The 243,793-nt window shown below is 41.6% G+C and overlaps 1 protein-coding gene across 6 annotated transcripts; it reads right to left on the bottom strand.

The window, feature by feature from the left end:
- Nucleotides 1-7,833: 7,833 nt before the first annotated feature.
- On the bottom strand, nt 7,834-234,734 carry LOC125464552 (syntaxin-1A). Of its 6 annotated transcripts, none has more exons than XM_048557056.2 (10): nt 234,595-234,734; nt 211,925-212,002; nt 179,827-179,926; nt 115,592-115,666; nt 105,243-105,316; nt 80,553-80,661; nt 38,240-38,313; nt 34,179-34,316; nt 29,867-29,977; nt 7,834-10,612 (listed from the first exon to the last, which is right to left on the bottom strand). In XM_048557056.2, exons 1-10 carry the CDS (start codon nt 234,622-234,624, stop codon nt 10,532-10,534), a joined length of 870 nt encoding a protein of 289 aa, XP_048413013.1. In that variant the 5' UTR covers nt 234,625-234,734; the 3' UTR covers nt 7,834-10,531. The 6 variants fall into 6 exon arrangements, with proteins under 6 accessions (XP_048413013.1, XP_048413012.1, XP_048413011.1 ...); XM_048557055.2 differs by lacking the exons at nt 7,834-10,612; nt 29,867-29,977 and adding exons at nt 10,671-17,320; nt 30,055-30,165; XM_048557054.2 differs by lacking the exon at nt 7,834-10,612 and adding an exon at nt 10,671-17,320.
- Between the last annotated feature and the right edge of the window lie 9,059 nt (nt 234,735-243,793).

Below are 243,793 nucleotides of genomic sequence, written 5' to 3'. Positions count from 1 at the left end.
ATTCTTGCAACACTAATATTGTACATCATAGTGAAGCAGCATTTGTATTGGCAAGACTAAAGTAAAACACTGCAGCTACCTGAAATCTTAAACAAAAACAGAAATCAGTGGACTGAGCAGGTCAGACACTATCTGTGAATGGAGAAGAGGAGTTATGTTGGGCATTGAAGCCATTGTAAAGAGGTATGACAACTGCAGTGTTCACATTAAGCCAAGAGGCTATGAGAAAGAGATCACATTTAATCATTCTGTGTAATAATTAGGATTGTTATGATGGAGAACAACTACTATTATAAAGGTTTTATGCTTTATTTATATTATAATTGTCAATTTCCTAATTATATATGGTCAGTCTTCCCCGTACAATTTCCATACCCTGATGTGGTCCACTGCCCACCCAGGGAACAGTGATTCAAAGATGGTAGAAGTGAGAAGATACAGGAAGTTTGTCGTGGAATCCATCCCCATCAATGTTAAGCAATAGTGATGACCACACATATTATCAAACGCCACAGAGTGTGAGTAAGAACAGTGCTCAGGCCGAAGTGAAGTTAACTGAATGCCACTGCCTGTGAGGGTCTGCTCTCTGTGTGGCTATCACAGCAATTGTTTTTATTATTTTCTCAGTTTTCTCTCTTCCTTCAAGCCTTTACTTTGTCCAGTTCCCTTAAAGGTTCACTCATCTTGTAGTCCTGGTTCTGAAGGGTCTACTAAATTGACTCTGGATGGGTACATGAATATGAAGGGTTTAGAAGGATATGGGCCAAATGCTGCCAAATTGGGCCAGAATTACTTAAGATATCTGGTCGAATGTGAACGATTTGGACCGAAGGGTCTGTTTTTGTGCTCGAGAGCTCAATAACACTATGACATGTTGCATATTTCCTAATGCTTTTTAAAAATTTGATGTGCAGTTTCTTTTCATTTGATTTATTCAGACAATTATTCAGATACAGCTAATTCCTACCAGCAACATTCTTTAGTGCCTGTTTAAAGCTGACTGGTTTAAGATGCTGTGCTAATACAAGAGGAAACACTTCATAGATGCACGTGACTGGACCAATTTCTTAAACGTCAGATGAAGTCACAGGAAAACCTAATTGGCAAGATATGCTCTTTTTCTATCCTTAGATATCTCTTTCAATATATACTTAAAATTGCAAGCTTTGGAGTTACCAGCATAATGGTCAGTGCTGACTACTTGCTTGGCATCAGCAAGGTTCAAATGCACCTGGCTAAGATTGTGTCACTTGTTGAATAAATTTTAGCTATTAAAAGTTGGGTCTTCTTTCTGATAACTATAGGCTTCACTGATAGACAATGACGGACTCAAGTAGGAGTTGAGGATAGCTTCCATTTGAGAGACCGAGACAGCAACGATCCTTATTTGATGTGCAGTTTTCTCTCCTGATAGTTAACTGTGGGCTCACTGCTACACAACTAATGACATCCTGTTGAAAGTACAGCTGAGAATTCAAAGGGAAAACATAAATGAATCAATGAAACAAAGTGAAAATAAGATGACAAACTGAGATGACCAGGTGCAGATTAATGATTGAGAACATGTGACAATGTTTCCTGTCTAGAGTGAGTAGAGAGAACAGTAGTGGGGGCAATAGGGGCAGACAGAGACAGAGGATGTACTTTTTAATCTAATAAAAACGCTGAGAGAAACAATGTTGCTAGGCCTGCTGTGTTCATCCAGCTTCACACTTTGTTATCTTGAATTCAGATTTAGTTTTGCATCTTGCATTTGCATTGCATTTTGTTTGTTAGCCTGAATAGAAAATGACTCATTCCATTTTAATACTAGTTCACACCAAAGAAACAGCATTTAAAGCTGTTTGCTTAGTTTATATACGCATACTGTACAAGTATTTACTGGCAAAAATCAAAAGGAAAGAAAAAAATGACAAAAAGAAGAAAAATGACAGGGAAAGCTGTGTAGATTTATACCAATATTACGAGTCCAAGGAATAGGTTTGCAGACTAGAAAAAATATGATTTGATGAGAAGAGCAGTGTAATCTGGTGAAATGAGATGTCAGTGCAAAACAATGTAGAGAAAGGACAGGCCTTGCAACTAAACAGGAGCTTTGGTGCCAAAGCAAGTAAGTGAGGCAAGTGAAAAAGTCAGAATGTTAACAAACATTTAAATTATCAAGATATTGACTGAAAAAGAGAAGCATATGTTCCTAAATGTTGTGCAAGATCGTCTCTTAAGAGTTTGTAATAAGCCAAAATTAAGCAGACAGTATTCAGGTCTGATCTTCAATAATGACACAGATGTGGCACATCAATTATACATTGGGAAGCTGTTTGTTATAAAATAATCATGCTAAAATATTTATGAGGATATGAGAAGTTATGCACGGAAGGACAGGAAAAGACATTCAACCTAATGATGTCAACCCAATCTGCCAATGGCATAATCTTGCAAACTGTTTAATCCCTCTTCCCTCTCCTTTCGCTCCCAGTAATATCATGCTATTTCCTGGGAAAGATAAATAAAAACTAAACAAACTGTGGGCAATTCTGGAAATCTCTGAGAAACTGCTCTCTAATTCGCTTGGGCAATTAAGGCAACAGGACTCTGTTACTGGGCTTAATTCATCATACTTCACAACTAACTAGTGATTTATTCTTGTAACTGGGAATGGTTGTGTCTCTCAAGATCTTCTCAGGTTCCCCGTTAAAGGACTAAAGCACCTGCAAATCTAACACATCCTGAAAGAATGATGAATTATAAGAAATAACAGACTCTCACAGAGCAGTCTAAGGAAATGCACAGGGTCTTAAAAACGGAAAAATAACTGTCAATTTGAAATATACCTCAGAAAAGTGAAAACATCTGTAAAGAACAAATTGAAAGCATAAACTTGAGGTCAGCCAAAATTTGGTTGCCTGTGTCTTAACTCACAACAAGGCCCTTGTCAACACAATGCTCTCTGACCTACACTGGCTCTCAGGTAGGCAACACCTTGACTTTAAAATTTTCATCCTTGTTTTCAAATTCCTTCATATTTTTGCCTGCCCCCTGACTCTGTAATCTTCATCAACCCCACAACTCTCTGAGGTGTTTATCTTCCTTGAATTCTGGTGATTTGTACGTTTATTATTATAACTGATCCACCTTGGATGTTATAGCTTCAGTTGCCTAAGCTTCAAGCACTGAAATTTCCTCCCTCCACATCTCCGGCTTTCTATCAAATTTTCTTCCTCTAAAACATTTGATAAGACCTACTTTTTTTTAACCAAGCTTTTAGTCATTAGTTCAAATATTTAAAATGATCCAGTGAAGCACCTTGGGCCATTACATTATGTTAATGCATCTAGTGCTGAACTTAATTACAGTCAACGTGTATTAATGCAAAATGAAGGAGTTAAGTAGGGATGGAAGTTAATACTTGAGATATAATAATGACTTTAGTTAGTGATAGGAGAAGCAAAGCAAAATAGTGGACACAATTTTTTTGACAGCATTTCAAAGAATAATTAAGATTTATATGAAAATAAAATTAGAACAGTGGCTAAGTACACATGCACTTCAAAGTGACAGTGAGAAACTAAAATCCAGACATAAAGAAGTCACATAGCTACAAAATAGCACCAATACCAATTCCAATTCCAATAAGAATTGTAAATTATTAGTTCAGCTTACTGTATATTTAAACCAATCTATAGGTTTGCAGATAATACCAAAGTGGGATGCAGAATAAATAACAAAGAATAACACAATCAGATTTAGAAAGACCTTTTTACGTTGAAATCGGTTTCATAGTTCAATATGAAAATAAACAAAAGAAAATCCTATGGCTGAAAGGAATATAAATGGATTGTGCAACTTTCCTTTCTCTGCCCTTCGTTTCTGTGCTGTTTGTCTGTGCTGAATATATTGTTGATATCAACTTTAACTATGCCTTTCATTACAAGACTGGAACCTTGAATTTCCTCAGTATTATCCACTATATTGCTTGAACATTGCTTCGTAGCCTCATGTAAGGCATCAAATCACTCTGGCCACTGTGCTCTGAACAATGAGACATATATATCCTTTGTCATGTAGGGTTATCAAAATTAAATCCATGCTCAAGGATATGCACTACCATTCATCTGCCAAACTTTCTGACTTGAAATTGAAGAGTTTTCAGCTAACAGCCAATATTAACTGCTACCTCAATGACTAAATGCTTTCGCAGTACATTCAATGATCATCCTCAGATACTTTCATCTTCTGCCATGGAAGAATTTTCCATTCATGTTATCCTTCTTGAAATTCTCCACCCTCTATTAATGTTTGGAGCTTGATATGCTATGGCCGAAACCCTGTCTTGTTTTAAATATGTTTACTTTATCTCTTGCTGGTTTCAGTACTTGATACAAAATCATCTTGTCAAATCTCAGACCAGCTGTAAACTTGATTAAACCTTCTTGAAAATAATCTCTCTCCTTTCGAACCATAGAATTGGGCACCATTCACAAATACCAGAAGTCCAAGAACAGATTCTCAAAGAGATAACAAGATGTAGAGCTGGATGAACAGAGCAGGCCAAGCAGCATCAGGGGAGTAGGAAAGCTGACATTTCGGGCCTTGACCCTTCTTCAGAAATGAGTATATACTGAAGAGTATATATCAAAGAGGTATACTGGTTACTCTCTGAACAGAATGTTCATCATTTATTGACACTATTATTAAAAATCCAATTTTCAAACCACTTAAATCATCCTCTATTTAATTAACCTTCAATTTTCTATCAAGACCCAGTGAAGGACTTATCAATTACCTTTTCAAAATCTTTGTTCTCCTGTTTATTTGCCCCTGCAGAAATCCAGATGGATTTTAAAGCCATTACTTCTGAATTAGTACTGTACTTTGTGTAATCTATATTCGTAAAGTGTTCATTTATTGTATCTTTAGGGTGCTCTCAAAACAATTTCTCCATAATGGATGTTAGAATAACTGGCTTGTGATTGAATCTTACTCCTTTCTTGAATACTGAACTACATTTACAATTATGGAGACTTCCTGGTATTTTGGAACCCTGAAAAATGTCATCTGAAATGTTAACAATTGCCTCATTTTAATTCCAAGTTCTCACTAATGCTTTCTATCTAGCCCGGAAGTTTTGAAACTGTTTATTTCTTACATTTCCTCTATATCATGTGCATCTGGATATACTAGGAAATGGGAATCGTTGTCAGATCTCCAATTGAGAATCCACCTCACCTGAAACAGTTCCTCACTTCTTCTGGGAATTTTGAGTTTCACTTTCCCAGCAATTCAAGTGCAGCATTACTTGGAGAACTCCAACAAGGCAGAGTTGGAGGAAAATAAGACTGGGTGAGTAGGTGGGTAGAAGGTTTTTCTTTTCTTGGTGTTCCAGTGTGAGCAGTACACTTGCCAGATTATAAAGAGGAAGACAAAAAAAGGAAAAGAGAAAGGGAGGGAGGACGCAAGAGTTAGGAGTGAAGTTGGCGAAAAGTGCAAGGCTAGGAGAGATACAGCATTAAAAGAAACCAAAACCAATATCAGTAAATGTAGATGTCAAAGTCAGCCATTAATCAGTCAGTTAGTCATGTACTGATTAGTGATGTAGGTGGGTGAGGAAAATAAGGTGGGTAGGTGGTTGAGACAACGTAGGGTTATCAGGGTCTGGAGGTGGTGGTCAGGTCCAGTTGTGGGTTAGTTGAGATGTTGGGGGGGGAGGCACATGCGTAGTCGGGAGGTACAGGTGATTGGGGGCACCATAGAATACTTGGGTTTGCTGGGTGTTGTCATCGGGTGACCTGGAGTAGATAGTCATGGTCAGGTTGAGTCGGGGTATGGGGAAAATCAGATCGAGGCAGAGTTAGGCAGGATAATGGACAGAGTTGAGGATTGGTGGGCTGGTTGGATGGAGTGGAGGTAAGCAGAGGTTGTTTTCATGGCGTCATGGAAATGTAGTCTAGCAGTTAGGAGCGGTCATGGATTCAGGGAGAGTGTGGAGTTGTATATTCAGGATGTTAGCGTGAGTGATTTGGATGTCAGTTCTGGAATTGTCTAGGAGTTAGACTAAATACTTTCTAAGATTTGCTGTGTAACTATTCAATAAGAATGCAAAATTGTCTAAAGTCTCTAACTCTGACTCAGTTAAACATATTAGAGTTAGAGGGTCCTAGAGAGTAGAAGAGTTACCCACTCAAAGTTCAAACATCTGGGACAATTCCCACATAGGTCAATGCATTAAAATCCCGGCAGGGTCTGATGTGCATCTTTAGTCATATGCCCAGTCTCCGATGATCTGGAGATGAAACACCGTTATTTATGATTCCTATGTTTGTTATCATTAACTGTTATCCTTTACTGGAATTTGTCTTCCTTTTGCAACATGAATAATGCATTCAATGTCTCTGCCTTATTCTAACCAATTGTGCTAGTCTGCCCTAATTCACCCCTGAATAGATCTTGTTATTTGCTGACCTGCAATTGACAGCATTAATTTTGGAGACCTGCTTGTACTTTGTTGTTCATTATTGTCTTTAAATACTTCCTTGAGTTCCTTTATTTTCTTTCGGATAAAGCCATTGCACTGTTTGATATCATTCCTGGATAATTGCTAAAGTTTTTATAAAGGGTAAGACCTATTAGTCGAACAGATACAGAGGGAGAGAGAGAGAGACAAATTTGTACCATTTCTAGAACCAAGTGCTTATTTTCTTCCTTCATTGATTTTAAGGTTATTGTTGAGTAACTGAAAGTCAATTAATGTTCTAACCTTCTTACACACATTACACATCCTTATTCGTAAAATTTTCCACTATTTCAATCCCCATTCCACTCCAAACTCAGATTATATTGCAGTGCCTGTTCTTTCTGTTTACTCTGTCTGACATTTAGAATCACACTCAATGCCACAGTTTAACTGTTTTTGACTCTTCAACACTACAACACATATTTAAACAAAGAACTGTGATGCTGGAAATCTGAAACAAAACCAGAAATTGCTGGAGAAACTCAGTGGGTCTGGCAGCACTTGTGGAAGAAAGCAGAATTAATGTTTCAAATTCAGTGATCCTTCTTTGGAATGGAGAATGTTCATTAACATTAACTGTGCTTTTTCTCCACAGAAGCTGCCAGACCTGCTGAGTCCTTCCAGCAATTTCTGTTTCTATGTCACCTCCTGCTTTGAATAAACAACGGCAAAATACTGCAGATGCTATCAATCTTAAAACAGAAAAATGCTGGGAACAGTCAGCAGGTCTGCAAACACCTACATCTAGGGACTCACTGAGTTAATATTTGTGGTTAATGACTCTAAGGGTTTGGAGTAATGAGTATTCCTATAATTTTCTGTTTATATATCTCTCCTGACATATGAGTCAGGTGTCATCTTCTCCCCACCCCCGCCCAGGCGTTTGGAGGAAGAGACCAGCGCTCTGTTTAGTTTCTACCGACCCACACAACAGCCATCCATCTCTCAACTGATGTGACATGGAACTTGCTACCTTTAGTTAAGGGCCTGCATTTACTTCTCAAGTATATATCTTTCCACTTATTTGGAAGAATGTTGCAATAAGCTCATGGCACTAAATAAAAACTGAAAAAACTGCAGATGCTGTAAATCAGGAACAAAAACAAAGTTGCTGGAAAAGCTCAGGAGGTCTAGCAGCATCTGTGAAGGAAAGAAACAGAGTTAATATTTCGGGTCCAGTGACCCTTCCGCAGAACAGTTCTGAGGAAGGGTCACCGGACCCGAAACGTTAACTATTTTCTCCTTCACAGATGCTGCCAGACCTGCTGAGTTTTTCCAGCAACTTTGTTTTTGTTGCTCATGCACTAACACTGTTTTGCACACTGAAGCACGGAACAGACTCAGCACGTTTACCAGAGGCTGAACTTCTGAAAGATCAGGAGATACTCAAAATATTTGTACCAAATAATAAGTTTACTAAATATTACATCCAGTGCAGTCTCTCTGCAAGACCTACTCATCGGTAGGCAGGTGTAATTATATTTCTGGCATAGACTCCTAAATGGGAACGAGAAAAAGATTGTATGTGCAGTTGAGGTTTCTCAGTTATTATGTGTAAAGTCTCACATTAATCTCTGTGAATAATGCAAACTGTGCTGTTGCAGATAACACTGATTTTGCTTGAAGAAGTACACAGTACTACATGCATCAGTCAGACCGTTCCTGGTATTTATAGCTTCTGAAATCGAACACAAGGCAACTTAACAATGACGGTTTTAGTATGTGACCTTTCAATTTATCCCCAGTAGGAAACTGGGGAATTTTTTGTTTAATCTTTCTCTTCTTCACACACTCCAGTCTTATTAGCATGTTCCAGTTTCATCCTGTATCTTATTTCCTTTAAAGTTTTTACTAGCTTCTTTCTACTTACTTGAAGCTGCCCAATGGATCAGTTGGCTAGCGTAATGGATAAACATGCCATTCACACTTGGAAGGTCCCCAGGTACAAATGCTGGTTTAAGCCGAGTTAACAGATTTTAGCCAGCCAGTGAAAGAAGCATTCTGCATCACTGTACTAAGAATGGAAAATCTGCCAGGTTTCCTGCTCCAATAGCCACTCTGAGTACCACTTTACTGCTTTCAAGCTACATGATGTAAGGTGAAGGCAACAGCACCGTTAATACAGATCTGTGCCTCAATATTCTTTATCAGTTGATAATGAACTCTAAAGGAAAGTGTTTATAACTAAATGTAATAAGGCATGAAAGAGGGGAATGTAACAATTAAACAGAGAAGGAGAAATTCAGTAAATTTATAATTATGGTAAAAACATAGAAAAAAGTGCAGATTTTGAAATAACTCAAATGTGCAAAATACTGAGATTTGAGGTCATGTAACTAAATTGATTGAACTGGGTAGCTATAAATGGAACTTTAAAACATAAAAACTGTGAAGTACACATAAGTGATCAGGGGCTTCTAGTGAATTGGTTCATGGCACCATGTCAGCGCCCTGCGTAGGAAGCCTTCTTGCATCACCACTGCTGGAATAGACAACAAAAAGCTGGAATTTTAAAAATCTGGTTACTTTTTTTCCATACATAAATTGCATAAATAAAATGTACTTTTACTAAGACTGGAAGAAATTTGGCAACAGAGCTTGCTGCATCACATACAGACTGACATCACCTCAACAACCCAAAGGAGCTGTCATACCCAAGTGCACAGAGGCAAGCCTTGACTAACTGCTCTTTAAAGCCCTTGGATACCTAGCTGCCCAGGACTGCACAATGGCAATGCTGGCGTCTGGTAAGGACCAGTGTATTCTTGGTAAAACTGCACAAGTGGGAAATACTTGTAAAACAGCCAGAATACAAGATTCATGTCACATGGGGTTAAAATAAAGTAGAATTCTGATTGTAAAACTAAAGACCAAGGTGCAAATCTCCTAATACAAGCCCTTTATGGATGTTAAATGAGAGCTTCTTCTCTGTTTAGGTCATAGGTTAAATAGGAGATGGAAACTGCTCCTTACTGAGGGTACCTTATATAAAGTTAGAGATGGATGTGAAATGTATATTTTCCAAAGGTTCCGCTTCCACTTGGAGTAAGCCGAAAGAATTTATTTTTTGACTGGTAGAACTGTAATTGGTTCACCGGCCCAGTTCCTGATTTTGTTTTTACCAGAGCAGAATACATAAAATATACCGATGACAACTTAGTTGAATTGTTCCATTCTCATTTCACTTTTTTTTGTTTAAAAAGCGAATCCTTTAAAGATACTCTTCAGATCTTGTCAGCCTTTTCTCTAACATCACAGGCAGCGATAGCACCACTTGAGAGAATCTTCATCAGTGATTCTTCGTCACATGAAGAAATGACAGTGAATGAAAAATTACTGTAATTAGCTAAGGAATAAGGCTGAGATCAGAAGAGAGGCTTCAAAGACAGTCTGGCAAGTCCTCGCCCACAGTAACAAACATCAAGTTTTACACTTAAAGCAGAACATTTTCAGACCAGATCATGCCTCCATCTATGCAAATGTTATAAAGATAAGAATTTCCACAATACAGGTTGTTGGGATCATGGTCTTCAGCCTGGTCCGGTGGGTTACCATTATGTTGATGAGATGTCGGATCACTGCATTCTTCCAACCTTGGCAAGATTTGAAAACTTGTGCACACTAATTTGAGTTTCTAAAAAAGATATTGCCTTTTTGTGATCAGTGTCTTATAAAATGTTGACTCCAGCCGCTGTGTTTGTTGGTGTTAACTGGGCTTTCTTTGGCTTTGGCAATCAATGGGTTAAGATCAATCCCTTTAAATGTGAAGAGTTTTTTTTCCAGGGCCAAATTTTCATGTGTTTATGGCAAACAGCGCATCATTGAAAAAGAAATTAAAGAAAAAAAATAAATGTTACCATACCTTAACAGCCAGAAAGAGCAGGACCAGTAAAGGAAGTAATGCTAGATAGTCATGCAGAGAAACCTTTCTCAGTGTTACTGAGTGAAAGTCACTTCATTCTCACAAAGTGGCTGAACTGCCCACATCACATTGGTAGATTCTCTCCTATTTTGTGTTTTTCAAAATCCGAATATTCCCCCAACTGTGGAGGCGATGACGACCCCCAGCACCACACAGCATATAATGATCATAATCTTCTTCTGCAGGCCCCACATCCAAGCAGCATGACAGGAAGAAGAGGAGAAATAGTTAGTTCTGGTGATTTTATTTTACAATTAATGAACAGGATCTTTACAGAATGGAAGATGAACAAAGATTAAAATCTTCCCTTTACATTAATAAACTGGCTTTATGAAATGTACCAACACTTTCAAACACATTACAAACACCTCCAACATTAACAACCTCCCAATGTTACAAATTCATCTCACAACATAAATACCCCTCTGTTACAAATCACCCCTACTGCACAGCCTCTCATTAAAAGCATCATGTTACCAACCCACCACAAATGTCAAACTATCATATTCCAAATGCCATATACATTGTAGAACCCTCTGCCCATTACCCAACCGCTTCCAGTAGAAACTGACTCACTTCAAAGACCCTTCCCCCTTCTGCACCCTATGCTAGAATGTCTCGCCTTAATGAACATCTGACATGAAAATCCCACTCTTTACAAACTCTTCATATTAACACTTACATGAAATAAAGGGCAAAGCAAAGAGTTTGTCCAGTTTGTACCTTTACAGTTTAGAACTCAATGCATTGTTTTTGTAAAGCTTTGATTTTATTAACTGGTTGCTGACTGATATACTGGCTAGGCCTGAATATTTTATAGATTTGAGAAACAAAGTTAGTTTGAAAATTTGGATGCTGGCATTCATGGCCTAGCTGAGCTCAATTTTGCATCATTAGTATCTTATCATACTACTACTCAAGAGGTATGTATTGTGCATGTTTTATTTGCTGTGTGTGCATTGTGTGGTATGAGTGTGTTGGGTGTGATTGTGTGTTGCTCTTCTTCAATATGACCCTTATCATCAGGCACTACATGGTATCGTGAAAAACAATATTCATTTTGCCCACTTTACCCCTAAAATTGTGGCCCACCTTTCAAACCTGATCTCCCTTTATCCTTGATGCCTACAGAGTTGTTGCTGTGGAGTTTAGTACTGGTCTATAAGAAATATTCAACTGTTTCCCTCAAGAGTGTGTGACTGTTCACCACCTGCATGTGCTGTAATGAGTTGCATGAAAAATGTTTTCGAAATATTACATTCAGTCAAACAATAGCAAAGCAGCGATAAAATATACAATCAAGGAAAAACAGTGAGCGAGTTCTTCATAAGTGGATGGAGATAAAGTGACAGTTGTAATGAAGATGCAAAAAAAAACAGAATAAGATAAAGAAGGGAGAATTCATCTGCAGAATGATCACATTATCCACACGTAATGGGCAGAGGTGTGGATTTTCAGTCAAATGGAACACTGATCCAGAGATTCATCTTGGGCACAGGTGCACAATGACTGGTATTGCATTGGCAGACTATTCTACACATTCAATAGCAATGGAACTCAATGACATAAATTGTCCAGTCTCGAGATAATTGGAGATGGGATGTACAGAGGGAGTTGTACGACCTTGTGGATGTCCTGACACACAGACGTGGGGAAAATGCCCAGCAAGTTTAAACTTCCAATGGACCGACATCTGCTGCTTGGGATACCCACAAACGTCTCCAACTCTGAGTTCAATAAGAAATGTTAGTCAGTTTAATGCCTTACCTAATTCAATAGCTAGCCAAAATAGCTCAAATTAGCCCCACATTTGATCTCTTAAATCACATCCTGATTATCCCTGGACCACTTGCAATATCCTGACCTGACCCAACTAGCCTTAATCTGATGTACACCTGGGCCAATTAACTACCCCTCAACACCAAAATATTCTTCCAACTTATCGCATATCTGACTACAGTCCCACCACTCGATTACTTCCCCAGCTGTGCTCAATTACTCACCATGACAACCCACTAGCTACCTTCAGACCACCCTATACCTCCTGATTAGCCCCTCCCAATGACCTCACCTAACTGCCTCGCACTGACCATCAACTAGCTCCAAGCAGCATCATCCCTACCCAAACACCCAACATCTCACCCGACCAGACCCAATTAAACCCCCCAATGCAATTCTACTGGTCCTCGGTCTGATCAAGGACTACCCCAGATCACCTGACCAGTTCCCTCTCGATCACCTGAAAAGACCCCATCACACCCTCTTTGCCTGACATCACAGCACCTGCCCAACTACCCTGTATATGTATATATTAATTCACCTCGTTTACCTTCTGACCTGACCAAAGACTTCTCCCAAATCCCGCATCTCACTGGGTTTACCATGGAGAGGGACTGCTGCCCACTTTTTTTTTTGTCTGGGATTGGGAACAGAATGTGGGTGGTATTCTTCAGTGGCAGAAAGCTGTATGGGGAGAGGCAATGTGACCAGGGCCATTCTGTCCATTTTGGAATAGAAATTCATCCCAGTGGTTCAATGTGGTCAGTGACATCTCTGTTACTGGTGGAGATGGGAAAAGGGGTTCCAACACTTAAAGGGTTCCTTGTTCGTGTAGCAATGATTTAAAGAGTAATAGTATTGTTTTTGTTTCTAAAATGAGTTTACTCTTACCGCTTAAGTACAATACTATGTTAATAGCCTCATTAAACTAATTCAATGCATGCTAATTCTGTAACAATGCGGTATATATCCAATTGCAAAACAGAACAATTATTCCAATCCCCGCTGTTATGGCACACAATGAATAAAATTACAGGCCTTACCCATTATAGCCATATTTTGCTGTGTAAAAGTAACTCTTCATTTGGTTGGTTATGGGTCAGTAAATGCATTGCCTGGGTTAGTGTTAGGTCATAAAGGTCAGCATTATGGTAGGGGGCTCTATAATTCTCCTCAGGGTGCTGTATTTGGAGGGGTTGAAAATATCTACCAAGATTTTCATACCTGTCATTGGAAAACTTGTTGGAGTCCATTATTAAGGAACAAACAGTAACGCAGTTAGAAAAGATGATCACAACGAAACCCTCTTCTTTAAGAGGGTACTGAATATCTGAAACTGTCTAACCCAGAGTCATGGAGGCTAGATCACCGCAAGCGTTTAAAGAGGATGTAGGTGCATTTCTGAAATATCAAAGAGTTGACAGCAATGAGGAGGTGGCATGAAAGAGGAGTTGAAGCCTGGTGCAGATTAGGCATCATCGTGTTGAATAGTGGGGCAGGCTTGAAAGACTGAATGGCCTTCTCCCCCTGCTTCTATTTTCTTGTGAAGTACTCATGCAACTCAACGTCTTTAGATAAGGTGGAATTGGTGAGAGAATCTGTATCTCCTAGACTTCACTACACCCATTATTCCATCTCCTACCTGGCTAATGAATTGCATCAATTTAGCATTACCTCTTTTATTCTTGCACCAAATTTAGAAAGATTTTCTTTTACAGTCTTGTCAATTGTTCCTTTCAATTTTAAAGATTTCTACATGTGAATTCCATCCATTGCTCTACTCAACATAGAGTCCTTTTGTCCTCTATTCTTACTTCAAAAACTGAATCACTTAACATTTATCCACATTAACTTTAGCTGATATCTATCTTCCCAATCTATTATCCTGTCTACATCCAATTGAAATCACTCAGTTGCCTTGGTAATTTTGATATTGCACCCTATAGCCAAGCCCAGAGTTTTAATGATGGAAATTGAGTAGTACCAAGGAAGTGTTTAAGGTTGCAATGATGACAAAACTACCAGCAGTGGTAGTCAATGTTTAAAACTGACAGCAATTTTTGGTGAGCTACAGACACACAGTTAAAGATTAAAAGCTACACAGGGCGTGCTGCTGCAGTCATCACAAATGCATTCACCACAAAATGAGTGTGTTGGTGTAAACTTCAACTACCAATGAACTGTTTCAATTGTAAATTCATTGAAACTGACAATGTCAAATGAGGTGTAAACCAAGATTTTAATTGGCACTTTTAAGCATATCTACTCCTGAATAAGCTCTCTGGTAGTGAAAAGCTAATTTCACAAGTTCCATTTCCTTTATTTAAAAGAAAACCAATAGATTTTTAAAATAATTTATTTTCTTTTTATTAAAGTTGATATTCCAGGTTTAACTTTAATTGTATGTGAATGTTCCCATCTTTATTTTGCTGTCAATGAAAGCTGAAATATAATTTGTGACTTTTAATTTCCTCATCTTGTTGTCAGTCAGAATTCTCAACCTAAATGGCTTTTCAGCCTCTTTGCTGACTTCAAGGACCGAGGAAACAACAAATTCTCTATTGATGTCAAGTTGAAAGCTGCATCAGATTAGGGGAAATTGACACTGCAGAACACACTAAATTATTCTGGGCAACTTTCTTCAAAGTCATGAGTGAGTGCCATCCTATTGTGCTAACCAAAAAATGCTTTCTGCTGTTGTATTTTAGGAACATTTCAAAGGCAAAACGGATTATTCGAGCAACAAGATATTTCAGTTTTGAGGAGAAACTGAAGAAAGTGAGCAATTTTTAGTTACTGCCTTGAAAATTACGGGGAGTCTAATGGAGGCTTGATTTGGCAAGTAAGGAATATGTAAACTCACTGGTTGTTAGACTTATAACATGGGCTCATAACTTTAAAAAATCATTGCAAAAGGTCAGGGGAACTTCCTTTTAAATGCAGGTGCAGTTAACAGAACAGCTTTATGTTCCATAAATTCTACCTATGTAACCATGTTTGCATAGTCATGTGTATCTGGATCCACATGTGTTGCACTTTTCCTGCACATACTCCTACTGTGTATTTGTATTTGTTCTTGTTGTTAAACATATTTTTCATTCTGAATTATTTTGTTCTGAGAATGTAGGAGGTATGGTTAGTGACTTAATGGATGACACCAACCTTGGTGGTATAGTGGACAGCAAGGTAAGTTATCTGAGAATGTAGCAAGATCTTCATCAACTGTGCCAACTGGGCTGAGGAATGGCAGATAGAGCTTAATTCAGATAAACGTAAGATGTTTTTTGGAGGGGCAAACCAGGGTTGGAGTTACACAGTCAATGTCAGGGCCCAGGGGAATGTTTTGAAACAAAGAGATCTAGGAGTAAACATTCATATCTCCTTGAAATTGGAGTGACAGGTAGATATGCTAGTGAAAAAAGCTTTTGGCATGCTTGTTTTCATCAGTCAGAGTACTACGTAGAGGAGTTGGGACCTCCTGTCGCAGCTGTAAAAGATGTTGGTGAGGTCACACTTGGACTACTGCATGCAATTCTGATCACCTTAATATAGAAAGGATATTAAACTAGAAAGAGTGCAGAAAAGATTTACCAGGATGTCACACAGTGGTTAGTACTGCTGCCTCACAGCACCAGGGACATGGGTTCAATTCTAACCTTGGGCAACTGTCCATGTGGAGTTTGCATGTTCTCCTTGTGTTTGTGTAGGTTTCCCCAGGGTAGTCCAGTTTCCTCCCACAATCCAAAATCTGCAGATCAGGCGGATTGGCAATGGTAAATGCAGGTTTACAGGGATAGGCTGAGTGGGCTGCTCTTCAGAGGGTTGGTGTGGACTCAACAGGCTGAAAGGCCTGCTTCCACACTATAGGGATTACATACATGGACTGGGAGGTTTGCAGGATCAGGAAAAGTTGGATAGGCTGGGATATTTTCCCTGGAGCATAAGAGATTAAGGGGTGACCTTATAGAAATCTATAAAATTGCAAGAGACACAGATAAGGGGGATAGCCAAAAGCTTTTTCCCTTGGTAGGGGAGTCTAAAACTAGAGGGAATAGGTTTAAAGAGAGAGGGGAGAGATACAAAAAGGTCCAAAAGGGGGAATTTTTTTTTTCCTACACAGAGGGTGGCGAATGGCCTGAACAGGCTGCCAGAGGTATTGGTGGAAGTGAGTACATTTTTCTCATTTAAAAAAGATTTATGCAGGTTCATGGATGGGATTGTTATGGAGGGTATGGGTCAAACTCAGGCAAATGGGGCTACTTTAACTTGAAAGCTGGGCAGCATGGGCAAATTGGGCCAAAATGCTGTAGCCTCTATGACTCTAGTTACAGGTTTACCCTTTTGTCTTTCTAGGAATGTAAAATATTAAAAAAGGGGAGATCAAATGTCCCAATGTGTTTGTAAGCCTTCATGTGGAGGTATCTGTTCTAACTGCACTTCCCTGTTCTTCCACGTAGCATTTGTTAACCCTGCTTTGTTTCCGTTTGAAGGTGGATAACAGTAGGAATGGAAGCTCAGTTTGTATTATTCAGATCAGTGGAGCTTCTTTACAGGTTAGTCACGTTGATCTGTATTAGTGTTCATTTTATCTTTGCATTGGGGTAAGTATCTAACTGAAATTGTGTGGATTTTACACACTCAGGGGATAAATCTAAGAGGGAATGGAGAGAGATGGGGAGAGAGAGAGAAAGAGAAAAAAAGGGAGGGAGGATGAGGAAAACAGAGGGGAGAAAGGAGGAGAGAAGAGAGAAGCAAAGGAAGAGATTGATTAGAAATGATAAAAAAACCTGATTACAGTAGAAGGTCAGCTGGATTCAGTCGATCAGTAAGTTGTTGAGACCATGGCCTATTAAGGCGACGTTCATTCTTATAACGTTTCTCAAAGAAGAATAATCAATAAATAATAGAGGAGAAACAGCAGCATGAGTCCTGATGTTGTTCTTCAGCTTACAGAGATGCCAAAACAAAAAGTCCGGACTGGAGGGTGGAACTGAAATCTGAGTAATGATCTCGGTGGCTACGAACATCACCTCATGATAGATGTTTGACAAAACAAAATGGAAATGCCCAGTAATGATGTCTTGCCGTCTCTCCATTCCACAAGAGTGCTGCATGATGATGGTGGAACAAAAGCCCAGCTTTAGTTTCAATCAGGATGATTCTGTTGATTTGGAGCATTAACTGAGATACACAGCCAGAACAATGATGATAACCAACAGTACTATTGCAATGCAAATTCCTATAAAGATCTTTTTCTGTGGGAAGGGAAGAAAACAACCAGATGAAGCTCAGCATGCAAAAATACAGCACAAGAAACCTGCAGCAGAAAACAAAATATTCAGAACTTGACAGAGTCCGAGCCAGGAACTTGCTGTCTCTCAAATGCTATGGTGTAATACATACTCAATGTGTAATGTAGCCCTCAGTATTTCCCACTCTGTGGGTGGAAAGATGTTGAAGTCTCAGGGGTGTTACCTGGTGAAGAATCCCACATAAGAAATGTGGGGATGGGGCATTTCACCACGTGGGCTTTGTGGTCAGAGTGGGTTGAGATTGGTCAGCAATATGGGTAGGGGCATGTTTCTCAACAGGCCTGCCCTTCAGAATGTGCCGCCTACCCTACCTGCACAGTTTTAGTTACTGTCCACAACAACACTGTGGGAGGCCCATCTGCAGTCGGATTAGTCCCGATGGCAGTGAGCTGAGTCCTTAAGTGGTCTTTCATGCAATGTGGTCATCACTGGGTAGTCAGCATTCGCTGCCCATCCCCAACTGCCCTTGACTTGCGTGGCTTATTAGACCATGACTATTTCTGAGAGTCAACCACATTGCTGCAGGTCTAGAGCCACATGTCGGCCAGACCAATTAATGGTGACAGATTTCCTTCCCTTAACTATAATCATGGTCATGGTCACCAATAATGAGACCAGCTTTCAACCTCCATTAAGTGCCAGGGTGACATTTGAACCCATGACTCACAGTATTAGCCTGGACCTCTGGATACTAGTGACATTAGCAATACGTCACTGTCACCCCTTTGTTAGTTCATCTGTCAGTGCTATGCATAATCGGGACCCTTGGAACAGTGCCAAGCACTTTAGTCCACATACAACAACTTCGGAAACATCTCTCGTAGAAATCATCCTACAGCATTCTTAAGGGAGCCATTGCTTCTTCCATGGAGATTGAGACTAATGTAGAAGTCTTTAACCCCTAGGGTGGACAAAGTTGTCTGTTGTTGTGTGGATGGATTTGCCACTCAGTTGCAGCCAGTGCTTCACTGCTTTCCATATAACCCTTCCCTCTCCTTTCCCTCAGATCAGTGCTTGGTACCAGAGGAACAACCAGAGAATGCAACGAGTGCTCTCCTCTCTGCTATGTCTGTGGTGTAGAACAACGTGAGGTCAGGCTGTCTACACATAGTACATATTGGGACATGTCTGTTTTTAGACTAGGTCTACCCCAAACCCTTTCTGACAGTTACTAACACTTGAACAGCATGTAGGAGAAGCAATGATTAATCTAGAGTTGAAACAATCACTGGACTTTGAAAAATCAATAGAATTCCAGTGCACTATCAAGTTGGCACCAGTTGTCAATGGCAGAATGACAAAATTACTTGTTCCAAAGAACAACAAGCTGTGCATTGCTCGATACACATCTGCGCATAATGTTTGGCCGTTACAGATGTGCACAGCAGCTGGTATGAAATCACATTATTACAGATGTGAAGGGAGCTGGAGATAACAGTCACTGGTGGATTAGGTAGAAGTGGGCTGCAGACTGGTTTGAAGCATGGCAGTTCTGACAGCTGACGAAAAATTAACCTTCCTCATGCATTCCTTGTCACTTAAAAACAGGTAGGACTGATTCCACAAGGGTGCTCTGGTGGGTGGGGTGTTGGCAACTGGATACCATATTCGCATAGAACCCTGAAACTGTTTCTCTTCCTGTTGCAACAAGCAATGATGGAGTGGAAATCCTGAGGGAAAAACCCATTCTTTGTTGTCTTAAAAGTAAAGAGGGAAGTGAAGGAAAATGCCAACTAATCAAGAATGGAAAAACAGGAAGCAAATGCAAAAGTAAAATACGTTTCACCTGCAGCAATAACCAGGCAGGCTCGTCTCTGCAAACCAAATTTCCCTTCAGCATTCCAAAAAAATAAAAGTGCTGTGATGAAAACTCATGAAAATGAGAAATCGGATGGCATCATATCAATATTTCCTTGTTAAAATGCATCTAGCAGGAATAAACTGGTTGGGAATTGGCGTTATCAATCTCTGCTCTATTTCTCTCCCTGTCACATCCATCATGAAATTACTGCAGAGTAAAATTGAAAGGGTTGATGGTAGGGGGAACACAATGGGAAATATAGGCTACTAAGAAGTTATACATCAGTATTGCACATTTCAATATGAGTGATCACAGTCTGTATGATTCTTGTGCTATTACTGAATATTCCAGGGTTAGTTTCTGGCTTTTATGGAACTGATAAAATCAATGGAATTGCATCCAGGACTCGAGCTGAGATCAACTCCATTTATAGCAATAGTGTAACCTCTTTACATTTGTACACAGGTTCTCTGCTAATGTAAGGCTGAGCAGAAATCTGCACCCTCAAACTGGAATCATTTTTACCCCATGATCCATTACCCATTACTTTACCCATTAACTGTTCATGTAAAACCTCACCAAAAGCTTTGTGAAAATCCAAATTTCTAATACCATTTGTTGTCCCATCCACTAGGACGGTACTGGTATGGTCTATGACAAACTCTAGCAGGGACGTGAATGTTTTTTCAAATCATTCACAGGACATGGGTGTTGCTGGCTAGGCCAGTATTCATTGTCCATTCCTAACTGGCCACAGGGCAGGTGAGTCAATCATATTGCTGAGAGTCTGGAATCATATGTAGGCCAGATCAGGTAAGGATGTCAGATTTCCTACCCTAAAAGGGCATTAGCCAACTGGATGGGTTTTTTCCTGTCATTGACAGTGGTTTCATAGTCGTCATTAGACAATTTTAAAGTTGAATTCAAGTTCCACCCTCTGCCATGGTGACAGTCAAACCCAGGTCTCCAGGACATTAAGAAAGCAAGAACTGCAGATGCTGGAGTCAGCTAACACAGTGTGAAGCTGGAGGGACACAGCAGGCCAGGCAGCATTAGAGGAACAGGAAAGCTGACGTTTCGGGTCAAGACTCTTCTTCAGAAAAGAGAGTCTGAAGAAGGGTCCCAACCCAAAATGTCAACTTTCCTGCTCCTCTGATGCTGCCTCGCCTGCTGTGTTCCTCCAGTTTCACACTTCGTTATCTCCAGAACATTACCTGGGTTTGTTAATTAATAGTCTAGTGATAATATTATGAGTCCATCACCTCCCTTATGTGACCTCCTTTAGCATTCTCCAATTAAATGGAAAAAGTTTTCCAAATGTTAACCTGTTGAAACTTCGAAATGCTTTTCAAGGCCTTTTCTATGACGGACATAAAATGGTTATTTCAAGAAGGAAACTATAAACCTGTAAAGTTATGTAAACCACTTACTAATCCTCTGGACCCAACCATCTTTAATGAGTGAGACTTTACGCCTTACTACTCCTTGAAACCCTTGTGCTCAAAGTGTCAGGTGCAGTAACATTGTCTAAGCGCTTTCTATCTTTTTAATGACCACAGCCATCAGGATTGACATATTGTCTCACTCCTTTATCTTTGTCCCTGGAAACGTGATTATCAGGCTCCTGTGAATCCTGCTCATCACCTTGAGTAAAGATGGATTTGTTTAATTGCAGAACCATCATTTAAGGTAAACTGATATATTTGCAGCCATTGTTTAATGAGTACACAATTATAAATCTTGCATTGTCACTTTTGATGTCTCCCCTACACATTTAACGTTCTTCACTTCTCCGATTATTTTACTTGCTTTTGTTTGTAATGGTATTTTACTCCAACCTTCCATCTACTATTTTCCTTCTAATTTATTCTTACCCTTAATTATCTTTAGACACCTAATGAATATCGTCTTCTGTTGGTATACATTTCACATACTTTCTCAATACTTTCCATTCATGATCTCCCATGTAAGAAGTGGTATAATCATGAACAATTTGAAGAAGTTCTAGTTGATATTTGTAATAGTAACACAGTACAAAAATCATCTGTTTATTATCTAAAACATTTAACAAATTTAACAATCTTCATTAAACTTTGTGAAAAGGATTCGTATACAAGACAGCCTAAGAGCTTCTAGTTCTAAAATTTGGGATTAAAACCTCATGAGTAAGATTGTGTTTGTGATACTAACCATTTTCACTGACTCCTACCCTGCCCTTATCCATCGATTTTCATTGCTAGTAAAAATGGGTGGGGGGGGGGAAATCAAATTTTTGCTCATTCTTGTCAGTAAGATTGGTGCAATCCAGACAGAGTCAGCTGAACTGCACAAACAAGCTTTAAACACTAGTGAATTATATTCCAAACTATTTACATTTAGGTTATTTGTGAACTTTGCTTCTAAGATTTGACTTTTGATTTGCCTGCATCAGGCAAACTGACCCTGCTTCCCAATTTGGAAATGTAACATTCTGAAGATTGTGACGTGACATGACGTGGATAACATGTTTAATCAACAAGAAGTACACAATTCAATAAGGAACTGATTAGCACACACCAACAAAACTATGAAATAGCTCAGTATAGTGCTTAATTGTTATTTTCTATGATTTTAAATCTGATTGTTCACAGGTGGAAAACTGGACATTTACTAATTTGCTTATTTTTGGTGATGGACCCATTTTAAAGCTTTATTAACAAAATGAGAGCAGGTTATCAATGTTAAACATATCAAAGGGATTTTGAAATTTAAAATTTGCATGCTGTTATCTGCATGCTTGCACCAGTCATGGAAGATTTTACATTAATGCAACTTAAATTTAGCAGAAACTTGAATGGAAATATTTAAAGAACAGTTTGTATGCTATTTCCATGACACACAATTAAGGTTCTAATATTTGTGGAATATAACAGCATCTGTCTTTAACTCTAACACAGGTCAGGTCGTAAGGCTTGTATTTTGAATACTGTGGATTTTCAAATAACAAGATTGCACTCCATTGCGTTCCTGCAATCTCTCTCAGTTTAGCAGTCATAAACAACAAGCTGAACTCAGAAATAAGAAGTCTGATTGGAGGTCAGGAAATAACAAGTTCCCTACAGGTCCTGGCAAATTTAATAGCAGGATCTAATTAGCTCTATTTTTATTTGTTTATTGATCATATGCAGCTAGATCTTTGCTGCCCGTTAGGCAGGAAGGACTTCAGGACAGACCATAACCAGGGAATAGAGAGAAGGGACAGCAAGATTAGAAAGGCAGGATTGGAAAAGCCGCAGTAGGGTGAGATAAATGGCTGAGAGGTAGGCTGAAGTCAAATGAAATTTTTTGTACAATTTTACATTTTTGTACAAAATGTGGAGGAATGGAATTGTGGGAGATATAGCAGTTTGGATTGGAAATTGGCTTGCTGAAAGAAGACAGAGGGTGGTAGTTGATGGGAAATGTTCATCTTGGAGACCAGTTACTAGTGGTGTACCGCAAGGGTCGGTGTTGGGTCCACTGCTGTTTGTCATTTTTATAAATGACCTGGATGAGGGCGTAGAAGGATGGGTTAGTATATTTGCAGACGACACTAAGATCGGTGGAGTTGTTGATAGTGACGAAGGATGCTGTAGGTTGCAGAGAGACATAGATAAGCTGCAGAGCTGGGCTGAGAGGTGGCAAATGGAGTTTAATGCAGACAAGTGTGAGGTGATGCACTTTGGTAGGAGTAACCAGAAGGCAAAGTACAGGGCTAATGGTAAGATTCTTAGTAGTGTAGATGAGCACAGAGATCTCGGTGTCCATGTACACAGATCCTTGAAAGTTGCCACCCAGGTTGACAGGGCTGTTAAGAAGGCATACAGTGTTATAGCTTTCATTAATAGAGGGATCGAGTTCCAGAACCAAGAGGTTATGCTGCAGCTGTACAAAACTCTGGTGCGGCTGCACTTGGAGTATTGTGTACAGTTCTGGTCACCGCATTATACGAAGGATGTGGAAGCTTTGGAAAAGGTGCAGAGGAGATTTACTAGGATGTTGCCTGGTATGGAGGGAAGGTCTTACAAGGAAAGGCTGAGGGACTTGAGGCTGTTTTCATTAGAGAGAAAAAGGTTGAGAGGCGACTTAATTGAGACATATAAAATAATCAGAGGGTTAGATAGGGTGGATAGGGAGAGCCTTTTTCCTAGGATGGTGACGGCGAGCACGAGGGGGCATAGCTTTAAATTGAGGGGTGAAAGATATAGGACAAATATCAGAGGTAGTTTCTTTACTCAGAGTAGTAAGAGAGTGGAACGCTTTGCCTGCAATGGTAGTAGATTCGCCAACTTTAGGTACATTTAAGTCGTCACTGGATAAGCATATGGACGTACATGGAATAGTGTATGTCAGATGGGCTTCAGATCGGTATGACAGGTCGGCACAACATTAAGGGCCGAAGGGCCTGTACTGTGCTGTAATATTCTGTGTTCTATGAAAAATTAAAAGGCTAGAGCGATGTTGAGGTTGCCAATCAGAGGAAGAATTGGAATCCAAAATGAAAAGTGAATGAGAGCCAGGCGCAAGATTAGAATCTAATGGGAATATTGGGGATTGAGGGAGAATGGAGAGATCATTGGCAGATTGTTAGAGTTAGGGAGTGGGACTGAGATCATTGACCTTATGGAGTGGATGGAAAGGTTGTTGGGGGTGTGTCCAAGGGCAGGATTGAGTGAAGGTGGTGACATGTATCCATCATAAACCTTCTCGATCATCATCTTCTTTTAGATCTTGGCTTTAGGAAGGCCTGGGAAACGCCTCAACATTGGGGTGAATTCATAATGGGGTTCAAATGTTATGCAAGCAACTCCATGATAATATTTATATTTCTACCTAATCTTCCGACTTTGAGTTGGTTGTCCATCCCCATCTCACTTTGATGAAAGTAAAAGCAGGTAGGTTGGAGTTAGAATTCTGATATTTTAAGATTTCAATACCCTGTTCAAAATACATCTACGTAATTTTGGTGGCTACAATTCATAGGAACCTTAAGTCTGCTTCCCATCCTTATCATTAGTGTTTATTTTGATTTTACAAAGCACCTATATCCTGGGTGCTTTCCATTATAATAGATTAGACTACTCTGTAAGGTGTATCAGAATGGAATAAACCACAGTAATATATTGGGATAAATACAAGAGGGATAAACAGGGGTCTTAAGTACAAGTCCTATCATATCAGGATAATCCTGGACAAGACTTTGCTAACTGTAATTTTTGGTTTGATTGTGTCTAGATATTATTAACTCAATCTAGTAGCATCACAGGAGAGCATAAAAGGTATAATTTGATTTGAGGTCAATTGCAGCAGAAGTTTATACATCAGTTGGCTGCAAGATCTTGGAAAAAAACATACATCAATCTTGACCAAGCCCAAAGCTACCAAGTATGTTGGTTTACGGCAGTAGTTACACCCTGTTGGTATGGTTAATACCACACTGGCAATCTCATTCAGATTGGCTCAAGCGGGGAGTAGACATCACATTAACTCAAAAAAATCCTCATCTGAGTGCAATGTGAAAGCATGTGGTTACAGTAGAGAAAGGGTCATTGTTTATATCAGGCCTTATTTATCAACTAGGAGAGTCTGATGCTTGTACTGGGGCAAGAAAACAGCTGGGAAATATTACACTGAAATACACTAATTGGACAGATTGTAATGGAGTGATTTTGTTAGGGATGATCGTATTGGGATATAATATAACAGGATAAGTGATATGAGGCTAGCTTTATTTATAAAACATTGCAACCGTATCGATTTGACAAGGATCTACTGCACTCGGATCCATTATATGATGACTAGATTAGATTACGTTGGGAGAGATTTGAATCTTTCAATACAATAAAATAGGACACGTAATGATGAGACAACATGTAATGTTAAAGATTAGGTCAGATATATTGGTCTGATCAAAAATAGGCTTAGGTATTTAGATTACATTGAAATGTTATATATGTCAGGTCAGGATAGACTGCATTAAGGAAGCATGTTCAGGGTAAAATTATTGAGTGAAATAGTGGGTTAGACAGTGGAATGAACATTAGCACATCCCTCAGAAAGATAGTTTGAGGAATGTAATGTGCAGTATCATTTCAATTCCCAATTAGAACCTACAACAATACAGCACAGGAACTGGCCATTGGCCCATCATTATCTGTTCTAATCATGATGCCATTCTAAACTAATCTTATCTGCCTTCACATGTCAGTGTCCCTGTATTCACTGCCTGGTTGTATCTTTCTAAATGTCGCTTAAATGTTGCTACTGTATCTGCTTCTACCACCACCCTGTTATATGAAGGATATTATTAAACTGGAGAGGGTTCTAAAATGGATGTTGCCAGGACGTTGCTGGGGTATAAAAATAGACTGGAAAGACTGGGACTTTTTCACTGGAGCATAGGAGGTTGAGAGGTTATCTTATTGAGGTTTATAAAATCATAAGGGGCATAGATAAGGTGAATGACAAGGGTCTTTTCCCTGGGGTGAGAGAGTTCAAAACTAGGGGGTATGTTTTTAAGCTGAGAAGAGGAAGATTTAAAAAGTAAGGCAACTTCTCTTTCACATAGAGAATGATGTGTGCATGGAATGAGCTTCCAGAGAAAGTGGTGGATGCAGGTCCAGTTACAACATTTAAAAGACATTTAGGTAAGTTCATGAATAGGATAGATATGGGCCAAACACAGGCAGGTGGGACTGGTTTAGTTTGGGAACATGGTTGGTGTGGACTGTTTGGACCAAAGGGTCCATTTCCATGCTGTAGGACTCCCCTGACAGTGCATTCCAGGAACCTACCAGCCCCTCTCTAAAATACTTGCTTTGCATGACTCCTTCAAAATGTCCCCCTTCTCATTTTAAGCTTATATGCCCTAGCATTTGATATGTCCACTATGGGGTAAAAGACTCCAATTATCCATTCTGTCCATGCCTCTCATAATATTATACACTTCTATCAGGTCATTCCTCAGCATCCAAGTTTGAAAACAATCCAGGTTTGTCCAAACTCTCTTTGTGCCTGATACACTCCAATCCAGGCAACATCCTGGCAAAGACAACAGTGTGGAGCTGGAGGAATACAGCAGGCTAGGCAGCATCAAATGTGCAGGAAAGATGATGTTTCAGATTGGGTCTTCTGAACAAGGGTCCTGACCCAAACATCAAATTTCCTGCTCCTCTCATGCTGCCTGGCGTGCTGTGTTCCTCCTGCTCCAAACTGTATTGTCTCTGGCTCCAGCATTTGTAGGCCTTGCTTTTTCTAATATCTCGGTAAATCTCTTTTGTTACTATCTCCAAAGTCTCTACATCCTACCTATTGTTTACTGACCTGAAATGCATACAATACTTGAAATGTGGCCTACCTAAAGCTTGGTTGCAATATGACTTGCCAATTCTTATATTCAATGCCCTGATCAATGAGGGCAAGCAAGCCATACACCTTCTTCACGACCGTATCCACTTGTGTTTGTGTCGCCACTTATACAGAGCTATGGACTTGCATCTCAAGATTCCTCTGTATATCAATGCTCCCAAAGGTCCTGCCACTTACTGTATGCCTTCCTTTTGCATTTGACCTCCCAAAATACATCGCCTCATACTTGTCCAGATCAAACTCCATCTGCCATTACTCCACCCAACTTTCCAAATGATCTACATCCTGTTTTATTCTGTGACAACTTTATTCATTATCCACAACTCCACCAATTTCTGTATCGTCTGCAAGCTTATTAATCAGACCACCTATATGTTTATCCAAATCATTTATATATATTACAAACAACAGAGGTCCCAGCACTGAATCTTGCAGAATACCATTGGTCACAGATTTCCAGTCAGAAGAAAACACCCTTCTGCAACTACCTTCTGTCTTCTACGACCAAGCCAATGCTGTACCTAACTTATCAGTTCACCATGTGTTCCATGTGACTTAACCTTCTGGACTAGCCTACCATGATGGACACCGTAATGCTTTAATAAATTACATGTAGATGGCATACACTGTCCTATCCCTATCATTCATCCTCGTCACTTCCTCAAAAAACTCAAATCAAATTTGAGAGTCAGGACCTCCCTTGCACAAAGCCATGCTGACTACCTCTAATAAATCCATTCTTTTCCAAATGTGAGTAAATAATGTCCCAGATCCTTCTCCAATAGTTTCCTTACCACTGATGTAAGTCTCACTGGCCAATAATTTCTTCAATTATCTCTGTTGCCCTTCGCATGTAAAGAAACAACATTGGCTATCCTCTAGTTTATTGAGGCCTCACCTTTGGCTAAACAGGATACAAAGATTTCTCTCAAGTCACCAGTAATGTTCTGCTTTGCCTCCCTAAGTATCTTGGGATTGATCCCATCAGATCCTAGGGACTTAACTACCTTAATGGTTTTCAAATCACACAACAACTCCTCCTTCCTAATCTCAACCTGCCCTAGAATACCAACATACCCTTAATCTTAGCATCATCCATGTCCTCCTCCTTGGTGAATATCGAAGTGAAATATTCAATAAGCTCCTCACCCACTTTCTTTGGCTCCATGCATAAATTCCCTCCTTCGTCCTTGATTGAACCTGCCCTCTTCCTGGTTACTCTCTTGCTCCTAATATATGTATAAAATGCCTAGGGATTCTCCTTAATCCCACTTGCCAAAGACATTTCATGGCCACTTTAGCGCTCCTAATTCCTTGTTTAAATTCTTTCCTGCTTCCTTTATATTCTTCAATGGCTTTGTTTGATTTCAGTTTCCTAAACGTGACATGCACTTCCTTTTCTTTTTAAGGAGACTTTCAATATCTCTTGTCATTCAGGGTTCCTGAATCATGCCATCTTTAATCTTTCATTCCCATAGAAACACACTGGTCCGAAACTCTGATTAACTGGTTTCTTAAAGGGCTCCCATATATCAGATGTGGATTTATCCTCAAACAGCTGCCCCAATCTAATTTCTCCAGTTCCTGCCTAATATTGTTGTAATTAGCCTTAAGCCAGTTTAGAACTTTCACCTGAGGACCAGTCTTACCCTTATCCATAACTGTCTTAAACTTTACAGAACTATGATCACTGTTCCAAAAAAATGCTCCTCACTGAAACTTCCATCACCTGGCCAGGCTAGTACAAGGTCTAGTGCGGCCACTTTCCTAGTTCAACTATCCGTAATTTCACTCAATATTGTTCAAGTCACCACATGCAGAAGCCTTGTCTCTAATACACTACTAACCACCACTGCAAATACAGCTGGTACTTTCTTCAAGGATGCCACAACAGTGCTCACCACATGTAATGGATGTTGCATTGGAATGCTAACCACCAGCTGGTTTGTGTAGTACAGTGTGCATGAAAGGATTAGTAATCCAAGAGTTTTTGGGAGAAATGCTTCACAGAGGATCCAAGCAGAGGTAAATGGAATGGAAAAACCACAGAATGCAATAAGACTCAGTAAAGCAAATGTTTCTCTGTCATGATTCCATGGGCATAGGCTTTGTCTTCCATATGTCAACATTCTTACCCGATACTCTTTAACATGCACTAGGGAACCAAAAATATGACTGGTCTCTGCAGATATATCATTGAAAGCCTGGGCATACATTAAAAGACAGTTTTCTGAATAGCTGGTGAGCCATGTCAAGCGTTCACCATCATTTAATAGAAAGGCGTGCTTCAGCCTTCAGATAACTCTCAGCTCACCAAGATCTGTTTCTAGCAAAGTGACAGAATTGTTCCCTGCTACTACATCCTGGTGACATATAGACATTACTTAACAATGGTATCACCCTAACATAAAATTAGTAGAAATTAAGGTTAGTTCTAACGTTGCACCACTGAGTTGTGGCATGCTATGTATACTTCAAAATATACTCACTGAGTGTAACGCTCCCTTGTGTATATTCTACTACAGCATATTGTGTCAATGGGCCAAGAGCTCCAGTTTTGCTTTATATTTTTTTGAAAGGCCACATTTGTCCCTCAACCCTCTGTTGACTTGACAGCAGTTAAGGATAGGCCACGTAACTGTGGGACTGGAATCACATGTAGGTGACACCAGCTGAAGATGGCAGATTTCCGTCCCTTGAAGATATTTGTAGATGGTTTTTATAAAAACCAATGCTAGTTACCTGGTCAGGATTACAAACACTAGCTTTCAATTCCAGAATTTCTTTTACTAAATGAATTTAAATTCCACTAGCTGCTGCGGATTTGTTTGAACTCATGTCCTCTGAACCTCAGCCTCAGGAGTAAATGGTCCAGTGACATTTTATGCAGAACAAACAACATTGATAATAAACCCAGACAGATGGTGGGGCAGTGTCCTTAACACAGAAGAAAAGTTCAGGGAATTTCAGACTGGCAGCTGATACAGGCTTCAAGGTATCTGGGGACTGATACAGTCTGCAAGTCAATCATGTGAACACAAGGCTCGAGAAACATTGTTTTACTGTGGTCTCTTATGATGGCCTTGGGAAAAGCACGGTTCACAAATGGAGTTGACCATGCCACATGCTGAGATGGAGATACTTGCACTACTCACCCGTCGTGCTTTACTCTGGTACTTAACCGCCTTTTTCGTGTCGGACACTGCCCTCTCTACGTAGTCAACTGAGTGCTCAACGTTGTATTCGATCCTGTCTATCATCTCTCCCTGGGCATCAAGGAAAAGAGCAGAGACACGTGACAATAACAGATCTTCTCAGTGTCCGGTTCTCTTCAGCCACTTACCCGTCTGCTTGTACCCTGAAAGTTAACTGCTTTTTTTGTGTTGTCCTTTGCCTGCTCCACATAATCCGCTGCATTGGTGACATTCTGCTCGATGCTGTTGACCACATCACCCTGAAACAGAAAGTAAAGGGCTGACAAGGAGTCCAGACACTCCGAGCACACAAAAACACAAGCAAGCATGAAAAGCCACCCTTTTGCTTGCTCATTGCTCACACCTTGCAGCAGTCCCCAAGCCCAGCTGAAGCCTCTAGGAGCTTTATTCTCCAGCCCCACAGTAACTACTGCCTGACTGCATGGAACTCATCCTTTCACCTGGTGGATCTTCACGATCACTCAGCCGAATGTGGAGGTGAAACAGTACATAAGCCATCTCTCACCATGACACAGTGAGCCATTCATTCACTTTTGCTAGGACTCAATGATCAGCTCATTCAATCACTTCCAATGGGAAAACTGCAGAAGCTATGAAAGATTTGACTTTAGTTTTGAACCATAATAGATTTTTCCCAATGGAGGATTTCTACTCTGTCACTGCTGTTAACAGCATTTATACTAGGATGAGGTTTCTTTGGACACTACATGTAAATGTTAAACTTTACTGACTTATTCCCAAGGGAAAGCCCACCTCCACAGGAAAGGAAACGGCAGTGTGTTTTGCCAAGTCCCACTGAACATCCCATCGCCACTGCTTCTCCTCTCATTTTTATTTTTCTCCAGCAGTCCTGAACCCCAGAGTGGGGTAACAATTCAGATCAAATACTCCTGATCCCTTGAGATCCCAAGAGCCAATCCTAGGATCATCTAGCTTTGATTGAGGCCGTTACTGTTTGTAGCTAAAAATTGCCAACACGCTGCACATTAGAATCTGCCCCCTTCCACGCTAGGCATTACTAAAGATCAGCAAATCCTGGCACTTCATGTATGCTGCTTCTGTCCAGTGTTGGCATGGGAGAGGGAGCGAGTTGGGAAATCTGTCCTTTCTAATGTCTGTTATTTCATATTCAAGCAGGGTTCTTAGCTATGCATCTTTGAACACGTTGCTACATTGAGACTGCTTTTGGAGCCTGGGTCTCACCACTGTACCGGGCCCTTCCCATCGGATGTGGCTTATTCCAGCAATAGTCAGCAGCAGGTTTGCACTCAATAATGCTGATGCTGGTATTCACTAGGCCTGGCACAATGGGTGAAGCCATGCGAACAAGGTAGCAGTTACACAACACTGCACATTTGGCACATTTGGTGTTACATTTCAGCATATTTAAAAATACCCAAGGGCATGCAAATCGCTTGTAGCGCATGCTGCAATGCAAATTACACAGTTATGGCATGCTACAAATACAGAGATACAAATACCTGCAGGACTCCACCGTCCAGTCCAGGGCATTAGCAGCAGGAGAAAACATAGGCTTGTTATCAGCATAGGCAGAACTGACTCACAGGCAGAAGTTCCCAGTAACACTGGAAAGCAGTACTACAGGGAGCTCTATTAGAATTCTATTCCCCCCCTCTCCTCAACGTCTCCCTAATCAGGTTTGTTTTAGTTGCCTATAATCTCCAATCTCTTCAGCCCACAATAGTGTACTCCAGGGGTTGGATATCAGGGTTTTTGCTTGTCTTGACCTATATTAGTGACTACGACCTGAGTGCGGGGCACATTTTCAAATTTTGCAGATGATTTCATGCTTCGGAATATTACAGACTATGAAGCGTATAGTTGTAAGCTTCACAAGGATGTAGATTGGGATGGACAGACAAGTGGTAGACAAAATTTGATATGCAGAAGTAAGTAGGGAAAATGTGCAGAGACGATATAAATTACAATTCTAAAGGGGGTGAAGGAACACAGGGACCTGCAGTACATATAAATAAATCATTGAAGATCATAGGATAGGCTGAGAAAGCAGTTATTAGGGCATGAAGAAGCTAGGTTTTGTACAAAGAGGAACTGAGCATGAAAGAAAGGATGTTATGATGTTTGTAAAAAACTTTGGTTTGCCTCAACTGGATACTGTATCTAATTCTGGGAACTATAATTTAGGGAGGATCTTTAACACAGTGTAGAAAAGATTAAAGAAAATGGATCTGAGGATGAGGGACTTTAGCTTGCGTACAAGAATAGACTGGAGTCACTAGGCTGTTCTCTGTGGAGAACAGGAGGCTGAGAGAAACTCAAAATCATGAAGGATCCAAATGGAGTAGGAAGGGAGAAATTGTTCCCATGGAAGGAAGTGTCATGACATAGTGGACACTGAATTAAAATGATTGACAAAAGAACCAAAGATAACTTGAGAAAAAACATTTATATGCAGCAAGAGATAATGGGAACTGCAGATGCTGGAGAATTCCAAGACAATAAAATGTGAGGCTGGATGAACACAGCAGGCCAAGCAGCATCTCAGGAGCACAAAAGCTGACGTTTCGGGCCTAGGGGTCTAGGCCCGAAACGTCAGCTTTTGTGCTCCTGAGATGCTGCTTGGCCTGCTGTGTTCATCCAGCCTCACATTTTATTGTCTTATATGCAGCAAGTTGTTTCGGATCTGTTGTGCACTGCCTGAGAGTGGAGGCAGATTCATTTGTGGTTTTCTAAAGGAAATTATCTGAAAGGTTTTGCAGGGCTACACAGGAAAGGCAGGGGAATACCAGCAGTAGACCTACAGGGAGCCAGTATGAACATCAACAGATAACATGAGCTGCTTCCTTGCTCTAACTATTGAGTAAGTCAATTGTTCTGTAAAGGTTAACGTTACACACTACGTTAAACTCTATCCAGTCTGATGACACCACACTGGTAGGGATAAGGCAGAACATCTTAGGATCTTGTGGAGTTAAGATTGACATCAATAGTCTTAGGAACAAAATTTAAGCTCCAAATATAATTTGTACCTTTCTTTCCTTTTTCAATTTCATTTTGTTTTCATGGAGGGGTGAGGGTGAATGCTTGGAGTTGGAGATGTTTGTAAATGATCAGATGAGGTGATCAGTCAAACTACAGTGGAGGGGGAATGGAAGCAGAAAGTAGGGAGATTCTAGAAACATTGGTATAAAGGAGCAGGATTAAGCCATTCAACCCTTCGAGCCTGCTCTTGCCATTTTAGATCATGGCTGACTATCTACTTCAGCACCACTTTCCTGCATTAAAAACACATCCCTTGATGTCATCAGTAACCATAAATCTACTAATCTCTGCCTTGATATTACTTAACGACTGAGCTTCTATAACTCTGAGATAGAAAAAATGAACAATAACTAGTGAGATTCACAAATTGAAAGGTAGAAGTTCACATCGAGCATGGGGGAGATGTCACTGTATGTTGAGCTAATCTACAGTGGCATTGGTCATAATTAGTCAGAGTAAAACCTACATCTTTCGTGTAGTTTATTATAACGGACAGGGAGAATGCAGCACCAGTTGTAGAGGAAGAATGAGTGATTCACTGACAGGAGAATGATGAGGGCTATGTAGCTGGGAGCTAGTACAAATGATAACATTACCATTTCAATTTTCTGCTTGGATTTGTGAAGCTGTGGTTTTCTGGATAGAGACTACCTGAAACCTGGCAGTAAGACGACAGAGTCTCTAACGGACCAGTTGGAATAAACGTTGCTTCTAATCTGTTAAACAGGTCAAGGGCATCTGAAATTTCTTCCCCAGTCCGTGCTCAGTTGGTTACTCTGCAATGGGTGATGGTGAAGTGTGTGACCTGGGACAAAAGATTTAAGCGGAGAAAACTACAAGATACATATAGAGATGATGTCTAAAACTTTGAAAAACAACTTGCAGCCTCCTACTTGGGCCAGTCTGTGATGGACACATGACAGTGGGTTACACATAGCACCTAATCTGACATTAGTATTACCTTTTGAAATCAATAATAAAATTCAACATCAGCAAATAATTTCACAAGCCACAGTGTAAAGTGAAGTAATATATTTCTCACACACACAAATACCCTTACATCGATCAAAATGTTTTGTCAACTAATGTCAGCATCATCACAGAAACATAAAGGATTTAAAGTTGATTTGTATGGACAAAGTTGGATCTATTATTTATATGGCTCTCAGCTAGTTTTGTGAGACAGAAGTTCAGAATAGGAACACTCTCTGTTCACTGCTTCTCTTACCTGGCTTTCTACCAGCATTGCCATGTCCATGAACATATCGTGCAGCTCACGGATACAGTTTTCCAGTTTGATGATCTCGTGGTGTCGTGTCTCAATCTCATTCAGCGCCTGCTTTGTTATATTCGAGTCCATTATGATCTGTGAGAGAAAACAGGGTTAGTAAGCCCCCATCAAGGCATATTTCTAAAGCTGATCAGGTAAAAATAAAGCTTGGAACAGATCTCCAACCTGGATTCTGCACAGTTTAGACTCATCTGAGCATACACTCACTAAAAATGTTAAATCTACAACAACAGGTTTTGGTCACCTTATCATCACTTTCTTGAAGCACCTTCCCCTCTCTTTGCCCTACTGTTTCTTTTATGCATCAGGAATAGACCCAACAGTTTTTACTACAACTGCTTTGGCCAAGTCTACATTAATAGAGTATGATGACTAAAATTCTCCAGCTTCTAAAGACAACATGATTACTCCTGCATTACTTTGACACATGGCTTCCTAAAGTATCACCGCTTTTCTTTATTCATGAAATGTGGGTGTCACTGGCTGGCCCAGGATTCATTCCCTCTTAGTTTTTTTTATTTACTTGTAGGAAGTGGGCATCATGGGGACTACTAGGATTTTAACCCAATTGATTACCACCCTGAGAGGTGAGAAACACCTCAAAGTGCTACAGATACAATAAGTTACTTTGAAGTGCGGCATTATGTAGAAACACAAAATACCTACTTTGCTACTAAGGCCACCCCCTGCCCTGCATCAGTAAAATTCCAGTGTAATTTTAAAATGAAAGACCATTTATCTGAAATATGAACTCTTTCTCTCTTTCTACAGAAGTTGTCTGAACTGTTCAGTGTGATCGGCCATTTGCTGTGTTTATTTCAGATATCCAGCATCCACATTTGGTTTTTGGTCCAGTAAAACTATTGTATCTTTTTAATGTGTTCTTGGGATGGAAGGCCAACAGTTGCTGATTTTAATAAAGGTGACAGTAAGCTTCCTTTTTGAACCACTGCAGTCCATTTGATTTAGAAATTTGATAAATTTTTCAGACCATTTTGATGGGGGTTGGACATGAGAAAGATTAAATGTCCATGGTAAGAGGTCATGTCTGGGCCAGGGAGCTTAAAATTGTGGAACCAACATAAAGTATCAGAAGACATAAATGGGATGAGATTGGGTAAGGGGAGGAAAACAGAATCAGGAGAGGAAGAAATGAGTTCAGTGGAGGCTGAATTGATGGGTCTGCCAAAAGGGCAATAAACCGTACCTAATTAACTACATAAGCTGCTTTAGTTAGACCAGTAAATGCGTTCCTTTACCACTTGAGACCAAACAGGCCAAATAGTTTCTGACACTTCCTCTACCCTCAGGGCAACTGAGGGTAATTGACATCATTCAGAAAATGCAAAGCTGCAATTAAATTTATTTCAAACCAGCAACATTCATCAACAAAAACAGGAAGAACTGCAGATCCTGTAAATCAGAAACAAAAACAGAAGTTGCTGGAAAGGCTCAGCAGGTCTGGCAACATCTCTGATGAGAAATCAAAATTAACATTTTGGTTCTGGTGAGTTCTGGGCCACCGGACCTGAAATGTTAACTCTGATTTTTCTTCACATGTGCTGCAAGATTCATTAACAGTTTGTTGATCGTGAACTGATGAAACATTCAACTTTGCTAAAAATCCACACTAAGCATTGCTAGTTATTTGCCTTTTTTAATCTGATATGTTTTGAAACTAATGTATTTGAATAGGCTATCACTATTCAATGCTTGCATATCCAAACAGAATCATGTTACAGAGATAATGGGAACTGCAGATGCTGGAGAATTCCAAGATAATAAAATGTGAGGCTGGATGAACACAGCAGGCCAAGCAGCATCTCAGGAGCACATCTCTGTGCTCCTGAGATGCTGCTCGGCCTGCTGTGTTCATCCAGCCTCACATTTTATTATCTTAGAATCATGTTACAATTGATTGCAGCTCATTAGCTTCCGGGAGTCCTTTATCAAGCTAACTTTCAAATTGAGACAAGAGTCTAGGTGTAGCCAGATACTTTGGATGAATTTCAGCTTCCTTTACTAGGGAGAAATCCCATCTTCAGTCAGGTTAATACACAAAGAAGAAATATTTCAGTAAGTGCTATAAAAGCACCAAAAGAGAGAAAGGGTCAGATTCAGGAATAGGCTGAAGGTAGAGGTCTCTTGATAATGTTTCCAGAGATTTACGCCAGAATGAATACTGCAAGGTGAAACCACTCTTTTGTCATCTTCATGAGAGCTGTGATCCAAAGAAGAATGCAGTTCGGAAGCATGGGAAGAGCTTTAGACCTGACCTTAACTCTGAGCAAGTGAACAGATTTTCAGCAAGTTCAAATTTCACCCAAGGAAACCTGACCCAAGTCTTTTAACAAAAAGCTGGCATTACCTTTTCAGCTAATTTCTTATCCATTCCTAATATTCACCTGCAATTCCCAGGCTTTTAAATTTGACTCATAACAATGGGTGAAGAACTTTGCCCACTGTGTTTTGGACGTTTATATCCATCAAATTTGCAGGTTTTTAAAGAGATTTAAAGATCAGGAAGGATCTTCCTTTGCCTAAGTCTTTGTTGATTGTTGTTTATTTTATTAACATCGAACAGATAATCCTCATGTTTATTCCTGGTAATTTCATTATTTTAAAACGGACATCAGAATACAATTACTCTGTCACTTTAAATAGCACCAGGTCTCAGACCAATCAGAGTGATGTCTGTCCGTCTCCTTGAAGACACATAGCTGAGAAATGGTTGTAATGTCCAAGGAATTTGAACTCTTCCTTGCTATTCCATTGATTTATTAATACATCTAACCACTATTAATGCACTGATACCTCTTATTTAATTATTTCTATAATAACTGGTACGTGACACCAGATGTAATCTTGTTATTACTACTACACAGACGTGCTCTTTATTTAGTCTGTCCCTTAAATCCTAAAATCTTTGCAGATGCAGAATATTAATCTAGCCCTCATTATGCTATTTCTTCCAAAATGAACCATTGATGTTTACGGAACATTGCTGTGTATAAACTGGTTGTCGAGTATTTTTGGGCCCCCTAAGCATGTGAAAGATGCTATGTCACTGGAAATTAAGTTTCTTCCTTGTCACCTGGTCAACATTTTTTTCTCAACTATCTTTAAAAACTAACTAAATAGCCATTCATTTCACTGTAGCCTGTGAGATCTTGCTCAACACAAAAGTGTTGCAATCACTGAACGTTACAGCAGCAGCCTCTGTACTTCAAGGTTCAGCGTGTAGGTTACGACAACTTGCTTCACCGGTACAATATAATGAATAGACATCTGTGTAGGTAACAGCTTCACAGATATTCCCCTGATCTCCCAGTGTGCTCCTAACCAATGAACAGTCTTTGCAGTGCTGTCACTGTGATGGTGAGTTTGGCAGCTAGTTTACACACTGGAAAATACCAACAATGATTATTTGTTTTTGGTCACGAGAATAAGATCAGACTGGATACCAAGAGAAAGCTGAGATAACAAAAGTGTGGAGCTGGATGAACACAGCAGGCCAAGCAGCATCTCAGGAGCACAAAAGCTGACGAAGGGTCTAGGCCTGAAACATCAGCTTTTGTGCTCCTGAGATGCTGCTTGACCTGCTGTGTTCATCCAGCTTCACACCTTGTTATCTTGGATTCTCCAGCATCTGCAGTTCCCATTATCTCTGACCAAGGGAAAGCTGTGCACTTTTTGACATAGTGCCGTGGGATCTTTAAACTCCATAGAGGGCCTAGGGCTTTACATCTCATTTCAAACATAGTGACTTCACACTAAAGGATCAACCCAGATTGCCAGCTTGTGCGAGTAGGGTTCCAAACTACAACCTTCTGATTAAAAGGCAAGAACATTCCCATGTAATGCTCTGTTGAGTATTTTTGAATTAATGTCTTCGCTGATAGTACACTGTTTGATGGGTGCAGTGTAGTTATTATCCTGAGTAATGGTTCTGATTCCACTTGGGGATTTATCATCAGGGAGGTTAGGGAAGGACTCACCCCAGATGTGAAGATAGCGGGATTCCCGCTCTCCAGCATGTCTTCAAGCTCCTCATTTGTAGTCGTCCTGCCAGCTGAAATAAAGCAAATAGGAACAATCCTATCAATTTTACTTCCAATATTGAGCTGTATTACTTAGAACGTACACAATCTACTCATAACAGAGCAACGCCAAAACTTCCCCTACTGTTCTCTCCTACACAATGTGTCATAGAAGTTTTCTTTGTTGATTTAAAGGCCAGGTTTGCCCTAATGCTGCTGTTAACCAATGGGAAGGTGTCCAGGGTCTGTTGAGGTGACAAGGATACTGCTGGTTGGATCACACACTGATGGTGACTGGTTGGAGTATATGTAGAAATCCACGTGGTCAGAGGGTAAGTAGTTAAATGCATGGGAACTGGCATGGAGGAAGATACAGGAACTGATAAATAGGGAATTCTATTCATAGTATTCTCCAAAGACTCACACTCCATGGACTCATGTACATACTCCTGATCGTCACCCTCCAGAAATCCTAATCTCAAGAGATGTCCTCCAGGTATTCCTGCACTTGCTCCTTTGGTTGGATATCTTGCCCAAAATAGTTAAAGAAAAGCTTTAAAAAAGTAAGCAGAAGCATGAACGACAGAGAGAGATTGGGTGTCCTGGGTAGATGATTTAGCCTCTGATCAAACCACTGGTTCCAATAAACTATTGGAAATTTTGTTCATTTCAAATGTGATGACTTGAGCAACCATGAAAACAGATTAAGGAGTAAATACAGTTCTTAGGGATCGGTGATCAATCTTCAGTTTCAATCTTTGCCACGTGCTAAACTGAGGCAGTCTCAAGTCAGGCCAGAGACCTCAGTGCCTCTGGTAGACAGAGCAAAGGTGGGAGCACTGACCATGGGATTGAGGAAAATTACTAGGATCTTAGATCCTGATCACTGTTGGACACTGCTGAGTGCAATTATTCAGAGTGGAGAGGTTAACAAGGTTCAGATGATCAGAATGGCCCCTTGTTTCAGGTACCAAGGGCAGCAGCCAGCTGGGAAATCATAGAGTAACATGATTTACTGAGCTCTCGGAGCACAGATGAGAGGATGGAGGCGTAAATTAGAGGAGAGATACATGGTTGAGTGATTGTTATGGATCGGGCTGGAATTCTAGCCAGGCATTGCAGAGAGGATTTGTGTCCAAAACAAATAGGTGTTGACATAATCGAACCAAATTTGGTGGGAAAGCAACATCAAGGTGCTAACAAAAGCATTTAAAAATGGTAGTAAACTGTTGCTCAATTTACGCTGGTTGTTGTCAGTGTCACAAAATCTGACGCTGCCAGTTGCCTTGGAAGAAATTGCTGTAGTTTCATGATTAAAAGGAATTAAACTCACTGCGGAGAGATGGGCCTGGCACCTAATGACCCAAGGACTCATTTTAATGAGGAGTTTAACATTCCTGTAATACCACGCAAGTTTTGGAAGAAGGAAGCAGTTGAAACTAAGCAGTCTCATTCTTCTAGGCAGGAAACTGTTCCAGGGGCTATTTCAAATTTTAAAACACTTTTCTCTACCTTTCTCTTTCTGATCTTGTAATCTTACTTTGCTTCCCTTTATTTTTCCTTCTACACTTAATTTGACCAATTCACTCTATTCTTCTCTCCATTAACTCTCTTTCTTTCCCCATCCTTTAATTTCAATGGCTGAGGAGAGAAATTGTTGATGTTTGCTTTCAATGTCCCAGACATCCTCCTGACCCCTCAACACAACTCTGGGCTCACTTTTCCAACAAGGTGTAGCTCAACACATTTTTATACTGAAATGATGAAGCAAATCATAGAATTGAAGTACAGAGGATACCCTTTAGTCCATGGAGTCTGCACTGAAGAAAACTAAATTTACACGAGGTTTACTTTCCAGTACTCAGCCCAGAGCCTTGAACGTTATGACATTGCAAGTGCACATTCCCAAGTACTTATAAAAAGGCCGTGAGATTACATGCCTCAACTATTCTCCCAGGCAGTGCCTTCCTGACTCTCACCTCAATCTGAGAGAAGAATATTTCCTCAAATCCCCTCTACACCTTTCTCCTTAAAATTATGTCTCCTTGTTAATTCCCTTTTAATGAAAGGGAGCAGTTGCTTTCGACTCACCCTGCCCATGTCTCCTGTAATCTTACACACCTCAATCAGCTTCCTCTGCTCCAAAGAAAATAATCCAAGCTAATCCAGCCCCTCTTCATAGCTAAACTGCACCATCCCAAGCAACATCCTGGTGAACTTCATCTGCAGCCACTCAAGTACAATTGCATCCTTCCTGTAGTGCAATGACCAGAAATTTACACAGTTATGGACTAACCAAAGTTCTGTACAGTTCCATCACAACCTCCTGATGTCATAATCTATGCCATGACTGATAAAGGAACATGTCCTGTATGCCTTCTTCACTACCCTAATAACATGTCCAGCCACCTTCAAAGATGTGTTCACAAGCACACCAAGATCCTCCTGTTCTTCTGAGCTTCCTAGAGTCCTGCATTGAGTATGCTCTTGTCTTGTTACTTCTTCCAAAGTGCATTACCTCACACTTTTGAGGATTAAATTCCATCTGCCATTGATCTGACCATCCGATCAATTTGTTTACATCCTCCTGTAGCCGAACATTTTTCTTGCTCACTGTCAACCATCTGACAATCTTCATGTCATCGCAAATGAATATCACAAATAATAAGGGACATTGCTCTGACCCCTGTAGTAGACCACTACACAACTGCTTCCAGTCACCTAAACAGCTTTCTACCACCACACTATCACCTGACACTAAGCCATTGGAACCAATTTCCCAAATTACCCTGAACCCCTGTTTTATTACATTCTTCATCATTCTCCCACTTTGGACCTTGTCAAAAGCTTCATTGAAATCTACATAAATGATATCAACTGCCCAACCTGATCCATCTGATCGTCTCCATGAAAAGTTCATGCAAATTTGTTAGGCAAAGCCATATTGACTATCCCTGATCAAACCTTGTTTCTCCAAGTTGAGATTAGTTCCTTCCTTCATAATTTTCTCTAATAGTTTCCCTACCAAAGATGAGACAATCACTGGTCCAGAATTCCTTGGTTTATCTCTATTACCGTTCTTGAAAAGTAGAGCCATGTGGATTGTCCTATAGCTCCATACCATCTTCCCTGTGGTTTGACAGGAATTAAATCAGCCAAAACGGGCAATCTGGGAGGTGTCCCATTTCAACAAATATTCAGTTCCAGGCAGTGCATTCAGTATCGATACTCTGTTGCAGGGTGTCACCGGATAAAGCTGAAAACCTATCAGGCAAAACCACCCTGAGTGTGATGTGCTAATGGGAACTGCAGATGCTGGAGAATCCAAGATAATAAAGTGTGAAGCTGGATGAACACAGCAGGCCAAGCAGCATCTCAGGAGCACAAAAGCTGACGTTTCAGGCCTAGACCCTTCATCAGAGAGGGGGATGGGGTGAGGGTTCTGGAATAAATAGGGAGAGAGGGGGAGGCGGACCGAAGATGGAGAGAAAAGAAGATAGGTGGAGAGGAGAGGATAGGTGGGGAGGTAGTGAGGGGATAGGTCAGTCCGGGGAAGATGGACAGGTCAAGGAGGTGGGATGAGGTTAGTAGGTAGGAAATGGAGGTGCGGCTTGAGGTGGGAGGAAGGGATGAGCGAGAGGAAGAACAGGTTAGGGAGGCAGAGACAGGCTGGGCTGGTTTTGGGATGCAGTGAGGGGAGGGGACGAACTGGGCTGGTTTTGGGATACGGTGGGGGAAGGGGAGAGCGTGACTTGCACAGGCAATATCTCAGTGCAATGGGAGACATGTCAAAAAAACTGCAGGTGCAAATTCTGAGGGACAAGGTCTGAAAATATTTTGCACTTGTGGTCTGACCATCATCTGTGCTCTGTGCAGCTTTGAGTTATAGAGTCATAAAGGTTACAGCAAGGAAACAGGCCCTTAAGCTCAACTTGTCCATGTGCCTGGCTTCCAGAATCCAACAGCAGCCTCTCTCAAAAGTTGGGGGTTAACGTCTACACCAGCCTTTGATTTTCCTGGAATTTTCTAGGACAAGCAGCACAATGATGATTTTTATGTACGGTCAGTGTGAGCATCATTGATAATTATTCCCAACTGGATTACCCTTTGGAATGTATTGTTCCTCTTCATTTCTAACTAGGACTCCTTTATGATTTGAGCCCATTAGCACAATGATCAATTTGCTCATGCACGTTTTAGCAATTCCCTTGGAAGTGAACATTTCAATTAGGCCACTTCAAATCTCTTTATTTTCAGACAAAATAAACCCAACATGTTCAGCCTTTCCTCATCATTTGGAATCCCAAGGTCTGGAACTTTTTTTTAAACCTGGTCTTGTACTCTTCCTGCTGCCCCCCACTAACCAATATTAATATCCTTCCTATAACAGAATGGCCAAGGCTGAGCCTCCATGATCAGCAGCGCATAATGCATAAAGAACACATTTCTCCAATTTAACTCTTAGATTTCATCATCACTCATGCTCCATTTCACACAGTGTAACACGCAAGTCTCTCTTTGGATTAGTGGACGTTACTATGGTTCCATTATTCTGTAAGTGTGTAATATGATAGTAGCTCCTGGGAGTACTGGGCAAATAGCAGCAGGACCCAGCACTCTGAACAAAATCCAATAAATTTCAAGTCATAATTAATTAAGGAAAGAATGCCTAGATTTACACTTGTGACATCAGACTATTCACACAGGTCAAATAAATTGCTCTTTGAAAATTAAACAAACGATTAAACAAAAGCAGATAACTCATTGACAAATCCACTTGTCGTGCAAAGAAACCAGTCTCAAACTCACCAAGAAACCAGCCCTAAACTCTGAGAGACCAACCTAACATAAATATGGATCAGGGACCAGTAGAGGCCTAGAAAGGTAAACTTTGTATTTTTTTAACCTCCTTTGCATGGCTAAGAAGAGCAGCCATGTACAACATGGTTTTCCATTGAAAACCTAGGCCTTTATGGCCATGATCTTGTTCTATTCCTAGTCATAAGGGACTGAACCACTCATCTGTTGTTCGAAGGTGGCCTCTGTACCCTGTGATTTTCCACAGCTACCTGGGATTTTCACTATTTTAAAAATGTAACTTATTTTTCTAATCGACCTATTCAGAGATGTTATTACACACTTTTGGAGCATCTGGGACTGGAACCCAAGCCTTTAAGTCCAGAGGTAGAGACTCTACCTCTGCACCACAACAGCCCTTTTTTCTCCCCCTGAGATTTTAATAAGTTCTGATCATTCAAATGGGCTGGAGATCAGTCTCTTACAGGTGTGGAGGAATCAGAATTGCTTCTTGTTGAAAAGCTGCAGGAAATTAAAACCTGGGAGCATGTGCTCCTTTTGATTTCAGCTCCTTAAACAACAATTATCACTGTTCAACCTCTCTGTGTGTCACAGATGAAGAGACTGCTGACAACCATTGTGCACCGATCTTTCCACATGTTTATATGCACATAAACAATTAAATTCACATATGTGCACACAACTAATGTGTGTCACTCCACAACCCAATATACACTGTGTACCGGCAACAAAAACAAAGTTGCTGGAAAAGCTCAGCAGGTCTGGCAGCATCTATACTGGCAATACTAGTCTAATCAAACCAAAGGATTTTATTCTTCTCAGTTACAAGCTGAGCTCCAGAGAGTTACAATGCTATCACAATGAATTCCAAATTTAAAACTCTTGTTCAAACTGACTGAATTTTGTTGCTTAAGTTCGAATTCCCCTTGCTTACGTCAGGGCGCTGCCCAATTGGTAACTGGCCTGTTATCTTTCCTAAAAATAACCTGTGCAAAGCAATATTTCCTGATATTTTGAATCGTCTCAGAGTTCCTCATGCCCTCATTCAGTCGGAATCCCAGGTTTCTACAGTGATCAAAACCAATTTACACTCTATCCTTATTCACTGCTCTCAGCTCTACACTGAATATTGTCCCCTAACCCCATTCATGCTCATCCTCAGTGATCTTCGCCATCCTTGAGACCGCTTAGTGTCTTTTATTTGGGAAAATCATCACTGAACATTTCTCAAATGGAAGTCTACAATAGAGTCTGATTCTAGCTCCATCACCAACACACACACTAGCCAGCATGAGTCACACTTATCCAGAAGTTTCCTTCCATGGTGCTCGGTCAAGTCTGAACATCTAAGAACAACGGCAGTCAGATATAGAGATGTACAGCACAGAAACAGATCCTTCTATCCAACTTGTCCATGCTGATGAGATATCCTGAATTAATCTAGTACCATTTGCCAGCATTTGGTACATATTCCTGTAAACTCTTTCTATTCATATTCCCATCCAGATGTCTTTTAAATGTTGTAATTTAATGTAGGTGTACAGAATAATGACATGAGACCAGAACCTAATAGCTGAGCTGCAATTCTATGTGACACAGCTGATACTACTAGAGGATTCTCACAGCCAAACCAAAGGCTGAGAGACATTTTATAAGCCCGATAAATACAGAGCATTTGTTTGTGTGAACTAAACTTAGAACGTCAATGTTTATGAACATGACTCACAAATGTTCAGTCTACCCCATCTGCTAACAATGCCAACAACTCTGGAACCTACCGGCAGGATAAGCTTGAACGGACTGCCCTGGAATTGCCTCTGACACCATGCACACCTCAGTCTTGTCGAATTTGCAATGAACCCGAAAATCCTTCGGTCCATCGTTCTGGTCATTACCCTTCTCCACATCCGGCTTCATTTTTCTATGGAGATGTTTCCAGTCCAGTGCAGTACAGAACCAAGGTGTTGACATCTTCAGTCGTTGTCTATCCAAAGAGGGAGCCCTGATGGGAAAACTCTGTCCACTTGCTATAAGCCCAGCAATTCAGCTGAGGATCTGGAACCAACTGACACAACCACACCCTTTACTGTAACAGCAGCCAATGTGACTAATGTGGGCCAATCAGGTTACAGGCAGGAGCTCACTATTAACATTTTCTGCAAATGCACTAGATAAGGAAACATTCAATGTAAGTAGAAGAATTGGTCTGAGTCTTTCTGTTGGTGACACTCACTGTATTGGTTTTATTAGCAAATGAAGAACCTACAACAATGAACCCGAGTCTGATTCTTTTTATATCGACTTTGCTCTGCATGACCTCTGATACACTGCATGGCTGTGCACTTCTTGTGGATACTGCACTGCTCCACAAGGTCCTGGCTACAACACAGTGCTCCAAATATTCTTGGTACACTGCATGGCTCCCTGATACCCGTGTACATTGCACTACTTCTTAATTCAGCAACTTTGATCTTTCACCACAACTCCGCTGCAGAAAGGGAGACTGCAGACTGTGAAGCTGCATATTTGTGCTCGTAAGCACTTTTGTATAGCATAAATTCCCTGTCTCTCTCAAAATGAATAGGAAAACAGACAATGGAATAAAGCAATTACACAGAAGTAAGTGTTGGTCTAATACAAATTGCTGCTCAGTATAGCCATATGCATAACAGTACATTGGCCACTGCAGTCCAAGGGATGATTGTAGATTTTACCAGCGTGACAATAAATTCCAGCTAATCCATCAGGTTTATCCAGAACAGACACAGCCCTAGGGAATTCTCAAACAGACGTGAAGAAAACTGATTTTACTGAACTCCAACTTAAATTTTCTATTCAAATTTTCACACCCAGGTAAAGCAACACAGCCTCAGGTGAGTGCCAAACAGCATAATTCAGTATGTGCTGCAAATCGTTTAAGTGGTAAACATAAAATATTATGGGATGAGGAGGAAATTCTTCTCTGTTATTTTACTCCAGTACGGCCTGTCCACACCTATGCGTTACTCTGTATTACCACTTTGCCTGTAAAATGCCATGGCAATATGTCAAGTTGATAAAATCAGATGGGTGAGCTTGTAATGGCACCCTGCATTTGTTCAAATCCTCCTGGAAATTCTGATGAGCTCAAGGCTCATAGCATTGGCTGGGTGGCTGTCCTGTTCACCAGACACCCTTGCTGAGAGGTCACATTCCTGCAAAAAAACCCAAGATTTACATGTCCCAACTATTGAATAATATACCTGAGATAATTTCTGTTCTTTTTCTGTCATCATGCATTCACGCATGTCCAAGAGAAGGAAACGATTAGAAAGTGACTGCTATATCCACCTTTTACACATACCACCTCAAGCTAGTTGCACTCATTTTGGAGAAGGCAACACACCGAGTGACAGGTTGTCAAACTGTGCTGTGAGTAGTTCTAGCCTGATTGCGGCATCATTGCATTAAAAATACCTTACAAGAAAGAATTGAATGTCTGAATGAACAGGACGATGTGACCTGGGTGAACCTTGTATGGTAACATCTCAACTGGCACTTCTTTTGATCAATGGTTGACTTCTCTACAGCTTATTCTTGTAATATCTGCGCAAATTTTGATTTGGATTTACTCCAGACCTGCCTGCTTTGTAACTGAATCACTGTGACTTGAATTTTGGACATGGAGGTGAGCAACAACTAAATATTTTTGTAGAAGCAGCATTGGCTTCTGGCTACCTGCTGACTGCCAAATTCGCTGATTAGGTTCAGTAAGAACTTGAGGTCAAGGGCAGGAAGGCTGACACATTCTAACAGGCAACCAGGGACCAGCTTTGGTGCTTGGAGGTCAGGGAGGGGCCAGCATTCCAGACAGGGTTAGATTGATTGGTTGACTGATCTATTGTTGTTGCACATACTGAGATACAGTGAAAAGGTATTGTTTTGCGTGCTATACAGGCAGATTGTACCATACAAAATACGGCAGGGTGGCAGGACACAGTGCGGAATACAATGTTACAGCCACAGAGAAGGTGCAGAGAGACAGCCAGATCAGCATTAACATTTGACCGGTCCGTTCAAAAGTCTGATAACAGCAGGGAAGAAGTTGTTCCTGAATCTATCTGAACATGTATTCAAACTTCTATATTTTTTGCCTGACGGAGTAGGGGCGCAAGAGTGTGTAACCCAGTTGGGAGGAGTCTTTGATTATGTTGGTTGCTTTCTTGAGGCAATGGGAAGTATAGATGAAGTCAATACATAGTAGGCTGGTTTCCACAATGGACTGGGCTGTGTTCATGATTGTCTGTAGTTTCTTGTGGTCTTTGGAAGAGCAGGCACCAAACCTCGCTGTGATGCATCCAGATAGGATGCTTTCTATGGCGCATCTATAAAAATTGCTAAGACCTCCCAGCCTGCCTGGTTGCAGCAGCAGCTAGGAGTCATCCTTTAGCAGCCCCCATCTAACCCTTTACCCTCTCCCGAGCACAATACCCACAGCAGTGGCGTGGCTGCAAAAGCCCATTTTTAACAGAAGCTTTAAAGATTGGAGGGAGGGTATCTTCACCTAGCATTCTCAGTCTTCCTCATCTTCCTTTACAGCCTGTTGCTCCTTGTATGGACTAAAGCCTATATTGGGCTCTCCAGCTACAGGGAACCACCCTCTGCCCATTATCGGACATTAAACCTGACTCCAAGACAACTAATGTAAGTCCTCCCTTCGAAAATTCCAATGATTTACTATTTCCACCCTAGGGCAGGACCAAGTAACAATCTCAACCTTTGTGTCCCAATCTCAAAGGGATAAATCAGCCCTTAGAGTTGGTTCAGTGCCGCTCTCTACTTTAAAGTAGGATCCTTTAATAAATGTACAGAAAGGTGTTGTTACCTTCTCCTATTTATACTGTGCTAAATTTATCAAAATTATAATCCATCTGCACTGATACCACTCATAAATCAATTCATTTTTCACTTGTTACCTGTCTATAGCATGGTGTGCAAGCATGAAAAGGCAAAAAAAGTGAGAATTCTTGCTTTACGTGATTCCCACATCTTGTAAATAGGAGGCATTCCAGAGTAATCCCATGGTGAGCCATAAATTAAATCTCCTAAAACCAAAATGCTTCCCTTCATTGTCCTCTGACTTCTTTTATCAAGTCAATTCTCAATTCATCTGGACAGCCTATCAGCTATTCCACAAGTATTGAGCCTGGTTATAAGTCTTGCATGACAAACTTTGTCAAATGCACTTTGAAAATCCAAACAAACTGCATTTATTAGATTTCATGAGCTGACTGGTTTAGTTTCTCTGCCAGAGGGCTTATGAGGCATGAACTATTAGTTCTGAAACCATGTTAACTGGTACCTGAAGAGCTGAGTTCTTTAAAAATTAATATATGCTTGCTGCAGAAGGCCTTCAAACAATTTTTCCACCATAACTGTTAGACTAACCGGCCTTTAATCATTAGATCTATGCTTTTTGAAAACTGACACCACAATCTTGGGGGATTTCTTCAGTATTTATGGCACTCTGAAAAAAATCAACCAAACCATCATTAATTTTTCTCCTTCAGTTTTTTGAAGATTTCAGAATGCTTTGTACGTGGTTCGGACCCATGTGGATACTTAATTGGTCCAGTTTCTTTATGACTTATACTCCACTAAGTACTTTCCTTGTTATAAATCACACAACCTCTCTGAATAGAAATTGTCTAGCTCCCTTTGTGAAAACTGATATGTCTTTGCCGCATCCAGATCATCTACAGTAGTCTTACCCAATTCATCATATACTTTGGCGTTCTTTCTAATATTAACACAGTTATGCAACTTTATTTACAAATCCTTTTGTTGGATTGGTAACTCATTTTTTTACAATTATGTTTTTGTTCCCTGGTATTGTCTGGGACTTATGTCCAGCTTCAAAATGGAAGTTCCCAAGTTCATGTCCCTCCACAATAATCTGCTCAACTTGCTCTGACTCTCTTGTTCACCTTGCACTTATAGTTACAAGGAAAAAGTTTGGTTTCATGTCACTCCATCCTATTATTTCAGCGTCTACCCTTCTGTTGCTAAGCCTGTTCTTCATATTCTAATTGTTAAATCCTTCAGCCCTTAAACTCTTTAGCTAATATCTCTATTTTCTTTTTACAACTGGTAATTCACAATTCCAATCCTTCCATAGCTCCATCTTATGTCCCATTTGAGCCAGCCTCTGTTGGAGCACTTCAGGGTCAGAAGATTCTGGGCTAAAGCTTTGGTCACGTGAGTTAAGAACATCTTCTTGACTGAGGCCCTGTGAACTAGGCATTCTGTCATTCTGAAATGGAATAGCAGAATTCTCCCCATGGCCTACTCAATGTTGAACAGTCAACCACCTCACAAAAACAGATTTTCTGAAGATTGCTGATTCAAAGGCATTCTTTTGTGCAAGTTAGCTGCTGCATTGCCCTACATCTACAAACACGTCTGAACTTTAAAAGCACTGAAACAGATTTCAAGCAGTTTGAAACATTCTTAAATCACAAAAGATGCTACATAATTATCACTTTGTTTTCTTTCCCCTCACTGTATTATAAGTTTAATTCATAATATAAGGTCACTTGCTACTACATGAATTAGGTGAAGTTCATGCTTTCTAAACAACTTCTATCCACTTCCCAGAACTTACCGCAATGGCCTGTGAATCTTTAATCAAAATCCTTTCTGCACCCTTGCACAACATATTTATTTACCAATCATCGACCCTAAACTCATACACACACTGGTTTACACAATCATCTTGAGAATCCTGAAATCTTGCACTTTAATTTGGAGTTTAACTTTGGAAATTCCCTTGACAAGTTATCCATCCTATAATTTTCAATGTCATTAGTTTCTATTCGAATTATAACTCCTGCTTAAATACTATATGCATAAATTTAAGTATTAGAGGAAGCTAAGAATTCTCTAGCAGATTTTCAGCTCCAGTACTGGATTTTGTGTAATGAATTTCAGTCAGTTTGTCAGTAAATCTTTAAGAGACATGTTCATAATATCATTCTTGTATCATACCATGTGACCTGAAGGGATAACGATCTCAGATACCACCTTACCGAGGTTCACTTGAAACATGACAGCTATTAAAAGCATGCTGCTCCGTTGCAAACTCAATGCATAACTTTAGAATAGAGATTAAAGTGCCTTTGACTGCAATATTTGTGCATCTTAGCTGTAATAAATATCTGTTGGATTCTTCGGTACCATGTTATCCACATCTAACTTCTTATGAGAACAAAAGCATTGCTACATCTGGAAAAATATCCTGCTGGAGACAAAACCAACATCATGGTTAACAGCAGTGGCTGTCCATATAAAATATCCACGGTCTCAGTGGTAGATATTCAGAAAACTAATTGAAGTCTGTGAAGCAAGGCGTATTTTAACATCATTTATGTTGGCTTTTTGAAATTTGAATCAATGGCATATGGGTCTTGTGTGTGTTTGAAGGCATTCAAATAATTAAGATGTTGTTATTTCTTGAAGCCACAGTGATTGCTTTTAAAAATAATCTGGGAATTTGGGAGACTAAGGGAAATTTTATGTTGGGAAATCGTATGAGGAAACAAAGTAAACAGCGTTCTGCATTAGGCTTTTAGGTAAGATGATCCTTGAATTCCTTGGGGGGATCCTTAGGGGAAACACCCATAGCTTGGTAAAGAAAAAATGTTGTTGTTTTAGTTTTAATTTGTGGCTGTTCTTGGCCAAACAGTTGCCCCTGAGAAAAGGAGGTGGTTAAGGGCTGTTAATAAAAAGGTTACCTCAGTGTAAGCAGTTCAGTTTAAAAGTTCCAGATCAGTAGTGTTTTATTAAAACTCTGAAAGAGTTATGCAAAACTTAGAAAATCTAAGCTCATTTATGTTATAAATTAAGGAAGACTTCAGATTCTTCATCTGAAGAATTGAAGCCAGCTAAATTAAGCCATACAGATACGACAGGAAAATCACTCAAGTTATTATTGCAAAAGAGTCCTTTTAGGATTTTAGTATTTACCACGTGTTTCAAAGTCTTTAAATGTGTGTGATACATAAATAAGAGATAACATGGTGTAACAAGGTGCAAAGCTGGATGAAGTAAGCAGGCCAAGCAGCGTCAGTACAGCAGGAAAGCTGACAGTTCGGATTGAGACCCTTCTTCAGAAATGTAAGGGTCTTGACCTGAAACATTAGCTTTCCTGCTCCTCTGATGCTGCTTGGCCTGTCGTGTTCGTCCAACTCTACACCTTGTTATCTCAGATTGTCCAGCATCTGCAGTTCCTACTGTCTCTTACACATAAATAACTTGGTTTAGTCTATTTTATCTGCATTATTATTGTGGAACAAAATTTATGTTTACTGTAGAAACCAAAGAAAGTGATTTTTCAATCCAGATTTCAGTCTGCAATCTGACTTGTGCAGCAAGATGGGATCATGACACAGGAAATTTGGACAATTGGCAACATCTGCTTCAAATGAATAAGTAATCAGTAAATAAAGCACTGACCAGCTACAGCAGAGCTAATTTCTTTTTAATTAAAGGTGCATATTGATAAATTGATATTTTTTCACTTTGGGCCCTCATATTGAACACACGGTGTTCACAAGTTATATTCACTCGGAGTTCAAAGTGGGCCATTAAGGCTTCTAACGTTTCCACTATCCATTCATTTTATTTCTTCAGAGAGGTTAAGGGTGGAATGACACAAATGTATGTGCTCACAGCTGATCTAGCTTATTAATTACATCTTTTGTGATTTCATAATTTTGCATACAGTTTTGCCTTTACACAACTGCAAAGGAATTTCTAGTAACCAGCATGAGATGCTTAGTAACCTTTCTGAAATGTAAGCTACAGTGAATGATCTCCTCATTTATGGATACAGAGACAGAATGAAAGAAGACACTGCTGATCATAATCACAATCTAATGTAACTGCCAGCAGATGAACCTGAAGCTTTGTCTCATTATTCATTTTTGTGGTACGAGAGTGTCGCTGGCTGGCCAGTATTACCGCATTTCCCCAGTTGCCCTTGAGAAGGTGGTAGTGAGCTGTCTTCAACCAGATGATGTGCCATGGGTTGACCTACAATGCCACTAGGAGGGCATGCCAGGATTTTGACCCAGTGACAGTGAAAGAAGGGCGATATATTTCCAAGTCAGAATTGTGAGTGGCTTGGAAAGGAAATTGAAGGTGGTGTTCCCATGTATCTGTTGTCCCTGTCCTTCTAAATTGAAGTGTTCGTGGGTTTGGAAGGTGCTGTCTGAGGAACTTTGGTGAATTTCTGCAGAGCATCTTGTAGATAGCACACACAGCTGCTACTCCGCGTCGATGGTGGAGGGAATGCATGCTCGTGAATGTGCTGCCAAACACGTTGGTAGCTTTGTCCTGAATGGTATCAAGATTCTTGAGTGTAATTGGAGCTACAAGCATCCAGGAAAGTGGGGAGTATTCTGACACAATCCTGACTTGTACCTTACAGATGGTGGACAGGCTTTTGTAGCCAGAGTTTACGTAGTAAGTACAGTTGAGGTTCTGGTCAACGGTAACCCCTAGGATGTTGATAGTGTATTCGGTGATGGGAACACCATTGAATGCCAAGGGGGGGTGGTTAGATGTCTCTTATTGGTAATGGTCATAGCCTGACATTTGTGTGGTGTGAATGTTGCTCGCCACTTGTCAGCCCAAACCTGGATATTGTCCATATCTTTTGTTGTACTTGGACATGCACCTCTCCAGTATCTGAGGAGTCACAAATGGTGCTGAATACTGTGCAATCATCAGCGAACATCCCCACTTCTGACCTTATGCTGGAAGAAAGGTTGTTGATGAAGCAGCTGAAGATGTTTCAGCCAAGGGTGCTACCCTGAGAAACTCCTATAGAGATGTCCTGGAGCTGAGATGATTAATCTTTGACAACCACAATCATCTTCCTATGTAGAGCTGGATGAACACAGCAGGCCAAGCAGCATCAGAGGAGCAGGAAAGCTGAGGTTTCGGGTTGAGACCCTTCTTCAGAAAAAGGGTCTCGACCCGAAACGTCAGCTTTCCAGCTTTTCTGACGCTGCTCGGCCTGCTGTATTCATCCAGCTCTACACCGTGTTATCTCATATTCTCCAGCATCGGCAATCCCTATTATCTCTCCCTCTTCCTCTGTGTCAAATATGACTCCAGTTACTGGAGCGTTTGTCCCCTGATACCCATTGATTCCAGTTTCACTAGGGTTCCTTGATGCCACACTTGGTTGAATGCAGCCTTGATGTCAAGGGCTGTCACTCTCACTTTACCTCTGGAATGCAGTTCTTTTTTCTATGTTTGAACCAAGGCTGTAATGAGGTCAGGAGCTGAATGGCCTTGGAAGAACACACACTGGTTGTCACTGAGCAGGTCCATTCCCTATTCCCAATTCCTTCGCCTCCGCCGCATCTGCTCCCAGGATGAGGCATTCCACTCCCGTACATCCCAGATGTCCTCGTTCTTCAAGGACTGCAACATCCACCCGCAGTGGTCGAGGACGCCCTCGACCATGTCTCCCGCATTTCCGGCACCTCATCCCTCACACTCCGCCGCTGCAATAATCGCCAAAAGAGAATCCCCATACCACCCCACCAACCTCCGGATACAATGCATCATCCTCCGACACTTCCGCTGTCTACAATATGACCCCATCCTTGTCTGCCTTCCGGAGAGACCACTCTCTCCGCGATTCCCTTGTCCACTCCACACTCCCCTCAAACCCCAACACACCCGGCATTTTCCCCTGCCACCGCAGGAAATGTTACACCTGCCCCCACATCTCCTCCCTCACCCCCATCCCAGACCCCAAGATGACTTTCCACATCAAGCAGATGTTCACCTGCACATCCGCCAATGTGGTATACTGCATCCGCTGTACCCAGTGTGGCTTCCTCTGCACTGGGGATACCAAGCAAAGCCTTGGGGACCGCTTTGCAGAATACGTACGCTCGGTTCGCAATAAACAACTGCACCTCCCAGTTGCGAACCATTTCAACTCCCCCTCTCATTCCTTAGACGACACGTCCATCCTGGGCCTCCTGCAGTGCCATAATGATGCCACCCATAGGTTTCAGGAACAGCAACTCATATTCCACTTGGGAACCCTGCAGCCCAATGGTATCGATGTGGATTTCACAAGTTTCAAAATCTCTCCTCCCCCCACTGCATCCTAAAACCAGCCCAGCTCGTCCCCACCTCCCTAACCTGTTCTTCCTCTCACCTATCCCCTCCTCCCACCTCAAGCCGCACCTCCATTTCCTACCTTCTAACCTCATCCTGCCCCCTTGACCTGTCTGTCCTCCCCGGAATGGCCTATCCCCTCCATACCTCTCCACCCATACTCTCCTCTCCACCTATCTTCTCCTCTATCCATCTTCGGTCCACCCTGTCTCTCTCCCCCTATTTATTTCAGAATCCTCTCCCCCATCCCTCTTTTCTGATGAAGGGTCTAGGCCCAAAACATCAGCTTTTGTGCTCCTAAGATGCTGCTTGGCCTGTGTTCATCCAGCTCCACACTTTGTTATCTCAGATTGTCTAGCATCTGCAGTTCCCATTATCTCTGTCACTGAGCAGGTTATTGCTGTGTAGGTGCTGCTTGATGGCAATGTTGATGACATCACTTTACTGATGGCCCAGTAACAGGCCAGGTTGGATTTGTCCTGTTTTTTACATACAGGTCATAGTTGTGCAATTTTCCACATTGTCCGGTAGAAACCAGAAACTGGAATAGCTTGGCTAGTGGAGTGGCAAGTTTTGGAGCCCAAGTCTTCAGTACTGTTGCCCTATTGTTGTCAGGGCCCAAAGGTTTTGTAGCATCCAGTGTCTCCAACCATTTCTTGATATCACATAGAGTGAATCGAATTGGCTGAAGACTGGTATCCATAATGCTGGGGACCACTGGAGGAGGCCAATGTGGGTCATCCACTCAGCACTTCTGGATGAAGAATGCTGCAAAAGCTTCAGCCTTATCTTTTGCACTGATGTATTAGGCTCTTCCATCATTGAGGATGGGACTGTCTGTGTATCCTCCTACTCCAGAAAGGAATTTAATCATCACCGCGATTCTCAACTGGATACGGCAGGATTGCAGAGCATAGATCTGATCTGTTGGTTGTGTGATCACTTAGTCCTGACTATCACTTGCTGCTTATGCTGTTTCACATGCAAGCAATCCTGTTTGGTAGCTTCACCAGGTTGATAGTTCATCTTCAGGCATGCTGTTCCGGGCATACCATCCTGTAGCCTTTACTGAACCAGGGTTAATCCCCTGCCTTGACGGTAATGATTGAGTGGGGGATATGCTCAACTATGAGGTTGTAGATTTTGCTGTAGTACAATTCTACTGCTATTGATAGCCCACAACACCTCATAAGTGCCCAGTCTTGAGTTGCTAGTTCAAAGTCCATCCCATTTTTGCACGGTGATAATGCCAAACAACATAATTTAGGTTATTCTCAATGTGAAGGTGGGACTTCATCTCCGTAAGGACTGTGCGGTGGTCACTATCACTGATACTGTCATGGACAGATGCAACTGAAGTTGACAGATCAGTAAGGATGAGGTCAAGTATGTTTCTCTCTCTTGCTGGTTCCCTCACTACCTACCACAGACCAAATTTAGCAGCTATGTCCTTTAAGACCCAGCCAGCTCAACCGGTAGTACTGCTGCTGAGCCACTCTGGTGGTGGACATTGAAATCCCCCAACCAGAGTATATTTTGTGCCCTTGCTATCCTCAGTGCTTCCTTCTAGTGTTGTTCAACTTGGAGGAATTTCAATTCATCAGCTGAGGAAGGATGATACATGGTAATCAGTAGGAGGTTTCTTTGCCTAAGTTTAACCTGAAGCCATGAGACTTCATGGGGTCCAGTGACAATGTTGAGGACTGTCAGGGCAACTCCCTCCCGACTGCATATCACTGCACTACTCTCTCTGCTGGGTCTCTCCAGCCTGTGGAAAAAGGCATATCCAGGGATAGTGATGGTGGTGTCTGGGACAATGTAAGCTGGCCAAGGAAAAATTGTCATTCAAGATATTTGAAGTCAAGTACATAGGCCTTATACTGACAGTAAAAAATCTTTGCCCAGATCCCAAAATACGAACAGCTGTAGCAGCAATGCAATGATGAAAAGATATGAAAGCAATACAATAATTTTATGGTGTCAACTTGTTAGCAAAATTGTTGCCCAATTTGTCACTGGAGTGTGAACCAATAAGTGAGCTCACTACAGTGGCACTGAGACACAGAATAAGAAATAATGTTCGCTAAAATCAAGTGACTAGTGATAGCTACAAGCAGTGCTGAAATACAATCATGTCAATGATGGTATCACCTTGCAGTGCGATACCAATGAGGCAGGACTTGTAGCAATCCTAATGTAGAAAAGGCAACCAACTGAATTTTCATCCAGCGTGCTAATCCAAATGGAAAGATGGCATGGTCAGATTAACAAAGTGTCTACTTGAAGAGAACAAAGTGATAGCCGAGTCTGACACAAACCACTTCAAAGCACTCTTCCTAAGTCCCGACTATTTGCCTCCAAACTGTCTGTCATGCATGTTACTGCAATTACAGATGTATTTTTGTGCAGATATATGATTACCATTTAGATGTAACATACAAGCAAATCTCTCAGCAACATTGTACATTACTGACGTGCTCTTGAGAGTTGCACTCCCTGGGAAGTAATAGAGGATACCAAATCTTCCAGATCTAACATGAAACAACAGAAAAAAACACTCTGGAAGTCATTAGGCCAGTAGAGACATCGACTCTATCAAACAAATGTCTTGGAAATCAAGGAAACGACCCAACAAGATGCAACTCTCCAAGTGTTCAAGAAATAGTGGTAAAATATGGAAAGTAGTAAAATATGAAAGAATCCAGACACTTCTGTAACAAAAACGGAAGCTGCTGGGAAAGCTCAGCAAGGCTGGTGCCATCTGTGAAGAAAATACTAGATTTAACATTTTGGGTCCTATGAGTTCTGCGGAAGGGTCACCAGAACTGAAGCTTTAACTCTAAATTTTTTCCTTCACAGATGCTGCCAGATCTGCTGAGGTTTTCCAGCAACTTCTGTTTTTGTTCCTGATTTACAGCATCCGCAGTTCTTTTGGTTTTTATCGAGGACACTTCTGTGTCCCAAAATGTGTATGAGACATATGGAGATGAACAGGAAGTGCAAGATGACAGACTTTATGTAGGAAATAGAGTTTTTAAGGAGTTTAGAAGCGAGCTGTTAAAGTGCATCCACTCAAGATATGAAAGAATGCAAGTAGAGTCTGAGGAAACTAACAAAAGTACTCTGTTAGCGAATCGTGAGCAATGAAATGATAGACTACATCAGCTGGTAGACTGCTTCTAAAGAGTCCAAAGCTAAGCAAGTTACAGGGCTGTTGATGACACACGATTCTCCAGAAAGACAACAAATGAAGTTGGGAGTAAACCTCTTCACTGTCACAGGAACTGATTATCTTACTGCCACAGACTACAACTCTTATTGGTTGGTAGACCAGCTAAATGGAATAACTACTAGGGAGATTATAGAATTCAGGCATCATCTGCACCTTATTGCCAGTCAAATGAAATGACTGATGCAACAGTGAAAATCACTAAAGGAATAGTAAAGAACTCAAGCAAATCTAGCACAAATATGTATTCAAGACAATCCTTGAGTGGAAAAATATACTGACCGAAAGAATGGAAAAGACTAACCTCACACCACCTTGAAACTACTCTTAAATTTAGGGAACAAAAAGCTACTGAATCCAAAAATAATAACAGGCAGACAGAACTGACACCTGGCTCCAGTAAACATGAATATTAAACATTCACATTTCAATCTTTTTTACATTTTCTCTCTTTTTACTGAGGCTTTCATTACTCATTTTGTAAATATTCTGTTGTCCTTTGAAGAAGAGCTGGACCCTGAAAATTTAGTCCAAAATAGCTTAAGACTATACAAACAAATGTTCTTGAATCTATACACTGCTACGTACTTAGTGGGAAATAACCATTAGCCATGATGCCAATGTATGGACTGAACTGGGGACAGGGGCGACAACCTCTATTCATTTTGTTTGTGTTCACTTTTCATTGGCTGAAAATAAAACCCAATATTTGAAATTGTCTCCGACAACTCTCCGACACCACCTCCTACCGCCTCCTCGATCATGACCCCACACCCGAGCACCAAACCATCATCTCCAACACCATTCATGACCTCATCACCTCAGGGGACCTCCCACCCACAGCCTCCAACCTCATTGTTCCCCAACCCCGCACGGCCCGTTTCTATCTCCTTCCCAAAATCCACAAACCTGCCTGCCCTGGTCGACCCATCGTCTCAGCCTGCTCCTGCCCCACCGAACTCATCTCCACCTATCTGGACTCCATTTTCTCCCCTTTGGTCCAGGAACTCCCCACCTATGTCCGTGACACCACCCACGCCCTCCACCTCCTCCAGAACTTCCAATTCCCTGGCCCCCAACACCTCATATTCACCATGGACGTCCAGTCCCTGTACACCTGCATTCCGCATGGAGATGGCCTCAAGGCCCTCCGCTTCTTCCTGTCCCGCAGGCCCGACCAGGCCCCCTCCACTGACACTCTCATCCGCCTAGCGGAACTCGTCCTCACACTCAACAACTTCTCTTTTGACTCCTCCCACTTCCTACAGACTAAGGGGGTGGCCATGGGCACCCGCATGGGCCCCAGCTATGCCTGCCTCTTTGTAGGTTACGTGGAACAGTCCATCTTCCGCACCTACACAGGCCCCAAACCCCACCTCTTCCTCCGGTACATTGATGACTGTATCGGCGCCGCCTCTTGCTCCCCAGAGGAGCTCGAACAGTTCATCCACTTCACCAACACCTTCCACCCCAACCTTCAGTTCACCTGGGCCATCTCCAGCACATCCCTCACCTTCCTGGACCTCTCAGTCTCCATCTCAGGCAACCAGCTTGTAACTGATGTCCATTTCAAGCCCACCGACTCCCACAGCTACCTAGAATACACCTCCTCCCACCCACCCTCCTGCAAAAATTCCATCCCCTATTCCCAATTCCTCCGCCTCCGCCGCATCTGCTCCCACGATAAGACATTCCACTCCCGCACATCCCAGATGTCCAAGTTCTTTAAGGACCGCAACTTCCCCCCCACGGTGATTGAGAACGCCCTTGACCGCGTCTCCCGCATTTCCCGCGACACATCCCTCACACCCCGCCCCCGCCACAACCGCCCCAAGAGGATCCCCCTCGTTCTCACACACCACCCTACCAACCTCCGGATACAACGCATTATCCTCCGACACTTCCGCCATTTACAATCCGACCCCACCACCCAAGACATTTTTCCATCCCCACCCCTGTCTGCTTTCCGGAGAGACCACTCTCTCCGTGACTCCCTTGTTCGCTCCACACTGCCCTCCAACCCCACCACACCCGGCACCTTCCCCTGCAACCGCAGGAAATGCTACACTTGTCCCCACACCTCCTCCCTCACCCCCATCCCAGGCCCCAAGATGACATTCCACATTAAGCAGAGGTTCACCTGCACATCTGCCAATGTGGTATACTGCATCCACTGTACCCGGTGCAGCTTTCTCTACATTGGGGAAACCAAGCGGAGGCTTGGGGACCGCTTTGCAGAACACCTCCGCTCAGTTCGCAACAAACAACTGCACCTCCCAGTCGCAAACCATTTCCACTCCCCCTCCCATTCTCTTGATGACATGTCCATCATGGGCCTCCTGCACTGCCACAATGATGCCACCCGAAGGTTGCAGGAACAGCAACTCATATTCCGCCTGGGAACCCTGCAGCCATATGGTATCAATGTGGACTTCACCAGTTTCAAAATCTCCCCCTCCCCCACTGCATCCCTAAACCAGCCCAGTTCATCCCCTCCCCCCACTGCACCACACAACCAGCCCAGCTCTTCCCCCCCACCCACTGCATCCCAAAACCAGTCCAACCTGTCTCTGCCTCCCTAACCGGTTCTTCCTCTCACCCATCCCTTCCTCCCACCCCAAGCCGCACCCCCAGCCACCTACTAACCTCATCCCACCTCCTTGACCTGTCCCTCTTCCCTGGACTGACCTATCCCCTCCCTACCTCCCCACCCACACCTTCTCCACCTATCTTCTTTACTCTCCATCTTCGGTCCGCCTCCCCCTCTCTCCCTATTTATTCCAGTTCCCTCCCCCCATCCCCCTCTCTGATGAAGGGTCTAGGCCCGAAACGTCAGCTTTTGTGCTCCTGAGATGCTGCTTGGCCTGCTGTGTTCATCCAGCCTCACATTTTATTATATTTGAAATTGTCTGATTGTTTATCTGAGTGTGATATTCCACTCCTGCATAATAACAAGTTTCAAGTCTCCAGAGACACAGCAGTAGTCAATAAGGATTTAGAGGAGATCTGTAGCTCGTGTTGAGGGTGTTGACGTTGGTTGGCTCGCCAAGCTGGTTTCTTGTTTTGCAGACGTTTTGTCACCACGCTTGGTAACACATCAGTGCAGCCTCCAATAAAGTGTTGGTGTGTTTTCCCGCCTGGTTTTTAAACTCTGGGGTCCATTGAGATGGATTGCTTCACTTCCAGTTTTCCTTTGTAGTGGAATGTGTATGGGGTCGAGTTCAATGAGTTTATTAATAGCATGCTTCGTGGAGTGCCATGCTTCTAGGAATCCTAGAGCAGTAGTCACTTCAGAGAGGATGCAGAAAAGGACAGGTGAATGTGTGATCTGATGGTTAGAGAACAACAAGGGCAAAAACTGTTAAACATAGCATGAGCGCAGGGGATGCTGGGTTTTTGGTGGATATCCACAGATTGACGAGTTGTTCCATGGTGATAAGATGGAGCGAGAATTGGACAAGAGCAACTCCATATTCATTGTTGGGTAGTTAATGAAGCAATTTTGGTAAGATACACCAAGAAATCTCTTCGGCCTCATGCAGAAAAACTCTTCAAAAAGACTCAATGCAACTGATACTCAGCCAAAAATAAATTCAAAATATTCTGTGAAACATATACAAAGAACTGAACATGCTGGATATCTGAAACGGAAACAAAAATTGCTGGAGAAACATCAATAGGTCTGGCAGCACCTGTGAAAAGAAAATCAAAGCGAATATTTTGAGGCCAGCGATCCTTCATCAGACCCATCTTTGACAGAAACTAAAGCATTTAACAAGGTCCCTCACGGTAGGCTGGTCCATAAGGTTAAGTCATATGGGATCCACAGTGAGTTGGTAAATTGGATATAAAATTGGGTGGTCGTATAAGACAGAGGGTAGTCACGAAGGGGTTTTTCTGACTGGAGACTTATGAATGGTGGTGTTCCACAAGGATCAGTGCTGACACCTCTGTGATTTGTAATATATATAAATGATTTGGATAAAAATGTAAGTGGTCTGATTAGTAAGTTTGCAGATGATATGTAAAGTGGTAAAGTTGTAGATAGTGAGGAAAGTTGTCAAAGGATACTGTAGTGTTTAGAATGAGGTCTGTCAAGTGGATCTAATTTAGTATGATTTCTGTGATTGGACCAAGTTAATAGCCCCAACCAGGGAGTCCTGGCTGACAGTTATGCACAGGAGTGTCAGAAGTTCTGTTTACTCTAGGACCCAGCTCTGTGCTAGCTAGGCCCATGCCATGTGTAAATAAAGGGTGACTTGGTGATGGGATACCAGCCTTTGTGCAGTTATTTCAGTGACGATGAGAGAAAAACATGACCCTGAAGAGATTTGCTCACAAAAGCGTCTTTGAAATGGGGGAAAACGTTTCTGACATCATGTTGCTATTTCGGGAACATGACTTGTTTGATCCTGAAACTGAAGACTGGGCCCAGCACATGAAAAGAATGTTTTTTTTCTAGGCAAATGACATTGGAACAGATGAAAAGCAACAGGTAATTCTTGAGACAGCATGTGGACCCACAGCTTTTTCAGTTACTAGGAGCCTAACTTTTCTGGAGGGTCCAGGTAGTAAAACCTTTTGAGAGTTGATGGACTTAGTTCAGGAACATAATGGCCCCAACCTTCCTCTAATTCTGCATTGCTATTGGTTTTAGTCGACAGTGCCAGAACCAGGGGAGCTTGTTTCAGGATTTTTGGTGAGGTTAAGAGGACTGACAGGCATGTGATTTTGGTACAACCCTAAATGAGATGCGGAGAGATTGTTTGGTATATGATGTAACCATGCAAAAGCGCCTCCTAGCTGAAGCCCAACTGGACTTCAAACAGGCACTAAAAATGGCATTTTCATTAGAAAATGTGGCAAGTGGAGGATATGAGTTACAGGGCATGCTGTTGGAAGTGAAAACCCATGCCAGGCCAATTGAGCTTGGGGGACACCACTTGAGTGAAGCTAATTGCACAGCCTCACTCAGGACATGTGCAAGGCAAATGGGATTAGGTTAGAAACGGCATCATGGTCAGCTTAGACACAGTGTGTCAAAGGACTTTTTTCAGTGCGTAGTCTTCTATTTCCCACATTGTACTGAGGCAAAGTTATTCTTAACTTTGCTGTCAATCCATTAGCAGATGTACAAACATAAAATAGGCTCATATGTTGTAATAGGTCAGCATGGTTTGAACCTAATTGGTACACAGGCAAGGTTTCCACACTGTATTCGGCTAGAACACCATAGAAAGAAAAAGAATCAGGCAAAGATGTATGAGGTAGGTGTAATTATTGTAACAAGGTCAGCCAGGTGGACATCATAGAATTAATTTCCTGACTGGAGTTAACCCAGTCCAATCAGGGAGCCCTGGCTGACAGATATAAGCAGGAGTGTCAGACATCCTGTTCACTCAGAACTAGCTCAGTTGATCAGTATCAAAGACTCTCCATGTGTAAAAAAAAGTGACTTAGTGATAGGACACCAATGTGTGAGAGTTATTTCAGTAAGAAGTTCTCTGTTTATAAAGATCTGAAGTGAATTCAGTTAAATTGTTTCACTGTGAGAATAGGCTGGGGCTATTTTCCCTGGAACACTGTAGGCCGAGGGGTGACTTTATAGAGGTTTATAAAAACATGAAAGGCATGGATAGGGTGAATAGGAAAAGTGTTTCTTCCAAGGGAGTCCAAAAATAGAGGGTATAGGTTTAGGGTCAGAAGAGAAAGATTTAAAAGGGACCTGAGGGATAACTTTTTCACACACAGCGTGGTGGGTGTACAGAATGAGCTGCTGGAGGAAGTGGTGGAAGCTGGTACAATTACAACATTTAAAAGGCATTTGAATGGGAAGGATTTAGAGGGATATGGGCCATATGCTGGCAAATGGGACTAGGTCAGATTGGGATGTCTGGTCAGCATGGACAAGTTGAACTGAAGGATCTGTTTCCATGCTGTATGACTCCATGACTCTAAATGCAGGAGGGGATGGGGTAACAGCTGTCGGAGGAATTATAACACATGAATCATGGCTTTGCCATGGACCTATTCCCGTTGAATGGTCAGATATGGAGGTGGTGAAAAGCCACAGGTGTACCTTCCTGGCTAAAGCCACTCCATGCAAAGCCGGAATCACATGGATCCTCTTGTGACAGCGCAGAAAATCTCCACTAGAGTTCCTTCCTTCCTTTCCTTGTGCCGTCCATCAGCATGACCTCTGGACCTCCCAATCCTATACATCAGCATTAAATGATCAACACGTGCATTGTGTCATCTCAAATTAAAGGCCATCCTCCTCTACCATGTAAAGGCACCCACTTTTAAAAACCTACTTGGATAGCTGAAGTGTTTTAAACCAGGAATCAAGCTCGTGGCTGTTCTCTGAAACTTCTCCTAATACTCAACATCAACCACAAATGGGAGGATCAAACACGGACACAGCATTCTAAATGGAGGTGTAATTAAGGTCCTGTTCAAATATAAAACTACTTCTTTCTATCATGTATGATCCTGTGGACTACCACTGCAGTAAACATGAGGATAAGGAGGTGCTACTACATTAAGCATAATATCGAAGGCTAAAATGAGGCTTATGCCATGGCGCAACACTAGAAGGCCCAGCTGGAAAATAAAGGTGGATGCTGCCAAAGTATTGCCAATATTGCCAAAGTCACAAACCCGCTGCCCAATCTCCTGCTCTCTCCCTGCCCGGCACGTATCCATACCACATGCAGGCATAAACCCTGCATTTTCTTCAATCAGGATTACAAAAGATTTCTTCACAGGGCATGCATGTTGCTGACTCGGTCAGCATTTGTTGCCCATCCCTAAGTACCGAGGGTCGTCAAAAGTCAGCCACATTGCTGCGTGTATGGAGTATGAATAGCAAATTTCCTTCCCTAAAGGATATCAGTGAACTAGAGGTTTGTTTTAATGGCAATCAATGGTGGTTATACTGTCATCATTAGGCCAGATTTTAACTCCAGAATTTTACTGAATTTAAATTTCACTTTTAAATATATGTCCCCAGAACATTAGTATCGAGCTTGGAATACTAGTCCAGTGACATTGTCACTATATCTCTCCTGAGATAAAGAACAGCAAAATTTCTGATTTGAAATAAGATGAGACTTACTTCTGAGTGCTAGAATGTAATTTCAAACAAATCACTTTTGTAGTCAACCGGTAACTAACTTCCTTGTAACCCAGAAAATCTCTGGGTTATTCAGCATGCTGCCTTACCTACGCAATTGGCCAGTCCTAAAAAAATGGAGAATTCTGTATGGTGGATTTTCCAGATAAAACACACAATTGTTTTTATGATCTGTCAAGACAAGCTGCAGACTTTCAAAGGCTATTTTTCTTCTGTTAAATTATGTGAATAGTATGCCTGAACTGGATAAGCCTTGTTACTACAATGCATTAATAGCTTGCTGAAACAGGCTGCTGTAACCTAATAATGCCTTGCTGTATAAGACTGCTTACTAAAGTTAACAATATCTCACTTTGTAGGCTTGTTTCGTGTAGTTATCAATATCTTGCTGTGTAAGGTTGATTATTACAGTTATCAATATCTTGCTGTCTGAGGAGGTTACAGCAGTTATCAATATCTCACTGTCTAAGTCTGATTATTGCAGTTATCAATATCTTGCTGCTTAAGTCTGTTTAAAGCAGTTCTCAATATCTCAATTTTTTATGCTCTGGAACAGCACGTTTTCCGTTCTACCCGGGAAGAAGCTGTGCTGGATCTTGAAATGGAAAATGAAGCAGGCCAAGTAGAGAACATCAGAGTGGGGTAGCATTTGGGAAACGGCAATCATAATATAACAAGGCTCAATATAAAGTTGGAAAAGGGTAAAAATCAATCAGGGATTAAGATCCCCGGCTGAAAAAGGCCAGGCTTTAGGGATCTGTAATGTGAACTGAAGCAGGTTAGTTGGAAATGCATTTTGGTTGATAAAACAGTGGATGAGAAGTGGGAGGCTTTCAAAAAGAGACATGAACAGGGTGCAAGTTAGGTACATATCCATGAGAAATAAATACACTGTATCCAAACCTACAGCAGCTTGTAACACTCAGGATATTGATGGGAAAATGAGGTAGAAAAATGAGGTATATAATGTGTACCAGAACAATAATCACGGTAGAAATCAGGATGAGTATCTCAAATGCAGGAAAGATGCTAGGGTTGGAATAAGAAAGGCTAAGAAGAAGCATGACGAAAGGATAGAAGGCTGTGCTAAAAGAAATTTTAAAATGTTCATCAAACTTGAGTCAATCAGGGGATGGGTTACTTGCTGCATGATTTGTAGCCTCTGACCTGCTCTTATAGGCATGTATTTATATGGCCAGTCCAATTCAATTTCTGGTCAATATTAACCCACAAGCTGTTGATAGTGGAGGATTCAGTGCTGGTAACACCATTGAATGTTGTGTGATGAATGCTTAAATTCACTCCTATTGGAAATGGTGATTGCCTGGTATTTGTGTGGTATGAATGTTACTTGTCACTTTTCAGCCCTGGCCTAGATATTGTCCACACCTTGCTGTATTTGAACATGGACTGCTTCAGTATCCGAGGAGTCACAAATGGTGAACATTTGCAATCATTGGTCAACAGTCCCATTTCTGACTTTATGTTGAAAGGATGGCTATTTATGAAGCAGCCAAAGATGGTTAGACCCAGGACACCACCCTGAGGAACTCGTGCATACATATCCTAGAGCTGAGATGACTGAAATCCAACAACCATTTATTTTGATAACAGTGTGGAGTTGGAGGAACACAGCAGGCCAGGCAGTAGAAGAGCAGGAAAGTTGAAGTTTCAGGTCGGGACCCTTCTTCAGAAATTTCTTTTGTATCAGGTATGATTCCAACCAACAGTGTTTCCCCTGATTCCCACTGAATCTATTTTGCTAGGGCTCCTTGATGCTGCACTCTGTCCAATGCACTTTACTGTCAAGGACAATCACTGTCACCTCACTTCTGGATTTAGCTCTTGTGCCCATGCTTGAACCTAAGTTGTAATGAGGTCAGGAGTTGAATGGTCCTGACCCAAACAGAGTGTCAGGGAGCAGATTATTGCTGAGCAGGTGCTGCTTGCTAGCATGGTTGATAATACCTTCCATCACTTTACTGGTGGTCAAGATTAGGCTGTAATCGTCTGGGTCAGTTTTGATTTAGTTTTTGTGCACAGGACACATCTAGGCAATTTCCACATTCTTGGGTAGATGCTAGCTTGGCTAGGGATGCAATAAGTTCTGAAGCATATCTTCAGTACTATTGCAAAAGGTTGCCAGGCCCAGAACCTTTGCAATACCCAGTGCCTCTAGCTATTTCTTGATGTCAGATGGAGTGAACTGTATTGGCTAAAGACTGGCATCTGTAAAGCTGAGAACCTCTGAAGGGGGCTATGATGGATGATCCACTTGGGCCTTCTGACAGAAGATTGTTACAAATGCTTCTGCTGTACCTATTACATTAAATGTGCTGTCCTGCTCCATCTGTGAGGAGCTTTTTTTAAAAAAAAGCTTGCGGTGCCAGCTCCTGCTCTTACAATGAGTTGCTAAATTATCCATCAATATTCACAACTGGATACGGCAGGACTGCAGAGCTTAGATCTGATGCATAGGTTGTGGAATTGCTTAGCTCTGCCTATTACTTAATACTTATGCTGTATTGTCCTGTAGTTTCACCAAGTTCACACCTCATTTTTAAGCATGGCTGTTTTTACTCCTGACATGCCCTCCTGCCCTCTTCATTGAATCCAGTGAATTTGGATTTTAGAGGCTTTTGAACAAAAATACATAAAATGAAAACTCATGGTGTAATGGATAACGTATTAGGATGTGTAACAAGCTCAACAGCTAATATGAAGCAGACATGTGGGGAGGCCTAATGGTATTGCTGGAGTATTAATCCAGAGACCCAGGTAATGCTCTGGGACCCAGGTTCGAATCCCACCACAGCAAATAGTGGAATTTGAATTCAATAAAAAAAATCTGACATTAAGAGCCCAATGATAGCCGTGAAACCATTGTCAATTGTTGGGAAAAACCCGTCTGGTTAACTAATGTCTTTTAAGTAAAGAAACTGCCATCCTTACCTGGTCTGGCTGACATGTGATGCTGGACTCAATGCAATATGGGTGACTCTTAACAACTGGGGATTAGTGAGAAATGCTATGAAATGCTGGCCTAGCCAGCAATGCCCTCATCCTGTTAAAGAAGAGTCAGTAGGGATAAATGGGCTTTTGTTGAGCTGATAGGCTGTAATTATGGAATGCCAAAGGGATTAACGTTGGGTCCTTGGTTGTCAGCCTAATGTGGTTCCTTTGTTCAAGGCAGGCAGCAGGGATAGGCCAATTAATTATAGACCAGTTAGGCTGATGTCTTATTATTGGAAACAGTTCTGAGGGACAGGATTAACTCTTGGAAAAGCAGGTATTGATCAGGATTAGTCAGCACAGATTTGTTAAAGGGAGATCTTGTCTGAATAATTTAATTAAGTTTTTGTTTTGAAAAGATGACTAAATATATTGTTTTTGGTGGTGCAGTTGATGTGGTTGGCATAGACTTCAGTAAGTCTTTGATAAGGTTCCACATGGAAGGCTGGCCCAAAAGGTAACAGGCAAGTTAGTAAACTGGAGCCAAAACTGGCTTGTAAATAAGAGGCAAAGGGTGATGGTGGAGGGATGTTTTTGTAATTAGAAGCCTGTGACCAGCAGTATATCACAGGGACCGCTGCTGGGACCCTTGCTGTTTGAGATGTACATTAATGACTTGGATGTGAATGTAAAATGTAGAACTAGTAAGTTTGCAGATGATACAAACTGGTGGTGTTGTTAGTGAGGAGGTTGGTCTCAGGTTACAGTCTGATATTGATCAGCTCGTGAACTGGGCGGCGCAATGGCAGATGGAATTTAATCTTGATAAGTGTTAGGTGATGCATTTTGGGATAGACACTGCGAATGGTAGATGCTTAAGGAGTACTGAAGAACAAAGGGACCTTGATGTACCAGTACACGCAGAACCTTGAAGGCACCAGCATAGGCAGACAGACTGGTAAAGAAGGCGTACAGGATGCTAGCCTACATTAGGCAGGGCATTGAGTATAGGAGCAAAGGAGTCTTGTTACAACTTTATGAAACATTGTTTAGGCCACAGATGGAATAGTGCACAGTCCTGGTTACCACACTATCAGTATGATGTGATTACACTAGAGAGTACCTGAATGTGCCCATATAGTGCCTCCTATTGATTTACCACTGACTTATCCTTAAGCAGTCCAGTCCACCTCAGCAAATCACTCCTGTTGTGAAGTTGGGTAGAGTACTTGTGGATTGGGAGGCAGGATGTTAGAATTTGGTGTTGTAAAATGCATTGGGGGAAAGCATTGCACAGTCCCTTTAAAAAATGTGTTTTTTTGTGCTGAGAGATTTAAAATGGATGTCTGTGATCAGCAGCTTTAAAGTTTGCAAGTACACACAGCACCCGAACGGAAACATTTCTATTGAAAAGCTGTACAGTCAGCAGGCCAACAGCGGTTTCTACCAAGAAAACAGGCTTTTGAATTTGGCCACTCAATTTGAAACAGGTACCTAGATACCAAAAACCGATGAAATTGAAGTCTGATGGTTTTGACAACACAGGACCAATCTTCTTGCAAGAAATATTGATAATATCATGAAAGGTATAAGGGAAGGGGTCAGTTAGACAAAGGCCCCAGAGCCATCCGCCATCTGCAAGAGCTAATGGCCCTCAGCTCTCAAGAGAGAATTACTGGCTCTTACAGCCTCCTATATGTCTTACAGAAAGCACCATCTTAATAACAAGAGAACCAAAGGCACAACTAATTAATACTCCTGACCGAAGAATCAATTGAGAAGGCATAGAACATTTCGGAAGACACGTAACCTGGCTGCAATTTTGAAAGATGAAATTCCAGTTCTCTTCATATAAGTGGGACTTATATTTATTGGAACAGCATACCATTAGAATCTTGCGTTATTTGTGAATAGTTAGTAGTTAATAGGGATATGTTCCATTTGTTAATAGTTTAGTTAATTTGTTCACTGTTAGAGTTAGAAAAATAATTGTTACTTGTTGATTTTAGAGTGAGTGTCAATGTTTTATTTCATCTAACCACTAGACGTTGCTGAAAGGCAGGTTACACCACTTTTCACACTCCTTATATAGATTATAGGGTGAGGCACCCATCTTTGGGCGTTTCAGCTTTAATTTTCAGAGGAGGAAGGGGTCATTCTCTGCTTTATAACACTTACTAGTTTTGCAAAATTTGCTTTCTGCCCCAGTTTAAAAAATTTACTCATGATTTATCTCTGTCCTCTTCCATAATAATATAAAATCTAACCTAATTTTGGCCACTATTCCCGATATCCCTCACCCAGTGGTCACTCTCTGTCACTTCATCCAATTGTCCATCTTCATTTCCCAAAACTAAATCCAGAATTGCATCTTCTCTCACTGTCTTGAGATGTTCAAAGAAAATTCTTGGGCACAACATGTAATTTTTCACCCTCAATGCCCTTTATATAGTTTGAAACCCAGTTGATATCAGGATAATTAAAGTCTTGTCCTAGTATTGCCCTCTTACTGCTACAGGCAGAGATTTGTCTACGTATATGTTCTTCTATCTCCCGGTCACTATATGGGGGTCTGTAGTATACTCCTAGTAGTGCGACTGCCCCTTTTTTCATTTCTAATTCCAATCCATAAAGCTTCATTTGTTAACAAGTTTAAGTTTATTATCCCTTTTCACGACTATATGATTCTCTAGCCAATACTGTAACCCACCACACTCCTTCTTGCGTCACCCATTCTATCCTATCTGAAATCCATCTCCAAGGATATTGTGTTGCCAACGATGTTCCTCCTTTAGCCGAGTTGCATTACAGAAACAACATTGGGCTGTCATGTGTTTATCTGTGCTCTTAATTCATCAGCCTTGTTTGTAACAATCTTTGATTTAAAGGATAAACAGCTCAACCCCATCAGTTTATATGGATACTTTTTAATCCTTGTTTCTTGTGTCTTTGAATCACTGGCTACATCATTAACTAATGTTCAATCTCCCATTTCTCATCCCATTCTGACCCATCCAAGGCTACACTTTGTGTCCCATCTGCCTGCCATACTCAAAGAAACTCCAGCAAAGAAACAGAAGTCCCAGCTTTGCCCAGATGCAATCAGACTTGCACAGGTCCCATCTTCGCCAGAAACAATCCCAATGCCTCAAGAATCTAAACCTCTCCCTGGTACACCATTTCTCCAGCCACACATTTATCTATCCACTTATGCCTGCTCTTGCTAGCATGTGGCACTGGGGGTAATCCTGAGATTTATACATTTGAAGTCCTGCCTTCTAATTTGTCTCCTAACTTCTTATATTCAACTTTTGGGTCCTTAATCCTTTATAGATACCAACAACATTGGTAAATATGTCCCATGACCACTGGCTGTTCACCCTCCCACTCCAAATGCCCTGCAGCTGCTCTGAGACCTTGGCATCAGGTAGGCAACATATGTTCCCAGATTTATATCTGCAGCCACAGAAGCATCTGTCTGTTCCCTTTACTACTAAATCCCTCATCACTTTAATACTACCACTCGTTTCCACCACTTATGTGTAGCAGAGCTACCTGTGGTGCTATAAACTTGGCTGATGCTACTTTCCCCATGGAAGCCACCCTGCCTAAAAGTATCCAAAATTGTATATCTGTTTGAGAAGGGGATAACCGTAGGGGGCTCTTGCACTTCCTTCCTGTGCTTTTTACTTAGGCCAATGGTCACCTGTTCCCTTTCTGAATGTGCAGTCCTCAGCTGCGGTGTGACCACCTCGCTAAACATGCTATCCATGATATCTCAACTTCACAGATGCTCCACAGTGAGTCCACCTGTAGGTCCAGCTCCGAAAAGTGATTAGCCAGTAGCTGCAGCTGCACACACTTCCTGCACACACAGTCATCAGGGACATTGGAAGCTTCCCTTATTTCCCACATTGAGTAACAGGAGCATACCAGGGGTCTGAGGTCTCCTGTCAGGATGGTAACCTGTAACTAGTGGATTGCCACAGGGATCAACACTAGTGCCACAATTACGGACAATTTATATTCATGACTTGGGGTGAGAGAAGAGATGCACCATAGGTATATTTGCGAACGACACACAAAAATATGTGGGGAAGGCAAGGAAGAATGAAACAGACTCTGAAAAGGGATACAGACAGGTTAAGTGAGTAGGCAAAAGCCAATTGAATATAATGCTAAAAAATGTGAGGTTATGCATTTTGGCAGGTGGAACAGAGGAGCTGAATATTATTTAAATTGAGAAAGACTGCAGAATGCTGCAACATGGAGGGATTTGAGGGTTCTCGAGCATGAATCACAAAAACCTAGCATATAATTTCAACATATAATAGGAAAGGCAAATAGAATGTTCGCCTTTATTTCAAAGGGAATAGAGTATAAAACTATTAGAACTTTACAACGTACTAGTTATACCACATCGAGAATACTGTAAACATTAGTGCCCTCCTTATCTTAAAAAAGGTAGTCTGGCATTGGAGATAGTCCATAAAATAACAATGCAAAGTTAATTTGATGAGGAGTGACCGCAGGCATTAACCATAATATTCAAATCCTCCTCAGTTACAGACAGGGCTGGTGCTGGGGCACCAAAGACTTGGAAATTTTACATCTTTATTCAAAAAAATGTGCAAGGATAAAACCAGCAACTGGACAATGCAGCTCAATAGTGGGGATGATCTAGAAAATAGTAACATGGAACAAAATTAGTACTTACTTGGACAATTATGGCTTAATTAAGGAAAGTCATTGTTTTTTTTTACAAGGCGAATCATGTTTAACTACTTTGATTCAGATCTTTCGATGAGGTAATAGCAAGTGTTGATGACAGTAATCTGGGTAATGTTTCAAAAGGCTTTGGGTAACATGCCACCTGTTGAAACCCATAGAATAACAGGTACAGTGGAACATAGATATGAAGTTGGCCAATTTATAGTGAGCAGAGAAAAATCGTGAACAGAGCACAGCTTCAAAAGCTGCAAATGATAATACTTTGGATGTATTGTGAACTCCATGGAGAATAGTGATCAACGCCAAAAGAAACAAAGGGTGGTATGGGTCGGCATGTGGTTGATAAACTAGAGAAGAGTGAAGTGATACATTTTGGTGGGAGGACTGATGAGTGGCAATATACAATAAAAGATAAAAAGGTGGTGCAGGCACCAGAAAAAAGCCTAGGAGTATACTGAAGGTGGCAGGACAGGTTGAGAAATTGAATAAATACACAGATGAGATTGTAAGCTTGACCAATACAGCCGGAAAGTACAAAAGCAAGTAAGTTAGTGCAAACCTTTAAATGAAACTCTGCTTCAGCCTCAGTGGCAATACTGCATTAAATTCTGGGCACCACGCTGCAGTTCTCAGTGACATTATAGACAAGATTTATGTGAACAGTTCTATGGATGAGGCACTTCAGATAGATTCATGAAGCAGTGGTTGTTCATTTTAAGGATGATTGAGAGGAGAATTGAAAGGTGGTGCTCAAATCCACATATGGTTTGGAGAGAATAGACAGAGAGAGAGACTGTTTCCTTTAATGGAAAGGTTGAGAACCAAGGGACACTGATTTAAGGTGGATTGCAAAACAAGTAATAACAAGAGAGAAAGCTTCTTTAATCAGCAAGTGGTTTAGAATCCAGATTACGCTGCCTGAGAATGAGGAGGAGGTAGGCTTTCAAAAGATAATTGAATAAGTACCTGAAGAGGAAAATATACAATGTTACTTTTGAGGTGGTGAGTGGGTAATTGGACAAGCTGAGTTTGCTGAAGCTGACATATACACGTTGGCCTCTTGTCCTCTTTCTGTGCTGTTTCACAGAATCTGATGTACACAGCTGACCAAATCTACAGTTACTCAACTTGAGTACTACACAACGGTATCGTTTAAAATTAAATTAAAAATCTCTGTAGACTTGCCTGGATCAGTACAATTCTAACTATACCCAAAAAGCTCAAAACTATCCAGGATAAAGCAGCCATTTGTTCATCACCTCCTCCACTATCACACACACTGGCAGCAATATGTACCTCTAAAAGAAGCACTGCCGTAATGTACCAAGGAGCCATCAACACCTCCGAAACAGATCTCCCTTCACTCCCTTGGAGGACAAGGAAAGCAGATGCATTTGTAATGCCACCACCGGTAAGTTCCGCTTCAAGCCACATACCATCCTGACTTGGAACTATATCGCCATTCCTTTACTGTTGCTGGGTCAAAATCCTGGAACTCCCTCTGTAATAGCATTGCAAATGTACCTACAACACATGGCTGCAGTGGTTCATGAAGACAACTCACCACCATCTTCTCCAAGCCAGTTACGAACGGGCAATAAATACTGGTGTAGACAGTGACTCCCACATCCCGCAAACAAATAACAATCAACTAATCAAATGAAATTTGGAAGATGGTAATACGGTTAATAGGAAACTACAGCTGCTCTGTTAACTGCTAACTAATTCCAAAGAATCTGCATTGAATGGTATGCAGCAGTACAGCACACCACCAACTTCTCAAGAACAACTAGGAATGGGTAACAAATGGTGGCCTTGTCAGTGACAACCATATTCTGTCAATGAAATTTAAAGATTAATGAAGGATGGTAGTATTGGTGAACATCAGTTTTTTTTCAAAATTCCGCCTTCAGCAGCATGAAGCCTAGCATGCTCAGTGAATAGCCTGGATGGCACATTGTGCATACAATTCCCTCTCCACTACATCCTGGTTAACCTGCAGCACGTGCACTAACAGACTAGGTTATATATCAGTCGGTCCCATGAATTAATTGGGTGCTATTTATTACACAAAGTCTTATTAGCGCTTTTGTTGAGTTTGTTTTTGCCAGGCTCAAATGCAGCTTAGTTCAGGAATCTCACAACCACATTCACATGTGATCCTTATTTCATCAAGTTCAGCACACCCCAGAAAGCCTACACAGCATTAAGCTGTGAAAAGCTTCTCTTGCAGTTTTGTTGAAAGTTCATGTTCAGTTGCCACATAAACAGCAGTAAACATATTCAGGGCCTTCTCTGCAGACATTTTAAGACTTCTGAAGTAAATGATGAAACATTAGAACAAGTCATAGGAGCTGGGGTAGCCTACATAATCCACGAAATATGCTTTCCCATTTAAGAAAATTCTGACCCAGCTGCTACAGCTAATTTATTTTCCCATACCACTACATTTACATAATGGCCAAGATTCGAGCAATCTCTGTCTTGAATCTACCTAGTGACTGAAGATCCATAGGTTTCTGGGGTATAGAATTCCAAAGATTCATAACTGCCTGAGGGAAGGAAGTTTCCCTCATCTCAGTTAAAAATGGCTTACTGCTTGTCTTGAGACTATGATCCTTGTTCTGAACACTTCCACCAGGGGAAAAAAACACCTCTAAACACCTAGCCTACTAAACCCGCTAAGAATTTTCTACAAAGAAATGAGATCACCTCTTTTTCTTCTAAACCCAGGGGTAAGCTTCTTTCACTCCATTTAACCTCAAGTAATGTCCTCTCGTCTGAGGATTCAATTTAATAAACTCTCATTGACCACAACCAACTCTTCCTTAAGGCAAAGGTACCCCTCCTTAGGAAAGACTAACACTGTATATATTACTCCAAGTGCTGTCTGACCAAAGCCCCACGTAATTACAAGACTGGTTATACTTATACTAACACCCCTTTGCTACAAAGGCTAAAATGCCAAATTCCTTCCTAATTTCCAGCAGTTGTGCGTATATTAACATGCTCAATTAATTTCTGAATGAGGATCACCAAATTCCTCCGAATAGCAACATAAATTTGGTTTTAATTTTACAAATTCAGCTATTCTGTTCTTCCCACCGAAGTGAACAATTTCATACTTCTCTAGATTAAATTTCACCTGCCAACTTCTTCTGAATGATTTAACTGGTTTACATCCTCTTGCAGCTTGCTTTTGCACAGTACATACATCAGTGTTTGTATCTGTAGCTGTACGCTGAACATATGCCTGCTACTGCATAGCTTATTTACTTATACAAAATTACCAGTAAAACAGTTTGAGGATAGTGGGGTTGGGAGGCTGGGAGGGGTATATCTGAAAGAGGTCTAATGAGAAGTGGGCAGGTGAGGACTGGGTTGGAATTCCAGAAGTGAAGGGAGCGTGATTGCTCTTGACGTCAAGGATGAAGATGGCATCAAACAGGCCTAGAAAAACTAAAGTCAATGTGAATCAGAGCAAAAGTTCTCTCCATTGATTGGAGTCATACCAGGCACACAAGAAGATGGTTGTGTTTATTAGAAATCAGTCCTCTCAGCTCCAGGACATCTCTGCAGGAGTTCCTTGGGGTCTTTCCTAAACCCAACCATCTTCACCTGCTTCATCAACGATCTTCCCGTCAGCATAAAATCTGAAGTGAGGCTGTTTACTGTTGACACAATGTACAATGTTCAGAACCATTTTTACATCTTCAGATACTGAAGCAGTCTGTAAATGTGGGCAATATGCAGGTTTGAGCAAGTAACATTTGTACCGCACAAATACAAGGCAATCATGTCTCTGAAAAGGGAGAATCTATCCATCATTCCTTGATATTCAATTATGTTACTTTCACTGATACCTCCACTGTCAACATCCTGAGGTTACCATCAACCAGAAGCTGAATTGGACAAAGCCGTATAAATACTGTAGTTACAACAGCAGGTCAGAGGCCTTGGTATCCTAGATCCTAAGACATAGGAGTGGAAGTAAGGCCATTCGGCCCATCAAGTTCACTCCGCCATTTAAATCATGGCTGATGAGAATTTCAACTGCACTTCCCTGCACTCTCCCCGTAACCCTTGATTCCTTCTGAGATCAAGAATTTGTCGATCTCTGCCTTGAAGGCATCCAACGTCCCGGCCTCACTTCCTGATTCTCCAAAGGTCAGTCCACCATATCCAAGGCACATGTCAGGAGTGTGATGGAATACTGCCCACTTGCTGAATGTTGTAGCTCCAACAGCACTCAAGAAGCTTGACACCATCCAGGGCAGATCAACCTGCTTGACTGGCATCACATCCACAAGCATTCACTCATGCCATCACCACTGATGCTCAGTAGTAGCAATATGTACTATCTACAAGATGAACTGCAGAAATTCATCAACCCTCCTTATTCAGCATCATTCACAACCATGATCATTTTCATCCAGTGGGCTAAGGGCAGCAGTTACATTTGAACATCACCACTGGCAAGTTTCCCTCTAAGCCACTCACCATCCTGACTTGGAAATACATCACCGTTCATTCACTATCGCGATGTCAAAATCTTGGAATTCCCTTCCGAATGATATTGTTGGTCTACATACGGCATATGGACTGCAGTGGTTCAAGAAGGCAGCTCACCATCACCTATTCAATGGCAATTACAGGTGAGCAATAAATCCTGGCACTACTGCCAGTGCCCGCATTTCATAAGTGAATACAAGAGAAGGCTGCAGGGACATATGAGGTGGGTGTGTCAGGTATCAGTAGGGTGCTGGATGTGAAGTAAGGGCTGGAGTTGGCAGGAAGTCGTGGACAAGTTAGAGTGGCATGCAGAAGGCAGTGGCGAGTAATGGTGGGTTCAGGTAGGCATCAGATAGTAAGTACAGGGGATCAGATAAGGAACAGGGATAGGGCAAGTGGACGGTGTGGGGGTATGATGTCATGATTAGGTGGGGAGGGGGACATGTAAGATGTGAGAATGGTGGAGGTGGGGCATTTGGTCAGGTGGTGGTAGGGAGACGGTTGGCATCCAGGAAGGTGGGGGTAGGCAAGGTGCAGTGGGAACACAGAGCGGTGGTAGATTGAGGAGAGGGCTGAATCAGAAATGGAGAAAATGCAAGGGTTGAGATTAATAATGTGCAGAGAGAGAGCATGATAAAAGGATAATGTAGAGATACAGACATCTTCCTGCTCGAACAATGTCTTAGCAAAAGGGGGAGGAAAATGAGGGAAGGTGAAGAGTTAACTTGTTTCACATGTACGTCTTTCATCACAATGCCACGTCCATTACTAATTACGAGTCTATTTTTACCACACAATTTCCATTTAGTCAGGCTTAAAATGTAATTTTTTTTGACTTCACAGAGATTTACTTGGTTTTTTTGTTCATTTATATTAGACTTAAGTAGCTTATTTGAATTGTTGACTGGATTCTACATTTGTGGAGCTTTCTATCCAAGTTGACCTTCCCTCTTTCATCGATATATTTAATTTGTTCAGCAGCCATTGAGCAAATTTGAAAAGTTGCTTCGAGACACAGTTATATTTGAATATAAGACTATTGCCCTATAATAAAATGTCAGGCTGCTGTTCATCAAAACCAAATGTGATATGTTCTGATTGCTAACAAAGCATCTGCCCACGTATCATTGATGAGTAATATTTGACGTGGATACCCAGACATCTAATAATGTGTTACTTCATTTAATGTCACTAAGATTGCTAAACCCAGGCTCTTTCTGCTATTCTTTAGCATTTGCTGGCTTTCCAAAGTTCAGCATAGGCTGCATATTTATCAAGCCCTCTATCTCTTTCAAAGGGATCTGCCAAGCTGGGAGACAGAGACGATGAGATAACAGATGTAGAGCTGAATGAACACAGCAAGCCAAGCAGGATTAGAGGAGCAGGAAGGCTGATATGTTGGGCCTAGACCCTTCTTCAGAAATGACAGCGATAACTCTTTTTTTTGATTTCAAGAGGTTCTGAAGTTTTGACACAATTGCAATTCCAGAGAATTGGAGGATTTGACATGCCCCCAGAGACGGCCAATGTTTGATGATCAAAGCAACAGAACAAATCCCAAGTGGAAAGAGGATGAGACATCAAGAAAAATTAGAGAAGTTCAAGCTCGACAGGCTGTAAAGAAGGTCAGTTAACTGGGACCTCACTGTGGTACATTAAACATTAATTGGCAGTGCTAAAATAAACTGAGAATGTTATTGTAAACTAAATTAGGAGTAGTAGAATCATAAGTACCAAATGCATATTAGGAGGAACTTTCTATCCTTTAAGAATGAAAATAATTCACTCGGAAGTCTATTGAGGAGAGATATTTAGATAGAGAGGTTACCACAGCAACAGACTTCACTGTGGCAGTTTGGGTCATTGAGATGGGTTCAACTAGAGACTTAGGACTCTGAAGGAATATGTATTGATCAGATAAACATGTTTCTCATCCACAAGTTCTCCTATGTTCTCAATCTGTTCACTTCTGTTGAAAATCAAACACAAATTTGATTTTCTTCTAAAGTGGCTTATTTCTCTAAGCTGCCTAGGCAACTTTTCTGCCAATAGTCCACACTGAAGAATTAGATTAGATGAGATTCCCGACAGCATGGAAACAGGCCCTTCGGCCCAACAAATCCACGCTGCTCCTTGAAGCATCCCACCCAGACCCAGACCCATCCCCCTATAACCCACACACCCCTGAACACTACGGGCAATTTAGCATGGCCAATCCATCTAACCTGCACATCTTTGGGCTGTGGGAGGAAACTGGGGCACCTAGAGGAAACCCATGCAGACACGGGGAGAATGTGCAAACTCCACACAGTCAGTCGCCCGAGGCTGCAATCAAACCCGGGTCCCTGGTGCTGTGAGGCTGCAGTGCTAACCACTGAGCCACCGTGCCACCCTGATCGCAAAGCGTAAATATCTAAAATCCAGCATGTTCTATTGAGCATGATTATTTAGGATTGATCAATAGCTAGGATTTGGAAGATCAATATAAAGTGAAAGTCCACTGTAATATCTAGGAAGTGTTGAATTGCTGTCAGTTAAGGCTACATTGAAGATTCTGTTTGATTATGAATGTAAACAATACCATGGCAATATCCACAGAAGAGCATGGAGCAACCCAGCCTTGGCCAATGTAACGCCCTTAAATAATACCAGCAAAGAGCATCAGGCTAGGTGGACATTATTGATTTTGTTGGTTGAGTCCTTTTGTGTAAATTAGTTGCTACCTTTGCTTTCATGACATTAGTGACTGAAACTCAGAAGTAATTTAATGTGAAATACTTCGAGACATTCCAAGGACATGAAAAATGCGATGTACAAACAAATTATTTCTTTGTTTCTCTGCAGGATGACTTAATGAGAAACACCAATGACATTAAATGGTATTCATGAAACCATGTCTAGGAAGATTAAAACTGGTTTTTTTTACACATATTAATCTTGGTAGTTAAGCAGGAAAAATTGTTGCAATGGGATAATATTCTTGAGCTTATAACCTGCCTTTTTGCTACTAACCATGACTCCTGCATCCCAGGAGCAGATTCACAAATTAACTATGTATCTATGAATGTGTCCATCACATTAGTACCATTCATAATCCAATCAGTAACATCTTCAGTGTTTATACACCAACTGCATTCTTGCCGTATATGATCAGTTAGCTATGTTTCCTGAATGTATCTTATCAGTGAGTTCATCAATGCATACCTCACTTCAGTCTCATCCCTCTTCCCCATATGCAGGCAGTAAGTATATTTCCCCAGCACCTGCTTTATCATGTTAAGTCACTGGTGTTGCATTTGCTGTGACACTTAGTCCCAGAAACATTGTGGAGGTTAGTTCTTCATACCATCCATTTATTTAAGTGGGATCCAAGCTATGTACTGCCTCCAATAGGTATTTACATTTTGTGACAGTCATTTCTTTGGATCCAGTGTCACTGACCATGCCTATAGGCACACCACACATTCCCTCTGAAACAGCGTGTATCTGTCTGCATCAGTATTCACCTTACTGTCATGGACCCAATGGACAGAGCATTTACAGTTGACTCCAGTTTCCCTTTCTTCACATTGTTAATTTTGAAAGCTTTGCTTGTTTCAGAGACAACAGTGGCAAGTCCAGGCTGTAAGCAGCTTGCACATTGAACACCATTATTTAAGCGTGGTTCTCTATTTATAGCACTCATTCCAAAAACAGTCACAGGCACTTACTGATTTCGAGTTGTCGCTGGATTCGTCCTTTGCAACGCTCCCTGTAATCAGTCTGTGTACCATTGTACTCAGACATCACCTCTACAAATTTACGGGACAGTGTAGAATGCTGCAAGCAAAAAGAGACAGGATTTGAATTGGAGTTGTGCAATAAAAATACATTTGAAAGAGCTACAGTGTCATCTGCTGTCCTTGTGTTCGATACTATTCTCTAGTTGAGGACAGTACCAGTCGCCTGATTCTATAAATGAAAATACTGCCTGAGAAAATTTACATCATTTACACTGTATATGCACAGTGTCAATTCTGGGCCCTGCAATTTGCATGGACATTAGATTTTTAATCTAAAGAACAAAGAGTAATGTCCGTTTACATTTAAAATTGTTTTCTAACAGCATATATACGTTAACTTTTTCGCTCACTAATAGCAGATAGTCAGTTGCTGGGAATATGAAAAAGCACTTCATCAGCAAACAATGGCTTCAAATATGATTTCATTCATTTTATTATTCCAATCAGAAATGGAGGCAGTGAGTTTAGAACGAGAAGGATTCTTTCTGATCCTGCCAAGGACTCCACCAACCAGCCACACACCATTCTGACATGAAAATATGTTGCATTTCTTTCATTGTCACCGAGGTAAAATCCTGGGACTCCCTCCCTAATAGCACTGTGGCCATACCTACATCAAATAAGGAGGACACTGTAGACACCCGTCATCCCTCTGGGTTGGAAAATTGCATGTGCTGCTCCATTTTTATTTTTAAGAAGGATGAAAGAAGAAAACCAGGTAATTACAGACCAAATTAATAAGATAAATAACCATGGATACTGGAAATCTGAAACAAAAAACAAAAATTGCTGGAGAAACTCAGTAAGTTTGGCTGTAGAAAGTAAGCAGAGTTAATGTTTTGAGTCTGGTGATGCTTCTTCAGGACAGTTCGACGAGTCATTCTAATGACAAATCAATGGACTTGAAACATTAACTCTGCATTCTTCCCACATGTGCTGCCAGACTTGCTGAGTTTCTCCAGAAATTTTCTGTTTTTGCATTACAGACCAATTAATCTAACATTTGTGGTGGGGAAAACGTTGGAGTCTGTAATCAAGAATAGAGTAACTGACTAACTTGAAAACTTTCACTAAATCAGGGAGAGCTGATACAAATTCTTGGCAGGTAGGTCATGCCTTCGGAGAGGTGCCTAAGGTAGTGACAGGGGAAAAGTGTATGAATGTTGTCCATATGGACTTCCAGAAGACATTTAATAAAGTCCCACACAAGAAACTGCTAACTAAGGTGGAAGCTCTCAGAATTCACAGCAAATTGCTGACATGGCTGGGAAATTGGTTGACTGTAAGGTGGAAGCTCACAGAATTCACAGCAAATTGCTGACGTGGCTGGGAAATTGGTTGACTGTAAGGTGACAGAAAGTAGGGATGATGGGCAGGTACTCTAATTAGTCAGTTGTGACAGTGGTATCCCAACAGGATGTGTGTTAGGGCTTTAGTTATTCACATTATGTATTAAACTTCTTGGATAATGGCATAGCGAGTCATATATTCAAATCTGATGACACAAACTTAGGTGGTATTATAGGCAGTGTAGATGATAGCTTAAAATTATGAAGGGATATTGATAGACTAAGTAAACGGGTAAAACTGTGGCAGATGGAGCTCAATTTAAGAAAGTTCATTTTGGACTAAAACAGGATGGATCCGGGTACTTTCTAGATGGTATGATGTTAAATAAACTGGATGTCCAAAGAGACTTGAAGGTTCAGGGGCACAGATTTTTAAAATGTTACAGACAGATGCAGACAATAATCAAGAAAGCGAATGGGTTGCTGGATGTAGAGGACTGGAATACAAGGATGCAGAAGTTATACTACAGTCGTATCAAATCCTGATTAGACCCTATTTGGAGTACTGTGAACACATCTGGATACCACACCTAAGGCCGGATATATTGAGATAATACGGTGTGAAGCTGGATGAACACAGCAGGCCAAGCAGCATCAGAGGAGCAGAAAAGTTGACGTTTCGGGTTGAGTCCCTTCTTTAGAAAATGGGGTGAGCCGAAAGCACAGGTAGAAGAAGGGTCTCGACCCGAAACGTCAACTTTCCTGCTCCTCTGATGATGCTTGGCTGTGTTCATCCAGCTTCACACCATCTTATCTTAGATTCTCCAGCATTGGCAGTCCCTATCTCTGCCGGATATATTGACTTTGGAGGGAGTACAATGAAGGATTACAAGAACAATAACTGGACTTCGGGGCGATATTATGAACAGTGATTCTACAAATTAGGCCTGTTTTCTGTAGAATTTAGAAGGTTAAGGGGTGGTTGGATCAAAGTTTTCAAGACGTTAACAGGCAAAGACAGGTAGATAAACTATTTCCACTGTTTGGGGATTCTAGAACTAAGAGACAAATTCTCAGAACTGGGGCCAGAGCACAACAGGTGTGATGTTAAGAAGCACTTCTAGACAAAGAATGATAGATGGTGGAATTCTCTTCCACAAATGGCAATGGATGCTGAATCAGTTTTTAATTTAAAATCTGAGATAGAAACATTTTCGTTAAGCAACTGTATTAAGGCACGTATATGGAGTTAGGTAAAAATCAGCCACAATCTCATTGAATAGTGGAACAGGCTCAAGGGGACGAATAGTCTTCTCTGGTCCTACGTTCCTGAGTTTCTAAAGGGACTGTAGTTCCAGGAGGCAGCTTACCCCCACCTTCCCAAAGGCAAATAGGGACCATCAGTAAGTATTGGCCCTGCCAGTGCTGACAGCATCATTTAAACTATATAAAAACAACACTGCTTCACTTTCCTTACCCCAAACCCCTGCGAAAGCCTGCAACCCTCGAACGCAATTCTGCATTTCTGAAGTGAACCAAACAGTTCTCCTGGAAAATTTAAGATTCTTTTAGTTCCTACTTAAGTATTATTGCCACTGCAACCTAAACAGTAAGTAGTGACCAGTTCATCAGGTACCTGACTTCAGCATTGAAACTCCACAGACTTTGAAGGGATCATTTGGCAAGCGACTAATTTCAGAGCTCCCCATCCTTACTCTGTTACTGCAGTTATGTTGACATGGTCACTGTTGACCCGAAGATATTGACAGCATTTGACTTGGCATTGGCGCTGCTGCTGAAGCTATGGGCAGAGGTCATTATTAGACACATCATGTTATCGACCATTTCTCAGCTTAAGCTTGGCATGTTGCCCAAGTCTTTCTATTAGCTGGCATGTTTTTCTTTCAATCGGAACAACTGAGAGATGGGAGACAGGAATAATCAATGAACAGCCTCATTCATGACCTTATGACTGAATGAAAAATTGGAAAGTGATGGGGCTGAAAGCATATTGGTACCATTTTCTCTAACAAATATTTGATTTAAGTATTAATATATTCATTATTTTATATTTCTGTAAGCTTGAGTCCCATATATTCCTGATAACATTCTTTTTCTTCCTTTGTCACTATTAAAAGACAGTGATATTAATTATGAAAAACTCAATAACTCGTAACATATGATAACAACCCGTATATGTTGCAAATGATAAAACATTTTCCCATGGTCCTGGTAAATCAGACGTTGATCCAATATATTCTTTTCTCAAAACCAGTTCCGCAATTTCAAGGATACAGCATGTAACTGCTGAATGAAAAATGAAGAAAGCACTGGGAATGGACAATAATCACCGCAGCACAGATACAGGACAAGTACTGGCTGAGCACAGAAAAGAGAATATTTCTTCCTCTGATCAGTGATAGACATATAGACCAAGCAAGGCATAAGGAGAGAGAACAGTCCAGAGAGAATTGTCTCCAAAGAGAATAGCTAGTGACAGGATGAGGCAAAGAGGCAGCAAAGGCGATAGCAGAATAACAGGGACCAGGTTTTGAAAAGCTCAGAGATTTGTCCCTCCCGAGGGACAAAGATGTACAACAGTTATGAAGGAGTTTTGAGAAGATTTGTAGCTCAGGTTGAGGTTCTGGATGTGAGTTTGCTCACTGAGCTGGAAGGTTAGTTTTCAGACGTTTCGTCACCATTCTACGTAACATCATCAGTGAGCCTCCGGTGAAGTGCTAGTGTTACGTCCTGCTTTCTATTTATCTGTTTAGGTTTCCTTGGGTTGGTTGTCATTTCCTGCGTTGGTGATGTCGTTTCCTGTTCCTTTTCTCAGGGGGTGGTAGATTGATTTGGAGCCAATGTGTTTGTTGATGGAGTTCCAGTTGGAATGCCATGCTTCTAGGAATTCTCGTGCGTGTCTCTGTTTGGCATGTCCTAGGATGGATGACACATCCATCTATCAATCCTCCAAATCAATCTACCACCCCCTGAGAAAAGGAACAGGAAATGACATCACCAATGCAGGAAATGGCATCACCAACCCAAGGAAACCTAAACAGATAAATAGAAAGCAGGACGTAACACCAGCGCTTCACCGAAGGCTCACTGATGATGTTACGTAGAATGGTGACGAAACGTCTGAAAACGAACCTTGCAGCTCAGCGAGCAAACTCACATCCAGTTATGAAGGAAAATGCTTGTCAAAGATCCTCACTGATAAAAAAGGAGAACGTAAGCCTGGGAAGACAAATTACCAGGAGAATTTTAATAAAATATTAAACAATTTTTTGTCTGACCAATCTGGTCAATGATCTTTCTGTTTCCTTTCCACTAGCTGTCAGTGCAGACACGCTCCTAACAACTAACTGTACAATTACAAGCAGCCTATGAAAAACAGGGGACCATTTCAAAAAATGAAAGACTTATCTTGCCAACCCCAAAACAGAAAACCATTTTGGACGACAAGCGAATCTATTTGTATTCTGCACTCACAGGTCATCTTTGATCTCTGCACTTAACAGGCAGCATGCTGAAATCATTCATTAAACCGGTAAAGTATTGAAAGGCCTCCTTCATTTTTGCAAAATGCTCCCTATGCACATGTTCATCTTGCACAGCTGGACTACAGCAGTTGCCAGTTAATTACTTGATCCCATATTACTAGTTTTATGAATGTACCCTTCCTTTCCATAGCACCCATATACTTCATTAATAAAATACTATCCCACATCTTTCTGTAGCTGATTTGCTGTGAAACATTTCACACCCCTATGCTCTCTTTACTCCTTGCCAACAACACAACATTTCCATTAATTGTAGATCCCTCTCAGCCCAGCAACCTTCCATGACATTGCCTGTGTTTGAATAAAATATTGCAGGCTTGCTCACAACGTTTCTTTCCTTGTGGATCTTTCCGCTACAATTCTCATTAATAGTGTTTCTTTCTGGTATGTTTTATTTAATCTCACCTACTTTTACATTTGAAATCCTGCTGCAATGTTCTATTTGGTCTCTCTCCATTGGGATATCTGTATCTGTTTAAATGAGATTGAACCACACTAACTGCAGAAATTTGCCCACCTAAGAAGCTACTCCTGTTCTTGGAAGCAAAAGATGTCTCTTATCTTTCTCATCACAGGTTTAGCCAGTCTGCCCCTCACTCTACAGCACAGTCTGTGGAGCAACCTTCGATGTTTTTGCATTTTAATGAGAACCCCCACTCCTCAGTTTCCACATGCAAGGCTTCCATCCAAGCTTTCCCAGGCCCATGGTTTTCTCATAACAAACATGTGGACGGGATGCCCTTCAGCATTGGCTAATGAAGATGTGATCTGGTGACAGGAACAGCTTATGCCTGTTGTTGTCAACATTATGTGATGTATTGCTCAGACCCCCTTCTCCTAGCTAATAATGTGAAAACAGAAATAACTCTGGTTGAATTTCCATGCTCAATGCTGACTTTTTTAATTCGGTCTGAAATTAATGTTTACAAGTTTGCACAGCGGAGCTTTTGATTGCCCTAATTTCTCTCTAATAATTTTGTGGTTGAGCGATTCCAAGAGATTCTCCCTTGGGTTATTCTCATTGAAGAAACAGTGTAGCATTGAAAAGATTATTAACAGCCATTACCTGTGCTTTCAGCTCACCCCATTTATTGATGATTGATGTGTGAAACGTGACAGTGCTCCAATGATGTGTTCATTCCAATATTTCTGATAATTCAACCTAAAACTGATGAGAGTGAAGTGGTTAACATAGATTGTCTTGCAGGGAGTAAACCAGAGCCTCAGGCAAAGGGAAGGCAGGTAGGCAGTGCTAGTGGCGATTACTGCTTCGGCCGTTCAGCAGGCAACTTATCGAAGCGATCTAGGTACTCTCGTAAGAGGCGATGTGAGCAATAGATAGTGCTTTGGAGCTCTGCAGATGACTGCCCTTCCAGGTGTAGCTGGAGCAAGTGCATGCAAATGAGGCTTCAGCGAGCACTCAGGGAGCAACTGAAACAGTACCTGCCCAATACTGCAGTCTAATGTAGCAGCTGGTGAGATCTTTGGAAGGAATAACAGAAGGAATTCCTTAAATAAGGAGAGTGCATAGCTTACAATTGACAGAAAGAGGCCTACAAGGCTGATTAACTGGAGGCTTGCAAAAGTCCTGCAAAGTTAAGGGTGTCCAAGAACAATTCACGAGCTCAGTAACTTGTGGTATAGAATCAGGGAAGACAGCGTATTGATCAGAAAGATAAGAAAATGGAGAGGGAAGCACCAGAGAGTCAGGAATGATGATTTGAGCACAAGAGCTGCTGAAGTCTAAAGCTGAACTGCAAGAGGTCTGCGCACAAAGCTGGAACCCAAGGAAAGTTTGTAGAACTGAACCAAGCTAAAACTGTGGAAGAGGTTCTCAAATCAGGGCTGCACTGTGCAGAGAATCAATCAAGATGTGACAGAAACAGTTACTGTGTCTCAGTATCTCCCTTTGGCAGTTGACACAATTAGAAATTGTCAGACTTTTTATCTCTATCCATCCATATTTACAGAAACATCAATGATCAGCATGGAACCTGGCTCTGTAAAATTAAAAAGATAAGGCATGTAGTAATTTGCAGCGATGGAATAGTGTACCATCAAAAACTTCACTGATAAGTTTTCATTATAAAGCTGAATTCATAAATGTCCCCAGCTATTGAGAAAATCAAGGCTTGTCTGAAAATTAATCTGTGTCAGGTATATTGATGTCACAGGCAACTATTATGTTACACATAATTTCATACTATTGGTTCTTCGTTTGAGAACAGATAGATCAAAACAGACAGAAAATTTACCCTAATTTTCAGAACACAATATTAAAATCTTCGAAGTTTCAGTCTCCATGCTTGAAGAATGGAGAATAAAAGCCACAACTTCTGTTACTGCAGTGGAAGACTTCAGTCTCACATTTACATGCTGGAGTTTTATTTCTCCAATTTTTGAAGAATAAGATGTCTCTTTGCATCTTTGAAGAATAAGGTGTCTTAAACATTAACGCATACAGGAAGGGAATGTCAAGGCATTCAAGTTACACAATGTTGCTATTAGCAGCTTGGTTTGCTAAGAGGAGGAAAGGGTTATTCATCAAGTTTTATTGTCTCCAGTGTTTTCGCCAGGTTTCTAACAATAACGACGTTTGGGCTCATGAGGTCAAATTTTAGTAGAACAGAGTTGGAGTTTGCAAAATCTCTTTCCACATTACTAGTTTTATAAATGTACCCTTCCTTTCCATAGCACTCGTATAACATTATCTACTAAATAGAGCATCATTACTTGGTCTATATTATTTCCATTCTGCTTTCTTCTTGATGAGCATATCAGTGAGGACAGGAATATCTCATTCCGATGGATTCTTCAGGAAGGAAAAATCTTGTAGTCTGTTTATAAACATATTGTTTTCAATTACTCTATGAAAGGGTGTAACGTGCTGTATAAGGGTGCAAGAGTTTGAAAGGGTTAATGCGGTGAATTGCCTTACGCACCATCCATCACGATGTTACACTGACTTGGTGGGAGAATAACTTAGGGTCTCAAAAGGACTAAGACCCATCTTCCAGGTCCTCCTCATAGTCTCTGTAACAATGTCAACCATATCAGTACTTGTACTTAGTGATGTATAACAAACTATAGTAAGTTCTCATTTTAAGTCATCCAACTCAGTGTCACTTCATTTTAACGTCATATATTCTTTAGAGCCTGTTTTTCTGTTTTACCTTGTCATTTTGTTTTAACATTGCTGAGTGCATTGTTGATATCCCAGCTAGACATTGGCGAAGTTGTGCTTCGACATTTCACATCATCATTGTTAATCAACATCCAACATTGTTTGCATCCCAATCATTCTCTCCCTTTTGTCCAGGCAGCGGACAAGAGTCTCACCTTCCTCCTGGCCTTGCTTGCTGTCCTGGTTGTCCTGAATTTTTCTATCCTGGCATAGACTCCTGACCTCACTTCCAGGTTTTGTTTTGTCCCAATCTCTTCTCCCATTCCCTGATCTTAGCTTTTACCCCAGGTCTGGTCTTCTCTTTGTTCCTGGCTTGTCCCGTGACTTTGAACTGAGAGCCTGAGCTCCAGTTAATGGCAGAAATCAGTCCATACAAATAGTTCTTGGTGTCTGGCTGCAATGATCAACTTCTGCCAATAGATGGAATCTAGTTAATCTAACAGGACTACTGTGTAGCAAAGGTGAGTAGAGTTTGTCTTATTATCATTGTGTTCGACCTCTTTTATATTTAGTTAATTCATTTATTTTTCCAGGAATGCAGATGTATTTTGATATCTATCACTTCCTTTAACATTAATTCCTATGGGAGACCATGGTTCACTTAAAGTCATGATTTTCAAGAATGCAACCACAACTTTAAGTGAGGACTCACCGTACATCTTGTTTAAGACACAAATGCCTCGCACACAAGACCAAGTGCGCCTGTAGCTTAATATTCTACAAGAGGATGGTGGTATCAAAAGTACCCAATGACAAGCAATATTGTAAACAACTTCATGCAACAAAGTGGCCAGTGCCAAGAACTGCTCATTCAACAAATTGAACTCAATGGATACAACTAGTACGTGTGTAATATTACAAAATAGTGGACATGTCATCACATCAAAGGAACCTCTTGCTTCTTTTAAACAAAGTAACTTATAACTACCACCCTTCCCACTCTGAACCTTAACCTTCTGAGTCTGGGGAATGCTTCGTTTTGAAGTTGTTTTTAAAGTAAGATTGCTTCTGCCTCTGATATTACCTCCGAGCACTCATATCCCAAGGAAAGGGTCTATGCTATGGAATTCCTGCCAAGGGCACAGGACCCAGTTGGGGTGTGAAGTGTTTACCAACAGCACAGAGAGAGAGAGAGAGATTGACTTGTTAGAATTCCTTTCCAAATAAAAAAAAGCAGCCAACAATGCCAAAACAGGGGGCTTCTCCTCACTGTGATACTGTCAAACAGTCATTTTGTGACTCTTGATCACACCACGCTCCATTCAAATCAGGCAAAATAATGGGGACAGTGGGGTCATCTGCTACTAACCCCTCTCCATCTTCAATTTCTGCCCATGCATTGAAAAAGAAAATTCCTGATGTGACTTTTTAACAGCTCCAAAATGCTGCTGAGCAGTGCTGACAATTTTTATTCTATCAATATAATCATGAAAAATGTTTAAGGCAGAAGTGTCTTGCACACAAGACCAAGTGAGCCTGTAGATTAATATTCTGCAAGAGGATGATCATGAAAAATATTTCTTTCAATTTTTGGAGTGCCAGTGAGAGCGTTTCATTCCATATTGGGTGTGAAGTCTTTTGATTCCTGCTAGTCAGTTCTGCTGCTGCATTATTACTTAGTCATTGCACAAATCAGCGTTGTGTATATTGAAACCTGCAGCTTTGACGTCTGCTGCGACTGTGCAAGCAATGAGGGCCCAATGCATTGGAATAAGACCATCTGTCACTGAAGGGCAGTGCAGCCACAAGAAAGACAAAATAATTACCTGGAAAATACTGATTTATGTAGGACAACTGCACTTTGATTCTATCACCAGTCTTTGCCATGTAATAGGCAGATCTAGCAGCGAAAAACTCTTTGAGACTGGTCTACAACTTAATGCAAAATATGTCAATATTTTCTTGAGTGTGATAGAATTGTGTTGGTGCCAGCGGATCAGAAATCAATATTTCACTTCCCCAACAGACTGCTCCGTGCAAGCACTTCACCCCTGGAGAAGGTCAGAGGCTGGGCCTTTCGTCTCTAGTGTCTAGTACTGAATTGAAATTGTAATGAAAATGTTCTCCATCTCATTAGTGGAGAAATTATCATTTATCCCATTTCCTAGTTGGAATGTCTCCATAGCACACACGATTGCCGATAAACTGCCTGAAAAGAAAGCACTATATATGCTAAAAAATCTGAAACAAAATAAGCACATGTTGCAAACACTCAGGAGGTCAGGAAACATCTGGCAAGAGCACAAGTCAATATTTCACGTGTGGGAACTTTCTTAAGATGAGGAGACCATATGTTGACTTGTATTCTCCATAGATGCTGCTTGACCAACTGAAAAATATTTTGAACTCAATTTGTGCTACATTTGCAGGAACACTCAGACAGACCACAAAGATAATGGAGATAAATGAAACTATTATTTTGATGCAGAGACTCAATACTTTGCAACTGTATAGAAGCTTTTAAAAATAAGACCATAAGACATAGGAGTGGAAGTAAGGCCATTTGGCCCATCAAAGTCCACTCCGCCATTTAAATCATGGCTGATGGGCATTTCAACTCCATTTCCCTGCACTCTCCCCATTGCCCTTGATTTCTTCTGAGATCAAGAATTTGTTGATCTCTGCCTTGAAGGCATCCAACGTCCCGGCCTCCACTGCACTCCGTGGCAATGAATTCCATAAGCCCACCACTCTCTGGCTGAAGAAATGTCGTCTCATTTCAATTTTAAATTTACCCCCTCTAATTTTAAGGCTGTGCCCACGGGTCCTAGTCTCCCCGCCTAACGGAAACAACTTCCTAGCGTCCACCCCTTCTAAGCCATACATTATCTTGTAAGTTTCTATTAGATCTCCCCTCAACCTTCTAAACTCTAATGAGTACAATCCCAGGATCCTTAGCCGTTCATCATACGTTAAGTCTACCATTCCAGGGATCATCCGTGTGAATCTCCGCTGGAGATGGTCCAGGGCTAGTATGTCCTTCCTGAATAAGTCTAATCTTTACTATTCATGACACTGGGAACACTTGACAACACATTTATGTCTACAATGTTGTGTCTACACATAGCCTCTTATGCTACTCATGCTACCTCCGACCTCAGAGTACTTTATGGTATAGTGCACACTATATCACAGCTAGGAATGTCTACAATTCTGATCACAGCAAAACACAAATTTAGTTCTTTCAATGGTCCTTTCCACAAATCTAAATTAGTGCCTATTGTTTCTCTATCTGTGCAAAAATGTCTGTCTCAGTGACAGTGTGGTGCTAGTGGTTCAACCCCTCAAGCCCAATGTTTCTGCTGAGGATGAGCAGGGTTGCGTAAATCTCAACCGGCAATTCCATGCTTCACTGACAAAGGTGCACATATTAGACTGCTACTGCCTTCAGTCAGATTTGATTTTCACTCATGGGGTGTCTAAAACACAACATATGCAATTTAGTCCCAGTAGGAGAAGGTCTAAATGTTCTTTGAAGAGGTGGGATACCCTCTGAGAGAGGTGCTCTTCGGAATTGTTAAACATAGACAAAGTGTGAATTAAATGTGGACAAACTCATTAGGCTTTCAAAGGGAGGTGCCAAGGCATTTAAATGTCCTGTCCTTTCAAACACTTGATTAAATCATCTGCACTTTTAACAAGTACATGCTCAATATTTCACAACATCATGATCACAGCGGGTTGCCCGTCAGTTTACAGGTTCACAGCTCCAAGTACTTTTAAAATCTTTGAAATGGGACTATGAATATAAACACTTGTTTTATTAAGGTTTTAAAATAAGCTAAATGTAGTGAAAACGTTTTCATCAATGACAGTATTTTTAATTGTGTATTTATCAGCAGATATGTCAGAATTTTAATTAGTTCCAGCTGGAATCCTGAGGTCTGTCCAGAAGCGAAACTGTCCAAGTTGGAGGCTGGATAGTGGGTCAGTTGACTTGGGGGTGTAATATGTGCTGTGTGTTTTCCTCCAACAGGGTATTTTACTTGATCTAGTAATGCTAATGTTACCTGTCACAACACAAGAAAAATGTCTGGGCATGATACTGTGGTCCATTCATTACAACCAACTATTATGTACAAACATTGCATTCCAAAGGCACATGAGTGTCTGGGCTTATATTTGGCCAATATGCTACAACAGAGGAGCATGATTCGAGTAATGTCACGATTCAAGTGATCCAAGGTAAGGTGGAATATGATACCTTTGTACACTCAGATCACAAGTTCAGGTGCAGTGATGATATAATTAACATGTTTCTTAAAAGCACACTGATATACGGATTGAGACATAACACAAATGCAGGTGATCAGTTGCTATGAGTTGGCACTAATATGACATAGATGCTATCAAGCTCAATGGGGATTAATGAGGGATATGGTTTCTCAGTTGGAATTAGTTTGGCATAGGAGCTATCAAGACCTTGGTGGAGATCTAGGGGATCTAGGCTGGCATTACAGGTATGGGGAAAAGGGCATATATTGACCTGGGGGTATGAGGCACTACAATTTGATACACGGGAGTGTAGAATGCTGTGGGCTCAAGGGGATGTTGTGTGGAGTGTGTGATGGGAGCTGTGGGTAGAGAGGTGGGGCTGAAGGATATGAGGGGTATTCTTAGAAAAGCCAAGTAGATGCGAAACACAGCAATGAACACTTCTGTCTCACTGGTTATTCAAAAATTAAAGATACCATATCAACTTTGTTAAATTTGTACAAAAGAATCCTACGTAAATGCATTGCCCGGTGCACCACTAAAAAAATATGAAGTGCACAAGTATCCATCCACTGTTAATTTTCTCTGTGAACTTCAGTGATTCATTCACTGTTTGCTTGTTCAATGATAAAGTTGGTACCTCTTAGAGGTCATAATGACTATGCAAGAGAAATGGACTATCGATCAGGATTGTAGCATGTGACCTCTTGGCAGAGAAAGACTATTTACACACAAACAAAGCAAAGATCAACTCAAATTGCATGTACTTAAGTATTCCCAGCAATGCCATGTTGATCAAGTCCTCCTCCTCCTCCTGATTTGCCTGTTGTTTCACCAGGTACAATATTATTGTGGGCAGGGGAGGGGAACAGAGAGAGCAAGAAGCATGTGTATACAAATCTCCAGGTCAAATCGGGACCAAACCAAGTCAAAACTGTTAAAAGAAATAGATTTTCAGGAGCACAAAAGCTGACGTTTCGGGCCTCGACCCTTCATCAGAGAGGGGGATGGGGTGAGGGTTCTGGAATGAATAGGGAGAGAGGGGGAGGCGGACCGAAGATGGAGAGAAGATAGGTGGAGAGGAGAGTATAGGTGGGGAGGTAGGGAGGGGATAGGTCAGTCCAGGGAAGACGGACAGGTCAAGGAGGTGGGATGAGGTTAGTAGGTAGGCCCTCCAACCCCACCACACCCGGCACCTTCCCCTGCAACCGCAGGAAATGCTACACTTGCCCCCACACCACCTCCCTCACCCCTATCCCAGGCCGCAAGATGACTTTCCATATTAAGCAGAGGTTCACCTGCACATCTGCCAATGTGGTATACTGCATCCATTGTACCTGGTGTGGCTTCCTCTACATTGGGGAAACCAAGCCGAGGCTTGGGGACCACTTTGCAGAACACCTCCGCTTGGTTCGCAATAAACAACTGCACCTCCCAGTCGCAAACCATTTCCACTCCCCCTCCCATTCTTTAGATGACATGTCCATCATGGGCCTCCTGCAGTGCCACAATGATGCCACCCAAAGGTTGCAGGAACAGCAACTCATGTTCCGCTTGGGAACCCTGCAGCCCAATAGTATCAATGTGGACTTCATCAGCTTCAAAACCTCCCCTTCCCCCACCGCATCCCAAAACCAGCCCAGTTCGTCCCCTCCCCCCACTGCACCACACAACCAGCCCAGCTCTTCCCCTCCACCCACTGCATCCCAAAACCAGTCCAACCTGTCTTGCTTCCCTAATCTGTTCTTCCTCTCACCGATCCCTTCCTCCCACCCCAAGCCGCACCTCCATTTCCTACCTACTAACCTCATCCCACCTCCTTGACCTGTCCGTCTTCCCTGGACTGACCTATCCCCTCCCTACCTATACTCTCCTCTCCACCTATCTTCTTTTCTCTCCATCTTCGGTCCGCCTCTCCCTCTCTCCCTATTTATTCCAGAACCCTCACCCCATCCCCCTCTCTGATGAAAGGTCTAGGCCCGAAACGTCAGCTTTTGTGCTCCTGAGATGCTGCTGGGCCTGCAGTGTTCATCCAGCCTCACATTTTATTATCTTGCATTCTCCAGCATCTGCAGTTCCCATTATCACCAAAAGAAATAGATTCTTGGTTTTATTAATAGAAAACAAAAGCACCAATGTAATATTAAACCTTAATGAAATAGTGATTAGACCTCAGATAAGAGTAATGCACTCAGTTCTGGGCACCGCACTTTGGGATGAATGTCAAAAACATCGAGAAGATACTGAAAAAAAGAACTAAAGCAATACCAGAGACGAGATAACAAAGTGTAGAGCTGGATGAACCCAGCAGGCCAAGCAGCATCAGAGGAGCAGGAAGGCTGTCGTTTTGGGCCTAGACCCTTCTTCAGAAACTTTAGTCCTGTGGAGAATGGCAAAGCTGAGATTGTTCACTTATTCATTCATTCATGGGATGTGGCTGTCACAGGCCAGGCCAGCATTTATTGCCCATACCCAATGCCCTGTAGAAGATGAGCTACTTTATTGAACCATTCCATTCCTTGGCATGTAGGAACACCCATCACGCTGTTAGCAAAGGGAGCTCCAGGATTTTGACCCAGCAACAATGAAAGAATATTTCCAAGCCAGGATGGTGTGCGGCTTGAAGGAGACCTTGGAGGTGGTGGTGTTTTTGTGCATTTAGTTCCCTTATCCTTCTTTAACCAGGTAAGTTGGAGAGGAGATCTGGTAAAGGTATTAAATTATACTTGGTTTTGAAAGAGTTCATAAGGAGAATCTGAGGCAGAAGAGCGAGTAACCAAAGGACATGGATTTAAGGTGACTGGCGACTGATCCAGGGTGACGTGAGGAACCTTTTCTTTAATAAAAAAAAAAGCCACTTGTTGTGATTTAGAATGCACTGCCTGAAAGGGCGGAGGACACAAATTCAACAGTTACTTTCAAAAGGGAATTTAATAAATACTTGAAGGGAAACCATTTGCGCGACTCTGGCCAGATGACCACCATCTGCACAGTGTCATTCTATGATTTTGCAGGTCTAGTTTAGGCAGCAGAATGAATTTTGCAACTGAAAAGGTTTACAGTTTTTACTGAGTAAAGATGAGGTATAACGTCGCTGGCAATGCTTCTTGACAGAATTGCTGACTGGATTTTTCCTGTCTGCTTCTCCCAAAGGCGATGTGGTGCCTGCTCACCTTTCAAATGGTGATGTTTTTAGCAAAAGGCCATCATGCTATCTTAATGGTTGCTGTAGCAATTTAGCTGCCTGTTATTACAAAGATGAATGTTCACTTATTAGACAGAACTGAATGTTGATGCTGAATCTGTCCTATGGCTTCTCGGCTAGTTAATCCTTGTCAGTTAGCAACGTGAAACCATCCTCCTCCTCTAATATTGCATTATTTATGCAATCATGCAACCACGATAGGAATATCAACAAGAGCGATCACATTGGGTCACAGTAATGAAAGAAATCTTCCATACATGACCAAACAAAAGTACTGAAAGCACTAGTACTGGTGAACACTGTGTTATCTTTAACTCTTACATGTGCAGCACTGTATATCATCGAGCCATCATCTCATGAGACGGAAGGCTGTCAAGGAGAAAGAAAAAGGCTGCATATTTCTTATAATCTGCAGCACAGATGAAACCAGTCCACAGCAGTGCTCAAGCTTCATGTAGTCATCATTCTATTTTAATTACCCCTTCCACCTTGCTGATATAATTCCCCAATTTTTTTCACTCATCTGAACATCAAGTACTATTGCTGCTATCAGCTTTAATTCCTTCATTTGTCAGCAAGCTCCACATCTCCATCGTCCTGCGTGTGAAGTAATTCCTCCCAAACACTTTGGGTGGAATTTAATCCCTCCCTCGAGGTGAGTTTAAATGTGAGGGGTCCTTTAACTGGAATGGAAAGGTGGCAGGTGAAGACCTTGTCACCTTCCCACCTCTGCATTAATCAAGGCTCACTGATGGTCTTCCAACCCTGTCACCAATTAGAAGCTAATTGTCCAGCTGAGACTGCCTCCCAGGGACTCCTACCCTCGGAAGACCAAATTCAACATGCTGCTGGGGTAGTTGGGTTAAGATAAGGAAGTTGGAGGACAGGGTATTTAAAAGTAATCAGTGCCTGATTGAGGGATGTGCTGTTGAGAAGGGGCTTGGTTCATCAAGAGTCAATCCCTTGCTCTTGCTGCTGACTATGTTCCCAATGCCACCTGGGCTTCCTTAGCTGAGAGAATAGAGTCTCTGCTGGATGTATTACCAGCAGCAATCACCACTCTCTACACCACCGCACAGTGCACTCAAAGCAGCAGCGGGGAAGAGACTGTCACACATCTCCTTCCAGACAAGGTCTGGAGAGAGAGGCAGTGGTTTTTGTCAAGATTCATCCTGAGCAGCGCTGTGATGCAGGGCTCTGTGGTCTATGGGCTGTTCCCTGGGATGCAAACTCTGATAAATAACGATAGTGTCTGGAAGACCATCAACTTTAGTCTGCTCAAAACTTGTTGATCTCCCAGGGTAAAGAGTTGACCTTGCCTGAGTTCCAAAACAATGCAACAGCTTGTAAAATAGTAATTACTGCTAGCGAGTTTTGAGAAGATTTGTAGCTCAGGCTGAGGTTCTGGATGTGAGTTTGCTCGCTGAGCTGGAAGGTTAGTTTTCAGATGTTTCGTCACCATTCTAGGTAACATCATCAGTGAGCCTCCGACGAAGTAATTACTGCTTCTAGAATTTGAGGAAATCAGCTCCAATACTGAAAATACCTCATAAAAGAAGTTCTTACAGCCACAATTTTTTCTGTCCTCCCTCGTGGATTACCTTAAAAGTGGAATTGCAGGGATGACAGAGTAGTGACGGTCGTGAGAATCTGAGAGTGAATCCAAGCTGCAGATTCTCAGTGGCATTTGGTATGCTTGCCTTCATTGGCCATTACACAGAGTATAAGTAGTTGGGAGTTCATGTTGCAGTTGTTCATAACAATAGTTAACCAAAATTGTAATACTGTGTGCAATTCAGGCTCACTATTGGAAGGATGTTGTGAAACTTGAAAGGGTTCAGAAAAGATTTGCACGGATGTCGCCAGAGTTGGAGGGTTTGAGCTATAGGGAGATGTTGAGTGGACTGGGGCTATTTTCCCTGGATCATCAGAGGCTGAAGAGTGACTTTCTAGAGATTTATAAAATCATGAGGGGCATGGATAGGGTGAATAGGCAAGGTCTTTTCCCTGGGGTGGGGGAGTCCAGAACAAGAGGGCATAGGTTTAAGGTGAGAGGGGATAAGATTTAAAAGGGACCTAAGAGGCAACGTTTTCACACAGAGGGTGGTATATGCATGGAATGAGTTGCAAGAAGTGGTGGAGGCTGGTACAATTACAACATTTAATAAACATCTGGATAGGAAGGGTTTAGAGGGATATGGGCCAAATGCTGACAAATGGGGCTAGATTTATTTAGAATATCTGGTCAGCAAGGACAATTGGACTACATGCTGTATGTATCTGTGACTCTGAGTGTTGCAAACTGGCACATTCCAAGGTTCAGGACTATGTACTGCAGGACGCACTGAAGCATGGGGCAGCTGCTGCCAAGGCACAGCGGGGGAAAAACCCTCTAATACCTTTCTGCCACAGTACAACAGGGATCCATTCCATTATCTGATCCCCTTGTTGCCATAAAAAGTAAATATTTTCTTTCTACATTAGATAAAAATGCCTTCATTATTTACAGCTTCACGGAAGCTCTGTGGGATGAATTATTTGCGTTTCTCTCCTCATTGGAAAGACTCTACAGAACAGAATGAGAGCCATTTTGCATGTATTTACGGATGACTTTTTTTAAACGAATAAAGTATATTTTTGCAATTAGAAAAGATAAGGAGTTCATTTTAAATTGAATACAAAGACGATGGGAATTAGTCCATAGCTTAGATAAGTAGTATGAGGTGCAGAATAAATCAAGAAGTATTGAATCCCTCTACTGACTGTGCTAGTTCAAGGAGGCTAGGTTCTTCATCTTACCTAAATTACAAATGATCAATTAGTTCTCTCTGTCTCTCTCTCTCTCTCTTTCTGATGGGGAGAGATGCCAATAGCCCTTTGTTAACTATAGCTCCTTACATACATACATCCCCGTACGTGCTTGCAGAGGTGATCAGATTTCATCCCATGTGCCTCTCCTCCTACCTTCCCCACCCTCTCTACTTCTCTGACTGGCCTCCTACTCATTTCTCCTCTTCCTCAGCCCACAAATCCCTGAAAACCTGGTGATATGTACAATTCAGAGCCCATTAGTTCTGCCTTGCTGATTAGATTAGCTGCACTGGGCATGAGCAGTGTTACATATGGTTACATCTACGGGGCTTCGAAGACATGCTTAACTCCAGCCTTATGTTGTTTCGTGAACTTCAGATGACAGCATTGCTCCTTTACCTGCCAAGCTAAATTATTCCTTTCTCTCTTCCAGATGGAATACTGTATTGAAGTTGAAAGTTTGTAACAGAGGTTGACACTAGCTGTACATAGCCAGTGCTACTAAGGCAGCGTTGCTATGGCAAAGGATTGCCTGCAGTTTTCTGAGACATCTCTGCCTAACTGGTAAAACAACAAATTCTCAGCCAGGTTTATACAATTCCTTTATTGATCATGTTCTGAATTTCTCCAGTTTCACCAGTTGCAGGACAATCATTCAGAAAAGCGAGGTAAACATTTTAGGAAAATGCCAAGATTTGATTTATGATTGTAATATTGCAGCTTAATACATAACGAACTGCCTCCTAATTGTGCACTGCGGAGGAAGCCTACAAGCTGGCAGTGTAATAGATCACTGTGGATTATTTAGAATCTGCTCCTCAGTGTATATCGAGTTCCTTGTTCACACTGAATGCAATTTCTCACTGCTTTTGTCCAAAGGAAGGCAGTTAATAAGTACAAGAACAGTGGCCCGACAGTATTCTAGCTCCCTCTGATCAGTGCTTTATGCAGCTATGAGCAATGTTATTTTGTTCACCGGGCATTTGTTCATCCCTTTGTTCACCAGGCCAAGTCAATAGCAGATCAAGACCGACAACATCATGGAACCCTGGCATCTGAGAAATCGAAAAAAAAGTGTCTCAATAGCTGTGCGGCTCCCAACTGTATTTAAGTGGCTCACACAGGCTGCCAGTGAACCTGAAAATGATCTCCCTAAAAGTGCAGCAGTGAAGCAAGGAAGAATATTCCTGAACAATGCAGACAACAGTGAGCCCAACAATGAAGTTAAATTTAATATGCTGCTTTAAAAGCAGTTTTTAAAAATCACTTTCTGACATTGCATTCTAATCAGAGGGAATTGTTCAATATCAAAACAAGAACCATAAATCTGACACCAGACCTGGTGTGCTGCGCCGAGGTAAATCGACGTTGTAAATTATGTGCTGTACGGCTCTTTTTCAAGTCATCCTTAAGGCTCATTTATATTCAGTTTACAAGTGCTGGCTGTGAATATTAAGATGCCATCAGGCACAGCACCACAGAAGAGGAAGACTCTCATCATTTCTCTGAGGACAGACAGAGCAGCCTGGCTGGCAGTTGTGGTTTGTTTGGTTACCAGGGTTGAACAAGTCCAGCTACACTGCAGAGAACAAGAAACTGGCTTGGCAACAGCTGCTGTTTTTCCACCACTCCTGAAACATGGAGGTAGATGTCACCCATAGCTGTGGCTGTTTATGACATTCTAAAGTGTATCCAGCTCTCGCAGAAACAGCATGACCACACAAACACAAATGTCAGAAACAGTGGATTGGCAGCTGACATCTGACCACTGCTGCAATATTAATTCAGCTTCAAACTATCATCGCTGTGTTATACCTTATAGGAAGGAGTTCAATAGTAAATGGCAATTTCACCTTTAAATATGGGGTAGGACCAGAAATCAATGACATTTTGGTGAAATATTTAAACAAGCCATAAAAACCTCCTCAGACTTTCCTGGCTAACATGATGCGACTTGCATAAATAGTGAATGAGAAAAGGCACTACTTAGGATTGAAAAATGAGTACCATTGTGTAGTCTCAAATGAAACACAACACTCAACAATAGCACTGTGCAGTTAAGCCTTAACCCTGCTAAATAAACTGCAACACTGTGCAATTACACACTGAATAACCCTCACATTGAATAAACAACAATGGCATACTGTTACAAACAGTAACTCTTACGCTGCTAAATAAATGTGCAACTACAGATTTGCTGGCCGCAACTATTCATAAACTTTGTCACAGAGATAGTAGGAATTGCCGATGCTGGAGAATCTGAGACAACACGGTGTGAAATTGGATGAACACAGCAGGCCAAGTAGCATCAGAGGAGCAGGAAATTTGACGTTTCGGGTTGAGACCCTGCAATCATAAACTTTCATTTCTTTTAACTTTTCATTTTCATGCCCTGAAGTTCTGCCTACCTTAATGAGCTAATGGCTTTGTCATTTCTACATCTCCCATCACTTAGCTGCCAGAATGATAATAATGACATTTGCTTCACCTCATGTTAAGAAGTATGCATTACTCCATATTTCCCCAACTTTCTCAAACTATTAAGGTTCTTCTCCAATTTGGGAAAATAGGACACTTTGCTGGAGAGTTTCCCCATTTTGCTGTTTGATGTAGCAGGAACAGAATTCTATGAAGAGAAATAAGGAAGTATCTTTCTATGATACATCCTCAACCCTGACATTCGCAGTACAAGTCCTTTGGGCTTGTACATGCTTGCTCCATCTCATGTTGCACATATCTCCCAGACTACCATTCTTCCTCTATCCCCCAATTCCTGGTGCATAAAGGGAAGAGGCCTATAACTTATGAAGGAAATCCCTGTCCAACATTCTTCTCTGACCCAGATTCAGATAATCTAAAAGAAATTCCAAACTATTGATTATTATCTTAAAATCAACATTTTGGAGCAATGATCTTATGGTTTTCAAATAAATACACCTCATACTTTTCTGAAGGACTGATAGGAATTTGTCCTTGTGACCACCTGCAGACACTGATTCCAAAGGTCAACCCTCCCCTTTCAGGAAAAGCTACATTGCTCCACAAGAGTCCCTCTCATAACTTGTTTCTCATTCTTTAAATACGATCCAGACCATACAATACTCTAGATGAAATCTCAATCGAGTCTTGTATAGTCCTAATATTGTAGTACTATCTTTATGCTTAACAATTCAGTGTAAGACCTTGATTACTCTGTCAGTGTTTGAACCACTTAAAGCTCAAAAGCCAAATCAATAAAAGTTCAATACTCTGTGAACATTTGTGCTGAAGAGAATTAAGTTAGAGAGTGGTTAAATGATACAATGTATTTGTTGGACCTCATTGCCTCTGGTTTAAGCTTGTCTACTGTGGTGATACAAGGACATGCTTTATAGAAGAAAGTGTATTTTTATTTAATTTTAATTCATTTTTTATTAATTTACTCCAGCTGGAACCCACTAACTTAATTGCTAAAAAGGTAAAAGACACATTCAAGTGACTTGGGATCACAAACATTGATGACAGGGCATTTGCTTCATTGTACCTTCTACATTCCAACCCCACTGAAATGGAGATAACCTATTTGCAAAGCAACAAAAACAGTTGCCTAGCTGGAGTATAAAGGGGGGCTATCTCCTACAGCAAGGCTCACACCGCCGCCAATATCTGACACCTCTCTCTCTTTTAATTATCTCCTTCTCTCTGTCAAACACAACTCTGTCCCAATCCCACTCTGCTGCTCTCAGTCAGGTACTGCAGCAATTTTCAAACCTCAAAATTGGATTCCTTAGGAAGCACTATTTCAGAGCAAAGCACTAGGATGATAGTCTGGGTGGAAAGAAAAACCATTAGACATAATCATTTGTACAATGAAGTACTGACCACAAAAGATATGTGCTCAGAAATAATCTCACTGTGTAAGGACGGCAATGGAATAAACTAACCATGACCAACAGTGGGCCATTTGCTAGTTGTAGACAGCTCATGCGTCAAACCAACTAGCCAGTGTGTGTTTAAATTATTGTTTTCTCTGTAAACCAGAACTCGGAAGTGAGATACTAAAGGAGTAAAATCTAAAGTGGTTTCTTCCCCTCTCTCTAGACAACCTGTCTGTTGGTCTTGTCTATCCAGGTAAAAATTTTAAAAAGAATTTAACTCATAGCAACTGCTTCCAGAGGAGCAGATACATCATCCAGCTACATGCTTAAATCACCTGGATGCTGAAAGCAGCAGGATCCCACCAGTTCAACAAGAAGCCTGTCACATTACTAACCAACAAGAGCTATATATCCTTCTAAATTGCTTAAACTGTTCACCAGCTCTCTAACCTATTTGTGAGAGTGTGAATTTTGTGTTTGTTAGTGTGTGTGAGAGAGACAGAAAGTCTGGGCCTATTTAAATTAATTTTACTCAGACAGGATTAAATACAAAACTATCCACTTTAAAAAAAACCTCAAGAAAACCTGTCTGACAATACAGCGCCAATACACCAAGGCAGTCCAATTCTCACACTCACACACACACACACACACACACACACACACACACACACACACACACACACACACACAGAGAGTCCCAACCAGCTAGTCGCCACACCCAACAGCCTCCATGCCGATTATGGGAATGATCGCCATGAGTCTCATAAGAGCCATCTAGTCTGGAACAAAAGTACTGACCAGTTTCACATGGGCCAGTTTTGCAGATGCAGGGAATGAACTTGACATGCAGTGACATTCAGGTCTATTAGTCAACTATCTATTGAGAATGGAGTCAAATGAGAGTGTGAAGAGGTGGAGGCGGCTGCCACATTTTCTGCAGAACATTAGTGAAATGAGTTGAGATTTTAATATCTTTTGGTGTCAGATCACAAATTAACATTTGCTGAATTAAATGTAGTGTCACTCTCTATTCCATCCTTCACTACCAATCTTGGCACCTACCTTATAGTCCTTCTGTTCTGGAGACAGAATTGTGCTGCATGTTGAGTGCAGGACTTTAGGACTATAAAACCACAAGACATAGAAACATGAGAAGGCCATTTGGCCCATTGAGTCAACTCTGCCAGTCAATGAGATCATGACTTTCTTTTTGCCATGATTTATGCAGGATCCAAATTCCCATCTGTACTCTGTAGCACATTTCAATCCTGCCAGAGTAGCAGCCTCAGAGAAGTGAATGGGGCAGTGTTTGAAGGACAGACAAATGCCAGTGTGGTTGGTGGTGTGTGGGGGGTTGGGGAGAGAAAGAAAACCGTGTCACTGCAGAAAACACAGGGGATGACAAAAGGTGTCATTGTGGATAGTGGTGGGGAGGTGGTAGATTGCCTTCTGGCAAGATGTGGGGGTGGATGGTGCTGTCTGGAAGCATGATTATTAAGAGATGAATAGGAGGAGGTGAACAAGAGAGTGGGAAACAGCAGCACTAAGCTAAATGATAGTAATTATTAAAGATTGTTACTTTGAATGTAGGCAGAACAGTAAAGAACCAGCGTAAACACAATCACATTGTACTGAAGACACATGAACATGCATCAAAAATCAAAATGTTCTGGTGGAGTTTGTGCTGAGTACCATCCCCAATCATGGAACATTTCAAAATCTGCCATTGAACACTTGTTCCTGTAATACAAGTGTTGGAATGGTGTACATGTTTTTAGATTTATGTGTATATCTAATAGATATGCATTTTTTATACATACGTTATACAGCTTAGATTACAGAAAACTCATGTTGTGCTGTACTCTCACCAAAATGAGAACTTCTTGTACATTATCTGAGAGATCATTTGATCCATTTTACATAGAAAATGGATGGAAGTGCAGAACATCATTACAAAATACAATTGCCTTCCAGCAGTGATTTTTCTCAAGGCCCTTTATTTTATGCCATTTTGCATTCTGCATTTGTAAAAATTATTTTCACTTGTAAAAAGGTATCATCTTTCTTGGAAGGGGAGGGGCTTTAAGCTTTACTTTGTTCTAAAAACGTGCCAGCTAACTTTTGTGATTTATACATTGGTATATTTACCACAATGCTGCAATGTAATTTTGTGGGATAATTGGCTTCAGTACAGAAGGTGATCAAGGCATTAAGTATCTGCAGGGCAGACCCTTTGCACTTCCTTACAATGCTTCAATGATTTTTCTCATTAAAAGCTACCACCAGCAAAAGTAATTAAAAAGTACAACTGACAATGGTGCTCAGTTACACTTGGAATCTGTTCTATAACTAAATTAAGATGGGATGTTATATTGTTACATTCTTTGGAGAAAATATGCTTTGTTTCTGAATGATCAGGCTGGCTCACATACTATGTACTTTGTGCACTGTAAGTCATTGGGAACATCAGTAAGTTTACGTCACTGACCTGTGTCTTACGTATTCTTAAGTCAGCTGAGGATCTGTTCTGACCCTCCTCCTGTTCTATGCTTTGTTCAATACCTGGAGAAATAAAATAGAAAGGTTGGAGATGCCGAGTGAAGAATGAAGGTCAGCCAATGGCCCAGTAAAAAATTAATACATATTATTAAAATAAAATGTATGGCACACAACATTCAGTGCACAATATACCATGATTACACAACATACATTATCCATTAATCTACAGTTCACAAAATTGTACAATTCAGGCCATTTCTTGCATATGCAATTGCAATGACATCAATAACGTAATGTGATCATTCCAAAAAGACAGTGCATTGTAATTGACACCTGAATGGGATTTCACTGTCACAGTTACCTTTCAGTAAAGGGGATTTGGTGGGGTGTTGGGAGGGAACTGTAGGAAATCGGAGCTGAGTAGAAGTTGCTGGTTTGGGTGATTTGGCAACAAAGGCATATAAGAGACAAAAGGCGAAATCTGATTTTTTGCTAATTGCGAGTTCCATCAAGTTTTTTGGAGGGTTTCTCACAGTGAGGCCAGACAAGATTTGCCAAAGGCATTTCATCACCAACTTACCCATCTCTTTAGTGTCTCTCATACCAAACTCCATCTCCTTTTAACATATACTATTCCTGGAACAACTCACCACTTGATGAATATCTGCCAAAAAAAATGGTTATCCCTTGTGTCCATACCATCTTTGACGGCTGTTCTGCACAGTGCAATTTCCCTCCCTAGTAAATTAATAGCACTGTAACCACAAAGCCCTATTGCCTACAGCATACAACCAGCATTCTGATATTCCCACATACTAGCTAGGTTTACCTGTCCTTAGATACATCTCTTCTGACGACTCTCCTTTAGTCCCTGATATTCTCTTCCCAATGCACAATGGTCACCTACAATTTGTCATTGCGCTAAAGGGAAACATCACATACAGGTAAGCATTCAGATAAGTCCAAACATGAGTTTTTGTTGACTGCCAGCAAAGAGGAACAATAAGCATATGAATCCAAGTTGCAATCTGAGCCCCCCACACCCCCCAACAACGCAAATCAATGCTGGTACGCTGACCCTGTCAATTCAAGATGGCCTGCTGCACATAGCTCACATTGACTGGAACCAGCTGTCTGCGTTGTAGCACCCAATGCAGCCGAGTTGAATCATTTAAAAGGAGACCTTCCTCCAGCTCAATGTCCTCATCCATCTCCTCGGATAATTCTTCCAGTTCATTGGCCTCTATCATTAGAGCCTCCAATTGTGTAGAATGCAGTCACCTGGATACTGTGGTGCACTCTGTCCTGATTATACTATAGGGTCTCCTAGGCTCTTTTCAGCAGCTTAATTAGAGTGTAGAACAGTACATCACAGGAACAGGCCCTTCAGCCTATCATGTCTGTGCTAATCATGATGCTATTCTAAACTAATCCCATCTTCTTGCACATGGTCCATATCCCTCTATTCTTTGCCTGTTCATGTGCCTGTCTAAATGCCTCTTAAACTTATCAAATCTGCATCTACCACCTCCGTTGGCAATGCGTTCCAGGGTACTACTACCCTCTGTGTGGAAAAAAAAACTTTTCCCCTCTCAGCTTAAACCTATGCCCGGGTATTTGCCATTTTCCACCCTGGGAGAGAAACTCCAATTAGCCACCCTCTCCTTGCCTCTCATTACACTTCTATATGTTGTCTCTCAGCTCTGATGCCCTACTGAAAACCGTTCAAATTGGTCCAACCAATAAATATCAAAATACGCCAATCTGCGCAAGCATGCCGCTCCGCAATACAGCCTGGTTCAATCTGTGCCTGTCCATGTACATGAACTGTCCATGCTGCAACCTTTCAATGCCAGCTACCAGTGAGCACTGCAATGCATGTCTGTGCTTCCTAAGTGACCTGCAAGTGGATCAGAGAGGTGCCAGGATGGTCATGAGAGGTTAGCAAATACCAGATGCCAGTGTTTGTGGATGAGGGATGTGTGCGGCCATGGATCGTGTCTTGAAATACTGTTTGGTTCCAAGCATCATGGAGATCCTTCCAAGTAAGCAGTGAGCTGAAATGGCAAGGTACATGCCCTGGTTTCCATCTTGACATTTCTGGACATCTGGCTTCCTTGGCAAGACGGAATGTTGAATATTAACAAGCTGAATTGGGCCTTTAATGAAGAGTTTAACAAGCAATAATTCTTCTCAATTGGCAAGTCATAGTTGCCTGGTGAAAAACTTGCTTCATAACTTGGCAATAGCTTCAAAGATAGTCTAAGATGCTGAGACAGATCATGTCAGATTTCTTGCCATGGCTGATATTGCTCAGACCCATATAAAATTCCACCCCAAGAGATTATCATTCTGCTGGCCACCATTAGTATAAAGACGAGTTATATGTACTGAGGTTGTGATCTGCAGAGTTAATGATCATAGAATGGAATCATCAGCAAGACATGTTGGGGTCAGTATGAAGGAGAAGCAGAGTCCTGAGTTAATGGAAAGACTCATCATTGCAACTTGAATGCAGCTTTAGTGAATGGCTTCAGAGATAATGGGAACTGCAGATGCTGGAGAATCCAAAATAATAAAATGTGAGGCTGGATGAACACAGCAGGCCAAGCAGCATCTCAGGAGCACAAAAGCTGACGTTTCGGGCCTAGACCCTTCATCAGAGAGGGGGATGGGGGGAGGGAACTGGAATAAATAGGGAGAGAGGGGGAGGCGGACCGAAGATGGAGAGTAAAGAAGATAGGTGGAGAGAGTGTAGGTGGGGAGGTAGGGAGGGGATAGGTCAGTCCAGGGAAGACGGACAGGTCAAGGAGGTGGGATGAGGTTAATAGGTAGCTGGGGGTGCGGCTTGGGGTGGGAGGAAGGGATGGGTGAGAGGAAGAACCGGTTAGGGAGGCAGAGACAGGTTGGATTGGTTTTGGGATGCAGTGGGTGGGGGGGAAGAGCTGGGCTGGTTGTGTGGTGCAGTGGGGGGAGGGGATGAACTGGGCTGGTTTAGGGATAAACCAGCCCAGTTCATCCCCTCCCCCCACTGCACCACACAACCAGCCCAGCTCTTCCCCCCCACCCACTGCATCCCAAAACCAGTCCAACCTGTCTCTGCCTCCCTAACCGGTTCTTCCTCTCACCCATCCCTTCCTCCCACCCCAAGCCGCACCCCCAGCTACCTACTAACCTCATCCCACCTCCTTGACCTGTCCGTCTTCCCTGGACTGACCTATCCCCTCCCTACCTCCCCACCTACACTCTCTCCACCTATCTTCTTTACTCTCCATCTTCGGTCCGCCTCCCCCTCTCCCCCTATTTATTCCAGTTCCCTCCCCCCATCCCCCTCTCTGATGAAGGGTCTAGGCCCGAAACTTCAGCTTTTGTGCTCCTGAGATGCTGCTGGGCCTGCTGTGTTCATCCAGCCTCACATTTTATTATCTTGGAATCTCCAGCATCTGCAGTTCCCATTATCTCTCAATGGAAGGAAGGTTGGTTTTTATGAGACTGAACTGCATTCACAACTCTTGGTAATTTCTTGAGGTCTTAGGCAGAGCAGCTGCCATAGCAAGCTGCGATGCATCCGATTAGGATGCTTTTTACGGTGCATCTATAAAAATTGTTCAGAGTCATTGTGGACATGCCAAATGTCCTTAGCCTCCTAAGGAAGTAGAAGTTTTGATGTGCATTCTTGATTGTAGCATCAACATGGATGGGCCAGGATAGATTACTGGTCATATTTACTCCCAGGAACTTTAATTTCTTGACCACCTCAACCTCAATACCATTGAGGCAGATAGGGGTATGTCCTCCATTCCACTTCCTGAAGTCCATGGCCAGCTCCTTCATTTTGCTGATATTCGGGGAGAGATTGGTGACTTTACATGATGCCGCTGAGCTCTCTATCACCTTCCTGTACTCTGGTTCATTGTTTAAGACCCAGCCCACCATGCTGATGTCATCAGCAAATTTGTGAATGGAATAGAACCTGCAACTTGTATCCTATTTAATGTTAACTCATCTCTTGGATAGTTTAACTAGGCCCTATCAACACCAGAAACTGGTTGGATTTCTCTTACCATTGCCATGTTGACTCATGTAAGGTCAACATAAATATGAATGGTATCATTATGCTTGAGGATACTGATTGTGGATGATCAGCCACGATCATAATGAATGGTGGTGCTGGCTCGAAGGGCCGAATGGCCTACTCCTGCACCTACTGTCTTTTGGTTACAGTAGCCATGTCCGAGCTCTACTTTGTTAGTTTCATGATGGGGATTTGATTCCCATTTGTGTCACCTCAGCAAATTAGTTTTCAAAGTATTTTATTAAGAGATCTTCCTAAGTGTATCGCAGCAGAAGGATTAGCATCTTTCTTCAGTCTAATGATTTTTATTTTAACGTTCCTAACCCTGTGAATGAATTGGGATATTCCTTTCAGAACTTTATAGCTTTTGTTGCTTAAACTTTTCTACCTTTTGATTGTGACTGAGGTCAATACACACCCTCCTAATCAGAAGGAACAACTCTAGTTTGTGAAGTACACAAAGGTTTTTGAGCATTTGGTATCCCCAATGTTGGACAGTTGTTCATAGCATTCACTTACATTAAGTGGAATGCATCCAGGATCTGATCATATTATGACAATATGCCTCTATGTCTAACTTGATATTCATGACAGCATGTCAAATGTTTAGTTTGAGCTACTAATTTCTATTGGAGACTGTTACACCTCATGCGTAGGTGCTTTTTCAACCTTTTATTTCTTTGTGACTACATTAGGGGGAGGCAATGGCCTAGTGGTATTATCACTGGACTGTTAATCCAGAGACTCAGATAACTTTTTGGGGACCAGGGTTCGAATCCCCTCATGACAGGTAGTGGAACTTGAATTCAATAAAAATATCCGGAATTAAGAATCTGGTGATGGCCATGAATCTGTTGTTAATTGTTGGGAAGTCCCCTCTGGTTCACGAATGCCTTTTAGGGAAGAAAACTGCCATCCTTACCTGGTCTGGCCTACAAGTGACTCTAGACCTACAGCAATGTGCTTGACACTTAACTGACCTCTGGGCTATTAGGGAGAGGCAATGAATGCTGCCTAGCCAGTGATGTCCTCATCCTGTGAGCGAATAAAGGAAAAAAAAACCACAACTGTTTTTCAGTGGTCTACTGTCTTTTAACAAAAGCATTCAGATTTAAAGATGGGAATATTTGTGCCTTTGAAGCCTCTTTGCTCCATGGCTTTGGCAAGGATTTTTATTGTCTGGTGTTTGTCTCTGTATTGGTTAATTTGGTGCATCTTTTGTGATATTTGCATTCACCAACGAATAGGCTCTGTGCCAAATTTTATAACCTCCTCTTATATTTGTTTCCACATCTTTGCTTCACCCACCATCTAAAGGACATTTTCCAGAGTTAGGTCTTCTTTGGACTGTAATAAATCTGTCAAAATCTCATCACTAATGCCTCCAATATTCTGGACTCTTGTAAATTCTGACCTTCTTACGATAATTGCATGTCTCCTCTAGATTAAAAAAAAATCAATGAAATTAAACATTAATTCATCTGGTGTTGCACTCTTTCATTAAATCACTCCCATTAAAGAATTCTGTTGGTTCAGAAGTTGAAATAATTGTCTAAATTGCTTTCCCTAGTTAGCAAATTTGTACAACCTCACAAGAGGTGTCGCTAGACTCTAAATTTAGCTCCGCTTTATCTCCAAAGATGCTGCCAGACCCGCTGAGTTTTTCCAGCACTTTTCACATTCGTTTCTGATTTTCAGCATTTGCAGTTTTCTAGTTTTTTATTTGAATGACCGAGTTTGTGCTCTATTTAGTCCTTTTCTGAAATTAAATCTTCCTGGCAACACTACTTCTGGTGTTTGCTAATGTGATTAACTATTTTATCAGTTTGGAAGATTTTTATTCTGCATCACAAGCAGTTCTCCACTGCTATGCTGATGTACTGAAGGTTCTCTCTGTGCTTTGTGACTGCAATGAAAGTTTTCCCCAAATTTCACAAATTTTGCAGTGGCTCTAATGGAGATCCTGTCTGCTGAAAAGAACAGTTTTTCCAGCATAATGTACTTCTTTAAACTGCTGAGTGTTTATCAGCTTAAAATGGCTCAGTTAATGATTTCCTCAGTCCCTTGCTCCAGGAATACGCAAGATACTCTCATAACACTCTAACTTTTGTTTAGCCAGTCATGGCTTGTGCTATGTGCACGTAGTAAAGCCGAACTGGAGCCACAAACACTTTGTAAATTACTGTCCTTGCTGCGTTGTTTAAGGTTTCTTCTTTAGTAGAAGGTACATTTTGTTTTAATTCACAGAATCCTCAATAAATGCCGGCTCGCTGGCTCACCTCAGACACAGAGCCACTTTCAGAGATCACCGCCAAGTGTTGTAGCCTTTTCCTCTGCCTTGGACCTGCGGACTTCTGCTCTTGTATGTCTTCTGTCGGGTCTGAATTACTTTCTGTGTAAAGCTCAAGATTTTTCTCCGTTAAGCGTTGTGGGGTTCACTGTCATTGGCTATCAGCAGTATCAGTTTGCTTTGAAGTTCTCTGTGAAATACATCCATGAAGGCCAGTCACCAAGTCACCCTTTATTTACATATGCATAGTACCTTACACTGGTCCAGCTTGCTTAGATCCGGGCCCTAGGATTAGCAGATCCCATTCCTGGTTACATCTGTCAGCCAGGAATCCTGACTGGACCACAATAACAGCTCCAATGAGGGAAATCATATTCTATGAGGTCTACCTGGCTGACCTCATTCCAATCACTACACTCAGAATCACCAACATTTTTGTTCCTGATTTTTCTAAAGGTTGACCTCTCTTATTTGGCACAATTTTGAAATAGTGCTGGTCGCCATTGCTCAACACATTGTGGCAGCCAAACCAAGTCTTCAGAACCCATCACTGATCGCCATGTAGTGTGTATGGATTCTTTTGATCCTAATGTGATGCGACAAGAATGAGCATATCCATTTTTCCAGTCTGGCTTGAAGAGATCTTTTGAGTAAATGAGAGGAATTTTACTACATTAGTGCAGCTATTTGCAGTGTACACATATTACTACAAAGACTGTCAGGAGCATATTAACTTCAGGTTTGTCTGCTAGAAGCTCTTTCTTCCTCTGACCAAGTTGTCTCAGTAGGTGCTGTTTATTGCACTCAACTAAGAATTAGCCTCTTCAGATCATATACAACCATTATCGATCCACTGGATCACATCATGTACACCCCTTGGATAACTGCAAATATTGCTGGAGTGGAAATCAAACCCATATCGGCTGGCTCAGAATCAGGGGTATTAATTAAAGAGCTGAAGATCTCACTGGTTTCACTAGGTGGTCCTTTTAAGACTGCTGCGCAGTTGTGCATGTAGACAATGTAATGGGTAAATTGACTTCATAGCTGGTTGCTGACTGAGTGGCTAAGCACATGCAAATCGTAAGAGTAACATCGCTAGCAGGTATTTTTATTTAAATAGATAATAACGTAAAGGTTATTATAAGGATGCCTCAGGATGCTTTATTACCTGACACCGCACATGAAGATAAGTCTTGGAATGTTTTATTGCACTAAAGGAATTATATAAAAGAATGGCTGAATTGGCAGGATACAAGTGACTGATAATGACACACGACTGAAGTCAGTAGCCATTGGCTCTGGTAGCAGATTGAAAACCCTGGGATTAAGATTTTACAAGTGCTCCATTATAAAATTAATGCTTATCTGGAATGAAATAGTTAATCTGAAGTTTCACCACAACTTAATTTCGTACCTCAATCTGTTAATTATTAACCATTTGATAATACCATGTCATGGGTTTCTGAAAGAAATGCGTTTTAGACAATTAAACTATGCAACGGCAGGCTAATTCAAACGCATCAAATTTTGACAAGTCTTTTAAATGAACAAACTGTTATGTAACTTCATATTGTAATGGTAATTTACTTCAACAGGATTTTAAATTTCTGCCTTACTTGACTACAAATAGCTTACCCACTCCTACTTGATATGCCAACACAGGGATGACAGTAGGGTTTTGTATTGTGGAGTGAAACAGAGTTAACTTGTCAGGTTCATGACTTTTTATTAGATGTTCTGATGAAAGATCTTTGATCCAAACTGTAAACTCGATACCTCTTCACAGCTACTGCCTGACTAACTGAGCGTTTCTAGCTTTTGCTGTTCTTACTTCAGATTTCCAGCATTTGTAGTATTTTATTTCAGTGGCGGTGCTGTACTGTAATCTCACCAAAACTGGGGGAATCTGAATTCTGCTATTGGCATTTACTCTCTGACCTGTTATTGGGGAGGGAGGGAAAAAATTGATTCTCAAACCACTTCAAGACATCTAACCAGAACACATTAACCGGGTTAATGTGGGCAGCACGGTGACACAGTGGTTAGCAGTGCTGCCTCAAAGCGCAAGAGACTGGGGTTCGATTCCAGCCTTGGGCAACTGTCTCTGTGGAGTTTGCACATTCTCCCTGTGTCTGTGTGGGTTTTCTTTGGGTGCTCCGGTTTCCTCCCACAGTCCAAAGATGTGCAGGTTAGGTGGACTGGCCATGCTAAATTGCCTGTAGTGTTCAGGAAGGTGTAGATTAGGTGGGTTATAGGGGGATGTGTCTGGGTGGGATGCTGAGAGGTTCGGTGTGGACTTGTTGGGCTGAAAGGCCCATTTCCACACTGTAGGGATTCTATGATTCTATAACTTAATCAGTTAAATAAGAAAAGTAAAGATGCCAAAGTCCTACTGGAACTATATGACCTCTCTCTCTCATTAAAGAGAGGTGACTGTTGGTTTACTCTCAATTCACTCGAGAGCTGAGGCTTACAACACCTCAGGTAAGGTGAGAGATTGAGAAGGATTTCATCAGTTACAGTAAATAAAATGTCAGAGATCTTTACAGTCCTTGTTGTACACAGTTTTAAACTAAAGCTTCCTGAACTGAGAGGGCCAAAAACTCCAAGGGAACAATGATGCTGTGTAGCTCAGACAGGTTACTGTCAAGTGCTCACATTTTATCTTCTGGAGGGTGTGGCTTAATCAACAGTTCAGTGTGACCTGGCCTATTGCTTTAATAGTTAGGTGTCCATTCTGCCCATCTTTTCATCAGGTGCCCCACAGTGAAGAGTGAAGGTGGGGGTGAAACGTGGAGGGGAAGGGGCGGGGGTGCGGTTTCCACACTTACCTCCTTGAAGCCCTGCTGCCCCCATCACAACCTCCTCAACAATTAAAACGTTCTTCCTCCACAGCTCTACCACCAAGAATGGCACCATGCATAGGTTATGTGGCAAGTTTAATGTTCAGAAGTGTTTTTTGTTCATTTCACTCATGAGACATGAGCACTGCTGGCTGGCCAACATCTATTGCCTTCTTGAACCGTGGTTGTCCATGTGCTGTAGGTAGACGCATTATGCTCTTAGGAAGAGAATTCCAGGTTTTGACCCAGAAACAGTGTCAGCACAGCCGATAGATTTCCAAGTCAGGATGGTGAGTGGCTTGGAGGGGGACTTGCAAGTGGAGGTGTTCCAATGTACTTGCTGCCCTTGTCCTTCTAGATGGAATGGCTGTGGGTTTAGAAAGTGCTGTCTATGATCTTTGAAGAAGTTTTACCTTGCAGATAGTACACACTGTTGCTACTGAGCATTGTCGGTGGAGGGTGTGGATACTTGTAGATGTAGTGCCAATCAAGCAGGCTGCTTTGTCCAGGATGGTGTCAAGCTTCTTGACTGTTGTTGGAACTACACCCATCAAAAGCAATCCACCACACCTCTGACTTGTGACTTGTGGATGATGTTGGGGACCCAGGAGATGAGTTTCCCCTTACAGCATATTGAACTATGGTGGGGGGGTAGTTAATGAAGGCAATAAAAATTATGGAGGACCTGTACAAGTTGTTTGCACTGGCAGGAGAATCAGTAATCACAGTACAAAGCAAGTGGGAAAAAGAAACAGCAGGAAGATATGTTAAATTTTTGTTCTTGAGTTTTTATCACCTCAAATACATTGCCTCAGTGGGGAAGTGGAAATAGATTCACAAGTAACTTTTGAGAGGGAATTTGATACACATTTGGATGGCTACAGGGCAAAACAGCATCAGGAGAGTAAAATAACTGGTAGATATTTCACAGAATTGGCACAATCACAATATATGGCAGTGCCTCACACTATGGCACAAGGTTCTTTAATGAAGTTGAAAGGGAAGGAAAACAAGACATGTTTCAGCTGTGACAAATAGGGGGGGTTAATGAAGCAGCATCTGAAGTGCTGAATCATGAATAATTTAATCACACTGGTTGCTGGATTCTATTAGTTCCGTTTACTTACTCTTTAACTTGGAGCGAACTTTATTTGCTGTCTTCTTAATATCCGTCATCAGTTCTTCCAATTCCTCCTTTGTTTCTGTAACGGAAGAGAATATTAACCATGACAACGCTGGACAATACAGTGCGTCCTTATTAATTCAAATCTTCCAGAGCATAGACTTAACAGGAAGAATAATGCATCGGTAGAATGGAAAGAAGCCAATTCATCTCTTTGATGTTCCTTCAAACACAGTTGAGTATAATCTTTATATGTGAATTAACAAATTGCCCTTTCCTAACAGATAGCAATAAAGACTGTAGTTAAAAATTGGAGTGATAGGAGTGGCTCAATAAATGTCACTAATCATAGCATCGGCCAACCCAAACATAAATACCACAACCCAGAAATTTAAAAGAAATTTTCCAGTTCAGACCACAATTTAATCTCAAGATGTCAACAGATTCTAGCCTGTAACTGATTCAGGTATCTTAGGCTGTATTGGGGTCTGGTACATTAACAGTTGAAGTATTGTTTCCAGTTTTGCCCCCCTTAGAAAGTGACGGAAATCAAAGTGTCAGAGAGGCGTCAATACCAATTAACACCAAATCCTGCACGAATGAGGATTCAGGTACAGGGCAAGGAGTCTTGTTGGAGCTGCACTATTGATGGACAATGGAATATGAAAATTAAAAAAGAAGAAACGGAAGGAATCACCTCAATCTTAGTGAAGTCCGTACTCTCTGTGCACTCATTGGAGGCAAGGGTCAAGCAGTAATGGAAGAAAAAGAAGCCATGGGCTCTTGAAGTTTGCTTGATTGCCAAAGGGAAGAGGTTCCCAAACTGCAGGTCACGGCCCTCATTTGTGCTGCAGGCCAATCAACTGGAGTCATGAGCTCCAAGGCAGCATTGGTGAATAGTGGGCAGAGTGTATTGGCATGCAAACTCTTTTGTTCCAACTGGTTCAAAAACAGAACAGTTTTCCATTGCCCAGAATGGCCATTCTTTCAGTGGCACTCCAGTTCTGTGCTCTGATTGGCTAAGTGGAAAATTCCATGGATGTGCTGATAATGGAAGAGATATTCTGATTGCAAACTGTGGCAAATAGGGTGTAATTTCTGGGCTGTCGAGGCTTGTGAACCATGTGCATACGTCATTATTAACGCCAAGGCTCTATCAGAGCTTTCAAAAGAGTTGTAGGCTAAGTCATTGGCATCTATCCCTTGTCTCCAATCTCCATTCTCTGCTCAAACACCTTCATCCAAACACCAGAACACCCCTGACTCTGACCCTTCCATCACATGCCCCAACCTGAATGGGGCTGCACTGTATTTCAAACATTAAAATGGGGTCACAAAAAGGTTAGGAAGCACTGTTTCCGAGTATCAAAGCAATTTTTTTGAATTGACCACAGGGCTTTTGTCTCTCCCAAGAGGTGGTACCAGTGGAGGAGTTATAGTGTGCTAAGGTTACCTTGTCAACTTTATGAGATGGCATAACGACCCAAATGGTCATTCCTCACTCAACCGCAACTTGCTCCTGGACATCTGTTATTTAATTTATAAGCTAGCTGTCTTCCTTGCTTAGATTCTAGCCAGTAATATATTGCTGAATATGGCTTAAATTTTTATATAAACTACCTGAATCCCTTTAACTTTCACTAAAATTCATGCTGAAGTGGATCTGGGAGTGTTTGATGTTGAGACTGGGTGTGAAACTCGCCTTTTTGGTGCATATTTCATTTAGGTCAGCACAAACATTTAAGTTCAACAGACAATTAGGTGGCTTAATCAATATGAGAATTGAATGGAAAGAATGAAGAAAGAGATGACTAGAGCAATAAATTGGTGAGACAATGGGTCGATAGATTGATTTACAAGCACTCAGTTGAAGATTGTATTGTACTAGTGAAACCTGCATTTGCAGCAGGGAATGCAATAAATCTGCTCTTTCCTAGATCCGAGCAACCAGGCTCAGTCCCTGACTCTGTTCCATTCCAACCTCCTTTTATTTTCAGATTTCAGCATTTTCTCTTCTCTCCCAGCCCCCAGCCCTGAGTGTCTGCATTCAAACATCTTTTCTGCTGCAAAAATTGTTAAAACAGATCAAGTCATGACAGATTCACCAAGAATGCCGGATAAAACAAAGGGATTGAGTTACAGCAGCATATTTTTGTGTGTACTCGGACAGTAGTTTAATAAACATATGTCAACATGGATTCTGAATGACAATTAATACTGACATAGTGCCTTCAACATAGATCATTCCAAGGTGCTTTAAAGTAGAATTATAAACAAAAGTTGCTACCCAGTCAGGTAAAGTGAAATTAGGACAGGTGGTGAAAAAAAACTGTAAGGATCACTGTAAAAGGAGGGAAAAGAGGCAGAGACATTTATGGAAGGAATTCCAGAGCTTAGAATTAGGCAGCTGAAAACACAGCTACCAAGAGGGGAACAACTAAAACTGAGGGTGTGCAAGACACAAAAATTACAGGTGCACAGAACTTTTTGGAGGGTTGTGGGGCTGAGGACAATTAGAGAGAGGTTGAAAGGGAGGTGAGGCTTTGGAGGGATTGAAAAATAAGGATGAGGATTTTAAGTCTTTGCTCAACCAGAAGCCAGTGTAGATCAGTAAACTATGCCAAAATTATAGGTACAAAAAGAACAGATGCAACTGTATTTTAGATGGCTTCAACTGTACAGAGGAAGGATGGGAAATTAGTGTATATCTCAAGGTAACAAAGGCACAATTAAGGCAGCAGATATGCTGAGATAGTTGTGGGGACAGGCGATATTATGCAGGTCTATATCGGCAACCTTAATGCTAGCATAAGTGTTTGGTTAGACGTTCCACTGGGGTTGCATAGACAAACAGGAGATCAAGGTTGTGAACTGTCTGGAGTGGCTAGGGATTGGAGTTTGGAGCGAAAGACAATGGTTTCAGCTTTCCTAATCGGTAATCAGTACAAATTTCTGCTTATCCTGTATCTGCTATCAGAGAAACAGTTTGATAATTCACAATAGTGGAGAAGTTGGTAGAGATGATGATGACTTAGAGCAAGATATCACGGCATACGTGAGAAAACTAACACTATTTTTGTATGATGCTACTGAATGACAGCATAAAGATGAGAAGCAGAAGTAAGCCAAGGATACATCCTTGGGGTAATAGCAGAGAGAATAGTGTATATGATAAGAGAATCCATTTTGGGAAATACTCGAGCTATGATTCGATAGACGAGGAACAGAGACGAATGCAGTCCCGCCTAACTGGATGACAAAGATATGATCAACCATGTCAAAGGCTGAGAACAGGTTGTGAATGACAATGTCTCTGTCACCGTCATGTAGGACGTAATTAGTAATTTTGATATGAACTACTCCTGATCTGACTGGCTTCGTACGTGCCATTTTGAGAAAAAATGATAGAGAGGCAACAGCGCATTCAAGTGCTTTGAAAGGGAAAGAGATTTTGGAGATAGAATCAAGAATTGGTTATTTACAGAGACAGCAGACATTGGAAAACATGGAGGAGCGATGGACAATATGTGAAGAAAGTGAACTATTAACAGTATTATTAGCCAACCTGGGGACCAGGAAGAGTAGAAACAAAAACAGAAATTGCTGGAGAAATACAGCAAATCTGGCCACAACCGTGGAGAGAGAAAAAGAGGCAACATTTCAAATCCAGCGACCCTTCTTCAGAACAAAAGGGGTCGCTGGGTGGCCAGCAATTTAGTGGCCACAGGATATAAGGAGGAAGAAATGGATCTCAGGGGTAAAGTTAACCAGTGGAAGTGAGGGATAATGCAGAGGAATGTTATTGGTTGGTGTTATTCTTATTGACAAAGAAGTGCATAGAGCTCCAAGCACTTTTTGTTAGAGGTGAGAATGGAGTTGACTTGGGAGAACAGTTTAAGATGAAACGGAAAAAGATCCTATTCAACTAATTCTCTCAACTTATTTTTGAGGAAGCAACATCAAGGCAGTAAAACTTTATCCTAGATCTTCAGAAAATAATTATTGAGACACTGCATGAAAAGGTGCTCCTGGGGTAGGTGAACAGGTACAGCATTGGACAGACATAACCAAAAGGGGATTTCAGATAGTTAAATAAGACATTGCTCAATATAGAAAAGTTACACTGATAAAACTATTTCAAATTTGACCATCACCAATGCAGCTACACCCAGAAATGTTTCAGGTTTGAACTGCTAAATGACTAAATAAACATTTGCATTACACAAGACAATGTCCATTTTCAATCAGAGTAGATCTAAGTATTGAATCTTGAATCTCCCTCAAACTTCCTTCAAAGAATCCCCCACTAACAACATCCTGGAAGTTACTATTGATCAAAAACTGAATTGGACAAGCCATATGTATATACAAAAGCAGGACAGAGGCTAGGATTTCTGCAGTGAGTACTTGGTTTTTGATTTCCTGAAGCCTGTCCACCATCTACAAGGCACAAGTCAGGAAAATGATGGAATACTCTCTACTTGCCTGGAGTGTAGATGCAACAACATTCAAGAAGCTCAACATCATCCAGAACAGTTTAGCCCATTGATTGGCATCCCACTCCTGATGATAAATACTCATTCCCTCCACCAGCAGTGCACAGTAGAAGCATTGTGCACCATATACAAGATGCACTACAGCATCACCAAGGCTCCTTTGGCAGTGCTTTGCAAACCTCAAAGATCTACCATCCAGGAGAAACAAAGATGACACTCAGGAACACCATCACATGCAAGACTTCTCCAAGACACACACTATCTTGCCTTAGAACTAGATCATTATTTGGTTACAGTCGAAGTGTCAAAAACCTGGTGATCCCTTCATAACAGCACAATGGCCTACACTTTATGGACTTCATTGTTTCAACAAGGTAGCTCACAAGAACCTCTTTGTCAAGGGCCATTAGGGATAGACAATATCAAATAATAGCACTCGCATTCCAGGAATGAACAACAAAAAGTATCACGAGTACAAGAGAAATAACAGCTAAAATTTATTGAAATACAAATGTTATACAAGTATAAAGAAATTCTTCAGAAGACTCAACGTTAGGAATGTGCAACGAGGCAAGGTATTCAAAGTAATCACGTAAGGTTTGGCAAAAGGACTGATTTGAGGGAAATGATTGACCTGGTTAGAAAAACTGAATGGTCTTCTTCATCTGTGCAAGTCATTCTCTTGCACAATCTCCACAGCACTTCCTTGATTAAAACCTCTGAAGAAACCATTTATCAGGCACTTCCCACCGACAACCCTGATTTTCTTCAAGGATTTCAGCCACCACAAAATTGTTGTCTTTCTGTGAATGTTCACGTAAGCCCATGTGGTTAAATACCCATTAAAGTCAGGCACTGTGCTTCATTCAATATTACCTTCCTTAGTGCCTATAATTAGGAATGAGTTGGATAATATGTGATTCAAGTCTGTTAAAATGGCTTTCTGAAGAAAAACTTCCTTTAGTGCTGTTCTTTGCCCAAGATAGGAAATTGACAACAACTTACAATTAAATTATGCCTTTAGCATAGAGAACATCCCAAAGTGTTGTATGATTTGATGTAAAGAAAACAGATGTTGTCAAACAGAAAATCTTTAGGGGCGTGATCAAAAGTTTAGACAAAAAGATTGATTCTCTGAACAGCAGGAAAGTTTCATGGATGGAAGTGCAATGCAAAGTATTTAGGTAATTAAAAACTTTGCTGCCAGTCATGGGATGAAGGGAACTGGGTATACAGCAAGATTGTTTAGAAGAGAATATTGCCTTGGAGAACATTGTGATCTGTCCTTACTCAATTTCTGCAAAGAGATTTATTGAGGAGGAGAAGAGATGTGTAGGGGATGACAGCGAGTGCGGATGATGATCATCGATAAGATGGACAGTGTAGATCAGAAAAGAAGTGGCAAAGTTTTGTGTAAGTTGAAATTTATGCAAGTTGATGGGAGTTGAACAAAACCATAACAATTATCAGGACTAGAGGTACTGGCAGCATTTCAGCAATGGCTGAGGTAGGATGAAGTCGGAAATGTTGTAAAGTGAATCCAAGCAGTCTTGGCAATGAAAGAAAGATAGAGTTTAAAACTCGGGATTGAACAAAAAGCAAAGACTGAATGGTCTGGGTCAGCCCAGGAGATTGACTGTTGAGTTGGATAACAACAGCAGAATTGTTAGTGATGGCTTTGTTCTTCTCAATTCTGAACTGAAGGAAATTGTGGTTTATCCAGGGTTTGTGGTCTCCCACGTTAGACTGACAAAACAGAACAGTAAAAAGTATAGAAAGATGATGAGGAGGTACAGATGAGTAATGCCAACATTCATAAGAAAACTAATCCTACCGAAAGCACAATCAAGAATCAAGAGACTTACAGATACAACAAATAGTATTATTACTGGAATGTTTCAATTGTATTATAGTTGCTAAAGATCCGCTGATTTCCTGTTGGTCTCTGACATAGATCATTGACAATACTCTGGGATTAGCATTGAGAAGCTAGTGCAATTCAGAACACAAGCTAGTCTGAGGCACTCATTGGTAATGATAACTGCATAACTAAAAACACATATAGTCAGATCATACTTGTGGTCAGAGTATCAAATCTTACCAATTTGCAATTTCTTCACCTCACCTTCCTAAACTCAGTGTTAGCTAAGAAGAAATCCATAGACATTCTTATTACTTCAGTCAGGGTTCGCTATTCACTGCCTTCTTTCAATTCTCACTGTCATAGCTTTCACCATAGATTCTGTCATCAGGAGCCATATTTATGGAAAGTGGAAGGACAGTTTAATTAGGTAATGATATGGAGAGACAGCTTCTACACATCACCTACTTGAAGATATAAAAGGTCAGAGTGTGCTCCATCAGCACAAATGTTAAACAAAAATCCGAAGAACTGTAGATGCTGTAAATCAGAAACAAAAGTAGAGACTGCTGGAAAAGCTCAGCAGGTCTCGCAGCTTCTGTGCCGAGATATCACAGTTAACATTTTGGGTTGAGTGACCCTTTCTCAGAACTCAACCCAAAACGTTAACTTTGATTTCTCTCCACAAATGCTATCAGGCCTAGGGGCTTTTCCAGCAATCTCTATTTTTGCTTTTGAACACAAATATTAACCTGGATTCAACAGATTGAATCCATTTGGTGTGAATGTACCATTAGCACATTAATTCCACATGAGGGACAGAAGCAAAATAAAATCACGTGGACATTATTTCTGGAGTGGGCTAGATTTCACTCTGAACATTGTTGCAAGTCCCAGGCGTGCTGGTTGAAATCGATCACTGAACCTGACACTTCCGGCTTATGAAACGAGGCTCAAAACTTAGGAGTGACATTCTATGCTCTTGAGTCAGATCAGACAGTCCAACATATTTTTGCTGGTATCAATCTTTCTCATCTTACAAATGAGGCAAGGATGAAAATCTCTGATTTATGTGTCACAACCTCCCTGACATATACAGGTGGAAAGCTGGTATATCAGTGAGATCAACTTGATGCAGACAGCAAGCCCAATAATATGAACAACCCTTTCAATATATCAGCCTCATCTCATTAAGCTTTCACAATGTCCTTAACGTACTGTGTGACATGTTCAATTTATGCTCAACCACACCCTAAAAGAGCAGGAGACCCCTCCACAGCAGCTCTGAATTCGTACAAAATCCAAGACTGACAGCCCGAAGAATATTACCAGTATCCAGCTGCCAAAAATAGCTACTTACAGAAATTTTTGCACCAAACTCAGCAGCTATTGAGGGGACAGGAAGAGTAATAAATGCAGATTCAACTGCTAGGTCCAGCCAACAAAACAAAGACATACTGCAAGAGGCTGAAAGCTAAACTACCAGGGGCTTACAGCTGAGTAAACCAACAGTCTTGCAATTTTGTCAGCCTCCACACTAACACAGCAAACTCAGCAACTGATTATTAACAACAAACGATGGTCATGGCAATTAGAGCAAATCCAATCCTATGCATTATATACACTAGCCCTGCATATAGATTGGCCAGAATCCAATTCAGCAACTAAATTATAACACACCTGTTATGCAGCACCCAGTATCAAAAGCATTCCATGCAAATGTTTAGTGCAACTTGCTAAGGTAGTTTTAGACCAAGTTAATCATGTCATAGCTGAAAGAAAACCAATTTCTCTCATGTGAACAGAGCTGCCTAACACTATCTACATTGGGAGAATTGAGAAATAGAGAACACAGGTATGCCTGAGCCATTCACTGCTAAGTATAATTATCACTGACACACTGTGTTGTCAAAAGTCTGTCAAGTGAGACCAAATCATAACGACTGGCAAAGAAATTCTCTTCAACAGACAAAATTTCAGCTGACAGTTTCTGCGTCAGTTATCAAACCATTTACTGCATCAAACAGCATTTCAGAAATTTGCTCTTTTGTGATGGACTTCAACGATGTCCTTCATTCAGAAGCAAAAAATAACCACAATCCCTTGTGTACACATTCCTGTTTGAAAGCTTAGTAATGAGTTGGATTGGATTCAAATAAAATCTCCAACTTCTACTGACAGCAGGTTAGAACACACAACATTGTCTCAATCCTGACACGATATTCTCAAAAGCTTTGGACAGAGAATGGCTGTGTGGATTTCTTTAAAAGTAAACCTCATGTGCAAATCAATGCCATCTCCATGAATTCATTCACTATCATTACTGCATATGCTGGCTCTCCCTTTTTCCTTTTAGCCTGGGGAATTCACAAGCATCTGTTATCACTTTAACACTGTACCAGCCTTTTCTTCATAGCTGTCTTCCTTCTGGTCAGAAGGTTGAGGTTTAAAGAACTATTCCAGAATTGAGTGGAATATGTTGACCAGTGCGACAATGCAGCAGTGGGGAAGTGTTGCATTTTCACAGTGTTGTTTTTGGGAGGAGGACCTCTCCGTTCAATTGGATGTGAAAGATACTATTCCACCATTTGAACAAAAGGAAGTGATTCACCCAGCGTTCTGGCCAAGTTCACTGACGGAAACAGGTTATTTTGTCATTTGTGGGCTCTTGCTGTGCTCCAAATGGCTGCAAGTCTGCCAACAAAACAACTGTGACTACACTTCGAAAGTAACTCATTGGATGTAAAACAGTTTAGGGGACATCCCAATGGCATAATTCATTACCACAGAAAGCAGTTGACGCCAAAATGCTGAATGTACTCAAGAGGCAACTAGTTATAGCAGTTGGGGTGGATGAGATCAAAGGTTATGGGGAGGCAACAGGATTAGGCTATTAAGTTTGATGCTCAGCCATGATTGTGAAGAATGGCGAAGCAGGTTTGAAGGGCCAAACGGCCTCCCCCTGCTCCTATCTTCTATGTTTCTATAATAGACGCTGCATCATTAAAACTATTTTTCTCTCGACAATGAGCACCTCCGCTCATAATCCAGCACTCTCAACTCTTTAGTAGATGATTTCAACATACACTAATCAGCTCTCTGAAATGATTTACTTTGAATGCTTACAAATGCTAGTCCTCTCACAATGTCTCACCATGGGCAGAATTTTCCATTCCCTTGTGTGCCATGGGCCATGGCAAGAAAGGTAGGAAAATACAGCAAAAATAAAAAATATCAGATTCTCAGTGTCAAGAAAACCTAACCTAATCTTCATTGCAGGCCTTCAATAGCAACTTCATACTTTAATCATGAAGTGGTTACTCCCTTATTTCCAATGTGTTTGCATTGAATCAACGCCTCAACTTACCTTTTTTATGTCTCTTCTAATTTTCCTCTTCACTGAGAAACTCGATGGCACTAATTGCCGACATGAAAGTCAGAGTGGGCACCTGGTGGTTGAGGCTTGCTGAATGCCTATCCTGCCCATCATCCAAATGCATCTCCACAACTGTGTTCCAGTGAGGGCACTATCCTCCTTAGCACTTCGTCCATGCAAGTCAGCTTCAACGGATCACCAGTATCACCACATTATGTCTGCTCTTGAACCAAGTCAATTTTTAACTCAACGCTTCAACATCTTAATCTGGACCTCAGGGCCATGTGTGACTTGTATGCTTTTACTGGGAAACTTTGTGCACACATACACACACACACACACACAAGTACACACCTTATGGCTCTTAGTTTGTTTTCCTAGTGCTCACTCATTTTGCCACTTATTTGGATGCTACAATCTCTTATGTACTTCACACTGCTTTCATAGCACCACTCACTCTCTGCAGCACTGACTCACAGGGTCTTGATATGGGCTACATTGTCTACTTAGCTGTTTAGTGTTCAGTTACAGGCTGCCAGTTGTTAGTGGGATGAAGGGAGATCTACACACATTCAGTAAAGGAGCCAGTCCTATTCCAGTCCAGGGGTGTTTGATCATCGTCAGTCACATGCGTGAACAGAATCTGTCCTTGCAGTCCAGTTACTGGACACCATGGTCAGTCCTGCAGGTCAGTGCAACCAATCATGACCCAAGTTAGCTGTGGTGCTATTATGTCAGCTGTTAGAGAGGAGCGGAGTGCATTAGCTTTTCTTGCAATAAGACAAAGGATGGAAGTGGATGGAAGAGGGTTGAGATGGAAGATCCATCTTCAGTTGTGTCATTAATGTCCTTCCTTCTATCATAGGCCATAAGTGGGGATGTTCACTGATAACTGCACAATGTTCACCACTACTATTTGCGACTCCTCCAGTACCGAAGCAGGCAATTTTAAAATGCAACAAGTGGCAAGTAACATGTGCGTCACAAAAATGTCAGGCAAAGGCTATCTCTAATAAGAGACAATCTAACTACTGCCCCTTGACATTCAATGGTGTTACCAACACTGAATCTCCCAGATCCTTGGGGTTACCACTGACCAGAAACTCAACTGGACTCACCATATAAATGTAGTGGCTACAAGAACTGTTTAGAGGCTAGGAACTCTGCAGTGAGTAACTCAATTCCTGACTCCCCAGAGCACGTCCAACTACAAGGCACAAGTCAGGAGTGTGATGGAATACTCCCTAAGTGTTTGGATGAGGGCAACTCCAACAACACGCAAGAAACTTGACAGCCCACTTGACGAGCACCACATCCACAAGCATCCACTTCCTCCACCACCAACACTCAGTAGCAGCAATGTGTACCATTTACAAGATGCACTGCAGAAATTCACCAAAGATCCTCAGGCAGCACCTTCCAAAACCACGATCACTTCCATCTGGAATGGCAAGGGCAGCAGATATGTGGGAATACCACCACCTTCAAGTTCCCCTCCAAGCTACTCACCATTCTGACTTGCAAATATATCACCGTTCCAACAATGTTGCTGGGTCAAAATCCTGGAATTCCCTTTTTAATGGCATTTTGTCTACTCATAGCAGGTGGACTGCAGTAGTTCAAGAAAGCAGCTCATCGCTGCCTTCTCATGGGCAACTTGGAACTGGCAATAAAACATCCACATCCCATGAGTGAACAAAACAAAAGAGAAGGTGGTGATGAATGAGCATTCAAGGTGGTAATGTGAGAGTAGCAGGGTGAGCAGGGTGGGGTCAGGCTTTCACAGAAAGGCACCCAAGAGGCCAGCTGCATAGTTAAGAAGATTGCATGAAAAAAGTCACTCCGAGCCATACGGTCAGGGCGCTAAGTATCTCACTCGAAAAAAAAACACTTCAAACGAAAATGTGAAAATTCTTCCTTCATTCTCTTTCACTATGTGCTTTCATGGCGTAACAAACATTCAGTTCAATTCAATTGCTCAAAGACGGCCAAATTATTTCATGTCTCTCAAATCTAATTTACCACATCCACTTCACAAGGGCTGATAGGAAATCATGCCGAAGACACCTGGGCCATAAAAGTGATGGGATCTGGGACCAATTGCTAACACTTGACCATTTTGCAGAAAACTAATGGATTCACAAGTATGCAATTTTATATTTTTGAACAACAAATATCCCCAGTACTCCTCTTCAACTGCAATCTATTACACTTTTGGTGAAGTGTTGGTGGATATTCCATTTGTTTCATTTTTCATGAAGCAACTTCGTATTTCTCTGTAACTATTGTTTTACCAACCATAACTACCTTCCTTTTAAAAATGAATTATCAAACTTTGTATATTTGAAAGATTTTTAAAAAAGACTGAACAAACACCATCACTGTAATTATTAGAAATTAATGTCAGTCGTGCTGGTTTTGACAAGGAAAATTACAGTATCTTCAGTAGCAGACACTGAGTCAATGCACTACTGCCAGTGACTTTAATAATGCACTTTAGTGGGTCTCAAAGGGAATATTGGCCGGGATGATCCCTAGTAATGAGTGACAACAAAGCAGGCATATATATCCACCTACTCATGCAAACCCACATTACATACATACAAAGCTCATGGGCACACTATTGCACACGGTACATGTTGAACATGTATTGAAAGGATCAAAAGTATTTGCTTCAACCACTCAATGTGGTGGACAGTTCCAGAATTCCAACCACTTAAAAAGTAGTCCTAATCACATAATTGCATCTGTCAGTAATTATCCCATATTTGGTATTATTTTCTCCAGGCTCTAAACATCTAAGATAACCAGCTACTAGTGTCAAAAATGATGAATGTAACAATTATCAATCAACTGTTGTAAATGCCCAAGTGCAGACTTGATGGGTTGAATGGTCTTGTTCTGCAGCCTAAAATTCTGGTTCACTAATGTCCTTTAGAGAAGGAAATCTACCATCCCTATCAAGTCTGGTCTAGATGTGAATGCTGAATCTGAGTAACGTCACTGGCTCTTACCTGCTTTCAACAGTGGCTGAGCAAGCTATTTGATTCAAGGACAATTTAGGCTGGCTACCAAATGATGATCTGGTCTGTGATAACCACATCCCAGAAAGAAGAAAGAAAAAATATAGATCCTGTATTGATGACCCCCAATTTTGGATTCTCTCACAATTGGAAAATATTTTCTCTGATGTGTCTGATTCAAAATATTGATAGTGTTAAAAAGTTCTATCAGGACTTCTCTAAACTCTCACAGTCTCTCAATCACTCAGTGCAGATCAACTGATGTACACAGACATATGTACTGTTACATTCTGTCTGACCAACTTTGTGTAATATGCAACACAAATTAAGACTTGTAAATTATATTTAATCTGAAAATGCTTCATAGTGAATTTTTGCAATCAACCTGAGATGAGTTACTGCTGGGATAAAAACTTGCCCATTTCAAAGATTCTAAGATAAGCTACTATCTAACGAACTGAAGGTTCTGATTTTGGCCTGATCCATTCAGTCAATGGAGGTAAAAATACAGATAGGTATAAACAGATGTTTGGTTTGACCTTGTCCCCATGCTAAATTGCCCCTAGTGTCTAGTGTCGGAAATGCAGGGATAGGGCAGGTGGAGGATCTGGATGGGATGCTGTTCAGATAGTTGGTACAAAATTGATGGGCCGGATGGCCTGCTTCCACATTTTAGGGATTCTATGATTTAAACCATCCCTACAAAAACAGGACAAGGTTGAATTGAATATCTGTTTCTACTACACTCTATTTTACCTTCCATTGACTTAACTGATTCATGCCAAATGGGTTTGGTTCAAATCTGGTCTGACATTAGTCATCGTCTAGGGAGTGTTGCACTTTTGGAGGGGCACTCTTTCAGATGAGAAATTAAAACGAGGTCCCAGTTTCCCCTCTCAGATAAACAATCCGGAACTACAGGAGAGTAGGGGAATTACCCCTTCTCTACAGGCCACTAGCCATCTTTTTCCAATGTAATTAAAACCGATTACTTTATCATTATTAATTGGCTGTTTATGGAACCACTGTGTTTAATTAGCTGCTGCATTTACAAAGGTGACTACACTTCAAAGCACATCAACAGATTTTGAGCAACTTGGAACGAGCTGAGATGTGCAAACTGCTATATAAAAGCAAGATTGAGATGTGTTTGCCATAAATCCTTCATTAGGTGTGGTCTGAAGCATTTCACATTAATTCCTGCTCAACATTTTATTAAAATGCAATCTCAATCTTATCACCCACACAATCTCTCCTCTTCCCCTCAGTCGGCCTATCTTGCATATTTACTCTGCTTGTATTCTCTTGATTATTTTATCATCAAATGTGCCTACAGCCCTATTTGGAAATTGACCAAATACACAATTTTATGCAAAATTAATTTAAAACTTTGCCTGAAGAGTCCAGGCAGATTAGTGATTAATAAGGAAACTTTTGATTCATCAGAATGATTTGTGATGGGTACAGAATTGGCAGATAATTCAAAGAAGAAATAATAATCTCTTTATTTCATCCTGGCAACAATCCATAGACATAATGAGTTGTGAACATCAATACCCAGTAGAATGAATATTGACTACACAGTCCAGGCATTTGGTATAGAAAATGAGCTAACACTGATTCAGTTCAAAATGACCGTGAATTCAAGTCCATGGCATGTGAAAGCAAATAATTACACTGGAAATGGAGTTGTACTAGCTTTGTAACTGTACAAGGTGAAGATTAACTATAATGAAAGGAGACACAAATGTTAAAGGTATTGGTAGTCATGTCACAACTTACAATTTTATATGAGGGGCTAAACCGAATATTTTATTGGCTGCATTGATTTTTTTTGGAGAGTCTTCCACCATGACGCCTCATGAAATTTCTCGTCAAATCTTACCAACCTCATCTCACTAACTACCTACCCCACCCCACAGTTCCCCTTTCATTGGTTTCAAGTCCCAGGTTACCATAGTCCATTCCAAGAACAATTTGCCAATCAGCTGACATCCGCTGAAAGACAGGCATCCTTGGTGCACGCACCATTTACAAAGGCTGCTCAGTGCCCAGATAAGGATCAGCAATCCAGTGTTACTCCTGCACGTGGCACATATCTGGCATCGCTGGCACTCCGTTGCAGGTAACACCTCCACTCTCACAAACAATGTTTCACCTCCAGGCCACTCACTTCACTGTCTACCCTTAGCTCTATCTCCTCTGAACACCCCAAGATACTGCAACTCCCATCCCTGCAGCCCACTGGACACTCACCATACATCATCATTCTAGTACGGGAAACATCACAAACAGGCAAGCAATCAGACAATTCCAAACATGAGTTTTTATTTAAAATCAGCCAAAAGTGAACTCAAACAAATTGAGCAGACGCTGCAGTTTGGTCCTACCATGCAAGGCAAACACTGGCACCATGGCCAAAGAGTAGCTAACAATTCACAAAGCCATTAATTTCTGAATAATTCCGACGTCAGTTTTAGAATTATAAGCATCAGTGGCATGCAGCAGAAGATATTTGGCTAACATTTGAAGGGAAGGCAGTGGCACCGTAGTAATGGCAATGAACTGTCTATACAAATGCCTAGGTCAATGCTTTAGGGACATGGGTTTGAATCCCATGGCAACTGATGGTGAAATTTGAATTCATTTTTTAAAAAATATGAAATAAAATCTGGCCTAACGGTGACAGGTACCCACTGTTTAGTGTCGTAAAAGCCCATCTGGTTCTTCCCTTTAGGAATGCAAATCTGCCATCCTTACTTGGGCTGATCTACATGTGACCACAGAACCATAGCAATATGGTTGACTCTTAGTTGCCCTCTGGATAATTAGGATGAGCAATAAATGCTGGTCTGGCCAGAGACGTCCACATCTCATGATTTAATTAAAGATATTGAAGCCTAAGTACATTCACTTCGCAAGCATTGCAAATGTATGAGGAAACAATGACAATTGAAATCTAGCTGGAGTTTGTGGATGAATGCATATTACCTCTTCAATATCCTAAAGTTCAACGATCATGGATTTTGTTCTTTTGCCCATCAAACTGACACTGACTCCACCCATCTGCAGTGATGTCTGAACCATTGTCCAGTTTTATTTCTCATCTACAGAACTGTAAGTGACAACAGGGAATGAGCTTGCAGTGGGCACCATCAGCACTGGGTTCCACCTGGTCACCAGGAATCCCCCACCTCAAGCCTGCATGTTCCCTTTAACCTCTCACTACCCTCTTAGCCCATTTCCACCTATCCCCCATGTCGAGACCTATCATACTGAACTTCGCCTCCAACTGTACTCCCAGCCCTCTGAACCCTGACATTACGCATTAGTGATGTCCACCCCTTCATCCCCTACTCTTCCCTCACTGAGGCAATCTGGGAGTCACTAGCAGTAATACCCCTCCTGCTGCCCACTAGGCCCTCCGATGTTGTTCCCCCAAAAACTATATATCTTGAGTCTACCCTCACCTCAGCACTGGTTTCAGCTGACTAGGCCTCCCATCTTGCTTCCTCATTTAGACTGTGATTCATCCCCCTCCCCAGTGGTCCCTTTATCATCCCACACCTCTTTTGCAGTTTCCTCAACGATCAATGCACACACCCTCAGGATGTATTTACTCTAGACCTCTGACCAACTTCACTGAGCAGCCCCTAGATGTGACTGACAAAGGAGTGACGAAGGGTTTCGGCTTGAAACATTGACTTTCCTGTTCCTCGGATGCCGTTTGACCTGCTGTGCTTTTCCAGCCTCACACCTATCGATATAGACAGGTACTGATAGGCCCTAAATGCAGGCCTGAGCTTCTTAAGGGTCCAAAAGGCTCAGAGAGGCACCTTCAGGGTCTGGTAAATATAAGATGCCAATGACCGTGGGTGAGCATGTATGGCTGTTGTCACGGATTGTGTCCCGAGATGCTGATTTATGCTGAATGGAGGCTCCTTGTAGCCAGCAGTAAGCTGTAAGTTGCCAGGTAGCCACTCCGACTTCCGTGCTGAAAATTCTCAACATCTCACTTGCTCAGCATGTTTGGTCAGATGGAAAGCTGCATGTCAATGAGGCACAATGTGCAATTTACAAGATATTTAACAAGACTTAATCCCGCTTAATTGCTAACTTGCTGATGCCTCACGAGAAACTTACCTCGATAGCTAACAGATGATAAAAGATACCGAGTATCAAATACACTGCCAAAGTCAAGGTGGACCACATAGGACGTCTCACATTTTGACACAAATCCTGCCATTGCCCAAGATCCAATACGATTTTACTCATTGTGTGTACAACACATTTTCGAGCATTTTGGAATATGTAAGAAACACAGCATTTACACTTTTCATCAAAAAGGAAGGACAGTTGCTGAATGATATTTTAAACTGATTCCCATTTGCAATTTATAGGATTTATTATAATTTCTTTCGTTCATGTTTTGTGTCTTAATATCAGATAATCTGTGGTCAGAGAGGAGTATTTCTGGGAACAAATAGACTCATTCAAACCTCGTCACATTTACCATGGGAATATTCAAGTCTGTGCTTAATCCACCACGATCAAATATGAGGAAGAAGTTTTGCCAGCCTGGAGTTTACACTGTGCTGTGGATGACCCGGTTGATTCTGATAGAACATGAATCCTCTGTAAAACTGTCTTTCACATCTAATGTGACATCCTGTGACATCTCTGCCAGAGTTCTTCAAGGTGGTGTCCTAAGTCCAACCATGCTTCGTTAATGACCTTCCCTCCATCATAAAGTCAGAAGTGGAGATGTTCACCAATGATAGCATAATGTTCAGCACCATTCACAACTCCACAGATACTGAAACGATCCACGTTTAAATACAACCAGATCTGGAGAGCTTTGACTGCCAAGTGGCAGTATAATTTGTGCCACACAATGCCAGGCAATGACCAACTCTAATAAGAGCCAAACTAATCTCTGCCCCTCGACATTCAATGGTGTTACTATCCTTAAGTCACCCATGATCAACATTCTTGAGATTACCATTGACCAGAAACTCAACTGGACTTGCCACATAAACACAGTGGCTACAAAAGCAGGTCGGATGCTAGGAGTACTGCCTCTAACTCTCCTCCAGACTCCCCAAAGTCTGTCCACCATCTACATGGCAAAAGTCAGGGGTGTGGTAAATTGCTCCAGACTTGCCTGGATTGGGGCAGCTCAATATCTCTAAAGCAGCTTAATACCATGCATGACAAAGCAGCCCCCTTGATTGGCATCACATCCACAAGCATCAACTCCCTCCATCCCCAAAGCTCAGTAACAGCAGTGAGAAATTCACCAAAAGATCCTTAGACAGCACCTTCGGAGGCAACTGAATCCAGTTTCAAGACCCATCTGTCATGGATGTGTGTCATAAAATATGCACATGGGTGAGATGGAAAAAAAAATGTACATGTGCCTTTTTACTTGCATAATCATATTCCAAGTTTCTTGTCTGAGTATGCCAAAGTTTCTCGATCAAAATCTAAAGGTTTTGTGCTTTTAGTAAATATGTAAAAACAGATCAGGCCCACCACAAACGAACAGATTGGTCAAGTCAGCAAGTACAGTTAACTAGTTAACTTATCAGGAACAAACACAGGAGAGATTGATGTGATTGGAGGGCAGAGAAATGAAGAAAACTAAAATGAGTAAGCGAGCCATTGAGCGTTTTAAATCAGGATGACTGGGCCCAGTCGAGTGACGATGGTGATGCATCTGGAGAGGATGTGTGGCAGTGGGTGAGGTGGGTGAGGTTGCTGGATGTGGGAAAGAAACAAGCTGTTGGGTGGGAGAATGGGAATTGACTGGGATTTGGCATGGGTTGGTCAGTCGGCAGACTGCTATGGGAGGCAGGGTTGCATGGAAAGAACAGGGAAAGGGTGCAAGACAGGAAGACTAGAACCAGAATGGGGAGAGGGAAATGCTACAAAAATGTTGGAGAGAGGTACATTGCAAAAGGAGAAAAAACAAGACTGCAGGAATTGGAGAGGGTCAGACTTCTTAGTAATAACAGGAAAGAAGGTTTCAATAGCAGCTTCTTTCCCACTGTTATCAGAACTATAAACAGGCCTCTAATATATTAGAGTCAATCTTTCTCTGCTCCTTTAACACTATATTCTGTTCTATTACCCTGGTGTATGTAAGGTATGATTTGTCTGGATAGTATGCTAAACAATACTTTGCACTGCAACTCGGTACATTATTAAAATTTTATTCATTTGTGGGCTGTGGGCATCACTGGCTGCCCAGCATTTATTGCCCACTCCTAGGTGCCCTTGAGAAGGTGGTGGTGAGCTACCTTCTTGAACCGCTGCAGTCCACGTGCTGTGAGGTCACCCATCATGCCATTAGGGAGGGAATCCCAGGATTTTGTTCCTTCACTGTCACTGGGTCACTGATATATTCCCAAGTCAGGACGGTGAGTGGCTTGGAGGGGAAATTGGAGGTGGTGGTGTTCCTATATATCTGCTGCCTTATTCTTCTAGATGGAAGCGATTGGAGGTTTGGAAGGTGCTAAGGATCTTTAATGAATTTCTGCCATGCAGTAGTATACACTGCTGCTCCTGTGCGTCAGTGGTGGAGGGACTGGGTGCTAGTGGATGTGGTGCCAATCAAGTGGGCTGCTTTGTCCTGGGTAGTGTCAAGCTTCTTGAGTAATGCTGAAGCTGCGCTCATCCAGGCAAGTGGAGAGTATTCCATCACACTCCTGACTTATGGTGGACAGGTTTTTGAGGAGTCAGGAGGTGAGTTACTCACTGCAGTGATCCTAGCCTTTGAACTGCTCTTTTAGCCACTGTGTTTATCTGGTGAGTCCAGCTGAGTTTCTGGTGAATGGTAAACCCCACAATGTTGATAGTGGGGAATTCAGTGATGGTAACACCACTGATTGTCTTTGATTAGAGATGGTCATAGCCTGGCATTTGTGTGGCACATATTTTACTTGCCATTTGCCAGCCAAGCCTGGATATTGTCCAGGTCTTGTCTGCTTCAGTATCTGAGGAATTGCAAATGGTGCTGAAAATTGTGAAGTCATCAGCAATATCCCCACTTCTGACCTTATGATGGAGGGAAGGTCATTAATGTAGCAGCTAAAGATGGCTAAGCCAGGACACTATCCTGAGAAATTCCTGCAGAGATGTCCTGGAGCTGAGATGACTGATCTTTAACAACCACGACCACCTTCCTACGTGTCAGGTACGACTCCCGACCATTGGAGAGTTTGCCCCTGATATCCGTTGATTCCAGTTTTCCTAGGGCTCCTTGATGCCAGACTTGGTCAAATGCAGCTAGTCAAGGCTTAGGAGTAAAGAAAGCTGTCACTCTCACCTCCCCTCTGGAATTCAGCTCTTTTGTCCATGTTTGGATCAAAGCCGTAATGAGGTCAGGAGCTGAGTGGCCCTGGCAGAAGCCAAACTGGGCATCACTGAGCTGGTTATTGCTGAGCAGATGCTGGTTGATAACACTATTGATGACACCTCCCATCACTTTACTGATGTTCGAGACTCGGCGGATGGGATGGTAATTGGTCGGGTTGGACTTGTCCTGCTTTTTACGTACAGTACACACCTGGGTAATTTTCCATATTGTTGGGAGATACCAGTGTTGTAACAGGTGACAACAGCAAATCAAGAATGGGAAGATATGTGACGCAAAGGTGGGGAAGTGGTGAGAAAGGTAGCTGCAGGGAAGATTGGGATAGATTACAAGGAACATTACAGGGAGGCTGCAAGTGTTGGAGAATGGGAGGCCACAAAAGGTGAGTGAATTGGGGGTGGCTGCAAGGGAGATAGAACAGTTTTAAAACTGTTAGCAATGGAATTTTCAGCAAAGCAGGATTCTGCAAACAAACACAGAAGTTGCTGGAAAAGCTCAGCAGGTCCAGCAGCATCTGTTGAAGAAGAAATCAGAGTTAAAGTTTCGGGTTCAGTGACCCTTCCTCAGGACTGATGGTAGCTGGGAAAACATTGTCTTATATGCAGAAATTAGGGAGGTAGATGGGGTAGGGAGTAATCGATAGGATACAGCCCATATTGAGAAAAGAGCAGTTGGATAGACAAATAAGTTGATAACGATCTGGCTGGGAGGGTGAATAGTTGTTAATGGGGACTGTTAATGACTAACAATAGGTAGTGTGTAATGGCAGGCTAGGTGATAACAGGGTCTGGTATGTGAGGTAGGGGGGCTAGCACATGGGACAGTTTAGGGCTTAAACATATTGAACTCGATATGGAGTCCGGAGGGCTGCAGGGTCCCCAGGTGGAAAATGAGGTGTTGTTCTTCCAGCTTGCACTGAGCTTCACTGGAACACTGCAGCAAGCCTGAGGCAGTGATGTTGGCCAGAGAATAGGGTGGTGCATTAACGTGGCAGGCAGCAGGTAGCTCAGGGTTTTTTTTTGTGAACAGAATTTAGAATGGTCACCCAGTCTACAATTTGTTTCCCCAGTGTAGGGGAGACCATACTGTGTGCAGTGAATGCAGTAAACTTGATTCTGGGAAGTGCATGTGAAACGTTGCTTCACCTGGAAGGTATGTTTGGGCCCTTAGATGGTGGAGAGGGAGGAGATAAATGGGCAGGTGTTGCACCTTCGCCGGTTACAGGGTAAGGTCCCATAGGGCTGTGCGGAATGTGTTGGGCGTGAAGGATGAGTAGACCAAGGTGTCCCGGAGGAATCGGTCCCTGCAAATGGCAGACAAGGGTAGGGAGGGGGAATTACACATATTCCCCTCCCCTCTCTTGTCCGCCTTCTGCAGGGACCATTCCACTCTTCCTTCACCCCCAACACACTCCCTACAGCCCCACAGCACCTTCCCTGGTAACCGGCGAAGGTGCAACTCTTGCCCATTTACCTCCTCTCTCTCTACCATCCAAGGGCCCAAACATACCTTCCAGATGAAGCAATACTTCACTGAATCTAGTCTAGTGCATTTGCTGCTCACAATGTGGTCTCCTCTACTTTAGGGAAATGAAGCATAGACTGGGTGACCGCTTTGCAGAACATCTACCTTCTGCCTTCAAAAAAGACCCTGAGCTACCTGTTGCCTGCCACTTTAATGCACCACCCCGTTCCCTGGCCAACATCTCTGTCTCAGATTTTTTGCAATGTTCCAGTGAAGCTCAATGCAAGCTGGAAGAACACCACCTCATTTTCCGCTTAGGGACCTTGCAACCCTCCAGACTCAATCTTGAGTTCAATAATTTTAGGGCCTAAACTCTCCCTTGTCCTAGCCCCTTACCCCACACACCACACCCTGTTATCACATAGCCTACCGTTACACACTACCTCTTGTCAGTCACTAACAGCTCCCATTAACAACTATTAACTCTCCTAGCCAGATTGTTATCAACTCCTTTGTCTATCCAACTGCTCTTCTCTCACTTCAGGCTCTATCCTATCGATTACTCCCTACCCCATCTACCTCCCTAATTTCTGCACATAAGCCAACGTTTTCCCAGCTACCATCAGTTCCGAGATGACTCACTGGACTCAAAGCATTAAATCTGATTTTTTCTTAACAGATGCTACCAGGCCTGCTGAGTTTTTCCAGCAACTTCTGATTTTATTCCTGATTTACAGCATCCACAGTTCTATCGGTTTTTATTTAGGATTCTGCAAAAACTGGAAAAGACTTACGTAATGAAGTCTTTGCAAGTAAGGTAGAATAGCTGATTTAAGGTTACAGAAAAGAAGATTTACTGTGTAGAGAAAGTGTAGTGGATACCATTATAAGGATCACCATGTCAACTGCTTAATTCAAATCTCAGATAATGATCTGAAATGCAGTGAGAAGGATAGTAATCGCCTGCTTACAATCACCCAACTGTGCGTGCGCGTGTGCATCATCCCAATTTAAATACCATGGGGGTCTAGGAAATCAGTGTGTGTTGTGGCTTTCAGTTTAATGAAGAGTTGGTAATTAAGGAGGATGCTGATCAATTCCTGCAATTTTGTTTCCGAGTCCAATTACCCCATATTTCAATGTAAATATGTGCCATTACGTGGCTGCATCAGATAATAAATGAGCTCATGAGAATGGAAGAGGCCTTGAAAATGAAATAAAATCCTTAAACTCTAAAGGGCCCTGAACAGTAACTCAAGAACAGTCTTTGAAAAAGAAGAACACTATTTTGTGCCCTATGTGGCAGCAAATGAACTGGCAAAGAGAGAGATTAAGTAGATGAGGAGCTCAAATGTAAGCCTGCTGAACCTTGCAAAGCATGCTCCATCTGAGCCAGTTCTAACAAATGCATTTGTTGGGACTAATCCTGTGTGAATCCATGTGTTTGTTTTCTTGCCATCGAAATAACTACATTTTCTTCTTAATGGTGTAATGAGATCTTTTTCCTATCCCAAGTAGTGCATTTTGGCTAATTTTAAACACTCTTATATTTCATAAAAGATGTTGGAGTTTTCGGCCTAACAAACAATTGCCAATTTCACAATTCCCTTCTTCTTCTCCACCCTGCAGTCCCCAAACCAGCGTGACAGTTTACTATTTTCTGTTGTTTCCTCTCTCTGCCTGGTGTTGTTTACAGTCTCTTCATCTTGTCCTCACTCTCTATTACCACCACAATTCTTTTGAATATTTCTTAGCCAGCTGAGATGAGAATGCTTTAAATCCCTAGTTCCTTTAGGTCAGAAGTTTCAGAATGAGACACAGATTCTCATTATACCGACTTAGAACACCTCCAGTTGTCACATTGCTCCAACTATCATATCTGGCTTTAATATGCTAATTCTCACCCTTCAGAACAATGCAGATCATCTTGATTAAATGTTGTACATTTAAACATAACTCAATCCCATATTTCCTTCCATTAAGAAAATTAACACAAATCTCAAACATGACAGCTACATGCCCTTCAGCTTGTCAATATAGTGAACTAATATCATTGAGGGTTGTATCCTCCAATTTTGGTACTATATGTTGATGCTACATATTGCTGGAGGTAGACTAATGAGCTGTAGTGGTTTAGCTGTATCTAGGACAAGTAGACAATCAGGCTTTACTTGGCAAGCATGACTTAATTGCCAGACGTAATTTGAGGAAATGTCATTCAAACAGTGAAAAATGTAAAATTTGTAACTTTGCAGGACCATCTGGATCCACATGTAGCAAACTGGCTTATGACAGATGTAAGACAGAAAATACAATTTGGAATCAATAGGAATAAGACCATAAGACATAGGAGTGGAAGTAAGGCCATTCGGCCCATCAAGTCCACTCCGCCATTTAAATCATGGCTGATGGGCATTTCAACTCCACTTCCCTGCACTCTCCCCGTAGCCCTTGATTCCTTTTGAGATCAAGAATTTGTCGATCTCTGCCTTGAAGGCATCCAACGTCCCGGCCTCCACTGCACTCTGCAGCAATGAATTCCACAAGCCCACCACTCTCTGGCTGAAGAAATGTTGTCTCATTTCAGTTTTAAATTTACCCCCTCTAATTTTAAGGCTGTGCCCACGGGTCCTAGTCTCCCCGCCTAACGGAAACAACTTCCCAGCATCCACCCCTTCTAAGCCATACATTATCTTGTAAGTTTCTATTAGATCTCCCCTCAACCTTCTAAACTCTAATGAGTACAATCCCAGGATCCTTAGCCGTTCATCATACATTAAACCTACCATTAAATCCAGGGATCATCCGTGAGAATCTCCGCTGGACATGCTCAAGGGCTAGTATATCCTTCCTGAGGTGTGGGGCCCAAATAGCAAAGATTCAGGGGAGATATGATAAAGTAAATAAGAGAGGCAAAGGTAAATTATGAGAAAAGACCAACTGACATAAGGTGAAGTCCTAAAGTCTTTGAATCGTACCTTAAACAGTGGGAGTGGTTAGGAGGAGCAGGGTTGATCAGAGGCCAAAAATAGCATTTACAAATGGAAGTAGGGGCATTGTTAAATAAAGACTTTGCATCTGTCTTTACAAACAAAAGGATAACACTATCCAGATAATGAGGACAGAAAAATAATTAAGGCATAAAATATATTTAATTTTATAGCAAAAAATTCTGTCAGCATAAGGGTTGTGGGGCAAGGGGCATAATCTTTCAATTTTCCTTGGACTTGGAGAGGTGCTAGAAGACTGGAGGATTGCAAACATTGCAGCCCTGTTCGAGAAAGACTAAGAATAATCCTGGTGATCCCGGTAATTACAGACCAGTTAGTTTATTATGGTGTTGAGGGAACTTCTGGAAACAGTTATTCGGGATAAAAATCAGTAGTCTCATGGACAAAGAGGGGTTGATTAGGAAGAGTTAGCATGAATTTTTAAAGGGGAAACTGTTAAAGTAACTTGCTGGTGGTTTTTGTTTTGAAGAGGTAACAGGCTCGATGCAGATAATGCTGTTGATTTGTTACACCCAGATGTCCAGAAGGTGTTTGATACAGTGCCACACAACCAACATGTGAGAAATGTTACAGGTCATAGTTTAGAAGGGACAGTAGCAACATGGATACAAATTGGCAGATTGATAGGAAATAAAGAGTTATAGTCAATGGATATTTTTCACGCTGAAGGAAAGTTTGTATGTGTGCACATATCATTTCAGGAGGCAGGACATTAACAAGAGAGCAGTTAACAAAGCATACAGAGTTCTATGCTTTATTAACTGAAGCATAAAGTACGAGAACAGGGAGGTGACATTGAACTTGCACAAAACACTTGTTAGTCTTTAGCTTGAGCAGGGTGTGTAGTGGGGGGTGCCACATAGTAGAAAAGATGTGAATGCATTAGAGAAAATGCAGAAGCAATTCACAGGAATGGTTCCAAGAATGAGAAACTTCAGTTTTAAGGATAGATTCAAGAAATTGGGACTGTTCTCCTTGGACAGAAGGCAGGTTAGAGGAGATTTGATAGAAGTTTTCAAAATCACGAGCAGGCTGGATAGAATAAAAATGGAAAAACTGTTTCCGTTTGTAAGAGAAAATAAAAGAGTGGGCATACATTTAAAGTGATGTACAAACAAAAGCAAACGAGATGTGACAGAATGTCTTTTCACACAGTGAGCAGCTAGGGAACTGTCATAGAATTGTCATGGCCTACCGCACAGAAAAAGGCACATTGAAATAGGTATGGACACAGTTCCTGGAAATGTGGTGAAAGCAGGTTTAATTGAGGCATTCAAGAGGGAATTGGACAGTTATGTGCATGTGCACACATGTGAATGGAGTGCAGGGGTATGGAAAAAAAAAGCAGGAGATTGGCACCAGGTAGCAGAATCAGCGCAGGCACAATAGGGCTGAATGAGCCCCTTCTATGTCTCACAATCATCTGCATTTCAGAGCCAGGAACATGACAGAAATGTGGTTCATTGATATAATATTGTACAATATATCATCAAAGAGAATAGTCAGTTGTTACTGGTTCATGACTGACCAGTGCACTGATGGTGCATTTGCTTTAAAACAGAGCTGCAGAGAGAAGGTTCTATTGCCATGCTAGGATGCACATTCTGCTGTCTTTGTCAGCTCTTTTTCTTGGGCATTTTAAGTTATATACCTAATTGGCTGCCACAAACTAAAATGAATAGACAACAGCAGAGATAGGGGTCACATAGAATATCTCAGCGCAATGCAATGCCTCAAGTGTTCCCCAATCGTGCACTATAGCCGATGATTGACAGTCTCAGTGTTGTGTACATGTCAATAGCTTTCTTGAGAGTAGGCTTCTCCTCTCTAAGCAGACATTCTCTCACAGGGAGATCTGTTGTACCTAAGACAATCCTATCTTGGATGCAACATTTTTTTATTGTCGTTGCTGTTGGTATTCAGCTACATACCAATTATGATTCTCCCTCTGAACTTCCATGTTGAAACTTTAAAATTTGACATTAATAAGGTGTTCAAAGCATGTCTTCATGTTCAAAACCTCTCCTGTCTAGATTCCTTGCTTCTCAATGACATCAAGTGTGTTTGTAGCACTTTCACCCAACATGGATGAGTGTTGCTAATCTTTGATTCCTCAGTCTTTTTTTCTTTAAATTCTGTGACTATCTCATAGTTTTGACACAGAGTTGAAAAAAGCCCAATTCTATCTCATATTTTTCATTTCCACTGCAGTAGAACAGAACATTCAAAGCCATTCTAATTCACCTCACACTTCAGTATAGAAGACTGCAGTTTTAATTCTTATATAACAGGGTGTAGAGCTGGGTGAACACAGCAGGCCAAGCAGCATCAGAGGAGCAGGAAAGCTGATGTTTTGGGCCTAGACCCTTCTTCAGAAATGACAAAGATAATTCTTCTTTTTGATTTCAAGGAGTTCTGAAGTTTTGACACCATTGCAATTCCGTGGAAATGGAGGATTCTGAAGAAGGGTCTAGGCCCGAAACGTCAGATTTCCTGCTCCTATGATGCCTTTTGGCCTGCTGCGTTCATCCAGCTTTACACCTTCTTATTTTAGATTCTCCAGCATCTGCAGTTCCTACTATCTCTGAAACAGTTTTAATTCTTTAATGCTTTATTTGTTTGAATAGCTGGCCTTCTTACATCTACTAATGTTCACTCAATCTCACTTTCGTATTTCAGACATCATGTATCGAAGGATGTGTTTCATGGCTGGCACAAACTAATTTGAAAGCACTACAGCAAAGATGAAAGTTAAATGACTATGGTAAACTAGCTGGTACACTCTGCATAAATACATTCATTTTTCACCAAATACTTTTGTAGAACTACACCTGGTCAACTGGTGGAACTCAGAGCCAGGATGGTATCTGGACAGAATTTAGGGTATAGAAAGGTTATGGACACTATGTTTTGGATGAGCGGAGATAGAATCCAACAGGGAAACTTTAGGTTTAAAGGGCATCAAATAGGGTAGCTACTGCCTCTATCTCTCTCCCTGGCAACAGAGTCTGGAACGAAACCAGGCTGCTTGCAACCTTGGTACTGCATCTGATCTCAAGGTGAGCTTCCAACCACACTGACATTATCATCATTAAGATTGCTTATTTTCACTTCCAAAACATTGTCAGAGCTACCACAACCAAAGCCTTCATTCGCGTCTTTGTTACTTCTCAACTTAACTGCTCTCCCACATTCCATGTTTTGCAAACTCTACATAATCTAAAGATATCCTGCCCGTGTCCTATCTGACACCAATTTTTTTCTGAAGAGGTGTCGAGGCCTGAAACGTCAGCCTTCCTGCTCCTCTGATGCTGCTCGGCCTGCTGTGTTCATCCAGCTCTACACCTTGTTAGCTCAGATTCTCCAGCATCTGCAGTTCCTACTATCTCAGTAAAATTCCCAGCCCGGCTTTACCGCCTGGATGAATACCCTGTAACACGGCATCCAGAATCGAGAGTTCAAGCTTCTGGCATTGACACGTGTGCATCCTTTGTAAGCCAGCAGGACTGGAGCCTCAAGACTGAGCATCGACAACAGTAACACACCTTCACCCACTGTTGTTTCTCTGCTACTGGCACAAGACAATGTTTAGGACACGGAGCCTCTGTGCATTCAACAGCTGACTCATGAATGGTGCAAAACATACCTGTCAATCCTATTGTTCATTCAACCAATCAGGACTGATAAACACCACCAAATGAAGGACAGATGGCTGTGCTTTCCTGTGCTTTTCCGACAGAAATTCACTTTGCATTGACTCAGATTCTCCAGGAAACAGCTTACTGCTATAGAGTCATACAGCTTGGTAACAGACCCTTCAGTCTAACCAGTCCATGCCAAACATAATCCCAAACTAAACTAGTCCCACCTGCCTGCTCCTGGTCCATAGCCCTCCAAACCTATCCAATCATTTACTTATCCAAACGTTTTATAAACATTGTAACTGTAGACTCATCCACCACTTCCTCAGGAAGTTCATTTCACACAGTAACCACTCTCTGTGTACAAATGTTGCCCTTCATGTCCTTTTCAGAATCTTTCCCCTCTTACCTTAAAAATATGCCGACTAGTTTTGAACTCCACCCACCTTAGGAGAAAGGCCTTTGCAATTCATCTATTCCATTCACCTCACAATTTTATAAACCTCCATAAGCTCGCCCCTCAATCCTACCCTGCAGTGAAAAAAAGTCCCAGCCTATCCAGACTATTTTTATAACCCAAACCCTCCATTCCCACCAATATCCTGGTAAATCTTGTTCTGTGTGTTCTAGAGAAACTTATTGCTTAATTTACTCGATGGATTAATTTCTACACGCAATTTTCTATACATTCGCTGAGCAATGAGATGTGTGTGGTATGCCATTGACATGTATTAATAGTGGCTCAGATGTTGTGAATGAATTGCAAAGTAGATGTACTTTGACTGGAACCAAAACAGTGCTGATGAGTAAGACAGCACTGACAGGATAGAAATCCACACTGTGTCCTCTCAATCTGAGGAGGGCAGATATTGCAAAGAAAGACGCGCGTTCATACAGAACATTTTACAACCATTGCATGTCCCAAAAGATTCACAGCCAATGAGGCACTAATGAAGTCACCATTTCTGTAAGGTAATGCAGCAGCCAACTTGCACATTGCAAATCATCACAAACAGCAATTCTAATCCTAGCCACATAATCCACTTGATGAATGTTGATTGAGGGGATAAATATTAGCCACAATACCAGGGCAAACTACCCTACCCTTCTTTAAAAGTATACAATATGATCTTTTACATGAGTACACAAGGCAGGTAGGTCCACAAATTGACGGGTGACCTGAAAGATGGCTCTTCCAACACCTTCGTACTGCAATAGAGTGTCAGGCCTGACTTTTGTGCTCTCAAGTCCTGGAATGGGACTTGAACCTTAACCTTGACACTCAGAGGCAACAGTGGTGTCAACTAAGCCACAGCTAAAGCAAATGTTCAAATATTCCTATAGATAGTCACTTAAACTGAAAGACAAACAAGAAAGAAACCTAGATCACAATCTCATGATCTGTTACACAGTTCACATCCTACAGAAGAAGAAGTAGGCTATGCTTTGTTGATAAGGATGACTATTTGTCAACAAGATTCTATTTCCACAGGTACAATGTGCTTAGCAGAACTGTCCCAGTTTGTCGTGGTAGCTAAATCACATGGAAAATCACCCACCCAAGTTTGCTTTAATCTTTGTTTCTGTAACATAGTGACTCTGTAGGTGGAAAAGCCGTTCAATGCAACAAAAGATGCTCTGTGAGTAATGAGTCTCTCAGTTTCATCTCCACAGAGAATTGTAGCTGCTTTAATGGTGTTTGTTCAATCAATCTCTCAGAAAAAAATGGTAAAGTTGACATATGTTAACATTTTATTCAGTTTGAATTTCAGCAGTTTCTTTCACTGAATCTGTTTTTCTTCCATTCCTTACCATAACCTTGTCTAAGCTTTTATATTCAGGTTACGGGCAAAATGGCAGCTTTAGTGGGCAGGATCCTATGATTCACTGTATAATGCATGTGTAGTTAGATCGTGTGTCACAGGCTTAGTTATCATTCTACCAGTGTGAAGAACAAGTATTACTGCCCATTCCAAAAGAAACAAGATTCCACATTCTGAGTCCATATTATTGTTAAACACAGCAGAAAAAATGATTTCAGAGTCTAGAACTGAATAAGAAAAAAAGTGGATAGTAAATTCTATCATACAAAAGCATGAATGGGAAAGTATCAACAATTAAAAAGATCAGTTCTTATGAAAAGGTCATTAACCTGAAATATTAACTCTTTCTTTCCTCAGAAACCTGTCAAATACATTGCATTATAGTAAAAAGCTCTAAAACACAATGCTTAGTTTGCATGATCCTTATAACAAAGCCAAAAATAATTTTAAAAATTCAGTCTCGAAATTCAGATGACAAACACACTTTAGTCTTTGACTCTTTGTTAGGATCAATGAATTTCCATCCAATTTCATTTTCATTAGAACAGACAATTCTCGAAATTTGTAAATTTGCTGCCTTGAGATAATAATGTTTATTGTGACCATATGAAACACATTTTTATGATGACCCATTTCTTCCATAAGTATCCCAGGAAGTATCTACCAACAAAAGGTTTTTGTTTGATTCAAATCACAGAATGCCATTCTCTCCCATATTAATGTGGAGTTTACCAACTGGAACTCTGGGAATCCAGTCAAGTTATGGGGATTCACAAAATCTGCTTAGAGGCCAGTTTCTTTCATCCTTTAGCTGCGTGACACCCTTAGGATGGGAGATATCACTGCCAGGCATAAGGGAAGCCTTGTCCATAAGAGCTCAAGGCACTGGTTTGTTACTGCTACAATGCATCTACTCGAAAAATCAGTACTATTAGTCATTCTCTTATTGATACATTACCACAGTATCTTAGAACAACAGCTCAGTGTCTTCGAGCTGGACTAGGAAAGCACAGAGGAGGCAACAAATTGAGGACACCTCATGACGGGGTCATTAATCATCTGAATCAATTGGCAGGAAAAATCTGTCACATCTCAACAAGTCAATATTTGCTACTTTGCCCACAATCTGGAAACATTGCTCCTTAATATAGGCAACCAGACCAAAAATATTTAATCCAAATTGTCCTAAGGACTCGCTCTTTCTTTCCCCAGCAGGGACAATCTTTCAGTACCCTCTTTGTACAACTAAAAACAGCGGCTTAAAGATACACAACTACTCAATCCACTTTTTTCATATAAAATAACAATAAATATATATGCAAAACGTACACACAGTCAGACATGGCTATGGAAGCACTTTGTTAACGATTTATGGGACGTGAGCAATGTTGACTATTTATCTTCCATATCAAATTACCTTTGAGTAGGTGGTGATGATTAGACTTGCTGAATTCCTGCTGACCACGAGGTTGGAGGTAGACCTGCAGTGCTGACAGGGAGATCCAGGTTTTTCACTCAGGTACAGTGAAGGAAGGGAAATATATTTACAAATCAGGGTGGCGTGAGATTTATTGGCGAAATTGGAGGTGAAAGTGCTGTGTTATGCCTCACTTAATATGTCAACCAATCCTTAAGGGCATGGTAATGGTATCGGCATTGTATTATAGCACATCACCCCAGGATACAAAGTTTCACTCAGGCTACTTGAAGCACAATATGCTGATGAAAGCACACTGCTGTTGGCAATCAAGTGACCTTACACTTACCAAGACAAGTACATGAAAAGCAAAAGTTTGGAGGGATATGGGCCAGAAGCAGGAAAGTGGGACTAGTTCAGTTGGGATTATGTTTGTCGTGGACTGGTTGAGCTGAAGTGTCTGTTTCTGCGCTGTATGACTCTGCGAATACGAGTTTATGAACGTAATGTTTGTATATAACAGTGAGCTGTGCTACATGTTCTGTTCAATTCTTAATACCCACATTACAAATTTCCCGTTTTTATATTAAGGGGAATACAGTCATTGCTGCATCAGGTACAAGCATGCTGCTGCAAGCAAAGCACATGTTGGTTGGTGCTCACTTGTGTCTGTGCCCTAGTTCTTCTAACTTTAGAGACTGCCGATTCGGAAGGTGCTCTTAAAGGAGTCTTGATGAATTGCTTCAGTACATCCTGTAGATAGTACATACTGCTGTGACTGCGTTGGTTACAAAGGGATTAGATGTTTAAGATGCTGAACTGAGGACCGATCAGATGGGTTGCTGTGTCCTAGATTTTGTTGGGCATTAAAGTTGCAACTGTCCAGACGGTTTCATTCAGTCATTTTCCTTGTTACCCTGTGCGGATAGTCATCTTCAAAGATCTCATTTGTTACAGTTTTCTCCAGGCAATAGTGAAAGGGAGACGTGGAATCTCATCCTGCTGCTCCTTGAGTATCTTTAGTACCTGCGCAAGCGCAACCTAGCCTAAGCCCCAGTCAGCTACGAGGGAGCTGAAGGCTGACCAGGGCTTCGACTCACAAGAACTGTTTGGCACGTGGATAGTTGGGAGATGGGGTGGTCTAACAAAAGGTCTCACTTTGTGGGAGGTGTTCGTTGGCAGACTTGAATCAGGGTGAGGAGGGGGGAATTCCATCAGCAGGCCTGAGACAAAAAGGTAACATCTTATGGTAGGCCCATCAATTTTGGGGTGACAGGATATTGTTGGTTTAATGACCTGAGTCAGGGAGAAGTTCAATGGCATGCCCGGAAGAGGCCTTTGAGTGGTTGTCAGACTGTATTGAGTGTGGTGGTTAGGAGAGAGTAGTTTCTGAGTGGTTGGGGAGTGTGGATTTAGTGAGAGGGGTTTATGAATGTTTGTGGGAGACAATTTGGGGAGAGGGGTTTTTGGTTAAGTCTGTCAGGGGAATGGAGCTAGCAAAGGTTGTTATTTGTGTGTATTGGGCAGCAGTCTGGATGGCTCCAAGCTGTACGTTCAGTGTTGATGGGGTTAAGGAGACTTTAAGGAAGGTATTTTAAATGGGTGGAATGTTGAGATGGTGTAGTTGTGTACATGGACAATTCCTTTGGAACTCTGACTGTGTTAGTGCTGGTGACCTCTTTCTTGGTCACTGTTCTTGCCAGCAACACATACTCCAACTACCACACTGCCCTACCCCATCAATCACCAACTACCTACCCCGGCCAGTGTGTTTCCTTTATCCCCCATTAGCATCGTACTTATCCAGGCAATCGGTGTGCATTGCATCACATTCCTAACTGTGCTCAATAGGTAAAGACCAACGTTTTGGGGAGACAGGTATTGAACAACTCACCCTTTGAATTTTCAGCCTTGACCAGGCCTTACACTCAGTATTTGTATGGCTTGATCCAGTTGAGTTTTTGGCAATGATGACCCTCTTAAAATATTGGTGGCGGGGGATTCAGTGACACTAATGACATTTAATGTCAAACGAGGGTGGTTAAATTCTCTCTTGTTTGCGATGATCACTGCCTCGCACTTGTGTAGACCAACTATTACTTGCCTTCTTTTAAGGAAAAAAACCACACACTGTCCAGTTCCTGCCGTATGCAGGCATAAACTGCTGAAGACTCTGGGACAAATGGTGCTTAATGCAGTGCAATCATCAGTGAACATCCCAACTTCTGACCTTACAAGGGAGGGAAGGTCATTGACGATCCAGCTGAAAATGGTTGGGCCCAGGATACTACCCTGAGGAACTCGTGCAGTGATGTCCTGGAGCTGAGATTGTTGACCTCCACTAAACTCTCTTTGTGCTTGGCAGAAGGCACAGAAAGATATCCCCCTTATTTCCACTGATTAAAATCTAATTGAGAGATTTACTGAATTTATTACCATGACCTTATGTCTAGCCTTGAAATTTGAGTTTGTTCCATATCCTGTGACATTCAATTGGTGATAATGGGAACTGCAGATGCTGGAGAATCCAAGATAATAAAATGAGGCTGGATGAACACAGCAGGCCCAGCAGCATCTCAGGAGCACTCAGGTGCTCCTGAGATGCTGCTGGGCCTGCTGTGTTCATCCAGCCTCACATTTTATTACATTCAATTGGTATTGTTTTTACTCTTCTGGGCTGCTCCAACAGCTGTCTGTACATCTGTGTTAATTACCACAATCAAACTTTATGTCTAATAATATTCTATCATTGCTACTTGATTTCTTTAAAAAAATTAAGCAAAATGGGACAAATGTCCAAAGTACTCAATATGTGGTATGTCCTGGAAAGTTTTGGGTTACATTGTTTTGAGTAAAGTTGCGTGTGAGTGATTTATCTGAATAAATGGAAGATGCAAATGTCTTCAACTACTTGCACTGCTTCAACGATCCCTCCATGCAAACTCTCAGCTGCTCACTCAGGTCTCTGCCATAGCACAAAACAGTTGCCAGGATTTACACAGAAAATGCTAGCACAGACTTTCACACAGAATTTTCAACGCAGTGCAGCTCAAAGATACCTTTCTGAAGAAGGGTCTAGGACAGAAACATCAGCTTTCCTGCTCGGCCTGCTGTGTTCATCTAGTTCTACACCTTGTTTTCTCAGATTCTGCAGCATCTGCAGTTCCTACTATCTATGAAACACTTACATTGGAAGCAGTTTACAGAACAGTCACTAAGCTGATTCCTGGGACAACAGGGTTGTCAGATCAGGGAAGGTTCAGCAAATTGGGCCTGTAACCACTTGAATTTAGAAGAGTGAGAAGTGATCTTATTGAAAATAAGATTCTGGAGGGGTCTGACATGATAGATGTGAGAGGATGTTTCCCCTCCCAGGAGAATCTAAGATTAAGGATCATAGTTTAATCATTTAGGACTGAGATGAGGAGGAATTTCTTCTTTGAGGGTCACAAGCTTTTGAAATTCTCTTCCCCTGTTTACGGAAGGCTGTGTTGTTAGAATGATCGAGATAGATGTCCATAGAACAGAAGTGGCCCCTCAGCCCATCTGGTCAGCGCTGGTCAAAAATCAGCACTTCACGATTCTAATCTCATTTTCCAGTGATGAATATGTTCAAGGCTGAGTTTTATAGATGTTTGATCTACATGCGAGTAAAGGATTATGAGGAATAGGCAGGCAAGTGGAGGAAAGTCTATCATCAGGGGAGCCATGATTTTATTGAATGATGCAGCACTCTCCCTGGGCCAAATGGCCTATTCTTGTTCTTATTCTAGTGATGTTACACTAACTGGTTAACTAGTACACTAATCTTAGTGTGGCAAAATTCTTTGCATACGCACCTGTCTCCTCCTTAAATCTTCGTGAGGATTAAAGAACTTGGAGTAGCCATCCCAATGCAGCAGCAGAGGCTAAAGGCTCTGATGTTACATTGCATAGGATACAATTATTCATTGTTACTGTTGCATTTCCAGTTGTTATTAGCAGATTTTTACTCTCTGGCAAAGGCAAATGAACTGTCCAGAAATTTTCAACATATGTTCCAGTGTGTGGGAAAATAATTTAAATTCTTGCAAAATATCTGTGTAGTCATGCTCCAAGAGTTTTGTTTCAATAGCTTGAAACAATTTAATTATCTAAGGCAGTTTTGGAAATGTTACGAATGTGTGTAAAGTTGCTTATGTCAGTTTATCTTGCAGAAACACAACTGAGGCCACCTTGTTCAGCTCCTACCAACACCTCTGCAATTTTGACTTTGATTCTACCAACGCACCATCACAATGGAACGTTCATTTTGGCTTGGTTTCCAGATGAAATACAATTTTCACTTTCTTTGCATCTGCAGGTACTTCCATATCAATAACAATCACTGCATCTGCCTCTGTTATTTTATCTCTGTGCCCATGCCAACTTTACCCCTCCCATTTCTTCTTCACCTTGAGGCTTAACTCTGAGCACAAAAGCAAATCGCTGCAGAGGCTCAGGCTGCAAATACTTAGAAGCTTTGATAACATCCATGGAGACAGAAACAGAGCTGACATTTCACTCCGGTCAATTCATTCTCGAACCTTTTCTGTCCTTGACCTACTGTAGGGTTCTAACAAAGCTCAATGTATGCTTGAGGAATGGCATCTTTTGGTTGGGAACTTTACAGACTCCGACTCAACATAGAGTTCAACAATGTTTGATCATAAGCCTGACTCCATTTCATTTAGCAATAAAAAGGTGCAGAGCTGAACGAACACAGCAGGCCAGGCAGCATCAGTAGAGCAGGAAAGCTGACATTTCGAGTCTGGTCCCTTCTTCTGAAGTTCATAAAACGGCATCAGTGTAGCAGAACTGAGTGCAGAATACAATGTTACAGCTGCAGTGAAGGTACAGAGAGAGACAGCGCGAGAGAAAAAAAATCAAGATTAATATTGCGAGGTCTGTTCAAAAGTCTGATTACAGTGGGGAAGAAGCTGTTTTTGAATCTATTCATACGTATATTCAAACTTTTATAACTCCTGCCCGATGGAAGAGAGCATAACTAGGGTGGGAAGGGTCTTTGAATATGTTGGTTGCTTTCCCGAGGTAACGGGAAGTATGGATGGAGTCAATGGATAGTAGGCTGGTTTGCGTGATGGACAGGACTATGTTCACGACTCTTAATTTCTTGCAGTCTTGGGAACTGCAGTTGCCAAACACTGCTGTAATATATCCAGGTAAGAAGCTTTCTATGGTGTATCTATAAAAATTGATAACAGTCCTTGTGGACATGGCGAATTTCCCATGTAGAAATCTTGCAGTACATAAACTGTGCTACAAATGCAAGGTGTCACTGCAGCATAGATCAATCCTGATAGTGGTTGTACTTTTGAATTGTCAATGGCTTCACAAATGTAAACAGCAAGTGTTCTTCTCTCCTGAAGAAAGTATTTGAATATCTTTTTGAGGAGATAGTCAACAGCAACATGCAAATGAAAATACTTTGTAGACTCAGAGGAACCTCATGTTTAATATTCTATTCCAGCCATTTATAGTGCAAAACTATTAACTTACAAAACTCATTGATGATGATCTGAATTGAATTAATGTTCACTGTTTGGTACATGCGGTAGAAAAATAATAAAAACACAGCTACAAAGGTGTAGGGGAAAAGGTGCTTTTAATGATAGAAAATGATGACACCACAATCAAAAATTGTAATGGAAAGTAAAAACCTGAATGGGGAAGGATTCAAATTTTGATATTGAGAATGGAGTAGAATAAGCTTGAATTACTGAGAGAGACTCAGTTGTCTGGCATTCCAGAATCTTGAGTCCTGGGAGTAAATGTGAAGTGGGCTAAGTTTATTGAGGACAGTCATAGGTTTTCACTAAAAATCCCAATGTTCTAATGTTTTCTCCAAATTACTCCTATGTCTCATTTTTCATTTCTTCCTGACACTTGACGCCACACCACCACCCCCCCACCCCGCCCAATTTAACCACTTTCTCACAATGAATTTACTGCTAGCAAATACCTTGCCCAAACAAACCTCTATGTTGCACTGCCCTGGCAAACAGAATGTCTCCCACTTGCAATTGGGATGCTCCCACATACACAGAAATCCTTCTCGCTGGCATTCAAAGCTGGGAGGGAATCAGCTTCTGGTGATGATGGTGGATTGATGGAGGTGTCCAGCAACCACAAGCCACTCTAGTTGAGGTAACCAGATGGCCACCATCAGTAAATCACCATTTACTGGCAAGCAGGTCTGATCAACTGGTGGTACATTCAATCAAGTATCTCATTGAGAGATCGTATGATTTCCTACTTGAGGCTCAGGTTGCGAACAAAACTCCTCAACTCACTGGGCATATATTCATTGTTTAAAGTCCAGCTTCTGGATGACAACATCTTTTGTTTGAATTCTGTATTCAAATGAAAATAGATGAGTTTTCTAAATCAAGATCACTCTTCCCATTGTGCCTTGAATAGTAAACTTCGAAAGTAACAAAGGATTCTGATGAATCTTGTGACGAACAGAGTCTCAATTGTTGTTTTTAAAGAATTCAGGCAGAAATGTCATTGAAACAAAAATATGTGCCAGTGAATACTGTCTTCAAATATTAGACACTTACTAGGGTTGCCAATTCTGGCTCAGCACATTGTGAGAGAAACCATCAGATGATTTCAGCTTGTACAAGGGGGCATAGCTACAAATTGAGGGGTGAAAGATTTAAGACAGATGTCAGAGGCAGGTTCTTTACTCAGAGTGGTAAGGGCGTGGAACGCCCTGCCTGCCAATGTAGTTAACTCAGCCACATTAGGGGCATTTGAACAGTCCTTGGATAAGCATATGGATAATAACGGGATAGTGTAGGGGGAGAGGCTTAGATTAGTTCACAGGTCGGCGCAACATCGAGGGCCGAAGGGCCTGTTCTGCACTGTACTGTTCTATGTTCTATGACTCTTTACCTTCAATCCCCCCTCCCCCAGACTCAAACAATTGGTCACCAAACATCATTAAGCCCCACTTTTCTGAGGATTCTCTAAGTGCTCACTTTTGATTTTTGAAAATCCGATCATCTCACTATCACATATCCTCATTGCAACTGGTTTCCTGAATTAATTGTTACTGGAATCCCAGGGAGGCTAGAAGGGTTAAATTAGCAGGGCAGTTTGCAGTACCTTGTTTTACCTTGAATATAAAAGATTAAAAGTTCATCCAATTGAGGTACTTAAATTAATCAAAGGTAGTGCTGACATTAATAGTTTTTTTTCGCTATTAGTATTTTCTCCCGTGTAGTACCAGTGGTGTATAATTACAGCTCAGCTATCACTTCCTCACACAAAGGATAGCAGAAAGCAGGAACTCCTCACTGGTTGTATAAGGGCTTCAGGTCACAGAAGCAACCTTACAATGCTGTGACAGGGCTGCTCCTGACTGGGAATAAATAGCGCAGTGTGCAGTGTGCAGTGGAGTTAGAGAGTAGAAGAGAGAACATACGCAGAGAAGCATGTACAATAGATATAATTGCATTAGACAGTAAAGTTTATGAAATAACAAGGTGTGGAGCTGGATGAACACAGCAGGTCAGGCAGTATCAGAGGAGCAGGAAAGCTGACATTTCGGGTCAGGACCCTTCTTCAGAAGACATCTTCTCTGAAGAAGAATCCAGACCCGAAATGTCAGCTTTCCTGCTCCTCTGATGCTGCCTGGCCTGCTGTGTTCATCCAGCTCTACACTGTGTTATCTCAGACTCCAGCATCGGCAGTTCTTGCTATCTCTAAGTGAGTTATAACCCCACTGAGAAGCCTTTAAGGATGCCTACCTTGAAGAGGTTACCCTCCTCCCTCCGGAAAGACCTCAGAGGATCTCTCTCCCACCGCAACTCTCTGGTAATCTCTTCCTGAAACTGCATTTTTTTTCTGAAGAAGGGTCCAGACCAGAGACATCAGCTTTCCTGCTCCTCTGATGCTGCTTGGCCTGCTGCGTTCATCCAGCTTCACACCTGGTTATCTCAGACTTCAGCATTGGCAGTTCCTACTATCTCTGACAGAGTTTATGAAATAGTCTTTCAATGATATATTGTACAATTAGAGACAAGTAAATCTCAAAATGTCATGTAGCACAGTGTTTAGTCTTATTATGTAATAAACAGTGTTATAAAGAGGAGGCAGTTCTTGGTCATATCTTCTCCTCGGCCAGTCTGTCTTGAATCTAAACTCATGAATGTTCGCATAAAAGTACTCAAAAGTAAAATCATTCATCCAATCAAACCCACAACCATACTTCTACCATTGTCTTTCTGCCCATGATCTTCAAAATCGATTCAGGTTAAATCAACTGAAAATGTCAAAGCAAAGGCTGTTCGATATCCTAACTGAACAAAATCAAAGGATACAGGATGAAGGCAGGTAACGGAATTAATGTACAGATTAGTTTTGATCAAATGTTGGAACATTCGAGAGGGTGAACCTTCTCTGTTTCAAAACACGTTACTGGATATGCTGGTTTACACTGATAGTCCTTAAAGCTACCTGGATCAACCTTAGATAACAAATTGCGAAGCTGGATGAACACAGCAGGCCAAGCAGCATCTCAGGAGCACAAAAGCTGATGTTTCGGGCCTAGACCCTTCATCAGAGAGGGGGATGGGGAGAGGGTTCTGAAATAAATAGGGAAAGAGGGAGAGGCAGACCGAAGATGGATAGAGGAAAAGATAGGTGGAGAGGATAGTGTGGGTGGGGAGGTAGGGAGGGGATAGATCAGTCTGGGGAGGACGGACAGGTCAAGGAGGCGGGATGAGGTTAGTAGGTGGGAAATGGAGGTGCGGTTTGAGGTGGGAGGAGGGGATAGGTGAGAGGAAGAACAGCTTTGGGAGGCGGGGACGAGCTAGGCTGGTTCGCAACAAACAACTGCACCTCCCAGTCGCGAACCATTTTAACTCCCCCCTCCCATTCCTTCGGCGACATGTCCATCCTGGGCCTCCTGCAGTGCCACAATAATGCCACGCAAAGGTAGCAGGAACAGCAACTCATATTCCACTTGGGAACCCTGCAGCCCAATGGTATCAATGTGGACTTCACAAGCTTCAAAATCTCCCCTGCATCCCAAAACCAGCCAAGCTCGTCTCCGCCTCCCTAACTTGTTCTTCCTCTCACCTATCACCTCCTCCCAACTCAAGCCGCACTTCTATTTCCGACCTACTAACCTCATCCTGCCTCCTTGACCTGTCCATCCTCCCCAGACTGACCTATCCCCTCACTACCTCCCCACCTGTACTCTCCTCTCCACCTATCTTCTCCTCTATCCATCTTCGGTCCACCTCCCCCTCTCTACCAATTTATTTCAGAACCCTCTCCCCATCCCCCTCTCTGATGAAGGGTCTAGGCCCAAAATGTCAGCTTTTGTGCTCCTGAGATGCTGCTTGGCCCGCTGTGTTCATCCAGCTTCCCACTTTGTTATCTTGGATTCTCCAGCATCTGCAGTTCCCATTATCTTGGATCAACCTTAGTCACTTTCTAATTGAATTGCCACTTCAACTCTGGTTTCATAAATCCACTGAACTTCATTGTTAAACTTCTGCTAATATGTTAGCCAACAGTCGGTTTATCTGACAGCTCCTGGATCAGCCTCTTTATGAACATCTCCTAATGGGCCTCTTTCCTCTTCTCCCCACACCCACCCCATCTTTCATTAGACTTCACTCCTCTTCGGTCTCCCAGCTCTTCAGCTATCATTTTAGACAGATTTATTTTCACTGCTCTCTGTCTTCAAAATAAAATCTCTAATTGTTTCATTAAACTTTTGACATTTAACTACACTCGGTCTTCACTGACTGAGCACGGCTGTCATCAGAAGCCCATGCCTAATAGCAAACATCTCGTTTTCTAAATCTTGCTGACCGCAATTTCACCACCCCCTCCCCGCCGTTACTTCCACCTCTCTTCCTGAAGATGCAACATCTCACTTTTTCAATTGAGCATGAAGTCGCTATTAATCCCTCCTCCCACTCACTAGTACTTGTTAGTGTACATGTCTATGGCGTGAGACTACTGTAAACTAAACACCAACGTAAGACAATAAGGACAGCACTGATTCTATGGAAGACTTAGTGTAAGACTGGATCTGTACCTCAGAGTGACAGTGAGGATACTAATGGCAATTTTGAAGGAGAGAAAACCAGAGCCAATGTTAACCGTGGATGAAGTCAGAAATCACACATCCTCAGTGATGTGAACCTTTGATCTTTTACTTGTAAATGCTGTGAATGATTCTACCTCTCTCACTAAAACATGAAGAATGACTGAGGCTGCAAAAGCGTGCGTTTTCAAGTAAACCTGTCGGACTATAACCTAGTGTCATGTGATTTCTGACCTTGTCCGCCCCAGTCCAACACCAGCACCTCCACATCAGAACCATGGAGAAGGGAGTGCTCTCCTTTCAATCATGGCTCAACACCCTCTTAATATTCATGGACATGGGTGTGAGTCAAATTTGGCTGTGAATAGGAATAATCAGGCAACACTCACGATCTTGGTTCACACATGAAGTGTGAATTGCCAACTTACTGAGGAGCAAACTTACGCCTATAGCACAGAAAGTTGGGGGTTTAGATCTCACTTGACAGGTCTGAGGCACAAAACTTGAGCTGACATCCCAATGCAGCAATGAGGGAGTACAACATTGCCAAAGGCACTATTTTGGGATGCACTGTTAAGCCAAACCCTGGTAAATCCACCAGTGGATATAAAAGATGCCATATCATAATTTCAAAGAAGAGTAAGGGGGTTTTATCGCCAGTGTCCTTGCTTTTACCTCAACAGACATCAACGTAGCAGTAATCTACCCAAGACTATGTTCTCTGCCCATCTGTCCAAACCTTGTGGTCTCGTGCTGAACTCTTCAATACTCATGACAGCCTCGCATTATCGACTTCAGTGAATGACGAGCAATTTGACTTGGCAAGATAACACATGAGGTGGTTTTCCTGTGTCTGCCTGAACAATCTTCCAACTGTAAACAATCATTGTTCCTCAAGGTTCTAACCCCCATTGCCACCATTACTGAAAATTCATTTATTCCACCATGACTGGCCACGGCTGGTTACCCGATCATAGGCCCTTGATATGCGTGTGAGGTGACTCAAAAAGGAGCCGTAGTAGCAATGATCTCCCTCATGTTTCAAATGGCTCTTGCAAAATGTAATCATAATGTGCCTACCACAAACCTATTTGATCATTCTTACATTGCTGTTTGAGATCTTCATTTATGCAAATTGACTTCTGCATTTTCTGTAAAAGAACTGTAAAAGAACTACATTTCAAAAGAGCCACTGTGCAAGCATGTGACATTTTAAGGTTGTAACGAGTACTATATAAATGCCAGTCCTTCCTTCATACTTCACATCAAAGCTAAAATCCTTGTCTTTATCTTTAAATCCTTTTATATCTTTGTCTCATTTCATCTGAGCAAATTCTAGGAACTCAAACTGTATTCATCCTTTTCAGGCTCTTCTACGTTGTGAAGCGCTGGGAGTCTTCAAATGTATTAAGGTAGATTCCCCGAGGGCAGATGGGATCTATCCCAAGATCCTGTGGAAGGCAAGGGAGGACATAGCTGGGCCTTAACAGGTATCTTTGCATTCTCTTCGGTCACAGGCGGTGTTCCTGAGGACTGGAGAATGGGTAATGTTGTTCATCTGCTTAAGGAGGGAAACAGAGTTAATCCAGGTAATTAGAGGCCACTAAACCTGATTTCAGTGGTGGAGAAGTTGTTGCAGAAGGTACTGAGAGACAGGGTTTACTCACGTTTGGAAGTGAATGGATTTGTTAGTGATATGCAGCATGGGTTTGTGTGGGGGAAGGTCATGTCTGACCAACTTGATTGTTTTTGTGTCTGCCTCTAGAAACTGAATTGATAAGGGAAGGCCAGTGGATGTTGTCTATGTGGACTTTAGTAAGGCATTTGTTGAGGTACTTCATGGCAGTTTGAGGTGCCAGCTCGATGCATACCAAATTGGCTTGGTCATTGAAGACAGAGAGTAGCAGCAGAAGGGTGCTGTGCAGTACAGAGATCAGTAACTGGCAGTGTTCCACTGGGGTCAATGCTGGGACCTTTGATGTTTGTCTTGTCTTTGATGACCTGGAGGAAGATGTAAGTGGTCTGAATAGTAAGTTTACAGCTGACACTGGCAGGGTTGCAGACAGTGAGGAGGATTGTCAAAGGATACAGTGTGATATTGTTAGATTGCAGATTTGGGCAGAAAAATGGCAGATGGAGTTTAATTTGGAAAAATGTGAGGTGATGCATTTTGAAAGATCAAATTAAGGTGCGAATTATACAATAAATGGCAGGACCCCTAGCAATGATATACAGAGGGATCAAGGTACACAGGTCCACAGATTCCTAAAAATGGCAACACAGGTGGATAAGGTAGTCAAGTAGGCATACAGCATACTTACCTACATCAGCCAGGGCACTGAATATAAAAGTTGGCAAGTTATTTTGCAGCTGTATAAAACCTTAGTATGGTCATGTTTGGAAAATTGCATGCAGTTCTGGTTACCACACTACCAGAAGGATGTGAATGCTTTGGAGGGGGTGCTGGGAAGGCTTACCAGGATGTTTCCTGGTCTGGAGGGTTTTATGAGGAGAGGTTTGGATAGATTCAGATTATTTTCACTGGAAAGACAGATTCTGAGCTATGACTTGAAAGAGGTCTACAGAATTATGAGAGGCATAGATAGGATGGATACTCATAAGCTTTATCCCAGGGTGGAAAGATCACCTACAAGAGGGGTCAGGTTCAAGGTGAGAGGTGGAAAATTTAGGACAGAAGCGTGGGGAAAATTATTCAAACAGAAGTTGGTGGGTTGAGTTGATATTGGCAGGCACATTAACAACATTTAAGGTGCACCTTGATAGACAAGAATGAGAGACAGACAGAGGGATAGAAACTGCATATGGGCAATACGGAGCAGGTCTGAATGACGATTAGGAATCAGCACAGGCTTGGTGAGTTGAAGGGCCTGTTCATGTATTGTATATTGTATAATTCAAGACTGCGAAGATAAATTGTCAGGACCCTGTGTATCAGGATTAAGTGGAAATTGATTTGAATGAATAGGGATGTAAAATACTGAAAATGTGGACATAACTTACAGGGCAGGACTTATACATTTAATGGTAAGGTCGCTGGGGAGTGTTTCTGAACAAAGGGACTTTGGAGTACAGGTGCATATTTCCTTGAAAGTGGAATTGCAGGTAGACACGGCAGTGAAGGCGGCATTTGGTACGCTTGCATATGTTGGCCATTGCTTTGAGCGTAGGAATTGGGAGGTCATGTTGTGTCTGTACAAGACTGGGTAGGCCACTTTAGGAATACTACATTCAAATCTGGTCTCCTTGCGATAGGAAAGATGTTGCTAAATTGGTTTCAGAAAAGACTTACGAGGATGTTGCCAGGGTTGGAGGGCTTGAGCTATAGTGAGAGGCCAAACAGGCTGGGGCTATATTCCCTGGACTGTTGGGGGCTGAGGGGTGGCCATAGAGAGGCTTGTAGTATCATGAGGGGCATGGATAGGGTGAACGGTCTACATATTTCCCCCAGGGTAGGGGAGTCCAAAACTAGAGGGTAGTGGTTTATGGTGAGAGGGCTAAGATTTATAAGGAGCCTAAGGGGCAACCTTTTAATGCAAAGGATGATGTATGTATGAGCAGTTCATTCCAAGGAAGTGGTAGATGCTGGTATAATTATCATATTTCAAAGGCATCTGGATGGGTATATGAATAGGAAGGGTTTAGAGGGACATGGGCCAAACGGGACTAGATTAATTTAGGATATCTGGTCAGCATGAATGAGTTGGACCAAAGGGTCTGTTTCCATGTTGTGCATCTCTAAGAGTCTATGACTCTAACTATCCTGTGGGAGTTCAGGATTGTTTAGGCTACTACAATGTCACCTTGGTATGTTTTGTAATTTTTTATATGCTCATCTGCATTACATACGTGAGAGAGTCTGGTTCTTGTTGAGACTGATGTCTTGAAGTTTATTAATAACACTAACTACTTACTTGACTATAATGTTATACACTTGCGTAATGGTCTGGCTTCTGAGCTTACTGATATTGCTGTGCATTACACACACAGGGCTGGCTCTTACTGACTTCATAATTGAAGACACTGCACTGACTTAATTGCACGGAGAGAGTTTGTGACTGCAGGTCAGGCTGTGATATCGTCTAAATGTCTTAAATGTACAGGCCCAGTTGGCCTGGAATCCATGCCATAATACAACACCCCTTACCACAGAAGACATCACCCCAAGGGCAGCAACAATTACTGCATCTCTTGTGCTGCAGCAGTGCAGTGACAGGATCTTGTTACCAACTCTCAGTGCTCTGCAAAACATTTATAGTGGCCTAGGAGCTGGGTGGGCAGGAGGTGGGACATTGCTTTGTCCCTGCTGCAAATGGAATATGTTACCTGCTATATGAGCACGTTGAGGGATCCATGCCAGCATATTAATGAATGTTAATAAAGCATTAACTGGAGAACACAAAACATACATCCACAATCATACTCAAACATCCACATTAACGGGCCCCAGTCAGTATCAGCAGTAATACATCAAAAGATGAAAGCTACATTTGCCAACCTAGACTGGGAACTCTGCCAGGACAGAACTAACCTCTGCCAACAAAATGAGCAGATTCTGAACGGTGTTAAATTTATCCTGTTGGTGACTTCGCCAACAGACATTTGGTCTTATTCAATCCCCTCAAAGGTCTCTTTATTTCTTTAGTTTGAAGATATGTTATAATACGGAAAATGCCTGAATTTTAAAATATGCTAACTTATGAAAAACCACCCTGTGACTTTAATCCAGTCATACCGATACCCAGGATAATTAACATACATGTACTGCTGTTCAGTTACATTCGTGCCAAGCATTTATCCTTGCTCATGCTCTCAGACAGTTAACCAAAATCACCACTCTCCTGCACTGTTATACTCTCCAGCATTACTTAATACACTTCTATTCATCATCCATGTCAACTACACAGTTATGTTCAAATTGATGCTTCTAATGCCCAATTATAGTAATTCACATTTAACAGGTGAATGCCAGTCCTTTTAGACCAGGGACATTACCTATAGCATGGTTCCATTTATAGTCTCACTCGAAGACTACATCAGATTATACCCTCACCTCTCAGCCGGATGTTGTAGGTTTAGGACCCCCTTTTGGACTTGACCACAAAAATCAAAGCTCATACTCTAATGTAGTAATGAGTTGTTAAGCTGAGGCCCTGTCCATCCTGTCGGATGGTCACAAAATCCTAGGCACCATTTGAAACAGGGCAGGAAACCTTTCCCATTTATCTCCCAGTCAAAATAACAAAATCTAAATATCTAGCCATTTTCACATTGCCAATTTTGGAAGCTTGCTGTATGCAAAACGGCTGCTGTATTTCCTAAATTCAGCAATGACTACACTTCAAATGTATTCCATCAGCTGTAAAGACTATGAAAGGCACAATATATAAATGCAAGACATTTTCGGGACTAACAACTTGTTGTCTTCGAACTATAGAACCATTAACTTTAGAAACATAGAAAAAAGCAGATAGGAGCAGGAGAAGGCCATTCAGCCCTTTGAGCCTGCTCTGCCATTCTTCACAAACATTGCTGATTGTCCAAATCAATAGCCTAATCCTGCTTTCTCCCCATAACCTTTGATCCCTTTCGCCCCAAGTGCTCTATCTAGTCGCTTCTTGAATACATTCAATGTTCTGACATCAACTACTTCCTTTGGTACTAAATTCCATAAATGCACTCTTTGTCAGTACCTCATATTAGTTTCATCTCCGTCATGAATCGTCTACCCTGACTTCTCATACTGTGATGGTTCTGGACACACCCACCATCGGGAACATCATCCTTGCACCTACCCTGTCCAGTCCCATTAGAATTTTACAAGTCTCAATTAGTTTCCCCCTCATTCATCTGAACACTAGCGAAAACAATCCCAGACTCGTCAACTTCTCCTCAGATATCAGACCTGCCAGCCCTGGAATCAGCCTGATAAACCTTTGCTGCACTGCCTCGAGAGCAAGAGCATCCTTCCTCAGAAAAGGAGACCAAAACTGCACTCAATATTCTATGTATGGTCTCACCAAGGCCCTGTATAACTGCAACAACACATTCCTGCTCCTGTACTCAAAACCTCTCACAATGAAGTCCAACATGTCATTTGCCTTCTTTACCACCTGCTGCACCTGCATGCTTACCTTCAGCGACTAGCGCACAAGGACACCCAGGTCTTACTGCACACTCCGCTCTCCCAATTTATAGCCATTCAGGTAGTAATCGACCTTCTTAGTTTTGCTTCCAAATTGAAAAGCTGCATCTGCCACTGATTTGCCCACTCACCCAACCTGTCAAGATCATACTGAAGGATCTCTACATCCTCATCACAGTTCACCCTCCCGCCCAACTTGGTATCATCTGCAAACTTGGAGATGTTACATTTTGTTCCCTCATCCAAATCATTATATATTGTGAATAGCTGAGGTTCCAGCACCAATCCCTGTGGCACCCCGCTATTGCCAATTTGTAAAGGACCCATTAATTCCTACTCTTTGTGCCAGTTTCCTATCCATCTCAATACACTTCCTCCAATCCCATGCGTTTTAATCTTGCACAATAAACTCTTATACGGAAATGTGTCAATCACTTTCTGAAAGTCCAAATAGACCACATCAACTACCTCCCCTTTGTCAACTCTATTAGTTACATCTTTATAGCATTCCAACAGATTTGTCAAGCATGATTTCCCCTTCATAAATCCATGCTGACTCTGCCTGATCCTGCCACTGTCTTCGAAATGCTCTGCTATAAAATCCTTGACAATGGATTTGAGGATTTTCCCCACTAATGTTCAGCTCACCGGTCTATAATTCCCTATTTTCTCTCTACCTCCCTTTTTGAATATTGAAGTGACATGAGCCACACTTCGTTCTGCAGGGATTGTTCCAGAGTCTATAGAATCCTGGAAGATGACCACCAATTCTACTTTGCTGGTTGCACATAGTCCAAATTTGCTTTATGAAGGCTATCTAGCCACAGCTTGAAAGAATTTTGTAAACCCCAGAAATAGGTATGAAGATGAAAATGGCCATTTGCTAAGTCACACAGAGATAAAAAAATTACTTTAGGAAATAGTTTGAAGATGAACCAGAAGGGATAAGCAAAGTTTGGAAGTTAAGGAAGAACTGATATCTGAGGTACTGACAAAAAAGAAAAAAGTTGAGAGTAGTGGGAAAACAGAAAACAAGATCAGATACCAATGGCAGTCTTAAAAGTGGGATGGGAAACAGTAACAGCTGCAAAGAAAGAGTTTATTGATAAGATCAACAGATGAAAGGTTTTGCAGTAGCTTAGATCAAAGACTGTTGCAATGCCCAAAGCACGAACATAGGACTGTCCTAAACATTGTATGCTAAATTCCATCAGCCATGAATCTAAATTTTACTGGGCATCATCAATCATAGGCTCATCCCCAGCATGAACAGAGAAATGGCAGAGGAGAATCTTGGCTTCTTTCCTGGAAAGGGTGTAAGTGAATCCACACTTGTGCTCAGAAATCTCATGAGAAAATGTGAAAATAAGCAGGAAGCCCAGTTTTGGCTCATATGCTCAGAGACTGTGCTAATGCTTTCAACACTATCCAATATAATGCTCCATGGAAAACACTTGTAAACTTTGGTGTACCCAAATGTCTCTCGTTCCTAATCTAGAATCCATACAGAAAAGCTTCAAGAGTCATCAGAAGTGGTGATAGGCAAATAAACCAATTCCAGTTTCAGAAAGGCAGACAGGCAGAGGTGTCTTCTGTCACTCATGGTGTTTAAAGCTGTGAGAGGGGGGATAAATAGATTCTAGCTACAAATAAACAATTATTAGGCACTGACATATAACTCAACAAGTTAAAACACTAAGCCCTGCATTAACTTCCACTCTATACATATATATAGATGGGAAAAATATGGGTTTTATGGCTAAAGGAGGAGACTGGAAAAGCAATGCACTGGTCCCAGCCCAGAGACTTCACTGGGATGATTTTTGTGCTGACTGGTGCACTGCTCTTCAATCTTCCTTCTACTGATATTTCCATTAGTTTGCAAGAGGCACAGGGTGACTGGTTCACATTTATTAAGGTTTTTGCCTTAGTTAGAAGTCAAAACTTGCAGCTATTGGAATTAGTTACCTTCAAGCTTGAGATGTTCTTTACTGCAGAGCAAAAGTAGCTCTTTCTCCTCTGGATATCCGATCATTTCTGGCAAACCATTTATACCTCGAAGCAGGCAGCAGGACACCACCCCCAGGCCTCCTACCCTCTCTCGACCTCTTCATCGCCAACTGCCGTCGAGATATCGATCGCCTAAGCCTCTCCACCCTCTTCACCTACTCCAACCTCTCCCCTGCAGAACGTGCAACCCTCCGCTCCAATCCCAACGTCACCATCAAACCTGCGGGCAAGGGAGGCACAGCTGTAGTATGGCGCGATGACCTTTACATTGCTGAGGCCAGACAGTAACTCTCCGACACCACCTCCTACCATCCCCAAGATTATGACCCCACCCCCGAGCACCAAACCATAATTTTCCCAAACCATTCACAACCTCATCACCTCAGGTGACTTCCCCCCACAGTCTCCAAACTCATCGTTCCCCAACCCCACACCACCCGCTTCTACCTCCTTCCCAAAATCCACAAACCCACCTGCCCTGGTCGACCTATTGTCTCCGCCTACTCCTGCCCCACCAAACCCATCTCCACCTATCCGGACTCCATTTTCTCCCCTTTGGTCCAGGGACTCCCTACCTACATCCGCGACACTACACACGCCTTCCATCTCCTCCAGAAGTTCCAATTCCCAGGTCCCCAACGCCTCATTTTCACCATGGACATCCAGTCCCTACACATCTGCATTCCCCATGCAGATGGCCTAAAGGACCTCCACTTCTTCCTGTCCCATAGACCCGACCACTCCCCCTCCACTGACACCCTCATCTGCCTAGCCAAACTCGTCCTCACCTTCAACAACTTCTCTTTCAATTCCTCCCACTTCCTGCAGGCAAAGGGGGTGGCCATGGGTACCCGCATGGGCCCAAGCTATGCCTGCCTCTTTGTAGGTTACGGGGAACAGTCCCTCATCCGCACCTACACTGGCCCTAAACCCCACCTCTTCCTCTGTTACATTGATGACTATAATCGACGCTGCCTGGTGCTCCCAAGAGGAGCTCAAACGGTTCATCCACTTCAACACCTTCCACCCCAACCTTAAATTCACCTGGACCATCTCCAACACCTCTGCCACCTACCTGGACCGCTCTGTCTCCATCTCAGGCAACCACCCAGAAACCGATGTCCATTTTAAACCCACCGACTCCCACACCTACCTGGAATACACCTCATACCACCCACCTTTCTGCAAAAATTCCATCCCCTATTCCCAATTCCTTCGCCTCCGCCACATCTGCTACTGGGATGAGGCATTCCACTCCTGTACATCCCAGATGTCCTCGTTCTTCAAGGACCGCATCCTCCCCCACCGCGGTGGTCGAGAATGCCCTTGACGGTGTCTCCTGCATTTCCCGCAACTCATCCCTCACTTCCTGCCCTTGCAATAACTGCCAAAAGAGAATCCCCCTAGTCCTCATATACCACCCCACCAACCTCCGGATACAATGCATCATCCTCCAACAGTTCTGCCATCTACAATCCAACCCCACCACCAAAGACATTTTTCCATCCCCACCCTGGTCAGCCTTCCAAAGAGACCACTCTCTCCACGACTCCCTTGTCCGCTCCACACTCCCCACCAACCCCACCACACCTGGCACTTTCCCCTGCAACTGCAGGAAATGCTACACTTGCCCCCACACCACCTCCCTCACCCCCATGCCAGGCCCCAAGATGACTTTCCACATCAAGCAGATGTTCACCTGTACATCTGCTAATGTGGTATACTGCATCCACTGTTCCCATTGTGGCTTCCTCTACATCAGGGAAACCAAGCGGAGGCTTGGGGACCACTTTGCGGAACACCTACACTCGGATCGCAATAAACAACTGCACCTCCCAGTCGCGAACCATTTTAACTCCACCTCCCATTCCTCAGACGACACGTCCATCCTGGGCCTCCTGCAGTGCCACAACAATGCCACCCGAAGGTTGCAGGAACAGCAACTCATATTCCGCTTGGGAACCCTGCAGCCCAATGGTATCAATATGGATTTCACAAGCTTCAAATCCTCCACTCCCCGCACCGCATCCCAAAGGCAGCCCAGCTCATCCCAGCTTCCCTAACCTGTTCCTCCTCTCACCCATCCCCTCCTCCCACCTCAAGCCGCACCTCCATTTCCTATCTGCTAACCTCATCCTGCTCCCTTGACCTGTCTATCCTGACTGAACTGACCTATCCCCTCTCTACCTCCCAACCTACACACTCCTCTCCACCTATCTTCTCCTCCATTCATCTTCTGTCCGCCTCCCCCCTCTGCCTATTTATTTCAGAATCCTCTCTCCATCACCTTTTCTAGTGAAGGGTCTAGGCTCAAAATGTCAGCTTTTGTGCTCCTAAGATGCTGCTCGGCCTGCTGTGTTCATCCAGCTCCACACTTTGTTAGCAGGGCTTTGGAAGTCAGTTATCTGGACAGTTGGTTCACAATGCAGAGTGAAACCAACAATGTGAATTCCCATATAATAAAATGTGAGGCTGGATGAACACAGCAGGCCCAGCAGCATCTCAGGAGAACAAAAGCTGACGTTTCGGGAAGGGTCTAGGCCCGAAACGTCAGGTTTTGTGCTCCTGAGATGCTGCTGGGCCTGCTGTGTTCATCCAGCCTCACATTTTATTATCTTGGATTCTCCAGCATCTGCAGTTCCCATTATCAATGTGAATTCCCATATCTGCTGAGCTTACAACGAAGTTTGCATCTTCTCAACCTCATTCTTCACCTGAAACATGATGGCCGTTAGGTTAAACCACAATCAGTTTTCTCTTGCTAATAAGAGAGTAGCACTAATGGTCCAGTACGGACTGTGGTGGTTACCTTTATGTGGTGGATAATTGGTCAACAATCATTTTCAATTTAAAGTGATACAGAGGCAAGTGGTCAATTGCTGCTGGAGTTCTTCCTCTAGTAAGCTACTTTGGCACTGTAAGTAATAACTTATATGTGCAAAAGGGATATAGTAAAGCACTGCGACTTTTGGTGCAGGGTAAAATCCCTGACTCTGGACCAAAAGATCCAGGTTAAAGTCCCTGGATTGTTTCCTGGAAGTGTGTCATAGCAGGAACAAACAGAGATAACAAGGTGTAGGGCAGGATGAACACAGCAGGCCAAGCAGTATCATAGGAGCACAAAAGCTGATGTTTTGGGCCTTGGCCCTTCATCAGAAATGGGGGAGGGGAAGTGGGTTCTGAAATAAATAGGAGAGAGGGGAAGGTGGATCAAAGATGGAAAGAGGAGAAGGTAGGTGGAGAGGAGACAGACAAGTCAAAGTGGCAAGGATGGAGCCAGTAAAGGTGAGTGTAGGTGGGGACCTAGAGTGGAGTTAGGTCAGTCCAGGGAGGATGGACAGGTCAAGGGGGCGGGATGAGGTGAGTAGGTAGGAGATGGGGCTGCAGGGTTTCCAAGCGGAATATGAGTTGCTGCTCCTGCAACCCTCCATCTACTGACCCCGGCTTGAGGTGGGAGGAAGGGATAGGGGAGAGGAAGAACAGGTTAGGGAGGCGGGTACAAGCTGGGCCGGTTTTGGGATGTGGTGGGGGGGGGAGGGGAGATTTTGAAGCTTGTGAAGTCCACATTGACACCATTGGGCTGCAGGATTCCCAAGCGGAATAGGAGTTGCTGTTCCTGCAACCTTCGGGTGGCATCATTGTGGCACTGCAGGAGGCCCATGATGGACATGTCATCTAAAGAATGGGAGGGGGAGTTGAAATGGTTCATGACTGGGAGGTGCAGTTGTTTATTGAGAACCGAACATAGGTGTTCTGCAAAGCAGTCCCCAAGCCCCTGCTTGGTTTCCCCGATGTAGAAGAGGCCAAAATGGGAACAGTGGATGCAGTATACCACATTAGCAGATGTGCAGGTGAATGTCTGCTTGATGTGGAAAGTCTTCTTGGGGCCTGGGATAGGGGTGAGGGAGGTGGTGTGGGGGAATGTGTAGCAGTGAAGAGGGACTGGTCAGGCCTGCAGGACAGAAAGAAGCTGAGGGCCTTTAGGCCATCTGCATGAGGAACACAGGTGTATAGGGACTGGACGCCCATAGTAAAAATGAGGTATCGTGGACCGGGGAATTGGAAGTTCTGGAGGAGGTGGAGGGCGTGGGTTGCATCATGGACGTAGGTAGGGAGTTCTTGACCAAGGGAGAGAAAATGGAGTCGAGATAGGTGGAGATAAGTTTGGTGGGCAGGAGCAGGCAGAAACAATGGGTCGACCAAGGCAGTCAGGTTTGTGGATTTTGGGAAGGAGATAGAAGCAGGCGGTGCGGGGTTGGGGAACGATGAGGTTGGAGGTCACCTGAGGTAATGAGGTTGTGGATGCTTTGGGAGATGATGGTTTGGTGCTCAGGGGTGGTGTCATGATCCAGGAGGTGGTAGGTGGTGGTGTTGGAGAGCTGGCATCTGGCCTCAGCAATGTAGAGGTCAGTGCGCCATGCTACAACTGCGCCTCCCTTGTCCGCGGGTTTTATGGTGAGGTTGGGATTGGAGCGGAGGGCTGCACATTCTGTGAGGGAGAGGTTGGAGTGGGTGAGAGGGGTGGAGACGTTGAGGCGGTTGATGTCTCGATGGCAGTTGGACATGAAGAGGTCAAGGGAGGGTAGGAGGCCTTGGGGTGGTGTCTGGGAGTAGGTCCTATGTTGGAGGCTGGAGAAGGGATCAGTAGAGGGAGGGTTGCAGGAACAGCAACTCATATTCCGCTTGGAAACCCTGCAGCCCAATGGTATCAGTGTGGATTTCACAAGCTTCAAAATCTCCACTCCCCCCCCCACCCATCCCAAAACCAGCCCAGCTCGTCCCCGCCTCCCTAACCTGTTCTTCCTCTCACCCATCCCCTCTTCCCACCTCAAGCCGCACTCCCATCTCCTACCTACTCACCTCATCCCACCCCCTTGACCTGACCTATCTCCTCCCTCCCTACCCACCTACACTCACCTTTACTGGCTCCACCCCTGCCTCTTTGACTTGTCTGTCTCCTCCCCATATATCTTCTCCTCTATCCATCTTTGATCCACCTCTCCCTCTCCCCCTATTTATTTCAGAACCCCCTTCCCCTCCCCCACTTCTGACGAAGGGTCTAGGCCTGAAAAGTCAGCTTTCCTGTTCCTAAGATGCTGCTTGGTCTGCTGTGTTCATCCAGTTCTACACCTTGTTATCTCGGATTCTCCAGCATCTGCAGTTCCTGTCATCTCTGGTCCAAACAGGTTGATTAAAATAACTATAATGAAGTATTTTCACAGCCTGAGAAGACAGCAGAATTTCAAAGAAAATGTACTCCAAAGCCAGTGCAGAAATGTAAACCAAAGGCTTAATTGGAATCCTGAAGGGTGTTCACTGGCCACATTCAAAGAGGAGAATAGGTTCAAGATCCACTCTGTTCCACAGGAGATATTCCAGCTTTGTCTCTTCACGTGACAGGGTACAATTTGTCCAGGGTGGAAATTTTGCTGTAGCAATGAATATATGCAAGTATATTTTGAAGCATATGACATAAGGCATCCACATGAAGCATCATTCAGCCAGGGAATGCATAGACAAGAGAGAAAATCATCACTAACCATGAAAAAAAGGTTTGGAGCTGTGATATAACAGCAAGATTAGCACCTCTGCAATCGTGAAGCCAAAAGAATTTGGTTCAACCATAGATGGAATACATGGCAATGGCACATTGTGAATCCTACTGTTTTTACAGCTCAGGCATATGAATAAGTGACACTGCCCACTTTTCCGGTCTTTTCACCTGTGCAGAAGACACCATATTACCTGCATAAAGTGCATACCTTACCTACCAAGTCTTTCTGCTTCTTTCTCTTTCGAACTTTGGCTCTGAGCATGCTTTTTTTCACCTTTTCTAATATTCCATTCTTTGACTTAATTGGCCACTATCAAACTATTTTTCCCCATGATTGTGCTACAGTGAAGCATTTCAGACCTATTACTATCTTAGAAACATTATATGAATGCATGTTCCTGTTCATTTTTATGAAGTTTTGAAGTGCCCAACATCTGTCCCCTCATGTTCTTGTCGGTGCTTATTAATTGCAGCTAGCCACACCTAGGCCTCAGAAGAAAGTGATTACCTTGTTCCAGCAGAATGTGGTTACCTTTTCGACACTATCACAGTAAATAATAAAATTCCCCTGATGAAACAGACTCTTGCTCTGATGTGCACCTGCTCACTGTGGGAACACCGTATTTCAGGTCTTTTCACCATTTCAGTTCACAGGATGGACTTAATCTTAAAGGGTTTGTTTTAAAGGAAGCGCATACAGGTTTGAAATACTATATACTGTAGTCAGAGAAAGAGGAACGTTCTTCACGTTAATGAGCTCACATTGAAAGTATGCTTACTGGAGAATCAGGGATAACAATTAATTAGTTATCTTGTTTTAGATTTCCTTCAAACGCCCACATCTACTAATGTTGTTATGAATCTTTTATTTGAGCTCAGCACAAGGCGTCTGCTGACAACTTATACCTAGTTAACTTGGCTGGGATAGGGGTAGAGGAGATGTTGGTAGCACGGGGTGTTGGCAGGTAGATTTTCAGCAGCAAGTCCGTGAATGCAGGAAACTGGTCAGAAGTAACGTAACTGAAATGTTCTCAATTGGTATAAGTCATTGAGATGTGTGCAGACATAAAAGCTAGAATGCTTGACACAGTTTACTTTAAAACCAATTTAATCTTTGGTCACTTTAAAAGATAAGATAGATTACAATTGTCTATTTAGCAGATTAGTGTTGACAGGGCTACATGATTTATTACTTTTGGAATACAGCATTCAGTTCTGGTCTCCCTGTTATAGGAAGGATGCTGTTAAACTTGAAAGGATGCAGAAAAGATTTACAAGGGTTGGAGGGTTTGAACTATAGGGAGAGGCTAAAGTGGCTGGGGCTATTTTGCCTGGAGGGTCAGAGGCTGGGGGATGACCTGATTTATAAAATCATGAGGGGCATGGATAAGGTGAATAGCCAAGGTCTTTTTTCCATGGTAGGGGGGTATAAAATTCGGTGGCATAGGTTTAAGGTGAGAGCGCAAAGATTTAAAAGGACCTAAGAGGCAGTGTTTTCATGCAGAGGGTGCTGTGTGAATGGAATAAGCTACCGGAGGAAGTGATGGAGGCTGGTACAATTACAAAGTTTAAAATGCATCTGGATGGGTTTACGAATAGGTAGGATTTAGAAGGATATAGACCAAATGCTGGAAAATGGGACTTGATTAATTTAGGATATCTGGCCGGTATGGATGAGTTGGACCAAAGAGTCTGTTTCCATTCTGTACAACTCTATGACTCTGTTATTAGATCAAATTAAATTGAACTTACAACACAAAAGCAAGCCACTTGGCGCAACTGGTCTACACAGGGGTTTATTGTCCAAATGAGACTCCTCCCATTCAAATTGCCTCATCTAATGTGATCAGCTTGTCCTCCAAATTTAATTTTATCCCTCATGCATTCAGCCAGTTTCTTTTATGTGGACCTGTGTTATTTATCTCAACCACTGCATTTGTCGGCAAATTCCATACTTACACCACTCGCTTGGCGAAAAATGACGAGGAATTTATAGTGAAGTGAAACAAGACAGTTTTGATTACAAGTATCCACTTGCTGTCTGTAAGGTCAAGTAACTATAAAATTGCACTATTTTCATCCATCTACTGAGAAGTTGGAGTAGCAAAGTTAACAGAATGCGTGAAAATCAAAATATCCAGTTCAGATCACCAAGTGATTCTAAGGAACATAAGACCAGGAGCAGATCTGAGAGCTAAAGCTGCTTAAAACTACCTCTTTGATGAGGTGAGATAGTGGGAACTGCCAAAGCTGGAGAATCTGAGATAACAAGCTGTAGAGTCGAATGAACACAGCAGACTAAGCAGCATCAGAGGAGCAGGAAAGTTTGTGTTTTGGGTCTGGACCATCCTTCAGAAGGGTTTCTGAAGAAGTTTCCAGACCCAAAACATCAGCTTTCCTGCTCCTCTGATGCTGCTTGGCCTGTTATGTTCATTCAGCTCTACACCTTGTTATCCCTTTGACGAGGTGTTGGTTGACCTATCCGAATGTCCCTTTCTTTAACTCATTAACTTAGTACCTTTGGTTAATATGAATCCAAGATCATAAGTTTAGCGTTTGCAGTTGTTCTGGCATCAACCATTATTTGAAAAATAGAGCTCCTAACTTCTACCACCCTTTCCATGTCGAAGCGATTTCCCTTCTGAAAGATTTAAGGCTATGTCTCAAATACCAAAAGCAGCTAAAATAGTTTCTCTCTTTCTATACCTTCAGGTTGTATGAGCATATGCTTAGATATTGAAGAATAATAGACAAACTTCTGACTATAAGATTCAAAGGACTACTCACAGGAATGATCAGTGATCAGAGTCCCAGGAAATATTGAAATGTAGAATGGGAGCTTTCTACAGTGAAGACACGAGCCACAGAAAAGATGCATTACCTTGTCTCCTATAATCAGGAGACATTTTATTGCTGTTACAGAATAAGAAATCTGTTTGAAGATGTTGAAGAGAACACACTCTTGCTAGAAATATGAGGCACTGATGTGACAGGTAGCTATGAATTCAGGGACTTTTGAGAAGGAGTTAGGGATGAGATCATGGCTTTTTAAAAAAAAGAGGTGGAAGGTGAGTTTTTTTATTGGGTATGATGATGTTGAGAAAGGGAAAGGGAACTATTTACTAAATGTCAGATAAACAAAACATGAAGTTAGATGGACAGAGATTTATAGGGAACGGTTTCTGATTGATGAAAATGAGATAAGAGAGGATGTGAGGGCACAGGAGAGAGAAATTAGATAAAGATGCAGTTTAAGGATCTGAGGAAAAGGATGGTGGACTCAGAGAACCAGAACAGTCAAAACAAATGAGTGGATGATTAGTGTCAAAGAGATTCATGGAGCTGCAGTAGTTGTAGACATGAGGATAGAATAGGCAGAGGAATTTAAGGAGTTAACGAAGAGGATGCCAGGGCTTATCATGACTTTCCAGGATGATCTTGGACTAGTAAGCAGTTTTGACAGAGAAGAGCAAGACCCACCAATTCTTGCTGTAGTCCAGAGATAATGGGAACTGCAGATGCTGGAGAATCCAAGATAATAAAGTGTGAAGCTGGATGAACACAGCAGGCCAAGCAGCATCTTAGCAGCACAAGAGCTGACGTTTCGGGCCTAGACCCTTCATCAGAGAGGGGGATGGGGTGAGGGTTCTGTAGTCCAGTCAGGACTGATGATGGATGACAGCTGCAATCAGCTTGTCAACAAAGTCTTTATCAGTGACATAAATTGTACACTGATATAAATCAGTAACAGGGTTTGTCAAATAACTGACAGATATTGCATTACTTTTCACACAAAAAATAACTTGTTCAATTGAAAATCTAATTTACAACGGTATTTACAATTCTGATCATTTTAAGAAATATGCCTCACCTTTCACCGAACAAATTTATTTTACAAAGTTACATCAATTGATTGAGCAGAACGTGAGGGAGAAATGAAACCTAAGTCTATCAGAAATGGGTTGTTCTCTCATTGTGATACTTCTCATGCAGTTTAATGTCAGTCAAATGTTTCTTTCATTTAAGTCCGATTAATTTCACCTCCCACCCAAACTCATCACTACCCCACCACTAACTACCTACATTCTCCCTTTCTCATCTCTGACACACCTTCACCTTTTCAATTTGTGAATTTTTGTCTCTTTGTAGCTCTATTGCAGAATTATCTGAAACATGGATTCTAGTTTTGCATTCTCTACAGTGGCTGGTTCCTCATCTCTTCACATAGCACTGACTTCTGACTTTCTCCTAAGCATCACCTAGTTGGATCCTGTACAACACATGATATGTCACTGACTGACCAAACAAAAGATTGCAAGTTCCTGGAATGACAAATTGAAATCAAAACCAATAAATGTGGTCATTTGCCGATTGAAATTAGGGAAAAATAACCAGATAAATGGCCAGATTCTCATAAGATTCCAACTGTTTACCAATGTCCTTCAGGGAAGGAAGCCAACACTACGTATGACCATGTAGTTGATTTCATGTACCCTCTGATGTGGTTTAGCAAGCTACATTGAAAACTGTACACGTTATTATAATGCGGAATGAAGAAACTTGGGGGTGGACCTATCAGTACAACTAACTTTGGACAGACCAGTTGACAATGAAAGTCTTCCGAACATCCGGGATCAAGGTTCTGTTTTGTGAGAGATGCCTTACAGACAAACCAAACAATACCCTTATAAACTCATCTTCACAAAATCATAACTAATCGGTAAACATCACAAAATTCTCCAGTAACATCAACGGATGTGTCTCACTTTTTGATGTCCAGTGGTGAGGCTATAGTGGTATGCAATTGAGTGGGCTTGACCCTGGCTGTCTCCACCATTGACTGTAGACTCTGTAAAATTGATTGGCTTCAAGACAAGAAAAAAGTTAGGAAAAAAAAATCCTACAGCTTACCACCTCTTTCCATCATGCAGTGTGTCATTACCAACAACTGGTCTAGAACTGGGCATCTATGAAGTGCTGTAGATCATTGTGGTTATTGACAGTTGCTAAATTGTCTATCTACAACCTGAAGGTCTGGCTGAGCACACATTCAGGGAAACCACCCTGGCTCTATTATGTAAAAGCAGCACCAGACATGCCCCATACTGAGGCACTAACCCAGTATAATATTGAATCAACTGCATAACAGACAAAAAGCAGCATGATATAGTAGAGACAAACCATCTAACTGTGACAGATCATAGCAAGGTTTCGTAGCCCTGCTGTATGAGAACAAAAATGTTTATGCAGGATCAGGCAACTAGCAGAAGGAGGAAACTCCTTGAGAACTTCTATTCTCAAGTCAAGTGGAGAATGACTAAGAATGCAACAGATGAGACTGAAGCATTTGAGACCATTGTAAGTAAAAAAAAAGTGATGTAAGCTCTCATTATTGTAAATTCCAGTGCCCATCAATTTACTTCACTCCAGACATTACAAAGTGATTGAGTACACAATACAGTCTATATGAAACACAGGAGCAGGAGTAGGACTAGGAGTAGGCTATTTGGCCCCTGACCCTGTTCCACCATTCATTGTGACCACGACTGGTCATCCAATTGGTAGCCTGTTCCTCCTTTCTCCACCTCCACCAGCACCCCCCCGCCACTGCACCCCTGCCATCAAGGCCTTTGATCCCTTTAGTCCCAAGTCTTGTTCTTGAAATTTTCAAGAACCACCTTGGTTCTGGAGCTCAAAGCCTCGATTTAGATGTGAATATAAAGGGAGTTGAATGCCGGGCAGGAGGCAAGTTTAGTTGTTCTCGGCAACAAGGCTACAATTTGATCAACTATGACAAAACATAGAAACACTACAATTAATAGAGATTAAGGGCATGGACAACATATAATGTGGACTGACAATAGGCAGACAGCTTCATACCACATAAATAAGAGCAAATGATCATTTCAACAACAAAATGCTCAAACACCTCCCTGATGTTCAATAATATCATCACCAAATTCACTGTCACCAATGTTCCAGAGGTTACCATTGAACAGAGGTCAAAGTCAAAAATATAACTAAGAACAGGCAGAAGTTGGATATTCATGGATAAATAGCACAACTCTAGACCTCTCAAAGCGTCTCTAAAATCTACAAGGATCAAGCCGGGAACGTGATGGAATACCCATCACTCCCTTGAATGTTTCCAATGTACCAACACTGAAGCAGCCTAGTAGTCTTCAGAATAATCTTTTTGGGTGACCTTTGTTTTTGGTTTCAATATTCACAATGTTTTCAAATGTTTCTTCCAGTCTTCACAGAACTGGTTTCTGGCAGTTTTTCTTAGCTCTTTGATCTCTCTCAGAGGAAGACAACGACAGCAAAATTTCAAGAATGTCATCACCAACTGCACGTTGACAAATCACATGCCACCTTGATTTTGGGATACAGCACGCTGGGTCACAAATATTAAAATGAACAAAATCCTGTAGGATTTTGGAAGAACCATCGACACAAGGACCACAACTGTTTAAGAGGAAGGGCAAACCAGAAACCAAGAACAAATTTAAAAATACAAACTTCTTTCTCACCCAGAGAAGATTTTGCTTTTTTTTAATAAAAACAAAAAGCTGTCAAATCCTCTCTCTGGTGCTATTGCACAGAAGCATCAATCTCAAGTTGCAATGCCACATTTCATGTTGTTAGTTTTGATATTTCGTGTTGCACAAGACCTGTGCCAACAACAGCACACCTACTGCCAGCATCGCTGCCTCTCAATGTCAGTGATGGCTGCATCTGATATCAGGAATCTACGTCACTGCAGCGGAGGACTGCAGAGGGGTTAATGTGATTGATATCAACAAAACCACTACCAGAAGGCATTTAATTACAGATTATAATATTATTGCAGTCAGAAATACTCCAAAAAGCCTTAGCTCTTAGATGCTTCATTAATTGGACATTGCAGAAGGTCTGCTGCTGATGCAGTCTAGCGCCTTCAAATCCCTGTGCAATAAATATGAATGAAGCAAGGCGGCTGGCCACCCATCCCCCCCACACTCATGCCGCAATCTCCATTCACACCAGCAGTCCAGTCCTCATACGTGTTGTTAACCACTCTCCCCTTGCGTGCAGTCTGTGCTGTCTCACTGCAGGAGATTTAGGATGCAGCAGCTGCCCTGCTTTGTTCTATAGCCGAACACGACATCTTTTTCAGCTCACTACAGCGACTGCAGTGAATCAGCATGTGGTGATTACAGCACATCCTCTTTATCCTTTTCATCCTAGAAATATTTGTGCAGGAGATAATGATATCTCACCAACTGTAAACAGAACTTCAGGTTTTTTTGCCTGATGCAACATCATTGCAGCAAACAGAAATGCTGACCTTAGTCAGGTCCATCCTTTCTCAAAGCTGTTAAATTGAAGATGCTGCTGAAACCAAGCCCAGTTTATACATACCAGTCTAACTAACCAACTAAGGATGACCAACAAGTCCCTAAGAACGTGAGCACTCCTGGTCAGACCTCACATCTGAAAAGAGGTAGCTGAATGGCTTTGTCCCTTAAGTTGCAAAATACACACAATATTCCTTCAGTTCAACTGGACTGAAAAGACAATTATATGAAAACAACAAGTGGAAATACAAAAGCACTGAAGTTATACAGTTGTTAATGCAGTTCCAACATTGTCTAGATGCATGAGGTTAGTGTAAAAATACAAAATTTACCACAAAATAATGCAGTTTAAATACCTTAAAGCATTTTCATACTTCACAATTAGATTGTTAGAAAAGAACTTATGATATTTCAACAAAACAATAATTCCCATTTGTCCGCCATATTCATTCCCTCACTGCTCATGTTTAACAAGGTCCTCTCATCTCTTCAGACCTAGCGCACAGAGATATTCATCCAACTCGCCACGCTTTCGCCAAGACAGACCTTTCCCTGAACGTCTCACTTCATACCGACACTCTTCTCCCCCACCAACCCAATCAAACCAGTGCTTGTCTTCAGTTGCCCTCAATCAGCAGTTCACATTTTCCCTTTCCTGTTCCAAACTATTTTTGCCCTCTCTTCACCAAATTCATACTCCCAGCTGATGACAGCAATTCATTCACCACATCCCTTTCCCATTCATTACCAGCTACCTTCTTTGACAGGCCTTGACTCATCCCATCCTTATCCCTTTGTCACAGCCTCTAGGTTGCCCCATTCTCCCCAGGATGAGCACTCTGCCTTTCTGATTAGCATCCATTTCATTTTTTTCTGCTCCTGTCAGGGATGGTGCTCATGCACTGGAAAAAATCCTATTCTTCTTTCGTTAGTTCACAGTTTTACGGCCTCTACATGCTGATGGAGGTTGAAACTCACATTTTCAGAAGAATTCTGAACTAACTACAGCATATGAAGCAGCACATGTACTCCTTACTTCTATGAGTATTGTAAAGAGGAGGACAGGAATTTCTTCAGTACATTGGCAACAGCTTGGTTGGAGCAACAAACAGTGACTCTTTGTCATTTTGGGACATGCTCAATGTCAGCAGCAAACAGACAGGCTTAATAGAGAGTAGGTAGATTTGATTTCTTTAATTCCTGTAAACATTGTACTAACAGCAACAACTGACATTTTTGTGTGTGGCTACCAGTGATCATCTTGAGACTGTTCAATTCTGGAGTCCATTCATTTATATTAAGGTAAGAGGTCTGAAACCAATAACAGTGTTGAGTAGTCACCTCTACCCAGTGGGATTGCTTTTTGACCCAATGTGATGGCTTAGGGACTTGAAATGACTGCCCTCAGAGTGCAATGTGTACGGTCCTTGTTCACTGCTACACCCAGTAAGGTCACCCTGCGTGATCGTCCACCTGTAGCCAGAATGATCCTTTGAAATCACGTTCTGTGACCTCATGTTAGGACTATCCCCCATGGCATGCTCAGGAAGTCTCAAAAATCAAATTCTTACTTTCATCCGGGTTTGGCGCAGCAAGGATTGCACTGTGTTTTCGCTTAACCTCTTCCACATTCTCAGAGATCTTGTCTATGAAGCCCCGGATTTCTTCAACCTGATAATTACAGGAGAGCAAAGCATGTTGAAACATGTTCCCTTCACTACTCATTTAAAAACAGAGAATAAAAGAAAGCAGACTTATATAGAACATGGTCCATTATGCAATACAATAATAACAAGGACAGTACAATAAATCAAGCAGACCTGGGCCATGACTTCACAGAATCATCAAAAGGAAAGTAACAATATAGGATTCCAATCCATACTTGTTCATATACCTGGAGTAGCATAGTTAATTTCAATCAAGCTGCTCACTCACATTATCATTTAGAATTTTATGTATTACTCATTTTCACCCATCTGAAACAATACACTCGATCTTTAATTCCATCTTGCTGGTTGGCACTGCATGAAAAATGGTCAATAAAGCATCTATTTTGCTTTTACAATACCAATGAAATTGGATTCATTCCTCCTAAAAAAATTCTGCTCTGCATAATGATCTGAAACTTGTAGCCTCAACATTGCTCTCTTGATTCTTTCCATCATATTGAAATTTCTGCATGAAAATTAAAATTGCTTAGAAACACTGTCTGTGCATTTAAAGTTGTTATTACTGGAACATCAGTAATATTCCCATGGATTTATACTTCTTGTATCTGTTTACACACCCAAACTTTATTTCCCAGTTGCTGTGATCACTGAATATGACTTCAACAATGACTTTTTCCAGATTCTTTGCACATAATGTTATGTTAGCTTTGGATTGACAATGGGAAATTATGTTAATGAACATTTCTCAACATTCAAATCAGCACAGTCTTTCCAAATGTAATCCTAGTCACCTAACATTCTGTACTCTACATTCAATCCTCGTTTAGATCTTGTTCTCCACATGACATGAGAGTAAGTCTTAGGGAAAGGAATGCATTAAAAAAAGGGAGTGGATCTGTTCAGGCTGAATTTTTGTTGACTTTTAGCTGAGGTTGTAATCTTGACCAGGACACCTTTGTGAAGAAGGGTCCCGACCCAAAACATCAGCTTTCCTGCTCCTCTGATGCTGCCTGGTTTGCTGTATTCCACCAATTCCACACTGTGATATCCTCACCACAACTGAAGGTTATTTGTGAAATAGCGCACTGGAATCTTGTATGCTTTGAGACAAAGCCTTAGGTTAAGATCTCATCTGAAAAACAGCAGCTATGACAATGCAAGACTACCTCACTAAATTGCCAACCTAGACCATATGCAGAGAATACAAATTTAGGGTGCATTTAAGGAAACCAGCTTATACTTAAAGAAATTAAACATTTCTGTTGCCAGTGGCCTAAGAGTGTTCAAACTTCTGGATGGGAGTTTGCTCGCTGAGCTGGAAGGTTAGTTTTCAGACGTTTCGTCACCATTCTAGGTAACATCATCAGTGAGCCTCCGACGAAGCTAGTGTTCAAACTTGTTATTTAGCATTACTCTTCTTTAGGCAGACAAATATATTTTATTTCTTTGTTAGCCATTGGTCAATAATCTATTAGGCCGACATCTCTTCAATCCAATTATCACCTGAAATGTCAGTCAGAACAGTTGGGGATGAGGCTACTCCACCATCACATCCATGTCAATTCTCTGTTATCAGTTTAGTCAGTTGCACTCCTGCTCTCTCCCTAGCTATGTAAGTTTATTTTCTTTAAATGCTCATCCAAATTTATTTTAATCATTTTATTTACAGGATGGTTACAGTACAGGAAGTCTTTAGCCCGTTGTGTCTACGCAGGCTCTCTGGCGGAGCAGCTCTACTAGTGCCATTCACTTGCCTGCTCTCTTGCACATCCTTTCTTTTCCTTTTTTGAATGCGACAACTTAACTTGCCTCCACCACACTCTCAGACAGTACATTCCAGATCCAACCACTTGCTGTGGGAAAAGGGTTTTTTGCCATTGTTCCTTTTATCAGTTATGTTAAACCTTTTGAGGTCGTTGAGGTCAGTTGGCTCACCGAGCTGGTTTGTTGTTTTGCAGACGTTTCATTACCATACTTGGTAACATCCTCAGTGCAGCCTCTGATGAAGTGTCAGTGTGGTTTCCCTCCTGGCTTTTAAGCTCTGGGGTCCATTGAGATGGATTCTCTCACTTCTGGTTTTCCTTCGTAATGGAATATATATGGGATTGAGTTCAATGTGTTTATTAATAGCATGCTTCATGGAGTGCCACGCTTCTAAGAATTCTCACGCCGGCCTTTGCCTAGCCTGTCCCAGGACGAAATGTCTGCAAAACAACAAGCCAGCTCGGCGAGCCAATCAACCTCAACACCCACAACCCGAGTGACAAATCTACTCCAAAACCTTAGATGTTAAATCTCTACCCTCTATTTTTCAATCCTTCCACCAATCGGAACAGTTGATCCTTTTCTACTCAGTCCATGCCACTCAATCTTAGCACAGTGTGCAAAGATCCTGGTGGTGATTAGAATTTGGGGTTTGAACTCAAAATCATAGAATCCCCACAGTGTGGTAACAGGCCATTCAGCCCAACAAGTCTACACCAACTCTCCAAAGAGCATTTCACGCAGACTCACCCCCCCGCCATCTCTGTAAATGTGGATTTCCCATGGCTAATCACCTAACTTACAAATGCCTGGTCACTATGGGCAACTTAGCCTGGCCAATCCAACTAACCTTCATATTTTTGGACTGTGAGAGCAAACCAGACCACCCGGAGGAAACCCACACAGATACAGAAACAACATGCAAATTCTTCTGCACCCTCTCTAGTGCAATCACATCGTTCTCATAATGTGGTGGCCAGACTGCTCAGGTACTCTAATAATGGCCTGACAAGCATTTTATACAGTTCCAGCATACCTGCCCTGCTTTTGTATTCTATGCCTCAGCTAAATAAAAAAGGCAAGTATTTCATAGGCCTCACCACCTAATCTATTTGTCCTGGTACCTTCTGTTTGAGGGAAGAGGGAACACAAGTTCCAAACTTTTTGTGTAGAAATTTTTCATCACATTTCTCCTGGAGTTCTTCCTCAAAACCTTAATATTTGTGTTCCCTAGTTTTTCTCCACTAACTAAAAATATAAGGGTTTTTTTTGCCTATCTTCATAAACATGTCTTAATCTTGAACAAACTGCTCCCCGATCTCATTTTTCCTTTGGAAAACAACCTTTCTTTCTCCAACCTAGCCTTTGGCTAAAATCCTTCAGCTCTGGAACCACTTTGGTAAATTTCATCTGCAACCCTCTCATGGGCCCTCATGTATAAACGTTCAGGTTTAATAAACTGCTTTTTTACTCAATATCTCTACAAGTGAAGGACAACATCTCATTAGCTTTGTTAACTGACCTCTCAATATATCATGCCATCTTCAAATATCAATGGACATACATCCCCATGGGCATCTGCCTCTGAAAACATTTGACAGCTGTCCGTAGTCTATATTGCCTTTTGTCGAACTGCATCTCACACTTAACTGCATTAAATACCATTTATGACATTTTTGGCCATTCTGTTACCATATTCTTGTCCTGTTTTGGTAATGTGGCACATTCTCGCTGACAGCCATAATGTCAAATTTGGAATCTTTGCAAATTTTGAAATTTTATCCTGGATTCCAACTTCAAAGTCATTTATAAATAAAAGCAAAAAAAGCAAAGCTCATAACATTGAACTATAGTGAAGCCAACTAACAACCATCCCCCAATGTGAAAAATAACCAATTTCCACAATGCACTGGTTTCTGACCTGAGGCCAATTCATCATTCAATTTGACACTGACGCTTCTATTCCACGAATGTCAGTTTTTATAACTTTTATGTAATTCTTTGTCAAAGGCTCTCCTAAAATCCAAATCAATAAGGTCCATGGCTTTGCCTTTACCAACATTATCTGTTACATGATAAAAAGCTTCTATGACTTTGGTCAAGCATAACTTGTCATTTATTGCTGACTCTCTTCAATTTATACGAGCCTCTCAAGTACCTCTCTGATTATTGTTTCTGGAAACCCATCACCAGTAGTTGCTAAACTGGCAGTTTGTAGTTACTAGGAATGTTCTTAGGCCTTTCCTTGAATAATATTTGCAATCTCTAATCCCCTGGGCCCTCCGTCACATTTAAGGAAAATTGTAAAATTATGATAAGCTCTTCTATTAAGTTCACTCCCATCACTTTTAGCCACCTGGAATGCAAATCTTCTGGAAGAAGTGATTTATCATCCATTTTTAAAGATAGCCAACCTTTCCAGCAAATCCTTTTCAATTTTCACTCTAATTTTTGGTGTCACCACCTCTGCTTCTACCAATATTTTGTCAGTGTCCTCCTCCTTACTAAACATGAGAAGAAATCATTGCTTAAACTTCTACACTTGCCCTTTCATTCTAAGCCTACAGCACCCTCCTTGTTCCTAATATGCCCAACCCCATCTTTTACCGTTACTGTCCATTTAGATGCTGGTAAATGATTTTCAGTTCTTTTTCAGGTTGACTGCTATTCTGGTCTCATATTTGCTCTTTGCTGGTCTTATTTCCATCTTCACTTCCCTTCTCTGCAACTTTTATTACATCTGGTTCTTGCTTGAAGAATTTCTCTTGACGTACATCCTGTTCCTTTCATATTCTATCATATTCTCTGTCTCTCTAGGAAAATTGGCCTCAGTTTCCTTATCCTTTGCCTTATTGAAAATAACCTAGCCTAAATGTGAAAAAGTACTTCCTTACAACAAAAATCATGTTGTTCTGTTAGCTATTCCTGTTAACTTAGGTTCTATGTACCCTGGTTGGATCCCTTTTCATCCCAATGAAGTTGATCCTCTTCTTTTTTACTTTAGATTGTTCCTATCTCAATCAATAGTCAAAATCTTGTGACAGCATGATCATTCTTATGAGTGATATTGGGAACTGCAGATGCTGGAGAATCCAAGATAATAAAATGTGAGGCTGGATGAACACAGCAGGCCCAGCAGCATCTCAGGAGCACAAAAGCTGACGTTTCGGGCCTAGACCCTTCATCAGAGAGGGGGACGGGGTGAGGGTTCTGGAATAAATAGGGAGAGAGGGGGAGGCGGACCGAAGATGGAGAGAAAAGAAGATAGGTGGAGAGGAGAGTATAGGTGGGGAGGTAGGGAGGGGATAGGTCAGTCCAGGGAAGACGGACAGGTCAAGGAGGTGGGATGAGGTTAGTAGGTAGGAGATGGAGGTGCGGCTTGGGGTGGGAGGAAGCGATGGGTGAGAGGAAGAACAGGTTAGGGAGGCAGAGACAGGTTGGACTGGTTTTGGGATGCAGTGGGGGGAGGGGACGAACTGGGCTGGTTTTGGGATGCGGTGGGGGAAGGGGAGATTTTGAAGCTGGTGAAGTCCACACTGATACCAGTGGGCTGCTGGGTTCCCAAGCGGAATATGAGTTGCTGTTCCTGCAATCTTCGGGTGGCATCATTGTGGCACTGCAGGAGGCCCATGATGGACATGTCATCTAAAGAATGGGAGGGGGAGTGGAAATGGTTTGCGACTGGGAGGTGCAGTTGTTTATTGCGAACCGAGCGGAGGTGTTCTGCAAAGTGGTCCCCAAGCCTCCGCTTGGTTTCCCCAATGTAGAGGAAGCCACACCGGGTACAATGGATGCAGTATACCACATAAGCAGAGGTTCACCTGAACATCTGCCAAATATGGAAAGTCATCTTGGGACCTGGGATAGGGGTGAGGGAGGTGGTGTGGGGACAAGTGTAGCATTTCCTGCGGTTGCAGGGGAAGGTGCCGGGTGTGGTGGGGTTGGAGGGCAGTGTGGAGTGAACAAGGGAGTCACGGAGAGAGTGGTCTTTCCGGAAAGCAGACAAGGGTGGGGATGGAAAAATGTCTTGGGTGGTGGGGTCGGATTGTAGAGGCCGGAAGCATCGGAGGATGATGCGTTGTATCCAGAGGTTGCTGGGATGGTGTGTGAGAATGAGGGGGATCCTCTTTGGGCGGTTGTGGCGGGGGCGGGGTGTGAGGGATGTGTTGCGGGAAATGCGGGTGACGTGGTCAAGGGCATTCTCGACCACTGTGGGGGGAATGTTGCGGTCCTTGACGAACTTGGACATCTGGGATGTGCGGGAGTGGAATGCCTCATCGTGGGAGCAGATGAGGCGGAGGCGGAGTGTGCAGGAGTGGAATGCCTCATCGTGGCCCCAAGATGACTTTCCATATTAAGCAGAGGTTCACCTGCACATCTGCCAATGTGGTATACTGCATCCATTGTACCCGGTGTGGCTTCCTCTACATTGGGGAAACCAAGCGGAGGCTTGGGGACCGCTTTGCAGAACATCTCCGCTCGGTTCGCAATAAACAACTGCACCTCCCAGTCGCAAACCATTTCCACTCCCCCTCCCATTCTTTAGATGACATGTCCATCATGGGCCTCCTGCAGTGCCACAATGATGCCACCCGAAGGTTGCAGGAACAGCAACTCATATTCCGCTTGGGAACCCTGCAGCCCAATGGTATCAATGTGGACTTCACCAGCTTCAAAATCTCCCCTTCTCCCACCGCATCCCAAAACCAGCCCACTTCATCCCCTCCCCCAACTGCACCACACAACCAGCCCAGCTCTTCCCCTCCACCCACTGCATCCCAAAACCAGTCCAACCTGTCCTTGCCTCCCTAACCTGTTCTTCCTCTCACCCATCCCTTCCTCCCACCCCAAGCCACACCTCCATCTCCTACCTACTAACCTCATCCCACCTCCTTGTCCTGTCCGTCTTCCCTGGAATGACCTATCCCCTCCCGACCGATACTCTCCTCTCCACCTATCTTCTTTTCTCTCCATCTTCAGTCCGCCTGCCCCTCTCTCCCTATTTATTCCAGAACCGTCACCCTATCCCCCTCTCTGATGAAGGGTCTAGGCCCGAAACGTCAGCTTTTGTGCTCCTGAGATGCTGCTGGGCCTGTGTTCATCCAGCCTCACATTTTATGATCATTCTTATGTAAATCTTCTCCCTCAAACACTTGATCCACTTCCTTCCCCAGCATGAGTTCTAGCAATTCCTCCTTCCTTGAATAGATTGGAACAAATTGGTCGAAGAATTTCTCTTTGATAACATTTCAGAAACTTCTGCTCTTCCTTTCCCTTAGTTTTAGTATTTACCTAATATTTGCATAATTAAAGGCTTCCAATGTGGCCTCTCACTATTTCTCCAGTATCTGTGATATTTCCCATCAGATTTGCACCTCCCTCTCTCTCTCTCAATGAGGAGACGTACAGAAAATTCCCAGTTGCATGACGATAAGACATAGGAGTGGAAGTAAGGCCATTCGGCCCATCAAGTCCACTTTGCCATTTAAATCATGGCTGATGGGCATTTCAACTCCACTTCCCTGCACTCTCTCTGTAGCCCTTGATTCCTTCTGAGATCAAGAATTTGTCGATCTCTGCCTTGAAGGCATCCAATATCCCGGCCTCCACTACACTCCGTAGCAATGAATTCCATAAGCCCACCATTCTCTGGCTGAAGAAATGTCTCCTCATTTCTGTTTTAAATTTACCCCCTCTAATTTTAAGGCTGTGCCCACGGGTCCTAGTCTCCCCGCCTAACGGAAACAACTTCCTAGCGTCCACACCTTCTAAGCCATACATTTTCTTGTAAGTTTCTATGAGATCTCCCCTCAACCTTCTAAACTCTAATGAGTACAATCCCAGGATCCTTAGCCGTTCATCATATGTTAAACCTACCATTCCAGGGATCATCCGTGAGAATCTCCGCTGGACATGCTCCAAGGCTACTATGTCCTTCCTGAGGTGTGGGGCCCAAAATTGGACACAGCATTCTAAATGGGGCCTAACTAGAGCTTTATAAAGTCTCAGAAGCACATTGCTGCTTTTATATTCTCACCCTCTTGAGATAAACGACAACATTACATTCGCTTTCTTAATCACGGACTCTACCTGCAAGTTAACTTTTAGAGAATCCTGGACCAACACTCCCAGATACCTTTGTACTTCTGCTTTACGAATTTTCTCATCATTTAGAAAATAGTGCATGCCTGTATTCTTTTTTCCAAAGTGTAAAACCTCACATTTACTCATGTTGAATTTCATCAGCCATTTCCTGGACCACTCTCCTAAACTGTCTAAATCTTTCTGCAGTCTCCCCACCTCCTCAGTACTACCTGCCTGTCCACCTATCTTCGTATCATCGGCAAACTTCGTCAGAACGCCCCCAGTCCCTTCATCCAGATCATTAATATATAAGGTGAACAGCTGTGGCCCCAACATTGAACCCTGTGGGGCATCACTCGTCACCAGTTGCCATTCCGAAAAAGAGCCTTTTATCCCAACTCTCTGCCTTCTGTCAGACAGCCAATCCTTCATCCAAGCCAGTAGCTCACCTCGAACACCATGGGCCCTCACCTTGCTCAGCAGCCTACCATGAGGCACCGTATCAAAGGCCTTTCCTTCTTGACTTCTTAATTCTAATCAAACAGATTCTGCTACCGTGCTCTTCAGGAGATCCTCTCTTACAAACTCCGTAATATCTTCCCTGATCAGTACTCTTATGCCACTTCACCTTTTCCCTTCTCTATCTTATCCTTGAAAATCAATCGTCTGATGCTCATCCATTTTACAAGTTTTCTGCTTGACACCTGCATCACATTCTCACATGGCTACTCATACTTGCAGCCGAACAGGCATATTCACCACACTTTAAGTGCACCTATACACATACGTATATACCTTGCAATTGTCTCTTTTATTCCTTGTAGCTTTTCTTTCTCTGGTCTTATTTAGTTTGGCATTAATCCTTCTCCAGTACTATCCAAAACTCTCACTTCAACAAGCACTTTGTCTTTACTTTTTGAACCCCTGCCAATTAGATTAAATAATCCCCAACCATTTCAGTGATGACACTATCCCAAGATGATTCACAAGGTCTAAGAACAAATGTTGGATCAGCTAGGAAGATTCCAGAAGGGTGACTATATGTGATAGCGGTGGACGAGGTGTTATTACTGATGGCTATGAAAATGACCACTGCCCTCCACCTACTATTGTTCTCCAGCTCAGTGTCAGCACTAACCTCTCCTCTTTCACCTTGTGAAAACTGGAAACTATTACGGGAAGGGGAGTTCCAGAGTGTTGGGTTAGACAATTAGAAATAAAATATGCAGATAGGAAAGAGCATACAATAGATCAGAGTTGGAATGTTCTTTTTGTAGGGCTGGAGAATAGACATTGCAAAGAGGAGATTTAGGATTAAAGCTGAGAATTCTCAATGGGAGGGTTTGCGGGACAAGGAGCCAATGTAGGTCAGCTTGAGGAGCAAGGGGTGAACATAATCAATGGCAGGATAAAACACAAAGTTTACACCTCACAAACAATGGGAGATCAGCCAGGAAAACATAGAGGAGCTATGTCTGGAAATGCCCTAAACACGGATTGGCGTTTCAACAAGAGATGGACTGAGGCAGTAATGGACTGAATCAGAAACTCAGTTCAAAGCTGAACGAAATGGCAAAGTTTCCACCTATTTGTCTAAAGTAAAGAAAGTGGACAATTGTGATCAGTGGCTGCAGGATTTTGAACCGTAGTGAGTATGAACTGCCTTTCTCAGATGCAGGAACGTGTTTGGGTTGTCTCAACTCAGTGACTCCTGGGCATGGATCCAACACGAGAAAAGGATCTTAATAATTCAGCAAAAACTTGTACAGATTTAGTAACCAAAAAATTCTTATGGTTGCTGGGAAGAAACAAACATGACTTTGGTAGATTGAGGTTGGAGGATGAACAACTTCAATCAGTAGCCAGTGATGTATCTGTCTGAGGAACATTTGATTGACTAGTGCATTCGAGGCTTTCCATTAGATCTAAGCTTCCAGCAATGGACTATGTTGTATAGGTGAAACTCAATATATTCAGTAAGTCCTCTGTACTGCACAAGGCAGCATTTTGTGATAAGAACTTTTCTAGAATGTAAGGCTTTGGCTTTCTCCAATAGGGAATAAAACTCTGAACATATCAGTGAAACCTGATACAAATGCAACAATAATATGGAAAGAACTGGTACCGGGGCCTCAGAATCTGAGCTAAACCATCAAGTATGCAAGACTGCGGTATTTTCCCAGATCACCAGACATTGTAATTTGTAACATTTGTCAACTCTTCAAGAATGTGGTACGAGTAGGTATTATCTGAGTTAATTTGTTGTCACCAGTCCTCTTTTCTTCTTTCCTTTGTATTGGGCCTATCTAGCAGTGAGTGTGAGAAGTGTGCTAGTGGATCGCCAGGAGAGGCACTGTTCACAGCTAATGAGAAGCTTTACTGCATGATAGCTATAATTGCAACTACATTTGGTCAGGCATTATTACCAGGTGTGGAGCTATTAGAAGCATATCTGTTCCTTCCAAAAGCGACAGCAGTACTCCTGATCTCCATCCACAAACTGTGTCCGGAGCTAGTGTAATGTACACATTAACCCCTCAGTAGCATTACCCGATGCAACAGTTGCTGCAATTTTGCAGCACGATGGGCAGTTGGGCAAGGTCTCAAAATAATGGCACTGTTTTAAAGAAGCAGGCTGGGATGAAGATCAATGATGAGAAGAGCTAAACAAATAGCTGGATGCCTGGTTCTGTTCTTGAATTATCCAATAACTTTGTATCTGAAACGTCACATGGTAAATGCAGAGTCAATAGACAACCTAATGAAGGACCTTGTAATACAGATACAATCTGTGCCCAGAAACAATATAATAAATGTGTCTGTACCCAGGAACAAATCAGTACAAACAGCCTGCATCCAGCAGCAGTACAATGCATCATTTTGTACGCAGGAGCAGTTTATATCACAATCAGAGACAGTAAGAACTGCTGATGCTGAAGAATCTGAGATAACAAGGTGTAGGGCTGGATGAACACAGCAGGCCAAGCAGCATCAGAGGCGCAGGAAAGCTTTTGCTTGGCCTGCTGTGTTCATCCAGCTCTACACCTTGATAATATCACAATCAGTCTGCTGTTTTCTTGAGGTATTGTAGGTTTCTCATCAGAGGACTGGAGAATCCATCTACAGTGATGTATGATAGAGAGGTCATGCACAGTACCTTACTAAATCTCAACAGTTGAGAAAGGTGTTTTACAGGTAACATATTCACCTGCGAATGATCACACACGGATACTGTTAATGTCTCACAACAGGCCTTGGCCTGCAATTGTCTGGGATCCTCCTTGTTATTGGAGCAAAATCTGACTCTTCTGAGTCCATTCGACAGTCAACATGCAACAACCACCTCACATTAAAACAACTTCTCAGAGTCATTGTCTACTCAGCAAAATGGTGGCAGGTCCTGGACCTCATGGTACCCACAGTGGGCACTTTGAGCCGCTGAGAAGTATCACCAATGTTACCTTTGTATGGTCCTTCAAATCCAGTGGCAAGAATCACCACAACACCATCTTCCCCTGAGCCAACACTGAGACACTAGTAACATAAAACAGCTCCGTTGGGTGCAAAACGTTATGCTAATGCCTGAAATCAGACTCCCTAGGGAATGGTCCTTTGGAACTCAGATGCACTAGGAGGCTCCCAGGAGGACAGTAAAATTACTCAGGGATGTCCTTGAAGTATCCCTGAAAAGGTCAACTCACGGGAGTCCCTGGCTTGTGGCCATCCAAAACAAATCAAAATCTTCTTCAAACGCACTGAACATAGACAGGTTACAACAGCAAAGTTTGATGCTAACAGTAGAAGCAAAACTGAAAGTTAACACAACTATGCCTTTTACCTCTGTTGGTAAGCTAAGAATGATCACTTAAATGCTTCATTTGACCCAGCTTTCAAACAGCCCCTGCACTACATTTGGCCAAGTCTGTAGACTCTGCATTGGATTTACCAGTCATTTCAGAGCCTATTGAACCCATTCTTGATTCCAATGAACTATCTACGGAGAATACACAAGGTGGTCCAAGGACATTGCACATACCTAACAACAACAAACTAAAAAGTATTTGAACCCTTCCAGGTGTCAATGCTACAATTCTGTATTATATTGGTATCAGGAGACTTAGGACAGCTGAGTGCATTATATAAAGTATCATCCTGATTTTGGGCAGTTTAGTATCCACACCAAATGTAAGGCACTGATCAGATTAGGTCATCTGCAGTCAGGCTGGTATTTTCACTTGGATTTAAGCACGGTCTTTGAATCGCTCATGCAAGATATTTGTTCAACTCCAAACAACTTCTTGTTGATTTTCTGTTGGGCAGGTTTGTTATTTTCTGTTGCACTGACCCTGAATCCAGTCTAGCTACACAGGTCAACCACCAGCTTCAGAGATTAAGGAAAGAAATGAAAATGTATTGATATACAGACTTTGTCCATTCATTCCAAGTAGATCAGTAATAAAATAGAACTGGAATCTGAAAGAACAAATCTGGGTCATTGGGAGAATTTGATAAGAACTGCAAATTAATAGAACATTCAATAATTTGGCCTTTTTTCTCCCCAGTTTGTTTATGTTAATTTGCTCACGATCCTTTTGTGACCTTCAATCATTTCTGCAAATCATGCTTTTATCGCCTTTTTTCTCTGGATTAAATGTTGAGTGTAGCCATACCTTCAGCTATTGCTCAGCCACGTCCCACTGCAACGTCAGGGCCTCTCCTGTTCTTCACAGCTAAATGTTTATGCTCAAGGTTACTTCTGAGCCACCAGCTTTTGTGAACAAATACGAAAATAAAACAATCCAATCTAAAAAAACATATCAACTCCAAATTTTCAGGTTGACACTTACGGTCACAATGTTATAATGGGTGCACAGTTATCAAACCCTTTAGACCTGTGCACACAGTTCACAGACAGATTTCCAACAGGTCGCGCTTTCATGGTCACAGATTTGTCTCTTTGATTTGGTCATGGATCAATGTGTGTAAACATTAGCCATCTCTACACTTCACAGCCACAACCTTTCCTACAATCAATATTCTGTTATCTCTGTCTACAGACAGTCCTATATGTCATGAGGATGGTTTATTGACAAAGTATACAAGCTGCACCTTTGTTGGTTTCACTAAATGACACTGCAAATTCCCAAATTTTGCTAATGTTGATCATCTTCCTATGGGCTCCTGTAGAGTTACACAACATAATAATAGCTTGTTTAACTATAGACTATTCCAAAGGGGTAAGTGCAGCTATTCCTCCCGAACTGCTCTTTGTCACCTATGGAGACCACAAGTTTAAAATATAAAGAAACACACTCATCACTTCACATCACACAACCGACCACAATCCCCATCCTCCACAACCACATCAACCCACCACACACCAAATAATGCAGCAAAATGGAGTCAACTACTATCAGGAGATCACTCAAAGGCTCAAATGCTCATCAGAAATTTTGGAAATGCTGAAGAGCTCAACTGTTGGTTAAAAGCCAAATGATTCTTTGAATTCATTTTCCCAGAAATTTTAATTTGCTACAATCAGCAAGCAGAAATTGGAACACCCAGTCCATTCCTGGACTATTTCTTGCACTTAGAATTGAATTGAAGAGGTGCAAGGAATTTGTGCGTAATGTCTGGCCCTTAGCAAACAATGTTAGTTCAAAATCTGAAACAGCCCTGCCAATTAGATTAGAACCTTGAAGTCTAAATGTTTGTTTGCTGTTAATAGAATGTCTTACCAAAGGGCTGAAAGAATGTAAAATGCACCAAAGTGTTCAACAGGTTTTTTTATTACTTCAACTGTATAATACATCATGTATATCATAAGCATCCCTTTATGAATTTGGCTATATTCTGTTGTGCCTCATTATGGCTTGGAAAATATGTACAAGGATAATGAGGAAGGGGAAAAGGGACTACAGAGAACTATACTGCAGCTATTAGTTTTATTAATGGTATGTCCAAATGCATCATGCCAACTTGAGAGAATTGCAATCCAAGGTAAAAGCTAGTTCCTACTGTTAAAAATGTCAACAAGTGAAGTTTTTAAACTGTTAGGGTCTAAAGCTACAGAGATTGAGAAAATACTCCATGGAACAAGAGCAGAGTCAGTAGCAAACAAGTTATGAACTAAAAACAGAGGATGGCAAAGAAGCTTAAAAGTAGGTTAAAACAAATTCTTAGAAAGTGAAGATAAGTGAAATGTCACAAACACGTGTTTTCTGGGTTAACACTACTTCTCAGTTAATGCAGTGAGTGAACAGAGAGAATTGTGGATAATGCAGAGGTTGATTTGGAGCTGATTTTATAAATAATTTCACTAAGTTTCCTGTAAATCACCTTTCAGACATTTTTGATAGTAACCAACAGTAAACATAGCTCTTTTTTGAAAACATAATCAGTAACAAGGTGGGTTAAATCTAAATTGGAAATCAGAAACAGGATCAGTGTAGTGGAAGGAACTGAAGCTGCTTTGAATTAGAGGGGGACAGAGGAAGATCAGATTTTAATGATAAAAAAATTAGTGTGAAGAAGGTCCAAGAAGTGGAAGAGAATGCAGAAAGTGAATAAATACAAAAATAAAACAATCCAATATAAAAAAACTCCAAATTAGCTTCTTTGCCAAGATGCATTTGATACAATATTCTAGAGGTCAAGGTGTTTGTGCAGCAGGTAATTATTGCAGCTATTATGTCGCTCACATCCACGAATGGAAATTAATCCATTGTTCAGTCAGATAGAAAGTTCTGGAATAGAAGGGAGAAAAAGGAATCTGGCAACTTTATATGTTCAAAAAAGTCAGCGGACTTGCTATCTCTAAGCCACACAAAAAGAAAACAGGAACAAAAACAGAAATTGCTGGAAAAGCTCAGCATGTCTGGTAGCATCCGTGATAAAAAAATCAGAGTTAATGTTTCAGGTCAGTTCTAAGGAAGAGTCACTGGGCCTGAAACGCTAATTTTGATTTTCCTTCACAGATGCTGCCACGTCTGATCTTTTATGGCAACTTCCGTGTTTGTTCCTGATTTACAGCATCCACAGTTCTTCCAGTTTTTACAAAAAAAATGAACTGGTCTCACTCAATTTCACAAGCAGGAGGACAGGGCTAACTATGGAGGTAGGCTGCTTGCTTTCTGGGCAGAATCAGAATCTTAAACCATTCTTTTGTGGAGTGTGACTGCTGCTGGCAAGTCCAGCATTGATTGACCTACCTGGTTGTGCTGGGAATGTGATGATGGACTTTATTTTTGAACCACTTCAGTCCATGCAGGGAAGCTACTTCCTCAATGCTATTAGGCAGAGGGCTTTAGGATTTTGACCTAGCGACAAAGGAACTGTGGACATTTCTAATTTAGAATTGTCCGTAACTTGCAGAGGGTTCTCATGCATGTATGGCCTCTATCCTTCTTGGTGGTAAGAGTAAGATTTTGGAATGTGGCCAAAGCTCCTTTAATTGGGAAATTGTTACAGGACTCCCTGTAGGTAGTACACACTCCAACTATATACAAGGATGAGCACAACCGGTACAAAGCTATGTCTAGAAAACAATAGAGTAATGGGTCATTTTTGTCCTTCCAGTATAGACTGGAATGCAAATCTTGTGGCAATAAAACCAGATCCAGCAAGTATGGTTTTTAACGTTTTTTTAATAACAGGTTAAACATGAATAATTTGTATCAGATTTTCCCAACAAGATAAATAGAAGAGGATCTCTATGGATGAATAACAAAACTTAGTTTAAATTTGACATTTTCTGGTCATGAACACGAACATAATACTCATTTAGACAAGAGAACAGAAAATACTCAATGGGACAGAGAGAAATATTTTGCTATACATTTGATCTTTAACGTAGAAAAAGATATCCCAAAATACTTCATGGTTTATCAACAATTTGAAATGAGGCACAACAAGGAGGAATTAGTACCACAACTTGCTCAAAAACGTAACATTAAAATGAATTTAAAAAGGAGAGGGAGGTGAAGAAAATTAGGGAAGCAGTGCCAGGCTAGGCCCGAGATGGTGGAAAACATGGTTACCAATCACAGTGTGCTAAAAAATTAGAGCCATACAACAGTCTATAATGGAAGCTCACAGAATTATAAATTTGAATGAGCTCCAGTTCACTAAGCTTCAACCAAGTTTGAAGGCTCACTTTCGTTTTTTTTCTTTGCATTGCGGACTTAGTTAGAGTCAACCATGAAAGTTCTATAAAATACCAGAGCCTTATTTAGTTAAGTTCAGATGATGTTGCAAAGCACTAGGAGTTTTATTTTTAATTGACCTTGCTGCAATGTCATATGTATTTCGACAAGCTTCGTTAAATTCATGCTGCAATCTAACTTGAGCTAAGTTTTCTTCTGTATCATTTTATACAGTTCGAGACTTTGTTGTTGAAATGTAACCAAAGAACTTAAGAGGGATCAAATGAATTAATTCATAATAGTCAATTTGGGAGTTGCATATCCAAATTCCTGATGAATTTTTTGGCATAAAAAAGGACCTTTTGGAGCATTGGCATGAGCTGCACCAGATGAATCTTGAAATGTGGATCCGAAACCTCCACTGCTGTTTTCCCAAGAATGAAAAAGACTCCAGGAGAGCCATAGATGAGAGAGGCTATTCTCCTTAGACAAGCAAAAATTGAGAGATTTGATGGAGGTGATCAAATTCATGAACTTCTACATATGCAGGATAGGGAGAAACTTGCCATTGGCAAATTAGTTGAGAATTAGAGATTTAAGGTGGAAGGAAAACTTTAATACATAATGTGCAGTTAGGATCTGTTTTTGGGCAGGATATCAAATCTTGTTCCCCTTGAATTCAGTCAACTTTTTGCTCTAATCCAATCTAAATTGTGCACATCTCAGAAAGCACTGAATGGAAATTTCTAAAAACTGAAATGCATGTGCAAAGTGATTCCAAATCAATGTGATTTTCAAGGTAGCTGGGATATCTAAGCAGTCCAACCCATAAAAAGGGAACGGTTTTACTTAAGAAAAGTCTGTTTCTCGAAAGCAAATTTTATGGCTGGCTTACAAGAAAAGGCAAGAGGGTATTAACATGCATTAACTCCAATACTCCACTTATTGCCTAGTTTAGTTCCTGCTTTCCGATGTACCTAAGCTTCCTGCCGGCTGCTAGTTATGCCATCTAGTCATAAAAACTCAACAATACTAATTACATACCATAACAGAACAGTGATTAGGTCATTGATCACAGCGTGGCTTTGCATTATACCACAAACCGAGACAGAAAATAATGAGTTCATCAGCAGCCTGCATTTACTTAGAACCTTTAGATAATTGAAATATCCCAAAGTGTTTTACATATGCATTGTAAAGCTAAGTACAACATATACACAGCCACACAAGGAGAAATTAGATCAGCTGAACGAAAGCTTGGTCTAAAACGTATGTTTTGAGGAGAAACTTAGAAAAAAAGGAAAGCAGCGCAGAGATTCAGAGAGGTTTAGGAAGTGTATTCAATAGCCTGATGCTTAGTCAACTGAAGACATGGCCACTGATGATGATTGGGAATACACAAGAGGTCACAACGAAGGTAGCACAGGTATCTCAGAAGGTTATGGGGTTAGAAGAGATTAGAGATAGGGATGAGCAAGATCTTGGAGGGATTTTAATAAAGCATGAGAAATTTGGAACTAGTAAATTAATTGATCATTTTGAAATTGGGATCTTGAGCTAATATAGGCCTGCAAGCACAGGAGTGCATCTGGAAAGACAGGGTTTGATTAGGACTAATCATGGGCGATAGTACCTCACAAATTTGTTTGAGTTTTTTGATGAAGTGACCAGATATGGTTGATGAGGGTAGGGCAGCAGACAGAGTCTATATGGAACAAAAACAGAAGTTGCTGGAAAAGCTCAGCAAGGCTGGCTGCATCAGTGAAGAAAAAAAATTAGACTTAACAATTTTGGTCCAGTGACCCTTCCTTAGAACTGATGGTAGCTAGGAAAAAGTCACTGGAAAGAATGTGGAAGAAATTTACAAAGATGTTGCCAGGACTCAAGGGACTGAGCTTTAGGGGAGATTGGATAAGCTAGGAGATTTTTCTTGAGAGCGTAGGAGACTAAGGGGGAATCTTACAATAGTATACAAGATCATGGGAAGCATGGATAGGATGGATCTTTTTCCCAGGGTTGGGGAATCAAGAACTGGATGGCATCAGTTTAGGTTAAGAGGGGAAATAATACATGGGGGCCTGAGGGGCAATTTTTTTTTAAAACACAGAGGGTGGTACGCATATGGAATGAGTCACTAGGGGAAGTGGTTGAGGCAGGTGCATTAACAATATTTAAAAGGCATTTGGATGAATACATGTGTAGGAAAGTTTAGAAGGATATGGACCAAGCACAGGGACATTTTGGTTGGCACAGGCCAATTGGGCCAAAGGGCCCGTCTCGATTCTGTAGGACTCTATGACCCTATGAGTGGTAAAGTGTGCAGAATTTGGTGTCAGATAGGACATAGGCAGGGGATGTTACATTAATGTCATGTTTATAAAAGTGGGAGAGTAGTCAGGGTTGGTCAAGTTGAGAAGTAATAAACAGACAAATGAGGGTTTTGGTTGTTGATAGCTGTGGCAGGTAATGTTGTGCAAGTGAAAATAAGTAATCTTGATGATAATGGGAGTGTGATTGGAAGTTTATCTTGAAATTAGATAGGACAGCAAGGTTGCAAGCAGTCTGGTTTAGTCCTATACTGTTGCCAGAGAGAGGGTTTGAGTTGGTACCTACCATCATCCAGATCTTTGTAACCGCCTAAACTGATATATTGCAACGCTGAACTCTATCTCACTAAACATTCAAAACAAAATTGCCAAGCACAAGTACAGCAGGTATGTCAGGCTTACAATGGAAGATACAAAATGCCTCTGCAAAAAGGGAATGGCCAATAAGGTTTTACCTCTGAGATGTCAATCAATCTAGTCAGTCAATGATCAAATTCCTCCTTAATTAAGGTGACCGAATGCAACCATGGGAAATACGAATTGGCTGCAGTATTAACAAATAGCTTAGAAATGTTCAAACGACTTTCAAAGCATAGAACGAAGAATTAAACCTGTGCATAGGCAACAAATATGAGTCCCCTTCCACTTACTGACAGAATGGCTAAAACTGTCTAACAAACTCATAGCATGTGAATCCTTAACCAATTTAACACGCAGCAGAACATGTTCAAATGGTAATAATGGCCTATGTAGAAGATAAGACAAAGGGAATGGAATACATTTTGACTGATGCAATATTAAATGGTAAAAACAGACAGGACTGTGTGTACAGACACAGAAGTGATTAAAAGTGGTGGACAAAAGTACAGACAGAACCCTTGAGCTTGTATCTAGAGACATTAACATTAAAGCATGCAGACAAAGTTGAGCTAATTAGTGTAAGACTTCTTCAGCTACATTATTAAAGCTAGAGCTAAGAGCCACAGTTTCAAAGAAGTGGCCTTCCATTTAAGACTGGGTTGAAGATAGGAAGAATTATTTTCTCTGAGGGCATTGAGAAACTTTGGAATTCGCTTTCCTGGAACGCAATGGAGGCTAAGTCATTGAATATTTTTAACAAGGGGGCCAAAAGATTCCTGACTAACTGAAGGTGTTAAAGAATATTGGGGATAGGCAAGAATGTGGAGCTGAAGCCACAATCAGATAAATCATGATCTTAATGAGTGGGACAGCAGGCCTGAGGGATCACATGGTGTACATCTGTTTGAACATTCAGTACTGTTTTAAGACTTCATCATAGGAAACATTGATAAATAAATAATGGCTATGAATCATAGAATCTCAGAATCCCTGCAGTGTGAAATAGGCCATTTGGCCCATGAAATTCACACTGATCCTCCAAAGAGCATCCCAACTAGACCCATTCCCCTATGCTATCCCGCGGCTATCCCACCTAGCCTGCACATCCCGAGACACTATGGGCAATTTAGCATGGCCAGACCACCTAATGTGCACATCTTTGAACTGCGAGAGGAAACACGAACACCGGGAGAATCAAATCCAGGTTTCTGGTGCTGAGGGAACAATGCTGACCACTGAGCTACTGTACTGCCCACAATATATGTTGCAGAGATTCACTGTGCCGTTCTACAGCTATGAAAAGAGACTGGAGAATAAAATATACACTAGTCAGAAAACTTCAAGCAGTAGTCTAATCAAGGTTTACAAGATTATGAAGTGTCAGCTTCAAGATAAATTGTTCCCATGATCAATCAGATGCTAATGAGTGGACACAAATTTAGACAATCTGAAAGGAAGGTTAGGAAAATTAATACTTTACTGAGAGGGCAGTTAGAATGCGGAATTATTTAGATAAATGGTTTAATCAATATTTATAATGATTTCAGAAATAAATTTTACACCTGATAGTTGAGCAAAGCACAGTCAGCCAAAGTAACTCCTGTTGAACAAAACGCTTGTGTAAAAATGGTAGGCTGACTGGCCTATTTCTGAAATGTAATATTCTGAAACTCGACACTTACAGTGTATTTTCCACAACACAACTCATTCAATGCCTCACATTTGGCCAGCTACTCTACATTGGACTTGTATGGCAACAATCTCACCCAATTGTTTTCTCATGATGTTAATTTTAAGATCATGAAATATCTAGAAAATTTGTTTCATAATTGAGTATACTTCCAATGGGATTCAAAGAATTAAGATACTTTCCCACAAATTAATTTGCAATTATTTATGAGCTTTAGGACAACACCAAGCTATAATAATATTTCCTATAAAGGTGTACTTATGGTACAAACAATCACAACCAATAAAATCTCTGGTTCAACAATGTCTGCTTCTTTCATTTTTAAAGATAGAGTTACAGAATCATTGAGATGTACAAAGGGAAACACACCCTTTGGTCCAACTTGTCCATACCGGCCAGATATCCTAAATTAATCTAGTTCCATTTGTCAGCATTTGACCCATATCCCTCTAAACCCTTCCTACTCATATGTCCATCCAGATGTCTTTTAAATGTTGTAATTGTACCCATCTCCACCACGTCCTCTGGCAGTTCATTACATACATGCACCACACTCTGCATGAAAAATTTACCCCTCAGTCCCTTTTAAATCTTTCCCCTTTCACCTTAAACCTTCGTCCCCTAGTTTGATTCCCCTACCCTGGGGAAAAGGCCTTGACCAGTCACCCTATCTATGCCCTTCATCATTTTATGAACCTCTAAAATGTCACCCCTCAACCTCCGACACTCTAGGGCAAATAGCCCCAGCCCATTCAGCCTCTCCCTGTAGCTCAAACCCTCCAACCCTAGAAACCTCCTTGTAAATCTTTGAGCCCTTTCAAGTTTCACAATACCTATTCTACCCGCCAGGGAGGCCATAATTGAATGCCGTATTCCAAAACTGGCCGAAACATTGTGCTGTACAGCCTCAACATGACCTCTCAACTCCTATACTCAATACACTGACAAATAAAGGCAAGTGTACCAAACACCACCTGCATTGCCCTGTCTACTTGCAACTCCGCTTTTAAGGCACTACAAACCTGCACCCAAGATATCTTTGTTTGGCAACACTCCTGCGGATCTTAGCACTAAGCAGTTCTGCCCTGATTTGCCTTTCAAAAATGCAGCAGCTCATTTTCATCTAAATTAAACTCTATCTGCCACTCTTCAGCCCATTTGCCCACCTGATCAAGGTCCCATAACCTTCTTCAATGTCCACTACACAACCTATTTTGGTGTTAGCTGCAACCTTACTAGCTATACTTCCTATATTCATCCAAGTCATTGATATGTTAAAAATAAGTCAAAAAGCCATGGGGCCCTTGGTTATAACGCAAGTCTATCTCGCAAAAGATTATCTTTTTTCCTTTCCAAAGTGACGTCAAAACACAAGACATTACAGACAAATTATTCCAAACAAGTAAAAAAGATTAAAATAACCATAATCACAATCATCAGCTTTCTATGAAATTTAGCAAGATCTGTAGTACCTTGCCTGAGGCTCCAAAACAAGCAACTGCTATCCAGAAATCCAGATTTGCTGCAACTCTTCCATTACTCAAAGCACTGTGAAGCTTTAACAACAGATTCAGCAAAACATGCAAGTATTTTTGATCAACAAATCAACTAGATAGGCAAAATTCAGTTCTGATATCGTAGCGATTGGAATTGGGCATACTAAAGACAATGAAAAATGCTTTATGGAGTCTTGCCAGTGACTAAGCAACAGATTAGACCAGCCAAGAAATAAGGCCAGATGGGCCAGTTTTATTGGAATTAGTCATAATTGCCACTGGAATAAATACTGTATTTGTTCTCATTTTCAGGAGTTACAGAGGGCAGAAAAAGACTGAGAGGAGCTATTTTCCTATCAGTAGTTGTGCAAAAGTCTGAAAAACAAATGGTCACACCTTCATGCAGGTGGAATGGAGATAGAAGCCACTGTAAGATCCACGCTGAGTTGCAGACTTGAAGATTTCTTATGTTTATTACATATCAGGAGAAAGGTTTGGAGGGATATTGGCCAAACACAGGCAGATGGGACTAGAGATAGTAGGAACTGCAGATGCTGGAGAATCTGAGATAACAAAGCGTAGAGCTGGGTGAACACAGCAGGCCAAGCAGCATCAGAGGAGCAGGAAAGCTGACATTTCGGGTCTAGACCCTTCTTCAGAAGGATCTTTCTGAAGAAGGTTCCAGACCCGAAATGTCAGCTTTCCTGCTCGGCCCCTGCTGTGTTCATCTAGCTCTACACCTTGTTATCTCAGATGGGACTAGCTTAGTTTGGGTACAAGCTTGGCACGGACTGGCTGGACCAAAGGGTCTGTTGCCACGCTGTATGACTCTATGACCTCGACAGTCAGCAGGTACCTGTACTGATTAAGTTTTTGGACACTACAACTCCTCGTTAAAGAGATAAAAATAGAAAGGAAACATTTCAACCTTGTTGAAAGCATAGGAAAATTTTTGCTTGGGATATAAATTATGGATGGACTTGCCTTGAAGCTCACTTCAATGGAGAGACATGCAATCTCAAATCAGCTCTGACCGAGCAGAACATTTTCTGAATGCAGTAAGACAGAAAATCAGAGAGACAGAATTTCTCCAGGCTCCATTTCCTGATCAGGTACACCAAATTAAATCAAGTTGATGCAACGAGAAAATTGTGTAGAATCCTATCCCACATCAGATGTCCATGAACTGTGCATTATGCCCAGTTCCTATGAGCAAGGAATGCTGGTACCAACACAGGTAAAACAGCATTCATTTACATATTGATTTAGGGACACGGATGTTCTAATTTACATGATCTTGGTTCCAAACGGTTTCCAGGGAGCTTCCCAAACTGGTTTAGACTGGTTATGTTCGATGATCTGTTGAATATTCCACGAAATGGTTTCTAAAAATGAGCTACCAGCATCTGTTTTAAGTGGTCAGAATAAATAAGTCGGGATTTACAATTAACTAATTTTCCCTTCACATATTTGCTTAATTATCCTCTTCCAACACTTCGGTTGATATACTATTTTGTGTCCTAATTACAACAGAAATCCCGGGCCTTGAGATATTATGAGGTTCAGTGAAAGAGTGGCAGACACAAAGTACCCTGTGCATGACTGTTATTAATGGTACTTTAGCTCGTTCAGACTGAGGCAAGCATCACATTGGCAAGTAAATAGTTCATATGAAGATTCATCTTCCAACGAAAGCTAAGCCAGCAAACATAACGCTAGCAGTAAGAGATGTGAATGCCACAGTAAAACGTTTCATGCAGCATCAGCGACACCTCCACACTCAGCAAGAGCTGGTTGTGTGCTGACTGTTTTATTATTTGCCTGCGGACTGATGCTTCTAACTTTGATTTCGGTTTTTGATGTTTCTGCCCACCTTTTCTTCGTTCTCCACCCTCTCAGCTTTCTCTGAGGCTACTGGCTACCAATGGGAAAATTTCCTCATACAAGAAAAACATGATGCCTCCTCTGACAGCTACTTTTATCTGCATCCTTTAAATTTTACCTGCCCACAGCACTTTTGGATTCCTGTCAGATATAAGAGTCTCTTGGGAAACTAAACATAATTATGACAAAGTAGCTACTGGGACTGTGGAATCCTTGGCAATAAGACATAGTTAAAGCAAAGTCACTTTTCTTTATTGAAACAGGAATATGATAATTGTTTGAAAGGATATAGGGAGTGAACAGGAGAGTAGGAATAGATGAAGAGAAAGCAGGAAAGTAGGATCAGGTTTTGATTGATCTGACCTAGAACTAAGGAGGATCTCTTCCTGTGCTGTAAATAACAACGATTTTATTGTCCATCTAGGTACTTCTTGAACCTGGCTACCTCCTAAATTGTGTGCTTACATCTGGAACTTAACAAGCTCCCCCGCAAAGAAGAAATGCTGCAGTTCCAGACCATTTACAGAGGAACTTTACAAAAATATTATTACACCAAAGTTTTGGCTGGATATATTGATAACTCATTACAATCTTTTGTTCCAGTAGCTCTGAAAGTTTATACAGGATGTCTTCTTAGGTAGATTTTATCCAATGAGGTCTATGAACATATAAACATACGTACAAACATACAGATTGGGAGCAAGAGTAGGCTATTCAAAACTAATCAGTAACAGCATTAATGATCTGACTGCGAGTGCAATTCTTGTCCAGCCAACCCATGATATCCTTTGACTTCCTTGTTAGTCAAGAATCTACCTTTGCCTTAATAGCATTCAATAATCCTGCCTTTAAGTCACGGTGGGGAAGAGTTCCACAGACTCATCATCCATGGAGAGAAAAAAATATCCTCATCTCAGTCTTAAATATACGATCCTTTATGTTAAAACAGTGTCCCCTTGCTACTGTTTCTCTCATGAGCAGAAACAGCCATTCAGCATCCACCTTAAGTCTGGTCAGGATCTTGTATTTGTAAAATATAACCTTTCATTCTTCTAAACTCTAATAGACATAAAACCAACCTTTTCCTCAAGATAATACTCTTTTCTCAGGAATCAGTCTTCTCTGAACTACATCCAATACAATTATATCCTTCCCTTAAAAAAAAATCAAACCGCACACTAAATGTGGCCTTGGTGACGCACTGCACATGCAGGAAAATATTACAACTTTATATTCCATTCCCCTTGTAACAAATGACAACATTCCAGTTGCCTTCCTAATCATTTGCTGCATTTTAATGTTTTCATGGTGCACCTACCAGGATATCTTGATTCCTCTGTGCCTCAGACAGCTACAACCTCTCTCCATTTTAGAAATATGTTGCTTTTTTTTCATTCTAGAGTCAATAAGTTTACTCCATCTGCCACTTATTTAATTAACTTATTGCCCTTAAAAAAGCATAAGCAACCTGCAATCAACTAGCGAATTTAGCAACCATGCCTGGGTAGTTCCATCCAAGTCAATGGCATAGGTTTAACATAGTTGAAGTTCCAGCACAGCCCTATGGCACCCCACTTGTTGGAGATTACTGAGTGAAAATGACCCATTATGCCAACTCTCTGTCTCCTTTGAAATAACTAATTCTCCATCTATGCTGATATGTTAGCACCTATACCAATGAGTTCTTATCTTTTGTTATCTTAACTCTGATGTAATACCTTGTCAAATGCCTTCTGAAAACGTAAGTATAGCATATCTACATGTTCCGCTTGATTCACTTTACTTGTTACTTCCTCAAATAACTCATTTGTTGAATTAGTCAAACACAACATCCCTTTCACAAAATTATTGTAACTAACTGTTCGCACTGTACATCACCAGATCTAGATATTCTGTGAGCTATGACCTCCTTAATAATAAATTCCAGCAATTTCAATTTGACAGATTTAAGCTAACTGGCCCTTCTATCTCCTTTTTCCTTCTTCCCGAATGCAGGAATTACATTTGCAATACTCTAAGCTGGTGAAACCTTTCTAGAATGAAGGAAATTTGGAAAATTAAAACCAACGCATTGACTATCTCAGCAGCCACTCCTTCTAATACTGAACTCTGATTCCCATTGGAACTTGAGGAATTGTCAGCTTTGAGTTTCAATAATTTCCTCAGTACCCTTCCCCTGGTGAATGTAATTGTTTTGACAGCTTCCTTCTCTTTCCCCTCCTGGTTCACAGTTATTTTAGAGATGTCATTTGTATTCTCTACAGAAAAGACAGAAACAAAATAACTGTTCAATCCCTCTGCCATTTCCTTATTTTCCATTGTTAATGCTGTACACATAACCTCTAGAGGATGAAACCTAATTTTATTTACATTTTTCATTTGTAAATATTCACTTACTACCTGTATTTCATATTTTTTTTTCAGCTTCCTCTCATTCTTTTACTTTTTTTAGTTTTTTAAAAATACATAATCTACAGTTATCTGATCTGCTGCTAATTTTCACAGAATTGTATGCTTTTTCTTTCCATGTTATCTTATCTTCTAACTTCTTTTGATGGCCGCAGATGGTTTGTCTTTCCTTCAGACTCTTTTTCGCTGAAATGCATCTTTACTGATGCCTGAAATCTCTGCCACTACATCTCTGCTGACCTTCAGTTTGTTGTAGCCAGCTCTGTATTCATACACTCACATTTGCCTTATTTAAAGTTTAAAGCACCAGTCTTGGACCCCCTCTTCTCAGCCTCAAAAATGCATGTATGATTCAATGATGTCATGATCACTTCCTTTACTAGGAGGTAATTAGTTATTCCTATTTCATTGTACATTACCAGATCTAGATTGGGCTGCTGCCTGACTGGCTTTAGAACTTGCTGCTCTAAGAATTGTTGCACTAAATCCTGAAAATACTCCCATGAACTCATGTCTCAGACTACTTTTGCAATTCTGATATGTTGAATCCATCCACAGATTAAATTTACCCACGATTATTGCCATCTGTTACTCACATGCTCCAATTAGTTTTATTTTCGTGTAGACCTTACCATACAATGTAGTCACTGTTAGGTGGGCTATAATCTATTCACACAAGTGACTTCCTACCTTCACTATCTCTTATCTTTATCCAATCTCATTGTACATTTTGATCTTTAGAGCCAAGGTTATAATTCTCTATTTTCTATCGTTTATTAATTTCAATCTTAATTAACAGAACCACCCATCCAGTTTTGCCTAGCTTTCTATCCTTCCCATGTCATTGTATCTAGAATATTCAGATCCTAGACATTGTCAGCTTGCAGTCATGTCAATCATATGTAATTTTTTTTTAGCCATCACTTCATATATTTTGTTACAAGTGCGATGTGCATTCAAACATGGTACTTCTACTTCTGTCGATTTATATTTTTGCAACCTCTACCCTCAATGCTGTATTCCTCGGTTTGTATGCTCTGCCCCTTCCTCCTAACTTTTGATTATAATTTCCCTTACAGCTATCTGGCTCAATTGTCTTGTTTTCTCTCTTTAATTTATCACATCTTTCCATCTTAGATTGAAGCCCTGACTACTGCCTCGTTATATGACTCACCAGAACAGTGACCTCAGCACGGTTCAGGAAGAGACTGAATTGTACAACTTTCTCAAATTTTCCAGGAATGGTGCTGGAGTGCCAGGAATGGTGAGCCATTTCTCTGTCACCAATCTTTGAGTGATATACTTAGATCGCTAGTCTTATTTACTCTATGCCAATTTGCGTGTGGCTCAAACATCATTACCTTTGAAGTTCAGTCCTATCATTTATGTTCTAGCTCCTTAAACTCCTTGATTGTACAAACATAGGAATCAAGAGCCGAAGTTGGACAAACAGTACCTTGAGTTTGCTCCAATATTAGCTAAAATCATGGCTAATCTGTTCATTGTATGAATTCCACCTTCCCATCTATTCCAGGTAACTTTTGATTTTTTTTTAAAAATAGAAAAGAATCCCCACAGTGTGGAAACAGGCCATTCTGCCCAACAAGTCAATACTGCCTCTCCAAGAGCATCCCACCCAGTCTCTCCAACCAATCCCTTGAGCCCTGCATTTCCCATGGCTACATGGCTAATAAATCTAACCTACATATCCCCAGGAAATTTAGCATCGCCAATCCACCTAACCTGCACATCTTTGGACAGTGAGAGGAAACATGAACACCCGCAGGAAATCCGCACAAACACGGGGAGAATGCGCAAACTCCGCACAAACTGTTACCTGAGGCTGCAATTGAACCCAGGTCCTTGGCGCTGAGAGGCAACAGTGCTAGCCACTGAGCCACTGTGCTTCTTCGTGCGTAACAAGTGTCTATGTCCCCATGCCTTGAAAATACTCAGTGACTGTACTTCTATCCTCTTCTGAGACAGAGAATTCTAAAGTTGAATACATCGGAGGAAAAACTCTTTTTCCAAAAAAAAGGACCCTAATCTTTAAATATTCTTCCCCTTTTAATGAACTAATCCACAAGACAAAACATCCTTACCACAAACTCCTTGACAAGACAATTCAGCATCTTAGACACTTCAATCAAATCACCGTCACCCTTCTAAATTCCAGTGTTAAGAAGCCCAGCCCTTCCAATCTCTCCCTTACTTATGATAATCTAATGAACTACCTCCTGTATGGCTGAGGCATAACATCCTTACTTCTGTGTTTAGTTTCACTCATTATAAAGAATAGAATGCCATTTGGCCTTCTAATTACTTGCAGTATCAGCATACTAACTTTTTGAAATTCATGCACTAGAACATTCTGCATCTTGGAATTCTACAGTCTTTCTCTGTTTAAGTAATATATTGCTTTTTTATTCTTTCTACCAAAGTAAACAACTTCACATTTTCCCACCTTGCAAGATCTGCAAGATTTTTCACCATTCTCTCAACATTTCTTTATCCATCTGCATCTCCCTTATGTTCTCTTCACATAATGTCTTAATTATTCTCGCACAAGTTGAGTAACTGTGCCTTCATTCTCCTCATCTAGGTTATTGATATAAGTCGCAAAATCTGAGATCTGAGCACAGGCTCCTGTTGGACCCCACTCATTACATCCTGATAATCAGAAAAGATACATTAATGCATACTCTGTTTTCCGCCAATCTTCAATCCATGCTAAACCACTAATCCCACATCATGAGATCCTACTTTGCACAATAACCTTTTGCGCAGCATCATGTCAAATTCTTTGCATAAATTCAAGTACAGTATGCTGACAGGCTTCCCTTTATCCACTGTGCATTTTACTCCTTAAAGAGTTCCTTGGTTTTAACATGGCTTCACATTCACAAAACTGCGCTGGCTTTTCCTGATTACCTTGAACCTTTTCAGTATCCAGCTGTAACCACCATAATGAGCAATTCCACTGCCTTGCCCACAATTAACATCAAGCTAACTAGCCTGTCATTTCCTGTTTTCTGCCTGCCTTCCTTCCTTCTTGGATAGGGGAGTTGTATTTGCCACTTTCCTTCTGTCGGCACTTTTATACATTCTAGCACTTTTTGAAAAGTTAACAACAATGCATCCACCATTTTATTAGTTCTTTCTTCTAAGCAATTAGGATGAAATCCATCAGGACCTGGGGCCTGTCAGTTCACAGCTCCATCAATTTATTCAGTACCATTTCCGGACTGATTGTAATTTGCGCAAGTTCTCCCTTTCACCTCTCAATTTACAATAATTACTAGAATGTTTCTTGTACGGTCTATAATGAAGAAAGCAGCAAAATCTTTATTCATTTCAAGTGCCAATTCTTTACTATCTACTATTAAATCCCTTTCTTAATCTTCCTCTCAAGGACCAATGCTTACTTTCGTTACTCTTTTCCAAATAGCTTCCTGTCATATTGTAATTTCTTTCTTCTGATTAATCATTTAGTTATCCTTTGCCATTATTTATCTTTTGTCCGATCATTTGACATGCCATCCATTTTAGGTGACTGTAGTTTTTTCCTCATGTTCAGTGCTTCCCTGACAATCTTCTGTTAACTGTAGATGGTTCTCCTTTCACAACTTCCTTTTACTCACTTCTTGATTCATCTATGCCCGAGCCTAGTGTGCCCATTCGCCTCAGAAAACTCTGCTTTCATGCCCACACAGTTGCCTTTATTTAAGTTTAAAATACTAGTCTTAAATCCACTCTTTTACCTTTCAAACTGAATGGAAAATTCAATCATACTGTGCCCAGTGCTACCTAAGTGTCCACACACACTGAGGTCATTAATTAATTCTGTTGCATTACAAAATACCATGTCTCAAACAACCTGCTCTCTGGTTGTTCCAGAATATACTCTTCTAATAAAGCAATCTATGAACTTCACATCCAGGCTATCATTTCCACCGCTGATTTTTTTCCACTTTTTATCCTTATCTTTTTAACCCTAACCCTAAAACTATTTACTACTATAACAATCATTTTGTCAAAGTACACAATATTCTCTTTTGTATACTTTGTGTAACACTGTGTTTATGGTTCACACGCCGAGAGGCCACCTCTACTAGTGACTTTTTTTCCAACCACATTTAATTACAAAGTTTGCAGTTTTGTCTTTGGGTTTTCTTTGTTAACATCTAGTCTTGACTGTTGGTGTATCCTTAGAGGAAATAAAACCCTCTCCTTCTGCTCTTCTCCTACCTTTTCTTCCCGTATTATTATCTTGCCCTCCTGACCTATTTCTACCTATTGATTTGCTACATCTATCCAAGTTTCATCTCTCAGCAGCATTGCTAAGTTTAACGCCCTTTCTACTTTCTTAATTGTAGTATTTGCTAGAATACTGGCCCCAGCACAGTTCACGTGCAGACTGTCCTATTGTATGTTTCCTGACTGTTTCTTCTGTACTGATGCCAGTGCTCCATAAACTTAAACTGATGTCACCCATACCAGTCTTTATGCCACAAATTCAGTTCACTAATCTTATGTTTCCTCTTCCAGTTGTATGTGGGTCAGTTAACAGATGATTAGGCTTGAGGTTCTGATCTTCATCTTGGGGCCTGAGTCTTCATTCTGTCTAAGCGAAACCTCTTTCCTTGTCCCGCCTACTTCACTAGTAACTATAAAGGGCCATGACAACTGGATCTTTCCCATCGACTCCAAGTTTCAGTTCAGAGCAGATGTCATGAAGCCTGTCATCAAGTAGTCAACATGACCTTCTGAACTCCGATTCTTGGCTGCAGAGAACAGTGTCAATTCCCCTCATGACACTTCCCCTTACTGTCACTACATTCCTTTTGGCTCTCCTCACTTGAATGAGTTTCTGTACCACAATGCCATGGTCAGTTAGCTCATCTACCCCGCAGCCTTACTCTCATCCAAACAAGTACAAAGAACCCCAAACCTTCTTGACAATTTCAAAAACTGATACTCCTGCCTTGTGGGTTCCTTAACAGCACCACTCAAATTCACAACCTCCTATCCCACCTGGCCAATTCAGAAGGCCCTATCCAAACAGATGTGACTGCCTCCTGGTACAAAATATTCAGGTCATGTTCCCCTTCCCTGATGTGTCAAAGTGTCTGTAGTTCAGCATCCAGCTCACGAACTTTGAGCCAAAGCTGCTCAAGCTGTAAACATTTACTGCAGATGTTTTTGACCAGGATCATCCTGGTATCCTGCAGCCACATCAACCATTCTCATCATTTGAATGACTTCCTCTATTAAAATGCTATGGTCAGTTTGATCATCCACTCAGTACCTATTTTTGTCCATATAGGCTGCAAACAACTCAAATCTGTTGGATTATTGCAAAGGCTGCTCCACCTTCTTAAAGCCCTGACATGCCCCTTACTCATGGTCAAGTCCTCCTGTCCCCGACTACTGACCAAATTGCCAGCTCCTGTAGTAAACAATGTGGTTGTCTTCTGGAATAAAGCAGCCAAGCAAATACTGCCCTCCGCCATGCATTACAGTGCATGTAGCTTATCAACCTCACTGACTCTGAGCTGAAGGTCCTTGAGTCATAGATACTTACTAGATTGCACTGCACTGCAGGATCTCCTGCGACGTGTAATCACATCCTTTGTTCTGGTACTCTTTTTGCATGTTAACTATATATCTTTAATAACAATCTGACATGTCACACTTTAGGTTCATAGTCCACGGCCATATTTCTGTATCATTGTTATCTCGATAGATGTTTGGAATGTACCTACAGCTCATCTTAAATCCTGCTGTTACCATGCCACTCCAATCTGCTTATCCTTCTGCATCCACTCATAATAATCTCACCTGTTCAAAGAACTCATCCATGAAGTGGTCTCTGTCCACATTAACGCTGACTTCATCATCATCATCGCTGTCCTTTGCCTGTGAAAGAATAAAGACTAATAGTCACACATAGTCCAGATTGCAAATTCACCCACTAAACCGGGCAATGACATCCAAATAAACCCGGATGATCTAAACACCACCGTTTTACATTTCACTTGAATCATTAACAGAATTTTATTTAATGCCACTCTTCGGGGGTTTTTCATCCGTAACTGATTGAGACCAATGGAGTAAGGGGGACGGACTTATGTCATTATAGGTTCCCTTATTGAATAGGGTGGTGTGTGTGAGAGAGTGAGAGAGTGTGAGTGTGAGTGTGAGTGTGAGTGTGAGTGTGAGTGTGAGTGTGAGTGTGAGTGTGAGTGTGAGTGTGAGTGTGAGTGTGAGTGTGAGTGTGAGTGTGAGTGTGAGTGTGAGTGTGAGTGTGAGTGTGAGTGAGGTTTTTCCTGTTGATTCCTGAAATTCAAGTGCAGATTATGATTCATTCCACCTCACCAGTTATTAATGTGAAACACTGAGGAGTTCCTGTAAACTATGGTTTTAGTTTCAGTGTGGACACTGACAGGTGTAACGTCAGGCTTGATTCAGAGGTTCTGCTTCATGTCATTTAATCATAAAGACTGTGGGACTGTAGAATTACAACAAAAATCACAATCATGTATTTCCCAAGTTTAATTACTGGGAAAGAACACAGATAAATCGACCACTTTACCTGCAATTACAAGTAAAATACAAAAGTGGGGCAAAAAATGAGTGCAGGATCTTCCTTTTTAGCCTCAGGCACTTGGGTTGGCTCTCTCGTTCTTGGTGCAGTGGTTCTGTTTTGAGAACTGGATTGTTGATCAATGCCACATTAATAGGCATGAGCACTAAATATTGACAGAATGCTTGACATCTCAGCAACAATGCTTTGTGCACAGATTTGAAGATTTAGAACACTGCCAAGATTGCAGCTGACGCAATCAAAAGTCAATCCCAGGATGGTGAATAGGAGTTACAGATGCAGACAAGGTGAAGGGACCCGAATTATCGGTAAAAGTACTATAACATATGGTCCCTGAATACCTGTAATTTAGCTCTACTTTTGCAACTGCAATGCAGCAGGAATCACATCACATTAGTAGTAGAGCTGCGAGTTTTCAAGGTCAGGCCATTTACATCAGGCAGGTGGGTATCCACATCAGCGTCTTGGAGTACCCATTTTGGGAACAGAAAAGCAAAATATACTCTTGAAGGCCACACGTAAGCAAATAGAGGGAGGCCAACATGGCTAGAAATTTCAAATCAACCCTCTTTTTAAGGCTGATTTCAAGGCGGCTGCCATTGTTTCAAAACTGAATACCACCTCTCCTTCCAAAGCAGAACTGTCTTTTTCCCTCTCTAATTATATCTTTCTGCCCTACCCTTGGTCTCTGAACACCAGCTTTCTTTGCTGGGATGTGCAGCGCCAGGTCTCCATTCTGTCCCCAAGCTCTTTACACCATCTGCATGCTGTTCTCTGGGGCACTACTGTCTGTAATTATCACAGGTACTGCCATTGGAAACAGGATGCTAGCACTCCATCTTGCTTTGGACCACTTTATGACTCTGTTCCTGGGACAACGGGCAACTGACACAACTGTGTGCAGTCCAGATTACTGTATGTGTATCTCCTTGAGATGGTGAAGGATTCAATGTCAACAACAACAACAAAAACAGAAGTTGTTGGAAAAGTTCAGCAGGTATAATAGCATCTGTGAAGAGAAATGAGAGTCAATGTTTCAGGTCCAGTGACCCTTACTCAGAACTCAATGCATTTGTGCATGCAATAGCACGACTCTGCCTGTTTGTAAGTCTGTTGTGTGTTGGAAAGCTGGATACATACATGTTAGGTAGTTTGCTGTAACTCCTGCTTCATAAATTGCAATGTGTTTATCTGTTTTAAAATATACCAACCCAGACAGTTAGTCAATCTTTGATGAGCAATTCATTATTAGATCATGAACAATATTATGACATGAAGAACAGCAGTGAAAAACATACTGCTGATAAGGTTCACCACGCTTGAACTGTCAGCAACCAAGCTTACCTACAGATAGAACACATGATCAACAGTCTTAAATCAAAGTTCATGGGACAACTGCAATTTCTTTGTTTATTATACCAGCGGATTTGCTGTGGTGTCTGCTTCATAGCTTTTAATGTATTTCATTGTTTTAAATGAAACAGAGTTAATCTATTCTGAATTGGAAGTAGATACAATAAGGACATTTCAGGACTTTTAGACAAGCACATGAATGTGCAATGAATTAGTAGTATTAGTATTAACATGAGGGAGATTACCATCACAAGGGAGTAAAATCTAAAAATGTTGACTTTAAAAAAATCCCTTTAACAGACCACCGATTTTACTATCAGCACTTGAATTTTCCAGTTTTGTAAAAAGAGTGAGACAGAATGTTTGTCGAAAGCCAGCCTTGTTTGAGAATTCGGTCCCACATCCACATCCTTCCACCAGCCTGCCGCACTTTTTTGCATGCAGATCGTGGACTGGGCTCAGCAGAGATAAAATGGAGTTTCATAATTGTGTTGGAATCAGTGCAAAATGTAACTGAAACAATAAGATGCATTAATGACAGGAACTAGAGGAAAGTAAAGATAATGCTGCTTTGTCAACCAATAAAACTGTGAAACTCCCATGGAATCAGAGTGATGAATATGTGACTGTAGCCCTTGGTCTCTCTGCATCATACTATCTGCAATAAGCTACAATAGAAACAGAAATAGTACAGTCTATAAAGATTAGAGGTTAATTGGATCATCCATTAAATTATCAGTTGCTCTGATTTAGGACAGCCTGCTAATTAATCTGAAGCAGGGGCAAGTTGGCCGGCTTGCATTTGGAGTCGAAATCAATCAGAACGTAGATACTGAAAGGCTGATCTGATTGAGAATATGGCTGATGTTCTAATAACAGCATTCACAGCTCATTTGATGGCAGCTGTTGACCTCTACCTCAATTAAACAGCCACTGGTAAACTCTGCTGCAAACAGACATAGCACAGAATTAGGCATTTTAACCAAGTCACTGAAATCAACCTGTTGAAACATAAGCAGAGTCACTAACTGATATCAACCACTGAGACCGATTGGCGAACTGAAATTAGACTGATACATAGCCACAAGACTGCTATTAAACAATGAACATCACTAAATAAAATCAATCAACAACACAAATATAGGGTGGAATCTTGTGCCCTCTCGTGTGATATGTTCGGTGGTGGCAAGGACCTTATGCAGGCAACAGGGTATCAGGTGAGATCCCATCACCCTCCTGCCTCCATCCCAATGTCTGTGATGGAAAGCATTGTGGACGTATTCCTGCCCCGCTGCCCACGGAGCGGACGATTATTCCCTTTAAAAGGGCCTTATCCCACCGCAGCTGTTATTAAGCTAGAGCTGGATAAGGGACTTGCCTTGCAGGGAGTTCATATGATCTTCCAGACCTACAACCAAAGTAACAGCCTTGCTACTCACCTTCATCTTCTGTAACCCTGCCTCTCTCTCATCCCAAGAGGAAAACAGACCACAACAGGGCAGAAACGATCAAGACTGGTAGTGGGCTGTCTGACATTCAGATCATCATCCTTTGAGGAGAGGATCCTAACTATGTCTAATGCAGCTGACAGACCAGGTCCAAGCCCTGGACTGGTATCAGAGGAAGCCATCCACTTACTGCGCTTGGACTCCATCACTGAAAGCTATCCCCCCTGACTTAACTGAGGACAGCTGTCAACTTCTTGGTGTTGTGTCTATGCCTGGACTAAATCGCAGTTGTGTTGGCCTGCTTTCTCTGGCTGTGGGGCAAGATGTTAAAATTCAAGGCAAGGATGCCTTAGACTCAAAAAAAAATGAAAGTGAGCAACCAAATAGCCCAGAGATACAGACTGGCCGAGTCCATGAGCTTGATGCATGTGTCTGAGTGCTAAGTGTCCTTGCTGCAGCATTATAATAATGGCTGCCATTAAAATGCAAGGTACAGCACTAAAATACAGAAGTGTCCTGTAAATGGATCGGAGATGTGCCATAGGCTTATTAGAAGCTGGAACTTGCCAGATACCAATGTTTGTGGATGTGGGGTTCATGTGACCAGTGCCCAAAGACTGTGCTCTGAGATGTTGTGCCAATTAACTAACATGGTGGCTCTTTGGAGTGAGGTGAGCTAAAGTGGCCAAATACCCACTTTGACCTCCACAGCGAGAATTCTCAACATCTAGTTTGCTCACAATGGATGGTAGAATAAAAGCTGCACATTAAGTGAGGCAAGATGTGCAGTTAATAAGGTCATTAACGAGAAACCATCTTTAGTAGGCAACTCGCTGCTGTCTAGTGCGTATCTCACCTCGACACTCAAAACATAGTTAAAAGGTACAGGAAGTTGTTGCCAACATCAAAATAGCCCTCGCTTCATTTCCTGAGATAATCAGTTTGTTCAGGCCCACGTAAGATTCTGCTGAGTGTCTGGCATTGAACCACCAGGTTCTAAAGAGGAGTCACATTGAACTAGCAATATTAACTCTGGTTCTTGTTCCATAGATGCTGCCTCACTGCCAGAGATTTTCCTAACATTTTCTAGATTTATTTCAGAACTTCAGCATCTACAGTGTCTTATTTTTCTTGACGTGTGACTCTGTCCTGATTCCCTTGCATAGCTGAGCATAACATACCTTCAAATCCTTTAGCAGGTGGTGTTCATTTTAAATCAATGCCAAAATATATCCAATTAGTAACTTATTTCAATACAATTACAGATGCAACACTCCAGACTTGAAAACCCAGACACATCAATAACTTCTGTAAAATGGAGAAAGCTCATAGCCACCAACAGTTGGACTCCAGTTGGAATCTTTAGTTCAAAGTTGAACTAATCACCACACACCTTGGGTGTAACACATTGTTTTATTATCCTGAATTTTTGCCCAATGTTTCCTGTTCTTAAAATTGTAGATTTAACCTCAATAACAACTATTATCTCTGATCCTTTGTTTCATAAAACCCTGAAATCACTCGAAGGAGCAATTCAATGTACCAGGATCAAGTTGACCTATAGGTGTGGAGGTGTTTTTAAGTCAGCCCATTTAGAAATGTTACTTACACACCTCTGACGCAGATGGAACGTGAACTGGGCCTTTAGGTTCAGATGTATGTACAATACCACTGCATGATAAGATTCTGTCCTGAACTGACTGAGCTATATAATTGTCACTTTCGTGCACTTTCCAATCACCTGCAATGCCGGAGATTTGATGAGTTAGATTGTCATGTGATCCAACTGCTACTGTAGGTTGTTAGCCTCCACCTGCTTTCACCCAGATCAGATCAATTGACCTAGTGCATGACACTGAGTCTACAAGCAAACACAATCATGTCTACCGTCAACTCTCTCACACAAAATTATAGGGCACACACGGCATGTCTAGAGCAACTACTTTCTGTCCCTGAAATATTTTTCTAAATAAGAACAAAAAATTGCAAGGAGTTTCTTTTTTTCATCATTTGCACATTTGTGTTGAACTGACTTGCAATACCACTTTGTTCAATTCCTTCAGTTTCATGGAAGGTCTGCCTGACTCTTAAAGAAGCCTCCAGTGTCTAATTAGTTAGGTCCCTGCTGGGTTACATTTCACAATTAGGAAAGAAGAGGAAAGCAAAGAGAATTGTGCCGGCAATCTGCCGCTTTCAGACATTTTCCCTATGAAAACTCCACCCCACGCATCACAGTTTCCACAGGAACTCAGTTTAATACTCTCTGATCTCTAGAAGGAATTTTATAGAACTGCAGAATATTAATTTATTCACTGAGATCTCTCTTGTTTTCCGTCATATAAATCTCTGTGTGAAACATTTTAAACTGAATCTCTAACTGGGTCAATGTCTTTTTTTTTAAAAATAGCTTCCCATTAATTCTCAGTCCTGTTGGTTGATGTAAAAGATTTCATAATATAATTATCAAATGTGATGGAATTGTAAGAAGAGTACAGTCTGGTGGTGGCTGATGCTTAAGAAGTCCTCTACAATGTAAATGATATCCATGTCACTTGCTGGTCATTTCAAACAGTTACTGAATAATGTGTTTATGAGTCCTGGTTAACATATATGACAAATGACAAATATTATTGCTTTGATTATTCACAGAGGGGAGCAGCAATAGTTGGTCATTCAGTCCCTGGATCTCATCCCAACATTCAACAAGATTGTTGATCGGTACCCAAACTCCATTTATATGCTCTCGATCCATCTCCCTTGCTATCCTTACTGAAAGCTAATACTAAATGATAGCCTTGAAAACGTCAATTGACATGGTCTCAAACTGTAAATTTACATTTTTTCTTCCTGAAGGGACATGGCAGGCAACCTCCAATAGCACATATATGGAATAAGGAAAGCTTTTAGACACTGCAGGTCTTTTAACCATTGCTTAGCAGGAGTGTCCAATGTTGATGTTTTTTGATCCTTTTCTCAGCTCAAAGGGAAAAGATAAAGTTTGTTTATTGGTAATATTGTAGGAGATTTATGGGGAATGGGAATCTAGCGTGGAGAAGGTTAGAGTGGGCAGCTCTTACAGTTTAATCAGCAGAGGTTGACAAGAATACAAAGATCAAAGTATATGATCTGGGTTAAGGGTGCCAAGATGATAAAGAACCGTTACAGAGCTGGATTGTGTCAGTCCAAGAAGTTTAAATCAGTGGAATATTGAGCTAAAGTTGTTGGGACTCATCCTAGATATTGGACAGAGTGTCTAATGGCACAGTGGTAGTGATCCAGCCGAGGTAGCTATTAGAGGGGGGGAGCAGGGGTTATCAGCATATACCTGGACCACTAACCCTTACTCCTCGACCTGCTTGCCCTACAGGGCTGTGAGGTTGCCAAACCAGAGAAGGAAGAGGAGGCAGCCAAGAGTGGATCCCAGTGGTGTTGGGGGGACAATGTGATGTACAGCTTGCCATCTAGATAGACATGAACAGAACCATGCACGGGAAAATGCGATTGCACTGGACAGTAGAGTAAAGGCGTCTGAAATATCTTGTTTAAAAATTACTTATTTTCTTACCTGTCAATTATTCAACCCTACCTGCTGTTCTTCAACAAGCACTGCCCCAAATGACACCATAGCAGAACCATCTCATTTTGTATAATTAAAAATACAGCAAGAATTTACTCTAATTATTCTGACTAATATGCTTAGAAGATATGTATAATGAATGTAATTTTGCTCACAGAAACATGACTGCATTGATGGAAAGTGCCATGTGCGGGTCTGAATAACAATAGAGAATAATAGGCACACAAGAAACAGTTCTCACATAATGGCATAATGTAGGTGTGTACAGAAATAAAAGATTATAGACTGAATAACAACAGATGTTTTCACAACTAGGCTTGGGTCTAATATCCAAACACCATTTGCCAGGTACACTGTGCACTGTTTGTAAGAAAAATATTTTACTGGTAAAAACCAAATTTGTATGAAAATCCAGAAAAATCAATAATAAGGAGGGAACACCCACATGGCTGTGGGCTCTATATATATGGAAATGAATAAATTGTGAAACATTAGACAACAACGAATAAGACCAATCTAGAGATACGAGAGAAAGAAGGGGCTAGGACATAGAGTGACTGTCATAAAGAGTGTGAGACACACTGAAATGGATTGCAAAGCAGTGTGGGCCCAGGTACATGAAGTATGATTTAAACATTGAGGGGGAAAACAAAGGGAATATGGTTGCCAACACTCTAGGATTGTCTCAGAATGTTTAGGGATGCCTTACAGTCCCAAGGAGTTGAAAAGCAATCTCCAGGACATTGTTGTGAGCAACTCAGAAAGAAGAATCATCAGAACATTAAAGAAATGTATCATTTTCATTGAATATTCTTCTCTACGAAAATATTGAAAATGGGGGGAGCAGAAGTTTCTTTGTGGAGTAGATAAACATCACTAAATTGGGTAACGAGTCTCTCTGTATTCCAATTGCATCAAAAAGATGGATGTGTTCGCTGATTAATAGCTGGAGAATGGGTCAAGCCTAGTGGTGAAATGTCCAGGTATAGATTCGTCCACAGCTGGCAACACCTATAAAAGGAGAGCATGGGCAAAAGGACAGAAAATCCAATGGTGTAGATGGCTGTTCACAAGTGCAGAAGTGCTAACAAGTTACATTTGATCCTTTCTCAAGGATATGTTTGGGACACTCAAGTCCTTCTCCCCTGCACTAATAATCGCAGTTGGTAACAATTTCTTAAGTGGAGTACTGGGACATTTTAGGTGATAAAACAGACCAAATCTTTGATGCCTCAGGAATAAGGATAAACTAGAGCTCAAGTTCACGTTATCACTGTCTGTGCTTGGGACCCTGCAGTAAACATATAGTTACAAGGCTGAATGAGACAGCTCACACCCTCAGCATTCTGTATGTTCACCCCTGAGAATCCTTTTCACTGCATTGTCAAATTTTATCTCACACTTTGGCTGCTTTGACACCATCTTAATTTATCTGTCACCCAAATCCTCAATTTGTGCCTTTTTCATTTCAAAATTCAAGAGGAAACTTTTAAACCCACAGAATAGGAGGGATAGGGAATGTAAGAAATTCAAACATTGTAAAGGCCACCTGAATCTGACTCCAATGTGCTCACTTCTGATTTTGGCAGAGGTGCGTTACGATGATGCATTTGCAGCACTGCTCGTGGGCCATGAAAAGGAGGACTATTCACCTCATACCTTTTTTTACTCAAGTGTCTCAACCTTAGCTGTTTCTTGCTTTGTATCTTCCCTACCACTGAATCTACTCACTGTCTGCAATGCAATGTACTCTCAGTCCACATTATTGGTTTTGCAACTCCAATTTACTCTTAGCTCAGTGCCCCCACAACCCACCTCACTTAGTTGCCTGATGTCTTATGTGACCCATCAATCTAATTGTGGCTCCCTTTCCCATTTCCATTGGTCTTTCTGTTCAAAAGTCAAATGGTTTCTAAGTCTAATTCTTGATGGATTGATAAATGGAATAAAGTTCAATCAATCGGCAACCATTAAATTAGCAATTTCCCTAGGATCCTGGCTGCTAAAATTTACCAATTCTCACCTCCTTCCTTACAACACATGGAAGGCTCCTTATTCCAAAACTTCTTGGCCTGCGTGGATGGGTGGTAGCTCTTTTTAGACCACTGTGTCTAGTACTGCCGAACAGTTCACCTTGTGTCCCATGGAGGAAACTAAGTTCCGATAGTCAACATTCTGTTCCAGAACATTTAAGCCTTATATTACTGCCATTCTAACTCCCCATTTGTATATCTCCAGCCTCATAATCATTCACATTATTTACAAATGTCAGTCCTCCTTCCTGCAGCTATTTGTCCTAAAATAAAATCTTTGTGACAAGATTTCAGTGATCGTCCTAAGATCTGGCAAAATGTTTATTTTCCCTTATGCCTCAGAAGTGCTTCATGACATTTGATATTTGAGTTAAACCTGCTCTTTAAAGGCAGATGTAGATAGTAAAACAGTAATGGAGTGAAAGGAGGCCTTCAAAGAGGAGTTACTGTGATTCTATAGTCTAGACACATTCCCATGAGGTGAAAAATAAGGGCATCCCAAACTAGAAGTGCCCGGCTGACTAATAATATAGTAGATAAAATAAAACAAGAAAAGCAACCTTGCGCTAAAAGTCCAGGTTGGTAATTCAGCAGAAAATCCAAGGTGAATTCAAAATGTTGGGAGGAAAAAGCAAATAAGCACGACAAAGCATTACAGATTACCAGACAGCATTAAAAAAACCAAACTCCCAAAACAACTTTACAAGCAGAATTATAAAAGGACAGTCATTGGAAGAATGGGCTGAATAGGGGTCAAAACTGAGTCTTCTAATGCAGGAAGAAGGCATGGCTGAGATAATAAATGAGATCTTTGTATCTGTGTCTATTGAAGACGACACTGCTGTTGTCACAGTAAAAGGAGGAGGAAGTCAAAAAACTGAACAGGAGGTACTCGAAAGGTTTTCAGCACTAAAAGTAGAAAGGTATTCCTCTTTGTTAGGGATGTATCCTAACTTGTTGAGGAATGAGTGTAAATCACACAGGTGCTAACCACATCTAGGTATTGGAGCAGTCTGAGGGGCCTGGAGGATTGCAAAACTATTAGATATCTGTTCATAAAAGTAAGGGGTTAAGTTTCACAACTAAAGGTGATGAGCCTAAGTGAATGGTCAGGAAAATTTTACAGCCAATAATATTACACGAGTTTAATGAGACTTTGAAAATATACATAAATAAGCAAAAGCCTTGATAGGTTTGTTAAAGGTAACTCATACTTGACAAATACGGTCAAGTTCTTGGATGAAGTGGATTCATGCAGTTGATTTTGTACACATGAAATTTTAAAAAAGGTGTTTGATAAAGTAGCACATAATAATCTCGGGTTCTAAACTGAAGATCATGACATTAAAGGGATAGTGACTATATGATACAACATTGGCTCAGCAACAAAATGCAGAGGGTAGTAGCTGTATTGCAGTCTGGAGGTGATGCTTCCCCATGTCAGTTTTAGGAACACTGCTGTTTTCAGAACATATTAATGACCAAGGCATAGGCAGGAAGGGGATAACATTAAGATTTTCAGATAATACAGACTTGAAAATGTAAAAGATATTGTGAAGAACTGTAAAAGACTTCAAGAGGAGACAGGGCACTGGTAAAATGGACATGTGCACAGCATGAAAGATTTAATGCAGAGAAGATGTGAAACAAACAATTTTAGTGCCAGGAACAAGAGGAAATACAGACTAAAAGCTTGATAATAAAGGCAGGAATATCCCATTTAATCCTTCAAGCCTGCACTATCATTCAATAACATCATGTCTTCTTCAGTGCTAACTCCATGTAACTCCCAACTCCCGATATTTCATTATTTATCTACCTTCTCTTTAAATACTTGCAGTGACCTAGTCTGATACAATTTGTTAAAGGGCAGGAACATAAAGAAGTGGGGAAATCTTTGAAGATGGCAGGCCATGTTGAGAAGCTGTAAACAGATACACTAGGTCCGAGCCTTAATAGACATATATGGATAGAAAATTTAGAAGAAAGCAAGTTATGCTAAACTTTTACGAAACACTGGTTAGAACTTTGCTGGAGTGGAGCATTCTAGTCAGTTGTGGGTATCACATTTTAGGAAATATATCAAGGCTTTAGAAAGGGTACAGAAAAAGTTTGTTAGAATTGCAACATTTGAGAAAGATTTCACTCATGTGGAGAGACCAGAGAAACAGCAAATTACAAATTCAATGTCTGCATGGATGGTGGTGTTGAAAGAAAATATAATAATAGCTTTTTAAAGTAGATTTGAGAAAAATTAAGAAGGAAAAGTTTTGGGGCTTGGGGAAAGAGCAGGCTACTGCACTGGAATTAATCAGATAGCGCATTCAAAAGGACTGGCATCAATTTGATGGATCAAGTGGTCTCATTCTGTTCTGTATCACTATGATTCGATGAAATTGTTCTTTTCATGCTGAGCTACATGGTAAGATTGAATCCAGATGGAAGGGTCAATATATGCAGCAGTGTACAATGTGGGAGACTGCTAGTTCAGATGACAAACTCCTTAATATTTTCCTCCAATTAGGATTAATTTGGCAATCTTATTCAAAGGACATGAGGATAGGCTGAAGTGAAATTCTGGACTTTCACAATCATATCTTTGAGAGGATCTTCTGAGTTTGAGTTATAGCATATTTCTTTTTATACTTCTGTAATTCTGTACCTTTCCTGCAATTGCTGAGGGGAAGGATAGATCCAAATTTCCTATGTGCTTAATCAACGTTGTAATGAGTTTGGGGCTGTTTATTCTGAGGGCTACTTATTTTGAGGCATTCGGTTTTCTCATTCCTGTGAATCTGAGACGAGAAAAATGTGATTACAGCATATAGAAAGCAAAAAAGGCTTACTGCATTAAATCAGGATTAAGTGATAAATCCTGATTTGGTGTTTACCTAGTCCTGTGCTATGATAGGGGCAATAAAGAGATTCAGACAGGGTACAGATAATGCAGACAGTAAACAAGTCTCTAATTGAACTTACTGATCCCAGCCACAATAAGACTCTGCATTGCAAGAGCTTGTTCCAAAATGCTGCAGTTAATTTGTTAAACTGTGCTGGCAGAGTGATGTATTAACGTCAGACTCTCTGAATAGCAGCGCAGTCAATACACATGTCAATTTCTGTTCCTATAAACGAAAAAGCAATTTCCATTTCAATGCCTTGTTATAGTAGTCCATAAACTGGGGACAAAGGGTCGTTCCAGTGGGTCCACAAAACAATGTGAAGATTGAGGCTGGAGGTGGGTGTTGGTTGTAACTTCCACAATTGTAGCAGAGCGGACTGGCCGAATGGCTCATTTTGATGGGAGGACACAAAGCCAGACAAACCTTTCACTGAGACATTGCATGCCCATGTTCCTTATTATCTTCAAAGCAATATTAAGTCACCCCTTGCAAGCCGCACATTTGTATCCTAAAATTTATACATTACAATTTAATAGGGAAGGGCATGGTCTTTTAACTATTTGATGAGGAGTGCTTCAACCAAAACAGTTTAATCTATAGTCTTATCACAGAAACTGTTACATATCTCCTGCTGGAATGTGCCTTTGTAAAGGAAGTTGAGAGAGAGAGAGAGATGTAGTGATTTTTTTGTTAAGATTTGTCCTAAGCAGCTCTTTGGTGCAGATCTCTGTGCTCTGCAGTCTGTTCCTGGGACACACACTGAGACAAAACATCAACTGTGCCTGGATGACCATCATCTCGGTGAAAAACACTCTTTAACCTGTCCAAAGCCTGTTGGTTTTCCAGTGCAAAGAATTGACCGAGACCGATTATTGCAGGCTGGCACATTCTAAGGTCCAGGACTACGTGCGGAGGGATGTACTAAAGCTTGGGGCAGCTTGGGGAAAGACCACTGTCTAAGGTCTTTCTGCCAAAGTGCAATGGGGTTCATTTGGTTATCAGACCCTTCCAGTGCTGCATGTGCACATAGATAAGACTATATTTTTATAAGAAATGCCTTGGGTTTGTTTGTTCTTCATACATAAAGACTGTACAGAATTGAACTGCTCTAATGACTACATATTTATATGGAACATAGAACAGTACAGGCCCTTTGGCCTATGATGTTGTGTCAACCTGTTATCCTACTATGATCAATCTGCCCTGCATACCCCACATTTTACTATCTGTCATGTGCCTATCCAAGAGTTGCTTAAAAGTCTCTAAAGTATCTGACAATATAAAGATATTTTACGAATATAGCTTATTTTTGAAATAAAACTAAAAAAAATCATAAGCACATCAAAAAGAATAGTTTTCTAATTCCCTACAAAGATCTTAAACTCCTTGATCGTAAATTCCTTGCTAATGAAAGGGAGGAGGGTCCTTATGACTTTGCAACTGAGGAGTGAAAGTTGCCATAATCTGCTCTCTCTTTTAGAAAGACAGAGGTGCTTGATGGTGAGTTTAACCTCAGGGTGACAAGACCTCCGGCAAGGGGCATGGTTCACAAAGTGGGACCTTTACGGTGACCTCAGCTGGCATGAGAACCTGTGTTTGTTTTACTCTGCATCACAAAACAGCCATCCATCCAACTGAGCTGACCAACTGCCAAAGTAAGACCATAAGGCATAGGAGTTGAAGTATGGCCATATGGCCCATCAAGTCCACTCCGCCATTTAAATCATGGCTGATGGGCATTTCAACTCCACTTCCCTGCACTCTCCCCATTGCCCTTGATTCCTTCTGAGATCAAGAATTTGTCGATCTCTGCCTTGAAGGCATCCAACGTCCCGGCCTCCACTGCACTCCGTGGCAATGAATTCCACAAGCCCACCACTCTCTAGCTGAAGAAATGTCATCTCATTTCAGTTTTAAATTTACCCCCTCTAATTTTAAGGCCGTGCCCACGGGTCCTAGTCTCCCCACCTAACAGAAACAACATCCTAGCATCCACCCCTTCTAAGCCATACATTATCTTGTAAGTTTCTATTAGATCTCCCCTCAACCTTCTAAACTCTAATGAGTACAATCCCAGGATCCTTAGCCGTTCATCATACGTCAAACCTACCATTCCAGGGATCATCCGTGAGAATCTCCGCTGGACACGCTCCAGGGCTAGTATGTCCCTCCTGAGGTGTGGGGCCCAAAATTGGACACAGCATTCTACATGGGGCCTAACTACAGATTTATAAAGCCTCAGAAGCACATCGCTCGTTTTATATTCCAACCCTCTTGAGATAAACGATAACATGACATTCGCTTTCTTAATCACGGACTCTACCTGCAAGTTAACCTTTAGAGAATCCTGGACCAACACTCCCAGATCCCTTTGTACTTCTGCTTTACGAATTTTCTCACCATTTGGAAAATAGTCCATGCCTGTATTCTTTTTTCCAAAGTGCAAAACCTCACATTTACTCACACTGAATTTCATCAGCCATTTCCTGGACCACGCTCCTCAACTGTCTAAATCTTTCTGCAGCCTCCCCAACTCATCAGTACTACCTGCCTGTCCACCTATCTTCGTATCATCGGCAAACTTCGCCAGAATGCCCCCGGTCTATGTAAGTGCACGTATGAATTCAGAAAATGTAGTCTAGAGTGCAAGCAGAGCTTAAATGTTTCTATGCTTTAAACTATTCTCCACAAGAATAGATAGGGTCTCTTCTTCATCCCAAGCCAATGACACTCTATTAAGAAAGCATCCAACAAGTTTAGAGTATTTCCTGATGCCCTTTGAAGCTGTGTACAGCTTTTTTGTTGAGCCTCCATATGGTTGCATGATTGGGTGTGGAACCTCATCATTGATGCTTGTTGTGTGACCGTCTGTTTCAATTAAATGTATTGAAACATGGCTCAGCAGCACCCAATCTTCACTGCTTCCTCTAATTGTGTCAGATCATTTCAATTCTCCAAACAATGAAAGCTCACTAGCGATTTGCTTCTGGTTATAATGCAATTAAATAAACAAGTTCCAAATTTACCGAATTGAATTTTGTCCCTGAAGAGTTAACACTGAGCTACGGGTTTTTGTATTCAACTAAATGGCGAAACATATCCGATGGCAGCCTTGGTTTGGAGCACAACTTGTTACAAGAAAGCCTCTGTTAACTGTTCAAGAACTGAAGCAGCATCAACAAAAAAATCTAACAGTGAAGAACACAGATCGGCAGTGAGATAAATAGGCGTGCACAGTCAAAAATGCATAGAAATATTCTCCAGTTGGATGGTGTTAGCCATTGTTAGACTTCTCCCTTTTAAATAAAAAATATGACACCACGCCTCTCTCCATGATATTTAGGACAGAATCCAATATATTTACATTCCTCCATGGGATGGCATATCCATTTTCGATAACGACACAGGAAAATATTGCAAATGAGTCAATGTTGTTCATTTGGCAAAAATACACAGCATCTCACTCAAGGCACCAAGCCACAAAAATTCACCTCTGGAGCCATTAAAAACATGAAGAAAGACTTGATTGCACTGTTCGAAGAACTGGCCTAGTAACTCTTGTTTTTGTCATTTGTCAAACCTTGATGTCAGCAATCATTCTTCCTCTAAGCTGTTTCTTACTTCAAACCAAATGTGACCAGAGTTATCACTTAAAATAAAAGTCCAGCAAATACAGGGTTAAGTATCAGAGTGTGTTGACAGCTTATCTGCTGTTACTGAACAGGTCATCATTATCTATGGTAAATGAAGTTGGCAGGGAGTGGGCACATTCAGTTCCTTTGTCTGGTGGCACATTCTATAATCAGTGATAAAATTCCATCATCTCCCTCCCCATTCACAGTGGGAAGTGTTGTTGAGCGACAGATTCACAATGCAATTCTATTAGATAGAATTTTGTAACAAGAATCACTGAATAACGGAGAGAGTGAGTTCTCTAATGTGAGCCCACAAAAGCTGATGTTTAAATCTCATTCCCTTTTACATCAGTTGTAAGGAAGAGGCAAAAATCTATTATCTGGGACTTGGCACAGGACACATGAAAATTTATAATTAAGCAAAATCAATAAAGGCTTATGGAAGAAAAATCAAATCTGCTGAGTCTTTTGAGGAAGTAACCAGTCAGGTGGATAAGGGGGTAACCTTAATAATGGAGAAGTCAAGTTGTATTTTTAAAAACCATTGATAAATTGCCACACAAGCGAATATTATTCTAAATTAGGGTTCATGGGGTTGGTGGTAGTACATGATCGCGGACTGAAGATTGTTTAAAGTATAGAAAGCAGAAAGCAGGTCATTTTTAAGTTGGCTAGCTGTAATTATAGGCTGTTGTAAGATCAGGGTTTGGGCTTCAGTTATTTACAAATGGTATGAATGATTTAGGTGAGGGAGAATCACATGCAATGCATCCAAGTTTCCTGTCAAGACTAAATGGGAAGGTAATCACTGGAGAGGGAGAAAGAAGCTGCAAAGAGAAATACATAACCTGCATGAGTGGGTAAGAACATGACAGTTGGAGTAACATGTGAAAAATCTGGAATTATTTATTTTAGAAGGAAAAAGCAGAAAAAAAATTATGGGGACAGACTTGGAAAAAACCAGGTCTCGGAGACCTGGATTCCCTTCTATTTGAAACACACAAAACTAATATGCAAAAACAGCAGAGATAAAAAGATGTAGAGCTGGCCAGGCAGCATCAGAGGAGCAGGAAAGCTGACATCCTGGGTCTGGGCCCTTCTTCAGAAAAACGCTATGTTACCTTTTATTGCAAAGGTGAGGAATGTGAGAATAAGGATTTCCTGGTAAAATTGTGAAGGCTCTTGGAAAGAGAGAGATTTAAGTTTACTAATTTCTGGCAATGCTCAAAACTCAAATGTGTGATGTGAATTCACCCAGAAATCCCACTGGGAACTCTTGCAAAAATTCACTTACGGGGTGACCAAATTGCTAAAATCACTGTGATCTGAAAGGGCATCAAATATTGTAGCAGTTCTTCCAATCACAGGCTAGTCCTCTCATGCGCATAAATCCAGCAAATGCAAGGAGAAGCTGCTTGTGATTGGAACAACAAGGCGAGAGAGGTCTCTGGGGGAATGGAAAACAAGGCTGCTGGGTCAATGAGTGCAGTAGGCGTACAAGACCAGTGAAGCCAAGGTGCAAGTCCAGACAGCAAGGCAGGTGAGCACATGGCCAGGGATTTGGAGAGAAAGTAAGGCTGCAAAGTGGGAAGAAGGAAAGGGTCAAAGTGGGGACTGAGGGATTGCAAAGAAGAACAGGCACTGTAAAAGGGGAAGTGAGCAGGTACAACAGTTGGCACAAGACTGAAAGGGGAGAGGCAGGCTGGTCAGAGGGTGTAACGGTTCTTTACTTTTCAAACAAGCTAATTGGGAAGAGGCAAATTGAGGTAATGAATTCTAAGCAAATTATTGTAGAATCTTCAGATTCAAGCTGCGGGACTTCAGGAGATACTATACGGGGAAGAAATATAATGGATGATATTGGAATGAACATTGCAGGCAGCTGAGACTAGTTTACTTTGGGATTATGTTCAGGATGGTCTGGTTGACTGAAGAGGCTGTTTCAACGCTGTATGGCTCTATGCTGTTGTCACATCTCAAAACATCTTACACACTATGAATTATCTGAGGTGCAGTGACTTTGTTAGAGACAATTATGCAACTGTTTTGCTGTGACACCACCAGTTTGCAGAAAGTATGTTTAGCATGATTGATTTGAGTATAGAAGTATGTGATAATTTTTATTAAGAAGTAAATTGTTGCTACCTTATGCATGTTGTTTTATCCAATTTAAATAATGCTACAGGTAGGAAATTAATGCTCTTTTTGTGTGTTGAGGTTTTAATTTTTACCCATGATGCTTATTAGAAATATTGTTAAATTCTTCCAATTGTGCTTCTATAGTCCAAGGGGTCCATCTTTGAAAGCAAACACAAAAAGTGTTGTTATAACGTAACTGCATCACATAATGACAGTGAGACCGAGGAAGACTGAAAACCAAAACTTAACATGTGAACATCAGAAAATAGTTCTTGATAAATCACAAAAGGAAGCCTAAAATAAAATTCAGCCCTCATTCCTGGGATGAAGGGATGGTTGGTGAATAGAGACGGAGTATGCTAGGTCTCCATTTGCTAGAATTTTGAAGAAAGAGCAGTGATCTCACTGAAACATGAAAACCCATGAAAGGGTTTAATAGGATTCTTGCCAAAAGGGCTATTTCCCCAGGTTGGGAAGTTTAGAACAAGAGGTCACAGTCTCCAAATTTGTCAGCTATCCATTTAAGACTGAAAATAGAAAGTCCTCTACTCAATGATTTTGTGCACCTTTAGAATTCTTTTCCCCAGATATCTGTGGAAGCATGATTATTAAGTAAACGTAGGACAGAGTTCCATAGATTTTTGAATACTACAGAAATTAAGAGACAGTGACAATGCAAGCAGGTGCATTTGAGATGGAATATCAGCCAAGACTGTAGAATGGAAGAGCAAGCTCAGATGGCTGAATGGCCTACTCTTGCATCTACTTTTTATGTTCTCTCTCCAATTGGTAAGATATTTGTCTGAGCATTGCATGCCAGAATTTCCCATTGCATGTCAGAACAATAATGCAGATACTGCTTTACCTTCATTTTGATTCAACATTTGTGCTTCCCAAAAAATGATTTCAGATTTAAATAGTCACATTCCAGTTTTACCATCACCACAAATCTGCTCACTCTTAAGACATTTCTCATGATGAAAACATTTTCAGAAAGCTAAACAATAAACCACATTACATAAAGCACCCAATAGTAACTGCAACACCTGCTTCACACATCACAAGGGACTGGCAGCATCCCAACCAGCAGCATTTACTGTCTGTAGAACCAATTACTTCATGTTTGTTCTTTGTTGGCAATAGTTTTTAAATGATTGTTGACAATTTTCCCTCTGAATAAAGAGCCGAATTCTAATGTAATACATTTAAGGTCCTTTGTCACTGCTGGTACATAATGAACATACATAATCACTGCCATTCTGACTCTCTGATTATTCATAGGTTTTATTCAAAGGTTAGTATTACTGAGGCAGTAACTCAGCCCCATCATCAAGTTGCCCAAAGGACATTAACACTGGAACATGTGCCTGGAATCACATGCAGGCTAGGTCTGTAAGACAGCAGTTTTCCTTCTCAAAGGGACATTAGTGAACCAATCACTTTCATGGCTGTTTTTAAGTGTGAGAACACAAATTATGATTTTGTTTTACAACACAGACATTTCTAAAAGGAGACAAGACGTTGTATCTTTTAATGCTGCACTTGTCAGAAATGGATGTAAGAAACAGACTTGAAAAAAACAAACACCATTTTATACAGCACGAGAAGTGGCTGCGAGTTGGTTGGGGCATCACTGCCACATAGCTAGGGTATACTGCTAAGGGGGTGATGCCCAAGAAAATAAATTAATTATGTTATTTATTAAGAGGAGTGAGACATTACTTGGGAGAAATGTGGGTAGGGTTCTACACCAGAAGGCTTTACACCAGTCTGAGAAAAATAAGATAACCCTGCTTGAAATGTTTCTCTAAGGGCTTTCACGTTCAGAATAAACCACCCCTTAGATAAAACACAAGACATCCTGATTCTCATGAAGGAACAATGTCAGAGCAGGTTCAAGATCCACAGTGAAAAGTATGAATAACATGTTCCATTTGCTTCACAACATGCTAGAACAGTGAACCATTCACACTACATTACCAGCAACACTGAAAAAGGTCATCACTGGCTTCGATTGTTATAATACAAGAAACACTGATGCACCCGTACAATAGGAAGCAGTCACGACGCCATTCTAATGCACATGCAGTCAGTAACTGAAGTCTGTTTCATGATTCACCTGCCCATATTCACTTCAGCAGACGTAGCTACAATTTGATCACACTGCTAGTTTATTTAAAGGCACATTAACTGTGCCCAAGTAACCAGGTATGTTCACAGTAACAGCTCAAATACATTCCTAAATAGGAAGGGAAAGTATTTCAACAACATATTAATCGTGCATGCCATGTGCAGAAGACAGATTATTGCATGTGGATCACACATAGAGTAGAACAGAAATTAAGTTTTATAAGTTACCATAACACGGTGCCTATGGTAAGGAGTACACATTTTTGGATCAGAATTAAACTATCAAACACGGAAGGCTGAGTCCTCAGCGATATTGTCAACGGCGGCTAGAATTCTAGTACTACAGAATTCTAGTTACAGAATTCTGTACCCTGGTAAACATCAGATGCAACAATGCTCAAAAGTGTGCAAGAGCCTCACCACAGGGGTTGCAAAAATCAATGTGCACGTTTGCTAAAGCAAAATACTGCAGAACTGGAAACCTGAAATCAAACAAAAACATGGAAACATCCAGCAGACCATGCAGTATCTCTGCAATGTGAAACAGAGTTAACTTTTCAGGTCATTGGCGTTTTCTGAGAATTGTCCTAATGAAAAGTCAGCCACTTGAAACATTAACTCTGATTCTCTCTCCACAGATGCTGTATGTTTCCAGTTCAGTTGTTTGTATTTCTGAACGGGGACCACAATATGTCATTACAGCGGGCAAAACTGAACAGTATGCTTCATATTGCTGCCAATGGCAAGGAAAGACAGGAGGTCAACAGGAGCCAATAGCAGTTGATGAGTCACTGCTGCAAAGGACAATTCATTTCCCATAACTTATCTACTCTGTAATTATTCAGTATCATTTCCCATTGACAGATTTACAATCCACAATCTGTTGGTTCCTTTACCCGTTTAGTTTTGCCTAAGAACCAAATATGTTTGATTATCTGTCGGTGACAGTTTGTAACAAAAGAATAACAGACTAGACAGCATATTCCAAGTGGTAAAATTTTATTTGGTGACAATGCACAGCGCAGTAAGTCTTGAGGGGATATGACTTTGCAACTTCTCCTGTTATGTTTACCCACATATCCTACTCTGAAGTGATTTCCTCACAGATATAGTAATGGAGGATGACCATTGAGCCAATCGACACCATTGATTTGGATGCCATCTGCATCCTTGGCTAACTCTCGCGCACTTCAAACAGCCCGAGAAATGTGTTTTTGCCTTACAGTTTACTCTTTCCTGCAAAGGTCCTGGCAGCCACCTGTGCAGTACATTATGGTGACCCAACACTGAAGCTGGTGTTATTGCCACTGGTCGGTCACTAGCTGCAGCTGGGGACCATCCCCTATTGATACTCACTAACGCAACAAGTGAACGAGTGGCCTGTCCACAAGATCCCCTAAACTCTATTGGTACCAACTGACATTCTATTTTATCCAAGTTATGGAGTCCCTTTCAAAGGTAGCACCATGCCAGTGGTTGATGGATGTCAGAGAAACCATACCAGCTAGACAGTGCATGGCTGCTCCACATCACAGCTACTCCAATGCCAAACTGTGTTCCCTGTGAATGAAGTGGATTTTATTTTTAAATCTGCACTTCCACTTGCTATTCATGGAAGGAGCCCACTGTTAAGTAGCCCATCACCCACACACGTAGCGACCATCTACATTCTGGACAGGAGCACTAGCAAGAGAGGAGACAAGGTTCTGGGGAAACAGAGGGGCTCAAACTGAAGAACTGAATGTTTTTCCGAAAAGGGGAGAACTAAAAAGATAATACAGCAATAGAAGAGTCATCTTCTGTGACTGACTTTCCAAAACAAACACGTAGAAATCAACGTGATTTCACAGGTCACAGAGGCTGACTGACAGAGAGGGTGAAGTCACCAGGTGAAAGCCGTGTGGGTGGCGACATGACAAATCCCCCCGACTGGTGCTCCATTCTCTTGAACGAGAATCACGTCTTCGAAATGCTCCACAGAGCTGGTCACTGGGTGGGGGATGGCCGATTCTGACTGTCCCGATGTAATGGGGGGGGGGGGGGGGTGGCGGTGAAGAAGGGGGTTGGTTTTGGGAAGGGAGGTAGGCTGGTAGTTCCGGACAGAGCGTCAATCTGATTAAACTGCATCACTCGCCAGCAGGTTTCAGTCGGGGCGGGGGGGGGGTGGGTTGGAGATGAGATTGAGGAAATGGGGGCTGTTCAGTATTCACCCGATGCCTCGGTTCAGAAGCGAGAGGGATCAATCACAGTTACGGGGCGGCTTTACCTACAGCTCCTGTGCGAGCGGAGCCCCTGCGAACGCCAGAGCACAGGGACCTCTGCTGTGAGTGAGGCTGCAGGCACGGTATATATCACACACACACACACACAGATCAGGTGAAGCTTCACGGTCCTTGGGGCAGACCAGTCTCAATCCTGTGATCTGCAAGGGATGCGGCTAAAGTTCAGAGCTGGTCCCCCATCATCCCTTCCCCACCCCCCGGGTCTTGGGCTCCACACTAGCTCCTGTGCCCAGGAACACGTCGTTGCAACACGATGTATCGAGGGCGATATCAAACCGGATGCTCTCCCCCGGACTGCAGCAGCTCGTCAAAAAGCCCCGCAGCCAGGGCACCTCCCCAAGCCCCGTTAGAAAGAAACACACACACAGCATCCCCCATCCCCTCCTCAGTTTGTGGATACTCACAGCCCGAAGCTCCTGGGTACGATCCTTCATCTCGGCTCCGAATGTCTCTGTGCACACTCACAGCAGCAGGAGGAGGAGGACGATGGCGATGCCAAGCTCTGCGGCTTCTCTCCCCCACTCACCAGGCGAGAGAGGCGGCTCCGAACACCGCCAACTGCCGGCAGAGCGCATGTCGGGGCGGGGCTCCTATCAGCTCACAGGAGGATGAAACCAGGGAGGGGGAAAAAATTATTACATCCACCGCTCTCCCCCGACATCCAAAACTGACACAGGACGCTGCAACTTATAGAAGGATACAGGGATTCACACGGAGCTCACAGTGACATTAGCACACGTTGAAAATAACCACAACACATTGTAAAATTAACACCACACACAATGGAATTAACAGCGCAATTAACGCGACACATGGCAGAATTGACAGTGAAACACGAAAATTAACACACAATGAGATTAATAGTGGAAATAAGTACAACACATGACGAAATTAACACAAAGTGAAATTTACACAACTCGTGAAATTAGCAATGGAACTGACAAAACACGAAAGCACAGTACATTGAAAAACTAACGTAAAGTGAAAATTATAATGAAATGTGAAATTAACATTAAAAGGAATACTACACATGAAGTAAGAAAATATTTTTGATCGGATGTGGGTTAAAAAAAGCCAGAGGACGATATTTCAGTACCAGTGAGATGGGTGGCAGGAGGGATGAAGCCCTCTAGATAGATCCTAAAGAGCTGGGAAAGGAATTAAAAAATAGGACCTCAAAAATTTTCCAAATCTCGAACCCCGAGATTTGCAGGTGAATCTGGGTGTAACATGTTAGTGAGTACAGAAATTGGTGGGCAGTGTGTGGCTATGGAGGTGGTGCAGAAGGGTAGCTTTAGATTCCTGGGGCATTGCGAGGGATACAGAGCCTGTTCTGAAAAGGGGCTGAAATCAACATCTTGTCTGACAAATACAGTGTGGAGCTGGAGGAACACAACATTTCAGGCACCATCAGAGGAGTTCGAAGGTCATTCTTCTGATGCTGCCTGACCTATTGTGTTCCTCCAGCTCTATTGACTCTGACTTCAGCATCTGCAGTTCTTGCAATTTCCATCTTGTCAGACCAGTTTGCTAGTATCTATAGGAAGAGTTTCACTGAGCTTTGATGGGGTGAGACTTGTGCATGGATTCAGAAAAAAACAAGAAGCAAATTTGGAAGTACCCAAAATGTGGTACATGTTGGACATTGAGTCAACTCACAAAAGAAATAGACAGATTTTTAATTGGTAATGGATTGAAGGGTTATGGTGAGCGGACAGGGAAGTGGAATTGAGGCCAAAATGAGATCAACCATGATGGTATAGAATGGCACATCAAGCTGAAGGGGCTGAATTACCTACTCTTGCTCCGTGTTCTTACATTCTTAGTTTTTTTTGTAAACAGAAGACAGAAAACTGGTAAACCAATATGGAAGGCCAATGAAGCGAAGGCTGAGAAAAAGAAAACACATGAATTGTCTCACTAAGACTGTGGGTGTGATCTCAAGTATCACTTGTATTGTGGATTTGGAATCACATGAGGCCACACCAGGTAAAAAAAGAGATTTCCCTTATCAGCTGGTGTTTATGGCAATCGACGATAGTTCATAATGATCCTTACTTAACCGAGGTTTGATTCCATATTTAACCAACTGAACTAAAATCCATCAGTTACCATAAGAATTTGTGTCCGCTTATCAGAATTTTAGTCTGGAACTCTGGATTACTGATCCAGTAATGATTACCACTACACCACTGATATTGCAGCTATTACTGAAGCATGTGTTCAGGGTCGACAGAATGGCAGTTCAACATTCCTGAATACTAGATTTTCAAATAGGTTAAGAGGAGGATAAAAATAAAAATATGGTTATAATATGTGCTAAGGAAATAATTTTAGATGTGCAGAGGAATGATGTGCTAGAAGGGACATCAGATTAATTAAATGAGTTGATTTGAAGAAGGAGAATTGGAGCAATCAAATCACAACCCATTTAGTCATGATAGACACGCAAACAGTCAGAGGGAGAATAGAATAGCAAACATGTAGCTGAATTGTTGCGGTGTAGGACTAACAGGGCAGCAATCCTAAGGTATATCACTGGGATACATATAATTTGTAAGGCACTAAGGAAACAAAATCCTTAAAACACATTTTTTAAAAAACTTGTTTAGCCAGTATATTGCAAACTTAGCAAAAGAAGGATAGTTTTGGGACGTGAATGTGGGCAGGCAGAAGGTATATCAGTGGAAGAACATTTTGGTTGTATTGATCATAACTCAGATCGATTAGAATAGCTATGGCAAAGGATAATGACAAAACAAGAGAAAATGTTTTGAACTGGAAAAAGATGATTTTAATAAGCTATGCTAAAATATGATTTTGGCCAAAATAAGTTGAGTAATTAAATAGCAGTCACCTTATCCTCATTGGCAAGTAAATTATTGGAAAGAGACTTTGAGAGATAATAATAGTGATCATTTGGAGATGCATGAATCAATCAAGGATATTGAGAATAGATTATTAAGGAAGATCATGTATGACTAACATGATTGAATTTTTTGAAGAGGCAAAAGAATGTCAATGAATATCCCATATTTGGTACAATCCGTATGGGTGTCGGCATTATGTTTTGTCAGATTCCACATGGCAGAATGGTCAGATAATCATAATCTCACATAATCCACAGGCAAATGACAAGTTAGATCTAAATAAAAACCAAAAGAGCTGCTGATGCTTAGATCAGGAGCAAAAACAAAGTTGCTGGAAAAGCTCAGCAGGTCTGGCAGCATCTGTGGAAGAGAAAACAGAATTAATGTTTCAGGAAAAAAATAACAATTAACAATCCCATTAACATTTACTCACCCTCCCAGCCTGATCGTTAACAACTCCTTCGTCTATCCAACTGTCTTTCTCCGTCTTTGGGCCCTATCCTATTGTTTACTCCTTACCCCACCCACCTGCCGATTTTCTGCATATAATCTGATGTTTTCTCAGCCACGATCAGTTCTGAGGAAGTGTCACTGGACCTGAAACTTTAACTCTGTTTCCTCGGCCACAGATGCTGCCAGACCTGCTGAGCTTTTCCAGCTACTTTATTTTTGTTCCCAAGTTAGATCTAAAATTGGTTTTGTAACAGGAAGCTAAGAGTAATGTGCCTGGAGGGCAGTTTGGAGTTGGCTTCCTGAGGGCTCATTACAGATGGATCAGTAAAATAAAGGAAGTGAGAGACATTGGAGTAACAAGGTGTAGAACTGGATGAACACAGCAGACCAAGCAGCATCGAAAGCTGATGTTTCAGGTCGAGACCCTTCTTCAGAAATTTCTGAAGAAGGGTCTAGGCCCAAAACATCAGTTTTCCTGCTCTTCTAATGTTGCTTGGCCTGCTGTGTTCATCCAGCTCTACACCTTGTTATCTCAGATTCTCCAGCATCGGCAGCTCCTTCTATCTCTGAGAGACATTGGGGTTTATGTCAACAGATTCCTCAATAGCAGGACAAGTATATATGCATATGTACTCTGGCTGGCTCCTGAACTAATCTAAAACTCTGCTGTCAAATCTTAAGTTGAACAAGTTCCAATCCTCTATTACCACTGTACTTTATCGGCTCCCACTCTAGCAATGTCTTCACCTTAAAGTTATTGGCCTTATTTTCACATCCCTCCATAACCTCTTCTTAATCACTGTATCCCCTCCCTCCATCTCCATAATTCCCTCCAACCTCACAAACCTATGAGATATCTGTGCTTCTTTAATTCTAGTCACTTGCACATTCCCAATTATAATTTTTCTTCCAGAGGCTGAGCCTTCAGTTACCCAAACCCCAAGTTCTAAAATTCTCTCCCTATTACTCTCTACCTCACTTGCTTCTTTTAAGACACTCCTTAAAATCTACTATCGCACCTAATATCTCCTTGAGTGTTTCCTGGCAAGCGAGGACCAGGTCCAAGGCTTATTCCCCTGGTCCAGACTCGCAGGTTGAGTGAGGCTGCAGGTCCATAGCTAGGCCTGGGCCCCTGACTGCAGAGTTGGCAACAGCGGCAAGTTTGGTCGCAGTGCAGGACCCTGCAGCACTGGTGGCAGCTGCATCAGCAAGGTTGGCCCAGTGTGAACTCATGCTGGTGGCACTGAGTGAAGAAAAGATGGGGCTGGAGCAAGACAACCCTTTGTTCCAGCAGCAATGGCAAAGTGAAGCACGGTTACAGCTGTGTTGTCGGTTTGGCAGCATGGACTCACGTCATTGGGGTGGAGGAGTCCAAATCCAGGGCCAATACTGAACTAGAAACAGGAGCTGTTCCAAAGACCACTGAGCATTAATGAGATAAGACTATAAGATGAACTTAAATCTTTTATTTTTCTGGCTTTATATTCTGTGTTTTGGTTTATGTTCTGTGCTTTAAGAGACACCAGAGAATGGTAACACCAAACAACAAGTCCTGGTCATAAATACACATGATAACAAATAAATCAAATCAGATCAAAGGCATTGTTTCTAATGCAACGTTTTAGAACATTTCACTAAAATAAAGGCACTATTAATACAAGACGTTGTTATTTTCTACAGACAGAGAGGGGTGGGGAAATATAATTGATATGTATAAAATTATAATGTGTCTCAACAAAATGGATAAGAATGATTTATTTCCTTTAGCAGGGAGGCAATAACCAGTGGCACTGACTTAAAATTATTAATAGAAGGATTAGAAGGAGGTTGAGGAGTTTATTTTTCTTATTCATTCATGGGATGTAAGCATGACATGGCTGAATGTAGGCGTTGTTGCCCATCTCTTATTACCATTGAGAAAATGATAGTGAGCCACATTTTTGCAGCCTATGTACTACTGGAAGATCAACAGTCCTGATAAGGAATGAGTTTCAGGAATTTGACCAGGTGCCAGTAAGGGAATGATGATATGGTCTCAAGTCAGGATGATGAGGGGAGTTTGCAGATTCCAAATCATCATCTATCCTTATTCTTCCCCTGGTAAAGGTCATATGTTTAGAAGTTGCTGTTGAAAGAGCCTTAACATGTTGCACATTTCACCTTGTAGATGGTCAACACTGATGCCATTCTGCATTGGTGGTGGGGAGGATAAATATTTAAGATTGTGGAAGGGGCATAGATCAAGCAGACTGTTTGGCCTTGGAATTGTTGTTTGAATTTCACATACCCTAGCATGTGGTGAGTATTTAACCACACGTCGGACTTCTCCCTTATAGATGGTCGAAAGGTTTTAAAGACTTGGGCAATGAGTTAATTGCTGAAGAATTCCCAGCCTCTGACCTGTTCTTATAACCTCAGCATTCCTTGTGACTTGTCCAGCTAGGTTTCGGTCAAAGATAACACACATAAAAATGATGGTGGCATATTCAGTGATAGTAATGCTATTAAGGAGTGGTTGCTGTATTTGGTGAGTATGAAAATGACAGTCAGTTGCTTGACTAGCCTGTGGGACAAATTTCCTAATTTTAGCACAGGTCCCCAGATGTTAATGAGGAGGACTTTGCAGGACCAGTCAGTTAGAGTACGCCTAAATCATTTCTGGGGCATCCATCCAGTTTTATTGTTATGCAGCTTTCATGCTCTGGTCTGATGGAAGTAAATAGCTTGCCAGACCATTTCAGGGTGGAGTTAAGAGTGGACCAAATTGCTGTGGGTCACATGTCAGCTTTGCTGGATATTATTGGTACTTTGAGAGACAGACAGGATGAAAATGAGCAGCACCTAAAGGAGGTGACTGAAGTTGAGGCCAAAGAAGTGAGTTTAATATTTTTAAGGCTGAACTGTAAAGTAGGGAAGTACTTTTACAAAATAAGACCCAGGTGGCTGACAGCACTATTGTCAAAATTATTTGTTGAGTGGTAGGTGATTGATAGCACTTTCATATTGTTTCTGGTCTTGATTCTTCATAATAAAAGTGGTTTTAGAGCGCAATATGGTCCCCAAGTAAGATGTGCATGTCTTGTACATGCTTTGCTCACAGTGCATGGTCCAGTGGCAGGGAAATCAAACAAACAGACTTCTGGAATGATATGGCATTTCTTCAGTGTCACAAGGTATTTGCTGAGTATTCCATCATACTTTGATAGAATAAAGAGATGGTGCAATTTATTGCTAGTGTTCACGATAGAAGCTGGTCCACGTTTGCAATGATGATTCTGGTGGGCAGCATGCGGATGAGAAAAGGAAGCAAGGATGAATCATTGCTTGAATCAACAAATAATGGAGCAGCTTTATTTAATATCTTCACACATATCTCTTTCCCCTTTGGGAGGAATTGAAAGGATTAGATGGCTGATTACCAACCTTTTGAACCACATCATGAAATGGCTGTCTTGGCCAATAAATCCTAGAGTGAGACTTGTATCCTGATTTTCTGGTTTTGAGGTAGGGGCCCTACATACTAAACCAAAATTCCTCCAAAAGGTCAAGAGGATAAAGGGAGAACAATGCTGGAGATGCATTGGCCAACAATGGAGACATATATCTGAGGGCAGTTCCATACAACTAGTATAGATTATTATTGCAACACCATCATGAGATTGAAATGGATTAAGAAGGAAATTAACAGAACCTACAATGAGATTGACAACCTACAGTCGAGATGACATATGACATCAAACTCAAAATTAACAGAACTGTACAAAAGTAAGACACCAACAGAGAGACCAATATTTCACTGAGCAAAATATGAAAACCAAAGTACAAAGCAATATTGGGACAAAGCAGTAAGTTTAAAAGTGAGATTTCAGCAATGCCATATTATCTCGAATTTTAAAATACACAACATAAAATTAATGGCACAAAGTGAAATGAATACAGCACTAAATCAAACTACCAATACCACTTGAAGTCATCATGAGATTGTTTTTAAGAACAGAACAGTAAGACAATTTGACACAACATATAGCAAAGTGATTGAATGGTAAGAGATAGTAGGAACTGCAGATGCTGGAGAATTTGAGATAACAAGGTGTAGAGCTGGATGAACACAGCAGGCTAAGCAGCATCAGAGGAGCAGGAAGGCTGACGTTTCGGGCCTAGACCTTTCTTCAGAAATGGGGGAGGGAAAGGGGGTTCCAAAATAAACAGTGAGAAAGGGGGAGGCAGATGGAAGATGGATAGAGGAGAAGATAGATGGAGAGGAGACAGACAGATCAAAGAGGCAGGGATGGAGCCAGTAAAGGCGAGTGTAGGTGGGGAGCTAGGGAGGAGATAGATCAGGCCAGGGATGATGGACAGGTAAAGAGGGCGGGATGAGGTTAGTAGGTAGAAGAGTGGGGTGAGGCTTTAGGTGCGAGGAGGGGATAGGTGGGAGGAAGGACAAGTTAGGGAGGCAGAGACAAGCCAGGCTGGTTTTGGAATGCGGCAGCTTGTGAAGTCCACATTGATACCATTGGGTTGCAGGGTTCCCAAGTGGAATATGAGTTGCTGTTCCTGCAACCTTTGGGTGGCATCGTTGTGGCACTGCAGGAGGCCCAGGATGGACATGCCCTCTGAGGAATGGGAGGGGGAGTTGAAATGGTTCGTGACTAGGAGGTGCAGTTGTTTACCATACCAGGCTTCAAATAGATGTCACCTTTATCATGAATGTTTTGGTAATGTCACATTTACTGAAAAGGAGACATTTACTCATCCTGCCCAAAAACTGTAAAGTTGTAATATGGATCCACAATCCCAAAAAAGACTAAAACATTTCTTTGCATTCACAGCCTTCCTCTACTACTTGTGTTGAAGCTGAATGTAAATTACTTGAATATCTCTTGAATTGAAAATAACATCTACTGTGAAATGATACCATAGGAATTAAGTAGAGAATTATTTTTCATACATCTGTCACCTGCAACTTTAAACCCTCATAGAATAAACATGCAGGGAAATGAAAATCCAGAAGATGTGAGTTACATTGATATGACATCTTTCAAACATGCCAGTGAATTTCATTGCCAACAGCTGTGTATTTATCAGGTTGTTAGGCAAATATAGATGTCAATTGCCCCAGAGTATGCCCCCAAGAGCAGTAAATGAATGGCTAACCCCCTTTTTTTGGTCATGTTGGCGGAGGGAAGAATGTTTTGAACTTCCTTGCTTTTTCCCAATGATGACATGTGCTGTATCAACCTGAGCAACTTATTAACTGCATTGAAAGATAGAGCCATACAATAGTACAACACGAAAACAGACCTTTCAGTCCAACATGGCCATGCTGACTAGATATCTTTTAGTTCCATTTGCCTGCTTTTGGCCTTTATCCCTCTAAACCCTTCCTATTCATCTACCTGTCCAGATGACTTTTAACCCTTGTCATTGTACCTGCCTCCACCAACTGTTCTGCCAGCTCATTCCACATACACACCACCCTGTGTGGAAAAAGGTTGCCCGTAAGGCCCTTTTTATATCTTTCGCCTTTTCACCAAAACCTATGTCCTCTAGTTTTGGACTCCTCTACCCTGGGGAAAAAAACTTTGGCTGTTCACCCTACCCGTGCCCTTCATGATTTTATGAAAGTCACCCCTCAGCCTCTGATGCTTCTGGGAAAATAGCCGCAGCCTATTCAGCCTCTCCCTATAGCTCAACCCCTCCAACCCCAGCAGCATCCTTGTAAATCTTTTCTGAATCATTTCAAGTTTCACAACCTCTTTTCTGTATCAGGGAGACCAGAAGAGTGATAACATGCCGAGTTGCAGCGTTTGGAACTGATCCAGGTATGGCAGTGGGAATGTCCCAAGTTAAGGTAGGAGTTGTTCCATTGTGAATTATTTTGAAGGGGCACCATAGATTCACACACTTTTCTGCAACAATTCTCAATACTGAAGTAACAACATAGATTGTGTACTCACGTTCTGGCTTGGGACTTAGACTTACAATCATCTGATTCAGATATGCATTTGCTGTAAAATAAAGTGAATTGGCATACTAACAACACAACTCCATGACTCCAAAATGTGGGCTCTTATTTAAGTGACACCAACTACAGTGACTTAGATATAAAATTGGTGTTAACCCTTTACTTAGTAGGTTGGAAAACCAATTGTTGGATGACTTTGAATATGCTCATTGCTATCTGTAATCAGGAGAATGGAAGTTTCTTGAAGAACAATTGTGTTCTGAATAACTGGTTAGAAATTAAGGAATATCAAATTCATCTGCAATATCAGATAGA

The sequence above is a fragment of the Stegostoma tigrinum genome, chromosome 27 (assembly GCF_030684315.1).
Source record: "Stegostoma tigrinum isolate sSteTig4 chromosome 27, sSteTig4.hap1, whole genome shotgun sequence".
In the NCBI taxonomy this organism is placed as follows: Eukaryota; Metazoa; Chordata; class Chondrichthyes; order Orectolobiformes; family Stegostomatidae; genus Stegostoma; species Stegostoma tigrinum.
The sequence above is the reverse complement of the archived record's forward strand: the minus strand, read 5'-3'. Positions and strand labels throughout refer to the sequence as shown.

Bases quoted from the DNA above. Each gene is read 5' to 3' on its own strand.
- LOC125464552 (XM_048557055.2), bottom strand. From the start codon at position 234,624: ATGAAGGATCGTACCCAGGAGCTTCGGGCT. The intron at 115,667-179,826 runs GTAAGAATTTGA...CTTCCGTTACAG, and splicing joins TGCGCCAAACCCGGATGAAA to AAACAAAGGAGGAATTGGAA. The intron at 105,317-115,591 runs GTAAGTAAACGG...TTATTTCTCCAG, and splicing joins AGTTCGCTCCAAGTTAAAGA to GTATTGAACAAAGCATAGAA.